This window comes from Hemicordylus capensis, chromosome 4, assembly GCF_027244095.1.
Source record: "Hemicordylus capensis ecotype Gifberg chromosome 4, rHemCap1.1.pri, whole genome shotgun sequence".
NCBI classification, from domain to species: domain Eukaryota; kingdom Metazoa; phylum Chordata; class Lepidosauria; order Squamata; family Cordylidae; genus Hemicordylus; species Hemicordylus capensis.
In genome coordinates, this window is record NC_069660.1 from 182185890 (window position 1) to 182435269 (window position 249380).

The following is a 249380-nucleotide window of genomic DNA, read 5'->3' on the forward strand; positions in this document are numbered from 1 at the left end:
AATTTGGAACCATTCAACAGTTAATGAGTTGTTACTAAGTCAACAGTCTTGAAAGCAATGTGAAATAAATGAAGCTGCTTCTTAACTTCTCTGTGATGCTTGCAGCTCTATCTATCTATCTATCTATCTATCTATCTATCTATCTATCTATCTATCTATCTATTCATATTCTACATAGACAATCTTTAACTCACAGATAACATTTAACTGTGTGCCAGTGGCAGGGCTGTCTCTAGGCAGGTGTGGGGCTGAGAACAAATAAAAGTGGGGTGTGTGTGTGCTTTGGGACAGGGATTCTTTTTCTCATCCATTTTGTCTTGTACACCACTTTTGAAACTTTTTGTTTAAATGGAGGGGCATTTGATCACGTGATACCCACCCCCTTGCAACCTGAAGTGTTAAAGCCCAAGCACTGCTTTAAACTACACAGTCAGAAGAGGGCCTTAGGAGCGCTCCTTTGGGAGGGACCCCAACATGGAAGCAGCTGGAAATAAAGGAGCCCAATTTCAGCCAGCAGCCAGATCTTCTGTACCACCCTCCACCCTTCTGGAAAGCCAGCTCACAAGAGCCCCAGCAGCATTCCCTCTCACAGGAATGGCTTGTCTTAATGTCTCAGGGGGTTGTCAAAGGAGGCACAGCTGCCTCTCCTTTCCGACAACTCCAATTGCTCCTCTCTCTCCCGCCCCATCCCAGCATTAATGAGAACCATGCTGCCTGCAGACTGGCCATTCATCAGGTAGAGCAGTAGGGCTGGTTAATCATTGATCCTCTCTCACTAATCCCCTGCTGAGCACAAGAAGAAGAGATGGCACCCACACCGGAATAACTGAGAATTGCATATTTCCACAGGGCACCACAGACAGAGATGGGCTGGTTTGGCCAGGAGCAACCAGTCATGCTCATACTCTGAGCAAACATGGGCTAAAAATGGGTTGTACAAAATGTGAATCCATGATTTGAGTTAACCATATTTGTTCCATAAACCATGATCTGAGCCACAGGGCATCAATAAACTGCAGATCATTTGCTCAAATGGCAATTTGTCTGGTGTCCTCCCTCCTTCCTTGAGAATTCCCATATTTATTTCTTACATTTGTGTCCCATTCTTCCTCTGAGGAATCCAGAGTGGTGTACATGGTTATGTTTATCCCCACCACAATCTGGTAAGGTAGGCTAGGCTGAAAGAGAAGTGAGTGGTGCCATTCCCAGAGGTGCCCAGCTCTTGGCAAAGCATTGTTACATCAGCTCCAATCTTATCATTGGCCAGTTGCAAAAGTAGGGTAGTGCAGCCGGGTTCGAGTCCCTTTGCAGATCAATGGCTAATATTAGTCTACCTAAGAACAATGAACATTTCTTCTTGCATCCACTCCCTCCACCTTTTACACTCACCAAGAATCTACTCTGGATTGAGGATTAACAATGTTCTCCTTGCCACCCTGAAGATCCATCTGATCCCACCCACCCACTGGTAATGTTACTGTTAATATTACTAGCACGGATGCAGCCCCTGGGCGTATCCTGGTGGCCTATAATAATATGAATAATAAGCAAGCCTACTTAAACCTTCGCCACTTCACACAAGCACCATATATTCCACTAGCTCCTCAAATATCACCTCCAGTAAAACCAGGAGCATCCGCTAGATAAAAAATCTAGCACATTGAGATAAAGAGTCTTCTTTACCTATCATGCTCGTTTCTGTGTGCAAGCATTATTTTCCCTATGGACTATGGAGCATTCAGTCATGTGACTCCTTTCCTGTCGTGCTAATCCATACTGAATTGTGCAAACTTGTACTTGCATTACTTTCTGCTTTTGTGTTGCTCTCTTGACTTTTTAAACTCCTTGACTGATATAATAACCATAAAGGGAGATATAGATTTCAGAAGTAATGGCATCTTCGAGGTAGTATTGTAAGGAAAATACTGATATACCGCTTTTCAGCAACAACAAAAGGTTGCTGAAACCAGGTCTATCCCTGCCATAAACTGAAGCTGTTCTATGTATGACCTGCATACAAGGGGCCAACCCCCCCCCCCCACTCCTTGTACTGCATAGCAACCATTGAGGCTAGTCACACGAGCAGGCAAAACTGGGCTAACCTTGAGGAGGGCTCCCCTCAACCCATCCTCAGCCATCCCAGCTGGCATATGGGAGCGTCCTTTTCATGCACTGTATACACAGGATGGCCCCTCTGTGTTAAGCTTAGAACGAGAAGTTGAACATTAGCCAGGTTGGAATTCTGTCACCTGCTCCGAAATTGAGGGGTTAGTGAAACAATTGAAGTTGTGCAAGGCCCCAGGGAGTGATTATACAACAATTGAGGCAATACGTAGTAATTTGGAATGGTGGGTTCCTGTATTAGCCTCTCTATTCACTTATCTAGACAACACTGCAAAAGTTCCTAAAGATTGGGGTGTTGCCATGATAGTACCTATATACAAAAAAGGTACTATATACCAAAAATTCCTTTTCTCTTGACTCGGCTGGCACTCCTTAACTTGGAGTTCAGGGAGGGCAAAGCTGTATCTAAACCTGCACCAGTTGAAGATTGAGGAGCAATCAGTAAAGAATTTGTTTCTAACGGCTGGAAGCTGTTCTCAGTAGGAAAAGCCGATAACACACTCACTGTTTCTTCTATTTCAGATGCAGGTCCCGAACAAAAAAACGGATCTAACTTCAGCTGCTTCTGTTTATCAAGACGGGTGTCTGAAGGCAACACTCTCGAGCCCTTCTTAGGCATAATTAATAGTTTTTAGCCAAGTTTTAAAGCTAAAAGAGATAAAAGATCCTTGGAGCTCACAGAGCTCACGGAGCAAACTGTTAAACATCCGAACATCATTAGTAAATTGTATGCCAAACATTAAAATGGGAAACCTTTAGACTGGCTCGAATCTAACAACATTCTGGTGGACGAGCAGGCTGGTTTCCGCGAGGGGCGCTCTCCTATTGATCAGGCCCATATTTTACACCATTTAGTCGAGAAATATACCCACAGCCCAAGGTCTGCCTTATATGCGGCCTTTATTGATCTCAGAGCAGTTCCTGACCTTATCTCAAGGGAGAGACTCTGGTTAAAACTAAGGGATTCCACCATAGAAAAGCGCCTACAGCTACTCATATACAAACTCCACGAAGACTCCCGCCTGAGGGTGCATTGCAGTGCCAGAGGTCATCTATCGGCAAAAATACCAACTCAAAGGGGTGTCGTATTCTGGCCCCAATTCTGTTTAATTTTTATATTAACTCCCTGGTTTCCCACCTAATGACCTAGATTTCCACCCGCCCAAATTGGCAAATAAACATCTCTCAGTTCTGCTTTATGCAGACAAATACGCAGTCTTACTAGCACAGACACCAATTGGATTGGAGTGGGTGCTTGCTTCATTAAGTGCTTACTGTGTAGAAGAGGCGTTAGAAGACAACTATTCGAAAACGAAGGTGATGGTCTTTGCAAAGCGACTCAAGTCCCACTTTTGGCATATGAACGGCCATACAACTGAGCAAGTGAGAAAGTTGAAATATCTTGGAGTCGTTTTTCATTCTGCTGGAGACCGAACAGCTCACCTCAATTATGTCATCCCAAACTCCCAACAATCAGCTAATGCTATCAGGTCCTTCTTTTTTACCAGGAGAGCTCTCTTTAATCCAACTGCCATAAAACTCTTTGCAGCTAAAGTTTATCCGCAGCTTCTATATGGTGCCCAGCTAGGCCCATTTGAGAATTTCACCCCACTGGAAGTAGTACGAACTAAATTCTTAAGAACAATCCTCCAGGTTCCTTGTAGTGTTTCCAACATCATTCTTAGATGAGAGGTAGGAGTTTTCAGACTAGAAACGAGATTCTGGCTGAGCATTTTTAGGTTTTGACTGAAACTTATCTTCTTCCAAGCGGGCTTGGCTCCACTAACACTTGTTGATAGCTACGCCTTGAAATGGAAGGCGGCGCTCAAATTCAAGTTACAATCTTACGGTCTCCCCCAGGATGAGCACATCAGAATGGGGTATGATCAAGCCACGTGGGTTATTAAACAGCGTGTCTTGGATACAGAACTCCAAGTTGAACTAGCAAAACAGCCAAGATGGCTCTATTTAGGCAATCAGTCTTTAAATGCAAAGCCTGCAGAATATCTAAACAGCCTAATAATAGCAAAATTCAGGAGAGCTATGACTCTCGCTCGCCTAAATGCACTCCCCACTGCCGTTCTAGAGAGGAAGTTTAAAAAATTACCATATTCAGCCTGTCTTTGTCCTTGCAGCTCAGGGGATATAGAAACTACTGCCCACGTCATCCTTTATTGCACATTTTACAAGGATATTCGTATAAATTTTATTGCCCCTCTATTAACAGAGTTTCCTGGTCATACTGACGAGTTTTATTTAGATTATCTGCTGTCCAATCTTAATGATTTGGTTTCTGGTAACGTGGCCAAGTTTTGTTACATAGTTTGTAAAACTTGTAAAGAACTCACCATCTAATTGGTTGCTCCTGTTACTGTTATTGTTTATATATTATGCTGGTCAATGACTGAAATAAGTAATCTAGCTATCTATCTAAAACTGGGCTAAGGGAGCCCAGCCCGGTTTTGTACACATGTGTGAACTGCCGGGATTGGGCTCATCCTGACGGTATCACGGTGGCAAGACCACCTACGGAGCCACCCTTTAAAACAGGGCTGCTCAACGTTGGCCCTCCATCAGATGTTGGCCTGTAATTCCCATAACGCCTGGCTATTGACCACTGTGGCTGGAGATTATGGGATTTGTAGTTCAGAAACAGCTGGGGGGCCTAAGTTGAGCTGGCCTGCTTTAAAACAAGGTTAAGGGAGTGAGTGCTCCCTTAACCTTGTTTTTCTGCATGTGTGTCAGCTGTGGCTGCAAGCAGCCGCAGCTAGCAGACTTGGGGAGGGGGATCCCCATAATGCACCACGCACTCACGTGGTGCATTATGGGAGCTCCGGGGGGGGGGGGGCAGCACGTCCTGGCACCCCGACCCTTGGAGTTGCCGGTAGCAGCCGGTGCTCATCTGGGCAGGTGATCTGCCTGCCCAGGGACAGCAGAACTATCGTCTGCAGGGAGGTAAGCACTTTTGGGCTTCCTCCTCGAAAACCGGGTAGCCTTTTCTCACTGGTCGTGAGAAAGGGCTCATTGTCTGTTGCTCTCCACAGAAGTGAAAGAATGGTGTTGCATTCAAAAGAGGATTCCAACCAGTCCCTCCTACCTGGGTTCACTTGGGCCAACTCTCCCTCACCTCTTCCTATGGGCAGAGCAATTTGTGACATGGTAAACAATCAGGGCTGTTTTGTCCCATGATGTAGGTGTTGGGAATTCTCTCTGGTAGGAGAAACCTTTTTTCATTATAGCAGAGTGCACAGAGGCACAACACAGCAGAATTTAGTTAGGCATGCCTGTATGCTGAGAGTAAAGTAACCTGGAGACAGTTCATAGTTTCAAATCAATATAAATGGTATTTATTAGAGAACTCCATTCTAGATAGGAAAGTGAGGAGTTAGGATCTCTAATCTATCTATCTAGCTGGAATCAGATGGATTCTGTATCTCTGCACACATGGTGCAGGGAAGAGGAGCTTTCATGTTTCAAGGTAGAAGGAAGGGAAGAGAAGGGAGAGAGGAAGGAAGTGGCTGGAAGGAAGGAAGGAAGTCCCTGAGATTAACAATCTACACATCAAAGGGATAGTGTCAGAGTAGTAGAGAAGGGATGACCAATGTCTTGACCCTCTAGCCCTCTGACTCACTAGTCTGCCCTCCTATGTCACTGAGACAAGAGACAGCGTATAGTCCTTCACTTCCAACAGTGGGAAGCATTGTCCAGGCTGAGACACAGATGACTCATTTGCTAACACCATTCATCCCAAAACAACGTGAGAAGACGTAAGTATTTAACTGTAACATGTTATTAAACATGCTTTGAAGCATTTTGTGTTGAAAATTTGCTTCCCTGAGATTGCAACCAGAATCTTTTTGTCTCAATGCCTTTGTCTGTTTAACAAGCTGGCTTAGGAGTGAGGCTGCCTGGTCATGCATTTGACAAAGTCAGGGTGGGGTGTGGTTGGAACAAGACTTTTGCTAGGCAGATAAAAGGAGGAGGGAAGGCTCTGTGCAAGTGCCAGCAAGAGTCATAGATTCAGGAGCGGTTTCAGTTGCAAGGTGCTCCAGACTGACATCTCTGTAGCCAGGCATGCTATGCGAACAGCACAACAGAACAAACCAGGATTGCAATGGCACAAACCATGGTCACATTCAGACATAGCATGAAACCATAATTGCAGGTGGCCAGGGTTTGTGTAACTGCATGACTGAATGTGTAAAACTGCAGTTTGGACCCTGACTCAAACTGAGGTTTCAGTCACCAAACTCTAATTTGAATCCTCAGTTTGAAGTGAGGTTCGCTGCTCGGGCCTCTGGTTTGTGGCTGCCTCCATTATGTCTGAATGCAGAACTGGAGGCAGCCTTCCCTGGAACCGGAGATGAGGAAATGAAGCTCCTCCTTCTCTCCATCCTGATTGGCTGCTGCAGCTGTCCATCAATCAAAGGAGAAAGCCCAGCAGCCAGCCAGCTCTCCCTCCTCTCTGCAGTCTCGCAGACTGCAGAAGGAGGCCAGTGCTTATGTCTGAATTCAGACAGGTAAGCACACTGGAGGCAGGGGGCAGAACTGGGGGTCCCAGTTCTGTGTTATGTCTGAATGTGGCCCATGAGTATGGTCTGAGTTGTAATAGGAAACCACAGTTAACACAAACTGTGGCTCATAATCCAGCTTCAAACTGTGGTTTGTGAGACCCTCCCAATTATTGTTTGTGGACTAGTGCTGGCTCAGGTGACCAGATTAACCACAGTTAAGCTAAACAAATGGTGGTTTAGCATTACATTTGAACTCAGCCAGAATAATATATTATGGGACCTTTGTAACCCATAATAATATATTATATCCTCTTTGTAACCCATGCAATTGATTAATCTAGAACTTTGGCCCGAGACAGTGATGAATTTTCCTGTTGATGAGGCTATCTCAAGAAACTCAGAATTCAAGCAGTAATCAGCTCATGCTATACCATGAGTGGACACCTACTTAAATCAACGTCAGTTTTTAATTGGTGTTTCATGATTACAGGGCACACGTTTATTCTTTCAGGCTATTTTGGTTCTTGTGAGTTGATGAAATAAAGAATGAAAAATAACATTAATGTGCCTCTTCTAACAGTGAATGGGTAGCTTTTGTATATTAAATTGCAAGTAACTGAAACTTCCTTTAGTACCTCAGCAAGGCATATAGATGTAGGCTTGGTAATACACTAATGAATTTAAACTTGCTTAGTTAAAAGGCAAAAGGTTGATCTCCTAAGAATGCTTTTACTCAGGGGTTCACAACAGATCGCAACATCTGTCAATCACAGATGTAATTTGTTTACCTGGGACAGAGGAGCTTGCTGCACCAACCATCCATATATGCAACAGAGGACCAGTTCAGATGAACTGCAGCAGCCCCTAAGCACCATGCCAGCCATGTCCTTTAATTGTGTGTGGGAGGTGTTGTCCAAATTGCCCCTCTACAAAACCCTGTAGCACGTCTAGAGGGGTAATTAGGACGATCACCCCATACATGATTAAAGGTCCTTGAGTGATGTTGGTGCACCATTATTGTGTGTAGGAGCTGAAGCAAGTCGCTGTTTCACCAAATGAAAGTGCCTTGTAGGGGGAAAGAAATTAATCCTTTAATGGCTTATTTTAACCAGACGCCTCTTCTCCATAGACCCATGCTCATGTCTGGCTCTACGTGTGTTCTTACTTATGCACTATTTTCATGCCAAGTCAGTGTTATACCTTGAAGAGGGATCAGGGGCATAACTACTATTAGGCAAGGGGAGGCGGCTGCCTGGGGCCCCCCACGCCTCGAGGGGCCCCCCAGAGGCAAGTCACATGTGAAGTGTGTGTGTGTATCAGTGAGGGGCCCATTTAAAAATTTTGTCTCTGGGCCCACTCCAGCCTTGTTACGCCCCTGAGAGGGATCCATGTAGCATTAGGTATATCACCTGTTTGGCTGACAACTCAGTGTTGCTTGTGGTTTAATTATCTGCTCTTTTCGTTTTAACAATGATTTTGAAAGCAAAACTGTTGATTAGCTTTGATTAAAACTAGCATGAGCTACACAGTTTTGCTTCCCTAAATGTATGCTTTTTTGAAGCAGATAATGTTTATGTTGTTGTTCCATAGACATCAGGGATGGCACCACACCAAAACAGATGGAAAGAAGAAAGAAGGAACAGTGCAACAATGGTTTATTGCTCAGAAAGGTCCTGATGCATTCTGAAGTAGAACCTCTTCCTTAGGGGAAATTGTACAGAAAATTTCCACGGAAGCAGTTTGATTTTGAAACGTGTTGTTACTTTTCTAAGCAATAAACCATTGTTGCACCATTTCTCCTTCCTTCTTTATGTTGTTCCAGTCAGCAGCAGTTTTAAAAAATGAAATACAACTCTGTGATGTAATTGATATTCTAGATATTTTTTGGTTGCAAGCATATTGCTATTGCTATGGGACTGTTCTGATCTAATCGCTCTGAAGGCTGAAAACCTAGACATTCCCATGTTCTTCTGCACCAGACAAACACTTTCTGATGATCTAACTAAAAGCCATGTCTACTGATTCTGCCAGGGAAAGACTTTATGACCCCCCCCCCCAAATGTAAGCAGGCCGACTTCAATCCATAGCTGTACTAGAAGAAACATCAGTGATCCAATACAAGACTATCGCTTGGGTCTAAGTATTCTTTCAAATCCTGTGGACTGATTCCCTTCCTTCCTTTTCTCTCCCTCCCACCATTACAGTTATGCCTGCACATCTACTGTATCAGGTTGAGCCTCTCCTTCAGCTCCACCAACAAAACTGGTGTGAGCATGAGGAACAAATTGCTTGCAGTCTAGCAACTGAAATGCCACCATTTATTTTTAGATTTACAGGTGAGAACAAAACTCAGTTATGCCACCTAAGGCCTTCAAGTAAAATGATTTCAAATGTGAAATCAAGACAGCATTTAATGCCATCCAGCAACCTCTGCAGAGAAAGCCAGTGTGATTCCAATTCCTTTCTCTTTAGCTGTCTTTGTATTTAATACATTTGATCTTTACCCAAAAGTTACTCATTGGTCTGATCTCCTTTCCCCACTTATTTATTTTTGGCTGTGTTCACACATCCATGTTAATTCCAGTTAAATGGGGTTGACCAACATTGGTGTGATTGTGTGAAACCATGTGCGGTGGGAATTCCAGTTAAGTTCCATGGAATTGACCAGGATATTTGATCTAGGTTCAGATCTGGGCTAATCATTAACCTCGATGTCCTGTCAAAATCCACTGATCATGAGAACCCTCACCTTTCACCGATCCTGTTTGCCTGCATGCACCGCACCCTCACCTGCGCTGTTCCACCTCTGTGGTGGAGCTAAGTGTTTTCAAAGCAATCAAGAGATTATTAAATGGGCCAATTGCAGTTAGAGCTGCTTTGGCTGCCCACTAGGGATGTGCACAGTACCAAAAGGGGGCAGTTGGAAGGCGGGGGAATCGGACTTTAAGGGTGGGAGAGGGTGCACTTAGTCCTCCCTCTGCTTTACCCCCACCTTGCTCCATTATGCAAGGCTCCTTTGGGGCGGCAGCATGCCTCCCTGCTGCCTCGACCCTCTTTGGCCAGGGGTGGCCAGAAATACCTGGCGTGTGTGTGCACCCTTAAAGTCTGACACCTCCTGCCTCTGAGCTTTTGAACCTCCCAGGGTTCGAACCTGTTCGGAAGCCCATAAAAGGGCCTCCGAACAGGTTCATGCACATCCCTACTGCCCACTCTGGCATCAAGGCCAATGAGAGCATGACTAGTGATGCAATAAAAGCTTTCCAGGGTGAGAGCGAGGTCTGACAAGATTCTATCTGAATCCCTGGAGGCTGCTTGGTTTGCTCCTCTGGAGCCTTGAGCTGGGTTTGTGTGGGGGCTGCACCGTAGCAATCCAGCAACAATATTTATTGTCTGGCAGGCACACCCACCAATCCTGAGCTAACCTCCTGAGCCAGAGAAGCGATCATGTGAATGTGGCCTTTGTAACATAAATATTCATAATAATATATTATATATTATATAATATATAATATTAAATATTATATAACTTATTTGTTTTCCTCCCCACCCCCTCTAAATTTAGATCAACAGACTTGGGACAGTCTATATTTCTGCTTGCAAGATGCTTCTACTGCAGATCTACAGGCATGTCATGGTCTTTTCTGTGTGATAACCTACAAAGCTTCAGTACTATGAAACACCTAGTCAAGGCATTGTGGATTGGAGAATTGCAGTCTCATGTTCCACAGTTGCCTTTTGATGGGTTGTCATGTAATTCTCAATGTACAGAAAGTTTTCTGTGTGGCTCAGGTGTACCTCTAAACCCTGCAGTGGTAAATCCTGAAGTGGTGGGCTTCTGTTGATCCTCCCACTAAGACCTATCATGTCACGTAGGACTATCAGCATCAGTTGTGAAGCCCTCATAACTAGTTTCCCATTTTTTAAGGTGTGAGTCATCTTCCTTGAAGGATACTTTCTATCTCTTGCATAAAATGCCTTCCATTTAACTGTTATAACTGTGCTTCAGATGGACCTGTCCAAAGTAGTCATGATAGTACTGGGCATTTTGATAATTAGGGGCTGCTTTTAACAGCTTGTAACTGCCCCATAGGTAGCAGTATCTCCAGGCAGCTTTACACACAGGGCTTCTACCCCGAATCTCCTTCGGGAGAGAGTGTGTGCTTTCACTCACTAGCCAAACTTACCCCAAAGTCCATTTGAGATCCTTGGAAGCACTCCACACACAAATTGGGCTTTGTCTTCTGAATTCTAGCTTATCTCAAGTTATTTCAGGGTTTTTAAAATGCTGGTTTTAAGCTACTTTTTCTGAAAACGCTGGAGCAAATAGGGAGAGGCATTGAGGTAGAATCATTAGCATGATAAGAGGGATGCTCTTTTACAAATGCAGATGTCACTCTTTAATAATCTCTCCCCGGCCCCATTGGCTAGAAGGAAAACAAGGACTAGGGAGACCTGAGTTCAAATCCCCACTCAGCCATAAAATTCACTAAGGTCATGCACACAACATCCCTGGGGAGGTGGGCGGACTGCAGGGAAGGCAGAAGCTTGCCTGCTGTCCTCGACTGACAAGTAACTGCCATCCTCCTCTCTACCGCACCGCGTGCCCACACGAGTGGCGGTACAGTGGAGGGAGATGCTGGGAGCAGGAGTACTTCCCCTCTCCCATATCCCAGGGTACTTCAGGGCACAAGCATGGCTGCTACTTCCCCCTGGCTCACTGCTGGAAATGGTGGTGGGTCAGGGTGGGGGAGCTGATTAATCCAGTGGCAGTTGCCCAGATGGTTGCCAGCCAAGGTTAAGCGAACCATACGTTTGCTTAACCTTGGTTTAAACACTGGGTTAAAAACTCAGACTTGGCGCGGAGGCAGTGCCAGGATTGGGCTTGATCTCAGCATTTCACACACACAGCCAAGCCCAGGCTAGGCTGCCCTTGCCTGGGTTAGGCTGTGTGTATGAATACCCTGCTGGCTGACTTTTGGCCAGTCACTTATCTCTCAAGCTAACCTATCTCTCAGGGTTCTTGTAAGGATAAACATAATCATGTCCACCACTCTGGGCTCCTTGGAGGAAGAGCTAGTTATAAACAAACAAACAAGGTGGGTGGATAGTCTTGTTGAAAGCCACAGAAATTGGTGTGTAAAGATGAAGTAAGATATCACAGTATATAGGAGTGGGGTTTATGGTGTCATAGCATGCCATCTAAGTTTACTTTGATCAATGTGTGTCAAATAATTAGTTGACATATTGCGCAAGAGTATGCCAGCCTAGTAATGTTGCATTGGTACAATTTGCATAAATTTGTCTATGTTGCACAAATGCAGAAATCAGGATAAGCCCATTATTTCCAGTGGGCTCAGCCTTGCATGCACAACCTTTGCACAACTTAAACAAATGCAATGTTACTAGACTGACATACTTTTGTGCAGTATGTCAGCTTCTGTACATCAGCTTCAGAGAAAAGGTAAAGACTGTCTCTTTGAAAACCACAGGGATTGTTGTAAAAGGGTGAAGCAGAGAGCCATGAGATCAGAAGTCACTCTCTAGATAGGCAGTGATCTGGTTTGACACTCTGCAGGGTCTGCCTAAGGAATACCTACTCTGAGCTATGAATCAAGAATTCCCCCTTTCAGATCTACCTCTGCCATGTGTTTGGCAAGCCACTTTCTTTCAATCTCAGCCACACATCTAAGACTAATAATACTGACCTACTTTAGAGGGCTGTGGTAATGATTATGGCAAGATGATAAGGCTTTTCTCACGACCAGCCTAACCCTGCCTGGGCTGCCCCAAGCAGGGTTGGGCTGCTCGTGAGAAGCGGCGGGATCCTCTCGGGACCCTCCGCTCCCCTCCCACCTAACCCCCTTTTAGCTGAGGTTTTCCACCCTTAACCCGGCTACTGGGAATCGTGTGATTTCTCAGGCTGTGTGCAGAGACGGGCACACAGAGGAATCACAGAGATGGAGGCATGGAGTGCCCATCGGAGGGGGAAATCCCCACTGCAACGCACATGCCGTGCATTGCATTGAGGGATGCCTGGAGGCCGGAACAAGAGGTCCTGGCCCCGGATCCCTCTGCCCTGCTCCATGCTTCATGGAACTCCACGGAGCAGGGCTGTCCGTGTATGTGTGTAGGAGGTGCACCGAAGCTGACCTGCTTGGTGTTCGGGGGGGGGGGAGTTAAAATCAGCCTTCACCCTCACACCCTCCCCACCTGTCCAGGGTGATTGTGAGAATTGCCCTGATGTTTATTGCTATAAACATCATGATGTTTGCCATAAACAGATGATGCATCTTTGAACATTCTGGTGTGCCATATAAATGCTTATTTATTGTTACATCTTAACTATCATCAGTTACATTCCAATGTCTATTTTGAGGAAGGCATGTGAAAATGGCGGGCATGAGGATGTAACTTAAAATAATGAAATGATTGGATTCTGTACACAAAAGGAAGTTAGGTTTGTGAAGAGGACTTCATACTAGTAAGTTGCGCTTCTGCTTGCTTCTTCTTCAGTATGCCTCTCACCAGCTGGAAAAGGGCTACAGTGGGGATGAACAAGCACGCTGTGGATGCCAGTGTGACACAGATAGCATATACCCAGGTGGGATAATCTTTCTTCTCTTTTTTGGGAAAATCTTCCTGTAGCAGAAACAAGAAGATCATTTAAAACACACACACACACACAAACACACACACACATCCTAATCTTAGTGCTACAAAGTGGGTGCAAAGTATGTTGAAGTATTTAGTTTGCTACAAAGAAACTACTGGCTCTTATGTAAGTGAAAATAGCTCTTATTCTCTAGGTTCTTATATAGACTGGCACAATCTGCTGGAGCCTGACAAGAGGGTTTGAAGAGCTCCTGGAAGATGTCAAAGTGTGCATGTATGTTCTGGCTCAGGCTCACATATGCATATGATGTCCTGTTGGACGCGGACGCACACGCACACACAGCAGTCTTCCACAACTAGTGACCCAAAAAGATTAACGCAGACTACCAGCCAGGTAGGGCTCTGTAAGCTACCTGTTCTTGCTGTATGCCCTGGATTGCATTAACAGGGGTTCTGTCAAGGCCCTGGCAGGCCACAAGACATGGCTGGTGAGCAGCATTCAGCTTGGTGGACCACAAATTGCATAGGCCTGAGGTGCAGACTACCCAGTTTTGATGGCTTCTCAAACCTAGTGAATATTTTTTCTCATTTGAGAGGATGCCTCTGAATACCAGTTGCAAGGGAGTAACAGCAGGAGAGAGGACATGTCCTCACCTCTTGCCTGTGAGCTCCCCAGAGGCATCTGGTGGGCCACTGTGTCAAACAGGATGCTGGACTAGATGGGCCTTGGGCCTGATCCAGCAGGGCTGTTCTTATGTTCTAAAGGCTTAGGATCCATTTTTAAGTGCTTCATCTTTTATTATTTAGGTGTTCATAATTCCAAGAAAGTGATGAGAGCTATATAACTTATTTCTGTGATTAAAAAAATAAACCAAAGGCTACAAATCAGTAATTTGTATAGAGTTAACATACGTAGTTAGGGTTCCATGCATTATAGCTTGGTGGACCCTGTACCATTATGAAGGCCACAAAGATCGTGAGCATTATCAGCGGGCTGATAAATCTCCATGTCATCTGCCAGTAGATATTTGGTTGGTTTCCTGTCATCATTTCCACATCAGCACTGAACCTTGGTTAATGGAAAATTGGTTACAGTTATTGGCAGATCTATGGGCAATAGAGCTTTTACACATGCATTGTGTTGTATAAAATATGAAGGAAATTAAACTGTGTTCCTTTAGCTTTCTTTGAGCTAGTTCATACAGACATATTCATCTCTTGATGACTACAACATCAGGTAGTGACTTGCATTAATTACTCAAGCATGACAGATAGAAGTGAGATATCAGTTGCACTTTCAAATACAACCCACCAAGTGATGGGCTTTTAAGTGATGTGATGCATGTGAATGTGTAAATTACCCTTCTGATCTAAATTAACTTTCTGAGCTGCTGCATATTATAAATCACAAAAGCGATTAGTTATAGATATTCCTGACAAATAACTGCAATGGACAAGCTTTCAGTAGTTTTATCTTATGTGTATTAGCTGATTTAACATACACTTGTTTTAAATATGATACTCTGTATTCTGTATCAAGCTGGTCACTGACCTCAGTAAAGTGATTTGATTTGAACCTTCTGTTCCTCCCATTATCAGGCCAGTCCTATTGCACTTAGGCCAATAATGGAAATATTTGTTGCTTGGAAAGTTGTTTCCATAAACAGGACAAATAAAGTGTGAAATAAAAGTGTTAGCCCTTCCTGATGACATTTTGCTACTTCATCTCACTCTTTGACTTGGCTCTTTTGATCTTGAGATGAATAATACCTATTCCTGACCTTGGTTAACATCTTGGATGAACTTTGCCTCCAGATTTGAGCCCCGGTTTCACTGAGGTGGTTAACCTGTGACAGAGTTCAGATTGCAGGTGAGGGCTCACATGACTGAATGATGGACAAAGAAAAACTACAGGGCGAAGGCTAGGCTGGAACGCTTTCCCTGAGTATCTGTGTGGAGGGTTTATTTATTTAAATGGAGGAGCATAGTATCTTGAGACACCATACCTGCATTCTGAAGTGGCCCTGTTCAGACACAGGTTTCCCACTTCATTGACCACGACCACGACTATTGCTACTACTACTGCTACTACTTATATACCACTTTTCAACCAAAGTGCTCAAAGTGGTTTACATAGGCAAATAAATAATACATAAATAAGGTGGTCCCCTATCCCTGAAGGGCTCACAATCTAAAAAGAAACTTAAGGCAGATACCAGCATCAGCCACTGGAGGGATTCTGTGCTGGGGGTTGACAGGGCCGGTTGCTCTCCCCCTGCTAAACAGTAGAGAATCACAACTTTAAAAGGTGCCTCTTTGCTCAGTTAGCAGGGAACAACTAGGCCTCAGGTGCACAGAAACTCTAGACCTGCATTCAGATTATTACTGGTTATGTCAAATCAAAACGTGGCCTTCAACTATTATCATTTTTCATTATCTTTGCTGCTTCTCTCTCTGCCCATTCTCTCACTTGGTGTTCCTTTTCTTCTCAGATTTTCCTCCTGTCCATCTCGATTCCACCATGTCCTCCTCCAGAGTCACTTCCTAGGCAGCACTGGCCCAGTGCCATTCAGATCCCTGCTGCCTCTTTTCCCAGACCCCACCTGCTTGCTCTGCTCCCCTGTGACATTAGATCAGCTCAGTCAGCAACTGCCAGAGGCATCAGCATTATCAATACCATCACAAACTCTCTGGGTGCAATACAGTATGAGAATAGAGTTCTTGAAACCACAGAGCTGGCTCGCTATTTCAAGTAAGTATGTGAACTTTATATGCTTAGCTTTCTTTTCCATCTGAAACATGCACACAGTGGTTTACAACCACTAAAACTATGAAACAAGCCAACAGTTTTCTTCAGCTTCCCAGCTTCTCTCTTCTCTGCTCATTTTTTCCTCTCATGCTACCTGCACCTCCCCCCCCCCACCGGGTTCCTCCTTCTGGCCTCCTCTCTTTCATTGCTCTAATCCACACCGTGCCCCACTTCCCGTTTTTCCTATGCTCCACCATGCTTGCCAAATATTTTCTATTCCTTTCCTGTGCCCTTCTCTAGAATCTGAGCAGTTCATCCAATGGCAGATTAAGAATCCAACTTTTCCCATCCAGAAGAGGCCAGGGAGGCTGTGGCTGGGAGGGTGGAGAGCAGGGCAAGTAGGCATAGCTCTTCTCCTTCCCCTCCCCCTCCCCCTTCTCCTTCTCCTCCTTCTCCTTCTCTCTCTCTCCCACCCGCCTGCCCACCCGACAAACACCCTGCTGTGGCTGCCTCTTCTTCTCCCTCTTCTCAAGCTGGCTTTAAACTGAGCGGTGTGGGCTGATCATTTGCCAGGCTGACCGGATGAAGGAGCTCCTCCTGGTCCTATCCTCTGTGAGGTTGGCTGGGTAGACCTATCAGCTGCAGGGTTTCACCACCCCTGCAAAAACTCTTCGGCCAAAAATATAGAGAAGGATTTCTTGAGGATTTATAAGCTTTATAAACTGAAATGTACATTTCCATTCCATCAGTCTAAAAAGCAGATCTAAGACGCTTCTGCACTCTGACCACTGTTAGTAGTGTACCTACTTTTCTCTTTTCAAACTTTAAATGTTCTAAACTTGAGTTATGGTGATAAATCTTATTCAACCAATAAACATGTTTGTTATACCAGGTTAGCAGCCTGGTTAACAAGGTGTCCACAACATTTGTTTTCAGTGGTAAAAGTTTCGCATTTATAGGGTGCAAAACCACAGGCTGATTCAGAAAACTACTGACAGCTAGTATTGTGAAGGGGCTGTGAACTGAGCTAAGAACACCTAAGTCCCTAGCTCAGATCTCATCTCTGCAATGGATTCTAAGTGGTCTTGGGCAAGTCGTTCTCTCTCAACCTCAGCCCACCTACCTACCCACTTGCCTACATCTGCTATGCTATGTGGGTAATAATATTGACCTACCTTATATAGTTGTAAGGATTGCTGAAATAATCTGTGTGGTGAGCGTTTAAGTGCTATCATTTACACATTAAATACATAACATTATGAGTATTGGCCAACATGATCCACAGCCCTCTGGTGACAGAAGTAGGCTGTGGGTGCACAAGATGTCTTCAGTGTCCCTGCGTTTAAGGCTTCTCTGAATAAGCAGACCTAGGCACTTTCCAGATTAGCCACTCAACAGAGGCAAAATGCTGTGGTTGAGGCAAATCGCATTCAAAACGTAAATAGCAAAGCGTCCAGCATGGGAGAACTCTTGCGAAAACTAACAACCCGAAAAAACAGCAATTTTTTTACAGTAGATAGACAACGTTATAGCACCATATCACAGCAATCCAGTTCGAAACAAGGCATTGGAAATATGAATGGCACCCTGCTGTCAGTGTAGGGACTGCAGTGTCCCAAGACAGGAAGTGCAGAAGCACACTTCAGAGATACGCCGTGACCCTGTTGCAGGGTCTAATCTGAAAGCGCCCGAGTGTGGAAGGGGATCAATTTTCACATCTCTCCTTTCCTTTCAAAAGCCCCTTTTCTTTGAATCTGTTCCTAGAACAGATTTATACTAATAGAAAGGGCTTTTGGAAGCAGGGGAGAAATGTGAAAATTCTTTCCCCTCCCACTTCACACCAGGTCCACTGCGCAAAGAAATTTTCACCACAGGGATGCTGAAGGCTTCTTGTGCACCCATAGTTGTCCACAGCCCTCCTTCCATCACTGGAGAGCTGAAGGTCATGTCAGTCATTATTTACACATAATACACATTAAAGCACTATTACAGTTAATAAATAGGAACAACCAACAAAAATAATAAAAAGGGGCAAGATCCAACATTGGAGCTTATCCAATCATACATATAAAAGATGTACATTACCTTTTAATTCCATAAACATATACAACACCAATCACTTCAAAAAACGTAGTGAGTAACAAAGGCAAGGCTGCTGCGTAGGTATCAAACACCTCGAACCAGTAGTTTCCTGATCTCAAGGCAAAGATCAGAGCCAAAAAAAAGCAGCACAGACATATCACACCTAGAGAAGGCAGAGTTTATTATTCCGTTAATAAATAAAAATATTGCTGTTTAAATTTTTTAATTGTGGTAATCTTTGAATGTGATTAATTTTAATTGTTTAATAGTTGGTTTTATTCTGTTTTCATTGTGTTTATTTCTGTAAACCGCCTAGAGCCTTTGGAGTCAGGCAGCGGTATATACATTTAATTAATTAATTAATTTAATTAAACAATGAAGAAGAACTAAATAAGAAACTGGCAATTAGTGTTTAAATATGTGTATATCTGTTCTCCCAACACTTCTCTTCTGTTTTGCCTAGTATCAAATCTCTCAGAGCCGAAGTAGGCATTTGGGGCAACCCTGTGTTTATTTTATTCATTATTTATTAGAAACATTTAAGAACAGAACAGAGCAGAACCGAACTTTATTACGGTCACAGACCAATATGTTAGAAACATTTAATACACCTCCCACTCCACAGACTCCAGGCGGTGTACAAAAACATGCAAATAAGGCAACATTAAGAATTATATTCCAAATTAAAAACTACAATAGCTAACAGAAAACAAATAAAGTAAACTACAGGGCAAAAGCCTGACGAAAAAGAACAGTAGAGATCTGAAGATCAGTAAGGAAAAGGCTAAATGAATCTGAAGGGGAAGAGAGTTCCAAAGAAGTGGAGCAGCAACCTAAAAGGCCCTTTTGCGGGTCCTAGAACTCCGAACCTCTCGAAAATCAGGGACCGACAAAAGGGCCATCTGAGATTATCTAACAGGATGGGATATAACTGGGTGGGAGAGGGTTCTGTAGGTAAACAGGTGCCAAGCCCCACACAGCTTTGAAGGTAAGAACCAGAGTTTATCAAATTCATACTTGCTCCATTTGCCTATAAAACAGGAATAGGGGAGTCTCTACAAGGTAGATATAGAGCAGGGGTAGGGGAGTACTCATACCAAAAGGAGCAAATGAAGGTAGGAAGTTAACAAAGTCCACCCACCTTGGCTGTACGACCTTGCAGCACTTAGCTGCTTTACAGTTCTCTCCATGCCCGCCATAGGAGCCAAGATGGGGGAAAGTGCTCAAAAGCAGTGTTTGTGTTGCAGGCTAAGGCAAGGCAGGGTAAACATTGCTCCCCTCCACTGTGCGTTCCTTGGGGTATATAAAACAGACTTCCCACATCCCCATTTTGTAGATGAATGTGGCAAGCAGATGTTTTTAAAAAAATGGGCAGTTGCCCAAAAACTAGTTCGGCCCTATATCCCACCACCTTGCGGACTGTGTGCTGGTACAATTCCTGCCACCCTCTTCAGAGTTTTTCTGCCAATTTCATTGAGAAGTTGAGAAGCACCCAGAACAGAAGGCAGGGAGAACCACAGGTCACAGCCAGCACCCACATGCACAAAAGAGTCTTGTGGCATCTTAAAGACAAGCAGAGTCATTGTGGCCACCATGAATCCTTAAAGAAAGAGTGAGGTTCAGATCTTGGGTTCTTTGAAGCAAGTAGATTAGGATATGCTTAGACTGGTGGGGTTGCACATCATGACCAGTCTCAGAAGAGCCAAACCTAGAAAGGAAGTAGAAGCTCACATGCGGATGGAAGTGGGGAGTGTGCACTCCCAGGGCTGAAGAATGTCATGTGGAACTTGGCCTCAGCCAAGATTCGATGCTATTTTGGAACCCACCCAATATGTGGTATTAGAAGCTGCAGCAGGGAGGTGGAGTTTAGAGGAGGAATCGGAAGTGAAGGGATGTGCTCAGAAGATTTAGGAAGAAGAGTATTCAATTGCTGAATTAGTAGTGGAAGCTTACGGCCAATAAAGAGTTTACATCTTAATCTGAAGGTGAGGCATTTCTGTTAGTCTGAAGACAGTAGTATGAGGGGAAGTGCTGCATGAAACACTACAGAGCAACTTAAACATTTCTTTGCAGCGGCGGGAACATCTGGTGAAGAGAGAACAAAACAAGGTAAACAATGGGAATATTGATTCAGACTTTGAGGGGTTAATTCAGACTGGTGCCCTGTCTAATGGATCATGCTCTGAAATGCCTGACTAGTCCCCACCCCACCCCCCCATGCCTAGAAATAGGAGAAAGAAAAAATAGAGTGGCACATTGGCCTGCACTTCCAGCTTCTAATCCAAAGCACCAAACCATCCACCCCTCCATTGGTTTCTTGCTGTGTTTATCTAGCATTATCTAGCATTGGTTATTCTTGCACATCGCCATATTCAATCAGTGGTCAGCCTACAGTGCTGAAGCCCCATTGAACTGCAACGCTGAGTTGTTGTTTTTAATGTTCTTGGTTTCATTATCTTCCCCTCGATTGCATCACAAGAGCTTCTTGCATTACAGTAGAAGAGAGAAGGTTGCTGATGGACAAGACCTTTTAAACGCATGTGTCAGAAAGCTCCCTGGTGTAGGGCATCTGTCTCTGACAACTCTTTTAAACTTGGCCAGATCTGACAATACTTTCCTCTCAATCCAGCTATTGTATGGAGTGAAGCAAGAAGATGCCTGACTTCCCCACCCTGGCAGGGATGCAGACAGAAGGAAAGTCTGAGGAGCAACTCTTTACTTACTCTTGTGAGATTTAAGAAGGAAAGACATTTAAGAAGGTACGTAAGAAAGACATTAAGAAATAATTTGAGTAGAGACACTTTTTGGAGGGAGATATGGGTTACTAGGTTGGAAGGGGAGAGTCCAGTATAATGAGTGGGAACTCCTCAAATGCTTGGAAGGGATCTCTGCACCCCTGCCACTCGGTATGTATGCCCCACCTGCAATGCCCCTGGAATTCCACATGGGGGCATAATATTTGAGTCTATCTAAAGGTAAAGTTGTGCCGTCAAGTTGGTGTCAACTCCTGGCAACCACAGAGCCATGTGGGGTTTTTTGGTAGAATACAGGAGGAGTTTACCATTGCCATCTCCCACATAGTATGAGATGAGATTAAGCCTTTTAGCATCTTCCTATATCACTACTACCCAATATAGATGTTTCCCATAGTCTGGGACACATACCAGCAAGGATTTGAACCAGCAACCACATCTAGGCCAAGCGTACACTCCCGGGTGGGGAGAAGAGATCCAGTAATCAACTATAACTACTATTATGTGTATACTGCTTTTCAACAAATGTTCTCAAAGCAGTTCGCACAGAAAAAGAATAAGGCGAAGATCAACTGCATAATTTTATCCAACATGAGTAGGATTCTACATGCCCAATGTTTGATGTCCACATGTTGATGTCTAGGGACTTGGGAAGTGGTGCAGATGCACTAGGTGGACAGAGAAGGCAGATTTCCATGTTAGTTAAGTTATTTTAATTAGAAAAATTGGGCAATAATTTCCCTCAGATATATAAATGAATACATGTCTGAAATAATATGTGACGTGTTTTGGACATCCCAAAGCACTACGGATAAATGTTTTAAATGTGTAGAGTTTTGCTCTCAAGAAAAAAACAACAACAAAGAAAGGAATGGTTTGTGGGGAAAATCTTACCAGATATAATCTCTTTGCGTACAGAATTACTCACAACTTTAAAATCTAATATAGGAGTCAAAATAGCTTCAATAAGTCCAAACATAGAAGACAGACCCAGAGTCAATAGCATGACAAAAAACAGAATGGCCCAAAGTTGTGATCCAGGCATGTGAGTGACGACTTCTGTGAACATAATAAAGGCCAAGCCATGTCCAGAAACACTCTGCAAAATTCAGAAATAGAAGAGAGACTGTTATAAAGTCAGATGTGTTTCAAAGCTATGCTATTATATTGCAGAGGGACCAGCCCAAGCTCCTCCAGTGAGCTATCCCCTGTACTCCATGGCTCCCAGAGTGCACCATGCACTGATCTCTCCCTCCACCCCAGTCTCCTCATCCTCTGATCTTCCCTGTAGTGCACAGAGTGCCCCGTGCCCCAATCTTCCCTCACCTCCCCTTACCTAGTAAGAGAGCCATTACTGCTTCTCCTCTTTGCCCAAGTACCTTGCCTGTTCAAAAGGCAAAGAATGGGGAATGGAGCAGAAGGAAGCATAGAGAAGTTGGGTGGTGAGATAGAAAGCCTGCCACACTTCTTTCTACCCTGTTTTTCTCAGTGTCCCTGCTCTGAGTAACGGCAGAAAGCAGGACTAGTAGAGGAAGAACAACTGTCAGAACCAGGAGGGCAGGAGAAGGGAGGCTGGTGAACAAATGAGACGGCTGGTGGAGGTGGCCACAGGGTGCCCTCTCCACCCCTGCCATGGATCCATCCCATCTAACGTGGCCACCTCATCATACTTCATTATGGGGCCAGCTCCGTCTTGATTGTTGAACATTGTCACATTAAGTGGCTAATAAATAAATAAATAAATGATGAGGCTATTCCCACGATCACTGGAAAGCGGGCTAAGGGAGCTTAGCCTGCTTTCCAGGGATCATGGGAATCACTGGGCTTGCAGGCCAGCCCAGTGCTCCCAAGGTGGCTAGCCTGCCTAATTCCTCCCCCCCTTAAATGAGGTTAATGGAGCGAGTCCTCCATTAACCTCATTTGGTTGCTTGTGTGTTGCCCTGGCGTGCGGTGACACACGAGTAGACCCCCGACTAGGAAGCTGCCTCCCAGGCTCAGGGGTCTCTCTAGGATGCCCCGTGCGGCCCCTGATCCCCGCAGCCCCCGCCGGCTCCACGGCGGAGCCGGCAGTCGTGTGGGTGGCCAATTTGGGCTGCCTTTTGATCGTCTGCAGGGAGGGCGGGCTAAGCTCTCCGATCGTGAGAAGAGCTTCTATATTTCTTTCTCAGGCTGTGCAGAAGGAACACACAGTCTCTGAAGGGGGAACTTCAGGGAAAGATGTTTAAAATATCAGCAGGAGGAGAGTTAGCACATGTTTGAATGCTCCCTCTCATTTTTTAAATAAATGCACTTCATACACACTAAGCACTAGTGCGAGGAAGCTAGTGCAAACCCCTACTGGCTGACATGCCATCTTTCCATGGCATGATGTGGGGGTTTTGTTTGTTTGTTTGTTTTGTTTTTTTAAAAAAACCCAAGATTGAACATTGAAACATGATGGACAACCAACAGACATCCTTGCCTGCAGTTTGTAGTACAACTCAGGAAGGACATACTATTTCTGCACATTTGAACTGGCTCTCAGAACATGTCTGCACAAGTACATTTCCTTCTGCCAGTCAGTGCTTTACTACAGAACTGGTAGAATAAACTCCCCATGTACCAGCACCACACATAGGGCCATGTGGACTACAAGGGGCAATGCCAGCCCCATTGTTGTTTCTGCCTGCCATGCAGAAAGACTTGCATGCGTTAAGTTCAAGGTGCTTGTAGTTTATGAAGACTGGATAAAACCAAGGAGAATATCTCCTACCACATTCCAGGTCAGGATCCCGCCCCCCGCCCCCCAAACCATGGCAAGTACCCCTCTCCTTTTGTCCTGGTCAAAGAGTAGCATCCTCTACCACAAACACTGTTAGAAGCAGTTTGATATGGCATGGGGAACTGTCAGCAATATCATCACTGGGCATGTCCAAGTGCATGTGTATTCCCAATTTGGCATTCTAACTGCAGGTGTGTACTTCTCATTAAAATCTAATCCCACACAGAGCATCACCAAGTTGAGGCCAGGAAAACACTTGATAGCAACAGAGCCAGTGTAGACCTATCTTCTGTCACATAATCCTTTTGTCATGCCAGTATAATACCTGATCAAGGAATTCTTTAAGGACACACGTTTTCAACCTGAGGTTGGCAAGCTTATCTGGAGATGTTGCTTTTAGGGCCTCTACCGAAATAGTATAGTTGTCTTTTGTGATGCTTAGCTGCTGCAATTTAAATGCATTGACGACAGCGTCTATATTCCTACCAGGGAAGCCAAAAATTATTTGAATTATTTGTATTGCTCGATTTCCTGACAAAGTCAAGCAACAAAGTCAAATTAAGAGTCTCCACTGAATGAAACAAAACAACAATAAAGAGACTCAATATGCAATACCAAGAGTGAATACATCTATTTCATAAGGATTCCAGTGATTCTCTGAGATTTGAGGAGAGAGTTGGCATGTCTGGCATATCTAATCAAAGACAAGCAAAGCCCATTGCTCCTGATAATATTTAGTCCATTTGCTCTTCAAGCTAACTGTATATAAATTCAGATGGCTACCAAGTGAGAACATCAAGATGCGCATGTAACTACTAGGAATGTGTGAACCGGTTCAAATTTGAACCAGTTCGAATTCGAACCGGCCTGGTTCGATGGTTCGAATTCGAACCAGACCGGGCTCTTTTTTAGCCCTCCTGGTCCGAATTCAAACCAAATCCAAACTGGTTCGAACCAGTTCAAACCGGTTTGGATGTGCCATAGGGCTCTATAGGGTTTCTGTGTATTGTATTGTCTGTCCTCCATTTTGTGGCTCATTTTTTTGAACTTTTGCTCCTGGCCTCCATTTTGTGAGGCTATTTTTCAGACATTGCATTGGCTGGGCTATTGATCCTTTGATTGGCCAGAATGAGTCTTGCGCTCTGGTAGGCTGTTGACTGTGCCACTGTTTGAGAGCTGGCACCCTGTTGGCCGGGGGGAGGGGGGAGTGCAAAGGTGGGGGCTCCCAAAGGGGGGAGTTTCTAACCTATTTAAGCCAAGCCTCTTGCCTGGAAAATTCTCTTTGGCTGCAGTTGAGGGATCATCATCTGGACCTTGCTGTGTGCTGGTGTCTGTCTGTGAGTGCCTTGACTGTGTCTGTCCTCCTGCTCTTTCTTTTGTCCATTCTCTCTGCCCTGTGTCTATCTCTGTGTTACTTACTTTACAGCTTCTTTCCCCATATTATTGTTGTTCTGTTGTTCTCCTCATCCATTCATTCTTCCATTCCTTTATTATTTGGCCAGGGCCCTAGGCCCTGGCCCACCCACCCCATCCATCTGCATTGATTTCATTAATTTTATTTTACCCTCCCTTCATCCCTTTTCTCAGTGCTGATTTATTTCTGCTAGCTTTTGTTCTTCGTTAATAGCAATAGCACTTACATTTATATACCACTCTATAGCTTGAAGCTCTCTAAGTGGTTTACAATGATTTAGCATATTGCCCCCCAACATTCTGGGTACTCATTTTACCGACCTCGGAAGGATGGAAGGCTGAGTCAACCTTGAGCCCCTGGTCAGGATCGAACTTGTAACCTTCTGGTTACAGGGCAGCAGTTTTACCACTGCGCCACCAGGGGCACACCAAGTGTGCTTAAAAAAAATTCTTGTTGTTCTTGCCTCCCTCCCTGCTGCCATCCCATCTCCTGGATCCATCCCATCCCCTCCCAGGCCAGGCTAGTCCCTGGCTCGGGGCCTAGGCCCTGCAGCCTGGCCTGGTTTCCCCTGGCCTCCTCTTCCTGTGCCAAACATCTGCTCCTCTGCAACCTCCCTCTCTGTTTTTCTTCTGCTGCCTGGGTTTTCTTCTTCATTGATTACACACACACACACACACACACACACACACACACACACACACACACACACTATTATATATATTTTCTCTTTATTTAGCAGGGGGAGAGTAATTGGCCCTCTCCACCCCCAGCACAGTACTTCCAGTAACTGTTGCTGGTGTGTGTCTTATGTTTCTTTTTAGAATGTGAGCCCTTTGGGGACAGGGAGCCATCTTATTTGTTTGTTATTTCTCTTTGTAAACCGCCCTGAGCCATTTTTGGAAGGGCGGTATAGAAATCGAATTATTATTATTATTATTATTATTATTATTAATATTAATATAATAACCCCAGCTAACTTGACAAAGAGGCACCTTTGAACATGGTGATTCTCTTTATTTAGCAGGCGGAGAGTAACTGGCCCTCTCCACCCCCAGCACAGTACCTCCAGTGACTGTTGCCTGTCTTGTGTTTCTTTTTAGATTGTGAACCCTTTGGGGACAGGGAGCCATCTTATTTATTTATAATTTCTCTTTGTAAACTGCCCTGAGCCATATTTGGAAGGGCGGTATAGAAATCAATTTTTTTAAAAAAAATTAATAATAATAATAATAATAATAATAAGAAGAAGAAGAAGAAGAAGAAGAAGAAGAAGAAGTGGCTCACCCCCAGTGAGGCACTACCCCCAGTGAGGCACTACCTTGGTGTGGTTGTGGGGCTTGTGTGCTCTGAGGAAGGTGAGAGCTATGCCAGAGGTCCAACCATACCGGACAGGTCTCACCAGAGGAGCCAGACAAAGAGTGCCTCTCCCATCAACAATATGGTGAGATGTAACTTTAATAAATCTATACCGGATAGGTTGTCGCCCGGGTCAACAAGGACCGCACCAGGTGCTATAGTCCCTGGACATCTGGTGGCAAGTGGGCTACAGGACTCAGGATCTTCAGTTGAGCAACCAGGGCTGGAGATAGCAAAGCTACTGGAAGAAACGTCGCTTAACCGAAAAAAAATATACAAAAAATGCCAACAAGGAAATAATGATCTGCTATTACAAGTCTAGTCCAACTAGAAGAGGTTATTTAAAAAGAATGTACCAAATTTGGAAAGAGAAGCATCCAGATACAGAAATAACAGAACAAAGGCTAGCAGACCAGAGAAGATACATAATAAGAAATAAAGTATTCACAGGAGTTGAACTGGAAGAACTGCAAAGAGCAACACAGGCTCAAGATATGGAAGAAGAATTACCACCAACTGAAGCAGTTGCTCAGGCGTAGATGGAGGAGGTGCTGGAAATAGAGGATACCACCGTTGCTGAACTGTTTCAAAATCAAAACCAGGAAACCTCCCCTTTGCCTTCACCTCAAAAACCCAAATGCCGTTTAACAGAAAAGCAACAGGAACTAAAGCAAAAAATAACTGAGCACATGAACCAAACAACCACCAGGGTTCGACTTCCCGCTCTAAAAACAGTTGCCAAAAAACAACTTGCTCAGGCATTAAAAGATGTCAATGCTGCACTTGCAGAAATAACAACCAATAATTTGCAAGAAACAAACCAACTAATGTACAGTGCAGCAACAATAACAACACAAGAGCTCGGATATAAGATCAGTGGACCTGTAAAAAAAGAAAGCAGTACATCACCTAAATGGAAGATTCGATTAGAAAATAAAATCTCCAGGCTTAGATCAGATGCTAGTAAACTGAAAGATATGAAAGACAAGAAGCTGAAGAATGAAAACACCAAACAGTATCTGATCCAAAAATACCACCTAGATTCAAGGAAAATTAGAGAAGTCCTGGAAATAATAAAGCAGCAAATAACAGCAGTGTCAAAGAAGATTAGCAGATATGAAGCCAGAATTACACAACACAGGCAGAATCTCCAATTCCAGTCGAATCAGAGACGTTTCTACCAAAGCATAGAAGGAGAAACTGCAAGAAACGTAGAAACACCAAATAAAGAAGAAACAGTGCAATTCTGGGGGAAATTATGGGACAATCCAATAGATTATAATAAAAAAGCAGGCTGGATGAAAGAGGTCAAAAATGTCACCAACAAATGCAAGATCTAATAATAACACCAGAATTAATAAGTGAAAGAGCAAAGAAAATTAAAAATTGGACTGTGCCTGGCAACGATGAACTGCATGGCTTCTGGCTTAAACACCTAACAAGCCTTCATAAACAACTATCAAAACAGTTCAATCACATTATGAAAGGCGGTGATATTGAACAATGGCTAACAACTGGGAAAACTCATCTCATTATGAAAGACCCAGCAAAAGGTGCAGTTCCAAGTAATTATAGACCAATAAACTGCCTGCCAACCATGTTCAAATTATTAACTGGAATAATAGCAGATGAAGTGATGCAACACTTATTAACTAACAAACAGCTTCCAGTTGAACAGAAAGGAAATTGCCCGAACACCAGAGGCACAAAAGACCAGCTGCTGATTGACAAAATGATTTTAGAAAACTGCAGGAGAAGAAAAACAAATCTAAGTGTTGCATGGATTGACTACAAGAAAGCCTTCGATTCATTGCCTCACACATGGATACTAAAATGTTTAGAAACAACTGGTGTCAGCAAAAACATTCAGATATTTATTTATAAAGCAATGAGCATGTGGAGTACACCGTTAACAATCAATGGCGAGGCACTTGGACAGGTTAGCATTAGAAGAGGCATTTTCCAAGGGGACTCACTATCCCCTCTATTGTTTGTAATCGCCATGACCCCACTTTCACAAATACTAAACAAAACAAACCTCAGATACCAAACATCTAAAACATCCAGTAAAACCAACCATTTGCTGTACATGGATGATCTGAAGTTGCATGGAAAGATCCCGTCAGAAATCGAATCACTGCTAAACACTGTCCGTATATTCAGTAGTGATATAGCAATGGAGTTTGGACTAGAGAAGTGTGCTGCATTAATAATGAACAGAGGGAAAATAACAAAAACAGAAGGAATAGAACTTCCCAATGGAAGCAACATCAAGAACCTGGAAGAGAAAGAACCTTACAAATACTTGGGCATTCTCCAGGCTGATAACATCACTGAAGTTAAAAGAAAAATGGGAAGTGAATACATCAGGAGAGTCAGAAAAATCCTGAAGTCCAAACTCAATGGCGGGAACACCATCCAAGCCATAAACACCTGGGCTATACCTGTTATCAGATATACTGCATGAATAAAAGACTGGACCCAGGCTGAGCTAGAGACGCTAAATCTTAAGACCAGGAAAATCATGACCATCAATAATGCTCTGCACCCCCGCAGTGATGTCGATAGGCTCTACCTCCCTCGCAGCTCAGGTGGAAGAGGAATGCTGCAAGTCCATCAAACAGTAGAGGAGGAGAAAAGAGGCCTTGAAGAATATATAAGGGACAGTGAAGAAGATGCACTTCAAATGGTCAAGAACGTGAAACTATTCAACACCAATGAAACAAAACAGGCCTACAAGAAAGAACAAGTCAAGAACCGAGCAGAAAAATGGAGAAATAAGCCTCTGCATGGTCAATATTTACACAATATAAGTGGAAAATCAGACATCACGAAGACCTGGCAATGGCTTAAGAATGGCAACTTGAAGAAAGAAACAGAGGGTTTCATACTGGCTGCACAAGAACAGGGACTAAGAACAAATGCAATAAGAGCAAAAGTCGAAAAATCCACAACAAACAGCAAGTGCCGCCTTTGTAAAGAAGCAGATGAAACAGTGGACCACCTGATCAGCTGTTGTAAGAAAATCGCACAGACTGACTACAAACAAAGGCATGACAAGGTAGCAGGGATGATACACTGGAACATCTGCAAAAAATACAAGCTACCTGTAGCCAAGAATTGGTGGGACCATAAAATTGAAAAAGTTGTAGAAAATGAAGATGTAAAAATATTATGGGACTTCCGACTGCAAACAGACAAACATCTGCCACACAATACACCAGGTATCACTGTAATTGAGAAGAAAGAAAAACAAGTCAAAATCATCGACATAGCAATACCAGGGGATAGCAGAATAGAAGAAAAAGAAATAGAAAAAATCACCAAATACAAAGATCTACAAATTGAAATTGAAAGGCTGTGGCAGAAGAAGACCAAAATAATCCCAGTGGTAATTGGCGCCCTGGGTGCAGTTCCAAAAGACCTTGAAGAGCACCTCAACACCATAGGGGCCACAGAAATCACCATCAGCCAATTACAAAAAGCAGCTTTACAGCCTATATTCTGCGACGATATCTATAACCATTGACAATAAAATTCTGGCATCCCAGGTCCTTGGGAAGGACCCGATGTCTGGATAAAACAAACCAGTCAATAACACCTGTCTGACTGTGTAAACAAGAAATAATATTGTTTTGATTGATTCCTGATTATTGCTTGTTGTTGCTGCTGTTATATATTTATTGCTGTGATTATTGATTTTTGTGTGCCCCTTCTGGGCCTGCTCCTGCTGCCCCCTTCCTCCTGCCATCCCCCCTCCCATCTAGATTCCATCCCACTGCTCCCCCTCTCTCCCTCCTGCCTGGGCTTGGGGTTTTTTTAAAGGATTTTGGTTGCTGTAAAAATATTAATAATTTTTGTGTGCTTTTGATAGATTCCTAAGATTATTGAAGAGTTTTACATTGTTTGTTCTGTTGTTGTGGTTCTCCTCCTGCCATCCTCCCTCCCATCCAGATTCCCCTGCCCCACTCACCCACCTACCCTCTGCTGCTGCCTGCCTGAGCTTGGTTTTCTTAAGGATTTTTGATTGCTGCAATTTAAAACATTACTAATTTCTGTGTGCTCTGTTCTTTTGATTGATTCTTAAGATTATTGAAGACTTTTACTTTGTTTGTTCTGTTGCTGTGGTCTTCCTTGATTTTTACACCTTGCTTTCTTTTGCTGCTCATTAATTTTCCTGGGTTTCTGTTGTTGTTGTTGCTTGTGCCCCTTGGGGCCTGATCCCCCCCCATGCCACTCCTGCTTCCCCCTTCCTCCCAACACACACCCCTTCCCGCTACATCAATACCCCTCACTCACCCCCCTGCCCTCTTGATCCTGCTGCCCCCTTCCTCCCCGCTACAGTACTACCCACCACTAACCCCCCCCCTGCCCTCTTGGGCCTGCTGCTGCTGTCCCCCCGAATCCCCCCTCCCTGCTACATCACCCCCACTCAGGGGCATAGCAAGGTTGGAGTGGGCCCAGAGACAAGATTTTAAAATGGGCCCCCCGCTGATATACACACACAAACACACTTCACAATATATAGTGCACTCACACTCACATCCCCATTATGAATATGGTGAATACTTAGTTCACATTGAATTGAGTTTCTTTTACTCTCTGCTCCTGCCGATCTCCAAGAGACGCAACATAATTCATAGGGGGGTGCAACACGGGTGGGTGGGGAGTCATGTGATGTGCCTCTGGGGGGCCCCTCGAGGCAGTGGGGCCCCAAGACGACTGCCTCCCCTTGCCTAATGGTAGTTACGCCCCTGCCCCCACTCCCCCCTTCGTGCTGCTCTCTCTCTCTCTCTCTCTCTCTCTCTCTCTCTCTCTCTCTCTCTCTTCCTGTCTCCTTTCCTTCTTTCATTCATTCCTTCCCTTCCCACAGCTGCAGCTACAGCACCACCGACCTCACCCTGCCATCGTTTTTTGTTTTTTTAAGTATTTCATTTTATTTGTCTCTGCTTGGGGGTGGGTGAGTTGAGTCACAAATAGTGGCTCCTCATTTCTGCCCCTCTCTCAACTGTCCTTGACCACCCCGGCTGCCTGCGCTGCTGGCACGCACGCAGTGTGATGTATGTGGTGCGTGTGCGCCAGCGGTGGAGACTAGCGCACGCACCGCAAAGGGTGCATGCGCGCCGCCAGCTCTTGATCGGTAAATGCTTACAGGGACAACGACGGGGGCAGGGGCGGCAGGGAGGAACTCTGCCGCCCCAAGAAATTTCTTAAAAGCACCAGCGCCGGAGGGGGAAGACGGCGGGGTGAGGGGGTAAGTACTACCACCCCCCCTTAAAGTGACACTCCCCCGTCCTTCTGAACCGCCGGATGGCTGGAATTACGGACCAGTCCGGAGGTCTCTCCAATGGCCCCGAACCGAACCATGCACACTACTAGTGAGTGTATGCGTGCGCATGTGTGTGCAGTTTTTGTCGTCCCCTTCCCTAGTTGGTGGTTTTAAATAGGGACACCTGTATTTTTTTAATGCATTTGGTTGTGGGGAGGGATATTTTGAGATGTACTGTTGTGTTGAAGAAATTGCTGCTTTTTTTGCAGGTTGTCTCTTGTTTCCGCAGGTCCCTCCCTCCCAGGGTTCTTGTTATTATATGATATGCTATTGTATGTATGCTTGCTTGCTGTGGGTGGACTGGATGGGTTTTGTTAAAGGGTCTTTAAAAATAGGCTGGGTACCATAGGAATTAAATTGTTGCTCCCCCGCCCCAAACCTAATCCACACTGTTCACTAAAGAAGGGTTTCATTTGATTTTCAGGTCCCCCCAGCTTTGACTGTGTCCCTCTCCGGTAGGTACTGTGCCCTCCCCCCCTTCCATTTTCCCCATAATAAAAAAAACCTCCCCCTGCAACTAATCCACCTAGTAACTGCCTGTGCCACCCACCCAGGGGTCCACCCTTTTTTTCAAATTTAAACACCCCTCCCCAATTGGCTTCTAACACCCCAACCTAAATCAAAAGGTTCCCCTCCCCCTCACCTCAATTGGCCTTTCCCCCCCACTGCCAAAAGTCTTCCCTTCCCCCCAATTGGCTTTCCCCCCTAAAAGTTCCCTCCCGCCTCCCAATTAATTGGCCTTTTTTGCCCCTTCCCCCCTTCCAAATTATTTTTTTGCCCCTTCCCAGCCTTTCTCCTCCAGTCTCCCACCTTTTAACATGTCTGAGCAACATGAGCGCTGTGTTCAGGGCAGGCCTCACAGAAGGTTGGCAGGCAGAGGTGGGAGAGGCCAGGGGTGGGCTGTGCCTGCGGCTGTGGGGCAGAGAGGGAGAGGATACAGGGACGAGCCTGAGGATACCCTGGTCCGCCCCATTGCAGAATTCTTTGCCCCAGCTGAGGGGTTTGTCCGCAGGCTAAATTTTCCCCAGCCTGCAGAGGCAGAGGCACTAGGGCTGTGGCGGGTCCCTCGGTGCCAGGTGCTGCTGGGGCACTGCCAGTGGTGGTGGAGGAGACTGCTGGTGCGGGAGAGCAGGCAGAGGGCAGGGAGGATGTTACGGCTGGCAGCGATGCAGCCAGGTTCTCCCTCCCTCTTGGGGCCCTTCCCCCTATAGTTTTGCCGCTCAGTGGGCCCCCCCTCATGAAGCCTGGGCAGTCATGCTGGCATCCAGCGGTGGTGGGTCCCACCACTCTGGCTCCGACAGTGAGAAAGGGTCTGCTGAGGTAGTGGAGAGGCCTGCCTTTCCTCTGCCAGTGGAGCCGGGCCCTTCCACTTCCACACAGGTTGGAAGGGGGTTGGGTGGCAGCAGTGGGCAGGCAGCGGCAGCCTCCCCCCAGGACTACAGCCAACCAGCGAGAGGCCTAAGAACGTGCCCAGGGCATGGGAGGCCAAGGGCAGTGGTGTCTGGGAGCATTCTGAGATCCCTGAAAATGCCCCGAACCATGCCCACTGTGTCCACTGCAGGGTTCACGTCAGTTGTGCCAAGGATCCAAAGCACCTGGGCATGACGTCCATGTGGAAACACATGGACCATCACCACCCAGCTCTCCTTGACCGTGCTGGCAGCGCTAGTGCGCCTGGTGCACCTGCCACTAGGATGGACAAGGGCAGTGTGCCTGCGCCAGCCAAAAAGCAGGCTACACTGCCAGTCCAGCGGTGGACACAGGCAGCAAGCGGACTGTTCATGTGGATCATCATCACCTCATTCGCCTCATAGGGGAGATGATTTCCACCGATGACCAGCCATTTCAGGTGGTCAAGAACTCCGGCATCTGCTGGATACTCCAGTACCTTGCGCCCGACTACATCATCCCCTCAAGGACCACGTTCAGCCGGAACGTGGTACCCTCCCTGTAACGTTGGTGCAGGGAGCTCATGTCAGCTGGACTGCGTGCGGATCTGGCTGGCACCAGCGTGCATTTCACGTCTGACCTCCGGACCAGTGTCAGTGGGATGCACGCTGCTTTCCTGGCCCTCACTGCCCACTGGTGGGCCCTGGAGAGTGAGGAGACCTCCTTGGGCAATGCTTCTGGGTCCAGCGTGGCTCCTGCTGCACTATGGCACAGGTGGGCCGTTCTGCATGTGGAGACGATGGACGCGAGGCACACCAGGGAGGAGGTGGTGGCCGTACTCGACCGCCAGATAGAGGAGTGGATTGGCGGATGTCCACACCTCTCTAGGGGATTCATTGTCACTGACAATGGATCCAACGTTACCGCCGCTGTCGAGACAGTCATGGGCTGTGTAAACATACGGTGTATGGCACACACGCTCCATCTGACTGTCAGGGACACCCTCAGCCTTAAGGAGCTGAAGGCGTCACAGGCACAGGCCCGCCCTCCTCCCCAAGGTGCTTTTGCTGCCACAGCCATGCTTGTCGAGAAGGCTCGCAAGCTGGCTGCCCATTTCCACCACAGCGAGAAGTCCAGGCGACTGCTTCACGAGAAGCAGGATGACCTTGGGCTTCCTCGCCATCTCATTCCTACGGATGTAGAGACATGGTGGAACTCCACCTTCCTCCTGTTCCAGCGCCCGTTGGAGCAGTAGAGAACCCTTGGCGCCCTGGCGAGGGACGAGACCTTGGCCGTCTGCGACCTCTCTAATGCTGAGTGGAAGCAGATGTCTGAGGCAGTGTCGGCACTCGAGCCCTTCCAGCTTGCCACAAAGGACTTGTGTGGCGACACCACTCCCTTGAGCCTGGCGCTGCCCACAGCTCTGGGTCTAGAGAAGCTGATGGGTGAACTCCAGGTTTCTCTGACCACGCCAGAGGGTCGTGCTCTGGCAGGAAGGCTGGTCTGGGGTGGCCAAGCGGTTTGTTGGTGAGTTGGGAAGCAGGGAGGAGTATGTCCCCTGCTAACTGGGCAAAAAGGCACCTTTTACCATGGTGATTCTCTTTATTTAGCAGGGGGAGAGTAACTGGCCCTATCCACCCCCAGCACAGTACTTCCAGTGACTGTTGCTGGTGTGTGTCTTATGTTTCTTTTTAGAATGTGAGCCCTTTGGGGACAGGGAGCAATCTTATTTGTTTTATTTCTCTTTGTAAACTGCCCTGAGCCATTTTTGGAAGGGCGGTAGAGAAACTGAATTAATAATAATAATAATAATAATAATAATAATAATAATAATAATGTCCTAGCTTGTCTCTGCAACCCAGCCATCAAGGGCAATGTCGTTAGTGCCGGCGACTTGCCCAGGTGGAGGGACCTCCTGGTCCAGAAGGTGAAGGAGGAGGAGGTTGCTAGGACCAGGAGAGACCAGGAGGGTGGTAGTGGTGCAGGTGTACCCCCCCTCGCCCAACCCACACCCAGCAGCAGCAGTGTAGTGGGCGGCCAGCCGGTGTCAGCTTCTCCTTCCCCTTCCTCTTCCCAATCCAGCAGCATGGACAGGCAGCACCAACGCAGCAGCCACTTGCTCCCAGCGTGAAATCCGCCCAGTGGTTTCAGCGGGTGTGCCTTGGCGCCTTGCCTGGTGTGCGGGAGGCTCGACCTGCCAGCCCCTCCAGTGCTGAGCAATGCGTTCCCCAGTACTTGGAGGAGCCTGTGGAGGAAGACAGCTCGATGGACTGCGTACAGTTCTGGGCAACCGGCTGCCAAATCTGGCCGGACCTGGCGGTGGTTGCTGTGCGCCTCCTCTCCTGCCCCCAACCAGTGTCCAGAGCGAGCGGGTGTTCTCACGTGCCGCAGACGTGGTGAAACCCTCTCGCTGCTGCTTAGATGCTGGTCTGGTGGAGCAGTTGGTCTTTCTCAAGATCAACCTCCCCCTTCTGGGATACCCTGAGCTGGAGGTTGAGGTGGGTGAGTGATTACCGTGGTTGCCCCATGGTTGGCCACCTGCCTGGCTCATCCTCTGCGCTCATCCCTACCTCTAGCTGAGCTGACGTGACAGATGCTGAGCCATGCCAGCCAGTCTCAGCATGCAGTGCCCACACTACAACTAGTGCAGCGACTGGCCAAACGTCTATACAACGCCCACACCCATGTAAAAAGAAACCTGATGCTGACCACAAGCCCTTATCTCCACCTGTCAGCATTTGGGTACCTGGCGTGGGCACGGCACACACACCTAAAGTAGCACAGCCCTAGTAATATTAGACTATCAGCGGCAGTGGTGGGTACATGTTCTTTAAATATGTAAATAAAGATGTAAATAAAGAAGTAAATAATTTTTTAAAAAATGTTATGTTAATCAACCCCCCCAAAAATATTGAAAATCATACTGGTAAACAAAGGAAGTAATAGATGACTCCCAAAAGGATTGATTTTCAAAAATATGTTACCAAAGAAACCATGTGTGGGGTTGGTTTTCTTTTAAAATGTGTTTAATAGCAATAGCACTTACATTTATATACCGCTCTATAGCTGGAAGCTCTCTAAGCGGTTTACAATGATTTAGCATTTGCCCCCCAACATTCTGGGTACTCATTTACTGACCTTGGAAGGATGGAAGGCTGAGTCAACCTTGAGCCCCTGGTCAGGATAGAACTTGTAACCTTCTGGTTACAGGGCGGCAGTTTTACCACTGCGCCACCAGGGGCTTGTTAATCATTGCTGAATGAATTCTTATGTTGTTGATTATGGTTACTGTTGATGTGTTGACTGATGGCAAAAATCATAATATTATAAATCAACCTGTCAACACAACATATTGATGATTGATTTGATTGTCTGGGTTCTTTGGTGGGAGGGGAGGGAATATGTGTCTGTGTGTCTGTGCTTGTGCTTGTGCTTGTTGGGAGAAAAAGGTGTGTGTTTGTGTGTGTGGCTGTTTCTGTTGTGTCTGTCTGTGTGGATGGATGTTAGCACTGTCTCTGTGTGTGGATGCTTGCTAGTGTGCGCTACTGTCTGTCTGTCTGTCTGTCTGTCTGTGTTTACATGTGTTTTTTCCTCTCTCCCCCAACCCTTCCTTCCCCCCTCATCCCTCCCTCCATCCTCTTCATCACCTTTCCATCCTCCCTTCCACAACCTCCTGCCCCTGGTCTGGCAAGCTGATGAGAACTGGTCTTCCACCGAAGCACACACATCACGTGTGTGCATATATGTGGCATACGACCAACTCTGAGCCGGGCCCTCCTCCCCTTAAATCCCCTCTGGAACACCCCTCTCCCTTCCACCTTTCCTCCTCTCCCCTCCCTTCCCCTCCCCCTTCCTTCCCCCCTCCAAGCTATAGCAGCACATACACACACACACACACACCAACCACCTGGCCAAGCAAACACAAACACACATCCACTCACACTGGTGTCACCACCTGCCTTGGGCCTCTGTGTCCTAGAGCAAAGATGTGGTGGACCAGAACCATTTCTTTCCCCAAGCAAGGCAAAAGGCATGCATTGCACACATGAAGAGATGAAGACACTGTGGACAAGAGAACTACTAGTAGAGAACTACTGAACCAGCAGGTGAGTGTTGCCTGCCATTGCCAATGCTCAGTGCTCTGCTCTGACTATCATCACACTCAGCTCAGTTGTACTGCACTATGTAGACATACTAGTGGTTCTTAATGTTAACTTTATCTGTGTTAGAATTGCCTCCTGCCTGTAATTATGCCCTCCCCTTGCAGTTGCGTCGTCACACAGCTTGGCTGCTACTGCCATGCGCCGCCATCTAGTTAGGTCTGGTTGGCTTGTGTGGGCAGCAGCAGCTGCTGGCTGTGTGCTATGCTCATGCTGTGGTGTGTGATGTAGCACTAGTAGTAGCAGTAGTTGCTAGTAGTCTGTGCTTGGTTTGGTTTGGATTGGTCCCCTGGCCTGCCTGGACCCCTTTTTGGCCTTTTAATTTCAGACCGGATGTGGCGTGTGTGTGCAACTAGTGTGCATCCATGATGAAGGAGGGGAACAGCAGAGCAGAGGTCAACTTCTGTCTGTGTGGTGGCCTCAGTGGTTTCTTTGGGCATCATCATCCATCCTGCAGCAGCAGCAGAGCAGGTCTGCTGCGTCTTCTTTGTGTGTGTGCTGTGCTGCTGGCAGGTAGCAGCAGTGGCCTTTTTTAGATCAGTGTCATTGTCAACACTAGTTGGTGGTCTGTGTCATCTAGTTGCTTGGGTAGGTAAGGTGGACTGGCCTGGGTGATGTTATGTGTTAGGGCGCCCAGATAGGGGCAAAAAAGCTGGAGTGGCAATTGATGGGAGCCCCTAGTAATGATGGTGAAATTTTTTTGGGGGGGGGATTTCCCATTGGATATAATGAGGATTTTGGGCAGCCCCCCAAACCCGCCTCTGTGGGGTGGCAGCATCCCCAAAGTGGGTCTAGGGCCATGGCAAAAATGGCCTCAGTCCCTCCCAGGCATCCCCAGATTGATAGGAGTGATGGGGTTTTTTTTTAGAATTTTCTAAGGCATTAAAGAAATATCTCTCATAGGGATTGCTGGCTTAACCTTTCACCCACTGACACACATTCCATTCTTTCCAATTAGATATTATTTAATGCCTTAGAAAATCCTAATTTAAAAAACCATCACTCCTATTAATCCGAAGATGCCTGGGAGGGACTGAGGCCATTTTTGCCATGGCCCCAGACCCACTTTGGGGGTGCTGCCACCCCACAGAGGTGGATTCGGGGCTGCCCCAAATCCTCATTATATCCACTGGGATTCCCCCCCCCCAATTAACCATGAATACTAGAAGCAACCAATTGCCTTGGGAATTTTGGGGTGGGGGACACCCATGGGTGCCTAACACTCACCCCAGCTTTTTGCCCCTAAGTGCTAGGGAGTTATGGGCAAAAATGGAAAATATTTTAAAAATTCATATAAAATCATAGGAAGGTCCAATCACTTTGAGGTTTGGGTGGTAGTTGGCAACCAAGGGTGCCTACCACCCTACCTACTTTTTGAGGTTTGAACTGGTTCAAATTCGAACTGAACTGGGCGAACCGGTTCTATGCACATCCCTAGTAACTACTTGGTAAATCTGTTAACATAGGAACAGCCCTGTTGGGTCAGGTCCAAGGCCTATCTAGTTCAGCATCCTATTTCACCCAGTGGCTCACCGGATGCCAGTGGGAAGCCCACAGGCAAGAGTGAGAGCATGCCCTCTCTACTACGGTTACTATAAGAATATAAGAAACACTAGCTGACCGGGTGCAGAGCATCTGTTCCCCTAGTTCTCCCTGACTCTCCCCCCCACTTCAACCCCTTCTCCCTGACTCTTCCCCCGGGCATTTCTGACGCCCGCCCGGCCTGCTCTGATGCCCGCCTGGCCCACTTCTCCACCCCCCATCTGCAGTTTCTGGCTGGCTTTCAAGCCAGCCTCTCCCCTCCTGCTGCCACCTCCTCTTCCTGTGGCCCAGCCACCTCCTCACCCCGGCGGCCGGACCGAGCCCGCCACCACCGCCTACTCCTGCCGGCTGCCTCAGGCTGGCACGGCTTCGCCCGCTGGCCAGCCGCCTCCTCAAGCCAGCGGAAACTGCATTTGGCTTTCCAGTCGCCCACAGCCACCAAACTCCCTGCTGCTCTGGAACTCTCGCGAGAGGTTGCCACACATCCAGATTTGGAGAAATAATTATATAGATGTTGTGTGGAGTTGGTTGTGTGTGACCATTTTAAAGCACAATTTGCCACATACCTGCATCTGATGTGTGGTAAAATTCTCCTTACCACTTGTCTGGATGGCACAGATGACCAGACTACCTCAAAGTCACCCAGGAGTAGTGTGGTCATCTGTGTGAACTTTGCATTGCCTGTATGGTTTTTGTATTGTCCTGCTAAGTAGAGAAGAGAATTTTACTAATATTGTAAATAGGAGGCCTAATACCTCCAGTTTCCCACAAATGTTAAAGAAAGTGCACACATGTGATCAAGTTCTTCTCACCACTTGCCAGGTGACTATTTTACCATACATCTAAACCTGATTTGTGGCCAAAAAAGACACCCCTTCCCCCCGACTTTGCAGGATAATACAGGCTACCCAGAGGTTGTTTGGTCATCTATATGGGGCTAGGCTCAAGACAATTAATGTGATTATTTGTACATTGTATTAACTCAATGCTTCATCGGTGCATTTGCACTTTGGGCAAAACTAGACAGGATGTTATAAATGCATCACCACCATCTAGTTAGCTGCTTGCTTTTATGCTAATATAGCAGCTGTGTGGCCCTCCAATTCAGATCACAACCATTACACAAATAGAAAGGGTGTTCAACCCTTTACTTCTGTACTATTGCCCCACTGCAACTTTGCCACTGAAGTAGATTTTTCACCGTGGAAGTGGAGATATTGTAATGGGCACCTTAGAGGTTAAATAGCAGCTTTGGGGGGAAATTTGGCAGGAAAATGGTGCATAAGTAGAGAGATAAACACTCCCTACCTCAATGCTGTGATCTGGATAGGACCCAGATCAAGCCCCTAATGATAGCAGCTGACATCCGGACTAAGAGGTTTTCCAGATGGAGAGGTTTATTCCATGAGGGGCTGTCATAAATGCAAACTGATGGCACTATGAGCTATGCACATGGACTGCTTTCCCCCCATCCCCCTTGTTACTGAATGCCCCCTGCCAGACTTAATAACTCATATCTTCAATACTTTCTCCTCCCACAAATCAGGGGCCTAACTATAATAGGGCTAGGAGAGACAGTTGTCTAGGGGCCCACTGCCTTGGGGGCCCCCCAGAGGCAAGTCACATGACTGACTCCCCCAGCTGCACACCCACCCAGGCTTCCTTCAGTTGTATTCATCCTCCAAAATTGATGTGAGTGTTAAGACCTGGAGCTACCAGAACGCATGTCTTTCTCTAGTACCATTAAATGACCTGTATCATCCACAATTTATAAAACCTTTAAAAAATAATTTGGGATTATGTTCTATTGTGGCACATAGGAGATAGATCGATAGATCGATGGATGGATAGATAGATAGACAGATGTAGATAGAGATAAAATTTTAACTATGCTTTTTGTTACCACTATTCAACCTCATTTCATATTTCATTACTTCATGAGCTGAGCATGAAGCATTTTAAAATCTTGTCTCTGGGCCCACTCCAACCTTGCTACGCCCCTGCACAAAAGTGCCTTTCCTCTCCTTCCAAAAATTTAAGTAAGGAGTTGCTCCTCAAGCTTTCACCCTGTTTGCACCCCATGGGCTTATTAGAAACTCTGAATCCTATTTCAGTTCCACCAACTATTTATTTTCCCCATTAAAAAAAAACAAAACATAAATGTTTGCCTTAAAGACTTCAAAATTTCATTAATATGAAGACTGCTACCTGAAGTCATGAGTTAATGAATGAATGAATGTACAAATGGAATATGTCAATCACACTCAAAATTATTGATGTTAATGGCTTTGTACCACCAGTAAGAGAAATGTGTTTTATATGCTACAATCCATTTATTCAGCCATTTGAGTCCCTCAAAGCGCCTTAAGTGATTCATAAATGAACATAAGGTATTATATAATAAAACACAGAAAACACTGAGAACAGAGGACTGAGTTCAATACCTTAAATTGGTTCCTAGTAGAGTTGCCAGCTAGGGACTTTATAGAAGACATGCAACTATTTTGCAACTAGAAAGAGGAGAGGTGGTAGCAAGCATGACTTGTCCCCTTAGCTAAGTGGGGTCTGCCCCAGTTGCATATGAATGGGAGACTTGATGTGTGAGCACTATAAGATATTCCCCTTAGGGAATGGAGCTGCTCTGGGAAGAGCAGAAGGTTCCAAGTTCCCTCCCTGGCATTTCCAAGATAGGGCCAAGAGAGACTCCTGCCTGCAACCTTGGAGAAGCCGCTGCCAGTCTGTGTAGACAATACTGAGCTAGATGGACCTATGGTCCTACTCAGTATATGGCAGTTTCCTATGTTCCTATTTTGGGGACCAAATGACTTTTTTTTCCCCTTAGGAGGAATAGAGACTGTTTTGGGGACCAAACAATTTTTTTGCATTCGTTGTGGTGTCTGAAATTGTTGGGACATGTGGGCTGGCTCTCTTCTCCTGCGGACCTCGTCTGTGGATCACGGTCCATCAGCGGTGGCAGCAGCAGCAGGGAAGCCTCCAACACACCCTTCCCAGAGAGCAGCCTGATGCTGTCTCCTAGTCCTTGTCCCAGCAGGCAGTAGCAAGAGCTGTTTGATCCAGCTTACCCCAGCTCCTCCGTAGCTGTCAAACTAACAGCAACAAAAAAGCTCGCTCGCATTCTCTCCTCCTCTCTGATGTGATTTGTGAGTGGTTGGAGGAAAAACGCAGACTAAGCCAGTGGGAATGCACAGGAAAAAGATCTCCCAGGGACTGTTGAGAGGAGCTGAGCCTATGTGAACTGTCCATTTAAATCCCCAAATTAAACATCTTGTAAATCTGCTGCGAAGCTGATTCGCTCCTCAGGTACCCCAGGGCATGAAGGCATGTGTGAATAATTCCCTGGTGATCCACGGGGGAGGAGGACAGAGGACTGTGTGTGTGGTTAACCTAACCAGAAGATGAATTTACAGTTAAGAAACAGGGGCCTTGAAAACTCTGCACCTAGACAGCAGATTGAGCTGTTCACTTGGTCGTCAGCTTCACAGTGGTGAGCTATATTTAGTATCAAATTATCCAATATTTATATGTAATAACTGTAACGATCAGCCTCTGATCAGCCCCTGCCCTGCCCTCCATAGTGAATCGGAAGTGAACCCTTTCCTGACTGACAGGCTGATGACCTCCAGGGATCAGTCATCAGCACCAGGTGGGTGGAACCTAGGGGGCCATGAGGCAGGAAGGGAAGGGTTTCTTTGTTGAGAAGCAGCTAGGCTAGAGGTGGGAGAGGACGGGTGGAAGGCATAATGAGGAACAATGGAGTTTTGCTGCCTTGTGGTCAAAAGCTAGCCTGGAGAATTCTCTCATGGAAGGACATCTGCAGATCCTTGAGAGACAGGATCGAAGGAATCTTGACTCCCATCAGGTTTGGGGTGAGCTCAAGTGGGAGGAAGCCAGGACTTAGGAACATAGGAAACTGCCATATACTGAGTCAGACCATTGGTCTATCTAGCTCAGTATTGTCTTCACAGACTGGCAGAGGCTTCTCCAAAGTTGCAGGCAGGAATCTCTCTCAGCCCTATCTTGGAGAAGCCAGGGAGGGAACTTGAAACCTTCTGCTCTTCCCAGAGCGGCTTCATCCCCTGAGGGGAATATCTTGCAGTGCTCACACATCAAGTCTCCCATTCAAATGCAACTAGGACAGACCCTGCTTAGCTATGGGGACAAGTGATGCTTGCTACCACAAGACCAGCTCTCCTCTCCTTCTGGAACTAAACTTCTAAACTTCTGGAAGTTTAGCCTAGAGAACAGTTTGTTAGTCAGTTTGTGTTGGACTTTTATTTTCCTTTTGTGTGCTCTGTATATCCCTGCAACTGGTCTATTGTTGTTTTACCTAGAATGTAACTAAGCTAAGAAAGCCATAGCCTGCACCCATCCCTCCAGCTAGGGTATTGATAGAGTCTCTGTAAACTTTACAGGTGCTTCCGTATTTTCATGCATCCATATTCTTTGCAACTGGATGACCACAATTTTTAAAGTGGGCCACTCCAATATCAGCTGGAGTGCTTTTTGGAAGGAACTCAGTAATCTACTGAGAAAGCCTGTAGACTAACTAAAAGCTGAGAAAGCCTAAGACGAAAACTGTCTGTGGCATTTTGAATAAAGTTTATTTTTCTTTTTTTGTTCTCTGCAAATTTTAACCAGCCTATTGGAGTGGATTTTTAACTCAAGAAAGACAGGGCTCGAAAGGGGTTTACTCTGGTGCAAACATGTCCTAATTTGGTTGTTCAGCTACCAAGGTTTCTCACCACGTGTAGGCTTGCACATGGAAGGTTTTTGTACTTTTACTAATGGAATACTATTTTACTATTGGAATACTATTTTGCTATTTCTCTGTAAATTCACCCAAGCTTGCAGGGTGGGGTGCACTGCGAGATAAACTCTGTTAATAGGGTGTGGTGGCAGCGAATAAGCTACTGGAGAAACAGGGGAGTTTAAAGGAACAGCCTTTGTGGGTGAAAGCATAGAGAGGGGATGATTCAGCATTTTTCTTCCCCTAAGATGGGCTGGCTCTAAGACAAAGGCGGGGTTAAATTCACTACAATACCAATAAACATATGCAAATTGTATGCAAATTTGAGACTGTTGGGAGACTTTTTTTAAAAAATGAAAAACATCCTCTATTTTCACTTTTATGATGATGGATATTGACTTTTGCCACCATCTGGACCTGGCTACCCTAGTCCCTAGCTTTAATACATAAAACGTGAATCGCTCACCTCTTCAAGCAGTTCTCGTAGTTAATTGTTGCCTTAAACCCCACAATACAAAACACTGGGATTGTGGCATATAGAGAAGTTGCACTGTTCACAACTGTTATTATGATACTATCCAATTCACAGTCATTTCTAGGAAATATAAACATGTAAAATTTGTTTAAGCTCTACAAAGGGCAACATGAAGGTATCATATCAATAAATGTATAGAGACTGCCCATGTCATCCAAGGTCAACAAGACTAATTCTGAAAGCAAGTGATGCCAAAGAGCAATGAATCTTTGAGGTCATTCACACAATCAAAAACTATGTTCTACCCAGGTTTGGGAACTGTGTGTACTCCCAATTTTTAATTATGTGGAAGCAAGGTTAGAGGAAAACCTGGGTAGCTTTTTCTCCTACCTTGCTTCCACACAATCACTACTACCCAGGTTTTCCTCTAACCTTGCTTCCACACAATCAAAAATTGGAGTACACACAGTTCCCAAACCCGGGTAGAACAGACTTTTCGATTGTGTGAGTGACCTCTCAGTCTCTTTCTGGAGACTTACAATCAAAATCCATATCTATTTTTACCAGCTTTCTCTGGGCTCCAGCAGGGACTGTATGGATTGGGTCACATCCCAAGGGACGGCTGAGGAACATTCCATGGAGGCAGAAGCATAGCTATAATTGTCCTTGGGCCCCTGGGATGTGGGGGCCCAACTGAGTGACTGCTTGCTCTTCTCTCTTTGCTGTTGATGTTGTATTACTGTGGGAGGTGATTGTAGTAGGTATGAATGATTAAAAAATTAAATTGAACCAGGAGAATGCATGTGCACAAGTGTGTGAGTGAAAGTGTCTGCATTCATGAGGAGTGTGTGATATTGAGGCTATTCACACGTGCGACCAAAACCAGGCTAGGGGAGCCTAGCCCCATTCTGCATGCACATATGAACCACCAGGTTCGGGCCCAATCCTGGTGGCTCCATGGTGGCAAACCCACCTAATTAGCCACCCTTCAAAACAAGGTTAAGGGAGCAAGTGTTCCTTTAACCTCATTTTTTTGCTTGTGTGGCAGCCAAAGCTACTTGCATTCTGGTAGTTCTGGGAGCCAGGATGACACATCTCGGACCCTGACCCTCCCCACTGCCTAGGCATGCAGGGGGATCATCTGGGCATACGGGGAGTGTGCCCAGCAATGGCACTATGATCACCTGCAAATTTAACCCACTTTCTCCACAGACCACCCTCTATCCCTTCTCACAGATCACGAAGAGGATCATTCTTTGCACAGGAGTGAAAGAATGGTCATGCCTTGAATATACAACAGAGAGATGCAGCAAAGAGATGTGGGTGGGAGGAGAAGGAAAGGGAGCGGGGCCCATCTTTTCTTCTTCTCCCAGGGTGCACTCCAATCTTGGTATGCCCTTATCTGGAGACAATTTTTGACCAGTCTGCTAAGAACAGCTTATTTCCAGGTGGTGGGCAACAGCTATATTCTGAAAAGATAAATTAGATTATACCTACTTTAGTGGGTTGTAGCTTGCGTATGCAATGTGTCCCCCAATTCCTAAAGAGAGAGAGAAGAAAATCTGGGTGGCTGCATCAAGCCACACCCGTGGATTTTTGAGGCGATTTAACTGTAAAAGAAATATATATATATATTTGAGGCAATGCCAAATGCATAATTAATCTCATAATTTCTGTGTAGATTTCACTTAAGGGTGTTGAGGACTAACAGATTAGTCCTCTTATATAGTTAGGAGAGTAATACAAACAGGGGCAAGGAATGGATTAACATTTGCTATGCGGGGTGAAAGCTGGCTTGGTTTGAGTTGGGCTCAACATCGAGCTGGCTTAGCTCAACAGGTTTGGGGTTGAAACGGACCGGCCTTGGCCAGTCTGAATTTGAACCCAACTAGGCCTGGTTTAAACTAAGCTGTCTCGGAGCTCTGCTGATAAAGGGGAATCCAGTGAAGCGGGAGCAGGGAGGCTTCCCTAAGGGTAGAGCAGGTGGGAGGGGAGTACATAACTACTTATCAGTTCTGGCAGCAGTGGCAGTGGCTGCTGAGAGAGGGTCCAGCTCCCCACCCCCCACCCCCACCAGCCTCTCCCAGGGTTTCTCTGCTAAATAAGGGGTTAACTCAAATTCTCCCCTACAGCTTAAAAAAAAAACCCACCCTCTGAGGCGAGTCTCACGATCGGTGAGACCCACCTCCAGAGGGTTTGTGGGGAGAGCGGGCTAAGCCCGCTCTCCCTGCAAATGATCATTAGCACTCCCTGGGTGGCCAGATCGGCCGCCCACACAACTGCCGGCTCTGTCTTTTTAGCCTCTCGGTTGAGGGTATCCTCCTGAGTTGCCACTGCGCAGAGCCACACCACAGCAGCAGCACACGATCATATAGCCCTGGTTAGAGGAGCGCTCGCTCAACTAACCTGGGCTAAGGGGAGGGCTTACCCACTGTGGGTATCCCACTGTGAGGCAACCGGGCTCTACTGCAAAACCAGTGTTCCTCACAGGGGCTATTCTTACGACCACAAAAATCGGGCTAGGAAAATCCTAGCCCGATTTTTGTGATCTACAGAACCACTGGGCTCACTATGCGCCACGGCTACTTGCAAGTAGACCCCCGGCTGGGAGGCTTAAAAGCAGCCCCCGGCTTGGGGGTCTCCCCAGTATGCCTTGCGCACTTGCGCAGGGCATACTGGGGCTTCCAGGGGCCACGCAGTCCCCAAGCTCCCCAGCCCCCGCCAGCTCCATCTCGGAGCTGGCCATCGTGTGGGAGGCTGATCCAGCCGCCCAGCGCTCCCTGCCCGCTCGTGAGTGGGAAGAGCGGGCTTAGCCCACTCTTCCCGCTCACCGCTAGGAACCGGGTCTCACTCATCGTGAGATCCGGCCCACAGTCTGCTAAAAGAGGGCTAGCCTCCCCTAGCCCTATTTTAGCTGATCGTGAGAATAGCCTCTCTGTGTGTCACACAGCTGTTTTCTTTCAAGGCTTGCATCTGAGATCTAAAGACTGGTCTGAAAAATGTTAAGGATTGTAGTGACCAGCCAGCCCTCCTCCCTAAAGGGTTAACCGGAAGTGAACTTTGTCCTGACTGACAGGTTGGTGAACTCCAGGGATCAACCAACCAGCACACCAGGTGTGTGGGACATAGAGGGCCATTGTAGAGGAAGAAGGGTTTCTTTGTTAGAAGCAGCTGGCTGGGAGTGCAGAGAGGAGGACGTGTGGCCCTAAAGGCTTCAGGAGAATGTCCCTTCAGCAAATCTCGGTGAAGCCAGGAGGGCAGGAAGCTTGACTCCTCTACCACCGTTTGGTGAGTTCAAGAGGAAAAGGAAGCTGGGGCTTTAGGCTTCGGGAAGTAGTCTAGGGAGAAATTCATTTAGTCAGACTTGGTGTTAGACTTTTGTTTTCTTTTGTGTGTTTTGCATATCCCTGTAACTATTCTAGGATATTTACCTGTAACTAAACTAAAAAACACTAGCCTGTGCCCATCCATCCAGGGTATTGCAAAAGACTCTGTAAGCTTTTAAAGGTGTTTTTGTATTTTCCTACATCCCTATTCCTTGCAACTGGGATGTTTTTTGAAGTATTCTTGTAACCACAAAGTATCTTCACCTGTAACTAAAAGCTGAGGGAGCCTCAGACCAAAGCACTCTGTAGCATTTGAATAAAGTTTTTTTTACCTTTGTATTTTACAGGCCTCTCTGAGTGGATTTTTGACTGAGGAAAGGGGGCTGGAGGGGGTCTCATTCTAGTGCACACACGCCAGCTTTCTCACCATGTGTAGGCTTGCACATGGAAGGATTTTTGTGTATTTTCCCATAGCAAAAGAAGGAGAATGTCCCTTCAGCTCAAGCTCAGAGTGGGTCATACTCAGAGATAAAGAGGGGTGGTGGTGTCAGCCATTTTTGAAACTACCAGAAAATACAGGGAAGTTTAAGGGAAAGCCTTGCTCAGAAAGCATAGATGGGATGATTCAGCATTTTTCTTCCTCTCACATGGGCTTGCTCTGAGACAAAGGCTTTAATCCGCTACAATGATCACTGAAGCTTTCTCCAAAGGTTAGAGTCAGAGAACCTAGAGTGTGTTGGAGATAGACTACCAGTGCATCGATCGTCCTTTTGCACCAACTATCCTAATGACCACTGGGTGTCAGATTTGTATTGGGTGCCACATTTGACTTCGACTTAAACAAAAGAACTAAAAAATTGTCACAAAGTTGTTTTCTTCTGGAAGAAAATCCTCACGGTTTAGAACTACTGTTATGATGATGACAAATATTTATACAGCACTTTTCTTCAGTTTTCAAAGTGGTTTACAGGATACATACCAATTGATCTATTCTATTCCTTGATCATGCACCCTACCACTTGTGCTCTGAACATCAAGAGATGATTCCAAACTCTTAGAGAGTAGGCAGCTTCAAAATAGCTAACAGTAGAAATGGCTTTATTATCCATCACCTCCTTTTTGTTGATGACATTGTCATAAAGCATAAAGCACCTGTGACAGGTACTTCTGCACTTAACTACCCTTCCAGCATGTGAATAATGACCTCAAGGACATTGACAAATATGGACCTAACCAAGGAGGAACTAAGCATGGAGTAGAACCTGCTTCTACCTTGATGGCATGTCCCTTTGTCTGTTAATTCCCTGTCTTTGCCCTACTGCCTCCTCCACCTGTCACCAGTGAGCAGTCAGAGGTGGGTAGTTGTTCTGTGCACTCTAGAAGCTCCAAATATCTGTGGTGATGAACACAGAATGCCCCTCTCTTCTCTCCAGCTGCACTTCGCCTTCTCTCTGGCTGCCAGGTACAAAGATGATACCATGTTCCTGATAAACATGGTGCATGCTGAAATCTTGTATTTAATGAGGCCACTTGCTTCACACATCTAAGTACAGAATGCTGATCAAGAGCACAAAGCTCCAGTGGGTCAGAGTGTGAACCCTTTAAGTGCCTCCTAAGGAGGGGTGGGGCTTGGCATAATCAGGCCTGCTCTCAGATACAAGGCTTTGAATGTGTTCTGTGGCTCATCCAGTCAAGTTGTTTTGCTGCTGCTTAAATCTGTCCAAGATGCAAAAATTCCTATACTGTATATGAACAATGGCTGAGGGAAAGGAAAGGTGGTGCGGTCGAGTCAATATTGACTTCTGGTGACCACAGAGCCAAACTAGCTGTGATATTAAACACATCTTTGTCTTTCGATCTTTTCAAAATATCAGCCACAGTCTCTAGCAGCACCATGATATGACTGGGAGTGGGAGATGGGTTTAACCCTTTTCTGACTGCCTACAGTCCTAGTGAAAATTGCCCCCAATTGATGAAGCAATCTTTATGCCCATAGTAGCTTTCCTCCTGGAACAAATAAAGGTTTTCAGGGAGCGGGGGTATCGGCGAGGAGTAGAACGATGGGGGAAGCATTAACCCACACTCCAGCAGTATCACAGTCCCAATTTGCTTCTCACAAGCAAAATTCTCACAAGCAAAACTGGGCTAAGGGAGCCCAACCCAGTTTTGCTCACTCGTGATAACCAGCGGGCTCGAGGGTGAGCCCGGTGGCTCCATGGCAGCAAGCTCACCTACGTAGCCACCCCCTTAAACGATGTTAATGGAGCAAGTGCTCTGTTTAACTTGTTAAATTGGTCATGTGTCAGCTGGCGGGCACACTGGGGGGGGGGGAGGGATCCCAGAAATGTACCGCACACTAGTGTGGTGCATTACTGGGGCTCCAGGGGGTGGGCACCGCGTGGTGGCTCTTCCCTGCGCCCAACCCTCGGAGCTGCTGGGTGAGCCGTGGCCAGGTGCGGGAGTGCCACAGAGAAGCCACCGCTCATCTGGGTGGGTGGTCCGCCCTCGCAGAGACTGAAGGAGAACCGTCTGTGGGGAGATAAGTGCTTTCGGGCTTCCTCCCTGCAAAAGAGGGTAGCCCTTCCCATTTGATCGTGGGAAGAGCTTCATTGTTTCATAAAATCTATTAGTACTAATGAATCAATGCGTGGCAATCTCAAAGTGGTAATTAATGTTTTTTTGTGATTATCCTGCGGAACTGTGTGAGAGAATACATATATGTTTTAATGATATATTGAGCCCTTTCTCACGAGCAGTGAGAAAGAGCTAGAGGGTTAGTGGGGAGAAAGCCCTAAAGAGATTACTGCCCCACAGATGATCGGGGGTATCCTCTTCAGCGGGTGCATCGCCTGCCCAGACAACTACCGACTACTGCGATAGCTCAGAGGGCTGGAGTGCCAGGATGCATCACCCTGTGTCGCCCCCACCGCTCCAATAATTCAAGCAGCCACAGTTGGAAGACAAACATAGAAACGGAGTTAGGAGAGTGCTTGATCTCCTAACTTTGTTTTGGAGGGTGGCTGCCTAGTTGGGTTTGCCGCCAAGGCAACACCGGGGTTGGTCCCAATCCCAGCGGTGTACATGCGTGGGCAAAACTGGGCTGGTTTTGTCTGCGTGTGTGAATAGCTTCATTGAGTATTCCAATAAAAATAATTGCTTTCTACATAAAGCTTTGCATTTGTTTCAGTATAATTTAAATCACATTAAGTGGCTGACATATCACACAAGGGTACTTCAGCCCAAAAATGTTGCATGCATGCAAGCTGTGCAAGTTGCACAAATTGTTACACAAATGTAAAAAATTGCACAAGTGACGTTATGCAAGATGAAGCCTGTTATTGTTGCATGGGGAAATTTCCCAGAAAACCTACCTCTCTGTCACTGAGCACATCCTCCAAAAGACATGAGGAAATTTGGTTGAAGGGGAAAAACAAAGAAGACCCCACAATGTGTACCTAAAGGACTCTATGGATCTTAGCCAGCATTGAGTGGAAAACAAAAGAAATGACACCAGTTCCAAATCTCTTAATTTCAAAGCCACAATGAAAAGAGCAAGAAGACAATCTTTCAGTATATATCAGTTCAAACACCAAGAAAAATGTCCCTTTGCAGAATGAATGGAAAAATACTTGCTTCAGGAGTGATGAGGTAGGATAGCCCTTGAACGGCTCCTTTGAGAGACAGTCCGTAAATAAAAAATATAGTTAGAACAACATATGGAAATGTGGCTGTAACATAGACTACCTGCGAGTGGCGGAAAGAAAGAAAAACAGTCAGACAAAGGCATGAAAATAATGTGCAGTAGTCTTTCTTGGGGTTCATATTTGCTCAGGCATAATATTCACATTTTGGCTAGGTTTCCCCCATTTGGGAAGGGGGGGGGTGCACTGCTATAGGGATGTGTGAACCGGCCCAACCTTGAGCTGGTTCACTACCAAGCCGGCCCGGTCTGACAGCTCATCCTTGAGTTGGACTGGGCCTGGTTCAGCTTGAGGTCAAGCCAACCCACCCACCCCCAGTCCGGTCCGGGGCTGGTTCAAGGTTTTTTTGGTTTTTTTAAATGGCAGACTTACCACCTCAGAGTTTTGGGGTGTGTGTGCTGCAACAAAGGTGTGTGTGTGTGGCAGTACCCCTCCCCATCAGCCTCCCCCTTCTTGTCCGTTTGGGACCATGGCGGCCTTCTCCGAGCTCATGGTGGCCATTTTGGAGGCAGCCGTGCATGTGCACGGGCCATTTGTGTGGCCAGGTCATAATGCGGAGGACTCCAGAATGGCTGCCACGAGCTCAGAGAGGGGGAAAATGGCCCATTGCAAACCAGGGGGAGGGAGGACTGCCAGACACACACACGGCCACAGCAACACCCCCCAAGGCCTTGGAGGCAATGTCTGCCATTTTTTACAACAAAAAAGTCCCTGAACAGGGCCAAACTGGCTCGAATTTGAGCCGAGCTGGGGCCCTCATTTGGAGTGCCAAAACTGAATATGCCCAGTTTGGTTTGAGCCCAGTTCAGACTTGAACTGAACCAGGCAAACTGGTTTTGTGCTCATCTCCACACTCCAAATGATCCACAAACATTTCTTGGAGCATTCAAGACTGCTCAATTTTAATGGAGCTATGATGAAATCAGCTAGACTAATCTACACTATTTTCATCTAGAATTTGATCATACACATCCATATGAAGCTGTTTTATTCTCAGTCAAGCCATTGCTCTGCTTGCCCAGTGTCTACTCTGGCACTCTTTCCTACCTTGCTCTCTAATTGCCTGAGTAGCCAGCAGACTTTTGATTTTTTTAGTATAGTATTGACAGAGATCCTCTGCAGTTGTATGGAGATTGAGACAGGTGCAAGAGGGAAGGATGACACAATGGGCAAAACTTTAGCATATGTACCACTTTTAAAAATATTTGTTGTTGTTGTTTAAGGTAATTTATCTCCAGAAATGGGCATAGCTGACGGATCAGCTGAAGTTTCTAAAAAGTGCCCCTGGCCGCTGCCAACCTGAGAAACCAGAGAGAGTTTTGGATCTCCCAAAGAGATCCAAAGGAGCACTCCCAAGCTACAGACTTGTTCTTTCTGGGTGAGTGTAACCCCATCCAGAACAGGCAGATCTAATCCATCTCTTAACCCCCCACAGTCAGTACCTCCATCTTATTTGGATTAAACCTCAGTTTGTTATCCCTCATCCAGCCCATTACCACCTCCAGGCAGGCAGTTGGGGAAGTAATGCCATTACCTGATGAAGTTAATGACAGGCTTGTGCATTTTGATTCGGCCACAAAACGTTTTGTGTCCGAAAATGGCATTTCCTGACATTTTGTACACAAATAGAAATGAGAAAATTAAAAATAATTGTTTTTGGTGATCGAATTGAAATGACCCTATTTCATAACCAAATTTTTTGCTCTTCGGAAAAATTTCGGACCTCCATTTCAGCATTGCATGAAATTGTCCTTTTGGTCTCCACTCCAGCAACCAGCTTACATCCGGCACTGAGTGTTTGTCAAAAGGATTAGCAAAAGATAAGATATGCAAAAAGCGGCACAGCTTCCCTGAGGCCAGACATTTCCTTGGGCATGAATGATTTAGTTAAGAATGTGTTGTATTGTAATGCAATTTTGTACTAAGAAATTCTGATTAACCTGAAGAGTAGCCATTGCCAACTCTAACAATACCCTGAACTTCCACTCTGGGCTGCTTGCTCTGAGAATATTGAAGAAGTGGCAAGGGTGTGGGGGAGTTCAAGGAGGGGGTTTGGTTCAATTCATTCAACAAGTTAGTTACTCAGTCGCCATTCTGCCTTTCGGCTTCATTCGAGAGAGAGAGGGAACTAGTTTGCATTGCATGTCTCAACTCAAGTATCCATGATGCTATGCCTGCCTTGTTGCCAGGCTGCCAGCCTGAGCCCAGCCTAGCCTCCTATGGCTGGCTATGCCAGCCTGGGAATGGATTTATCTGCTGCATTGCCTTTTTTGTTCCTGGGAAGAGGGTTTTTTTCACCCCCTTGAGAGATTTGCTGCCTGCCTGTGCCTGCTGCTGTGTCTGTTAATAAGGAAAGATGCAGAACAACATTCTGCCAGTTAAACAGTGAGGTTTGGCCCCCCTCCCACCTACACAAGTAAAAGAGTGATGCTGCTGCTGCTGGCACACAATTTTTGATGCATCTCTTTTACATTTCTGCAACAGATGCCTGTGACACCAGCAGCACAACCTATTGAGTAGATGCAAGCAAATTGCATTTCAGTTGCCAATTCAAAGCCTGTAGGCTGCTGGGCAGAGAATACTAATTTTAAAAAAGAAAAAAAATCTTTGGAACGGGAAAAAAGACAGAATTGTTTTTTAAAAGCATGAGGCTACACTAACCACCTACTAGTATCTGCAGAAGATCAGAGGAGATGAGCTTTTTGCTGTTTATCATCTAGCCTCCTTTGCTGGATGGCATGGAGACTCTCAGCTGCCTCCCCCACTCTTGGTCTGGGGGCCAGGACAACTCAGACCAGCACAGCACTGTTGCCTGATTGGGAACCTTCCTTCCTCCAAGTGCCTGAACTAACATCACCTGCAGGCACTGATTTATTACATCAGCCTTGCCCAGAGTCCTTCATGAGAGGAAGGACCCTGGAGGCTTTATAAGGAAGGGGTCTGCCGTAGGCGGCGCAGCCGGTGGCGCGGCCAGCCTGCAGGCGGCTGCCGAAGTCAGCCACCAAAGGGAGCCGGCCTTCGGTGTCGGGCTGAGGGTTGGGCTATACCATTTTTAGTTGGCTGTTTAAAGAGTTGTTGTAGTATGTGTGCCAGCTTTGTTACTGAGACTTGGTTGAAGTAGTTGTAATGTATTTGGGTTTGTCTGGAGATGGGGAGACGGGGTGCCTTCATGGAATGTGGGGCAGCTATTCCGGTGGTGGTGGGGAATAGAAGAAGTAACGTTGGCAGGTCAGCAGGCCGTTTCAAGGGAAGGGGAACCAGAAATTTAATAGTCATCTCCCCTTCCGGCTGCCCTGTCAGCTCTTTGACCGTGGGGAGCACTGCCAGCAATCCACATAGCTTTACCTTGCTCCTTTGCAATGCCAGGTCAGTCCAAAATAAACCTGAAGTCATCCATGATTTGATCATGGATGAAGGGGCCGACCTGATGTGCATTACTGAGACCCGGTTAGGGGAGGCTGGTGGCCAAGTCTGGTCCCAGCTTCTTCCTCCAGGGTATTCTGTAGAGGAGCAGGGGAGGGGACGTGGGTGGGGAGGTGGAGTGGCTGTGGTCTATAAGGATAACATCTCCCTTACCAGGATCCCTGTTAGGGTATCAGACCATATTGAATGTGTGTACTTAAGTTTGGGGACCAGGGATAGATTGGGACTTCTGTTGGTGTACCGATCGCCCCGCTGCCCAGCGGAATCCCTTACTGAGCTCACGGACTTGGTTGCGGAACTTGTGTTGGAGTCTCACAGACTTCTGGTACTGGGGGACTTCAATGTTCGTTTTGGGACCAACTTGTCCGGGGCAGCTCAGGAGTTCATAGCGGCCATGACAACTATGGGCCTATCCCAAGTGGTCTCTGGACCGACACATATTGCAGGTCACACACTTGATATGGTCTTTTATTCTGATCAGGGTGGTGTTCCTTGGGTGGGGACCCCTGTGATATCCCCATTGTCATGGACGGATCACCATCTGGTTAAGGTTGGACTCACAACCACCTCCACCTCCGCAGGGGCGAGGGGCCTATTAGAATGGTCCGCCCGAAGAGGTTATGGGATCCGGTGGGATTCCAAGAAGCCTCAGAGGGATTCAATGTTGGCTCTGCTGGTGATCCTGTTGATGCCCTGGTTGAGAATTGGAACAACTTGCTCACCAAGGCAGTAGACACGATTGCTCCTAAGCGTCCCCTCCGACCTGCTTCAAAATTGGCCCCTTGGTATATGGAAGATCTACGGGGGTTGAAGTGGCAAGGTAGGCGACTGGAGCGCAAGTGGAGAAAGACTCGACTCAAATCTGACAGATTACAACATGGAGCACATCTAAAGATCTTTGCTCAGGCAATATGTGCGGCAAAGAAGCGGTTCTTTTCTGCCTGTATTGCCTCTGCGAGTTCATGTCCAGCGGAGCTGTTCAGGGTTGTGAGAGGACTAGTATCTGCCCCCCCATCCCTTGAACCAGAATTTGGAATAATCAGTTACCCACTGTGATGTGTTTAAAGAGTTTTTCGAAGATAAAATCTCTTGGATTCGGGCTGACTTAGATGGAGACTCCACAATTAATTTGATGTCTGAACTGGAGGTGTCCGACTATTCCTCTTATGTGATTCGACTGGATCAGTTTCAGTTTGTGACTCCTGAGGATGTGGACAAGCTGCTTGGGGCGATGAGGCCTATCACCTGTTCTCTTGACCCTTGTCCAACATGGCTTGTTCAGTCTAGCAGGGAGACTGTTGTAGTTGGCCTGGTGGAAATTACAAATGCCTCTCTGAGGTAAGGCAGGATGCCTCCTTGTCTTAAGGAGGTAATTTTTAGACCACTTCTAAAGAAGCCTGCATTAGACCCCTCAGAGCTGAGCAATTATAGGCCTGTTTCCAATCTCCCATGGTTGGGCAAGATAATTGAGAGGGTGGTGGCCTCTCAGCTCCGGTCAGTCTTGGATGAAACTGATTATCTAGACCCATTTCAAACTGGTTTTCGGGAGGGCTATGGGGTGGAGACTGCCTTGGTCGGCCTGATGGATGATCTCCAATTGGGAATTGACAGAGGAAGTGTGACTGTTGGTCCTTTTGGATATCTCGGAGGCTTTTGATACTATCGACCATAGTATCCTTCTGGAATGTCTGAGAATGTTGGGGGTGGGAGGTACTGTTTTACAGTGGTTCTGCTCATACCTCTCAGACAGATTTCAAATGGTGTTGATTGGAGATTGTTGCTCTTCAAAATCTGAGCTTAAGTATGGTGTCCCTCAAGGCTCCATACTTTCTCCAGTGCTTTTAAACATCTACATAAAACCGCTGGGAGAGATCATCGGGGGATTTGGAGCTGGGTGTTACCAGTACGCTGATGACACCCAGATCTATTTCTTCATGTCAACCTTTTCAGTAGTTGGCATATCCTCCCTAAAGGCCTGCCTGGAAGCAGTAATGGGCTGGATGAGGGAGAATAAACTGAAGCTGAATCCAGATAAGACGGAGGTACTTATTGTGCGGGGTCAGAACTCTAGAGACGATTTTGATCTGCCTGTTCTAGATGGAGTCACACTTCCCCAAAAGGAACAGGTTCGCAGTCTGGGAGTACTTCTGGATTCACACCTCTCCCTGGTTTCTCAGGTTGAGACGGTGGCCAGGGGTGCTTTCTATCAGCTCCGGCTGATACACCCGTATCAGCCGGGCGCCTGTTTCTCGACTGCGCCCATTTCTCAAGATCAATGACCTCAAAACAGTGGTACATCTGTTGGTAACCTCCAGGCTGGACTTCTGTAATGCGCTCTACGTGGGGCTGCCTTTGTACGTAGTCCGGAAACTTCAGTTGGTTCAGAATGCGGCAGCCAGGTTGGTCTCTGGGTCATCTCGGAGAGACCACGTTAGTCCTCTGTTGATGGAGCTACACTGGCTGCCAGTAGGTTTCCGGACAAATACCAAGTGCTAGTTATAACTTACAAAGCCCTAAACGGCTTAGGCCCTGGGTATCTAAGAGAGCGTCTTCTTCAGTAAAAGACCCACCGTCCATTGAGGTCATCTGATGAGGTCCGTCTCCAGTTGCCACTCGTTTGGTGGCTACACAGAGACAGGCCTTCTCAGCTGCTACCCCAAGATTGTGGAATGCGCTGCCTGCTGAGATACAATCCTTCCCATCTCTGGCTATTTTTAAGAAACTACTGAAAATGCATCTCTTTAACCAAGCTTTCTCAGCTTTTTAAAACTTGTTTTTAAATTGTTTTGGCTATTTAATTGGTGTTTTATGATGTTTTAATTGTTAATTATTATTTTAGGTAGTTTATAATTTTTGTTTTGTTAATTGATTTTAATGGTGTTTTGATGTAAACCTCCCTGAGCCTTTTGGAAGGGCGGTATAAAATTTTTAATAAATTAAATAAATAAATAGTACTAGCTAACAGGGATGCTTCCCACAGAACCCCTGTTTAAACTTCTTCTAAACTAAACAACACACAACTTTGAAAATTTAATTAACCCAAGAATCCAGAATTCCAGAGGGTGTGTGTATGTGTGTGTGTGTGTAAATTGGGGTACACTCACTCAGTCTAGGGCTGGATTATTTTTAAAAAATATTTCTCTGTTTTTTAAATCATCCTGCTGCTGAGAGAATTATATCACTGCTGCTGCCTGCCTGTGCTTGCAGCCACAGTGGCACAGTCCCCAAGCACATGGCCAGCCAGCCAGAAGCCCCCCGACTTTTACTCTTCATTTATTGTTAAGTTTATATACTGCCTTTCATTAAAAACAATTTGAAGGAGGTTTTCCAAGGCTGCGTTTGAGGCTTCTTTCTGCCCCATCCTGAGAAGAGAAGAGCCTGCCTCTTCTGCATTTTCATTAGGGTTACGAATTTTGTGTTTTTTTTTGTTTCGATTTGTACCAAATCCGAATCAACCCCATTTTGTATTTTTTCGGAAATTAAGCCTTCCGAATCACCCCAGTTTTGTTTTGTATCCGAATTAATCCCAATCTGAATCCAAATTAATTCAAATTTTAAAATGGGTTGCATGGTGGGGGTTATAGTGCCCAATAAGTGTAAGCTACCACAAAATTTTCAAAGGAATTGAGCAAACTGCTGGTTTTTGGTGAATTTTTGAAGTTTGCATGTCTTTCAGATTTTCCCCATAGGGGATGAGGGAGATTTCAGTATAGTAAAGTATAGTTTCACGCGGGGGGGGGGGGGGGAGTGGCCTAGAGTGGAGTGTGGTTGGTGGTAGTGCCCAGTTGATACAAGGAAGCTACCACAATTTTTTCAGAGGAATTTGGCAAAGGGCTGATTTTTAAAGAATTAATGAAGTTACACGATTTCAGATTTTCTTTATAGGGTATAATGGAGGTTTCTGCTGTCCCATAACTCCACTTGAGGGGCACTGGGGTGGCCCAGAGCAAGTGGCGGTGTATTGCACATAGGGTGTGAACCACCCACATGGGTTGCCAACCCATGGGTTTGTTGTTCTAGAGGTGTTCTAAAAGTAGATTCTCTAGTAGCATATGAACGTGGATTCATGGTTTGTCATTAAAAATCTCCTTTGCTACCAGAGAATCTAAACACAACGCCTCAGAAACAACAAAGCCCAGTACCCCAGTGGGTTAGCAATCCAGGGGGGTGGTTGGCACCCTCTGTGCACGACACCACCACTTGCTTCTGGCCATCCCAGTGACCTCCAGGTGGAGTTATGGGGCTGCTGAAACATCCTTTATTCCCTATGGGGAAAATCTTAAAGACGTGTAAACCTCAGAAATTCCTAAGAAATCATCCCTTTGCCCTATTTGTAATCTGGGTGCACCAACCTTGGGGCACTGCCACCCAACCCACTGTTTTGCCCCTGAAGCCCCACATAAACAAGTTGAAAGAGTGAGGAGAATGATGAACAACAACGACACTTAATTTTTTGGCACAGTTACTTGAGAATTTTGCAGTGGTTGTGAGCCTGTCCCTGTGGCACGAGCACAGCAGCACAACCCATTTGTGGATTCAAGCAATCTTTCAATAAAAACACTCCCTCCCTATGGAACAGTGACCACAGGTCATCTGAGATAGCAAGATAGACCAATGAGCCAGCGTAGTGTAGTGGTTAGCGTGCTGGACTAGGACCGGGGAGACCCGTGTTCAAATCTCCATTCAGCCATGATACTAGCTGGGTGACTCTGGGCCAGTCACTTCTCTCAGCCTAACCTGCTTCACAGGGTAGATGTGAAGAGAAACCTAAGTATGTAAGTACACTGCTCTGCGCTCCTTGGAGGAAGAGCGGGATATAAAATGTTAAATAACTAAATAAATAAATAAATCTGCCTTGATACTATGGAGCAGTTTCAAATGTTCATTTAACTGAAGTGGAGTGAGCCCAAACAAATCAGCCTACTGTTCAGAATTGTTGAGATTTATCATCACTGCATTTAAGAAAGTGCAAAACCATGGATCATGGTTACAAGAAAGAGAGGAGCAACTAAGATTCCTGGGGATGTCAATAGATTGACAGGGATATTCCCCACCCCCCTCCTTTTGTCTCCTGTAGTCCCATGTGGATGACCTGTCCCTGCAATGGCAAAAGTTGTGAACCACTGGCTTAGACATCATGTTCCACCAAATTACATTGTGGCCTAAATTACATTAGACTGCTTAGCTTGGGCAACAACACTTAGACACCACTATAATTCATAAAAATCAGAAGAAAAACAAAATAGCTCTTCAAAAGACCCCTGAACAAGTCAAGAGATTCTTTCTAAACCTTTGGAAAGAAAAACCTGTGTAATTTCAGAACTTTCCTAACCAGCTTCTCGAAAAGCTTCTCTACACAATTTATACCATGGCTTTTAGCAAGAGCTTTGGAATTGCATTGAGCTCCCAAAGATATCTGAGTATTTCTGTCTCAAAATGCTGTCTTCCAAATCCCTTTGCAAGGTCAGTTTGCATTTCAGTCACACTGAATACAATACATACTTAACTAAACCATTCAAGCTTAAAAGCTCTTTGCATATTTTATCTTCTGCTAATCACTCTGTGCCTCAGCTGGAGTGGAGAGAGTCAGAGAAGTCAATTTCAATTGCAATGCTTTCCCAAAGATCAAAGCATTCTGTCTGAAAGAATTTTGATTTGGAAACAAAAATTTCTGTTTTTTAATTCTTGCTTTTGTTTTGGTTAAAAAACCTCCGAAATTGCCATTTTCGGGCACAAAACGTTTTGTAACCGAATCAAAATGCACAAGCCTAATTTTCATCCTTAAAAAAAAGGAGAGCTTGGGAGAGAAGGAGATTATTTACTTTTAGTTTTTAAGCACATTTCTTCCTTGCTGGCCTGCCAGCCTGCTGCCTGCCCGAGCAGCCTCTACCTGTGGCATTCTTTCTTGCATTATTTTTTTTCCAAATCGTTGAATTTTTTTTTTTAAATCTTTTAAGCTTGCAAAAGTAGCATTGATGCTGAGATGAAGATGACGAATGCCAAATGTTTTTTTTTTTTTTTAAAGGATGCTGCAGCTGTTGCTGATGCTGATGATGTGGTGTTGATGGCAATGAGTTGTAATAATGTTTGCTGTCTGAGATTTTGCCTTTTTTTCCCAACCAAGAAGAAAGGAGGACTCTGTGACTGACTGGAGCAGCAGCACAGACAGACACACATGCATCCACCTACCCCAGCTGTGGCTACTGATGGGCTTGATGCTACTGGTGCCCCCTCACAAATGTCTGTCTCGCAGACTTAGAGAGCAGCACATACATAGCATTCTGTGGCCACAGCAGAAATTTTTACCCTAAATCCACTCGAACCCTTGCACATAGTATGCAGCCACACATGCACAGATATAAGATGCTATTTTTCCCTCCCCCCACATGACTAGCAGACAGTAATATATAATGGAGAATGGGTCACATAGTGAGTTGTAGCATCATCAGCATTTTTATTGAAAGATTGCTTGAATCCATAAATCAGTTGTGCTGCTGTGCTGGTGCCACACAGGCTCTGACCCACTGCAAAATTATCAACTGACTGCGCTGAAAAATTGAGTGCCGTTGTTGTTCATCATTCTTCACTCTTTCAACTTGTTTATGTGGGAGTTTGTTGTTTTGCATCCTTGCCTGCCCCTGCTTCACCCGCGTCACATGTTCTGGAAGTCTCAGTCCCTGTCTGTAGATGACAAATGCTTGGGTGGGGGAGGGAGGGCAGGGCGCACTTGATGCTGCTTCTGGCTAGTCTGCTGCACATATGATGCTTGCTTTGGAAACCTGGCTCTTTGCAAAGCTCTGCTGCTGCTGCTGCTGTTGTCATGGTTGATGTGTGTGCTGTCTGGTAATGTTCTTCTTTTGGGGGGCAGAAAGGGGGCTGCAGGGGCAGAAGAGTGGGTTGGGTGGTAGTGCCCCAATGGGTGCCTGCCACCACCCAAATTCAAAAGGAATTGGGGAAAGGGCTGATTTTTTAGGAAATGTTGAAGTTTGCATGATTTGGGGGCAGATTCAGGCCAGAAAGGGGGCTGTAGGGCCAAGACAGTGGGTTGGGTGGCAGTGCCCCAAGGGGTGGTGCACCCAGATTCCAAAGGAATAGGGCAAAGGGTTGATTTTTTAGGGATTAATGAAGTTTACACGTCTTTAATATTTTCCCCCATAGGGAATAATGGAGGTTTCAGCAGCCCCATAACTCCACCTGGGGGGCACTGGGGTGGCCCAGAGCGAGTGGTTGTGTAGTGCACATAGGGTGCCAACTACCCCAATGGGTTGCTAACCCATGTGGTACTGGGTTCCATTGTTCCTGACGTGTTCTGAGTGTAGATTCTCTAGTAGCAAATGAGATTTTCAATGACAAACCATGAATCCACTCTCATATGCTACCAGAGAATCTACACTCAAAAGACCTCAGAAACAACAGAACTGAATACCCCATGGGTTAGCAACCCATTGGGGTAGTTGGCACCCTATGTGAACAACACCATCACTTGCTCTGGGCCCCTCAAGTGCAGTTATGGGGGTGCTGGAACCTCCATTATTCCCTATGGGGAAAGATCTTAAAGACGTGTAAACTTCAGTAATCCCTAAAAAAATCAGCCCTTTGCCCAATTCATTTGAAATAATTGTGGTAGCTTCCTTGACCCCATGGAGCACTACCACCCACCACACTCCACTCTGTGCCACCCTTTTCCCCTGATGTGAAGCTATACTTCTGCTGAAACCTCCATTAGTCCCTATGGGAAAAATCTGAAAGACACACAAACTTTTAAAATTCACCAAAAATCAGCCCTTTGCCCAATTCCTTTGAAATTTGGATGGTAGCTTCCACTCATTGGGCACTACTACCCCCACCCACTCTTTTGGTCCCAGGACAGTTTTTCTAATCCAAATTAATTCATATTCAGATTTGGATTAATACAGATTTGAATCAAAAATGGAGTATTTTGGAAGGCTTAATTTTGGACAAAATCTGAATTGGGGGTATTTCAGATTCAGTCCGAATCAAAACTAAAAACAAAAACAAAATGCACACCCCTTGTTGATAGGGAGAAATCGATTTGGGTGTTATCGGCATATTGGTAAAACCCAGCACCAAATCTCCTGACGACCTCTCCCAGTAGTTTCATTTAGATGTTTAAAAGCATTGGAGTCTGTATGAAACCTTGTGGAACTCCATACATTAACTCCTGCTTTGCAGAGCAACAGCCTCAAAGTGACATCATCTAGAATCTGCCACAGAGGTAGGAACAGAACCACAGTAGAACACTGCCACCCAATCCTAACTCCCTCAAGCGACCCAGATGGACCCATTTATTTCTCTGTGTAAACCGCCCTGAGCCATTTTTGGAAGGGCGGTATAGAAATCGAATTAATAATTATAATTATAATTATAATTAATACCATGGTCAATGGTATTGAAATCCACTGAGAGATCCAAAAGAATCAACAGAGTCATACTCCCTCTGTCAATACCCAATTGGAGAGCATCCATCAGGCCAGCCAATGCAGTCTCAACCTCATAGCCCACCCCAAAACCAGATTGAAATTGATCTAGATAATTTGTTTCCTCCAAGACTGCCTGTTGCAGAGAGACCACCATCTGCTCAATCACCTTGCCCAACCAAGAAATATTGGAAATGGGCTTATAATTGGCAAAGGCCAAATTCGGACTTAAAGCGGAACTAAAGTTAAAGGGGCAGTGGTTGGAACTAGTACCCTGCTATGTCTCTAACATCAGTTTTCAATCGGAGGCAGACTGTTGGGTGAAAGTGGAGGCCAGAGTACGGATGTCCATATTCAATTACTGGCTAAGACTATTCTTTTTCCCAATGGGACTTGCCCCTTTAACATGGGAGGATGGACACCAATCCACATGAAAGTGAACCCTGCTGGCAAAACTATAATTACTCATGCTCTCCCCTCCCTGGGTCATGAGCAGGCCAGAACACTCATTAAACAGTGAGTCATGGATATTGAGCACCAAACTTATTTAGGCAGGGCTCCAAACTTCCCTATTGCTGAAAGTCTCTAAGGCATATAGTAACACCAACTACATACCTTATGCAGCTAGAGGCCTCTAACCACAGAAAGGCCTTCACCTTGGCCTGCTGCAATGCCCTCCCTTTGGCTGTGTTACATGGAAGATACAAGAGGATCTCCTTGCCAGAACGCTTGTGCCCCTGTGATGCCAGGCAAGTTGAAACCACCAAACATGTCCTCCTGTACTGCCTGTTTTACAGAGACATCTGCAACACCCTTATTCTCCCACAACTCACTAGGTCACGAGGCCATACAGGCCAATTCTACAATTCTCTACTACTCTCTGACTCCAACCCCCACATAACATACAATGTTGCCAAATTGTGCGTCGCTCTGTGTAACATAGCTTGGTCCTACTAGGACATTACTTGGTCCTACTGCTTTTACTGCCTCAAGACAGAGTATATCCTATTACTTTTATTATAGTTTATAGGCATCATTTTAGTCTTATAGCCTTTTTATGGATTTTATAGCTTTTTATAGATTCTGTAGTTTATAATGGAGTTTATAGATATAGATTCCAGTTTTACAGCCTTTATGTCACTACTCTTTAACTCTATGACTCACAGTCTCTAGGCGTAGATCCTACTGCTTTTAATGTTAATAGTTGCTAATTTCACAGCTTTTATGTCTCTTTTGACCTTATGCTGGTCAAAGACTGAAATAAAGGTATTGTATTGTAACTGTCCTGAGACTTGCTGGATAACTCACTGTGCAATTAAGCAAGAGCACTGCAAGTGCCAAGAAGGGGAAGTAGGTGTGTGCTCAAAGTGCATTCACATTTTTAACCTGTAGGGTGGGCCAATAAAGGTTTCATTCAAACTGGTCCTGAAGAAGCATTCAGTCATGTGAGCCATTAGAGCTCTGAAGTGGTAAAACTCAAGTCACAGATATAACACATCAGTGAGAATTAAACCAGGGGAATATGGACATCCTGCCATTTCTCCTCCCCCTTCACCTTTCCAGTTGTTTCAATTCCTCGGATGACACAGACATACACAAGAGTCCAGGAAACAGCCAAGCACAAAACCAGAAATCCCTGTAGTGAGCCACTCTCGGTGATATCTGTAGATATGTTTAAGGTTGTTCTGTACCAAAAATAATTGCTTGCTGTGCTTTTATTACATTCTTCAACAGGTCCTGAAAAATAACAAACACAACAGGAATTACCAAACTGGCAGTATGCCATTGAAAAAAATACCACGGAAACACATTACTGGCTTATCTTAAGGGGAAGTTCTCCATGTGGTAAAGTCATTCCTGCAGTGCACGACTTTGAGTGTTCCCTCATGTTAAAATGACAACAACCCACCTCCCTGCTTATATATGATTAATATATCAAGGGTAGAAACAGACTAGAACTTCAATGTGTTCATTTTCTTCATGTATGCAGGGTTTAAATTCAAGAACCTTAGTTTTCACCTGCATTCTAAAGTGGTATAGTCCAGGCAGCACACCACCATGTGGTTTTGTGTATCTCAGTTCTGATCCCACTCATCTTCTACATGTTCAAAAGAGAAGGCACTGCTTTCTCTCTGCCCTGTCTCATTTCTAGGCAGTGATATGAGAAGCACATCTAAAGGGTGCAACTGGATGTGATGGCACCACAATACAATCTGTCATCCCCTAAAAAGCAGGAGGGCAGCCCTATTCAGACATTATGTTGCTTGAGTGTACAGATGTCTGTGTACACTTGTACATGTTTTTGTGCAAATAGCCCTGTTAGACAGGGTAGGGGGTGTTGGGAATTCTCTCTGGTAGAAGACACCCTTTTTCATTATATCAGAGTGCACAGAGGCACAACACAGCGGAATTTAGTTAGGCATGCGTGTATGCTGAGAGTAAAGTAACTTGGAGCCAGTTCATGGATTTCAGACGTCCCTCGGGGAGTTTCCAGTGTCCAGAGCTAGTGACCCTGTCGAGGCCTTGGTTGATCTCTGGAATGGAGAGATGGCCCGGGCTGTTGACACGGTTGCCCCCAAGCGCCCTCTCCGGCTTGGTGGAGCCCGTTCTGCTCCTTGGTTTTCCTCGGAGCTTAGGGCGATGAAGCAACTCGGACGACGGCTGGAGCGACGCTGGAGGAAGAGTCATCACGAATCCGATCGAACACGGGCTAGAACCCATTTTAGGGACTACGCCGTGGCGGTGGGGGCGGCGAAGAAATGTTTTTTCTCCGCCTCCATTGCGTCTGCTCAGTGCAGGCAAACAGAGCTGTTTCGTGTGGTGAAAACATTGCTCCACACATCCCCCCGGACAATGGGGGAGGAGTCATCTACGGCTCTTTGTGATCGGTTTGCCTGTCGCTTTGCAGATAAAGTCGCTTGCATCCGTGCTGACCTGGACTCCAGAGTTTTGGCAGTTCCGGCAGACGTGCCTCTGGTACCATCTGGTCCTGTTGTTTTGGATTCTTTTCAGTTGGTGCGGCCTGAGGATGTGGACAAGATCCTGGGCAGTGTGCAGGCGACTTGGTGCGCTCTTGACCCTTGCCTTTCATGGCTAATAAAAGCTGCCAGGGAGGGGACAGGCAGATGGCTGGAGGTGATCGTTAATGCTTCGTTAAGGGAGGGCAGGATGCCATCGTGCCTTAAGGAGGCGGTGGTAAGACCTCTATTAAAAAAGCCCTCCCTTGTCCCTCCAACCTGGACAATTATAGACCTGTGTCTAACCTTCCCTTCTTGGGCAAGGTGATGGAGTGTGTGGTGGCGTCCCAGCTGCAGAGGGTCTTGGATGATACGGATTATCTGGACCCTTTTCAATCTGGCTTCCGCCCCGGGTATGGGACTGAGACTGACTTGGTCGCTCTAGTGGATGACCTACGCAGGGAACTAGACAGGGGGAGTGCGTCCCTGTTGGTTCTGCTGGACCTCTTGGCGGCGTTCGATACCATCGACCATGGTATCCTTCTGGGCCGCCTCTCGAGTATGGGAATCGGAGGCACTGCGTTGCAGTGGTTCCGGTCCTTTCTTGAGGGGAGGGTCCAGAAGGTGGCGCTGGGGGACTACTGCTCGGCCCCGTGGCCATTGGCCTGTGGGGTCCCACAGGGTTCAGTCTTGTTCCCCATGCTGTTTAACATCTGCATCAAGTCTCTGGGAGAGGTCATCCGGGGATTTGGACTGAGTTGTCAGCAATATGCGGATGACACTCAGCTCTATCCCTCCTTGTCATCTGATCCTAGGGAGGCGGTGGATGTCCTGAATCGGGGGCTGGAGGCCGTGATGGGGTGGATGTGGGCTAACAAACTGAAATTGAATCCGGATAAGACAGAGGTACTGTTGGTCAGTAAGAGAACCAATTGGGATGAGGAGATTTTACCGGTTCTGGATGGGGTTGCACTCCCCTTGAAGGAGCAAGTACGCAGCTTGGGGGTACTACTGGACCCGACTCTGCTTTTGGAGGCTCAGGTGGAGGCGGTGGCCAGGGGTGCCTTTGCACGGCTTCGGCTGGTGCGCCAGTTGCGTCCCTTTCTCGAGAAGGCAGATCTGACCACGGTTACCCACGCCTTAGTCACATCGCGGCTGGATTACTGTAATGCGCTCTACGTGGGGCTGCCCTTGAAGAATATCCGGAAACTACAGCTAGTGCAAAACGCGGCAGCGAGGGTTCTATCCGGAGCTGCCCGTTGGGAACATATCACCCCCATTTTGAAAGAGCTGCACTGGCTTCCGGTTTGTTTCCGGGTCCAATTCAAGGTGCTGGTTTTGACCTTTAAAGCCCTAAACCGTTTGGGCCCAGGGTATTTGAGGGACCACCTGCTCCCAAGGGTTGCTGCCCGCTTGACTACGACATCTGGGGGGGCCCTGCTCCGGGTGCCGACAATGAGGGAGGCCCGGCTGTCGTGCACTCGGGACAGGGCCTTCTCTGTTGCTGCCCCTAGACTCTGGAATGCTCTTCTGGTGGCCATTCGTTCCTCGGACTCCATCACAGCTTTTAGAAAGCTTTTAAAGACTTGGCTTTTTACCCAGGCTTTTACATAATTGTCTTTTAATGCTGTTCTTGTGTGTTTTTATCTGTTGTCTTGTTTTTATGCCTGTTTTTAGCTTGATGTTTTTACTACTTTTTACTGTATGTTTTTAATTTTTGTAAACCGCCTTGGGGTTTTCTTTTAACAAAATGCGGTATAAAAATGTAAAAATAAATAAATAAATAAATAGTTTCGAATCAATATATATGGCATTTATTAGAGAACTCCATTCTAGATAGGAAAGTGAGGAGTTGGGATTTCTAATCTAGCTAGCTATCTGGATGCAAATGGATTCTGCATCTTCTCTGCACACATGGTAAAGGGAGAGGAGCTTGCTTGCATGTTGCAAGGTAGTAGGAACAGGAAGAGAAGGGGAGAGAGGAAGTGGCTGGAAGTATCCCTAAGATTAGCAATCTGCATTCCAAAGGGATAATGTCAGAGCAGTAGAGAAGGGATAACAATGTCTTGACCCTCTAGCCCTCTGACTCACTAGTCTGTCTTCCACTGTCTTTGAGACAAGAGACAGCACAAAGTCCTTAACTTCCAACAGGGGGAACCCCACTATACATGATTCACAGTGTAAAGGTAAAGTGTGCCATCAAGTCAATTTCGACTCCTGGCACCCACAGAGCCCCATGGTTGATTTGGTAGACTACAGGAGGGGATTACCATTGCCTCCTCCTGCGCAGTACGAGATGATGGCCTTTCAGCATCTTCCTATATTGCGTCTGCCCGATATCGTACCAGCAGGGATTTGAACTGGCAACCTTCTGCTTGTTAGTCAACCATTTTCCCGCTGCGCCACTTAGTGAAAATGGCAGGCTGGCCCCTAACACATCCCTCCCAACTGCACTTTTCATGGTTACAGGTGTTCGTCTGAAGAGGCAAATGCTGTAAGCATGATCACACCATGAACAGAAGGCTAGAGAACTGTTTTATAGCTGCTTCCCTCATAAATAAAGTAATCTTATGTAGATTTAACTAAGAGTTTATTCAGAAACAACTCCATTTTCTCCTTCTCCTTTCCCTCCCTTTTCCTTTCTGACTCCACCACACACACTCTCTACAGAATCCCCACTGGGAAAAACTCTCAACAACAAAACATAACAGATTTCTAGATAGAATAAACAAGCACCCCCATCCTCCTGATCATTAGTTTGGCTCTTTTTGAAAATGCGTATAAACTAGGCCTATCAATACAGGTACAAAACCCTAGAGATGCATATATTATCCCCAAATGAGAGTCTTAGTTTCGACAACAGGGAATGATATAGAGGGAACATTCAACATTTACTCAGATACTAATAACTTGCAAGGCACTTGAAGCATACCTGTTCTGCTGTCATTTAGTGGACAAACACTCCATGGTAATGGTACCCTGAAAGAATTCGCAAGATACCATATCACCAAAGCCAAAAGCATATTGTAATAGAGACTCACTAAGAATGATGTTAACAGTGAACAATAACCTGTGGAAGACACAAGCATACATTGAATTGGGATTAAAAATGGAACCAGTGAATTAGTACTTGTAATTTAACATAAATATTACAAGAGTCTGAATTAAATAATGGAAAGTTCAATTGACCAGAGCACTGTATTAGAATTGTGACAAACCTAACCCTATTCAGACATTATGTTGTACCTGCATCCAGATGTCTATACACATGTACATGTTTTTGTGTGAAAGGCTCTACCTGTGTTCATTTAAAAAGTGAGCCTGGGTACAGGCCCCCTGAAATGCAAGATACAGATAGGAAGTCTACTACTCTACCGGTGTTCAACATAACATGTGAATAATTGATCTATGCAGATCTATACCTACCTACACTATACACAGAATATATGATGTTGAACCTAACATGCGACTTGAGCTCTTGTGAAGAAAATGTTTACATGAAGCAAACTTTGATATAAACACATTGCTTCTTTCAGTTTTGAGTGAAGAGCTTTAAAAGTCCTGAAATCCTTGTTGGCATTTTAAAAAAGATGGCTCTTGTTTGATCAAAGATGTTTCAGCTGCCACAGAGAAGGTAGGAATAACATGCCACACAGTCAACTGAACCCTAAAAGGGACTCTAGTAAACTCTGATAGTGAGACAAAAGTATGATTAGGTGGTGACTGCAACATCCAGGGATGATTTGCCTGCTTCAGTGAACCATCACATGTAAAACACCACAAGCAGAACTTTCATATCATCCAATTTCTGCTCAAACACAATACCTTTCGATGAACTCTGTGTACACATTTAGGCCCGGATCATTTATTTCTTAGTGAATGCAACATTCCAACGGCTTTTCATTTGTGAATAGGGCAATACGTTACAACAACACCGATAGAATTTCCATATCACCATCAAAATACTTTTCACTGGAGTCAGTTCTCACACATCTGCCTGCTGCCAGTCATGCAGTGTATGTTAAGACAAGGGTAGACAAATCACACAATAGATATGTACACACACAAACACATGTGCAAACCAGCCCTTGGTGGCCAGTTACTTACTGCTAATAAATATATGTGTGTATGTGACCCTGCCAGCTAACAACTTTCAGAACAGATGAATGCTTCCTCCCCTCTGTCACTGTACAGTCACATGGAGCTCAATGATTTCCAGGAATGATGAATCCTTAGCACATTTTACAGTTCCTGCTCAAGAGAAACATACAAACTTACCAACTCCTCCCAGGTAAGGTGAGATTACATTCCATACTCCAATGCTGCCTTTTCTCAAGCGTTGTCCAATGGCCAGTTCAATATGAAAAATAGGGATTCCTTGCAGCACAAGTGCTAAGATGTACGGGATCAAGAATGCACCTAAAAACATAACAATCAAGCATAATTAACTCATATATGCTACTATACTTGCTTGGACCCATGTCACTTATACATGCATGCATCTAGTTTATTTGCCCAGGGCAGAGACACCAAACCAGAACTTCTAGGGGAATTACTCTTAAAATTGGGGGGATTACTTGGGTGCTGGGGAATCCCTTCCTTTCTGCAGCCAACTCTGACTAGTTCGAAGCAATTATCTGTCCAGTAGAGTGGGCCCAGATTGACTAGCACCAAGCAAGGATGCATGCCTCAGATCCAGACACTGAAGCATCTAGGAGGCGAAACTACCCAGGAGGGAAGGTGGGAGGCCAGGGTCTCTGAAAAGAAAGGAAAAGGTGTTATTAAAAGGAAAACACAATCATTAGCTATTAAATGTTGATTGTGAGAGCAGGTCTGAAGGATCTTCCAGTGAGGGGAAGAGGCACAGGGGATGGCCAAAGGTCCACTCCATTTTGAGGGAAATGGAAGTGTAATGATGGGCAGAGAGAGAGCGAGAGAGAGAGAGAGAGTGCAGTTTATAGCTCTCCTGTTCTGCTAAGAGAGGTGAAATCTCAAAGGGGGAGGGGTGCATCTCAGGCTAGAGATCTGGCTTCCATTCCACAGCAATGCTTGCACTAGGCTTCCAGGCTTGCCAGATTGGCACCATAATCCAGGTCAGGGGTGTAGCAAGGTTGCAATGGGCCCAGAGACAAGATTTTAAAATGCCCCCCCTCACTGAAGCTCAGCTCATGAAGTAAAGAAATCTTAAATGAGGCTGATATAACACCTATGTGCCATAATAGAACATCATCCTAATTTATTTTTTAAAAGATTTTGTAAATTGTGGATGATGCAAGTCATTTGATGATACTAGAGAAAGACATGCTGTTCTGGTAGCTCCAGGTCTTAACACTCACATCAATTGGATGAATACAACTGAAGGAAGCCTGGGCAGGTGAGTGGCTGGGGAAGTCAGTCATGTGACTTGCCTGGGGGGGGGCAAGGCAGTGGGCCCCCAGACAACTGTTTCCCCTTGCCCTATTATAGTTACACCCCCGATCCCGGTTCTGTTTACATCTGGTTGCCCAGTTCCAAGAGTCAAAGCAGGGCTTCTAATCTGCACAGTGTGTTCCCCCAGCCAAGTATGGGACCTGGGAGCTCTGGGGGAGACTTGGGCAGAGTTTCTGTCAGCAAGCCTGAAAGCACACTGAGTTTTTGCGTCAATCATAGGGGTACAAACAAAACAAAGGCGGTGGGGGAGGGGGGCTTTTCCAAATGGGAAATTGAGAGAATCATAGAAGGGAGTAAACTTAGTCCTGTTCAGGAATTATATTATCTATGAATGCTACACTCAGACTTAGCACCCATGGGAGCATGCCTGTAAGTCCTGTGCTCATGCTGATGTGTGCTGAAACAGCCCTATCGCTACCTTCCACACTTCCAGCGTTTTTTTGAAGAGACAAAATACTCTACTCATGGAGAGATTCTTCTCGTTATCAGGAATGCTGGTCCTCCCACACTCCTAATCACAGGGAGGATCTCTCCCCAAGTACCGCATTTGTCCCATCAGACAAATGCTGTCCTTAATGGTGAAGCAGGGTTCAATTCAGAGCAGATCAGGCAGGGCAGGGCTTTGAGGTGACTTCTGTGGCGATGTACTGGGATACAGCATTAAGATATATTTAAGATTAATTAAATATTCATGGTTGTGATTTATATTCATTATGATTTTTATCTTTTTATGAATTTTAAATGTTTATATTTTGCATTATGTTTTTAATTTTGTACACCACCCCATACAAAAATGTCCTGGGGCAGTTCACAATATACTAAATAAATAAACAAACACTTCATTTAAAATGATGGGTTCAGTCTTTTTCGTGTGGTAGGATGAAAAGCACATCGCACTGAGTAAGGACGAGTTAAAGGTAAAGTAAAGCATGCCATGAAGTCAGTTTCGACTCCTGGCGACCACAGAGTCTTGTGGTTGTCTGTGGTAGAATACAGGAGGGCCATATGAAATCAAGAAAAAATTAACCAATGGGCGGGGGGGGATCTTTAACCCAATACCCAATAATAGAATAATTATATTTCAGGAGGAAGATGAGGACCCTGATTTTAATGCAATCAGCACAAAAGTAATTTTCAGTAATTAGGTCTTACCTCCTCCATAGGTTTGGCACAAGTATGGAAAGCGCCATATATTCCCAAAGCCTACAGTAAATCCAATACAGGATAAAAGATACTGTACTTTACTATTCCACTTTGGCCTTCTATCATCTTCTGAAATATGAGCTGGATATGATTCTTCAGATTCCACAGCCTCCATTTTGCTTCACCACTTCTTTCTTTGAGAACACAACAGTTTGAAACAGAACCAGCAGCTTGAGAATTCAGAACAAGGAGTGGAACTTTCCATCTCTGGCATCACACTAAAGAATGTATCCACATAAAGTAGCCTAGCAATTTATGTACACACACAACATAATGAATGTTCTATATATATGAAAATAGCTCCTTCTCCATACTCCTTTTTTCTTTCCTTCTAAAAATAAGATATCATTTGCTCTGATGACCACTCTGAGCTGCTTTTTAAGGTTTAACACTTCAGATCAAGCATTAATTACTATTGGATATTTAATCCTTATGCAACTTACAAACCAGCCTCTGGTTTCTCACATACCTTATTGCCTTTTCACAATGGGTTCATCGACACATTGAGGCACTTCTCACAAGCAATATGAAGCGCTGAAAGGTCAGCGGGGAGAACTGATTTCCCCAACCCTCCCTGAAGATGACCCCTTACCTTTCCCTGGTTGGGAGGATCGCCCACCCAGATGAGCGGCGGCTCTCCTGCAGGCAACCTGGAGGTGGCCTGCAGCTCCAGGGGTAGGGTGCAGGAAAGCACTGTCGTGCAGCACCACGCCCTGCTCCCAGAGCCCCAATAATGCATTGCACAAGTGCACAGTGCATTACTGGGCCTAACCCCCGCCCAAGTGTGCCAGCTGCGGCTGCAAGGAACTGCAGCTGACACACGATTAGTTAGCCTTGGTTTTGGGCACATTCACACCCAAAACCTGGGTTAAGCAGCGGTTGCTTTAGAGGACTTGCCGCCATGCCACCAGAGCAGTGAGTGAAGCACAAATTAATCCAGATATGGAGCTCACAGCAATCACCAAGGAAACATGAGAGGGAGAGAGAGAGAGAGAGAGAGCTGCCACTGTACATTCTGCTCCACCAAGTCAGCATCCAAGCATGTGCGATGGGGCGTCGCCACATCCCTGGCCATGGAGAGCACCCCCTCACTCTGGATGCTGTTTGGCAGGCACAAGAGGAACCATCCGGCAACTGCCACCAAGTCTGGCCAGTCTTAGCGATACATTACCCATAATTCGATCAGCTCCATCTCCCGACCTGTCACTGGCTCCTGCAGGTACTGCAGAATACACTGTTCAGCACTGCTGCAGGGCTCAGAGGGCAATGCCCCTACCCCTGGCAAGGTGCCAAGGACCCCCACAGTGAACCATTGGGTGGAACATAGAGGTGAAACCGCTGGCAGACTCGGCTCAGCCAGGGACACCATGCTGCCGGACCAGGAAGCAGCAATGAAGCTGCTGTTAGGGATGGAATGTGTACTAGCAGTAGATGCTCCAGCAACCTCCTCCTGGTTGCACCCCAGCATCCCCTCCTCAGCTTTCCTAACTTCTTCAACCCGGAGTTCCGGCTTTCCCCTTCATCCTTGGACAAAACATGTGCTGCCAATTTAACCAAGGGTGTCCTGAGCTACCACGCCAGTCTACAGCTGACCTGCCAAAGCGATTGTTTCCTCAATCAGGGGTGTAGCTAGCCTGATGCAGATGCAGGGAATGGCCATCAGATGCAGGGAATAGCCACGCCCCTGCATCTGACATCAGACGCGGGGGCGTGGTCTGGCTCCCGAATGGAGCCTTAAGGCTCCGTTCGGGAGAAGCAGCTTAACTGGTGAAGGGGCCGCGCGGCCCCTTAGGCAGTTAGACAAAGGCTGGTGCTGCGTTCTCAGCGCAGCCCAGGAGCGGCTCTTCCCTGCAGGGGAAGTTGCGCTAACGCAGCACCAGTCTTATCTCCTGAAGGGGCCGTGCAGCCCCTTCATGAGCTAGTTAGGCTGGTGCTGTGTTCGCAGCGCCAGCCAGGAGCAACTCTTCCCTGCCTTTGCAGGGAAGAGCCGCTCCTGGCTGGCGCGGCGAACACAGTGCCAGCCTTTGTTTAGCTCCCGAAGGGGCCGAGCGGCCCCCGCTCGGGAGCTAAACTACTGCCCCCGCGTCTGACGTCGGGAGGCGTGTCAGGGCCGCAAATGGCGGCTCCTGATTGGGCACGGCCCGGGTTCTTTGAACCCGTTCGCCCAATTATAGCTCCGCCTCTGTCCTCAATGGTCAGCATGGACCATTGTCTTTTTGATCAGAAGAGTGTCAGGCAAAGCCTGGCTCAGCATTACTGTCTCAGCACACGAGCTGTCTGTGGCAACAAAGAACAGTTTGAGTGCCAAGACAACCTTGGAAATGAGCACCTATTCCAGAATGGATAGTTTGCACATGCACACTTCCAAGCCATGCCCCCTGGTGAGGGAGTGGATGGTCGGCTCCTGAAGATGCCGGAGCAAGAGAAAGGTGGAGTTCCACTGGGTCAGAACATCCTGAGGGATCAGGTGTTCAGGTAGGGCCAGCTCAAGCTGCCTCTCCTTGGGCAGATCCCTACCCTTTTAGCTCCAGTGGAAGAAAGCTGCTATCTCATGGCACCTGTCCACAAGAGTAGCCATGGCAGCAGCAGGATGCGGCCCAGAGCATTCAGCAGGGATGTCTTGCCTGGCCACAGCAGAAGGGCCAAGTGCATCCCGCACAACCAGGTTCAGAGTGTGCACTAGGGAGGTGCACAGAACTGGTTCTCTCTTAGCCCTATCTTGGAGAAACCAGGGAGGGAACTTTGAGGAGCTGGTAGCAAGCATGACTTGTCCCTATAGCTAAGCAGGGTCTGCCCTGGTTGCATCTGAATGGGAGACTTGATCTGTGAGCACTGAAAGATATTCCCCTCAGGGGATGAAGCCACTCTGGGAAGAGCAGAAGGTTTAAAGTTCCCTCCCTGGCTTCTCCAAGATAGGGCTGAGAGAGATTCCTGCCTGCAACCTTGGAGAAGCAGCTGCTAGTCTGTGAAGACAATACTGAGCTAGATAGACCAATGGTCTGACTCAGTATATGGCAGTTTCCTGTGTTCCTATGTTCCTATGAAACCTTCTGCTCTTCCCAGAACAGCTCCATACCCTGAGGGGAATATCTTACAGAGCTCACACTTCTAGTCTCCCATTCATATGAAACCAGGGCAGACCCTGCTTAGCTAAGGGAACAAGTCATGCTTGCTACCACAAGACTCTCCTTAAAGGAAAGAGATATTGATCACACATCTTCTGCTGTGTGATCAATATCCAATACTTGCACATGCAACACAGCCCACCTGTGTTTTGCTGCATGGAAAGGGCTGGCCACACCATCACCAGCAGATGTCCCCTTGCTCTTCTGCTTTCACCAGTGCACTGTGAGGGACAGGAAAGCAGCATGCCTCCACTACAGCTGGTCCACAGATCTGTAGTGAAGTGGACACTGGTGTTAGGTGCTACTGCATGCAGCAGCCCCAACACAGCTTCCCTGTGCACCTGGTACTGGGAGGGCACCATTCACCTGCTGTAAAATTGCTTGAGGAGATGTTATAGTTGGGGCAAGCAATCGGAACAGCTAGCGAAGCCAGCATTCTCCACTACCTGGAATGGCTGGTCATCCAAAGTGGTCATCCCAGCAATGGCTCAGGTGATGAGATGAGGCTCTGGGTGACCACACCGATTGCCCACCAACTTCACCCATGCTCAGGCAATGTCCCCTGCTTGGGAACAGGAGCAAGTGCCTTGTCGCTACTTGAGGACACACCAGGCCTATTGTTGCCAGCAGGACCAGGGACCCTTGGGTGATGCCATCACAGGTGCTGCAGCATCCCCATCATCGTAAGACACTTAGAGTCCTTACCCCTGCTGACCTGTGCCCTGCAGTGGATGCAGGCAGCATGTTGTGGGTCACCAGGGCGGAGCTCAAAGTGGTACTACATCAGGCTGTTATTGGGCCCGGACCATTTTTGTGGTGGTGGTGGTGGTGGTGGTGGTACTGGGGCTGCTGATTCGCTTTGGGGGCCAACACCACTACTGCCTTCAGTCCGTGGCTGAGAAGGTTCAGAAAGCAGAAGTACTTCCTGCTCCTCCTGAGTCTCAGACAGGGAGGCCGCAGGATTGGGGAGGAGGATGGAGAGAGCTGGGCTAGCAACTGTCAGCACCTCCTCCTCCACTGCCACAGGATCCCCCCACCAATACCACCTCAGGCAGCACAAGCGGCTACCCTGTGGGACAAGGCTCCGGATAGGTGAGCCTGTGTGGCAGCACAGCAATGGGGACAACTGGGGGAGCAGGCTCCTCTCACCATCAAACCTCCCTCTGCCTGGCATTCTGCTCATGGCTCTGCACCCCACCAGACATCTTGGTTTTTAAAAGAACTGAAGGCCTAACTCTGATGGGGCAGGAGAAGAAGCTCCTTTAAGGCATATATTTAAAAAGTGGTGTGGGGTCGGAGTGGTCTATTTATGCTGTGTGCTGTGCTCAGATAAAGAAGCAGGCTTTATTTGGTAGAAGTGTTTTGGAGAGGAGTGCACAACAATGGGGCAAGTGTAATGGAAGGCAAACGACAGGGGATTAATGGACCTCTCTAACCCAAGCCCACCTCTCCTGTCCTACTATTACCTAATCCCTCCCCCCCTCCCTAAAAAAAAAAAGGCCATATTTAAACAACTCTAAGTTCTATAACCTGACCAAGGCATGGCATGGGGCGGGGGCTACTGTTCACCTTCCAGCATCTTCAACTGGAGGCTTTCAGCATTTTCAGCTAGAATCTGCCAGGTGTTGCTTTCAGAGGCACTCTTGGACTGAATAGACACCAGGACTCAACCACCCAAAAAATCAAAACAAAACCCACTAAAAGGGAAACACAGAGAGAGAGAGAGACTGGCAGGCTGGGCACCAGACAGAAGTCAACACACCAGCCTACAAAAACAAAAAATGAAATGCAATGGCACACAGCAGCAGCAAAGGGGAATCTCTCTCTCTAACGGTTCAGTCGTGTCAGACTCTCGGTCACTCTATGGATCAATGCACTCCATGCCGTCCTGTCTCAGACAGCTTGCTTTAAGTCCTCCACGGTCATTCCAGTGTCATTTTTTATAATATCCAGCCACCGAGTACAAGGCCGTCCCCATCTCATTCTCCCGCTGATCTTTCCCAGCATAATTGTCTTTTTGAGTGAGTCAGCTAACATGACACGACCAAAATATGTCAGTCTATGTTTGGTAATCTTAGCTGCTAGCAATATTATTGGTTTAACTCGATCCAAAGAAGCAGCCCTCAGTTTAAACAACAACAACTACCACCCACAGGGGCTGCTGGTATACTCAATAAAATATAGAAATGAAACAAGTGGTTGGGTTTTGAAGGAAAGAAAAAACAGATAAGCCACAGGCCACCACCAGTGCTGAGCTGCTGCAGCCTCTTTCTAGTCCTTCTCCCCTACTGGCACAAAATGGCTCTCTGTGTCTCTGCCTCCAAGCAGTCCCCTAAATACATTTTGGAAAGCTGTCCTTTGGCTCCCCACTCCCTCCTGCATCCCCACCCCCAGCCAATGGGGGCACAGTAGCCCATGGCGACACTTGATCTGTATGTTAACAAGCCAGCCAAGAAGCAAGGAGATCTCAAGCCAATCCTAAGCCAGTGCCAGAAAAACAATCAGCAAGGGAATAACACAGAGACAAAATGTACTCAAATAACTTTGAGCAAATCAGGGTCAATTTGATTTGAATTCAAACACCCTTTATTCTAAGGGGGTTCAATTGAACTTTGAATAACCCAAAATGGCCCAATTCGAGCTCAAATCAATTCAGCTTTTATCTAGCATGTGTTACATTGAACAAAACAACGTAAATACATTTTCTATCTGTATCATGCATTTGAAGGGCCTGTATCCAGGTCCTCTTAAAATGAACACAAGGTACAGTCATTCACACAAATACATGTATGAGTGTACAGACATCAGTACACTCATACAGCATAATGTCTGAATCGGGCTAATGTTTAGCACTGATGAGGCAGAACCCAAGATGTGGCGACCCAAGAAAATTGAAAGAGAAATAACACGGGGGGGACCCCCATTTTAAAGGTTTTTCTCCTGAACAAACATTGCGGTATTTTCTTTTTCAGAATGAATGAAACACTTTTCGAAGTAGTCAGCTGTGCTTGCTTCAGATTTCAAGATAGGTGTTCAAACTTTGAAGATATGTGCATCTTAGGAGAACATGTCAAATGTTATGGTTTACCCATTTTACTGGTAAACAAGGAAGTTTTTATGGATAAACAAGAAATAACAAGGAACAAAACAAGGAAAACACACAACAAGGCTGTTCACATAACTAGCCCTACCAGGGTAGGGCTGCTCGTGTGAAGCACTGGGATTGGGGCCGATCCTGGTGCTGCCCCACCAGGTAACCTGAGGTGTGTCCCCCCCCCCCCGGCTTTTACCTAGGCAAAAGGTCTCAGAGAAGTAGCTGGGAGGGGGGGTGTTCGCTCCTCTCCCCAGTGGCTCCTCAGAGTGAGGGAGATAATGAAGAAAATAGGGAGGGGTGGAGCGGGTTGCCCCTCAGGAGTTGGGGGCCTGGGTTTTTTGAACCCATCTGCTCAATTATAGCTACACCCCTGCTGGGTCCCCGGTCATGTGTGTGCTCAGACATCCGCCCTCCCCAGACAGGTCATGTGCACAACTTCAAAGTGTCCCCAAATGGGTCATATATACTTACATTTGATTATGATTTTATGAATAGAATTTCTGACAGGTTCCTAGCACTACCTGATCGAAGGAACTAACCCACCCTCTACCCTCATCCCAGTTCCCAAGACTCAAATCACAAAACAACTGCCTTCAAATCCCAACGGTAATTTCCCCCAACATTCCATCCTCCAAGTATTTTCTTTGCCTGTTACTTCAGCATTCTGTGCTCCAAATAATCCTCACCACCCAGACGAGCCTCAGTCAAAAGTTCACTGCAAGTGTTTTAAAATAATACTGTTACAATTACAGTGCTGCAAAACAACTAATATTGTAGTTTTATAACTTTTAAACAAATAATAACTTTATTTTTTGGCTGCCCAATAACAAATTATTTTCTGGGCAGCTCACAACGTAAAACAACACAACAATTAAACAAAACATACAATTAAAACACATAAAACAAAATAATAAAATACAGTAAACATACAAAACATTTCTAAACTTTTAAACCCCTTTTTTAAAAGACCTGGGTGAACAGACAGATCGTCACCTGGCATCTACTAGAAAAGAGTGATGATGTACATGTGAGTCTCACTGGCTATTCCATAAACATGGTGCCACCACTGAAAAGACCCTCTCCCTATTAACCACCCACTTCACCTCAACATAGGAAGCTGCTATATACTGAGTCAGACCATTGGTCTATCTAGCTCAGTATTGTCTTCACAGACTGGCAGCGGCTTCTCCAAGGTTGCAGGCAGGAATCTCTCTCAGCCCTATCTTGGAGAAGCCAGGGAGGGAACTTGAAACCTTCTGCTCTTCCCAGAGCGGCTTCATCCCCTGAGGGGAATGTCTTGCAGTGCTCACACTTCTAGTCTCCCTTTCATATGCAGCCAGGGTAGACCTTGCTTAGCTAAGGGGACAAGTCATGCTTGCTACCACAAGACCAGCTCTCCTCTCCTAACCACCTCATTTGTAAGGGATACTTGGCGAAGGGCCTCTGAAGAGGATCTCATGGTTCAGATAGGGACAAGGTGCTGCTCTCTCAGGGCAATATACATAGATCCAAGAGTCAAAGGTTATAATGTTAGTGATGATCGCATATGTCTGGATTGCTAAAGCCTCCAACAGTTAAGGATATGCTCTTAAAATCCCAGTTTCAATATCATGGATCACTGCCCAAGCTTGCCCCTTTGCATGTGGATACTATTTCACATTGCTGAAGGCTCTGTCCCACCATTTATATAGGTTCAGTGTGGAATAGCTTGTGCCACATAATTTAAAATCCAAGATCCTAGAGCTGTATATCAGGCAGTATAAAATATGATAAATAAAATTTCTTCTTCTTCTTCTTCTTCTTCTTCTTCTTATTATTATTATTATTATTATTATTATTACTACTTTACTGGGAACAGCCTATATCCTGCGACGATATCTATAATAATAACAGCAACAATATAGATAATAAAATTCAGCCATCCCAGGTCCTTGGGAAGGACTCGATGTCTGGATAAAACAAACCAGTCAATAACACCTGTCTGACTGTGTACATAATAATAATAATAATAATAATAATTATTATTATTATTATTTAAAGGGGGGCATTTATTCTACACTTGAAAAACTTAATTGTTTTATAATATATTATCAACAGTTCAAAATGAACGTGGCCAGGGTATGAAATGGCCAGCTGTGCACTACTTAGTAACTCACCATGTACTGTACATTATATGAAGCCAGCATAAATCAGCCTAGCAATCCAGTTTCCAATTGTGTCATATAAGCAAAAGGCAAGAATCAGTACATAACTGAAGTAGGTGAACCCAGCTTCAAGGCAATCAGCAAGCCCATGCAAGGCAGATCATTCAAGGAAGTGACCTAGACCACAGAATCTGTTAAAAGGGTAGCTATGTTTGGATTGCTTAGTGAATCTGCAGTTAGGTCTCACTCTTTACTGGAGTGCATTGAATCTGCTAAGCTCTTGCATCTTTACTTAGTGTGTTTGTTGCTCCATGAAAATGCTTTGTTGTGAACTCTGTGTATGCCTGGAGTTATTCTGTGTAAATACTACACAAGATCTTACAAGTGGTGACGAAAGTGGGACACAGGCACTTGTGTAGAACAGAACAGTAAGTACCCGGAAGATCTGTGAAATGGCCGGTGATATTGGACAAATGGAGGCTTTTGTTAGTGCTGTGGAAGACTGACTGACTTACACAGAAAGGCTGGAGCAATATATTGAAGTGAATGCAGTTCCCCCAGAAAAACATGTGACAGCACTGCAGAGTATTGGGGGGGGGGGGATACAGTCTTATGCACAATTTGATTGCTTCAGAGAAGCCTACAACCTTTTGAAGAAATAGTGCATACTGCTGAACTCAAAGAGCAGAGTACTGAACAGAGTGTTATGAGTGGAGCGGTAAAACAGCATTCCATCATGTTATTTCACCCGAGAACTGCCCCCCAACCACTTTGGCTTCTCAAAGCTTTCTGTTTGCTCTATTCATGCTAGAAAGAGCATTTTAATGTTCAGAATTGCCTGGAGGATTTCTCCTCCCCACCCCCTTACCCTAGACGTAATGTGGGCTAAGCTAAAATGGGCAGCCCCGATTTGGGGGAAACCAGAATCGCGTGTGACGTGCTCCCCGCCCCCAATAACTCTCATGGACTTCGGCGTGAATCAGGCCGATGTGTCGCACATTGTCCATTCCGTAGGAGTTGCGAGCTAAAAGCCTAGTGTAAAAAACCTCCTGCTCAACAAGTGTGTCAACATGGCTAAGCTGTGTGGAGTAAAAGTTGAAAAGCAGACATAAATCCCCAAGATCACAGTTGCCCCCCCGCCACACACAATCTTTATCATGGGATTGTCAGCATCCAAATAGGGAAGCACAGATTCTCAGTTTCTTTGGGAAAGGTCTCTTTAGATTAGGCCTGCACAACTTTAGCACACACCCCCAGATGTTTTTGAACTGCAACTCCCATAATCCCCAGCCAGAGGCGAAACTAGGGAAAATATTGCCTAGGGCAAGCAGTGAAATTGAGCCCCTGTCCAAATAGGAATGATGGGACTTGTAGTAAACAATTTCTGGAAATCCCTGTTAAAAGGAACACTGTACCATCTAGGCATGGTTGTTGGTCAAAACCTGAAAACATGAGCCATCTCTGCAAAAGACTTACAACAACAGTCAGGAGTTATGCAAGGATTCCAAGTGTCATTTTCTCTGTCTCATCTCATTCTTTTTTTTTTTTTTTTTAAACATGGCTTTGTCCTAGAGGATCACCTGCCCAAATAGCCACTAGCAAAATAGGGGAAGAAGAAGGTGGCGGCGGGAGTCTATAAACCAGTGAATGATTCCTGCCAGCCTTTGTCTTGTGATGATTGTTGGCTCATGATGGGGTATATGTGCATTCACCACACTAGAGCTTACTTTGACACCAGGAGGGAGGATACATTAGTTTGCCACACTAGACAGAGGCATTTGCAACAGGAGCAGACAGCCAAGTTCTGCCAGGGCCAAAACCAGCCCCTGCCAGACTAAGAAATCATTGTAATTTGCCCCTTCCTGTCACAAGCAGTGTGCTGTTCTTTTATTATTGACTGTAACTCTCAGATATCCCAGTCATGGATGGAAAATTCAGGGTCAATTTACAAGAGTCACATTTTCTACATGGGAGTTTCTTCTGTGCAGGTGTTGTGCAGAAACCCATGTGTAGTGACCGCCAGGGGCATAGCAAGGTTGGAATGGGCCCAGAGATGAGATTTTAAAATGGGCCCCCAGCCCCTCAAAGTCCAGGGCCTCCACACACCCCAGGCCCCCAAGGATTTAAGTCTGATATTTCAAAATAAGTATGCTGCCTGGAAATACATTTCACTGAATACACACACGGACACTTCACAATATATAGTGATATACATTGAGTACTATATATTTGTGGTACTTTTAATGCCTAGAACACACTAGCAACACTAATTATTAAAATGGCCCCCTTGCTGCAGATTAGCAAAGGAGACTTTCAACCATGCAGGGTGAGCCTATGTTTGTTTTCTCAGAATTCTGAACAAATTCAGTAAAGTTTGATTCCAGGAGGTTTTTCACATGGGGCTTTTAAAGCGCTTTAACACACATCTCCTCTGGAATGGAGGTGCTGCATTCACATGTTGGCCAGATTTACCCTGAAGTCTCTGCAAGTTATTGGAGAGCAGTTCACACACAAGAAAAATAAAATAAAATAAAAGCACAACACATGCTTCACAGTTCTCACTCACACCTTCTGGGTTGCAAAACAACTTCAACATAAGTGCATTTATAAATGAATGAAAGAATGAATGAATAAATAAATAAATATTTGTTCCAGAAGTTTTTGTAATTTTCTGACATGAAACAAGCCACTTATAGGCCTTAGATAGTTTTTGTTTTTAAAGCCAGCACATTTTTCAGTCTGTTTTAAATTAAATATTCAGAGACTTCTCAGTCTCGCCCCAACACCCATATCAAAGCCCTAGGGCAAGCAGATCCCTATATATGGGGGTAACCACAAAAAGGAATTCACAGCCTACCTGAAAAAGCTGTGCTGCTGCAGGGAGCTCTGCCAGCCTCCTTCCTGGCTTGTTGGGGCCTGCCGAGTTCAGGCTTCAGGGAGGCCTACACGGAGGCCTCTCTGTAAGCCCCGCCCACCCACCGATCAGCTGAGAGGCGGGGAGAGAAGAGCTGCTCTGCAGTTTGCAGGCTGCTCCGATCCTAGGCCTCGCCAATCCTAGGCCAGAGCTGGAGGCAAGTGGCTGAGGGGCCCTGGGGCTGGGCAGGCGGGCACGTGCCCTAGGTGCCACTGAGGTGGGGGCGCCACGCCAGTTCCTGCCACCACCACCCCGTTCCGCCTATGCTCTAGACTGACATCTCTGTAGCCGGGCATGCTATACGAACAGCACAACAGAACAAACCAGGATTGCAATGGCATAAACCATGGTCACATTCAGACATAGCATGAAACCATAATTGCAGGTGGCCAGGGTTTGTGTAACTGCATGACTGAATGTGTAAAACTGCAGTTTGGACCCTGACTCAAACTGAAGTTTCAGTCACCAAACTCTAATTTGAATCCTCAGTTTGAAGTGAGGTTCGCTGCTCGGGCCTCTGGTTTGTGGCTGCCTCCATTATGTCTGAATGCAGAACTGGAGGCAGCCTTCCCTGGAACCGGAGTTGAGGGAATGAAGCTCCTCCTTCTCCCCATCCTGATTGGCTGCTGCAGCTGTCCATCAATCAAAGGAGGAAGCCCAGCAGCCAGCCAGCTCTCCCTCCTCTCTGCAGTCTCGCAGACTGCAGAAGGAGACCAGTGCTTATGTCTGAATTCAGACAGGTAAGCACATTGGAGGCAGGGGGCAGAACTGGGGGTCCCAGTTCTGTATTATGTCTGAATGTGGCCCATGAGTATGGTCTGAGATGTAATAGGAAACCACAGTTAACACAAACTGTGGTTCATAATCCAGCTTCAAACTGTGGTTTGTGAGACCCTCCCAAATTATTGTTTGTGGACTAGTGCTGGCTCAGGTGATCAGATTAACCACAGTTAAGCTAAACAAATGGTGGTTTAGCATTACATTTGAACTCAGCCAGAATAATATATTATGGGACCTCTGCAGTTCCCCTTTGTAACCCATGCAATTGATTAACCTAGAACATTGGCCCATGACAGTGATGAATTTTCCTGTTGACGAGGCTATCTCAAGAAACTCAGAATTCAAGCAGTAATCAGCTCATGCTATACCATGAGTGGACACCTACTTAAATCAATGTTAGTTTTTAATTGGTGTTTCATGATTACAGGGCACACGTTTATTCAGAAGCTTGCCTGCTGTCCTCAACTGACAAGCAACTGCCATCCTCCTCTCTACCGCACCGCGTGCCCACACAAGTGGCGGTACGGTGGAGGGAGATGCTGGGAGCAGGAGTACTTCCCCTCTCCCATATCCCAGGGTACTTCAGGGTGCAAGCATGGCTGCTACTTCCCCCTGGCTCGCTGCTGGAAATGGTGGTGGGTCAGGGTGGGGGAGCTGATTAATCCAGTGGCAGTTGCCCAGATGGTTGCCAGCCAAGGTTAAGTGAACCATACGTTTGCTTAACCTTGGCTTAAACACTGGGTTAAAAACTCAGACTTGGCGCGGAGGCAGTGCCGGGATTGGGCTTGATCTCAGCATTTCAATCACACACAGCCAAGCCCAGGCTAGGCTGCCCTTGCCTGGGTTAGGCTGTGTGTATGAATACCCTACTGGCTGACTTTTGGCCAGTCACTTATCTCTCAAGCTAACCTATCTCTCAGGGTTCTTGTAAGGATAAACATAATCATGTCCACCACTCTGGGCTCCTTGGAGGAAGAGCTAGTTATAAACAAACAAACAAGGTGGGTGGATAGTCTTGTTGAAAGCCACAGAAATTGGTGTGTAAAGATGAAGTAAGATATCACAGTATATAGGAGTGGGGTTTATGGTGTCATAGCATGCCATCTAAGTTTACTTTGATCAATGTGTGTCAAATAATTAGTTGACATATTGCGCAAGAGTATGCCAGCCTAGTAATGTTGCATTGGTACAATTTGCATAAATTTGTCTATGTTGCACAAATGCAGAAATCAGGATAAGCCCATTATTTCCAGTGGGCTCAGCCTTGCATGCACAACTTTTGCACAACTTAAACAAATGCAATGTTACTAGACTGACATACTTTTGTGCAGTATGTCAGCTTCTGTACATCAGCTTCAGAGAAAAGGTAAAGACTGTCTCTTTGAAAACCACAGGGATTGTTGTATAAGGGTGAAGCAGAGAGCCATGAGATCAGAAGTCACTCTCTAGATAGGCAGTGATCTGGTTTGACACTCTGCAGGGTCTGCCTAAGGAATACCTACTCGGAGCTATGAATCAAGAATTCCCCCTTTCAGATCTACCTCTGCCATGTGTTTGGCAAGCCACTTTCTTTCAATCTCAGCCACACATCTAAGACTAATAATACTGACCTACTTTAGAGGGCTGTGGTAATGATTATGGCAAGATGATAAGGCTTTTCTCACGACCAGCCTAACCCTGCCTGGGCTGCCCCAAGCAGGGTTGGGCTGCTCGTGAGAAGCGGCGGGATCCTCTCGGACCCTCCGCTCCCCTCCCACCTAACCCCCTTTTAGCTGAGGTTTTCCACCCTTAACCCGGCTACTGGGAATCGTGTGATTTCTCAGGCTGTGTGCAGAGACGGGCACACAGAGGAATCACAGAGATGGAGGCATGGAGTGCCCATCGGAGGGGGAAATCCCCACTGCAACGCACATGCCGTGCATTGCATTGAGGGATGCCTGGAGGCCGGAACAAGAGGTCCTGGCCCCGGATCCCTCTGCCCTGCTCCATGCTTCATGGAACTCCACGGAGCAGGGCTGTCCGTGTATGTGTGTAGGAGGTGCACCGAAGCTGACCTGCTTGGTGTTCGGGGGGGGGGGAGTTAAAATCAGCCTTCACCCTCACACCCTCCCCACCTGTCCAGGGTGATTGTGAGAATTGCCCTGATGTTTATTGCTATAAACATCATGATGTTTGCCATAAACAGATGATGCATCTTTGAACATTCTGGTGTGCCATATAAATGCTTATTTATTGTTACATCTTAACTATCATCAGTTACATTCCAATGTCTATTTTGAGGAAGGCATGTGAAAATGGCGGGCATGAGGATGTAACTTAAAATAATGAAATGATTGGATTCTGTACACAAAAGGAAGTTAGGTTTGTGAAGAGGACTTCATACTAGTAAGTTGCGCTTCTGCTTGCTTCTTCTTCAGTATGCTTCTCACCAGTTGGAAAAGGGCTACAGTGGGGATGAACAAGCACGCTGTGGATGCCAGTGTGACACAGATAGCATACACCCAGGTGGGATAATCTTTCTTCTCTTTTTGGGGAAAATCTTCCTGTAGCAGAAACAAGAAGATCATTTAAAACACACACACACAAACACACACACACATCCTAATCTTAGTGCTACAAAGTGGGTGCAAAGTATGTTGAAGTATTTAGTTTGCTACAAAGAAACTACTGGCTCTTATGTAAGTGAAAATAGCTCTTATTCTCTAGGTTCTTATATAGCCTGGCACAATCTGCTGGAGCCTGACAAGAGGGTTTGAAGAGCTCCTGGAAGATGTCAAAGTGTGCATGTATGTTCTGGCTCAGGTTCACATATGCATATGATGTCCTGTTGGACACACACACACACACACACACACACACACACACACACACACACACAGCAGTCTTCCACAACTAGTGACCCAAAAAGATTAACGCAGACTACCAGCCAGGTAGGGCTCTGTAAGCTACCTGTTCTTGCTGTATGCCCTGGATTGCATTAACAGGGGTTCTGTCAAGGCCCTGGCAGGCCACAAGACATGGCTGGTGAGCAGCATTCAGCTTGGTGGACCACAAATTTCATAGGCCTGAGGTGCAGACTACCCAGTTTTGATGGCTTCTCAAACCTAGTGAATATTTTTTCTCATTTGAGAGGATGCCTCTGAATACCAGTTGCAAGGGAGTAACAGCAGGAGAGAGGACATGTCCTCACCTCTTGCCTGTGAGCTCCCCAGAGGCATCGGTGGGCCACTGTGTCAAACAGGATGCTGGACTAGATGGGCCTTGGGCCTGATCCAGCAGGGCTGTTCTTATGTTCTAAAGGCTTAGGATCCATTTTTAAGTGCTTCATCTTTTATTATTTAGGTGTTCATAATTCCAAGACAGTGATGAGAGCTATATAACTTATTTCTGTGATTAAAAAAATAAACCAAAGGCTACAAATCAGTAATTTGTATAGAGTTAACATACGTAGTTAGGGTTCCATGCATTATAGCTTGGTGGACCCTGTACCATTATGAAGGCCACAAAGATCGTGAGCATTAACAGCGGGCTGATAAATCTCCATGTCATCTGCCAGTAGATATTTGGTTGGTTTCCTGTCATCATTTCCACATCAGCACTGAACCTTGGTTAATGGAAAATTGGTTACAGTTATTGGCAGATCTATGGGCAACAGAGCTTTTACACATGCATTGCGTTTTATAAAATATGAAGGAAATTAAACTGTGTTCTTGTAGCTTTCTTTGAGCTAGTTCATACAGACATATTCATCTCTTGATGACTACAACATCAGGTAGTGACTTGCATTAATTACTCAAGCATGACAGATAGAAGTGAGATATCAGTTGCACTTTCAAATACAACCCACCAAGTGATGGGCTTTTAAGTGATGTGATGCATGTGAATGTGTAAATTACCCTTCTGATCTAAATTAACTTTCTGAGCTGATGCATATTATAAGTCACAAAAGCGATTAGTTATGGATATTCCTGATAAATAACTACAATGGACAAGATTTCAGTAGTTTTATCTTATGTGTACTAGCTCATTTAACATACTCTTGTTTTAAATATGATACTCTATATTCTGTATCAAGCTGGTGACTGACCTCAGTAAAGTGATTTGATTTGAAACTTCTGTTCCTCCCATTATCAGGCCAGTCCTATTGCACTTAGGCCAATAATGGAAATATTTGTTGCTTGGAAAGTTGTTTCCATAAACAGGACAAATAAAGTGTGAAATAAAAGTGTTAGTCCTTCTTGATGACATTTTGCTACTTCATCTCACTCTTTGACTTGGCTCTTTTGATCTTGAGATGAATAATACCTATTCTTGACCTTGGTTAACATCTTGGATGAACTTTGCCTCCAGATTTGAGCCCCGGTTTCACTGAGGTGGTTAACCTGTGACTGAGTTCAGATTGCAGGTGAGGGCTCACATGACTGAATGATGGACAAAGAAAAACTACAGGGCGAAGGCTAGGCTGGAACGCTTTCCCTGAGTATCTGTGTGGAGGGCTTATTTATTTAAATGGAGGAGCATAGTATCTTGAGACACCATACCTGCATTCTGAAGTGGCCCTGTTCAGACACAGGTTTCCCACTTCATTGACCACGACCACGACTATTGCTACTACTACTGCTACTACTTATATACCACTTTTCAACCAAAGTGCTCAAAGTGGTTTACATAGGCAAATAAATAATACATAAATAAGGTGGTCCCCTATCCCTGAAGGGCTCACAATCTAAAAAGAAACTTAAGGCAGATACCAGCATCAGCCACTGGAGGGATTCTGTGCTGGGGGTTGACAGGGCCGGTTGCTCTCCCCCTGCTAAACAGTAGAGAATCACAACTTTAAAAGGTGCCTCTTTGCTCAGTTAGCAGGGAACAACTAGGCCTCAGGTGCACAGAAACTCTAGACCTGCATTCAGATTATTACTGGTTATGTCAAATCAAAACGTGGCCTTCAACTATTATCATTTTTCATTATCTTTGCTGCTTCTCTCTCTGCCCATTCTCTCACTTGGTGTTCCTTTTCTTCTCAGATTTTCCTCCTGTCCATCTCGATTCCACCATGTCCTCCTCCAGAGTCACTTCCTAGGCAGCATTGGCCCAGTGCCATTTAGATCCCTGCTGCCTCTTTTCCCAGACCCCACCTGCTTCCTGTGCTCCCCTGTGACATTAGATCAGCTCAGTCAGCAACTGCCAGAGGCATCAGCATTATCAATACCATCACAAACTCTCTGGGTGCAATACAGTATGAGAATAGAGTTCTTGAAACCACAGAGCTGGCTCGCTATTTCAAGTAAGTATGTGAACTTTATATGCTTAGCTTTCTTTTCCATCTGAAACATGCACACAGTGGTTTACAACCACTAAAACTATGAAACAAGCCAACAGTTTTCTTCAGCTTCCCAGCTTCTCTCTTCTCTGCTCATTTTTTCCTCTCATGCTACCTGCACCTCCCCCCCCCCCACCGGGTTCCTCCTTCTGGCCTCCTCTCTTTCATTGCTCTAATCCACACCGTGCCCCACTTCCCGTTTTTCCTATGCTCCACCATGCTTGCCAAATATTTTCTATTCCTTTCCTGTGCCTTTCTCTAGAATCTGAGCAGTTCATCCAATGGCAGATTAAGAATCCAACTTTTCCCATCCAGAAGAGGCCAGGGAGGCTGTGGCTGGGAGGGTGGAGAGCAGGGCAAGTAGGCATAGCTCTTCTCCTTCCCCTCCCCCTCCCCCTTCTCCTTCTCCTCCTTCTCCTTCTCTCTCTCTCCCACCCGCCTGCCCACCCGACAAACACCCTGCTGTGGCTGCCTCTTCTTCTCCCTCTTCTCAAGCTGGCTTTAAACTGAGCGGTGTGGGCTGATCATTTGCCAGGCTGACCGGATGAAGGAGCTCCTCCTGGTCCTATCCTCTGTGAGGTTGGCTGGGTAGACCTATCAGCTGCAGGGTTTCACCACCCCTGCAAAAACTCTTCGGCCAAAAATATAGAGAAGGATTTCTTGAGGATTTATAAGCTTTATAAACTGAAATGTACATTTCCATTCCATCAGTCTAAAAAGCAGATCTAAGACGCTTCTGCACTCTGATCACTGTTAGTAGTGTACCTACTTTTCTCTTTTCAAACTTTAAATGTTCTAAACTTGAGTTATGGTGATAAATCTTATTCAACCAATAAACATGTTTGTTATACCAGGTTAGCAGCCTGGTTAACAAGGTGTCCACAACATTTGTTTTCAGTGGTAAAAGTTTCGCATTTATAGGGTGCAAAACCACAGGCTGATTCAGAAAACTACTGACAGCTAGTATCGTGAAGGGGCTGTGAACTGAGCTAAGAACACCTAAGTCCCTAGCTCAGATCTCATCTCTGCAATGGATTCTAAGTGGTCTTGGGCAAATCGTTCTCTCTCAACCTCAGCCCACCTACCTACCCACTTGCCTACATCTGCTATGCTATGTGGGTAATAATATTGACCTACCTTATATAGTTGTTGTAAGGATTGCTGAAATAATCTGTGTGGTGAGCGTTTAAGTGCTATCATTTACACATTAAATACATAACATTATGAGTATTGGCCAACATGATCCACAGCCCTCTGGTGACAGAAGTAGGCTGTGGGTGCACAAGATGTCTTCAGTGTCCCTGCGTTTAAGGCTTCTCTGAATAAGCAGACCTAGGCACTTTCCAGATTAGCCACTCAACAGAGGCAAAATGCTGTGGTTGAGGCAAATCGCATTCAAAACGTAAATAGCAAAGCGTCCAGCATGGGAGAACTCTTGCGAAAACTAACAACCCGAAAAAACAGCAATTTTTTTACAGTAGATAGACAACGTTATAGCACCATATCACAGCAATCCAGTTCGAAACAAGGCATTGGAAATATGAATGGCACCCTGCTGTCAGTGTAGGGACTGCAGTGTCCCAAGACAGGAAGTGCAGAAGCACACTTCAGAGATACGCCGTGACCCTGTTGCAGGGTCTAATCTGAAAGCGCCCGAGTGTGGAAGGGGATCAGTTTTCACATCTCTCCTTTCCTTTCAAAAGCCCCTTTTCTTTGAATCTGTTCCTAGAACAGATTTATACTAATAGAAAGGGCTTTTGGAAGCAGGGGAGAAATGTGAAAATTCTTTCCCCTCCCACTTCACACCAGGTCCACTGCGCAAAGAAATTTTCACCACAGGGATGCTGAAGGCTTCTTGTGCACCCATAGTTGTCCACAGCCCTCCTTCCATCACTGGAGAGCTGAAGGTCATGTCAGTCATTATTTACACATAATACAGATTAAAACACTATTACAGTTAATAAATAGTAACAACCAACAAAAATAATAAAAAGATGCAAGACCCAACATTGGAGCTTATCCAATCATACATATAAAAGATGTACATTACCTTTTAATTCCATAAACATATACAACACCAATCACTTCAAAAAACGTAGTGAGTAACATAGGCAAGGCTGCTGCATAGGTATCAAACACCTCGAGCCAGTAGTTTCCTGATCTCAAGGCAAAGATCAGAGCCAACAAAAAGCAGCACAGACATATCACACCTAGAGAAGGCAGATATTATTATATCGTTAATAAATAAAAATATTGCTGTTTAAATTTTTTAATTGTGGTAATCTTTGAATGTGATTAATTTTAATTGTTTAATAGTTGGTTTTATTCTGTTTTCATTGTGTTTATTTTTGTAAACCGCCTAGAGCCTTTGGAGTCAGGCAGCGGTATATACATTTAATTAATTAATTAATTAAATTAAACAATGAAGAAGAACTAAATAAGAAACTGGCAATTAGTGTTTAAATATGTGTATATCTGTTCTCCCAACACTTCTCTTCTGTTTTGCCTAGTATCAAATCTCTCAGAGCCGAAGTAGGCATTTGGGGCAACCCTGTGTTTATTTTATTCATTATTTATTAGAAACATTTAAGAACAGAACAGAGCAGAACCGAACTTTATTACGGTCACAGACCAATATGTTAGAAACATTTAATACACCTCCCACTCCACAGACTCCAGGCGGTGTACAAAAACATGAAAATAAGGCAACATTAAGAATTATATTCCAAATTAAAAACTACAATAGCTAACAGAAAACAAATAAAGTAAACTACAGGGCAAAAGCCTGACGAAAAAGAACAGTAGAGGAAAAGGCTAAATGAATCTGAAGGGGAAGAGAGTTCCAAAGAAGTGGAGCAGCAACCGAAAAGGCCCTTTTGCGGGTCCTAGAACTCCGAACCTCTCGAAAATCAGGGACTGACAAAAGGGCCATCTGAGATTATCTAACAGGATGGGATATAACTGGGTGGGAGAGGGTTCTGTAGGTAAACAGGTGCCAAGCCCCACACAGCTTTGAAGGTAAGAACCAGAGTTTATCAAATTCATACTTGCTCCATTTGCCTATAAAACAGGAATAGGGGAGTGTCTACAAGATAGATATAGAGCAGGGGTAGGGGAGTACTCATACCAAAAGGAACAAATGAAGGTAGGAAGTTAACAAAGTCCACCCACCTTGGCTGTACTACCTTGCAGCACTTAGCTGCTTTACAGTTCTCTCCATGCCCGCCATAGGAGCCAAGATGGGGGAAAGTGCTCAAAAGCAGTGTTTGTGTTGCAGGCTAAGGCAAGGCGGGGTAAACATTGCTCCCCTCCACTGTGCGTTCCTTGGGGTATATAAAACAGACTTCCCACATCCCCATTTTGTAGATGAATGTGGCAAGCAGATGTTTTTTAAAAATGGGCAGTTGCCCAAAAACTAGTTCGGCCCTATATCCCACCACCTTGCGGACTGTGTGCTGGTACAGTTCCTGCCACCCTCTTCAGAGTTTTTCTGCCAATTTCATTGAGAAGTTGAGAAGCACCCAGAACAGAAGGCAGGGAGAACCACAGGTCACAGCCAGCACCCACATGCACAAAAGAGTCTTGTGGCATCTTAAAGACAAGCAGAGTCATTGTGGCCACCATGAATCCTTAAAGAAAGAGTGAGGTTCAGATCTTGGGTTCTTTGAAGCAAGTAGATTAGGATATGCTTAGACTGGTGGGGTTGCACATCATGACCAGTCTCAGAAGAGCCAAACCTAGAAAGGAAGTAGAAGCTCACATGCGGATGGAAGTGGGGAGTGTGCACTCCCAGGGCTGAAGAATGTCATGTGGAACTTGGCCTCAGCCAAGATTCGATGCTATTTTGGAACCCACCCAATATGTGGTATTAGAAGCTGCAGCAGGGAGGTGGAGTTTAGAGGAGGAATCGGAAGTGAAGGGATGTGCTCAGAAGATTTAGGAAGAAGAGTATTCAATTGCTGAATTAGTAGTGGAAGCTTACGGCCAATAAAGAGTTTACATCTTAATCTGAAGGTGAGGCATTTCTGTTAGTCTGAAGACAGTAGTATGAGGGGAAGTGCTGCATGAAACACTACAGAGCAACTTAAACATTTCTTTGCAGCGGCGGGAACATTTGGTGAAGAGAGAACAAAACAAGGTAAACAATGGGAATATTGCTTCAGACTTTGAGGGGTTAATTCAGACTGGTGCCCTGTCTAATGGATCATGCTCTGAAATGCCTGACTAGTCCCCACCCCACCCCCCATGCCTAGAAATAGGAGAAAGAAAAAATAGAGTGGCACATTGGCCTGCACTTCCAGCTTCTAATCCAAAGCACCAAACCATCCACCCCTCCATTGGTTTCTTGCTGTGTTTATCTAGCATTATCTAGCATTGGTTATTGTTGCACATCGCCATATTCAATCAGTGGTCAGCCTACAGTGCTGAAGCCCCATTGAACTGCAACGCTGAGTTGTTGTTTTTAATGTTCTTGGTTTCATTATCTTCCCCTCGATTGCATCACAAGAGCTTCTTGCATTACAGTAGAAGAGAGAAGGTTGCTGATGGACAAGACCTTTTAAACGCATGTGTCAGAAAGCTCCCTGGTGTAGGGCATCTGTCTCTGACAACTCTTTTAAACTTGGCCAGATCTGACAATACTTTCCCCTCAATCCAGCTATTGTATGGAGTGAAGCAAGAAGATGCCTGACTTCCCCACCCTGGCAGGGATGCAGACAGAAGGAAAGTCTGAGGAGCAACTCTTTACTTACTCTTGTGAGATTTAAGAAGGAAAGACATTTAAGAAGGTACGTAAGAAAGACATTAAGAAATAATTTGAGTAAGACACTCTTTGGAGGGAGATATGGGTTACTAGGTTGGAAGGGGAGAGTGCAGTATAATGAGTGGGAACTCCTCAAATGCTTGGAAGGGATCTGCTAGGGATGTGCGAAATGTTTCGGATACAAAATGTTTTGTACCCAAAACAGCCTGTTTCGGGTGTTTTGTAGACAAAACAAAACACCCATTTTCCAGATCCAAAAGTTTTGTATACAAAACAAAACGGCCCTGTTTTGGCTACAAAACATTTTGTTGTTTTGGACCTCCATTTTGTGGTGATCTCTGAGTCAGTCTCCATTTTGTGTTTGACATCTCTTCGAATTTCCCACCCTTCCAGCCTTCTGATCAGTGACCTAAATCATGGGCTGACCTGCTGACAATTCCCTCCTTGTTCCCCATTGGCTCTTTTGCTTCTTCCCACTCTTTACTGACCCCACATTGGCCAGAGGAAGGGTTGCTAACCTATGGGGTGCTGGGTTCTGCTGTTTCTGTGGTGTTCTGATTGTAGATTCTCTGGTAGCATATGAGAGTGGATTCTTGTTTTTCACTAAAAATCTCATATGCTACCAGAGAATCTACAATGAACACCACAGAAACAACAAAACCCAGTACCCCACAGGCTTGTGGGTGCGGGGGTGGTTGGCACCCTATGTGCACTACACACACCCTTGCTCTGGGCAACCCCAGTGCCCCCCAAGTGGAATTATGGGGCTGCTGAAACCTCCATTATTCCCCATGGGAGAAATCTTAAAGACACATAAACTTCAACAAATGACAAAAGATCAGCCCTTTGCCCAATTCCTTTGAAATAATTCTGGAAGTTTCCTTGCCCCCATTGGGCACTACCACCCACCACACTCTGCTCTGGGTCATTCCTCTCCCCTTGATTTGAAGTGATACATTTGCTGGAATCCTCATTATTCCCTATGGGAAAATTCCTAAAGATGTGTAAACTTTGAAAAAAATTCACAAAAAAAAAAAATCAGCCCTTTGCCTAATTCCTTTGAAATTTGGGTGGTAGCTTCCACCCATTGGACACTACCACCACCACCCACTCTTTTTGCCCTGGGACCCTTTTTAAAAATCCAAATCGATTCGGATTCAGAAAATTTGGCTACAAAACAAAACATGGCTGATTCAGATTCAGAAAATTTGGGTACAAAACAAAATGGGGATGTTTCGATTCGGATACAAATCGAAACAAGAAAATTCCAAAATGCACACCCCTAGGATCTGCACCCCTGCCACTCGGTATGTATGCCCCACCTGCAATGCCCCTGGAATTCCACATGGGGACATAATATTTGAGTCTATCTAAAGGTAAAGTTGTGCCGTCAAGTTGGTGTCAACTCCTGGCAACCACAGAGCCATGTGGGGTTTTTTGGTAGACTACAGGAGGAGTTTACCATTGCCATCTCCCACATAGTATGAGATGAGATTAAGCCTTTTAGCATCTTCCTATATCACTACTACCCAATATAGATGTTTCCCATAGTCTGGGACACATACCAGCAAGGATTTGAACCAGCAACCACATCTAGGCCAAGCGTACACTCCCGGGTGGGGGGTGGGGAGAAGAGATCCAGTAATCAACTATAACTACTATTATCTGTATACTGCTTTTCAATAAAGCTTCTCAAAAGCTGTTCTCAAAGTTCTCAAAGCTGTTCGCACAGAAAAAGAATAAGGCGAAGATCAACTGCATAATTTTATCCAACATGAGTAGGATTCTACATGCCCAATGTTTGATGTCCACATGTTGATGTCTAGGGACTTGGGAAGTGGTGCAGATGCACTAGGTGGACAGAGAAGGCAGATTTCCATGTTAGTTAAGTCATTTTAATTAGAAAAATTGGGCAATAATTTCCCTCAGATATATAAATGAATACATGTCTGAAATAATATGTGACGTGTTTTGGACATCCCAAAGCACTACGGATAAATGTTTTAAATGTGTAGAGTTTTGCTCTCAAGAAAAAAACAACAACAAAGAAAGGAATGGTTTGTAGGGAAAATCTTACCAGATATAATCTCTTTGCGTACAGAATTACTCACAACTTTAAAATCTAATATAGGAGTCAAAATAGCTTCAATAAGTCCAAACATAGAAGACAGACCCAGAGTGAATAGCATGACAAAAAACAGAATGGCCCAAACTTGTGATCCAGGCATGTGAGTGACGACTTCTGTGAACACAATAAAGGCCAAGCCATGTCCAGAAACACTCTGCAAAATTCAGAAATAGAAGAGAGACTGTTATAAAGTCAGATGTGTTTCAAAGCTACGCTATTATATTGCAGAGGGACCAGCCCAAGCTCCTCCAGTGAGCTATCCCCTGTACTCCATGGCTCCCAGAGTGCACCATGCACTGATCTCTCCCTCCACCCCAGTCTCCTCATCCTCTGATCTTCCCTGTAGTGCACAGAGTGCCCCGTGCCCCAATCTTCCCTCACCTCCCCTTACCTAGTAAGAGAGCCATTACTGCTTCTCCTCTTTGCCCAAGTACCTTGCCTGTTCAAAAGGCAAAGAATGGGGAATGGAGCAGAAGGAAGCATAGAGAAGTTGAGTGGTGAGATAGAAAGCCTGCCACACTTCTTTCTACCCTGTTTTTCTCAGTGACCCTGCCCTGAGTAACGGCAGAGAGCAGGACTAGTAGAGGAGGAACAACTGTCAGAACCAGGAGGGCAGGAGAAGGAAGGCTGGTGAACAAATGAGACGGCTGGTGGAGGTGGCCACAGGGTGCCCTCTCCACCCCTGCCATGGATCCATCCCATCTAACGTGGCCACCTCATCATACTTCATTATGGGGCCAGCTCCGTCTTGATTGTTGAACATTGTCACATTAAGTGGATAAAAAATATAGCTTAGCTGTGCATCTGGAGGGAAACATAGGCATTACTAATGAGAAGTTCCCATTTAAATGGTAAAGGCTGGCAGAGAGCTAGCCAAGAGAGGCCGGGGTCAGATAAAAAGTGATTGGCATATCTGACAAGGTGGTAGAATGTGAATATGTGCTTTAATAGCCTAAGATGCAATGGTTCAGAAACACGAGGGTACTGAAAGGTCCTTCCCCTGGAACATAGTGCTTTTCATGGGCTAGTGTATTAGGCATGCTAGTCAATGGCAGCATGAAACCAGCCCCAAATACTGGAAGAGGGCACAGCTAGTCTTGCTGCTGGGAAATCAACTGATACCTGGCATTCATCGCTCTTTAAAATGTTAAATAAACGATGAGGCTATTCCCACGATCACTGGAAAGCGGGCTAAGGGAGCTTAGCCCGCTTTCCAGGGATCATGGGAATCACTGGGCTCGCAGGCCAGCCCAGTGCTCCCAAGGCGGCTAGCCTGCCTAATTTCTCCTCCCCTTAAATAAGGTTAACGGAGCGAGTGCTCCATTAACCTCATTTGGTTGCTTGTGTGTTGCCCTGGCGTGCGGTGACACACGAGTAGACCCCCGACTGGGAAGCTGCCTCCCAGGCTCAGGGGTCTCTCTAGGATGCCCCGTGCGGCCCCTGATCCCCGCAGCCCCCACCGGCTCCATGACGGAGCCGGCAGTTGTGTGGGTGGCCAGTTTGGGCTGCCTTTTGATCGTCTGTGGGGAGGGCGGGCTAAGCTCTCCGATCGTGAGAAGAGCTTCTATATTTCTTTCTCAGGCTGTGCAGAAGGAACACACAGTCTCTGAATCAGGGGGAACTTCAGGGAAAGATGTTTAAAATATCAGGAGGAGGAGAGTTAGCACATGTTTGAATGCTCCCTCTCATTTTTTAAATAAATGCACTTCATACACACTAAGCACTAGTGCGAGGAAGCTAGTGCAAACCCCTACTGGCTGACATGCCATCTTTCCATGGCATGATGTGGGGGTTTTGTTTGTTTGTTTGTTTTGTTTTGTTTTGTTTTGTTTTTTAAAAAACCCCAAGATTGAACATTGAAACATGATGGACAACCAACAAACATCCTTGCCTGCAGTTTGTAGTACAACTCAGGAAGGACATACTATTTCTGCACATTTGAATTGGCTCTCAGAACATGTCTGCACAAGTACATTTCCTTCTGCCAGTCAGTGCTTTACTACAGAACTGGTAGAATAAACTCCCCATGTACCAGCACCACACATAGGGCCATGTGGACTACAAGGGGCAATGCCAGCCCCATTGTTGTTTCTGCCTGCCATGCAGAAAGACTTGCATGCGTTAAGTTCAAGGTGCTTGTAGTTTATGAAGACTGGATAAACCCAAGGAGAATATCTCCTACCACGTTCCAGGTCAGGATCCCGCCCCCCGCCCCCCAAACCATGGCAAGTACCCCTCTCCTTTTGTCCTGGTCAAAGAGTAGCATCCTCTACCACAAACACTGTTAGAAGCAGTTTGATATGGCATGGGGAACTGTCAGCAATATCATCACTGGGCATGTCCAAGTGCATGTGTATTCCCAATTTGGCATTCTAACTGCAGGTGTGTACTTCTCATTAAAATCTAATCCCACACAGAGCATCACCAAGTTGAGGCCAGGAAAACACTTGATAGCAACAGAGCCAGTGTAGACCTATCTTCTGTCACATAATCCTTTTGTCATGCCAGTATAATACCTGATCAAGGAATTCTTTAAGGACACACGTTTTCAACCTGAGGTTGGCAAGCTTATCTGGATATGTTGCTTTTAGGGCCTCTACCGAAATAGTATAGTTGTCTTTTGTGATGCTTAGCTGCTGCAAGTTAAATGCACTGATGACAGCTTCTATATTCCTACCAGGGAAGCCAAAAATTATTTGAATTATTTGTATTGCTCGATTTCCTGACAAAGTCAAGCAACAAAGTCAAATTAAGAGTCTCCACAGAATGAAACAAAACAACAATAAAGAGACTCAATATGCAATACCAAGAGTGAATACATCTATTTCATAAGGATTCCAGTGATTCTCTGAGATTTGAGGAGAGAGTTGGCATGTCTGGCATATCTAATCAAAGACAAGCAAAGCCCATTGCTCCTGATAATATTTAGTCCATTTGCTCTTCAAGCTAACTGTATATAAATTCAGATGGCTACCAAGTGAGAACATCAAGATGCGCATGTAACTACTAGGAATGTGTGAACCGGTTCAAATTTGAACCGGTTCAAATTCGAACCGGCCTGGTTCGATGGTTCGAATTCGAACCAGACCGGGCTCTTTTTTAGCCCTCCTGGTCCGAATTCAAACCAAATCCAAACTGGTTCGAACCAGTTCAAACTGGTTTGGATGTGCCATAGGGCTCTATAGGGTTTCTGTGTATTGTATTGTCTGTCCTCCATTTTGTGGCTCACTTTTTTGAACTTTTGCTCCTGGCCTCCATTTTGTGAGGCTGTTTTTCAGACATTGCATTGGCTGGGCTATTGATCCTTTGATTGGCCAGAATGAGTCTTGTGCTCTGGTAGGCTGTTGACTGTGCCACTGTTTGAGAGCTGGCACCCTGTTGGCCGGGGGGAGGGGGGGAGCGCAAAGGTGGGGGCTCCCAAAGGGGGGAGTTTCTAACCTATTTAAGGCAAGCCTCTTGCCTGGAAAATTTTCTTTGGCTGCAGTTGTGGGATCATCATCTGGACCTTGCTGTGCGCTGGTGTCTGTCTGTGAGTCCCTTGACTGTGTCTGTCCTCCTGCTCTTTCTTTTGTCCATTCTCTCTGCCCTGTGTCTATCTCTGTGTTACTTACTTTACAGCTTCTTTCCCCATATTATTGTTGTTCTGTTGTTCTCCTCATCCATTCATTCTTCCATTCCTTTATTATTTGGCCAGGGCCCTAGGCCCTGGCCCACCCACCCCATCCATCTGCATTGATTTTATTAATTTTATTTTACCCTCCCTCCATCCCTTTTCTCAGTGCTGATTTATTTCTGCTAGCTTTTGTTCTTCGTTAAGTGTGCTTAAAAAAATTCTTGTTGTTCTTGCCTCCCTCCCTGCTGCCATCCCATCTCCTGGATCCATCCCATCCCCTCCCAGGCCAGGCTAGTCCCTGGCTTGGGGCCTAGGCCCTGCAGCCTGGCCTGGTTTCCCCTGGCCTCCTCTTCCTGTGCCAAACATCTGCCCCTCTGCAACCTCCCTCTCTGTTTTTCTTCTGCTGCCTGGTTCCCCCCCCCATTGATTATATATTATATATATGATATATTATATGATTATATATTATATATATTATAACCCCAGCTAACTTGACAAAGAGGCATCTATTAACATGGTGATTCTCTTTATTTAGCAGGGGGAGAGTAACTGGCCCTCTCCACCCCCAGCACAGTACCTCCAGTGACTGTTGCTGGTGTGTGTCTTATGTTTCTTTTTAGAATGTGAGCCCTTTGGGGAAAGGGTTCCATCTTATTTATTTATTATTTCTCTCTGTAAATTGCCCTGAGCCATATTTGGAAGGGTGGTATAGAAATCGTATAAATAATAATAAATAATAATATTATTTTGATTGATTCCTGATTATTGCTTGTTGTTGCTGCTGTTATATATTTATTGCTGTGATTATTAATTTTTGTGTGCCCCTTCTGGGCCTGCTCCTGCTGCCCCCTTCCTCATGCCATTCCCCCTCCCATCCAGATTCCACCCCACTGCTCCCCCTTCCTCCCTCCTGCCTGGGCTTGATTTTTTAAAAGGATTTTTGGTTGCTGTAAAAATATTAATAATTTTTGTGTGCTTTTGATTGATTCCTAAGATTATTGAAGAGTTTTTCATTGTTTGTTCTGTTGTTGTGGTTCTCCATTGATTTTTGCACCTTCCTTTCTTTTGCTGCTCATAATTTTCCTGGGTTTCTGTTGTTGTTGTTGCTTGTGCCCCTTGGGACCTGATCCCCCCCCCCCACACTACTCCTGCTTCCCCCTTCCTCCTGCCATCCCCCCTCTCATCCAGATTCTCCTGCCCCGCTCACCCACCTACCCTCTGCTGCTGCCTGCCTGAGCTTGGTTTTCTTAAGGATTTTTGGTTGCTGCAATTTAAAACATTACTAATTTCTGTGTGCTGTGTTCTTTTGATTGATTCCTAAGATTATTGAAGAGTTTTACTTTGTTTGTTCTGTTGTTGTGGTCTTCCTTGATTTTTACACCTTGCTTTCTTTTGCTGCTCATTAATTTTCCTGGGTTTCTGTTGTTGTTGTTGCTTGTGCCCCTTGGGGCCTGTTCCCGCCCATGCCACTCCTGCTTCCCCCTTCCTCGCAACACACACCCCTCCCCGCTACATCAATACCCCTCACTCACCCACCCCCTGCCCTCTTGGGCCTGCTGCCCCTTTCCTCCCAACACACACCCTCCCCACTACAGTAATACCCACCACTCACCCCCCTCTGCCCTCTTGGGCCTGCTGCTGCTGTCCCCCTGAATCCCCCCTCCCTGCTACATCGCCCCCACTCCACCCTTCGTGCTGCTATCTCTCTCTCTCCCCCCCTCTCTCTCTTCCTGTCTCCTTTCCTTCTTTCATTTATTCCTTCCCTTCCCACAGCTGCAGCTACAGCACCACCGACCTCACCCTGCCATCGTTTTTTGTTTTTTTTAAGTATTTCATTTTATTTGTCTCTGCTTGGGGGTGGGTGAGTTGAGTCACAAATAGTGGCTCCTCATTTCTGCCCCTCTCTCAACCGTCCTTGACCACCCCGGCTGCCTGTGTCGCCCTGTCTGTGTACCAGCCGAGGGGTGGCTGGTTTGCGCGTCTGACCAGCAGCAGTGTACGGTAGGAGAAGGACCGGAAGAAGAGGGGTGAGTGTATGCGTGCGCATGTGTGTGCAGCTTTTGTTGTCCCCTTCCCTAGTTGGTGGTTTTAAATAGGGACACCTGTATTTTTTAATGCATTTGGTTGTGGGGAGGGATATTTTGAGATGTACTGTTGTGTTGAAGAAATTGCTGCTTTTTTTGCAGGTTGTCTCTTGTTTCCGCAGGTCCCTCCCTCCCAGGGTTCTTGTTATTATATGATATGCTATTGTATGTATGCTTGCTTGCTGTGGGTGGACTGGATGGGTTTTGTTAAAGGGTTCTTTTAAAATAGGCTAGGTACCATAGGAATTAAATTGTTGCTCCCCCGCCCCAAACCTAATCCACACTGTTCACTAAAGAAGGGTTTCACTTGATTTTCAGGTCCCCCCAGCTTTGACTGTGTCCCTCTCCGGTAGGTACTGTGCCCCCCCCTTCCATTTTCCCCATAATAAAAAAAACCTCCCCCTGCAACTAATCCACCTAGTAACTGCCTGTGCCACCCACCCAGGGGTCCACCCTTTTTTTCAAATTTAAACACCCCTCCCCAATTGGCTTCTAACACCCCAACCTAAATCAAAAGGTTCCCCTCCCCCTCACCTCAATTGGCCTTTCCCCCCCACTGCCAAAAGTCTTCCCTTCTCCCCAATTGGCTTTCCCCCCTAAAAGTTCCCTCCCGCCTCCCAATTAATTGGCCTTTTTTGCCCCTTCCCCCCTTCCAAATTATTTTTTTGCCCCTTCCCAGCCTTTCTCCTCCAGTCTCCCACCTTTTAACATGTCTGAGCAACATGAGCGCTGTGTTCAGGGCAGGCCTCACAGAAGGTTGGCAGGCAGAGGTGGGAGAGGCCAGGGGTGGGCTGTGCCTGCGGCTGTGGGGCAGAGAGGGAGAGGATACAGGGACGATGAGGATACCCTGGTCCGCCCCATTGCAGAATTCTTTGCCCCAGCTGAGGGGTTTGTCCGCAGGCTAAATTTTCCCCAGCCTGCAGAGGCAGAGGCACTAGGGCTGTGGCGGGTCCCTCGGTGCCAGGTGCTGCTGGGGCACTGCCAGTGGTGGTGGAGGAGACTGCTGGTGCGGGAGAGCAGGCAGAGGGCAGGGAGGATGTTACGGCTGGCAGCGATGCAGCCAGGTTCTCCCTCCCTCTTGGGGCCCTTCCCCCTATAGTTTTGCCGCTCAGTGGGCCCCCCCTCATGAAGCCTGGGCAGTCATGCTGGCATCCAGCGGTGGTGGGTCCCACCACTCTGGCTCCGACAGTGAGAAAGGGTCTGCTGAGGTAGTGGAGAGGCCTGCCTTTCCTCTGCCAGTGGAGCCGGGCCCTTCCACTTCCACGCAGGTTGGAAGGGGGTTGGGTGGCAGCAGTGGGCAGGCAGCGGCAGCCTCCCCCCAGGAATACAGCCACCCAGCAGCAAGAGGCCTAAGAACGCGCCCAGGGCATGGGAGGCCAAGGGCAGTGGTGTCTGGGAGCATTCTGAGATCCCTGAAAATGCCCCGAACCATGCCCACTGTGTCCACTGCATGGAGCAGGTCAGTCGTGACAAGGATCCAAAGCACCTGGGCATGACGGCCATGTGAAAACACATGGAACATCACCACCCAGCTCTCCTTGACTGCACTGGCAGTGCTAGTGCGCCTGGTGCACCTGCCACTAGGATGGACAAGGGCAGTGTGCCTGCGCCAGCCAAAAAGCAGGCTACACTGCCAGTCCAGCGGTGGACACAGGTGTTGGGCAGCAAGTGGACTGTTCATGTGGCTCATCATCACCTCACTCGCCTCACAGGGGAGATGATTTCCACCGATGACCAGCCATTTCAGGTGGTCGAGAACTCCGGCATCCAATGGATACTCCAGTACCTTGCGCCCAGAGGCGTATCTAGGGAAAATAGCGCCTAGGGCAAACATTGAAATTGTGCCCCCTGTCCAAGCATCTGACACCCATCTTTCAGATAACTTTACCATAATATCAGCTGAAAAATAGAAGTCAGGCTCGTTAATCTTTTAATATTTCAAAAACTATTTTAGCAGTGGACTTAGCCAGACCAAAAAATGCTGGAAACTACAAATTTCAGTATGCTGGGGCTCATGAAATACCCAAATACTATGTGGAGGTGTACTTGGAAAACTAAACAGAAGTGCCTGTCTAATTCTCTACTATGTATTGTAGCATCACCATTACATAAGTTTTAAAAATAAATGGAGAATTTGACTTTTCCCAGATACTCTGTAAATAATTAAAGGATATGCAGAGTAAACTGTGTCACTGCTTGAAATATATTCTAATATTTCAGAAAGACAGTTAAAATGAGAGAAAGAGAGCAAGAAACTCCCAGTGGGCCTTAATATTAAGGATTTCACACTGATTCAAAGACAAATTCACCATTAATAGCCATATTAGCAAGACATCACTTTTAACTCACTTTTCACAAGAAGCAAAGTAAGAGCAAATGAATACAATCCTAGCTCATAAGCATCAGCTCAGTATTCACAAGCCCTGATTCCCTGTACATAGTGCCAATCTGAATATGTGTACAGTGACTTATATTATATATTATTATTTTTTACCTGTAGCCCCTTCGGGGGGCTTCCTAAAGGCTGGGGGGTTTGCAAAGGTTCCTCCTCCCCACACTGGCCTCTAGGGCCTCCCAGGGACCATTTGAGCATGTGCAGTGGCCATTTTTTAAAAACTTTTTTTTTTAATGGCCACTGAAAACAAAATGGCCACTGTGCATGCTCAAATGGCCTCTGCAAGACCTGGCATGACCTAGGGGCCTCACAGAGGCTATTTGAGCATGCACAGTGGCCATTTTGTTTTTGGCAGGCAATTTTTTTTAAAAAATTAATTTTACAAAATGGCACCCCCTTCAAGTGGCGCCCAGGGCACGTGCCCTGCCTGCCCTACCCCTAGATACGCTCCTGCTTGCGCCCAATTACATCATCCCCTCAAGGACCATGTTCAACCGGAACGTGGTCCCCTCCCTGTAACATCGGTGCAGGGAGCTCGTGTCAGCTGGACTGCATACGGCTCTGGCTGGCACCAGCATGCATTTCACGACTGACCTCTGGACCTGTGTCAGTGGGATGCACGCTGCTTTCCTGGCCCTCACTGCCCTCTGGCGGGCCCTGGAGAGTGAGGAGACCTCCTTGGGCAATGCTCCTGGGTCTGGCGCAGCTCCCGCTGCACTATGGCACAGGTGGGCCGTTATGCATGTGGAGACGATGAACACGAGGCACACCAGGAAGAAGGTGGCGGCCGTACTTGACCGCCAGATAGAGAAGTGGATTGGCAGGTCTCCACACCTCTCTAGGGGATTCATTGTCACTGACAATAGATCCAACGTTAACGCCGCTGTCGATACAGTCATGGGCTGTGTAAACATACGGTGTATGGCACAGATGCTCCACCTGACCGTCAGGGACACCCTCGGCCTTAAGGAGCTGAAGGCGTCACGGGCCCAGGCCCGCCACCCTCCCCAAGGTGCTGTTGCTGCCACAGCCATGCTTGTCGAGAAGGCTCGCAAGCTGGCTGCCAATTTCCACCACAGCGAGAAGTCCAGGTGACTGCTTCACAAGAAGCAGGATGACCTTGGGCTTCCTCGCCATCTCATTCCTACGGATATAGAGATACGGTGGAACTCCACCTTCCTCCTGTTCCAGCGCCTGTTGGAGCAGGAGAGAGCCCTTGGCGCCCTAGCGAGGGACGAGTCCTTGGCTGTCTGCGACCTCTCTAATGCTGAGTGGAAGCAGCTGTCCGAGGCAGTGTTGGCACTCAAGCCCTTCCAGCTTGCCACAAAGGACTTGCACGGTGACACCACTACCTTGAACCAGGCGCTGCCCACAGCTCTGGGTCTGGAGAAGCTGATGGGCGAACTCCTGGCTTTTCTGACCACGCCAGAGGGTGTTGCTCTGGCTGGAAGGCTGAAGTCTGGGGTGGCCAAGCGGCTCGTTGGTGAGTTGGGAAGCAGGGAGGAGCATGTCCTCGCTTGTCTCTGCAACCCAGCCATCAAGGGCAATGTCGTTAGTGCCAGTGACTTGCCCAGGTGGAGGGACCTCCTGGTCCAGAAGGTGAAGGAGGAGGAGGTTGCTAGGACCAGGAGAGACCAGGAGGGTGGTAGTGGTGCAGGTGCACCCCCTCACCCGACCCGCACCCAGCAGCAGCAGTGTAGTGGGTGGCCAGCCGGCGTCAGCTTCTCCTTCCCCTTCCTCTTCCCAATCCAGCAGCGTGGACAGGCAGCACCAATGCAGCAGCCACTTGCTCCCACTGTGAAATCCACCCAGTGTTTTCAGCGGATGTGCCTTGGTGCCTTGCCTGGTGTGCGGGAGGCACGACCTGCCAGGCCCTCCAGTGCTGAGCAATGCGTTGCCCAGTACTTGGAGGAGCCTGTGGAGAAAGACAGCTCGATGGACTGCGTACAGTTCTGGGTGACCCGCTGCCAAATCTGGCCGGACCTGGCGATGGTTGCTGTGCGCCTCCTCTCCTGCCCCCAACCAGTGTCCAGAATGAGCGAGTGTTCTCACGTGCTGCAGAAGTGGTGACACCCTCTCACTGCCGCTTAGATGCTGGTCTGGTGGAGCAGTTGGTCTTTCTCAAGATCAAACTCCCCCTTCTGGACTACCCTGAGCTGGAGGTTGAGGTGGGTGAGTGATTACCGTGGTTGCCCCATGGTTGGTCACCTGCCTGGCTCATCCTCTGCGCTCATCCCTACCCTTCCCCCTTCCACCTCTAGCTGAGCTGACGTGACAGATGATGAGCCGTGCCAGCCAGTCGCAGCATGCAGTGCCCACACTACAACTAGTGTGGCGACTGGCCAAACATTTACGTATACAATGCTCACGCCCACGTAAAAAGAAACCTGATGCTGACCACAAGCCCTTATCTCCACCTGTCAGCATTTGGGTACCTGGCGTGGGCACGGCACACACACCTAAAGTAGCACAGCCCTAGTAATACTAGACTATCAGCGGCAGTGGTGGGTACATGTTCTGTAAATATGTAAATAAAGATGTAAATAAAGATGTAAATAATTTTTAAAAAAATGTTATGTTAATCAACCCCCCCAAAAATATTGAAAATCATACTGGTAAACAAAGGAAGTAATAGATGACTCCAAAAAGGATTGATTTTCAAAAATATGTTACCAAAGAAACCATGTGTGGGGTTAGTTTTCATTAAAAATGTGTTTAATGTCTTCTTAATGGTTGCTGAATGAATTCTTATGTTGTTGATTATGGTTACTGTTGATGTGTTGACTGATGGCAAAAAAAACCCCAAATCATAATATTAGAAATCAACCTTTCAACACAACATATTGATGATTGATTTGATTGTCTGGGTTCTTTGGGGGGAGGGGATGGAATGTGTGTCTGTGTGTCTGTGCTTGTGCTTGTTGGGAGAAAAAGGTGTGTGTTTGTGTGTGTGTGTGTGTGGCTGTTTCTGTTGTGTCTGTCTGTGTGGATGGATGTTAGCACTGTCTCTGTGTGTGGATGCTCGCTAGTGTGCGCTACTGTCTGTCTGTCTGTCTGTGTTTACATGTTTTTTCCCCTCCCCCCTCCAACCCTTCCTTCCCCCCTCATCCCTCCCTTCATCCCTCCCTCCATCCTCTTCATCACCTTTCCATCCTCCCTTCCACAACCTCCTGCCCCTGGTCTGGCAAGCTGATGAGAACTGGTCTTCCACCGAAGCACACATATCACGTGTGTGCATATATGTGGCATACGACCAACTCTGAGCCGGGCCCTCCTCCCCCTTAAATCCCCTCTGGTACACCCCTCTCCCCCTTTTCCCTTCCCTCTCCTCTCCCCTCCCTTCCCCTCCCCTCCCCCATTCCCCTTCCTTCCCCCCTCCTAGCTAGCAGCGCGCGCACACACACACACACACACACACACACACACACACACACACAGAAAAAACACCTGGCCAAGCAAACACAAACACGCATGCACTCACACTGGTGTCACCACCTGCCTTGGGCCTCTGTGTCCTAGAGCAAAGATGTGGTGGACCAGAACCATTTCTTTCCCCAAGCAAGGCAAAAGGCATGCACTGCACACATGAAGAGATGAAGACACTGTGGACAAGAGAACTACTAGTAGAGAACTACTGAACCAGCAGGTGAGTGTTGCCTGCCATTGCCAATGCTCAGTGCTCTGCTCTAACTATCATCACACTCAGCTCAGTTGTACTGCACTATGTAGACATACTGGTGGTTCTTAATGTTAACTTTATCTGTGTTAGAATTGCCTCCTGCCTGTAATTATGCCCTCCCCTTGCAGTTGCGTCGTCACACAGGTTGGCTGTTACTGCCATGCGCTGCCATCTAGTTAGGTCTGGTTGGCTTGTGTGGGCAGCAGCTGCTGCTGGCTGTGTGCTATGCTCATGCTGTGGTGTGCGATGTAGCACTAGTAGTAGCAGTAGTTGCTAGTAGTCTGTGCTTGGTTTGGTTTGGATTGGTCCTCTGGCCTGCCTGGACCCCTTTTTGGCCTTTTAATTTCAGACCGGATGTGGCGTGTGTGTGCAACTAGTGTGCATCCATGATGAAGGAGGGGAACAGCAGAGCAGAGCGGGTCAGCTTCTGTCTGTGTGGTGGCCTCAGTGGTTTCTTTGGGCATCATCATCCATCCTGCAGCAGCAGCAGAGCAGGTCTGCTGCTTCTTCTTTGTGTGTGTGCTGTGCTGCTGGCAGGCAGCAGCAGTGGCCTTTTTTAGACCTGTGTCATTGTCAACACTAGTTGTTGGTCTGTGTCATCTAGTTGCTCGGGTAGGTAAGGTGGACTGGCCTGCGTGATGTTATGTGTTAGGGCGCCCAGATAGGGGCAAAAAAGCTGGAGTGGCAATTGATGGGTGCCCCTAGTATTGATGGTGAATTTTTTGGGGGGGGGGATTTCCCATTGGATATAATGAGGATTTTGGGCAGCCCCCCAAACCCGCCTCTGTGGGGTGGCAGCATCCCCAAAGTGGGTCTAGGGCCATGGCAAAAATGGCCTCAGTCCCTCCCAGGCATCCCCAGATTGATAGGAGTGATGGGTTTTTTTTTAGGATTTTCTAAGGCATTAAAGAAATATCTCTCATAGGGATTGCTGGCTTAACCTTTCACCCACTGACACACATTCCATTCATTCCAATTAGATATTATTTTAATGCCTTAGAAAATCCTAATTAAAAAAACCATCACTCCTATTAATCCGAAGATGCCTGGGAGGGACTGAGGCCATTTTTGCCATGGCCCCAGACCCACTTTGGGGGTGCTGCCACCCCACAGAGGTGGATTCGGGGCTGCCCCAAATCCTCATTATATCCAATGGGATTTCTCCCCCAAAAAATTCACCATGAATACTAGAAGCAACCAATTGCCTTGGGAATTTTGGGGTGGGGGACACCCATGGGTGCCTAACACTCACCCCAGCTTTTTGCTCCTAAGTGCTAGGGAGTTATGGGCAAAAATGGAAAATATTTTTAAAATTCATATAAAATCATAGGAAGGTCCAATCACTTTGAGGTTTGGGTGGTAGTTGGCACCCAAGGGTGCCTACCACCCTACCTACTTTTTGAGGTTTGAACAGGTTCAAATTCGAACTGAAGCAGGCGAACTACTTGGTAAATCTGTTAACATAGGAAAAGCCCTGTTGGATCAGGTCCAAGGCCTATCTAGTTCAGCATCCTATTTCACCCAGTGGCTCACCGGATGCCAGTGGGAAGCCCACAGGCAAGCGTGAGAGCATGCCCTCTCTACTACGGTTACTATAAGAATATAAGAAACACTAGCTGACCGGGTGCAGAGCATCTGTGCCCCTAGTTCTCCCTGACTCTCCCCCCCCTTTCAACCTCTTCTCCCTGACTCTTCCCCCGGGCATTTCTGATGCCTGCCCGGCCTGCTCTGACGCCCGCCTGGCCCACTTCTCCTCCCCCCCCCTGCGGTTTCTGGCTGGCTTTCAAGCCAGCCTCTCCCCTCCTGCTGCCACCTCCTCTTCCTGTGGCCCAGCCACCTCCTCACCCCGGCGGCCGGACCGAGCCCGCCACCAACGCCTACTCCTGCCGGCTGCCTCCTCAGGCTGGCACGGCTTCTCCCGCTGGCCAGCCGCCTCCTCAGGCCGGCGGAAACTGCATTCGGCTTTCCAGTCGCCCACAGTCACCAAACTCCCTGCTGCTCTGGAACTCTCGCGAGAGGTTGCCACACATCCAGATTTGGAGAAATAATTATATAGATGTTGTGTAGAGTTGGTTGTGTGTGACCATTTTAAAGCACATTTTGCCACATACCTGCATCTGATGTGTGGTAAAATTCTCCTTACCACTTGTCTGGATGGCACAGATGACCAGACTACCTCAAAGTCACCCAGGAGTAGTGTGGTCATCTGTGTGAACTTTGCATTGCCTGTATGGTTTTTGTATTGTCCTGCTAAGTAGAGAAGAGAATTTTACTAATATTGTAAATAGGAGGCCTAATACCTCCAGTTTCCCACAAATGTTAAAGAAAGTGCACACATGTGATCAAGTTCTTCTCACCACTTGCCAGGTGACTATTTTACCATACATCTAAACCTGATTTGTGGCCAAAAAAGACACCCCTTCCCCCTGACTTTGCAGGATAATACAGGCTACCCAGAGGTTGTTTGGTCATCTATATGGGGCTAGGCTCAAGACAATTAATGTGATTATTTGTACATTGTATTAACTCAATGCTTCATCAGTGCATTTGCACTTTGGGCAAAACTAGACAGGATGTTATAAATGCATCACCACCATCTAGTTAGCTGCTTGCTTTTATGCTAATATAGCAGCTGTGTGGCCCTCCAATTCAGATCACAACCATTACACAAATAGAAAGGGTGTTCAACCCTTTACTTCTGTACTATTGCCCCACTGCAACTTTGCCACTGAAGTAGATTTTTCACCGTGGAAGTGGAGATATTGTAATGGGCACCTTAGAGGTTAAATAGCAGCTTTGGGGGAAAATTTGGCAGGAAAATGGTGCATAAGTAGAGAGATAAACACTCCCTACCTCAATGCTGTGATCTGGATAGGACCCAGATCAAGCCCCTAATGATAGCAGCTGACATCCGGACTAAGAGGTTTTCCAGATGGAGAGGTTTATTCCATGAGGGGCTGTCATAAATGCAAACTGATGGCACTATGAGCTATGCACATGGACTGCTTTCCCCCCATTCCCCTTGTTACTGAATGCCCCCTGCCAGACTTAATAACTCATATCTTCAATACTTTCTCCTCCCACAAATCAGGGGCCTAACTATAATAGGGCTAGGAGAGACAGTTGTCTAGGGGCCCACTGCCTTGGGGGCCCCCCAGAGGCAAGTCACATGACTGACTCCCCCAGCTGAACACCCACCCAGGCTTCCTTCAGTTGTATTCATCCTCCAAAATTGATGTGAGTGTTAAGACCTAGAACTACCAGAACGCATGTCTTTCTCTAGTACCATTAAATGACCTGTATCATCCACAATTTACAAAACCCTTAAAAAATAATTTGGGATTATGTTCTATTGTGGCACATAGGAGATAGACAGCAATAGCAATAGCACTTACATTTATATACCGCTCTATAGCCGGAGCTCTCTAAGCAGTTTACAATGATTTAGCATATTGCCCCCAACATTCTGGGTACTCATTTTACCGACCTCGGAAGGATGGAAGGCTGAGTCAACCTTGAGCCCCTGGTCAGGATCGAACTTGTAACCTTCTGGTTACAGGGCGCCAGTTTTACCACTGCGCCACCAGGGGCTCAGATAGATAGATAGATAGATAGATAGATAGATAGATATAAAATTTTAACTATGTTTTTTGTTACCACTATTCAGCCTCATTTAAGATTTCATTACTTCATGAGCTGAGCTTCGGGGGGGGGGGGGGTGGCATTTTAAAATCTTGTCTCTGGGCCCACTCCAACCTTGCTACGCCCCTGCACAAAAGTGCCTTTCCTCTCCTTCCAAAAATTTAAGTAAGGAGTTGCTCCTCAAGCTTTCACCCTGTCTGCACCCCTGTGGGCTTATTAGAAACTCAGAATCCTATTTCAGTTCCACCAACTATTTATTTTCCCCATTTAAAAAGAAAAGCATAAATGTTTGCCTTAAAGACTTCAAAATTTCATTAATATGAAGACTGCTACCTGAAGTCATGAATGAAGGAATGAATGTACAAATGGAATATGTCAATCACACCCTAAATTATTGATGTTAATGGCTTTGTACCACCAGTAAGAGAAATGTGTTTTATATGCTACAATCTGTTTATTCAGCCATTTGAGTCCCTCAGAGCACCTTAAGTGATTCATAAACGAACATAAGGTATTATATAATAAAACACTGAGAACAGAGGACTGAGTTCAATACCTTAAATTGGTTCCTAGTAGAGTTGCCAGCTAGGGACTTTATAGAAGACATGCAACTATTTTGCAACTAGAAAGAGGAGAGGTGGTAGCAAGCATGACTTGTCCCCTTAGCTAAGTGGGGTCTGCCCCAGTTGCATATGAATGGGAGACTTGATGTGTGAGCACTATAAGATATTCCCCTTAGGGAATGGAGCTGCTCTGGGAAGAGCAGAAGGTTCCAAGTTCCCTCCCTGGCATTTCCAAGATAGGGCCAAGAGAGACTCCTGCCTGCAACCTTGGAGAAGCCGCTGCCAGTCTGTGTAGACAATACTGAGCTAGATGGACCTATGGTCCTACTCAGTATATGGCAGCTTCCTATGTTCCTATTTTGGGGACCAAATGACCTCCCCCCCCCTTAGGAGGAATAGAGACTGTTTTTGGGACCAAACAATTTTTTTGCATTCGTTGTGGTGTCTGAAATTGTTGGGACGTGTGGGCTGGCTCTCTTCTCCTGCGGACCTCGTCTGTGGACCATGGTCCATCAGCGGCGGCAGCAGTAGCAGGGAAGCCCCCAACACACCCTTCCCAGAGAGCAGCCTGATGCTGCCTCCTAGTCCTTGTCCCAGCAGGCAGTAGCAAGAGCTGTTTGATCCAGCTTACCCCAGCTCCTCCGTAGCTGTCAAACTAACAGCAACAAAAAAGCTCTCTCTCTCTCCTCCTCTCTGATGTGATTTGTGAGTGGTTGGAGGAAAAACGCAGACTAAGCCAGTGGGAATGCACAGGAAAAAGATCTCCCAGGGACTGTGGAGAGGAGCTGAGCCTATGTGAACTGTCCATTTAAATCCCCAAATTAAACATATTCTTTGCAACTGGGTGACCACAATTTTTAAAGTGGGCCACTCCAATATCAGCTGGAGTGCTTTTTGGAAGGAACTCAGTAATCTACTGAGAAAGCCTGTAGACTAACTAAAAGCTGAGAAAGCCTAAGACGAAAACTGTCTGTGGTATTTTGAATAGAGTTTATTTTTCTTTTTTTGTTCTTTGCAAATTTTAACCAGCCTGTTGGAGTGGATTTTTAACTCAAGAAAGTCAGGGCTAGAAAGGGGTTTACTCTGGTGCAAACATGTCCTAATTTGGTTGTTCAGCTACCAAGGTTTCTCACCACGTGTAGGTTTGCACATGGAAGGTTTTTGTGCTTTTACTAATGGAATACTATTTTACTATTGGAATACTATTTTGCTATTTCTCTGTAAATTCACCCAAGCTTGCAGGGTGCACTGCGAGATAAACTCTGTTAATAGGATGTGGTGGCAGCGAATAAGCTACTGGAGTTTAAAGGAACAGCCTTTGTGGGTGAAAGCATAGAGAGGGGATGATTCAGCATTTGTCTTCCCCTAAGGTGGGCTGGCTCTAAGACAAAGGCGGGGTTAAATTCACTACAATACCAATAAACATATGCAAATTGTATGCAAATTTGAGACTGTTGGGAGACTTTTTTTAAAAAATGAAAAACATCCTCTATTTTCACTTTTATGATGATGGATATTGACTTTTGCCACCATCTGGACCTGGCTACCCTAGTCCCTAGCTTTAATACATAAAACTTGAATCACTCACCTCTCCAAGCAGTTCTCGTAGTTAATTGTTGCCTTAAACCCCACAATACAAAACACTGGGATTGTGGTATATAGAGAAGTTGCACTGTTCACAAGTGCTATTATGATACTATCCAATTCACAGTCATTTCTAGGAAATATAAACATGTAAAATTTGTTTAAGCTCTACAAAGGGCAACATGAAGGTATCATATCAATAAATGTATAGAGACTGCCCATGTCATCCAAGGTCAACAAGACTAATTCTGAAGGCAAGTGATGCCATAGAGCAATGAATCTTTGAGGTCATTCACACAATCAAAAACTATGTTCTACCCAGGTTTGGGAACTGTGTGTACTCCCAATGTTTAATTATGTGGAAGCAAGGTTAGAGGAAAACCTGGGTAGCTTTTTCTCCTACCTTACTTCCACACAATCACTGCTACCCAGGTTTTCCTCTAACCTTGCTTCCACACAATCAAAAATTGGGAGTACACACAGTTCCCAAACCTGGGTAGAACAGAGTTTTCGATTGTGTGAGTGACCTCTCAGTCTCTTTCTGGAGACTTACAATCAGAATCCATATCTATTTTTACCAGCTTTCTCTGGGCTCCAGGAGGGACTGTATGGATTGGGTCACATCCCAAGGGACGGCTGAGGAACATTTCATGGAGGCAGAAGCATAGCTATAATTGTCCTTGGGCCCCTGGGATGTGGGGGCACAACTGAGTGACTGCTTGCTCTTCTCTCTTTGCTGTTGATGTTTTATTACTGTGGGAGGTGATTGTAGTAGGTATGAATGATTAAAAAATTAAATTGAACCAGGAGAATGCATGTGCACAAGTGTGTGAGTGAAAGTGTCTGCATTCATGAGGAGTGTGTGATATTGAGGCTATTCACACGTGCGACCAAAACCAGGCTAAGGGAGTCTAGCCCCGTTCTGCATGCACATATGAACCACCAGGTTCGGGCCCAATCCTGTTGGCTCCATGGTGGCAAACCCACCTAATTAGCCACCCTTCAAAACGCGGTTAAGGGAGCAAGTGTTCCTTTAACCTCGTTTTTTTGCTTGTGTGGCAGCCGCAGCTACTTGCATTCTGGTAGTTCTGGGAGCCAGGATGACACATCTCGGACCCTGACCCTCCCCACTGCCTAGGCATGCAGGGGGATCATCTGGGCATACGGGGAGTGTGCCCAGCAATGGCACCATGATCACCTGCAAATTTAACCCACTTTCTCCACAGACCACCCTCTATCCCTTCTCACAGATCATGAGAAGAGGATCATTCTTTGCACAGGAGTGAAAGAATGGTCATGCCTTGAATATACAACAGAGAGATGCAGCAAAGAGATGTGGGTGGGAGGAGAAGGAAAGGGAGCGGGGCCCATCTTTTCTTCTTCTCCCAGAGTGCACTCCAATCTTGGTATGCCCTTATCTGGAGACAATTTTTGACCAGTCTGCTAAGAACAGCTTATTTCCAGGTGGTGGGCAACAGCTATATTCTGAAAAGATAAATTAGATTATACGTACTTTAGTGGGTTGTAGCTTGCGTATGCAATGTGTCCCCCAATTCCTAAAGAGAGAGAGAAGAAAATCTGGGTGGCTGCATCAAGCCACACCCGTGGATTTTTGAGGTGATTTAACTGTAAAAGAAATATATATATATATATATATATTTGAGGCAATGCCAAATGCATTATTAATCTCATAATTTCTGTGTAAATTTCACTTAAGGGTGATGAGGACTAACAGATTAGTCCTCTTACATAGTTAGGAGAGTAATACAAACAGGGGCAAGGAATGGTTTAACATTTGCTATGCGGGGTGAAAGCCGGCTTGGTTTGAGTTGGGCTCAACATCGAGCTGGCTTAGCTCAACAGGTTTGGGGTTGAAACGGACCAGCCTTGGCCAGTCTGAATTTGAACCTAACTAGGCCTGGTTTAAACTAAGCTGTCTCGGAGCTCTGCTGATAAAGGGGAATCCAGTGAGGATTCCCCTTTACCAGTAAAGCGGGAGCAGGGAGGCTTCCCTAAGGGTAGAGCAGTTGGGAGGGGAGTACATAACTACTTATCAGTTCTGGCAGCAGTGACAGTAGCTGCTGGGAGTGGGTGCAGCTCCCCACCCCCCACGCCCACCAGCCTCTCCCAGGGTTTCTCTGCTAAATAAGGGGTTAACTCAAATTCTCCCCTACAGCTTAAAAAAAACCACCCTCTGAGGCGAGTCTCACGATCGGTGAGACCCACCTCAAGAGGGTTTGTGGGGAGAGCAGCCTCCCGGCTCGGGGGTCTCCCCAGGATACTGGGTCTTCCAGGGGCCGCGCAGTCCCCAAGCTCCCCAGCCCCCGCCGGCTCCATCTCGGAGCTGGCCATCATGTGGGCGGCTGATCCGACCGCCCAGCGCTCCCTGCCCGCTCATGAGTGGGGAGAGCGGGCTTAGCTCGCTCTTCCCGCTCACCGCTAGGAACCGGGTCTCACTAAATGTGAGACCCGGCCCACAGTCTGCTAAAAGAGGGCTAGCCTCCCCTAGCCCTATTTTAGCTGATCGTGAGAATAGCCTCTCTGTGTGTCACACAGCTGTTTTCTTTCAAGGCTTGCATCTGAGATCTAAAGACTGGTCTGAAAAATGTTAAGGATTGTAGTGACCAGCCAGCCCTCCTCCCTAAAGGGTTAACCGGAAGTGAACTCTGTCCTGATTGACAGGTTGGTGAACTCCAGGGATTAACCAACCAGCTCACCAGGTGTGTGGGACATAGAGGGCCATTGTAGAGGAAGAAGGGTTTCTTTGTTAGAAGCAGCTGGCTGGGAGTGCAGAGAGGAGGACGTGTGGCCATAAAGGCTTCAGGAGAATGTCCCTTCAGCAGATCTCGGTGAAGCCAGGAGGGCAGGAAGCTTGACTCCTCTACCACCGTTTGGTGAGTTCAAGAGGAAAAGGAAGCTGGGGCTTTAGGCTTCGGGAAGTAGTCTAGGGAGAAATTCATTTAGTCAGACTTGGTGTTAGACTTTTGTTTTCTTTTGTGTGTTTTGCATATCCCTGTAACTATTCTAGGATGTTTACCTGTAACTAAACTAAAAAACACTAGCCTGTGCCCATCCATCCAGGGTGTTGCAAAAGACTCTGTAAGCTTTTAAAGGTGTTTTTGTATTTTCCTACATCCCTATTCCTTGCAACTGGGATGTTTTTTGAAGTATTCTTGTAACCACAAAGTATCTTCACCTGTAACTAAAAGCTGAGGGAGCCTCAGACCAAAGCACTCTGTAGCATTTGAATAAAGTTTTTTTTTACCTTTGTATTTTACAAGCCTCTCTGAGTGGATTTTTGACTGAGGAAAGAGGGGGCTGGAAGGGGGTCTCATTCTAGTGCACACACGCCAGCTTTCTCACCATGTGGAGGCTTGCAAATAGAAGGATTTTTGTGTATTTTTCCCATAGCAAAAGAAGGAGAATGTCCCTTCAGCCCAAGCTCAGAGTGGGTCAAACTCAGAGATAAAGAGGGGTGGTGGTGGCAGCCATTTTTGAAACTACCAGAAAATACAGGGAAGTTTAAGGGAAAGCCTTGCTTAGAAAGCATAGATGGGATGATTCAGCATTTTTCTTCCTCTCACGTGGGCTTGCTCTGAGACAAAGGCTTTAATCCGCTACAATGATCACTGAAGCTTTCTCCAAAGGTTAGAGTCAGAGAACCTAGAGTGTGTTGGAGATAGACTACCAGTGCATCGATCGTCCTTTTGCACCAACTATCCTAATGACCACTGGGTGCCAGATTTGTACTGGGTGCCAGATTTGACTTTGACTTAAACAAAATAACTAAAAAATTGTCACAATATTGTTTTCTTCTGGAAGAAAATCCTCACGGTTTAGAACTACTGTTATGATGATGACAAATATTTATACAGCACTTTTCTTCAGTTTTCAAAGTGGTTTACAGGATACATACCAATTGATCTATTCTATTCCTTGATCATGCACCCTACCACGTGTGCTCTGAACATCAATAGATGGTTCCAAACTCTAAATCAAGGAATGGACAATAAAACAATCTGGGATGCAGGTAAAGCGGTCATGAGAGGTTTCTTTATACAGCAAAATGCATACTTTAAGAAGCAAAGAGGATTGAAAAAAAGAGACATTACTGATGCAGATTTCTAAAAAGAAAAGAGAATTATCATGGGCTAAAGATAAAAAGATGATTACTCAAACTATCAAAATGCTCCAACAACAACTTTCTATGTTAGTAGCAAATGAAGTTGAACGGAACTTAAAATATGTCAAGCAAAGGTCATTTGAGTTCGCAAATAAACCAGGCAAGCTGTTGGCTTGGAAAGTTAGATCTGAGAAAAAAAATAATTACATATCCAAAATACTTACCAAAAAACGGGCTTTCTTATGATGGTAAGGAAATAAGAGAATTTTTAAAATACTATTCAGAACTATATAAAGGAAATATAGTAGGAGATGTAAAAATTGACCAATTTCTTAAGACCAAAAATATTCCAAAACTTTCTAAGGAACACATAAAAATTATGAATGCTCCGATAACAGTAATGGAACTAACTGAAGCAATAAATCAAAGCTAGGCCAATAAGGCACCAGGACCTGATGGGCTATCAGCTTTGTACTACAAATCATTTAAAGATCTAATTTCACAGCCTTTGCAATGGACTATGAATGACATTTTGCAAAGAGGGATTATGCGGACATTGGAAGTATGCGGACATTGCAGTAATCCCAAAACCGGATCAAGACTTAGCGCAAGTTAAAAATGATAGGCCAATCTCACTTTTAAATAATGATTATAAACTTATTGCCACCATTTTGGCAAGAAGAATGAAGGCCATATTAAGACTCTTTATTCATGAGGATCAAGCTGGCTTTTTGCCAAAGAGACAATTAAGATATAATGTGAGAACAGTTTTGAATGTATTGGAGTATTATGAAAAACATAATGACAAACAGATGGCTATGATTTTTTTTGGACGCAGAGAAAGCTTTTGATAACATTTCCTGGCAATTTATGTGGAGGTTATTAGATGCAATGGGCGTTGGCAACAATTTTATTAGGGCTATCAAGACAATTTATTCAGAGCAATATGCTAAGATTATTGTAAATGGGGAATTATCAGATAATTGTAAAATACAAAAAGGGACTAGACAAGGATGTCCACTTTCCCCATTACTTTCCATATTAGTTTTAGAAGTGCTCTGTAGAAATATTAGAGAAGATGATCAAATATAATGCCCAAAAATTGGGAAACAAGAGTATAAATTAAGAGCTTTTGTGGATGATGTTGTGTTCTTTTTAGAAAATCCATTGGACAAGATTGGAAGACTTTTGGAAAAAATACAACAATTTGGCCAATTGGCTGGGTTTTATATAAATAAGACTAAAACGAAGGTGTTGACTGAAAATATGGATCAGAAATCTAAGGACAGATTCTTTGAAATAAGTGAGTTGAAAGTGGAGAAGAAAATTAAATATCTGGGTGTTTGGCTGACAAACAACAATTCTTTGTTGTTCTCAAATAATTATATTAAAATATGGAATACAGTAAAAACTGATTTACAAAGATGGTCCAATATGAACTTATCTTTAATGGGAAGAATTTCAGTGGTGAAAATGAATGTCTTGCCTAAAATGTTATTTCTTTTTCAGACTATTCCTATAATCAATACTTTAACTTGTTTTAAGCAATGGCAGAAGGACATAACTAAATTTGTTTGGCAAGGGAAAAGACCAAGAATTAATTTTAAAAATTTAACAGATGCAAAGGAAAGAGGTGGTCTTACCCTACCAGACTTACGGTTGTATTTTGATGCTGTTTGTTTGACGTGGTTAAAAGAAGGGATAACATTAAGAAATTCTGGGTTACTTGATCTGGAGGGATTTGACAGAAGGTTTGGATGGCATTCATATTTGTGGTATGACAAAAGTAAAGTACATAAAGATTTTCTTAACCACTATATAAGGAGTTTAATGAGAGTCTGGGTAAAATATAAAAAATGGTTGGAACCTAAAACTCCCTTATGGGTATCTCCGATTGAAGCTTTAGCACGTAAAGAGGTAAATATGCAATCGCAATGGGGTACTTATAGGGATCTGTTATATTTTCAAGAAAAGGGCTGTAAGTTAAAGAGTTTAACTGAAGTACAAAATTTGGTTAGTGATTGGTTTCAGTACCATCAGCTAAATGAAGTTTATAAGAAGGATCTTAAAGTTGGATTCGAGGATCAGACGTCGAGATTTGAGAAGGAGCTGTGTGAAAATGATGAAAAATTAGTTTCTAAAATGTATAAGCTGTTGCTTTTGGAGGAGACAAGAGACGAAGTGGTTAAAACGACTATGGTAAAATGGGCTCAAGATGTGGGGTGCAATATAGAAATGGCAGCCTGGGAAAAATTATGGAAAACTGATTTAAAGTTCACTGCATGTTATGTTCTAAAAGAAAATTATTATAAAATGATGTATAGGTGGTATTTGACACCAAAAAAAACTGGCATTAATGTATAAAAATGTTTCAAACAAATGTTGGAAATGTGGACACTCTGAAGGAACCTTTTTTCATATGTGGTGGACTTGTAGGAAGGCTAAGGCCTTTTGGGACATGATATATAATGAGTTAAAGAAAATATTTAAAATGACATTTCCTAAGAAGCCAGAATCCTTCCTGCTGGGAATAACTCAAGGAGTGTTTTCTACAACTAATTTAACATTTTTAATGTACGCTACCACGGCGGCCAGAATAATATATGCACAGAAATGGAAGAGTAATGAACTGCCTTCAAAAGAAGATTGGTTGATAAAAATTTTGGAATATGTGGAGATGGCAAAACTTACAGTACTGATAAGAGACCAAAATTTAGAATGCTTTAAAGAAGATTGGAAACCATTCTTATTATATTTAAAGAACTATTTTCCTAATATTGATTTTACAACAGGGTTTGAAATCTAGTAATATTAGCAGGTTGGGTAGATCAAAATCGTGTTTGTAAGGTTTAGATCTATGTTTTGAATTATTATTATAGCAAGGGTTAATTTTATAGTTGGTGATTCACGAGGAGGTGCGAGCGGGAAGTCCATATTTGTTGTGAATAACATGTTGTGAATGTTAAGATATTGTTAAAACTTAATAAAAATTTAATTAAGAGATGGTTCCAAACTCTTAGAGAGTAGGCAGCTTCAAAATAGCTAACAGTAGAAATGGCTTTATTATCCATCACCTCCTTTTTGTTGATGACATTGTCATAAAGCATAAAGCACCTGTGACAGGTACTTCTGCACTTAACTACCCTTCCAGCATGTGAATAATGACCTCAAGGACATTGACAAATATGGACCTAACCAAGGAGGAACTAAGCATGGAGTAGAACCTGCTTCTACCTTGATGGCATGTCCCTTTGTCTGTTAATTCCCTGTCTTTGCCCTACTGCCTCCTCCACCTGTCACCAGTGAGCAGTCAGAGGTGGGTAGTTGTTCTGTGCACTCTAGAAGCTCCAAATATCTGTGGTGATGAACACAGAATGCCCCTCTCTTCTCTCCAGCTGCACTTCGCCTTCTCTCTGGCTGCCAGGTACAAAGATGATACCATGTTCCTGATAAACATGGTGCATGCTGAAATCTTGTATTTAATGAGGCCACTTGCTTCACACATCTAAGTACAGAATGCTGATCAAGAGCACAAAGCTCCAGTGGGTCAGAGTGTGAACCCTTTAAGTGCCTCCTAAGGAGGGATGGGGCTTGGCATAATCAGGCCTGCTCTCAGATACAAGGCTTTGAATGTGTTCTGTGGCTCATCCAGTCAAGTTGTTTTGCTGCTGCTTAAATCTGTCCAAGATGCAAAAATTCCTATACTGTATATGAACAATGGCTGAGGGAAAGGAAAGGTGGTGCTGTCGAGTCAATATTGACTTCTGGTGACCACAGAGCCAAACTAGCTGTGATATTAAACACATCTTTGTCTTTCGATCTTTTCAAAATATCAGCCACAGTCTCTAGCAGCACCATGATATGACTGGGAGTAGTGATGTGCACGGTCCGGAGAAGTCCGGACCGGCACCGAAGGGGGGCCTTGTTTCTAGGGCGGGGAGGGCTTACTTAGCCCTCCCGCCTCCTTGCCCCCGCCAGCGCCCGTATTGAACAGTATAGGGGCGCTGGAAACCAGCCGCCCCCCCCGCCGCCGCCGCCGCGGCGAAATAACCCCCAAAGCCAGCCAGCCAGCCAGCCCTCCCTCCCTCCCAGATAGCTGCCCTCCCACCCACCCGCTCACTCACCCGCTCGCACACTGGATAAAAAACGAGAGGAGCTCCGGCACAGAGCTCCTCTCGTTCGGAAGGCCTCCTGCAGAATGGCGGCTTGCGCGCGCGCGCATGCGCGCGCCGCAGAGCACGCCGTTCTCCGGAGGCCCGGTCTACCCGGCGGGAAAGGGCCGGGTAGACCGGGCCTCCGATCGCTGAGTAGACCGGGCCTCCGATCGCCAGAGCCCCGGTCTACCCAGCAATCGGAGGCCCGGTCTACCCGGCGGGAAAGGGCCGGGTAGACCGGGCCTCCGATCGCTGGGTAGACCGGGCCTCCGGCGATCGGAGGCCCGGTCTACTCAGCGATCGGAGGCTCGGTCTACCCGGCCCTTTCCCGGCGGGTAGACTGGGCCTCCGGAGAATGGCGTGCTTTGCGGTGCGCGGATGCGCGCGCGCGCAAGCCGCCATTCTTCAGGAGGCCTTCCGAACGAGAGGAGCTCTGTGCCGGAGCTCCTCTCGTTTTTTATCCAGTGTGCGAGCGGGTGGGCGGGTGGGTGGGTGGGAGGGCAGCTAGCTGGGAGGGAGGGAGGGCTGGCTGGCTGGCTGACTTTGGGGGTTATTTCGCCGGGGAGGCGGCTGGTTTCCAGCGCCCCTATACTGTTCAATACGGGCGCTGGCAGGGGCAAGGAGGCGGGAGGGCTAAGCAAGCCCTCCCGCCCTTAAAGGCATACCCCCCATCCGGACCCGAACCAGGCAGGGCCGGACCGGTCCGGCAGTTCGGCCATTCTTTGGAATGGCCGCCGGACCGGTTCGGGCACACTGCTAACTGGGAGTGGGAGATGGGTTTAACCCTTTTCTGACTGCCTACAGTCCTAGTGAAAATTGCCCCCAATTGATGAAGCAATCTTTATGCCAATAGTAGCTTTCCTCCTGGAACAAATAAAAGTTTTCAGGGAGCGGGGGTATCGGCGAGGAGTAGAACGAGGGGGGAAGCAGTAACCCACACTCCAGCAGTACCACACAGTCCCAATTTGCTTCTCACAAGCAAAACTGGGCTAAGGGAGCCCAGCCCAGTTTTGCTCACTTGTGATAACCAGCGGGCTCGAGGGTGAGCCCGGTGGCTCCATGGCAGCAAGCTCACCTACGTAGCCACCCCCTTAAACGATGTTAATGGAGCAAGTGCTCTGTTTAACTTGTTAAATTGGTCATGTGTCAGCTGGCGGGCACACTGGGGGGGGGGAGGGATCCCAGAAATGTACCGCACACTAGTGTGGTGCATTACTGGGGCTCCAGGGGGTGGGCACCGCGTGGTGGCTCTTCCCTGCGCCCAACCCTCGGAGCTGCTGGGTGAGCCATGGCCAGGTGCGGGAGTGCCATAGAGAAGCCACCGCTCATCTGGGTGGGTGGTCCGCCCTCGCAGAGACTGAAGGAGAACCGTCTGTGGGGAGATAAGTGCTCTCGGGCTTCCTCCCTGCAAAAGAGGGTAGCCCTTCCCACTTGATCGTGGGAAGAGCTTCATTGTTTCATAAAATCTATTAGTACTAATGAATCAATGCGTGGCAATCTCAAAGTGGTAATTAATGTTTTTTGGTGATTATCCTGAGGAACTGTGTGAGAGAATACATATATGTTTTAATGATATATTGAGCCCTTTCTCACGAGCAGTGAGAAAGAGCTAGAGGGTTAGTGGGGAGAAAGCCCTAAAGAGATTACTGCCCCACAGATGATTGGGGGTATCCTCTTCAGCGGGTGGATCGCCTGCCCAGACAACTACTGACTACTGCGATAGCTCAGAGGGCTGGAGTGCCAGGATGCATCACTCTGTGTCACCCCCACCGCTCCAATAATTCAAGCAGCCACAGTTGGCAGACAATCATAGAAACGGAGTTATAAGAGTGCTTGATCTCCTAACTTTGTTTTGGAGGGTGGCTGCCTAGTTGGGTTTGCCGCCAAGGCAACACCGGGGTTGGTCCCAATTTCAGCGGTGTACATGCATGGGCAAAACTGGGCTGGTTTTGTCTGCATGTGTGAATAGCTTCATTGAGTATTCCAAAAAAAATAATTGCTTTCTACATAAAGCTTTGCATTTATTTCAGTATAATTTAAATCACATTAAGTGGCTGACATATCACACAAGGATACTTCAGCCCAAAAATGTTGCATGCATGCAAGCTGCACAAATTGTTACACAAATGTAAAAAATTGCACAAGTGACGTTATGCAAGATGAAGCCTGTTATTGTTGCATGGGGAAATTTTCCAGTTCAAAATTTCCCAGAAAACCTACCTCTCTGTCACTGAGCACATCCTCCAAAAGACATGAGGAAATTTGGTTGAAGGGGAAAAACAAAGAAGACCCCACAATGTGTACCTAAAGGACTCTATGGATCTTAGCCAGCATTGAGTGGAAAACAAAAGAAATGACACCAGTTCCAAATCTCTTAATTTCAAAGCCACAATGAAAAGAGCAAGAAGACAATCTTTCAGTTTATATCAGTTCAAACACCAAGAAAAATGTTCCTTTGCAGAATGAATGGAAAAATACTTGCTTCAGGAGTGATGAGGTAGGATAGCCCTTGAACGGCTCCTTTGAGAGACAGTCCGTAAATAAGAAATATAGTTAGAACCAAATATGGAAATGTGGCTGTAATATATACTACCTGCGAGTGGTGGAAAGAAAGAAAAACAGTCAGACACAGGCATGAAAATAATGTGTAGTAGTCTTTCTTGGGGTTCATATTTGCTCAGGCATAATATTCACATTTTGGCTAGGTTTCCCCCATTTGGGAAGTGGGGGTACACTACTATAGGGATGTGTGAACCGGCCCAACCTTGAGCTGGTTCACCATCAAGCCGGCCCGGTCTGACAGCTCGTCCTTGAGTTGGACTGGGCCTGGTTCAGCTTGAGGTCAAGACAAACCCCCACCCCCAGTCCGGTCCGGGGCTGGTTCAGGGTTGTTTTTTTTAATGGCAGACTTACCACCTCAGGGTTTTGGGGTGTGTGGCAGTTCCCCTCCCCATCAGCCTCCCCCTTCTTGTCCGTTTGGGACCATTGCGGCCTTCTCCGAGCTCATGGTGGCCATTTTGGAGGCAGCCGTGCATGTGCACAGGCCATTTGTGTGGCCAGGTCATAATGCGGAGGCCTCCAAAATGGCTGCCACGAGCTCAGAGAGGGGGGAAATGGCCCATGGCAAACCAGGGGAAGGGCAGACTGCCAGACACACACACACACACACACACGGCCACAGCAGCACCCCCCAAGGCTTTGGAGGCAATGTCTGCCATTTTTTACAACAAAAAAGTCCCTGGCATGCCTGAACAGGGCCAAACTGGCTCGAATTTGAGCCGAGCTGGGGCCCTTATTTGGAGTGCCAAAACTGAATATGCCCAGTTTGGTTTGAGCCCAGTTCAGACTTGAACTGAACCAGGCAAACTGGTTTTGTGCTCATCTCCACACTCCAAATGATCCACAAACATTTCTTGGAGCATTCAAGACTGCTCAATTTTAATGGAGCTATGATGAAATCAGCTAGACTAATCTACACTATTTTCATCTAGAATTTGATCATACACATGCATATGAAGCTGTTTTATTCTCAGTCAAGCCATTGCTCTGCTTGCCCAGAGTCTACTCTGGCACTCTTTCCTACCCTGCTCTCTAATTGCCTGAGTAGCCAGCAGACTTTTGATTTTTTTAGTATAGTATTGACAGAGATCCTCTGCAGTTGTATGGAGATTGAGACAGGTGCAAGAGGGAAGGATGACACAATGGGCAAAACTTTAGCATATGTACCACTTTTTAAAATATTTGTTGTTGTTGTTTAAGGTAATTTATCTCCAGAAATGGGCATAGCTGACGGATCAGCTGAAGTTCCTAAAAAGTGCCCCTGGCCGCTGCCAACCTGAGAAACCAGAGAGAGTTTTGGATCTCCCAAAGAGATCCAAAGGAGCACTCCCAAGCTACAGACTTGTTCTTTCTGGGTGAGTGTAACCCCATCCAGAACAGGCAGATCTAATCCATCTCTTAACCCCCCACAGTCAGTACCTCCATCTTATCTGGATTAAACCTCAGTTTGTTATCCCTCATCCAGCCCATTACCACCTCCAGGCAGGCAGTTGGGGAAGTAATGCCATTACCTGATGAAGTTAATGACAGGCTTGTGCATTTTGATTCGGCCACAAAACGTTTTGTGTCCGAAAATGGCATTTCCTGACATTTTGTACACAAATAGAAATGAGAAAATTAAAAATAATTTTTTGGGTGATCGAATTGAAATGACCCTATTTCATAATCGAATTTTTTGCTCTTTGGAAAAATTTCGGACCTCCATTTCAGCATTGCATGAAATTGTCCTTTTGGTCTCCACTCCAGCAAGCAGCTTACGTCAGGCACTGAGTTTTTGTCAAAAAGATTAGCAAAAGATAAGATATGCAAAAAGCGGCACAGCTTCCCTGAGGCCAGACATTTCCTTGGGCATGAATGATTTAGTTAAGAATGTGTTGTATTGTAATGCAATTTTGTACTAAGAAATTCTGATTAAACTGAAGAGTAGCCATTGCCAACTCTAACAATACACTGAGCTTCCACTCTGGGCTGCTTGCTCTGAGAATGTCGAAGAAGTGGCAAGGGCGTGGGGGAGTTCAAGGAGGAGATTTGGTTCAATTCATTCAACAAGTTAGTTATTCAGTCACCATTCTGCCTTTCGGCTTCATTCGAGAGAGAGAAAGAACTAGTTTGCATTGCATGTCTCAACTCAAGTATCCATGACGCCATGCCTGCCTTGTTGCCAGGCTGCCAGCCTGAGCCCAGCCTAGCCTCCTATGGCTGGCTATGCCAGCCTGGGAATGGATTTATCTGCTGCATTGCCTTTTTTGTTCCTGGGAAGAGGGTTTTTTTCACCCCCTTGAGAGATTTGCTGCCTGCCTGTGCCTGCTGCTGTGTCTGTTAATAAGGAAAGATGCAGAACAACATTCTGCCAATTGAACAGTGAGGTTTGGCCCCCCTCCCACCTACACAAGTAAAAGAGTGATGCTGCTGCTGCTGATGGCACACAATATTTGCTGCATCTCTTTTACATTTCTGCAACAGATGCCTGTGACACCAGCAGCACAACCTATTGAGTAGATGCAAGCAAATTGCATTCCAGTTGCCCACTCAAAGCCTATAGGCTGCTGGGCAGAGAATACTAATTTTAAAAAAGAAGAAAAAATATTTGGAATGGGAAAAAAGACAGAATTGTTTTTTAAAAGCATGAGGCTACACTAACCACCTACTAGTATCTGCAGAAGATCAGAGGAGGTGAGCTTTTGGCTGTTTGGCTGTTTATCATCTAGCCTCCTTTGCTGGACGGCATGGAGACTCTCAGCTGCCTCCTCCACTCTTGGTCTGCTGGCCGGGACAACTCAGACCAGCACAGCACTGCTGCCTGATTGGGAACCTTCCTTCCTCCAAGTGCCTGAACTAACATCACCTGCAGGCACTGATTTATTACATCAGCCTTGCCCAGGGTCCTTCATGAGAGGAAGGACCCTGGAGGCTTTATAAGGAAGGGGGCTGCCGTAGGCGGCACAGCCAGCGGTGCGGCCAGCCTGCAGGTGGCTGCCGAAGCCAGCCGCCAAAGGGAGCCGGCCTTCGGTGTCGGGCTGAGGGTTGGGCTATACCATTTTTAGTTGGCTGTTTAAAGAGTTGTTGTAGTATGTGTGCCAGCTTTGTTGCTGAGACTTGGTTGAAGTAGTTGTGATGTGTTTGGGTTTGTCTGGAGATGGGGAGACAGGGGGTGCCTTCGTGGAATGTGGGGCAGCTATTCCGGTGGTGGTGGGGAATAGAAGAAGTAACGTTGGCAGGTCAGTAGGCCATTTCAAGCGAAGGGGAGCCAGAAGTTTAATAGTCGTCTCCCCTTCCGGCTGCCCTGTCAGCTCTTTGACCGTGGGGAGCACTGCCAGCAACCCACATAGCCTTACCTTGCTCCTTTGCAATGCCAGGTCAGTCCAAAATAAACCTGAAGTCATCCATGATTTGATCATGGATGAAGCCGACCTGATGTGCATTACTGAGATCTGGTTAGGGGAGGCTGGTGGCCAAGTCTGGTCCCAGCTTCTTCCTCCAGGGTATTCTGTAGAGGAGCAGGGGAGGGGGCGTGGGCGGGGAGGTGGAGTGGCTGTGGTCTATAAGGATAACATCTCCCTTACCAGGATCCCTGTTAGGGTATCAGACCATATTGAATGTATGTACTTAAGTTTGGGGACCAGGGATAGATTGGGACTTCTGTTGGTGTACCGATCGCCCCGCTGCCCAGCGGAATCCCTTACTGAGCTCACGGACTTGGTTGCGGAACTTGTGTTGGAGTCTCACAGACTTCTGGTACTGGGGGACTTCAATGTTCGTTTTGGGACCAACTTGTCCGGGGCAGCTCAGGAGTTCATAGCGGCCATGACAACTATGGGCCTATCCCAAGCGGTCTCTGGACCGACACATATTGCAGGTCACACACTTGATATGGTCTTTTATTCTGATCAAGGTGGTGTTCCTTGGGTGGGGACCCCTGTGATATCCCCATTGTCATGGATGGATCACCATCTGGTTAAGGTTGGACTCACAAACACCTCCACCTCCGCAGGGGCGAGGGGCCTATTAGAATGGTCCGCCCAAAGAGGTTATGGGATCCGGTGGGATTCCAAGAAGCCTCAGAGGGATTCAATGTTGGCTCTGTTGGTGATCCTGTTGATGCCCTGGTTGAGAATTGGAACAACTTGCTCACCAAGGCAGTAGACACGATTGCTCCTAAGCGTCCCCTCTGACCCACTTCAAAATTGGCCCCTTGGTATACATAAGATCTACAGGGGTTGAAGTGGCAAGGTAGGCGACTGGAGCGCAAGTGGAGAAAGACTCGACTCAAATCTGACAGATTACAACATGGAGCACATCTAAAGATCTTTGCTCAGGCAATACGTGCGGCAAAGAAGCGGTTCTTTTCTGCCTGTATTGCCTCTGCGAGTTCACGTACAGCGGAGTTGTTCAGGGTTGTGAGAGGACTAGTATCTGCCCTCCCTCCCTTGAACCAGAATTTGGAATAATCAGTTACCCACTGTGATGTGTTTAAAGAGTTTTTCGCAGATAAAATCTCTTGGATTTGGGCCGACTTAGATGGAGACTCCACAATTAATTTGATGTCTGAACTGGAGGTGTCCAACTATTCCTCTTATGTGATTCGACGGGATCAGTTTCAGTTTGTGACTCCTGAGGATGTGGACAAGCTGCTTGGGGCGATGAGGCCTACCACCTATTCTCTTGACCCTTGTCCAACATGGCTTGTTCAATCTAACAGGGAGACCGTTGTAGTTGGCCTGGTGGAAATTATAAATGCCTCTCTGAGGTAAGGCAGGATGCCTCCTTGTCTTAAGGAGGCAATTATTAGACCACTTCTAAAGAAGCCTGCATTACAGCCCTCAGAGCTGAGCAATTATAGGCCTGTTTCCAATCTCCCATGGTTGGGCAAGGTAATTGAGAGGGTGGTGGCCTCTCAGCTCCAGGCGGTCTTGGATGAAACTGATTATCTAGACCCATTTCAAACTGGTTTTCGGGAGGGCTATGGGGTGGAGACTGCCTTGGTTGGCCTGATGGATGATCTCCAATTGGGAATTGACAGAGGAAGTGTTACTCTGTTGGTCCTTTTGGATATCTCGGTGGCTTTTGATACTATCGACCATAGTATCCTTCTGGAACGTCTGAGAATGTTGGGGATGGGAGGCACTGTTTTACAGTGGTTCTGCTCATACTTCTCAGACAGATTTCAGATGGTGTCGATTGAAGATTGTTGCTCTTCAAAATCTGAACTTAAGTATGGTGTCCCTCAAGGCTCCATACTTTCTCCAGTGCTTTTTAACATCTACATGAAACCGCTGTGAGAGATCATCAGTGGATTTGGAGCTGGGTGTTACCAGTACGCTGATGACACCCAGATCTATTTCTCCATGTCAACCTTTTCAGGAGTTGGCATATCCTCCCTAAATGCCTGCCTGGAAGCAGTAATGGGCTGGACGAGGGAGAATAAACTGAAGCTGAATCCAGATAAGACGGAGGTACTTATTGTGCGGGGTCAGAACTCTAGAGACGATTTTGATCTGCCTGTTCTAGACGGGGTCACACTTCCCTAAAAGCAACAGGTTTGCAGTCTGGGAGTACTTCTGGATTCACACCTCTCCCTGGTTTCTCAGGTTGAGACGGTGGCCAGGGGTGCTTTCTATCAGCTCCAGCTGATACGCCAACTGCGCCCGTTTCTCTAGATCAGTGACCTCAAAACAGTGGTACATCTGTTGGTAACCTCCAGCCTGGACTTCTGTAATGTGCTCTACGTGGGGCTGCCTTTGTACATAGTCCAAAAACTTCAGTTGGTTCAGAATGCGGCAGCCAGGTTGGTCTTTCGGTCATCTCGGAGAGACCACGTTACTCCTCTGTTGATGGAGCTACACTGGCTGCCAATAGGTTTCCGGACAAAATACCAAGTGCTAGTTATAACTTACAAAGCCCTAAATGGCTTAGGCCCTGGGCATCTAAGAGAGCGTCTTCTTCATTATGAGCCCCACCGCCCACTGAGGTCATCTGAGAAGGTCTGTCTCCAGTTGCCGCCAACTCGTTTGGTGGCTATACAGAGACAGGCCTTCTCAGCTGCTGCCCCAAGATTGTGGAATGCGCTCCCTGCTGAGATACAATCCTTCCCATCTCTGGCAATTTTTAAGAAACTACTGAAAATGCATCTCTTTAACCAAGATTTCTCAGCTTTTTAAAACTTGTTTTTAAATTGTTTTGGCTATTTAATTGGTGTTTTATGATGTTTTAATTGGTACAAATCGAAAATAATCATAAAATATCATAAAATAATTATTATTTTATGCAGTTTATAATTTTTGTTTTGTTAATTGATTTTAATGGTGTTTTGATGTAAACCGCCCTGAGCCTTTTGGAAGAGCAGTATAAAAATTTTAATAAATTAAATAATTAAATTGTACTAGCTAACGGTGATGCTTCCCACAGAACCCCTGTTTAATCTTCTTCTAAACTAAACAACTAAACTAAATTAACCCAAGAATCCAGAATTCCAGAGGGTGTGTGTGTGTGTGTGTGTGTGTGTGTGTGTGTGTGTGTGTAAATGGGGGTACACTCACTCAGTCTAGGGCTGGATTATTTTTAAAAAATATTTCTCTGTGTTTTTAAATCATCCTGCTGCTGAGAGAATTATATCACTGCTGCTGCCTGCCCATGCTTGCAGCCAGAGCGGCACAGTCCCCCAGCACATGGCCAGCCAGCCAGAAGCCCCCCCCCCTTTTACTGTTCATTTATTGTTAAGTTTACATACTGCCTTTCATTAAAAACAATTTCAAGGCGGTTTTCCAAGGCTGTGTTTGAAGCTTCTTTCTGCCCCATCCTGAGAAGAGAAGAGCCTGCCTCTTCTGCATTTTCATTAGGGTTACAAATTTTGTATTTTTTTTGTTTCGATTTGTACCAAATCCGAATCAACCCCATTTTGTATTTTTCGGAAATTAAGCCTTCCGAATAACCCCAGTTTTGTTTTGTATCCAACTTAATCTGAATCTGAATCCAAATTAATGGGTCACATGGTGGGGGTTATAGTGCCCCAAAAGTGGAAGCTACAACAAAAATTTCAAAGGAATTGAGCAAACTGCTGATTTTGGGTGAATTTTTGAAGTTTGCACGTCTTTCAGATTTTCCCCATAGGGTATGATGGAGATTTCAAGAAAAGTATAGTTTCACACGGGGGGGGGGAGGAGTGGCCCAGAGTGGAGTGTGGTTGGCGGTAGTGCCCAGTTGATTCAAGGAAGCTACCACAATTTTTTCAGAGGAATTTGGCAAAGGGCTGATTTTTTAAAGAATTAATAAAGTTACGCGTCTTTCAGATTTTCCTCGTAGGGTATAATGGAGGTTTCTGCTGTCCCATAACTCCACTTGAGGGGCACTGGGGTGGCCCAGAGCAAGTGGCGGTGTATTGCACATAGGGTGCCAACCACCCACATGCGTTGCCAACCCATGAAGTACAGGGTTTTGTTGTTCTAGAGGTGTTCTAAAAGTAGATTCTCTAGTAGCATATGAGCGTGGATTCATGGTTTATCATAAAAAATCTCCTTTGCTACCAGAGAATCTAAACACAACGCCTCAGAAACAACAAAGCCCAGTACCCCAATGGGTTAGCAATCCAGGGGGGTGGTTGGCACCCGCTGTGCACTACACCACCACTTGCTTCTGGCCATCCCAGTGCCCCCCAGGTGGAGTTATGGGGCTGCTGAAACATCCTTTATTCCCTATGGGGAAAATCTTAAAGATGTGTAAACCTCAGAAATTCCTAAGAAATCATCCCTTTGCCCTATTTGTAATCTGGGTGCACCACCCTTGGGGCACTGCCACCCAACCCACTGTTTTGCCCCTGAAGCCCCACATAAACAAGTTGAAAGAGTGAGGAGAATGATGAACAACAACGACACTTAATTTTTTGGCACAGTTACTTGAGAATTTTGCAGTGGTTGTGAGCCTGTCCCTGTGGCACGAGCACAGCAGCACAACCCATTTGTGGATTCAAGCAATCTTTCAACTCCCTCCCTATGGAACAGTGACCACAGGTCATTTGAGATAGCAAGATAGACCAATGAGCCAGCGTAGTGTAGTGGTTAGAGTGCTGGACTAGGACCGGGGAGACCCGAGTTCAAATCTCCATTCAGCCATGATACTAGCTGGGTGACTCTGGGCCAGTCACTTCTCTCAGCCTAACCTACTTCACAGGGTAGTTGTGAGGAGAAACCTAAGTATGTAGTACACTGCTCTGCGCTCCTTGGAGGAAGAGTGAAATATAAAATGTAAAATAAATAAATAAATAAATAAATAAATAAATCTGCCTTGATACTATGGAGCAGTTTCAAATGTTCATTTAACTGAAGTGGAGTGAGCCCAAACAAATCAGCCTACTGTTCAGAATTGTTGAGATTTATCATCACTGCATTTAAGAAAGTGCAAAACCATGGATCATGGTTACAAGAAAGAGAGGAGCAACTAAGATTCCTGGGGATGTCAATAGATTGACAGGGATATTCCCCACCCCCCTCCTTTTGTCTCCTGTAGTCCCATGTGGATGACCTGTCCCTGCAATGGCAAAAGTTGTGAACCACTGGCTTAGACATCATGTTCCACCAAATTACATTGTGGCCTAAATTACATTAGACTGCTCAACTTGGGTAACAAAACTTAGACACCACCATAACTCATAAAAATCAGAAGAAAAACAAAATAGCTCTTCAAAAGACCCCTGAACAAGTCAAGAGATTCTTTCTAAACCTTTGGAAAGAAAAACCTGTGTAATTTCAGAACTTTCCTAACCAGCTTCTCGAAAAGCTTCTCTACACAATTTATAACATGGCATTTAGCAAGAGCTTTGGAATTGCATTGAGCTCCCAAAGATATCTGAGTATTTCTGTCTCAAAATGCTGTCTTCCAAATCCCTTTGCAAGGTCAGTTTGCATTTCAGTCACACTGAATACAACACATACTTAACTAAACCATTCAAGCTTAAAAGCTCTTTGCATATTTTATCTTCTGCTAATCACTCTGTGCCTCAGCTGGAGTGGAGAGAGTCAGAGAAGTCAATTTCAATTGCAATGCTTTCCCAAAGATCAAAGCATTCTGTCTGAAAGAATTTTGATTTGGAAACAAAAATTTCTGTTTTTTAATTCTTGCTTTTGTTTTGGTTACAAAACCTCCGAAATTGCCATTTTCGGGCACAAAACGTTTTGTAACCGAATCGAAATGCACAAGCCTAATTTTCATCCTTTAAAAAGAGGGGGGCGGCTTGGGAGAGAAGGAGATTATTTACTTTTAGTTTTTAAGCACATTTCTTCCTTGCTGGCCTGCCAGCCTGCTGCCTGCCCGAGCAGCCTCTACCTGTGGCATTCTTTCTTGCATTATTTTTTTTCCAAATCGTTGAAATTTAAAAAAAAAAGAAAATCTTTTAAGCTTGCAAAAGTAGCATTGATGTTGAGATGAAGATGACGAATGCCAAATGCTTTTTTTTTTTTAAAGGATGCTGCAGCTGTTGCTGATGCTGATGATGTGGTGTTGATGGCAATGAGTTGTAATAATGTTTGCTGTCTGAGATTTTGCCTTTTTCCCCCTAACCAAGAAGAAAGGAGGACTCTGTGACTGACTAGAGCAGCAGCACAGACACACATGCCTCCACCTACCCCAGCTGTGGCCACTGATGAGCTTGGTGCTACTGGTGCCCCCTCACAAATGTCTGTCTCGCAGACTTAGAGAGCAGCACATACATAGCATTCTGTGGCCACAGCAGAAATTTTTACCCTAAATCCACTCGAACCCTTGCACAGAGTACGCAGCCACACACGCACAGATATAAGATGCTATTTTTCTTTCCCTCCCACCCACCCACCACATGACTAGCAGACAGTAATATATAATGGAGAATGGGTCACATAGTGAGTTGTAGCATCATCAGCATTTTTATTGAAAGACTGCTTGAATCCATAGATCGGTTGTGCTGCTGTGCTGGTGCCACACAGGCTCTGACCCACTGCAAAATTATCAACTGACTGCGCCGAAAAATTGAGTGCCGTTGTTGTTCATCATTCTTCACTCTTTCAACTTGTTTATGTAGGAGTTTGTTGTTTTGCATCCTTGCCTGCCCCTGCTTCACCCGCGTCACATGTTCTGGAAGTCTCAGTCCCTGTCTGTAGATGACAAATGCTTGGGTGGGGGAGGGAGGGCAGGGCGCACTTGATGCTGCTTTTGGCTAGTCTGCTGCGCATATGATGCTTGCTTTGGAAACCTGGCTCTTTGCAAAGCGCTGCTGCTGCTGCTGCTGCTGTTGATGTCATTGATGTGTGTGCTGTCTGGTAATGTTCTTCTTTGAGGGAGCAGAAAGGGGGCTGCAGGGGCAGAAGAGTGGGTTGGGTGGTAGTGCCCCAATGGGTGCCTGCCACCACCCAAATTCAAAAGGAATTGGGGAAGGGGCTGATATTTTAGGAATTGTTGAAGTTTGCATGTCTTTGGGGCAGATTCAGGGCAGAAAGGGGTCTGCAGGGGCAAAATGGTGGATTGGGTGGCAGTTTCCCAAGGGGTGCCTGCCACAACCCAGACTCCAAAGGAATTGGGCTAAAGGCTGATTTTTTTAGGGATTAATCAAGTTTACACATCTTTAATATTTTTTCCCATGGGGAATAATGGAGGTTTCAGCAGCCCCATAACTCCACCTGGGGGGCACTGGGGTGGCCCGGAGTGAGTGGTTGTGTAGTGCACATAGGGTGCCAACTACCCCAATGGGTTGCTAACCCATGGGGTACTGGGTTCCGTTGTTCCTGAGGTGTTCTGAGTGTAGATTCTCTAGTAGCAAATGAGATTTTCAATGACAAATCATGAATCCACTCTCATATGCTACCAGAGAATCTATACTCAAAAGACCTCAGAAACAACAGAACTGAATACCCCATGGGATAGCAACCCATTGGGGTGGTTGGCACCCTATGTGAACAACACCATCACTTGCTCTGGGCCCCTCAAGTGCAGTTATGGGGGTGCTGGAACCTCCATTATTCCCTATGGGGAAAGATCTTAAAGATGTGTAAACTTCATTAATCCCCCCCCAAAAATCAGCCCTTTGCCCAATTCATTTGAAATAATTGTGGTAACTTCCTTGACCCCATGGGGCACTACCACCCACCACACTCCACTCTGTGCCACCCTTTTCCCCTGATGTGAAGCTATACTTCTGCTGAAACCTCCATTAGTCCCTATGGGAAAAATCTGAAAGACACACAAACTTTAAAAAATTAACCAAAAATCAGCCCTTTGCCCAATTCCTTTGAAATTTGGATGGTAGCTTCCATTCATTGGGCACTACTACCCCCACCCACTCTTTTGGCCCCAGGACAGTTTTTCTAATCCAAATTAATTCATATTCGGTTTTGGATTAATACAGATTCGAATAAAAAATGGAGTATTTTGGAAGGCTTAATTTTGGACAAAATCTGAATTGGGGGTATTTCAGATTAAGTCCGAATCAAAACTAAAAAAAAAACACAACAAAATGCATACCCCTTGTTGATAGGGAGAAATCGATTTGGGTGTCATCGGTATATTGGTAACACCTTGCACCAAATCTCCTGATGACCTCTCCCAGTAGTTTCATGTAGATGTTTAAAAGCATTGGAGTCTGTATGAAGCCTTGTGGAACTCGATACATTAACTCCTGCTTTGCAGAGCACAGCCTCCAAGTGACATCATCTGGAATCTGAACGGAACCACAGTAAAACACTGCCACCCAATCCCAACTCCCTCAAGTGACCCAGATGGACCCATTTATTTCTCTGTGTAAACCGCCCTGAGCCATTTTTGGAAGGGCGGTATAGAAATTGAATTAATAATAATAATAATTAATACCATGGTCAATGGTATTGAAATCCACCGAGAGATCCAAAAGAATCAACAGAGTCACACTCCCTCCGTCAATACTCAATTGGAGAGCATCCATCAGGCCAGGCAATGCAGTTTCAACCTCATAGCCCACCCCAAAACCAGATTGAAATGGATCTAGATAATTTGTTTCCTCCAAGACTGCCTGTTGCAGAGACACCACCACCTGCTCAATCACCTTGCCAAACCAAGGAAGATTGGAAATGGGCTTATAATTGGCAAAGGCTAAATTCGGACTTAAAGTGGAACCAAAGTTAAAAGGGCAGTGGTGGGAACTAGTACCCTGCTATGTCTCTAACATCAGTCTTCAATTGGAGGCAGACTGGGTAAAAGTGGAGGCCAGAGTACGGATGTCCATATTAAATTACTGGCTAAGACTATTATTTTTCCCAATGGGACTAGCCCCTTTAACATCGGAAAATGGACACCAATCCACATGAAAGTGAACCCTGCTGGCGAAACTAATAATTACTCATGCTCTCCCCTCCCTGGGTCATGAGCAGGCCAGAACATTCCTTAAACAGTGAGTCATGGATATTGAGCACCAAACGTTTTTAGGCAGGGCTCCAAACTTCCCTATTGCTGAAAGTCTCTAAAGTATATAGTAACACCAACTGCATACCTTACGCAGCTAGAGGCCTCTAACCACAGAAAGGCCTTCACCTTGGCCTGCTGCAGTGCCCTCCGTTTGGCTGTGTTACATGGAAGATAAAACAGGTTGCTCACCTGTAACAGATGATCTGGAGGTGATCCGTTGTATTCATAAAGAATGGGTTCTGCGCCTGCGCAGGGACCTCGCGGACCGATTGACTAGCTCCTCGTGACGCCTCCAACCGCCCTGCACGTGATCGTGCCTTCGTCAAAACAGGCAGTTGGGGCGTGTCTTCCTCAGTTTCTGTGGACCGCTAGTACAATTGTTCACACCGACGATCCCTTTCAATTCTTCATCTTTCTACCTTGATGACGTGGGGAGGCTGGGTGAGTATTATGAATACAACGGATCACCTCCAGATCATCTGTTACAGGTGAGCAACCTGTTTATCTGGATAGTGATCCGTTGCATTCATAAAGAATGGGTGACTAGCCAGCTCCCCGCCTAAGGCGGTGGGTGGGTCATCAAGGTAGCACTCTTTTCAAGACACTCCGACCAAACTCTGCGTCCTTTATCTGTCGAATGTCCAGTACGTAATGCTTGACAAACGGGTGTCCTGACAACCACGTGGCTGCCTTACAAATCTCCTGCATTGGCACCCCTGCCAAATTTGCAGCCGACACCGCATAAGCTCTTGTTGAGTGTGCCCTAATAGAACCAGGTGGCGTTATCCCTTGAGAACTATATGCCAGCCTTATTGCTCTTACAATCCATAGCGAAAGTCGTTGGCGGGTGACCGATGAGCCCTTCGCTTTCCCACGAAACAGCACAAACAACTTATTAGTCTTCCGAATTGGTCCCGTAGCTTTCATATAATGTAACAGGGCCCTTCTGACATCTAGTGCATGCATTCTCTTTTCTAACTGCGTTTGTGGGTCTCTGAAGAATGCTGGTAACACAATATCCTCATTTATATGAAAATCTGTGACTACCTTGGGTCTGAATTTCGGATCCAGGCGTAGTACCACCTTTTGTGGATAAAATTGGGTAAATGGGCAATCAGCCCGCATCGCAGCCAGCTCACTTACTCTACGTGCAGACGTCACAGCCACCAGAAACACCGTCTTCAACGTCAGTGTTTTCAGCGCAGCAGCCCCCAAGGGCTCAAACGGCGCTTCAGTCAATGCATTTAGAACTAATGTCAAGTCCCACTGTTGGACAGGACGTCGAACCGGAGGGTACAGGTTATTCACTCCTTTCAGAAATTTCTTACTATCTGGATGCAAAAACACCGTGGTACTCCCCCAACCTTTATGTTCTGCTGATATTGCCGCTAGGTGTACACGGATAGACGAGTTCGCCAAGCCCGTCATTTTCAAGGTGGTCATATACAGTAGTACTTGTTTGACCGATGCACTCCTAGGGAAGAATCCCTTTTTTTCCGCATAGATCCGGAATCTCATCCATTTACTCTTGTAATTTCGTCTGGTGGAAAGTTTCCTACAATTAAGTAGGATTTTATTCATCAACCTATGTGCCACGCCGTCAGTCGCAGCGTGTGGAGTTGTGGGTGCAATATCATCCCCTCCTCCCGACTTAGCAAGTCCGGGTAATCCGGAAACCGATGATACTGTCCTTGCGAAAGTTTCAGTAGTAGTGCAAACCATGGCTGTCTGGGCCACCAAGGTGCTATCAGAATCCCCCTTGTCCCGTCTCGGAGGATCTGTGCTAAAACCCTCGAAATAAGTGGTTGTGGGAGAAATAGATAATACGGACCCTTTGTCCAGAGAAGCTAGAACGCGTCGCCCAGCGAGTTCTCTCCATGCCCTGCACGAGAGCAATAGCTCCGACATTTTTTGTTCACAGCAGTGGCAAACAAATCTATTTTCGGCAGGCCCCATTTCTTGAATAACGGCTGAATGTAACACTCCCTCAGCTCCTACTCGTGTTGCTGGTTCAGCTGAGGAGACCTGCTCAGTTTGCCCGCCTGGACATGGAATATGGAATGTGCAATACACCACGTCCATAGACGCTGGCTGAGATGACACAGGGACCGGGACACCGTTCCCCCCTGCTTGTTCAGATAAGCTATGGCGGTTGTATTGTCTAGGTTCACTTGCACAGTTTTTCCCTGCAACTGTGATCTGAAAGCCTTCAATGCCAAAAACACCGCCAGAAGTTCCAGATAATTTACATGCTTCTCCCGTTGTCCCAGAGTCCACCGGCCCTGAACCTGACAATGGCAACAGTGTGCCCCCCAACCCCACAGGGAAGCATCCGTTGTCACCCAACAGGATGGCGTCCGGGGCTGGAACAGCACCCCTGACATTAGATTGCTGCGTTGGACCGGGATGAGCAACATCTTTCTTTGGTCGTCCACATTCGGTCGAAAATTGCGCAGGTACCACAACTGAAGCACGTGCATGTTCAGGCAGGTAAAAGCTACAGTAGAGTTGCAGAATGCCATCAGCCCTAGAAGCCTCTGGATGGTTTCTGCTGGCTGCTGCGTCGACTTCTCGAATAGATGAACCAGATCTTTGATCTGTAGGTATCTTGACTCCGGCAGATAAGCTCTCTTGTCCACAAAATTCAGTATGGAGCCTCTGAAGTCTACTTGTTTCTGCGGTTCCAATTTGGATTTTTTCCAATTTACATTGATCCCCAACGTGTGAAGCAGGTGCAAGACGAAGCGAGTCTGAGAAAGTAACTCTTCTTTGTCCCTGTTCACCATAAGCCAGTCGTCTAGGTAAGGATACAGCCTCACCCCTCTTGTTCTTAAGAATGCCACCACCGCAGCCATCACCTTTGTAAACACACACGCGGGACAGTAGAGAGTCCGAACGGCAAAACTGTGTACTGGTACGCTATATCGCCTACTGTGAATCAAAGGAATCTCCGGTGCCTCTCGCGGATCCCCACGTGAAAATAGGCGTCTTTGAGATCCAGGGTGATCGCCCACTCTTCCTCCATCAAGAGAGGCAGAATACCCTGTAAAGTGATCATTCTGAATTTTCTCATATCGACATAGCAGTTCAGATCCCTCAAATCCATTATCGCTCTTATTCCCCCATCCTTTTTGGGGATTTGAAAATATCTGGAGTAGAACCCCCTCAGTCTGTCCATCCACGGCACTTGCACTATCGCCTGTTTTTCCAGCAACACTCTCACTTCGTCCCGAAGCACTTGCGATGACTTGGTGTACTTTACACCCCGGAAAGGTGGCAAAGTTTTGAACTCTATCGCGTAGCCATAAGATATAATCTTTAGTACCCACTGATCTGATGTTATGTTGTGCCACGCGTTGGCATGGCGTGCCAATTTGATGGATACATTGGCTAACACGAGACCGGTGTTGGGAGTCCCGGGTACTGTTCTTGGTGTTGCTACATGCAGTTGCGGTGGATGGACCCGCACTTCAAAGAGACTGCTTTGTCTGGTCCTTCGCAGTCCTCTGACCCTTGGGCTTTTGATAATAGGGTCTATTCTTCTGATAAGGCCTGTTTTGCCTCCTGAAATCCCTTCTATCCTGTCTCCCTGAGTACCGATTTTGCTGCCTCCCGTAGGAACGACTTCGAGACTGTTGACTAGCAGAGGACGTGGATGCCATGAATGTTTTAGCTGTGAACTTCATCTTCTTCCACGATTCCATCGTGTCATCTGCCGAGTCTGCAAACAGCCCTTTTCTGTCAAAGGGTAAATATTCTATCTTATCCTTCATTTCAGGCTGCAAGTTCGTTGACTGAAGCCAAGCATGGCGCCGCACTGTAATAGCAGTAGCCATTGCCCTCGACTCCGTCTCTGCCAGATGCTTGTATGTGCTCAACAACTGCCCGGTGACCACAGTAGACTTCTCATAGGTCTGTGCTAATGCCCTCTGCAGGTCCCCAGCGGACATAGAGGACGAGTCCTGGAAAAAAGTGTCCCATAGATGGTGGGCATAGCGCGTCATACACGCAGCATAATTTGCAATCTTCACTGCTAAGCTTGAAGTGGAGTACACCCTACGCCCTAGGACATCAAGTTTTCTCCCCTCCTTATCAGCAGGAGTAGTGTGGTGCTGAGCGCCCCTTGATGACGCACACTCTACTACTAAGGAGTTAGGGTCTGGATGCTTCACCAGGTATGTGTTATCGTCCTCTTGGACTCTATATAAACTCTCCAGTTTTCTCGAAGTGGCCGTAGAAGTCCTCAAAACTCCCCATGCTGATTGTGCGGCCTTTGAAATCGCTGGAATCATAGGCAAGGATACAGGGTGAGTAATTTTAGCCTTTGCCATCATATTATATACAGGATCTTTTAGATCCAATACCGGCAACTTAACTTCTAGGCCCAAAGCCTCTGCCATCTCGCATAGCTGCGCATGGTAAGCCTTGAGCTCCTCCGAGGGAGAGATCGAAGTTCCCAGAGCCACCTCCTCCGGTGGGTCTGGCTCCCTGGGCTCATGCAAACAACTCCCATCAGTGTCAGATAAGTACGAAGTGTCTGTGTCACTGTTTCTGCTGCTTACAGTCTCATGGGCTGAAACACAACTAGCATTACGAACAACGCCAGAACGTGCTACTGACATCGCCTCCTGAGGATGTATAGTCTCTCGACGATTTGTCAATGCTGGTTCCTTCGGGGGTAACCTGGAAACCAATGGACGTTGCTGTGCAAGGGACTGTTGAGCCTTCCAAACATTATACTCAGCATAATCTGGTGGGAAAATCACTTCAGGGTTGTGCCGGAAACCACAGGTATGAGTAATGCAGTTTACATCCAATGATGTTGCTGTAGATGCATCAGTTGAACGTGCCAGAACCGGCACCGGTCGAGGTAAAATCTGCTGCTCCACCACAGGAGTCATCAGTTGCCTAATTGGGCTTGTGGCCGCTGAAATGAGGGTGAACAGGCGCTCTTAACGGAGAAGCGGACGGAGTTTTAGGAACCTCAGTTGCCGTCAGCTGATCCACAGCAAAACCATGAAAAGTGGAGGCCGACGGCGTGCCCTCACTAGAGTCCAATAAAGCCAGCAATGAAGTCCTCACCCTTGGTAGCTCAGGCTGCTCTTCCATCACCGTTTCACCAAAGTCCAAATAGTCCTCCAGTCGATAAACGCCTCTTGGAGTTGCCGGGGAATGAATCGGGGTCGGCGCCAGTGCCAAGTCAGCCGCAACTCGATGTCGAACTGCAGTCTGGAATGCACTCGGTGTCGAAGTACACTATCCAGTTGCTGCAATCATCGCCTCTTGTGCTGCTGAGGTCGGTAAGTCCGGTACAGCTGGTATCGAGTCGAACATCATGGTCGATATCGACGGTCCCATCGACGTCAACTGGGTCATCCTTGACACCATCAATGTCTGTTCCCTCAATTCCGAGCTCTGCGGTACCGAAGCATATGTCTTCCTCGACGCCGATCTCGATGTCGAAGGAGAACCCTCTGATGATGAAGAACTCTGCAGCACCCAGGGCGACGGAGTAACCTTCAGAGTAGTATCCCACTCCTCCAAATCGCCTTGCAAATCTGTAGGCGAAGGAGTCTTACTATGGACCCGTGTTTTCTTGGATCTCTTTCTCGGAGGCGAGGATGTGCAATCCTCGTCAGTGGAGGAATAACGTGCTTTCTTATGTTTGCGACGCTTCTTCTTCTCCACACTACCAGGTGTCTTAAACTCCTGATCCACTGTGGCTTTAGACTGCGAAGAGGCAGAGTCCACAACAGGAGGAACCGTATCCGATGCCACAGTAGCGCTCGACACCGACCTCGACGTCGAAGGTCCCGACACAGGCCTCGGTGTCGGGGGTCGAAGAGCGTCTTCATAAAGGGCCGCCCTCAATTGCAGTGCTCGATTTTTCAAAGTTTGTTTCGAAAAAGAGCAACAGATTTTGCAATTTCCCGGGTTGTGCTGCTCACCAAGACAAAGTAGACAGGCATCATGCGTATCAGTAGTCGGCAACTTCGCTTTACAGTTAGTACAGCGTTGGAAAATTGTTTTAACTGCCGCTTTAGACGCCGTAGCGCCCAAGCACTACACGGCCAAGAATAACATCCTAATCAATTAACTTGCGGGAAAATCCAAACACGTAGTCGAAAAACAATCCAAAATCCAAAACCAAGCAATCATCCAATTCCGTTCCAGTCGTACCGTGAAAATCAATCAAGTATCCGAGGAGCAATCGTTCCGAGGTTTAGACGCAATGGCGGTCTAAAAGAAACTGAGGAAGACACGCCCCAACTGCCTGTTTTGACAAAGGCATGATCACGTGGAGGGCGGTTGGAGGCGTCACGAGGAGCTAGTCAATCGGTCCGCGAGGTCCCTGCTCAGGCGCAGAACCCATTCTTTATGAATGCAACGGATCAGTATCCAGATCAAGAGGATCTCATTGCCAGAACACTTGTGCCCCTGTGATGCCAGGCAAGTTGAAACCACCAAACATGTCCTCCTGTACTGCCTGTTTTACAGCGACATCTGCAACACCCTTATTCTCCCACAACTCACTAGGTTATGAGGCCATACAGGCCAATTCTACGATTCTCTACTACTCTTTGACTCCAACCCCCACATAACATACAATGTTGCCAAATTGTGCGTCGCTGTGTGTAACATAGCTCATACCTGTTGTCCAATTACTTGGTCCTACTGCTTTTACTGCCTCAGCACAGAGTATATCCTATTACTTTTATTATAGTTTATAGGCATCATTTTAGTCTTATAGCCTTTTTATGGATTTTATAGCTTTTTATAGATTCTGTAGTTTATAATGGAGTTTATAGATATACAGTAGATTCTAGTTTTACAGCCTTTATGTCACTACTCTTTAACTCTATGACTCACAATCTCTAGGCATCGATCCTACTGCTTTTAATGTTAATAGTTGCTAATTTCACAGCTCTTATGTCTCTTTTGACCTTATGCTGGTCAAAGACTGAAATAAAGGTATTGTATTGTAACTGGCCTGAGGCTTGCTGGATAACTCACTGTGCAATTAAGCAAGAGCACTGCAAGTGCCAAGAAGGGGAAGTAGGTGTGTGCTCAAAGTGCATTCACATTTTTAACCTGTAGGGTGGGCCAATAAAGGTTTCATTTAAACTGGTCCTGAAGGAGCATTCAGTCATGTGAGCCATTAGAGCTCTGAAGTGGTAAAACTCAAGTCACAGATATAACACATCAGTGAGAATTAAACCAGTGGAATATGTACATCCTGCAATTTCTTCTCCCCCTTCACCTTTCCAGTTGTTTCAATTCCTCGGATGACACAGAGATACACAATAGTCCAGGAAATGGCCAAGCACAAAACCAGAAACCCCTGTAGTGAGCCACTCTCGGCGATATCTGGAGATATGTTTAAGGTTCCTCTATACCAAAAATAATTGCTTGCTGTGCTTTTATCACATTCTTCAACAGGTCCTGAAAAATAACAAACACAACAGGAATTACCAAACTGGCAGTATGCCATTGAAAAAAATACCATGGAAACACATTACTGGCTTATCTCAAGGGAAAGTTCTCCATGTGGTAAAGTCATTCCTGCACTGTACAACTTTGAGTGTTCCCTCATGTTAAAATGACAACAACCCACCTCCCTGCTTATATATGATTAATATATCAGGAGTAGAAACAGACTAGAACTTCAATGTGTTCATTTTCTTCATGTATGCAGGGTTTAAATTCAAGAACCTTAGTTTTCACCTGCATTCTAAAGTGGTATAGTCCAGGCAGCACTCCACCATGTGGTTTTGTGTATCTCAGTTCTGATCCCACTCATCTTCTGCATGTTCAAAAGAGAAGGCACTGCTTTCTCTCTGCCCTGTCTCATTTCTAGGCAGTGATATGAGAAGCACATCTAAAGGGTGCAACTAGATGTGATGGCACCACAATACAATCTGTCATCCCCTAAAAAGCAGGAGGGCAGCCCTATTCAGACATTATGTTGCTTGAGTGTACAGATGTCTGTGTACACTTGTACATGTTTTTGTGCAAGTAGCCCTGTTAGACAGGGTAGGGGGTGTTGGGAATTCTCTCTGGTAGGAGACACGCTTTTTCATTATAGCAGAGTGCACAGAGGCACAACACAGCGGAATTTAGCTAGGCATGCGTGTATGCTGAGAGTGAAGTAACTTGGAGCCAGTTCATAGTTTCAAATCAATATATATGGCATTTATTAGAGAACTCCATTCTAGATAGGAAAGTGAGGAGTTGGGATTTCTAATCTAGCTAGCTAGCTGGATGCAGATGGATTCTGCATCTTCTCTGCACACATGGTACAGGGAGAGGAGCCTGCTTGCATGTTGCAAGGTAGTAGGAACAGGAAGAGAAGGGGAGAGAGGAAGTGGCTGGAAGTATCCCTAAGATTAGCAATCTACATTCCAAAGGGATAGTGTCAGAGCAGTAGAGAAGGGATAACCAATGTCTTGACCCTCTAGCCCTCTGACTCACTAGTCTGTCCTCCACTGTCTTTGAGACAAGAGACAGCACAAAGTCCTTAACTTCCAACAGGGGAACCCCACTATACATGATTCACAGTGTAAAGGTAAAGGTAAATTTTGATTACTGGTGCCCACAGATCCCCGTGGTTGATTTTGGTAGACTACAGGAGGGGTTTACCATTGCCTCCTCCTGCGCAGTACGAGATGATGGCCTTTCAGCATCTTCCTATATTGCTGCTGCCCGATATAGTACCAGCAGGGATTTGAACTGGCAACCTTCTGCTTCTTAGTCAACCATTTTCCCGCTGCGCCACTTAGTGAAAATGGCAGGCTGGCCCCTAACACATCCCTCCCATCTGCACTTTTCATGGTTACAGGTGTTCGTCTGAAGGGGCAAATGCTGTAAGCATGATCACACTCATCTCCATGAACAGCAGGCTAGAGCACTGTTTTATAGCTGCTTCCCTCATAAACAAAGTAATCTTATGTAGATTTAACTAAGAGTTTATTCAGAAACAACTCCATTTTCTTCTTCTCCTTTCCCTCCCTTTTCTTTTCTGACTCCACCACACACACACTCTACAGAATCCCCACTGGGAGAAACTCTCAACAACAAAACATAACAGATTTCTAGACAGAATAAACAAGCACCCCCATCCTCCTGATCATTAGTTTGGCTCTTTTTGAAAATGCGTATAAACTAGGCCTATCAATACAGGTACAAAACCCTAGAGATGCATATATTATCCCCAAATGAGAGTCTTAGTTTCGACAACAGGGAATGATACAGAGGGAACATTCAACATTTACTCAGATACTAATAACTTGCAAGGCACTTGAAGCATACCTGTTCTGCTGTCATTTAGTGGACAAACACTCCATGGTAATGGTACCCTGAAAGAATTCGCAAGATACCATATCACCAAAGCCAAAAGCATATTGTAATAGAGACTCACTAAGAATGATGTTACCAGTGAACAATAACCTGTGGAAGACACAAGCATACATTGAATTGGGATTAAAAATGGAACCAGTGAATTAGTACTTGTAATTTAACATAAATATTACAAGAGACTGAACTAAATAATGGAAAGTTCAATTGACCAGAGCACTGTATTAGAATTGTGACAAACCTAACCCTATTCAGACATTATGTTGTACCTGCATCCAGATGTCTATACACATGTACATGTTTTTGTGTGAAAGGCTCTACCTGTGTTCATTTAAAAAGTGAGCCTGGGTACAGGCCCCCTGAAATGCAAGATACAGATAGGAAGTCTACTACTCTACCGGTGTTCAACATAACATGTGAATAATTGATCTATGCAGATCTATACCTACCTACACTATACACAGAATATATGATGTTGAACCTAACATGCGACTTGAGCTCTTGTGAAGAAAATGTTTACATGAAGCAAACTTTGATATAAACACATTGCTTCTTTCAGTTTTGAGTGAAGAGCTTTAAAAGTCCTGAAATCCTTGTTGGCATTTTAAAAAAGATGGCTCTTGTTTGATCAAAGATGTTTCTGCTGCCACAGAGAAGGTAGGAATAACATGCCACACAGTCAACTGAACCCTAAAAGGGACTCTAGTAAGCTCTGATAGTGAGACAAAAGCATGATTAGGTGGTGACTGCAACATCCAGGGATGATTTGCCTGCTTCAGTGAACCATCACATGTAAAACACCACAAGCAGAACTTTCATATCATCCAATTTCTGCTCAAACACAATACCTTTCGATGAACTCTGTGTACACATTTAGGCCCAGATCATTTATTTCTTAGTGAATGCAACATTCCAACGGCTTTTCATTTGTGAATAGGGCAATACGTTACAACAACACCGATAGAATTTCCATATCACCATCAAAATACTTTTCACTGGAGTCAGTTCTCACACATCTGCCTGCTGCCAGTCATGCAGTGTATGTTAAGACAAGTGTAGACAAATCACACAATAGATATGTACACACACAAACACATGTGCAAACCAGCCCTTGGTGGCCAGTTACTTACTGCTAATAAATATATGTGTGTATGTGACCCTGCCAGCTAACAACTTTCAGAACAGATGAATGCTTCCTCCCCTCTGTCTCTGTACAGTCACATGGAGCTCAATGATTTCCAGGAATGATGAATCCTTAGCACATTTTACAGTTCCTGCTCAAGAGAAACATACAAACTTACCAACTCCTCCCAGGTAAGGTGAGATTACATTCCATACTCCAATGCTGCCTTTTCTCAAGCGTTGTCCAATGGCCAGTTCAATAAGAAACACAGGGATTCCTTGCAGCACAAGTGCTAAGATGTACGGGATCAAGAATGCACCTAAAAACATAACAATCAAGCAGAATTAACTCATATATGTTACTATACTTCCTTGGACCCATGTCACTTATACATGCATGCATCTAGTTTATATGCCCAGGGCAGAGACACCAAACCAGAACTTCTGGGGGAATTACTCTTAAAATTGGGGGGATTACTCGGGTGCTGGGGAATCCCTTCCTTTCTGCAGCCAACTCTGACTATTTTGAAGCAATTATCTGTCCAGTAGAGTGGGCCCAGATCGACTAGCACCAAGCAAGGATGCATGCCTCAGATCCAGACACTGAAGCATCTAGGAGGCTAAACTACCCAGGAGGGAAGGTGGGAGGCCAGGGTCTCTGAAAAGAAAGGAAAAGGTGTTATTAAAAGGAAAACACAATCATTAGCTATTAAATGTTGATTGTGAGAGCAGGTCTGAAGGATCATCCAGTGAGGGGAAGAGGCATAGGGGATGGCCAAAGGTCCACTCCATTTTGAGGGAAATGGAAGTGTAATGATGGGCAGAGAGAGAGAGAGAGAGAGAGCAGTTTATAGCTCTCCTGTTCTGCTAAGAGAGGTAAAATCTCAAAGGGGGAAGGGTGCATCTCAGGCTAGAGATCTGGCTTCCATTCCACAGCAATGCTTGCACTGGGCTTCCAGGCTTACCAGATTGGCACCATAATCCAGGTCAGGGGCGTAGCAAGGTTGCAATGGGCCCAGAGACAAGATTTTAAAATGCCCCCCCTCACTGAAGCTCAGCTCATGAAGTAAAGAAATCTTAAATGAGGCTGATATAACACCTATGTGCCATAATAGAACATCATCCTAATTTATTTTTTAAACGATTTTGTAAATTGTGGATGATGCAAGTCATTTGATGATACTAGAGAAAGACATGCTGTTCTGGTAGCTCCAGGTCTTAACACTCACATCAATTTCGGAGGATGAATACAACTGAAGGAAGCCTGGGCAGGTGAGTGGCTGGGGAAGTCAGTCATGTGACTTGCCTGGGGGGGGCAAGGCAGTGGGCCCCCAGTCAACTGTTTCCCCTTGCCCTATTATAGTTACACCCCTGATCCAGGTTCTGTTTACATCTGGTTGCCCAGTTCCAAGAGTCAAAGCAGGGCTTCTAATCTGCACAGTGTGTTCCCCCAGCCAAGTATGGGACCTGGGAGTTCTGGGGGAGACTTGGGCAGAGTTTCTGTCAGCAAGGCCACTCCTGAAAGCACACTGAGTTTTTGCGTCAATCATAGGGGTACAAACAAAACAAAGGCGGGGTGGGGGGCTTTTCCAAATGGGAAATTGAGAGAATCATAGAAGGGAGTAAACTTAGTCCTGTTCAGGAATTATATTATCTATGAATGCTACACTCGGACTTAGCACCCATGGGAGCATGCCTGTAAGTCCTGTGCTCATGCTGATGTGTGCTGAAACAGCCCTATCACTACCTTCCACATTTACAGCGTTTTTTTAAAGAGACAAAATACTCTACTCATGGAGAGATTCTTCTCGTTATCAGGAATGCTGGTCCTCCCACACTCCTAATCACAGGGAGGATCTCTCCCCAAGTACCGCATTTGTCCCATCAGACAAATGCTGTCCTTAATGGTGAAGCAGGGTTCAATTCAGAGCAGATCAGGCAGGGCAGGGCTTTGAGGTGACTTCTGTGGGCGATGTACTGGGATACAGCATTAAGATATATTTAAGATTAATTAAATATTCATGGTTGTGATTTATATTCATTATGATTTTTATCTTTTTATGAATTTTAAATGTTTATATTTTGCATTATGTTTTTAATTTTGTACACCACCCCATACAAAAATGTCCTGGGGCAGTTCACAATATACTAAATAAATAAACAAACACTTCATTTAAAATGATGGGTTCAGTCTTTTTCGTGTGGTAGGATGAAAAGCACATCGCACTGAGTAAGGACGAGTTAAAGGTAAAGTAAAGCATGCCATCAAATCAATTTCAACTCCTGGCGACCACAGAGTCTTGTGGTTGTCTGTGGTAGAATACAGGAGGGGCATATGAAATCAAGAAAAAATTAACCAATGGGCGGGGGATCTTTAACCCAATACCCAATAATAGAATAATTATATTTCAGGAGGAAGATGAGGACCCTGATTTTAATGCAATCAGCACAAAAATAATTTTCAGTAATTAGGTCTTACCTCCTCCATAGGTTTGGCACAAGTATGGAAAGCGCCATATATTCCCAAAGCCTACAGCAAATCCAATACAGGATAAAAGATACTGTACTTTACTATTCCACTTTGGCCTTCTATCATCTTCTGAAATATGAGCTGGATATGGTTCTTCAGATTCCACAGCCTCCATTTTGCTTCACCACTTCTTTCTTTGAGAACACAACAGTTTGAAAACTTGAACCTCATCGCACCAATCAAGTTACAGAACCAGCAGCTTGAGGATTCAGAACAAGGAGTGGAATTTTCCATCTCTGGCATCACACTAAAGAATGTATCCACATAAAGTAGCCTAGCAATTTATGTACACGCACAACATAATGAATGTTCTATATATGAAAATAGCTCCTTCTCCATACTCCTTTTTTCTTTCCTTCTAAAAATAAGATATCATTTGCTCTGATGACCACTCTGAGCTGCTTTTTAAGGTTTAACACTTCAGATCAAGCATTAATTACTAATGGATATTTAATCCTTATGCAACTTACAAACCAGCCTCTGGTTTCTCACATACCTTATTGCCTTTTCACAATGGGTTCATCGACACATTGAGGCACTTCTCACAAGCAATATGAAGCGCTGAAAGGTCAGCGGGGAGAACTGATTTCCCCAACCCTCCCTGAAGATGACCCCTTACCTTTCCCTGGTTGGGAGGATCGCCCACCCAGATGAGCAGCGGCTCTCCTGCAGGCAACCTGGAGGTGGCCTGCAGCTCCAGGGGTAGGGTGCAGGAAAGCACTGTCGTGCAGCACCACGCCCTGCTCCCAGAGCCCCAATAATGCATTGCACAAGTGCACAGTGCATTACTGGGCCTAACCCCCGCCCAAGTGTGCCAGCTGCGGCTGCAAGGAACTGCAGCTGACACACGATTAGTTAGCCTTGGTTTTGGGCACACTCACACCCAAAACCTGGGTTAAGCAGCGGTTGCTTTAGAGGACTTGCCGCCATGCCACCAGAGCAGTGAGTGAAGCACAAATTAATCCAGATATGGAGCTCACAGCAATCACCAAGGAAACATGAGAGAGAGAGAGAGAGAGAGAGAGAGAGAGAGAGAGCTGCCACTGTCCATTCTGCTCCACCAAGTCAGCATCCAAGCATGTGCGATGGGGCGTCGCCACATCCCTGGCCATGGAGAGCACCCCCTCACTCTGGATGCTGTTTGGCAGGCACAAGAGGAACCATCCGGCAACTGCCACCAAGTCTGGCCAGTCTTAGCGATACATTACCCATAATTCGATCAACTCCATCTCCCGACCTGTCACTGGCTCCTGCAGGTACTGCAGAATACACTGTTCAGCACTGCTGCAGGGCTCAGAGGGCAATGCCAAGGACCCCTTGGCAAGGTGCCAAGGACCCCCACAGTGAACCATTGGGTGGAACATAGAGGTGAAACCGCTGGCAGACTTGGCTCATCCAGGGACACCATGCTGCCGGACCAGGAAGCAGCAATGAAGCTGCTGTTAGGGATGGAATGTGTACTAGCAGTAGATGCTCCAGCAACCTCCTCCTGGTTGCACCCCAGCATCCCCTCCTCAGCTTTCCTAACTTCTTCAACCCGGAGTTCCGGCTTTCCCCTTCATCCTTGGACAAAACATGTGCTGCCAGTTTAACCAAGGGTGTCCTGAGCTACCACGCCAGTCTACAGCTGACCTGCCAAAGCGATTGTTTCCTCAATCAGGGGTGTAGCTAGCCCGCTGGCGGCCAGTGTGCGGCTGCGGAGGGCGGCCAATAGCCCCACCCCCCGCATCTGACGTCAGACGCAGGGGATAGCCATGCCCCTGTGTCTGATGTCAGATGCGGGGGGCTTGGTCTGGCTCCCGAACGGAGCCTTGAGGCTCCGTTCGGGAGAAGCAGCTTAACTGCTGAAGGGGCCGTGAGGCCCCTTCTGCAGTAGCCCAGGAGCGGCTCTTCCCTGCAGGGAAGAGCCGCTCCTGGGATGCGTTGCGAACGCAGCACCAGTCTTAGCTCCTGAAGGGGGCCTGCGGCCCCCGCTCAGGAGCTAAACTACCACCCCCGTGTCTGACGTCAGACGCGGGGGACGTGTCAGGGCCGCAAATGGCGGCCCCTGATTAGGCATCGCCCGGGTTCTTTTCACCTGTTTGCCCAATTATAGTTCCGCCTCTGTCCTCAGGTCAGCATGGACCATTGTCTTTTTGATCAGAAGAGTGTCAGGCAAAGCTTGGCTCAGCATTGCTGTCTCAGCACACAAGCTATCTGTGGCAACAAAGAACTGTTTGAGTGCCAAGACAACCTTGGAAATGAGCACCTATTCCAGGATGGATAGTTTGCACACGCACACTTCCAAGCCATGCCCCCTGGTGAGGGAGTGGATGGTCGGCTCCTACAGATGCCAGAGCAAGAGAAAGGTGGAGTTCCACTGGGTCAGAACATCCTGAGGGATCAGGTGTTTAGGTAGGGCCAGCTCAAGCTGCCTCTCCTTGGGCAGATCCCTACCCTTTTTGCTCAAGTGGAAGAAAGCTGCTATCTCATGGCACCTGTCCACAAGAGTAGCCATGGCAGCAGCAGGATGCTGCCGAGTGCCTTCAGCAGGGATGTCTTGCCTGGCCACAGCAGAAGGGCCAAGTGCATCCCGTACAACCAGGTTCAGAGTGTGCACTAGGGAGGTGCACGGAACTGGTTCTCTCTTAGCCCTATCTTGGAGAAACCAGGGAGGGAACTTTGAGGAGCTGGTAGCAAGCATGACTTGTCCCCATAGCTAAGCAGGGTCTGCCCTGGTTGCATCTGAATGGGAGACTTGATCTGTGAGCACTGAAAGATATTCCCCTCAGGGGATGATGCCGCTCTGGGAAGAGCAGAAGGTTTCAAGTTCCCTCCCTGGCTTCTCCAAGATAGGACTGAGAGAGATTCCTGCCTGCAACCTTGGAGAAGCCGCTGCCAGTCTGTGAAGACAATAATGAGCTAGATAGACCAATGGTCTGACTCAGTATATGGCAGTTTCCTATGTTCCTATGAAACCTTCTGCTCTTCCCAGAACAGCTCCATACCCTGAGGGGAATATCTTACAGAGCTCACACTTCTAGTCTCCCATTCATATGAAACCAGGGCAGACCCTGCTTAGCTAAGGGAACAAGTCATGCTTGCTACCACAGGACTCTCCTTAAAGGAAAGAGATATTGATCACACATCTTCTGCTGTGTGATCAATATCCAATACTTGCACATGCAACACAGCCCACCTGTGCTTTGCTGCATGGAAGGGGCTGGCCACACCATCACCAGCAGATGTTCCCTTGCTCTCCTGCTTTCACCAGTGCACCGTGAGGGACAGGAAAGCAGCATGCCTCCACTACAGCTGGTCCACAGATCTGTAGTGAAGTGGACACTGGTGTTAGGTGCTACTGCATGCAGCAGCCCCAACACAGCTTCCCTGTGCACCTGGTACTGGGAGGGCACCATTCACCTGCTGTAAAATTGCTTGAGGAGATGTTATAGTTGGGGCAAGCAATCGGAACAGCTAGCGAAGCCAGCATTCTCCACTACCTGGAATGGCTGGTCGTCCAAAGTGGTCATCCCAGCAATGGCTCAGGTGATGAGATGAGGCTCTGGGTGACCACACCGATTGCCCACCGACTGCACCCATGCTCAGGCAATGTCCCCTGCTTGGGAACAGGAGCAAATGCCTTGTCGCTACTTGAGGACACACCAGGCCTATTGTTGCCAGCAGGACCAGGGACCCTTGGGTGATGCCATCACAGGTGCTGCAGCATCCCCATCATCGTAAGACACTTAGAGTCCTTACCCCTGCTGACCTGTGCCCTGCAGTGGATGCAGGCAGCATGTTGTGGGTCACCAGGGCGGAGCTCAAAGTGGTACTACATCAGGCTGTTATTGGGCCCGGACCATTTTTGTGGTGGTGGTGGTGGTGGTGGTACTGGGGCTGCTGATTCGCTTTGGGGGCCAACACCACTACTGCCTTCAGTCCGTGGCTGAGAAGGTTCAGAAAGCAGAAGTACTTCCTGCTCCTCCTGAGTCTCAGACAGGGAGGCCGCAGGATTGGGGAGGAGGATGGAGAGAGCTGGGCTAGCAACTGTCAGCACCTCCTCCTCCACTGCCACAGGATCCCCCCACCAATACCACCTCAGGCAGCACAAGCGGCTACCCTGTGGGACAAGGCTCCGGATAGGTGAGCCTGTGTGGCAGCACAGCAATGGGGACAACTGGGGGAGCAGGCTCCTCTCACCATCAAACCTCCCTCTGCCTGGCATTCTGCTCATGGCTCTGCACCCCACCAGACATCTTGGTTTTTAAAAGAACTGAAGGCCTAACTCTGATGGGGCAGGAGAAGAAGCTCCTTTAAGGCATATATTTAAAAAGTGGTGTGGGGTCGGAGTGGTCTATTTATGCTGTGTGCTGTGCTCAGATAAAGAAGCAGGCTTTATTTGGTAGAAGTGTTTTGGAGAGGAGTGCACAACAATGGGGCAAGTGTAATGGAAGGCAAACGACAGGGGATTAATGGACCTCTTTAACCCAAGCCCACCTCTCCTGTCCTACTAGTACCTAATCCCTCCCCCCTCCCTAAAAAAAAAAAAGGCCATATTTAAACAACTCTAAGTTCTATAACCTGACCAAGGCATGGCATGGGGCGGGGGCTACTGTTCACCTTCCAGCATCTTCAACTGGAGGCTTTCAGCATTTTCAGCTAGAATCTGCCAGGTGTTGCTTTCAGAGGCACTCTTGGACTGAATAGACACCAGGACTCAACTACCCAAAAAATCAAAACAAAACCCACTAAAAGGGAAACACAGAGAGAGAGAGAGACTGGCAGGCTGGGCACCAGACAGAAGTCAACACACCAGCCTACAAAAACAAAAAATGAAATGCAATGGCACACAGCAGCAGCAAAGGGGAATCTCTCTCTCTAACGGTTCAGTCGTGTCAGACTCTCGGTCACTCTATGGATCAATGCACTCCATGCCGTCCTGTCTCAGACAGCTTGCTTTAAGTCCTCCACGGTCATTCCAGTGTCATTTTTTATAATATCCAGCCACCGAGTACAAGGCCGTCCCCATCTCATTCTCCCGCTGATCTTTCCCAACATAATTGTCTTTTTGAGTGAGTCAGCTAACATGACACGACCAAAATATTCAGTCTATGTTTGGTAATCTTAGCTGCTAGCAATATTATTGGTTTAACTCGATCCAAAGAAGCAGCCCTCAGTTTAAACAACAACAACAACTACTACCACCCACAGGGGCTGCTGGTATACTCAATAAAATATAGAAATGAAACAAGTGGTTGGGTTTTGAAGGAAAGAAAAAACAGATAAGCCACAGGCCACCACCAGTGCTGAGCTGCTGCAGCCTCTTTCTAGTCCTTCTCCCCTACTGGCACAAAATGGCTCTCTGTGTCTCTGCCTCCAAGCAGTCCCCTAAATACATTTTGGAAAGCTGTCCTTTGGCTCCCCACTCCCTCCTGCATCCCCACCCCCAGCCGATGGGGGCACAGTAGCCCATGGCGACACTTGATCTGTATGTTAACAAGCCAGCCAAGAAGCTAGGAGATCTCAAGCCAATCCTAAGCCAGTGCCAGAAAAACAATCAGCAAGGGAATAACACAGAGACAAAATGTACTCAAATAACTTTGAGCAAATCAGGGTCAATTTGATTTGAATTCAAACACCCTTTATTCTAAGGGGGTTCAATTGAACTTTGAATAACCCAAAATGGCCCAATTCGAGCTCAAATCAATTCAGCTTTTATCTAGCATGTGTTACATTGAACAAAACAACATAAATACATTTTCTATCTGTATCATGCATTTGAAGGGCCTGTATCCAGGTCCTCTTAAAATGAACACAAGGTACAGTCATTCACACATACAGCATAATGTCTGAATCGGGCTAATGTTTAGCACTGATGAGGCAGAACCCAAGATGCGGCGACCCAAGAAAATTGAAAGAGAAATAACACAAGGGGAAACACCCCCCCCCCCATTTTAAAGGTTTTTCTCCTGAACAAACATTGCGGTATTTTCTTTTTCAGAATGAATGAGACACTTTTCAAAGTAGTCAGCTGTGCTTGCTTCAGATTTCAAGATAGGTGTTCAAACCTTGAAGATATGTGCATCTTAGGAGAACATGTCAAATGTTATGGTTTACCCATTTTACTGGTAAACAAGGAAGTTTTTATGGATAAACAAGAAATAACAAGGAACAAAACAAGGAAAACACACAACAAGGCTGTTCACATAACTAGCCCTACCAGGGTAGGGCTGCTCGTGTGAAGCACTGGGATTGGGGCCGATCCTGGTGCTGCCCCACCAGGTAACCTGAGGTGTGTCCCCCCCCCCCGGCTTTTACCTAGGCAAAAGGTCTCAGAGAAGTAGCTGGGAGGGGGGGTGTTCGCTCCTCTCCCCAGTGGCTCCTCAGAGTGAGGGAGATAATGAAGAAAATAGGGAGGGGTGGAGCGGGGTGCCCCTCAGGAGTTGGGGGCCTGGGTTTTTTGAACCCATCTGCTCAATTATAGCTACACCCCTGCTGGGTCCCCGGTCATGTGTGTGCTCAGACATCCGCCCTCCCCAGACAGGTCATGTGCACAACTTCAAAGTGTCCCCAAATGGGTCATATATACTTACATTTGATTATGATTTTATGAATAGAATTTCTGACAGGTTCCTAGCACTACCTGATCGAAGGAACTAACCCACCCTCTACCCTCATCCCAGTTCCCAAGACTCAAATCACAAAACAACTGCCTTCAAATCCCAACGGTAATTTCCCCCAACATTCCATCCTCCAAGTATTTTCTTTGCCTGTTACTTCAGCATTCTGTGCTCCAAATAATCCTCACCACCCAGACAAGCCTCAGTCAAAAGTTCACTGCAAGTGTTTTAAAATAATACTGTTACAATTACAGTGCTGCAAAACAACTAATATTGTAGTTTTATAACTTTTAAACAAATAAATAACTTTATTTTTTGGCTGCCCAATAACAAATTATTTTCTGGGCAGCTCACAACGTAAAACAACACAACAATTAAACAAAACATACAATTAAAACACATAAAACAAAATAATAAAATACAGTAAACATACAAAACATTTCTAAACTTTTAAACCCTTTTTTTAAAAGACCTGGGTGAACAGACAGATCTTCACCTGGCATCTACTAGAAAAGAGTGATGATGTACATGTGAGTCTCACTGGCTATTCCATAAACATGGTGCCACCACTGAAAAGACCCTCTCCCTATTAACCACCCACTTCACCTCAACATAGGAAGCTGCTATATACTGAGTCAGACCATTGGTCTATCTAGCTCAGTATTGTCTTCACAGACTGGCAGCGGCTTCTCCAAGGTTGCAGGCAGGAATCTCTCTCAGCCCTATCTTGGAGAAGCCAGGGAGGGAACTTGAAACCTTCTGCTCTTCCCAGAGCGGCTTCATCCCCTGAGGGGAATGTCTTGCAGTGCTCACACTTCTAGTCTCCCTTTCATATGCAGCCAGGGTGGACCTTGCTTAGCTAAGGGGACAAGTCATGCTTGCTACCACAAGACCAGCTCTCCTCTCCTAACCACCTCATTTGTAAGGGGTACTTGGAGAAGGGCCTCTGAAGAGGGTCTCATGGTTCGGATAGGGACAAGGTGCTGCTCTCTCAGGGCAATATACATAGATCCAAGAGTCAAAGGTTATAATGTTAGTGATGATCGCATATGTCTGGATTGCTAAAGCCTCCAACAGTTAAGGACATGCTCTTAAAATCCCAGTTTCAATATCATGGATCACTGCCCAAGCTTGCCCTTTTGCATGTGGATACTATTTCACATTGCTGAAGGCTCTGTCCCACCATTTATATAGGTTCAGTATGGAATAGCTTGTGCCACATAATTTAAAATCCAAGATCCTAGAGCTGTATATCAGGCAGTATAAAATATGATAAATAAAATTTTATTATTATTATTATTATTATTATTATTATTATTATTATTATTATTTAAAGGGGGGCATTTATTCTACACTTGAAAAACTTAATTGTTTTATAATATATTATCAACAGTTCAAAATGAACGTGGCCAGGGTATGAAATGTCCAGCTGGGCACTACTTGGTAACTCACCATGTATATTATATGAAACCAGCATAAATCAGCCTAGCAATCCAGTTTCCAATTGTGTCATATAAGCAAAAGGCAAGAATCAGTACATAACTGAAGTAGGTGAACCCAGCTTCAAGGCAATCAGCAAGCCCATGCAAGGCAGATCATTCAGGGAAGTGACCTCGACCACAGAATCTGTTAAAAGGGTAGCTATGTTTGGATTGCTTAGTGAATCTGCAGTTAGGTCTCACTCTTTACTGGAGTGCATTGAATCTGCTAAGCTCTTGCATCTGCTATCTTTACTTAGTGTGTTTGTTGCTCCATGAAAATGCTTTGTTGTGAACTCTGTGTATGCCTGGAGTCATTCTGTGTAAATACTACACAAGATCTTACAAGTGGTGACGAAGGTGGGACACAGGCACTTGTGTAGAACAGAACAGTAAGTACCCGGAAGATCTGTGAAATGGCCGGTTATATTGGACAAATGGAGACTTTGTTACTGCTGTGGAAGACTGACTGACTTACACAGAAAGGCTGGAGCAATATATTGAAGTGAATGCAGTTCCCCCAGAAAAACATGTGACAGCACTGCAGAGTATTGGGGGGGGGGATACAGTCTTATGCACAATTTGATTGCTTCAGAGAAGCCTACAACCTTTTGAAGAAATAGTGCATACTGCTGAACTCAAAGAGCAGAGTACTGAACAGAGTGTTATGAGTGGAGCGGTAAAACAGCATTCCATCATGTTATTTCACCCGAGAACTGCCCCCCAACCACTTTGGCTTCTCAAAGCTTTCTGTTTGCTCTATTCATGCTAGAAAGGGCATTTTAATGTTCAGAATTGCCTGGAGGATTTCTCCTCCCCACCCCCTTACCCTAGACGTAATGTGGGCTAAGCTAAAATGGGCAGCCCCGATTTGGGGGAAACCAGAATCGCGTGTGACGTGCTCCCCGCCCCCAATAACTCTCATGGACTTCGGCGTGAATCAGGCTGATGTGTCGCACATTGTCCATTCCGTAGGACAGGGATTCTCAAACTTGGGTCCTCAGGTGTTATTGGACTTCAACTCCCATAATCCCCAGCCTCAGTGGCCTTTGGTTGGGGATTATGGGAGTTGAAGTCCAATAACACCTGAGGACCCAAGTTTGAGAATCACTGCCGTAGGAGATGCAAGCTAAAAGCCCAGTGTAAAAAACCTCCTGCTCAACAAGTGTGTCAACATGGCTAAGCTGTGTGGAGTAAAAGTTGAAAAGCAGACATGAAACCCCAAGATCACTGTTGCCCCACCCCCCCACACACAATCTTTATCATGGGATTGTCAGCATCCAAATAGGGAAGTACAGATTCTCAGTTTCTTTGGGAAATGTCTCTTTAGATCAGGCCTGTGCAACTTTGCCCCCCCCCCGATGTTTTTGGACTACAACTCCCATAATCCCCAGCCACAGTGGCCAATAGCCAAGGGTTATGGGAGTTGTGGGTCAACATCTCCAGGAGGGCTGAAGTTGAGCAGGCCTGGTTTAGATGGTCTGTCTTCTGTATACTCTTCGGTTTTCTGTCTTCAGTTTTCAGATTTGATCTGATTTTTAACTAATTTTAAAATGTGCTTTTAAGCTGGTTGTAATGTATTTTGTATTTTCTTTTCACCTTTTCTTTGTCTGTTATGATTTAATGTGTTGTGTGCTAGGGATGTGCGGTTCGGTTCGGATCCGGACCGGTTCGTCCGAACCGGTCCGGATCCGGCGGCTCGATCCCGGACCGAATCGGGCCCTTCCAGGGACCGAGCCGGACCGAATTCGAGCCGGTTTGGTACCGAACCGGCTCGGGTTTCCCGAACCGGTTCGGGAATGAAATTGAGTCTCTGGAGTGTCTCTTTAAAGTTCCAAGTGTGTCCTCCATTTTGTGTCTCCTTCCCGAAACTTTTGCTCCTCCTTGCATCCATTTTGTGATGCTATTTCCAGGCATTGTATTGGCTGCGCTATTGATCCTTGATTGGCCAGAATGAGTCCTTTGGTCTGGTAGGCTGCTTGGCTGTTGCACTGTTGAGAGCTGGCACCCTGTTGGCCGTGGGGGGAGTGCAAAGGTGGGGGCTCCCAAAGGAGGGAATTTCAAACCTATATAAACCCAAGCCTCTTCTCTGGAAACTTCTCTTGGCTGCAGTTGTGGGATCATCTCTGAGACCTGCTTGCCCTTTGCTGGCTGCTCTGGTGTCTCTGTGAGTCCTGACTGTGTCCTGTGTCTCTCTGTGTGTGCTCTGTCTAATCCTTTGTCCACCTGCCCTTTGTGACTCTCTGTGTGTCTCCTCTCTCTGTCTGTCTCTTGTCTGTATACTGTGTGTTACTTCACTTTACTTTCTTCTTAATTTCCCCCAATTTTCCCTGTTCCTTGTCTGTCTGCTTTTCTCCCCCCCTCCCCCCCTTTCCCTTCTCATCCTTTGGGCCTACCCTCCCCCTCCCCCACTCCCACCCACTGCATCCTCATTGCTTTAAATCTTCTTCCATTAATTATTGCTCTTTGTCCTGCCTTGTTTTTGTCCAACTTTTTGATTTTCACATTGCATTCCATTGGTTTCATTTATATATTGCTTGCTGGTTTTGCTTAAATTGTACCATTTTGTTTGTTTCTGCTGACTGCTGCTGCCCTGCGAGTTGGTTCCCTGAATCCCTCCCCCCCACCCCCAGAGGATTCTGTTGTTGTTTCTTGTTGTCCCATATAATCAGTTTTGGTTCCCTGCTCCAAACTTGCCCCTCCAAGTCCAACCACACCCCACCCCAACCCCACCCCATCCAGCCTTCTCCCAAGTTTGCTGCTGCCAAACAGAGTCCAGTTTTCTTTGCTTGGTTCCACTTATTCATTTGCTATTATTAATTTGCAGCAATTGTGGTTTCATTGTCTCTGTTCACTTAGTGGCCCCCCTCAGAGTCTGTGTTTGGTTCCCCCTCCCCACACCCCCACCCCCAAGTTTTTTCTGCTGGTTATAGTCTTTCTTTTCATTTTTTTTTTAAACTTCTGGCTTGTGTTCTCTTGATATATATTGCTTTATATATTTTGCTACCCTCCTCATCCTCCTCCCCCCCCTGCCTGCCCCCTCCACCCTCCCTCCTCCCAGACCCTAGCCCAGGCCCAGCTCCTCCCCCAACCACCCCATCCAGCCTAATCGCTGCTGCTGCCCGAGTTGTTCCAGTTTCTCCTTTGCTGTTTGTTGTTGCCCCCTCCCCTTCCCCCCCAACACCCCTCTGCCACACACTAGCCCCCAACCACACACACCCTCTCTGCTCCCCCACCCCACCTCTTTTTCTCCTTGCCCCTGACTCTCTCCACTCACCCCAGGCCCCCTGCCACACACTAGCCCCAACCACACACACCCTCTCTGCTCCCCCCCCACCCCACCTCTTTTCCTCCTTGCCCCTGACTCTCTCCACTTACCCCAGGCCCCCTGCCACACACTAGCCCCAACCACACACACCCTCTCTGCTCCCCCCACCCCACCTCTTTTCCTCCTTGCCCCTGACTCTCTCCACTTACCCCAGGCCCCCTGCCACACACTAGCCCCAACCACACACACCCTCTCTGCTCCCCCCACCCCACCTCTTTTCCTCCTTGCCCCCGACTCTCTCCACTTACCCCAGGCCCCCTGCCACACACTAGCCCCCAACCACACACACCCTCTCTGCTCCCCCCACCCCACCTCTTTTCCTCCTTGCCCCCGACTCTCTCCACTTACCCCAGGCCCCCTGCCACACACTAGCCCCCAACCACACACACCCTCTCTGCTCCCCCCACCCCACCTCTTTTCCTCCTTGCCCCTGACTCTCTCCACTTACCCCAGGCCCCCTGCCACACACTAGCCCCAACCACACACACCCTCTCTGCTCCCCCCACCCCACCTCTTTTCCTCCTTGCCCCCGACTCTCTCCACTTACCCCAGGCCCCCTGCCACACACTAGCCCCAACCACACACACCCTCTCTGCTCCCCCCACCTCTTTGGACCGCTGCTACTGCTGTGTCCTCCCCCCACACCTGAATCCCCCCTCCCTGCTGCGCTGCGCTTCTCCTCTCTCCTCTTTCTCTCTATCATCTCTCTTTCTCCTCTCTCTCTCTTTCTTTTCTCTCTCTCTCCTCTCTTTCTCTTTGTCCCTGCCCCCCCTCTCTTTTCTCTCTCTCTTAGTCTTTTCTCTCTCTGCTCCCCTTCACTTTCCACCTCCTCTCCCACAGCTGCAGCCGCACACAGTAGCCTACCCACCTGGCGGCTGCCATCGGTTTTTTTTTTCTTTTTATAGTTTTTTGGTTGATTTTGTCTCTGCTTGGGGGTGAGTTGAGCGACACAAATAGTGTTGTCTCCTCACTTCTGCCCCTCCATCGTTGTTGAACTACCCCGGTTGCCTGTGTGCCTCGTGCGGCCGCCCTGCTGTGTCTCAGCCCAGGGTGGCTGGCTGGCGGCGGCGAATCCATGACCAGCAGTGAGCGGCAGGAGAAGGACCGGAAGAAGAGGGGTTAGTGCGTGTGCGATTGTGCACCTTTTGTTGCCCCTTTCTCTCCCTAGCTGGCGGTTTTAAATAGGGACACACCTATTCTGAAATGCATTTGGGTGTGGGGAGGAGGGAGGGAACCTTGGAGAGGAGATGTACTGTTGTAAAACTTGTGTCTTCATGCCCATGCCCAGTAAAGAAATTGCTGCTGTGTGTTGCGTTGCATTGCATGCGTCTTGCAGGTGGTTTTTGAACAGGTGCCTTCCAGAGTGCTTCCTTGCCTCTGGGGCAGTCTGAGTGGGGTCCAGGGTTCTGATGCGATGCTGCCACTACATGCTGGGCCCATGCCATGCCAGAGTGCTTCCTTGCCTCTGGGGCAGTCTGAGTGGGGTCCTGGCTGGGCTCTGATGCTGCCACTACATGCTGGGCCCATGCCATGCCAGAGTGCTTCCTTGCCTCTGGGGCAGTCTGAGTGGGGTCCTGGCTGGGCTCTGATGCTGCCACTACATGCTGGGCCAATACACACGTATGATGATGATCATGATGTTCAATCCATGAGGCTGCCATCAAGTGTTTGCTGCTGCTTGCTTGCCATGGCATTGGGCAGGCAGAGTCACAGAGTGGGTGGGTTCAACCTCTGTGTTGGTGTGACTGGGTTCTGGTTTTGGTTGTGTGCAATTTAGAGTCACTAAATAGGCTGCATTGAGTTTGATGCTCCCCCCACAGGAGCATTACTTGAGAACCACCCCCCAGAACCCACACTTTGTGTTCCAGTTCACTAAATAAGGGTTTCCTCCTTTGATCTGCAGGTTCCCAAGCGTTGACTGCATCCCTCCCCCACCCCCGGTAGGTGCTGTGCCCTCCCCCCATCCACTCTCCCCCCCCCAAAAAAGCTAAAAACTTGCCACCCACACCACAACTACTCCACCCAACTGCCCGTGCCACCCTCCCACACCGGGGTTCCACCCTTTAACCCCCTATTTTTCTAAAAAAAAAACCCTCCCAGACCCATCTCCCCAATTGGCTTGGTGGTTGACTCCCAAATTCAAAAAGGACACCCTCCCCCTCACTTCGATTGGCTTTCCCCCCCCCCCATATCAAAAAGTCTTCCTTTCCCCCCAATTGGCTTCCTTTTTTGAAAACAAACTTCCCCCCCGCCGCCTCCAAATCAGCTGCCTTTTTTTTGGCCCCTAAGCCCCTCCAAATTATTTTTTTGACCCTGTCTGGCCTTCCTCCTAAAGTCTCCCTCCTTCTGACCTAGCAGCATGTCTGAGCGCCGTGTGGCGGGCAGGGCTCGCTCAAGGCTGGCAGGCAGAGGTGGGAGAGGCCAGGTGCGGGGTGCGCCTGCGGCACGGGGAGGGAGAGGACGCGGGGAGCCTGAGGACACCCCAGTTCTCCCCATTGGAGAATTCTTTGTTCCGGCCCCATCTTTGGTGCGCAGGATTCAGTTCCCCACGCCTGCTGCTGCCAATCGCGGCAGAGGCAGAGGCACTGTTAGGGCTGTGGCGGGTCCCTCCTCGCCCGCGGCACCAGGTGCTGCTGAGCTACCGCCAGTTGTTGAGGTGGAGGAGACTGTGGAGTTGGAAGAGCAGGTAGAGGGCGGTGAGGACCGTGCGGCTGGCAGCGATGCAGCCAGGTTCTCCCTCCCTCTGGGGCCCCTTCCCCCTATCCTTTCGCCGCTCAGTGGGGCCCCCCCTCGTGAAGCCCGACACTCTGGTGGGGAGCGGTCTGGCGAGGTGGTGGAGGAGAGGCCTGCCTCTCCGATGCCAGTTGAGCCGGGCCCTTCCTCCGCTGTGGAGGGCGGAAGGGGCGGGTTGGGTGGCAGCAGTGGGCAGGCAGCGGCGGCCGCCCCCCCCTAGGACTGCAGCCACCCTGCGAGAAACGGCCTAGGACGGCGCCCAGGGCGCAGGAGGCCAAGGGCAGTGGTGCATGGGTGCATTTTGAGGTCCCTCAAGATGCCCCATTCCACGCCCGCTGTGTCCACTGCAGGATGCTTGTCAGCCGTGGAAGGGACCCTGCGCACCTGGGTACGACGCCTATGTGGAGACACCTAGAGCGTCACCACCCAGGTCTCAGGGGACAGGCTGGCAGCGCTAGTGTGCCTTGTGCATCTGCCACTAGGGCGGGCAGCGGCAGTGTGCCAGCCAGCAGGCAGGCTACACTGCCCGTCCAGCGGTGGACGCAGTCCTCGGGCAGCCAGCGTATTGTTCGCGTGGACCATCATCACCTCACCCGCCTCATAGGGGAGATGATTTCCACCGATGACCAGCCGTTTCAGGTGGTCGAGAACAACGGCTTCCGCCGTATTCTCCAATACCTGGCTCCCGAATACGTCATCCCCTCAAGGACGACGTTCAGCCGGAACGTGGTCCCCTCCCTGTACCGCCGGTGCAGGGAGCTCGTGTCGGCCGAGCTGCGTGCAGCTCCGGCCGGGACAAGCGTGCATTTCATGACTGACCTCTGGACCAGTGTCAGTGGGATGCACGCTTCTTTCCTGGCCCTCACTGCCCACTGGTGGGGACCGGAGAGTGAGGGGACCTCCGTGGGCGATGCTTCCGGGTCCGGCGCGGCTCCCGCTGCACTACGGCACAGGTGGGCCGTCCTGCACGTGGAGACGATGGACACGAGGCACACCGCGGAGGAGGTGGCGGCCGTACTCGACCGCCAGATAGAGGAGTGGATTGGCGGGTGTCCACACCTCTCCCGCGGCTTCATTGTCACCGACAATGGAGCCAACGTTACCGCCGCTGTCGAGACAGTCATGGACTGTGTGAACATACGGTGTATGGCACACACGCTCCATCTGACCGTCAGGGACGCCCTTGGCCTTAAGGAGCTGAAGGCGTCCTAGGAGAAGGGGGCCCGCCCCATCGCAGCTGCTGTTGCTGCCACGGCCACGCTTGTGGATAAGTCCCGCAAGCTGGCCGCCCACTTCCACCGCAGCGAGAAGTCCAGGAGACTGCTTCGCCAGAAGCAGGATGACCTTGGCCTTCCTCGCCATCTCATCCCTACGGATGTGGAGACGCGGTGGAACTCCACCTTCCTCCTGTTCCAGCGCCTGTTGGAGCAGGAGAGAGCCCTTGTCGCCCTGGCGAGGGACGAGTCCTTGGATGTCTGCGACTTCTCGAACGCAGAGTGGAAGCAGATGTCCGAGGCGGTGTCGGCACTCGAGCCCTTCCAGCTTGCCACGAAGGGCTTGTGTGGCGACACCACTCCCTTGAGCCAGGCGCTGCCCACAGCTGTTGGTCTCGAGAAGCTGATGGGTGGACTCCATATCTCTCTGACCACGCCAGAGGGTCGTGCTCTGGCTGGGAGGCTGAGGTCTGGGGTTGACAAGCGGCTCGTTGATGTGCTGGGAGACAGGGAGGAGTATGTCCTCGCTTGTCTCTGTCACCCAGCCCTCAAGGGCAATGCCGTGAGTGCCGACGACTTGCCCAGGTGGAAGGGCATCCTGGTCGAGAAGGTTAGGGAGGAGGAGGCCGCTAGGGCCCGCAGAGACCAGGGTGTTGGTAGTGGTGCGGGGGCAGCCCTCGCGGCCCAACCCGCACCCAGCAGCAGCATGGGTGGCCAGCCGGCGTCAGCTTCCCCTTCCCCTCCCTCTTCCCAGTCCAGCAGCGCGGCATCCCAGGCGGCGCCATCGCAGCAGCCATTTGCTACCGACTCGAGATCCGCCCAGTGGTTTCAGCGGTTCTGCTATGGCACCATGCCTGGTATGCGGGAGGCTCGACCTGCCAGGCCCCCCTCCAGTGCTGAGCAATGCGTTGCGCAGTACTTGGAGGAGCCTGTGGAGGAAGACGGCGTGGACTGCGCACAGTTCTGGGCGAGCCGCCGCCAAGTCTGGCCGGACCTGGCGGTGGTGGCTGTGCGCCTCCTCTCCTGCCCCCCAACCAGTGTCCAGAGCGAGCGGGTGTTTTCATGTGCCGGGGACGTGGTGACACCCTCTCGCTCCCGCTTGGACCCTGGTCTGGTGGAGCAGCTGGTCTTCCTTAAGGTGAACCTCCCCCTGTTGGGCTACCCCAAGCTGCAGTTTGAGACGGGCGAGTGATTACCGTGGGTTGCCCCATGGTTGGTCACCTGCCTGGCTCGACCTCTGCTTATCCCTACCCTCCCCCCTTCCACCTCTAGCTGAGCTGACGTGACAGATGCTGAGCCGTGCCAGCCAGTCGCAGCGTGTAGTGTGCCCACACAGAGATGCAGTTGTAGTAGTAGTTGTAGTGCTGCGACTGGCCAGATGTTTACAATGCCCACGCCCACCTAAAAAGAAACCCAATGCTGACCAGCACAGGCCCTTTATCTATCCACCTGTCAGCATTTGGGGACCTGGCGTGGGCACGGCACACCCCCCCAAAGTAGCACAGCCCACGGAGTACTAGACTTAGCGGCAGCGGCGGGTATACGTTCAAAAATGCAGTGTAGATATGTAAATACTAGTAAATAAACATGTAAATAATTTTTTCTTTAAAAACCCCATGTCAAAATCAAGCCTCAAAATTATGCAAAAGAAAGAAAAAAAGGTGACAAAGGGAGAACAAAATGATGAATGCCAAATGAATTGATTTTATTGAAAATGTCACCAGAAATCATGTGTGGGGGGCTTGGTTTACATGGAGAAAATGATTGGGTGATTTTTTGAAATGAAACGAATGAATTATTATCATCTTATGTTCATCTTGATTGTGGTCAGTGTTGATGTTGGCTGATGGCAAAAAACCCAAAACCATCAGAATAGCAATGAACTGGCTGCCAACACAACATATTGATTGATAACTGTGCAGGGGGGGAATTGGGTCTGTGTGTGTGTGTGTGGTGCAGGCTCAGTCTGTCTCTTCCTGTTGTGTGTCTGTCTGTCTGTCTGTCTGTGTGAATGGATGCCTAGCACTGTCTCTGTGTGTGGATGCTTTCTGTGTGTAGTGTGGTGTGTGTCTGTCTACATGTTTTTTTTCCTCCCCCCCATGCCTCCCTCCATCCTTCCCCTCTCATCCTCTCCCCTTCCTCTTCACCACCTTCCATCCTCCCTCCCTTCCAGCCCACCACCGCCTCACCTGCCCCCAACCCCGGTCTGGCAGATGATGAGAGTCTGGTCTCTCCCACCGAAGCACACACGTGAGCACGTGTGTGCACAAATATGTGGCTGACCAACTCTGAGCCGGACCCTCCCCCCTTCAATCCCCTCTACATCCCTCTCCCCCTCCCCTTTCCTCCCCCCTGCCTCCCTGCCTCCCTCCCTGCCTCCCTCCCCCCTCCTAGCTAGCAGCGCACACATACACACACAAAACACCTGTGGTGGCAAACACCACCAGCACACATGCACTCACACTGGTGCCACCACCACCTCTGCCTTGGGCCTCTGTGTCCTTGAGCAGATATGTGGTGGTGGACCAGAGAAGCATTTCTTTCCAGCAAGGCAAAAGGCATGCACTCACTGCACACACACACACACACACGAAGAGGTGAAGACGAGAAGAGGCAACTTCTAGAACCAGCAGCAGCAGGTGAGTGTCGTGTAATTGTGTTGCTTCCCAAGGCCACTGCCCATGCTCAGTGCTCAGTCTGCTGAAACTAAAGAACTAGCTACAATCACCCTTCCTCACATGCAGCTCAGCTCAGCTCAGCTCAGCTGCACAGCACACTGACTAACTAGACACTACAGCTGGTGGTAGAAAAAACAGAAGTCTAGATTCTAGAAGATGTCCTGGTGGATTTTAAACTTTCAAATCTGTGCTAGGATTGCCTTGCCTCCTCCTCCTCCTCCTGCCTGTAATTGTGCCCTCTCCCCTTGCAGTTGCGCCGTCGTGATGGGTTGGTGATGTGCGTGCGCCGTCTACTTGTTAGCTCTCTCCTCCTCATGTTGGCTGGGCTTGCCAGGCACTGGCTGGCAGCAGCTGTTGGCTGTGTGCTAGGCTCAGGCTGTGGCACGCGTGACTGGACTGGGAATGTTATTGTAGCGGCAACACTGGTTGTGGTGGTAGCAGTAGTAGCTGTTGTTGTTGCTGGGCTGGTGGCTGCTGGCCTGTGCTGACTCTGCGCACTTGGTCTGGTCTGGTAATTTGGATGCAGATGTAGGGTGTGTGTGCATCATCCATGGGGAGCATCAGAGCAGAGCAGAGCAGGTTGGCTGGCTTCTGTCTGTCGGGCCTAGTCAGTGGCAGGCACTGAGTGAGGCGGTGGTTTCTTTGGGCATCACGTCACCCATCATGCAGAGCGGCAGGTCTGCTGCTCTGCTGCTCCGCCTCCTGCTTCTTCTCTGTGTGTGCTGCTCTTGTGCTTAGTGTGCTGCTCCGCTGCTGCTGCTGTGCTGGCAGGCAGCACAGCAGTGGCCTTTTTGTTAGATCAGAGAGTGGGTGTTGTCTCTCTGAGTGTCCTCCTCTTACTTGCTTGGATAGGAGTGGTGGTAGTAGGTAGGCATTAAGATGGACTGACTAGGTGTTGTTACGTGTTAGGGCGCCCAGAGAGAGGGGCCAAAAAGATGGGGTGGCAATTGTTGGGTTGCTCCTAGTATTATTGGTGAATTTCTGAAGAAAATTTTTTTTTTCCATTGGCTAGAATGGGGGTTCGGGGCTGCCCCAGACCCGCCTCTGTGGGGTGGCAGCACCGCCAAAGTGGGTCCGGGGCCATGGCAAAAATGCCCTCAGTCCCTCCCAGCAATCCACGTAGAGATAGGAGTGATGGTTCTGTTGTTTTTCTGAGGTGTTCTGAGTGAGTGTGGATTCTGTGATAGCAAATGAGAGTGGATTCATGGTGTCTCATTGGAAATCTCATTAGCTATCATAGAATCTACACTCAGAACACCTCAGAAAAACAACAGAACCATCACTCCTATCTCTACGGGGATTGCAGGGAGGGACTGAGGGCATTTTTGCCATGGCCCCGGACCCACTTTGGGGGTGCTGCCACCCCACAGAGGCGGGTCTGGGGCAGCCCCAAACCCCCATTCTAGGCAATGGAAAAAAAATTTTCTTCAAAAATTCACCAATAATACTAGGAGCAACCAATTGCCTTGGGATTTTTGGGGTGGAGGACACCCATGGGTGGCTACCACCCACCCCAGCTTTTTTGCCCCTAAGGGCTCCACATTGTGAGTTATGGGCAAGAATTAATTTTTTTAAAAAATTTTGTAAAAAATCAGAGGAAGGTCCAATCGACTTGAAATTTGGGTGGCAGGTAGAACACAATGTCCCCTTCAAAACCAGCCACTTTTTGTGATCCGAACCGGTTCGGTTCGGATCCGAACTGGTTCGGTTCGGATCCGAACTGGTTCGAAACCGGACCGGACCGGGGGGGTGGTCCGGCAAAACCAGAACCGAACCTCCCCGGTCCGGTCCGGACCCGGTCCGGACCCGAACCGAACCGGGAGAACCAGTTTTATGCACATCCCTATTGTGTGCTTTTATTATATGTTTTATTCTTCTGTTGTGAGCTGCCCAGAGAACAATTTGTTATGGGGCGGCTAACAAATCAAGTTTATTATTCATTATTATTATTATTATAAGGCTCTTCGATGGGTTTCTCGAATAAAGTACATTTTGAATTCCTATGAATTAGGGGGAGAGACGGTATTGTAATATCAAGCGGACCCAGGGGAAGTGAAATTTTGTCAGTGTCAAGTCGACAAGTTGGAAGGTTGGTAAGGTGAAAGGAGGAGGGGGGAGGGAGGGGGCAGAGAAGGGGCAGCGGGGGAGGGGGGGACCAAACAGACTCTGCCCTTGTCTTCAGACCTGGAAACAGCTATGAAGGGCTTCTATTAGGGATGGCTGGTGAAATCTTTCCCCTGACCCAGAGGAGGAGAAATGTCTTGAAAGGGTAACATTTTCAGTTGAATGGTCTGACTCATGTCTCTGAGCTAATAGGGGAACAGGCTTCACCTCTTCTGTTCTGCTTCGTTTTACCTCAGAACTGGTAAATCTCTGTGCTCCTGTATAGCCTTTACCACTCTCCAGCCTTGTTCCTCGTAAGGAGGAAGGGCTGCTGAGTTCCTTGTAAGGGCCAGAAGGCCCCGTACATCTAACAGTTGCCTGACAGTCACACATTCAACCAGTGCACCTTTGGCTAGCATATGAGGGCACAAGCAGCACCTGTTGATATTCTGCTTGTACTTCAGCTGCTTGACAGCCAGAAATGTAGCAAGTAATGCTTCAACTATAAAAATCAGTTTTCCCACCATGCCTGGTATATTTCCTATTTTTGTTAAAGTTCCGGCTTGTGTTAAAACTACGCACTGATGCCTGCCTGTTTATTACGTCTGCCAGTGCTAAAAAGCATTTCCCTTTCCCTTTTCTGAACACAACAAAGGAATTGAATATGGCATATATAACCCGTGCTAACTTGGCAAAGAGGCACCTTTTTAACGTGATGATTCTCTTTATTTAGCAGGGGGAGAGTAACTGGCCCTATCCACCCCCAGCACAGCATCCCTCCAGTAGCTGTTGCTGGTGTCTATCTTGTGTTTCTTTTTAGATTGTGAGCCCTTTTGGTGGACAGGGTTCCATCTTATTTATTTATTATTTCTGTGTGTAAACCACCCTGAGCCATTTTTGGAAGGGCGGTATAGAAATCGGATAAATAAATAAATAAATAAATAAATAAATAAAATAATATGTCACCTGGCAAGACCTGGCAATGGCTCAAGAATGGCAACTTGAAGAAAGAAACAGAGGGTTTAATACTGGCTGCACAAGAACAGGCACTAAGAACAAATGCAATAAGATCAAAAGTAGAAAAATCAACAACAAACAGCAAGTGCTGCCTTTGTAAAGAAGCAGATGAAACCGTGGACCACCTAATCAGCTGTTGTAAAAAGATCGCACAGACTGACTACAAACAAAGGTATGACAAGGTAGCAGGGATGATACACTGGAACATCTGCAAAAAATACAAGCTACCTGTAGCCAAACATTGGTGGGACCATAACACTGAAAAAGTTGAAGAAAATGAAGATGTAAAAATATTATGGGACTTCCAACTACAAACAGACAAACATCTGCCACACAATACACCAGATATAACTGTAGTCGAGAAGAAAGAAAAACAAGTGAAAATAATCGACATAGCAATACTAGGGGATAGCAGAATAGAAGAAAAAGAAATAGAAAAAATCACCAAATACAAAGATCTACAAATTGAAATTGAAAGGCTGTGGCAGAAAAATACCAAAATTATCCCAGTGGTAATTGGCGCCCTGGGTGCAGTTCCAAAAGAGCACCTCAACACCATAGGGGCCACAGAAATCACCATCAGCCAATTACAAAAAGCAGCTTTACTGGGAACAGCCTATATTCTGCGACGATATCTATAACAGCAGCAACAACACTGATAATAAAATTCAGCCATCCCAGGTCCTTGGGAAGGACCCGATGTCTGGATAAAACAAACCAGTCAATAACACCTGTCTGACTGTGTAAACAAGAAATAATAATAATATGTCACCCTCTGCTTTTAAAAACAAGGAAATTTAATTAAAGAAATAAATGCCATGAAGGTATGAGCTCTGATGTCTAGTCTGAGATATTGTACTGGCCTAAAAAAAATCATAACTATGGAAACACAATTTGGCTAGGTCCTCCATGTTCCAGTGTACCACTTGCACAGGCTGGTGGTAACAGCAAAAGTTGGGGATTCATGTTACAGCAATGTTTAAGAAGAATTTGGTATCATGCCATGAGCGTATATACTATACTAGGGTATAGTAGGGATTTATTTGTACACCAGTTATAAACATTCATCAGTACCTGATGCCACTGCAGCTCTGTTTAGAAATTCACAAACAAATAAAACAAGAGTGTAATACCACAAACATGCTTAGGTTCATGATTTAACACAAATGTGAATAGAAAGTGAGAAAACACCTTGCAGTTATACAACAACCTAACTGAATGACAGCAGCTATAGGTGAAGCTATAGGTGAAGTGGTTTCCTGTTGTGCTATTGGTGCTGCTGTGTTGTGCTGTATTGTCCCTTTCTGGAACAAAATTTCACTCCAGATTTATGTTAAAGGTATTGAAACAAATGTTCATGCCCTAAAAATTGAAATAGGATACAGACAATGGCAAGAAGCATTTGCCGGAGAGAGAGAAAGGGAGAAGCAATGTGATTATTACATGCTTCTCTGAGGGAGGGCAGGATACCTCCTTGTCTTAAGGAGGCAATCATTAGATCTCTTTTAAAGAAGCCTGCGTTAGATCCCTCAGAGTTGAGCAATTATAGGCCTGTTTCCAACCTCCCATGGCTGGGCAAGATAATTGAGAGGGTGGTGGCCTCTCAGCTCCAGGCGGTCTTGGAGGAAACTGATTATCTAGACCCAATTCAAACTGGTTTTCGGGCGGGCTATGGGGTGGAGACTGCTTTGGTCAGCCTGATGGATGATCTCCAATTGGGAATTGACAGAGGAAGTGTGACTCTGTCGGTCCTTTTCTATCTCTCGGTGGCTTTCAATACTATCGACCATAGTATCCTTCTGGAACGTCTGAGAATGTTGGGGGGTGAGAGGCACTGTTTTACAATGGTTCTGTTCCTTCCTCTCGGAGAGATTCTGGATGATGTCAATTTGTTGCTCTTCAAAATCTGATGATGTCAATTTGTTGCTCTTCAAAATCTGAGCTTAAGTATGGTGTCCCTCAAGGCTCTGTACTTTCTCCAGTGCTTTTTAACATCTACATGAAACCGCTGGGAGAGATCATCAGGGGATTTGGAGCTGGGTGTTACTGATGACACCCAGATCTACTTCTCCATGTCAACTTCTTCAGGAGCTGGCATATCCTCCCTAAATGGAAGCAGTAATGGGCTGGATGAGGGAGAATAAACTGAAGCTGAATCCAGATAAGACGGAGGTACTTATTGTGCGGGGTCAGAACTCTAGAGACGATTTTGATCTGCCTGTTCTAGATGGGGTCACACTTCCCCAAAAGGAACAGATTCACAGTCTGGGAGTACTTCTGGATTCACACCTCTCCTTGGTTTCTCAGGTTGAGGCGGTGGCCAAGGGTGCTTTCTATCAGCTTCAGCTGATACGCCAGCTGCACCCGTTTCTCTAGATCAATGACCTCAAAACAGTGGTACATCTGTTGGTGACCTCCAGACTTGACTTTTGTAATGAGCTGTACGTGGGACTGCCTTTGTACATAGTCCGGAAACTTCAGTTGGTTCAGAATGCGGCAGCCAGGTTGGTCTCTGGGTCATCTCGGAGAGACCATGTTACTCCTTTACTGATGGAGTTACACTGGCTGCCAATAGGTTCCCGGACAAAATACAAAGTGCTAGTTATAACTTACAAAGCCCTAAATGGCTTAGGCCCTGGGCATCTAAGAGAGCGTCTTCTTCATTATGAGCCCCACCGCCTACTGAGGTCATCTGAGAAGGTCCGTCTCCAGTTACTGCCAACTCGTTTGGTGGCTATACAGAGAGGGGCTTTCTCAGTCGCTGCCCCAAGATTGTGGAATGCGCTCCCTGCTGAGATACAATCCTTCCCATCTCTGGCAATTTTCAAAAAACACCTGAAAAATCATCTTTTCACCCAAGCTTTTTCAGCTTCCTAAATTTTGGGAGTTTAAATATCTGGTTTATTTTAAAATTAAAAACCCGATTTCGGTATTTTAATCACTATAATTGTTTAATTGTTGTTTTAAAATGTTTTTAAATTGTTAATTGTTATGTTGTTTTTTAATTTGTTTTAGCTCTTTACTGTTTTAGTGGCTTGTTTTAATTGTAAACCGCCCTGAGCCATTTTGGAAGGGCAGTATACAAATCAAATTAATAACAATAACAATAATAATAATAATAATAATAATAATAATAATAATAATTATTATTATTATTATTATTATTGTTATTATTATTTGAGATTGGCCTTCCTTCATGCTACATTTTGGAGCCATATTATAAAAGGAAGTCCTTGAAACCAATTTTCACAGGTTATCAAGGTTCCCTCTGCTTGTACAAGAACATTTCTTTGGGGAACAACATTTCCTTCCAGACATGTGTGCACAGATGTACACAGGCCTATGGGTACATTCCTTAAACTTTCCACTTCCCTGGAGAGTTTCCCACTTCTGGTGGTTATTCTTAAATTTTTATAATAATAATTACACAATATGATTGCTAATTGTAATTCCTAAAGCAGATTTTGTTTTGCAGTTAACACACACTGATAGAGTAAATGATCTGTGGTAATATAACATTGCTATTCACCATAAATGAAACCCTAATGAAAATGAGTCAAATGAAACTCTATCATACTGCTTTCAATAGGGTTGCTGTGATTTACTTTTACTGAATTGTGTCCAATAAATTAGGTAGATACAATTCACAGTGTGTACAGAATGTTCTTTTGGGTAAGACTTGGCAAAGAGGTACCTTTTACCGTGGTGATTCTCTTTATTTAGCAGGGGGAGACTAATTGGCCCTATCCACCCCCAGCACAGTACTTCCAGTGACTGTTGCTGGTGTCTATCTTATGTTTCTTTTTAGATTGTGAGTCCTTTGGGGGCAGGGAGCCATCTTATTTGTTATTTCTCTTTGTAAACCGCCCTGAGCCATTTTTGGAGGGGTGGTATAGAAATTGAATTATTATTATTATTATTAATAATAATAATAATAATAAGATAGAGCAGAACTTTGAACTAAACACTCAACAGGAGTAGAAATTAGGGATGAGCATGGACTGGTAGCAGTGGTTCAGTCAGAATTTGGACCAAATCGCTGCTCTGCAGACTGGTTCAGTTGAACCGACCGACTTGGCCAGTCAGACCGATGAATCAGCTTGAAGTGGTTTTGCAATCAAACTGCTCAAAGTGGCACAGTTCATGGTGGACCAGTTCAATTGCAAACTGTTTCTGCATGTCCCTAGTAGAAATAGTTTGCATTTCTGCAGTCCATGCCAGTAGAGCATTCAGACCCTCTGCTGTGCCTCAATACTTCTTCAGACCAATCACATTTAGAGAAAAAGTAATTCCATCCCTCTAGGAGAACTTGCACAGTACTGTTACGTCGACACTGAGTCATGAATCAGGAAGTCCCCCATGGAATTCTCACCTCTGGTCTGAACTAGGTGGCCCCAAGCCACTTTCTTTCTGTCTCATCCATCTGTCTGCAATACAGGGAGCATAATACTGACTTTTCTTTACAGGGTAAGGATTCCAATAAGCAATATATAAATGCTTTTTTATTGCTGCATCTGAAGTCTCATCAGTTATCTTACAACTCGGATGCTGTGTTTGGAAATGGGCAGGGCATGGTGATGAAAATAAAGGCAATGCAGTGACTTGATTCTTCACACAAAGCAAGATCAGTTTGAAGGATGTAACACTTGCTTCCCCTTCCTCTTCAGCACGGTTCTCACAAGATGGTAAATGGCTACAATGGGGATGACTATGCATGGTAGGGATGAAAACAGGAAAGTTAAGCCTGTGACCCATCTCGGATAAACTTTCTTCTCTTTTGCAGGAAAACCTTCCTGTAGGAGAAACAAGATTCTCAAATGAATGCTGCACAAAATCTCACTACTATGAGGTATGAACAAATAAGCTAAATGGAAAAATGAAGGTTCATTGCATTTACTGCAAACTAACTGTAGCTGCAAATTTGTTCTTCTGTTAAGCAAAATGGCTTTTTTCTTTCTAGGTTTTTGCACAGGGCACTTTTTAGTGAACTATAGGAGCCTGATAAATAGAGTTTGAAGGGCTCCTGGAATATGTCATAGCATACACAAATGCCCTGTTTTACATGATGCCCCATTGTGACAGGATGTACAGTGTACTATTGGGGTAAGAGGCACCTGTACACACACATGCACACATACCCCTTCACTGTCTCATCACATGTAGACTAGCACAACGTATGACCTGCAAAGATTAATGCAGCCCACCAGCCAAATAGGGCTCAATAACCAGCTGCATCCATTTCTTGAGATAAACACCCTCAAAAGAGTAGTACATATGCTTGTAACCTCCAGACTTTACTATTAGAATGTGCTCTATGTTGGGCTCCCTTTGTATGTAGTCCAGAAACTGCAATAGAAATGTAACAGCCAGGTTGGGCTCTGGGCCAACTCAAAGAGACCATGTTACTCCTATATTAAAAGAACTACACAGGCCATCAATATGTTTCCGGGCCAAATACAAGGTGCTGGTTATAACCTATAAAACCTTAATCAGCTTAGCCCCAGGGTATTTAAGAGTACATCTCCTTTCCCATGAACTATAGTTCATGAGCCTCATAGCCCATTGAGATCATCCGGAGAGGTCTGTCTGCAGTTGCCACCACCATCTGGTGGCTACTCAGGGATGGGCTTTTTCTGTTGCTGGCCCAAGACTTTGGAATGTACTCCCTGCTGAAATAAGAGCTTTCCCATCTCTAAAAGCTTTTAAAAAGTCTATAAAGACATTTATTCACACAAGCTTTTAATTAAAAATGTGGTTTAAATTAATGTTTTAACTCTTGTTTTAATTTGTTTTATGTTCTTGTGAACTGCCCAGAGACAGGTTTGGGGCGAGGTACAAATATAATAAATAAATTAATTAAATTAAATTAAATTAAATAAGCCACCTGTTCTTGCTGTGTGCCCTGGATTGCCCTAATAGGGATTCTGTCAACTCCCCCAGCAGGCCACAAGACATGCCCGATGAGCAGTATTCAGCTTGATTGGTTACAAGTTTTGCATGCTAGTGTAGAGAATTGCCAGTCTTCTAAGTGAGTCAGTCTTAGCTGGATGATCTCTGGAACTTAATGACGTATTTTTCTTATCATTGACTAGCACAGGAATTTTGTTTTGAATCACTACATCTTCTATAGAATCATAGTAGCAAGACCAGAGTGATAATGAAATGGGTTTTTTTTATGCATTGCGGGGAAATCAAAGACTAGGAATGAACAGAGGTAACATACATAGTTAGGGTTCCATGCACCATAGGTTTCTGCAATCCCTGTCTGAAGAGCTATATAGGCCACAAAGATTGTGAACATTAACAAAGGAGTGATGATTTGCCATGTCGCCTCCCAGTAGAAATTTACTCGTCGTCCTGTCATCAATTTCACATCATTACTGAACCTGTGATCCAAATTGGTTACAGTTATTGCCAGGTCATTCTCCAGTGAAGCATTTGTTTGTTTGTTTGTTTGATCTATGTACTGCCCTTCCAAAGATAGCTTTAAACTTGCATTGTGTCATATTAAATATTAAGCCAGTTAAACTGTGTTCCTGCACCTTATCAAGTTAAAATTGATAAGGTGCAAAACTCTAGGCTGGTTCAGAAAAATATTGAGAGCTAATGTAATGAAATGTCTTAGGCATGCCATTATTCTCAGGCTCAGGCTCCTATCTGTTATATGCGAGTAATAACATTGGCCTACTTTACATGGTTGAGTTAAGGATCACTGAAATAATGTATGTAAAGAGCTTGGAACATAAAGCACTATATAAAATTATTATTAATATTATTAGTATTATTATTAGTATAAGTATTAGTATTATTAGTAGTATAAGTATTAGTATTATGCAAAACATAACTTCATATGTATGAAAGAGCTAGATTACCTTTTAATTCCATAAACATATGCAACACCAACCACTTCAAAGAATGCAATGACTAACAAAGGCAAGGTTGCCACATAGCTGTCAAATATCTCAAGCCAGTAGCTCCCTGAACCTGTGGCAAATATCCAAGCCAGTAAAAAGCAGCTCAAGCATATCATACCTAGAGAAGGAAAAGTATAATTATGTTAATTGAAGAAGAAATGAAACTGGTGATTAGTGTTTAAATATGTATTTAGTCCCAACATGTCTGCTCTGTTCTTGCCTAGAATCAAATCTACCAGTCCCACTACCTTTTAGTTTTGCAGATTGTGCTAGTACCTCCCCCAAGTCCTGCCATCCACTTCAATTCCTTAGAATTTTGCCACTGATTTCAATGGGATATAGTGGGTTGCACCCAGTAAGCCTGATGCACACCACAACCAGTGCACAGACACACGCGCGCGCGCACACACACACACACACACACACACACAGAATCCTGTAACCCATTAAAGGCAAGCAGGGTTTTAAAAAAATTATTACATTCTTGTTATTGCTCTGTGGAATATTTGTGACTGCATTACCCATGTTTTATGTCTTTCCACTTTATTGCACTAAAGTAGAAATATATAAAACATAGGTAATACAATTACAAATATTCCACAGAGCAATAACAAAGACGCAGCTCCTGCTCTGTCCTACTAACACTGAGGAATATGTCAGTCACTGTCTTGAAACATACTGTTTGAGTACATCACAAAATGTCCATCTTTTGCAAATCTGTAAATTTGTAATATAGTCTGTTCCCTTCTATACTAAGCTAATACTGCAGTGGTCCATATTTTACAATACCAGTCAATAACTGAAGGGGCTCCTGCTCTTTTTCAATTTTCTGCTATGTTCACCTTTGCAGCAGTGAGAAGGTTTAATATCAATTTCAAATCAGTCTCTTCTATCACATATTTAAAATAACAAAGGAGAACTATCTTGGGATCAACTAGTATTTCATTTCCAGTCAACTCCTTTATCAGTTTCAAAATGTTTTTCCCCAAAATTGTCTTATAACTGGCTACTTCCTCTATATATGTAAAAAAAAAACACCAACTCCACTCATATTTAATTACATCTTTAAGCTAAGTAATGGACATGATAGATTATGGGTCAGCTTAGACCAGTGTACCACATGCCACAAGAATGTGTCCATGCCATGAGCATGTGTGTCCCTTCCCCCTCCTGGCATTCTGGGGTGACTTCCTTTAATTACATGGGGTGCCAGTCAGTGTTCCCTCTAATTTTTTTCATCTGTGTGCAGAATGGGTTTTGCTTTGGGTGGCAGTATCAAGTCAGTGTGCATGAACGTGTATTCAGAGTAGAGCCTTCCTGATTCGACTGGAGCGAGATCTAAAATTAACTGAGCAAACATCAAAAAACTTGTGTACGTGTACACATGCACATGCCTTAGAGGGAACCCTGGTGGCAGTTCATTGAAACCATTCTTCTACATTGCAACACATGTAGAAGGGCAGTTCAGAAGAACTGTCCTCTCCACATGATTAACAAATGGCATTCTGGCACACTAGAAGGGAGAAAGGATGTGCACTTTCATGGCATGAAGACATCCTTATTGGGTGTGGTTGGGCTACAGACAAAGTATTGTCTGAACCAGTCCATAGGTGGTGTCAGATACCAATGATACTGCACTTTAAAAAAAAATTAATTCCACTGACAACATCTGAAAGCTATATTATTCCATATCTGTCGAATAAGCATCTCATATACTGTGACCTACCGGTAGATCTCTTGACCATTTCTAAGTACCTGGTGAGTCAGATACCATTAACAATAAAGAATAGATCTTCCCGATCAACTTATCAGAATACCTTGTCTCCAAAATAAATTCAAATGGCATTTCCCCCTTAATCTCTATATTTACTTTTGGAACTTTCAATAACATGATCTGAAAATACGGAAATACGGTCTTAATCTCCCAATTAACTCAATCTCTTATTCATAATAATATACTTGATCATCTTTCATCACATTTCTTATTATATCTAACCCATACTTTTCTACAGTAAGTTGTTTCCCAGCCCTTACACCTTCTCAGTACAATATACAAATAAACAGGAAGAGAAAGAAAGTCTCAACATTGATTCAAGTTTATATAAGTCAAGGGCAAACTGGCATAACTTTCCTTTCCTTTTCCATAGTCTTTCTTTAAACAAAATCAAATTACAAAACCCCTGTTTAAGTGTATGCTCTTCTGCCTGCATAACTTTCTCAGGGTAGAACCAGTCATTCATTGTTGCCAGTGTTACTACTTGGCTGTACAATTTAATGTCAGGAACCCCTAATCTTTCTAAATTACTTTTCGTATACAACACTAAGGCTCTTTATGTGTCTCCCCTACCCCACCTTGTTATGACAGTTGTATTTTTAATTTTGGCTTAGAGCATTAGTGATACAGCTTCTTAAAAGGCCAGCATATGTTGGTGGTTGGTACAAGCATTATGAAAAGAAACAGACTGTGTTTGAAATGTGTGTTCTGTGTTGGGAGGGACAGATTCCTTTTTACTGTGTGCTTCTGGAGTGTTCTCTGTGAGTGCAGCTTATTCTGGTCATAGGGAACAATGGGGAAATTTGAAACACTGCATTTTTGCCCATGGGAAGCTCTTAGGGACACCAAAGTGTGTTGGGTGGTAGAGCATGATGGGTGCTACCTGCCACTCAACCTACAAAAGAAATGGGCAAGCAGGCAATTTTGAACAAAGTTTTAACTTTCCCCCAAAAAAGTTGGGGTTGAAAATTTGTTTAAAATCACCCGCTTGACCGTTTCTTTTGTAGGTTGGGTGGTAGGTAGCACCCATTATGCCCTACCACCCAACCCACTTTGGTGTCCCTAGGAGCTACACATGGGGAACAATGGGGTGTTTCAAGTTCCCCATTGTTTTCTATGGTCAAAACACTTGAAACATTTCAAGTTTGTTCCATCGAAACAGATGGCCCAGCCCACTTTTTGACAGAATGTTTTGGTCATTTTGTGTTTCAGTTTGAACTGGAAACTGAATGTAAAATCCATTTCGTGCACATCCTTAATGGAGTGCATGCCATGAATGAATTCTGTAAACCCTTAAAAGTACTGGAAGGTGAGGGCAGGTATGGGTTTGGAGCATGAGCAACTAGCCCACAGTACTTGGAAATTATTATGTTAGATTTTACCTATCCAGGAAAGTGGCATTGTGCCCCACCAATTAAATGTTTGTTCTTCTTCCTTATATTCTTTTATTATTAATCTTCACCCAGCTACAAGCATCTCTCTTAAGCTAGTTCCCCAGATATCTCACTGGGGCTGATTTCCAAAGGACAAATTTTATCTTAGAAATAATTATAAGAATCATCATCATCATCATCCATCATCCTTCATATCAGTATGTCACCATTTAAACCAATCAACTAAGAGTTTTGGTAATATGTTTTATATCCAGGAATGAGACTATAGTATAAGTATCCTACAAGGATCTAACTCCTTGGCAAGATTGTATAGGATGCAAAAGCATGAGAACTATATCATCAGCATATAAGCATATTTTTGATGTTAAAGAATCATATTCCACACCCCAATGTGTTCATAATTGCAATGGTCAGTGGCTCTATAACAATAGCCACTTTTCCATACACAAGGGAAAGTAGACATCCTTGCCTCATTCATGTGTCAGTGGGAAATGATTTGAGAGTTGTCCATTTACCAAAACTTGAGCACAGGGATTAGAAGACATTAACAATACCAGTTCCTTAAATTGACCTCCTAAATTAAACAGTTCTAAAACAGAAACAGTTTCTGTTTAACTATTCAACCCTGTCATGCACTTTTTCTGCATCCATAAAAAGTAAAATAGCTTCTTCTTTGTTAGATTTACTTAAATAACTCTATTATTATTTTATATAATATTACAAATAATTCTATTATTATACAGGTGAAACTCGGAAAATTAGAATATTGTGCAAAAGTCCATTAATTTCAGTAATGCAAATTAAAAGGTGAAACTGATATATGAGACAGACGCATTACATGCAAAGCGAGATAAGTCAAGCCTTAATTTGTTATAATTGTGGTGATCATGGCATACAGCTCATGAAAACCCCAAATCCACAATCCCAGAAAATTAGAATATTACATGGAACCAAGAAGACAAGGATTGTAGAATAGAACAATATCGGACCTCTGAAAAGTATACAGTGTACTGTGCTTGATTGGCCAGCAAACTCGCCTGACCTGACCCTATAGAGAATCTATGGGGCATTGCCAAGAGAAGGATGAGAGACATGAGACCAAACAATGCAGAAGAGCTGAAGGCCGCTAATGAAGCATCCTGGTCTTCCATAATACCTCATCAGTGCCACAGGCTGATAGCATCCATGCCATGCCGCATTGAGGCAGTAATTGCTGCAAAAGGGGCCCAAACCAAGTACTGAATACATATGCATGCTTATACTTTTCAGAGGTCCGATATTGTTCTACTCTACAATCCTTGTCTTCTTGGTTCCATGTAATATTCTAATTTTCTGGGATTGTGGATTTGGGGTTTTCATGAGCTGTACACCATGATCATCACAATTATAACAAATTAAGGCTTGACTTATCTTGCTTTGCATGTAATGTGTCTGTCTCATATATCAGTTTCACCTTTTAATTTGCATTACTGAAATTAATGGACTTTTGCACGATATTCTAATTTTCCGAGTTTCACCTGTATTATATTATATTTGTCAGTGGCTCAATATTAATAGATATTCTGATTTTTAAATTAATCCAGCCTGGTCTTTATCTAAATAAATAAAATTTGGTATTATTGACTCTGAGAGTTTTTATGGTGGTCCAAATTTTGATATCCTGATTGAGGAGCAAAATTGGCTTATTTGACCTGAGTGATGACTGATCTCTCCCAATTTTAAAATTACAACAATTTTAGCCTCCTCCTATTATGTAGGTCACAGTCTACATATTTAATTCTCTAAGGCATGCCCATGGTTAATCCCATGCGTGGGAGCTCTCGCAAGAGTTTGCAAGCAGAAGCACTGTGGTGATTGGGCATTGGGGATTCCATATGCAGATAGGGAGGAGAAGCCTGTGATGGTTAAGGTCAGTTGGAATGCAACTGTTACTGGCTGGAAGATTGTAGAGGAGAGTACTCTTTCTATATATATATTTATTGGGCAGGGTTCTGCGAAGAGAGGAGTTGTGAGGGACGAAAGAGCCCCTTCAGGAGGAGGCTGCCATTGCGTGATTGCTCCCAACCACCAGACACAGTAGAGTGTTCTGCCTTCTTTTATGTTCATACATTTGAACATACTGGATGCATGTATTTATACCGGGAGAACAACAAGAGCAGCTACTGGGAACGTGAGCTATTTCAGAGCTACATATTGATGCCAACTTTTGGTTATGAGGGTTTTTTTTGCTTCTGTAAGACTCTGGGCTCCCAATGGGAGTTTACTATCTACCATCTGTTTATGTGTATTGTATTCAACTATTAATACATGCTGTTTGTAGATGTCTACCTGGCTGGTTTTTTGTATAGTATATTTCAGTCACACGTTTTCTGCATATATCAGTCATACGTTTGCATATATACTGGTTTTGGTATATCTTACATTACATTTAGTACAATATTTGATTAAATCCTATTTCTATTTAATTGCTTATTAGATTGGTTTCTATTTTGTCCACAGTTTGCTTTTGTTTTTCTCCTTGTGGTACTGTGGACCCCTCCCCCCCTTTTCCCCAGGTTTTGGTTGTGTGAGGAGGAGCAGGAGTGCAGTACAGGTGAGGGTGGAGAGATCTCTGAGGTGAGGGGGGCTGTGGCAGGGGGTGATGGGAGCAAGCAAGTACTAGCATGCAGATGCTCTGCGCGTGTTAAGCTAGTTTTACATATTTTACCTCATTTATCATATTTACCAGTAGGTATTTGTATGTTTTGAAATGAGATAAAGACATGACAGAATGATACACAAGCCTCCATTTCCAGCCCTGGACTCAATTCATTATTTGTGGGGCAAAAGAGCAATGGGGGCACATGTGTTTATCCACCCTCTTCCAAATCTTTATAGTTTCTTGCTTTACTTGTCTAACATGGGTTCTACCTGCATGTAGTCACATTTAATTAGTAGTCAGCCTGCAGTGCTAAAGACCCCCTTTTTACCTCTATGGTTTTGTGATGTTTCTAATGTGCACTGTGACCTGCAACTATGCTGCATCACAAGAGCTTTAAAGCTCTTAATCCCCAAGCAAAAGCCATTGCAGCTGAGGATGCTGGGAGCTGTGGTCAACAATATCTGGGAATCCCTGTTAGAGGGAACACTGCATGGGATAACACCTTTACATAAATGTGTGTCAGAAAGTTCTCTGGCATAAGGCATTTATTTCCCCCACTCCCCCCCCCCCACCACAGTGAGATATGTGGAAGGCTGGTGCATCTTGAGAGAACATCTCTTTCAGCAATCTGTAAATACAATAGTTGAACATGGTTTGGACACCTGCATTGTAGAATACTTGCATCATCCAGAAATAATTTGACGTCTGGTATAGTGTAGTGGCTAAGAGTGTGAGCTGTAAACTACTGTAGGAGTTTTCCAGTTCAGATTCTGTCTCATCCATTAACTCACTAGCTGACAGGGACTTTGCTACTGATGTTCAAATGTGTCCAATCAATACAGGTTCCCATCTCTATTTAATTTCTATATTAACTCTTTAGTCTCCCACCTGAATGATCCAGCCCTTCACCCTCCTAAATTGGCGAGTAGACATGTCCCGATACTGCTCTACACAGATGACATAGTGCTACTTTCACAAACTAAAATAGGGCTAAGGCGTGCCCTAGCATCTCTGACTTCTTATTGTGCTAAGGAGGCCTTAGCGATAAACTATTCCAAAACAAAGGTCTTGGTGTTTGCAAAGCGCCCAAAGAACTTTAGATGGTCTATAAATGGGCAAATAATTAAACAGGTGAGGGTGTTCAAATATCTTTGGGTGGCCTTCCACTTTAGTGGGGGTTGTAAAGCCCACCTTAATATTGTCGCTCATAGCGCACAGAAGTCGGCAAATGCCATTAAGTCTTTTCATTTCTCAAGGTATGCTCTTTTTGTTCCAGCAGCCATTAAACTCTTTATCGCTAAGGTATACCCTCAGATTCTCTATGGTGCACAGCTTGGCCCTTATGGCAACTTTACTCCTTTGGAAGTAATCCAGACAAAGTTTCTAAGAGATATTCTCCAAGTTCCCTGTGCTGTTACTAATGCTGCTTTCCTAAGAGAGGCTGGGGTTACCACGTTAAAGCTGAAAATTTGGCTGTGTATAATCAAATTTTGGTTGAACCTGGTATTTTTTCCTACTGGGCTTGCCCCACTAGTATTAGCTGATAGCTTTACATCCAAATGGAAAACAGCATTAAAAACAAAGTTGCATCATCTTGGTGCATCCCAGGAAGAACTTATAAGGGGGGATTCGATCAGGCTATTCAATTTATCAAACAACGAGCTCTAGATATAGAGCTGCAAGAGGAATCTGCACACTTGACAAGAGGGCTGTATATAGGCCCTCAAGGTTTTAATCTTAAACCCGCTGATTATTTAGATAACATTCTAGTATCTAAATTTTGGAGAGCATTGACCCTGGCCCACCTCAATGTACTTCCTACCACAGTCTTGGAGGGAAAATACAAGCGGGTACCTTATGCAGCTCGCCTTTGTCCCTGTGGTGCAGGTGAAATAGAGACCACTGCTCATGTAATCCTTTATTGTGAATTTTATAGGGATAGTCGTTCTAAGTTTATTTTACCTTTGCTAAAGAATTGTCTGGGCCACACCGATCTTTTTTACTTGGAGTATCTGCTGACCAATTTTAAACCTGGGATGACTGTTAATGTGGCCAAATTTTGTTTTACTGTATGTAAGCTTCATAAAGCCTGCATTACCTAATCGAATATTTTGTAAAATGTAAAGATTAACTGGTCTATGACCGTAATAAACTTTAAAAAACTATATAGGTTGCCATGCCCCCAGGGGCCCTGCCACCTACTCGCTTCCCCACTCCTGCCATTTGTCACTACAGCTTGCCGCCATTTCTTGACTCCTGCCCTGCTACCCTCACCCCCACTGTTTGCCTCCTGTTCTGCTGCTCCTCACTGCTGCAGCTTCTTGCCCCTGCCGCTCGGTAGCCAGTTTGCACAGCAGTGCAGGGGCGTTCCATGGCTTCTTCCCTCACTTGAATGAGGAAGTCATAGAACCCTCAGTACTGCATGAACCAGGTATGAAATGGAAAGCATGCATGTGCTCTGATGCCTAACTAGGCATATGCATGTCCTCCATTTTGTAGGCAGTCACACAGTGGCAAGGGATTTTATAGCTTCTCTCCTCATTTGCGCTAGGAGCAGAGGTGCACCTAGGTCATTTTGGAGCCTAGACCTAAAGGCCTTTGGAGGCCCCACTCTTCTGCAAATTAAGCATCATCATGCTCCACCAGGTGACCACACCACCCAGGACAGACTAAAGGATATTGGGGGGCCCCCAGGTGCTGTGGAGGCCCTGGACTTCAGCCCCGAAGTCCAGGGATAAGAGTGCCTCTGGCTAGGAGAGAAGCCAAGGAACACCCATCACCATCACCACTGCCGTGTGAACAAGCTACTAAGTGGCAAGGTAAGGAGCAACAGCAGGAGTGTCAGGGCAGGAGGCAAGTGGCAGGAGCAGCAATGGAGGCTCAGGGTTTTAAAAAAAAGTTTTTTAAAAGTAAAACAAAATTGCAGCATGAAATTAAGGGGGGGCATTAATGTTCATTTATTGAACACAGGCCCCCACTGACCTTGTTATGCCCATTAGATTGCATGTCTTTTTATAACAGCTCTTATCTGCAGTGTGGAGATAATGTTGAACTACTTTACAGAGCTGTAAGGATTACTGTGAAGATGTATGTGAAGCATCTTGGAGCACACTAAAGCAATACAGAAATGTTAATTAGTATTAACAAGAGAGCCAGTGTGATATAGTGGTTAGAGTGCTGGACTAGGACCGGGGAGACCCAAGTTCAAATCCCCATTCAGCCATGAGACTTGCTGGGTGACTCTGGGCCAGTCACTTCTCTCTCAGCCTAACCTACTTCACAGGGTTGTTGTGAAAGAGAAACTTAAGTATGTAGTACACCGCTCTGGGCTCCTTGGAGGAAAAGCAGGATATAAATGTAATAATAATAATGATGATGATGATGATGATGATGATGATTTAGGATTACATTCTTACCAGATACAGCCTCCTTGGGTATGGATTTAGCCACAATGGGAAAATCTAAGAGAGGAGTCAAGATACTTTCAACGAGTCCAAACATAGAAGATAGACCCAGGCTGTAGAGCATGACAAAAAACAAAATCGCCCAAATTACTGATCCAGGCAGATGAACGATGGCTTCCGTGAACACTATAAAGGCCAAACCAGTTCCAGAAATAGTCTGCAGAGAAATTCATTAATAGAACCATGATAAAATGGCCATGATAAAATCAGACAGATTGGTTTTTTAAGGCTATCTTGTCATAATGCAAAGGGAAAATATGGATTTTTCAATAATGGCACATTAAAGTAAACAAAAAACATAACATAGCAGTCACCCAGAGGATAGCACATCATGACTAATGAATAATGACAACCAAGAGGGAGAGTCAGAAAAATGAATTGGATGCCTTCTGAAGCGAGTTGAATCTGCACATGTGTGTGCCTCAAATGCATTTCAGATTCAAGAATTGTAGAGCCGAAAGATCCTTTCCCAGGAATATGTTACTTTTCATTGTCTTTACTCATTCTAGCCATGACAACATTATGACTACCACTGCCACATCATGGAAGGGGGCAGAGCTAGTCTTCCAACAAGCGCATGAACTTATACTTAGCATACACCATCCTTTCAAATATATTACATGCTCTCCACACATACAACCCGCTCTGAATAGTGAGAACTTCCAGGGGCATTACCAGCAGTGTTTGGTTTCCTTTGTGTTGTGAAGTATACCTGGTTTAGCACTCTGTACATGCTCAGAGGGAAAGAGGCAAAGTCACATCATACACAAACAGAGTTGGTTCTTTGAGATGATGACCATGTAGGATCTGGACGCGCAAACAGAGATAGAGAGAGACACACTCAGAAAGTTGAATGGACTTTATTATAAAGAATTGCTCATCAGGATAAAATAAAAACATGTTTCCGATTCAAGGTGTAGTGTAATGTGCCTAACTAACATATGTGTGTGCATTAAATCTTCCTAAAGCCTAATACAATTCAGATACAGACAGAAAAAGGTGGGGGGGGAGGGAGGAAGGCTAAGGGCTGGTATGGTTTGGGGGATCAGAAATTAGTAGGGGGAGAGGTGAAGGGGGGGCAGAAGAAGGGAAAGGGATGAGGGGACCCAAGGCTTGCAATGGAGCAGCATATTACCAGACTTGAGACTTGAGAGCGGTGGATCTCTTCAGCTGAGACAAGAGGCTTCTTGGCTGGAGACAGGAACGTTTTGCAGCTGCTCAGATCACGGCTGAAAGCACCATGGCTGGGGAGTCTTGGCTTCTCACTGCGCAGTAGAAGTCACAGACAGGTAGCGTGTATGCCCGTAGGCACAAAACTGCTTACTCTCTGTCTAGTCGCCTCATTCTTATAGTGTATTTTCCTTTGATCTGTTCAGAGATCTATTCAAATCTCATCTTTTCCTGGGTTCCCCAGAAGGGGTGACAAAGCTGTACTTTCTGGACAATGTCTTTTAATTATTCAGGATATTGGCCAGTTCAGAGAAATCTGGCTCTCAACTTCTGCAAACTGTGCACTTGGAAGGGAGCAGGAGGGGGAGCAAGTGTTAGTAGAAAGACTAAATCTACAGGTGTTCTCCTAGGGTGGAATTTCTATAGACAGCAACTGAACGATCCCCTGTAGGCATAGCAGGGCCATCATTGACAATGATTAGCATAGATTTCTTGTACAGACATGATCTGATAGTGAGTTACATTTTAGCATATAGATTAGCACAGGCCCGGCCCTTTGTGTTTTCTTAAGTATCCAGTTCACAATGCAATGCTGGAATGCGCCTCTCCCTTTGCAGAGCAGGCAGTTCACCCAGAGTTCAGGTGTGATTTCATTTCTTGATATAAAATGAAATCAGACCCAGGCCTGTATTTCACATACTTCTGAGTTGGTACCTCTGGTTCTGATATATGGACCGTCCACAACATTTGAGGAAGAGATCACTGGAGAGTTATGACATTTTTTGTAATATTTGTTTATTTGATTGATTGATTAAGTGCCGTCAAGTCGGCATCGACTCTTAGCAACCACATAGATAGATTCTCTCCAGAAAATCTGTCTTCACCTTGGCCTTTAAGGTCTCTCAGTGGTGCATTCACTGCTGCCGTGATCGAGTCCATCCACTTTGCTGCTGGTCATCTTCTTCTTCTCTTTCCTTCCACTTTTCCCAGCATTATGGACTTCTTAAGGGAGCTGGATCTTCGCATAATGTGTCCAAAGTATGATAGTTTGAGCCTGGTCATTTGTGCCTCGAGTGAAAATTCCAGATTGATTTGTTCTATGATCCATTTGTTTGTTATTCTGGCTGTCCATAATATTCTCAAAAGTCTTCTCCAGCACCAAAGTTCAAAAGTGTCAATGCTTTTTCTATCTTGCTTGGGATTCTAATCTTTGTAGGTATAGACATGGCACGGCATCTAAATATCCTTTCCAATGCCTTCTTTGCAACCCTACCAAGTGCTAGTCTGCAGTGTATTTCTTGACTGCTGGATCCCTTACGGACGGTTAATGCTAAAAGGCAGAAGCTATCCACCACTTCAATGTCTTCATTGTCAATTCTGAGGCTGGTTGCTGTACCCGTCGTCATTAGTTTAGTTTTTACATTTAGTTGTAGTCCCATTTTTTCACTGTGCCCTTTGATTTTCATTACTAGAGCTTGCAGATCATCCGCATTCTCAGCTATCAGAATGGTGTAATCAGCATAGCGCAGGTTATTGATGTTTCTCCCTCCAACTTTAAAACCACACTCATCTTCTTCCAATCCAGCTTCTCTCAGTATATGTTCAGCATATAAATTGAATAAAGAAGGAGAAAGTGTACAGCCTTGTGTTACTCCTTTGCCAACTTGGAACCAGTCTGTTTCACCATGTTTTGTCTGGACTGTGGCTTCCTGTCCTGTTTATAGATTTCTCAAGAGAACAATGAGATGTTCTGGGATGCCCATTTTCCTAAGGATATTCCACAACTTTACATGGTCGACGCAATCAAAGGCTTTTCTGTAGTCAATAAAGCACATATTGACTAGCTTTCTGGTATTCTTTGGCTTTCTCAATTATCCAGCGTGCATCAGCAATGATATTCCTCAGCCTATTCTGAAACTTGCCTGAACATCTGGCATTTCCCTGTCCACATTGGGCTCTAATCTGCATTGGATGATTCTGAGCATTATTGTAGAAATAGAGCAAAGGCAAAAAGCAAACACCTCATAGACTCCTACAAGGTAGAAGAGCTCTTGCCTTCTATCTGATCCCCAAAGAGAAGGACTTTGCACCCCAAAGTGCCTTCAGCTTTCAGCTCACTCTCGCGGTGTGTTTCTCTTTCTGCCTGCCTGTTCTAATCCACTTGTTTTGCAGGGATGTGCAAATTGATTCTGGTAAAAATCGATTTGTACCTGAATCTAGCTGATTCGGGTGATTTGGAGACAAAACAAATCACCCCTGTGGTCCATTGGCTAGATTCAGGGACAAATCGAATCACGCCTGATGCAATTCAGATCGATTGGTGATTTGGATCCCTCCTATTAATCCCCCCAGATTCTCAGCTTTCACTTTTTTAAAAAGCTAAGCTCTAGCCCTTGTAGAAGTGTAATTATGGAGCAAAATGTGTGGTCACTATTTTTCAAGTGTTTGGATTCTTTGGTGTATAATAACTTCCCCTCAATGAATCCCTATGAGGATTCATTACACACCTTTATTTTTTCTTTTCATTTTGACTGTATTTTCGACAGTGCCAACTGTCAGCTGCCATGTGCCAACTACAGCCCACTCCCATCTGCAAGGCAGTGGGGTACTATTCAGTTTATGTTCTAGGATTTTTTTCAAGTGTTTAGGTTCTTTGGTGTCTAATAACCTTTCCTCATAATAAATCCCTATGAGGATTCATTACACACCAAAGAGTCTAAACACCTCAAAAATTCCTAAAATATAAACTGAGTACCCAGGGGCTTGTGGGTTGGGGGGTAGTTAATTTTAATTTTTAGGAATACTGAAAGGATGCCACTAATTCTCCAACCCCACCTGCAAAGCAGTGGGGTCAAAATGAACAGAAGAAATGAAGGTGTGCAATGAAGACACCAAAGAATCTAAACACTTCAAAAATACCTACAAAATAAACTGAGTACCCCAGTGTGTGTGTGTGTGGGTGGGTGTGTAGTTGACACATGGCAGTTGACAGTTGGCACTATCCAATGATAGTCAAAATGAACAGGAGAAATGAAGGCGTATAATGAATCCTCATAGGGATTCATTATGAGGAAAAGTTATTAGATACCAAAGAATCTAAACATTTCAGTATTCCTAAAAATTAAAATGAGTACCCCACTGCCTTGCAGGTGGGGGGTGGAGGTGTAGTTGGCACATGCCAGTTTACAGTTGGTACTATCCAGTGACAGTCAAAATGAACAGAAGAAATGAAGGTGTGCAATGAATCCTCATAGGGATTCATTATGAGGAAAAGTTATTATACACCAAAAAATCAATGACTGCACATTTTGCTCCATAACTCCACTTCTACAATGGCTAGAGCTTAGATTTTTTTTTTTTTAATGAAAGCTGGGGGTCCGTGTTAGGGTTAGGATATGGCAACTTCGAATCCCCATTGTTTCCTATGGTGGAAATGTCCAAAATCAGTAAAAACTAAAAAAAAAAAATAGCAGTCAACTAAGTGCCCAACTGCCTTGAAATCTGGGTGGTAGGTGGCACCCCTGGGAACCTACTCATCACCCAAATTTGGTGCCCCTAGGACCTTGTTAAGTGGACCAAATCAGTCTGAATCCAAATCAAATTGAAGCAAAAACAAATCGAATCAGGGTGATTGGGGGGGGGTAGATTTGGACACAAAACAAATCAGGGGTGATTTGTTTTGAGCACAAATCGAATCCAAAAAATCGATTTGTGCACATCCCTATCGTTTTGTTTCTTCACATTTACAAACACATTGCACAACTTGCATCAGCCCCCCCCCCCTTAGTTGGGGATGGTCATTGGTGGCTACACCTCAAGAGCAATATCTAGGCATTCCTTGGCTCCCATTAAGGAAACATCAGCCAGGCATACAGTTTCCCATTACCATTAGAAAAAGAAAAAGACAATGGTCTTGACCAGGTCATTCTTTCATATGCAGGTACATAATTGCTCACATGGAAATAAAACATCCTGCAGATTCTAACTTCATTTTTGCTGCTCACAAAAGGGAGGTTAGAATTATCACAACCTCAGTCACCTCTCCCAGTACTCCATGTAGCAAGAATACAAGATTATAGTGCTGACATGGTTAGTAAGGATTTCATAATTCCACTTTGCAACATCAAACCTTCATTATTGATGACAGGTTCCCAGCAGTAAAAGCCAGTAAAGAAATAATCAAGGGAAGGGAAGATTGAATAAAATGCAATGAGGATGTCTATTATAGTCGGTTGAATGTGAACATGAGTTTTGATAGATTCAAATGAAATGGTTCAGCAACACTTCAGCAAAGGACTTTTTTTCAGGTGTCTAAGACTTTTTATTGGCTAGCACATTACTAATGTTAGCCAACGACAGCAATATGAACATGCCCACAGAATAGAACATAACATAACAACAACAAATATTTATATGCCGCTTTTTAACAAAAGTGTCTAAAGCGATTTACATAAATGAATAATAAGTTAATAAGTAAGTAAGTAAGATGGACCCCTGTCCCCAAAGGGCTCACAATCTAAAAAGAAACATAAGATAGACACCAGCAAAAGTCACTGGAGGAGTAATGTGCTGGGGGTGGATAGGGCCAGTTGCTCTCCCTCTGCTAAATAAAGAGAATCACCACGTTAAAAAGGTGCCTCTTTGCCAAGTTAGCAGGGGTTACTTGCCCCTGGTCACATGGCAAACAGAAGAGGGCATACCTAGTCTTGCTGCCAGGGAATCACTTAAACTGGGACTCTAGTTCTTTAAAATACTATATAATGCAACAAGTTTAGGGCCATGAGCTAGCAGTTGAATAACTCCAACTTCAGTTGAATATTCAAGTTATTCAGTTATTCAACTTCAGTTATTCAATTTCAGTTATTCAACTTCAGTAAAACAAATTTAAGTGCCACCTAATGGCGCAGCGGGTAAGTAACTTTCTTAGGGAGCAAGAGTTTGCTGGTCCAAATACTTGCTAGTATGTTTCCCAGACTATGGGAAACACCTATATCGGGCAGCAGTGGTATAAGAAGATGCTGAAAGGCATCATGGTAATGGTAAACCCCTCCTGTATTCTACCAAAGATAATCATAGGGCTCTGTGCGCACCAGGAGTCAATTCTGACTTGATGGTGCAACTTTACCTTTACCTGTACCTGTAAAACAAACTTCAACCTGATATTCCTTAAGTGGTTGCCTAGTGGCTTTCTTCCTGGATATAGGAAGCCATGGAGAATCTTGTAAGAGTAATTAATCTCTAACTCACAGAAGGAGCTAATGGGGAAGTATAAGATGACCTCATCTCCCTTTCCCCCTCCCTTGACAGGTATGAGTGGTCAGTGAAAAAAGAACGGGCAACTTCCAGGCAGAAATAAAAGATTTTTGGAACCTGGAATTAAGCAGCCAGGCAAGAAGCCAGAACATCTTAGGATGCAGGTCTGCTGGGAAATCATGTAGCCTGTTACTATGCTTATAGGAATGCTTTGCTTTTCCAACTCCACCTAATGTTCATCCTCAATCAATTCAGTTCCTTTATTACGATCACAGACCAGCACAAATGTTCAACTTGTATATTTGTGTAAATAAACCAAATGTTACAAAGGCACCATCAGCCTCTTATTCCTCCTCCAAAGGAAACCAGAATCTAAGAAGCACTCTGCCCCTGGAACTTCTCATGACTCAGAGAAGTATTATTTATTTGATTTGATTTGATTTGATTTGATTTGATTTGATTTGTATACCGCCCTTCCAAAATGGCTCAGTAGGGTTGAGGGCACATAAGAATACATTATATTTCTCTGTCAGAAAGAATACACAGCCTCCAAAAGGGACAATAACTCCAGGGAAAGATTAGGAGTATATGGTCCAGATGCTTGAATGCCTACTCTTATTTAAAGGCAGCCCCCCCCCCGCAAAAAAACCCAACCCTATCCTCTGCGCGCGCGCGCACACACACACACACACACACACACAAGCACAAGAAGGCTAATCAAAAACACTTCTCACTGAAGTGCCACTTTTCCATGCCAAGGGAATTTTTTACATGGGGGAATATTAAAACATGCAAGTCCCCCATCCTGCAATGTCTAGCACAATCTAGGAAGAACTGTACCACATGCTGTTTATGCCAAACTTGTAGTGCATAATGTAAAAGGACAAACTTGATTGTTCTACATTAATACACTAAGGCTGCAATCCTTTGCAAACTTGTCCTGTACTTCCATCACACATAGGCCCATAGAGACAACCAGGAGCATTGCTGGACCCAATATTTTGTCCATCTGCCATGTAGGTAGGCAAGGGATGACCATGCAAGTCGTACGTGGATTGTGAAGATTGGATAAGCCCAATGAGAACATCTCATGTTAAGATCCAGAACAGAATCAAAAACAAAACAAAATCATGTGTTGTGCCCACCCAAAGCAACTTTTATGCTTGTGAAAGATTAACCCTACCACACGACCTCTGAGAGTTATTTACACATGGCTTCATGCTGTGGGGTAAATGTTGAGCGAAGCCACTTCAAATCATACTCGTCCTTCGTGCCAATGGTGGGGGGTGGGGGAGAGTACTGAAGAGCTACACCTGCATAGGGATGTTTAAACAGGTTTTGGGGTTTGCAGTTCACGGTTTTGGTTCGGGGGTTTAATGGTTCGAGGGTTGAACCAAACACACCCACCCATCCCCCCGGTTTGGTCCAGACCCGGACCAAACCTCCCCCCAAGTTCAGGGGTTTGCAGACTGAAAATTGGGTTTTGTTTTGCTTTTAAAATTACCTTCTACTCCCCTTGGGGGAGTTCCTGGAAGCAGCGGGAGGGTCCACGTAGGTCCCCCTCCCTATGTTGGTGTTATAAATCACCCCCTCACCCTATTCGGGCGCTCTTCGGATGGTTTTCGGCCTTCACCTGGCAGGTGAACAAAGAGTGCCCAAATGGGGCGACGGGGTGATTTAGAAGGCCGATGTGGGGGGGACCTCCGCAGACCCCACTGCCACCTCCAGGAACTCCCCCAATGGGAACAGAAGGTTTAAAAAAATACATAATTTTTGGTCTGTGAACCCCCCAAACCAAACCGGGGGAGGGGCGGGGTTTGAGGGGGTGCCAGACCAAACTGGCCTGGTTGGGTTCAAGACCAGTTTGACCTCGAACCAAACCGGGCCAGCTGGTTTTGTGCACACCACTACACCTGCATTTGTAAAGAGAGTATCCTTCTTATCGTGCTAATGATTCTATATCAGTGCTTCTCCCTATTTACTCTGGTGTTTTCAGAAAAAGTAGCTTAAAACCAGCATTTTTTAAAGCCAGAAATACCTCAAAATAAGCTAGAATTTGCAAGACAAAGCCCAACATGTGTGTGGAGTGGGTCCAAGGATCTTGAAGAGACTTCAGGATGTGTTTGGCTGGTATGTGAAGGCACATACTCTCTCCCGAAGGAGATTCGGGGTAGAAGCCCTGTGTGTAAAGCCTCCTGGCCACATGGCAAACAGCATTTGAAACTTGGAAGATTATTAATAAAAGTTTGTGATATTTGATGGGGGAGTCTGATAAAGAATACCACCACTGTGCATGCCCAAGTCCGTGAGCATACCCAAATTAGTTCTTTGCATCCCAATCACAGATGTGTATTTCTCATTAAAACTGAACCACACACAGAACCCAACAAGTGTTGGACTAGGATTGGGAAGACCCGAGTTTGAATTCCCATTCAACCATGAAACTCACTGGGTGACTCTAGGCCAGTCATGTATCTCTCAGCCTAACCTACCTCACAGGGTTGTTGTGAGGATAAAAGTAACCATGTACTGAGCTCCTTGGAAGAAGAGCAGGATATAAGTGTAAAAATAAATAAATAAAGGTGGGGAAAGCACTTGATAGGAACAGAGTCAGTTCATACAATTCTTTGATAACAGGATATTTTTTAAATGTGAGTATCCTACCTGATCTAGATATTTCTCAATATCACAGTTTTTCAGCTTGAGGCCAGTCATTTTGTCTGGAGACTTTTCATTTAGGGTCTTAACCCAAATGGTATAGTTGGTTCTTGTGATACTTTGCTCTTTCAGATTAAATGCAGTGACAATATCTTTAATATTACTGCCAGGAAAGTAAAGAATAATTGGAATTATTTGCACTGCTAGGGAAGCCTCTTAAATAACAAAAGACAAGCAACAATCATTTGAGACTATATATGAGACAAAGATATGTGACTCCTGAAAGCATTCTGTCCAGTTTCCTCTTCAGACTAATTTTGGGTGAATTCAGATGATCATTTGCCAAATGGTAACACACCATGATGTGCATATATGCTTGGGAAACTGGTTGTGTGGGAAAGTGATTGCAGACTACCATTTTACAAAACACACACCTTCAGCTAGTGTGTGGTTAAAATTTCTTAAGACATGGAAGGACAGTACAGAGCCCTGTGAGCATTACCAGTCTCCGCTCCCTACATTATATAGAATTTAGGAGGAGGAAAAGGAAAGAGGACTATTTTTCCTTTTCCCACTTTCAAGAAATTCTACCTTACAGTACTATATAACAATAAAATTATCAGGTCCAAGACAGACAGGCAGCCCACTTAAGAACTTAGGAACTGCCTTTATAGCAAGGCAGACCATTGATCCATCTAACTCAGTATTGTCTACACTAGCAGGCAGTGGCTCTCCAAGGTTTCAGGAGGGAATATTTCCCCAGCCCTACCTGGAAATGCCAGGGATTGAACCTGGGACTTTCTGCATATGGTCTACCAATGTGCTATGCCCCCACCCCTGATGCTCTAGAAAGCAATATAGCACAAAGGATGAGAAAATGGAGCACAGCTGGTGAAGACCTGATGGGAGCAGTTTGTTTTATAGCTGCTTCCTTCATACACACAAGGAAAGCTTATGTAGATTAACTAAAGGTTGATTCAGCAACAACTCCATTTTCTCTTCCTTTCCCTCCCCTTTCCTTTCGGACTCCTCCCCCACAGTCTCTCTCCCCACTAGGATCCCCACTAGGACAAATGTACAAACAAACAAACTGCAAAAGATTACTGAATGGAATACAACACAACTCTCCCCTTTATAGCAACCTAAAATTGAATTGATTTAAGATTTAGTAACAAGGTTGTTAAGGCTTTTAGGTCTTCTACCATGTACACTTCTCCTAAGTCTTGAGTTCTCTGGCACAGGAGCTATTTGTTCTTCTGGTACCAAGGATTGTCCATCACTTTCATCAGCCTCAATGTGAGGTCAAAACTGGAGGCAAGATCAAATTCTTCTTCAGTTCCACTCTTGAGATCCAACTCCATTCCCTCTTGCCTCATTTCTTTCCATCATCCAATATGACAGAATCTCCTCAGATTTTGATTATTTGTTTTGGTCCAGTATATCGGGAACATCCCTTCCTCACTTTATAAAGCAGCCATACTCAAACAAAGCCCCCATCTGAAATATTCACGGTTTTGCATGCACCCCATTTCTGATCTACATACAATTTATATTTTTGTTGATTCTCCCTTACCCGATCACAAGTCTCTGCATCCTCAGGGTGAGATGACATGGAAAGCCCTATCAGTTGTTGCCACTGATCAGTTCTGCTGGTGTACTGATCACCCCGCTGCCCAGTGGAGTCCCTCATTGAGCTGATGGACCTGGTTGCTGAGTTGGCATTGGAGTCACCCAGGTTGTTGTTGGTGGGAGACTTCAATGTTCACTTTGGGACCAAGTTGTTGGGAGTGGCTCAAGAGTTCATCGCGGCCATGATGACTGTGGGCCAATCCCGATTGGTCTCTGGTATGATGCTGCTCACACACTCAATTTATTTATTTATTTTATTAGATTTATATACCGCCCTTCCAAAATGGCTCAGGCCGGTTCACAACATGATAAAAACAATTAAAACAAATTAACAACTAAAATCAAACTATTAAAACACAGTAAAACCAATAAAACCAATAAAATGTAGTCTTTTGCTCTGATCAGGGTGGTGTTCCGTGGGTGGGGACTCCTGTCATCTCCCCATTGTCATGGACAGATCACCATCTGGTTAAGGTAGAAGTTACAGCCTCAGCCCACCTCTAAAGGGGTGAAGGACCTATTAGGTTGGTCCACCCGAGGAGGTTATTGGATCCAATAGGATTCCAAGAAGCCTTGGAAGAGCTTAGGGTTGGCTCTGCTACTGCTCTAGTGCATAATCAATTCACTAGAGCAGTAGATACAATAGCTCCTAAGTGTCCTCTCTGACCTGCTTTAAAGACAGCCCTGTAGTATTCGGATGAGTTATGGGAGCTGAAGAGGCAAGGTAGATGACTAGAGCACAAGTGGAGGAATACTCGGCAAGAGTCTGATCGGGTACAACACAGAGCACATTTGAAATCTATGCTCTGGCAGTGCTGGCAGCAAAGAAGCAGGGTTTTTTTTGTCCGCATTGCTTCCACAAACTCATGTCCAGCTGAGTTTTGGGGGTTGTGAGGGGGCTAGTATGTACCCCCTCCCCCTTGAATTTAAACTTGGAACCATTGGTTATTCACTGTGACATTTTTAACAACTTTTTTTGCAGATAAAATTTCTTGCATTCAGGCCGAGCTGGATTCCATGGTTATTGCAAGATCTACTGTGGAGGTATCCAGCAACTCCTCTTATGGGATTAGATTGGATCATTTTCAGTTTGTGACTCCTGAGGAAGTGGACAAACTGCTTCGGACTGTGTGCCCTACAACCTGTTCTCTTGAGCCTTGCCCAACTTGGCTTATCTCATCTGATAATTATATTATTAGAGAGGGTCTGGTAAATATTATAAATGCTTCTCTGAGGGAGGGCAGGATTCCTCCTTGTCTTAAGGAGGCTATTATTAGACCACTTTTGAAGAAACCTGCGCTGGATCCCTCAGAGTTAGCTAATTACAGACCTGTTTCTATCCTTCCATGATTGGGCAAGGTGATTGAGCGGGTGGTGGCTTCTCAGCTCCAGGCAGTTCTAGATGATACAAATTATCTAGACCCATTTAAAACTGGCTTTCATGTGGGCTATGGAGTTGAGACTGCCTTGGTCAGCCTGATGAACGATCTCCAATTGGCTATCAACAGAGGGAGCGTGACTCTGCTGATCCTCTTGGATCTCTCTGAGGCTTTCGATACCATCGACCACGCTATCCTTCTGGGCCGCCTGAGAGGGGTGGGATTGGGTGGCACTGTTTTACAATTGTTCCACTCCTACCTCTCTGGTAGGTTCCAGATGGTGTCACTTGGAGACTGTTGCTCTGAAAAACGAAAATTGAAGTATGGAGTTCCACAAGGCTCTTTAACATCTACATGAAATTGCTGGGAGAGATCATCAGGAGGTTTGGTGCTGGGTGTTATCAATATGCTGATGACACCCAGATTTACTTCTCCATGTCGACCTCATCAGGAAATGGCATATCTTCCATAAATGCCTGCTTGGAGGCGGTAATGGGCTAGATGAAGGATAACAAACTGAAGTTGAATCCAAATAAGATGGAAGTACTGACTGTGGGGGGGCAGGACCCAAGAGATGGTTTAGATCTGCCTGTTCTGGATGGGGTTACACTCCCCCTTAAATATCAGGTATGTAGCTTGGGAGTGCTCCTCGGCCCAAAGCTCTTCCTGGTTTCTCAGGTTGAGGCAGTGGCCAGGAGTGCTTTTTATCAGCTTTGGCTGATACATCAGCTACGTCCATTTCTAGAGGCGAATGACCTTAAAACAGTGGTACATATGCTGGTAACCTCCAGACTTGACAACTGTAATGTGTTCAATGTGGGGCTGCCTTTGTATGTAGTTCAGAAACTACAATTGGTACAGAATGTGGCAGCCAGATAGGTCTGTGGGACAACACAAAGGGACCATATAAACTGGTTTTGAAAGACCTGCACTGGCTCCCGATATGTTTCCGGGTGAAATAGAAAGTTCTGGTTATTACTTATAAAGCCCTTAACGGCTTGGGACCAGGTTATTTAAGAGAGCGCCTCCTTTGTCATGAACCCTCCCGCCTTTTACAGTCTTCTGGAGAGGTCCAGTTATGGTTGCTACCAGCTCGTTTGGTGGCTACTCAGGACTGAGCTTTCTCTGTGGCTGCCCCAGGGCTTTGGAATATGCTCCCTGCTGAAATAAGAGCATCTCCTTCTCTGTTGGTTTTCAGGAAGACCCTCAAGACTTTCCTGTTCTCTCAAGCTTTTAATTAGAATTTTAATAATTTTAATAATTTGTTTTATATTGTTTTTATGTATTTTAACCTGTGATTTTAATGTTGGTATCTGTACACCGCCTAGAGATTTACATATCAGGCAGTATAAAATATGATTAAATGAATAAATAAACACACAAACAAATAAATAATTGGGTAAGTTTGGTGGTAGCTTTGCATCCTCTCAGAAGTTCAAAAGGTGATTTTCCTGTTGTAGAATGAGGAGTAGTATGAAAAGCAGATAGTTTCACAAATTGCCTCTTTCCGAGGTTGTTGTTGCGTAGTAGCCAGTTGTAAACTTTCTTTCACTAATCTGTTCATTCTTTCCACTAAGCCATTCTCTTGAGGATGGTACAAGGAAATAGTCTTGTGTTTTATCCCATGATTATGCAAGTATTGCTCACTTTCAAGTGGGGTAAGCTGTGTCCCTTTGTCAGTCACTAGTTCTTGAGGAAGACTTTTCCTTGCAAAAACTGCAGCCATGAACTGGATCACCTTGTTTGTAGAAATGTTATCAAATGAAACTTCTGGCCACCTGGAATAGTAATCCACCATCACTATAACAAATATTTGTTTTGCTGGTTGGTTATCAAAATGCCCCATTTGATCCAGAGCAGGTTTTTCCCAGGGACCATAGGGATACTGTACTGGAATCAAGGGGGTGGTAAAAGTTGTCTGTGATGTTTCAGATACAGCACAAGCCATACAGTGCTGGATTACATTTTCAATGTGTTTGTCCATACCTGGTCACCAAAAACGTTCTCTGATTTGCCTTTTAGTCAACCTCATGCCCGGATGACCTTTGTGGGCAATTTTGATAACTTTTGCTTGAAAGGAGGTTGGCCCCACCAAATGATTGGTCCTCAGCACCAGCTCATTAAGAAGAGACAGCTCACTTGCTATGTGTATGTATGGTTGAAGATGTTCAGATACCTTGTTTTTGCATAGCCATCCATTAGTTATGTAAGGTTTAAGTTCAATACTCATTGAACTTAAACCTTTGGCACTGAGGGTTGCTTTCCATTCAGAAGATGTGATCACTGAGTGGATGAAGCTATTTATGCAATTACTACTTCTTCATCTTTGTCTTCTGGGAACTCCTCTTGGCCTGGAAGTGGAAGTCAAGATAAGCAATCTGCAATTGTATTCCAAAGATCTAGAATATATTCCACCTGGAAATCAAAATCATAAGTCTGGTGATCCATTTGGCTATTCTTGGGGTTGCTCGACTTGATCTCCATGTAGTAAATAAAGCAGATGGGGTTAATGGTCTGACCATAAAGTTAATTTTCTATCCCACAAGTAAATCCCAAAGTGCCTCACTTCCTAGAAACATGCTAGAGCTTTGTTTTCAAGGACAGAATACATCTTCTCTGAAGCAGTGAGCACTCTAGAAGCAAAGGCAACTGTGACTTCCCTGTCCCCTTTTTTTCTGGATCAAGACAGCACCCAAACCATATTCAGAAGCAGCAGTGGTTCCAATAGTGTGCCTGTTGGTGTCAAAAGAAGTGAGAGCAGAGCTTTTGGCAATGGCTAATTTAATAGTCTGAAAACTAGCCTTGCAGGATGCATCCCAGATAAATGCTACATTCTTTTGTACAAGAAAATGCAGTGGAGCAACTTTTGAGGCAAATAATCTAACAAATTTAGAGTAATACTCACAGAAAAGTCCTAAACATGATTGAAGTGCATCCTTGTTGTGTGGCTGTGGTGCTTCCTGAATAGCTTTCACCACGTCTGTTTTGGGATGTATGCAACTCTGAGATATTGTGTGTCCCAAGCAGTGTTCCCTCTAACAGGGATTCCCAGATGTTTTTTCACAACTCCCATAATTCCCAAGCAAAGGCCACTGCAGCTGGGAATTCTGGAAGTTGTAGTCAACAATATCTAGGAATCCCTGTTAGAGGGAACACTGCAAACCCAACATTTCTCTGCAAAGACAGCAAGTCCATGTTGTCAAAAGTTTCTTAAGACTTCTGTCAGTTTAGCATCATGCTCCTCAATAGTTTTCCCATACACTAAAATGTCATCCTGAAAGTAAGTGATGCCATCCATAGTCTCCAAAATTGCATGCATCATTAATTCACTGAACTACTGAACCTGCAGAGGCTAATCCAAAGGGTAGTCTTTTGAATTGAAAAAGATCCTCTGGGGCAATAAAGGCTGTGTATTTGTGAGAATCTTGAGCAGAGGAATTTGATGATAGGCTGAAGACAAGTCCAAAGTTGTGAACATTGAGGCCTCTTTCAGAGTAAGCAGCAATTCATTGATATTGGTAATGGATGACAATGCACTAGCATGTTAGAGTTCACATCTCTTAAATATATGCATTTTTCAAGTGTACCATTTGATTTCTGCACAAGAACAATGGGAGAGACACATTCTGATGAATCTACAAGTTCTATGATGTCAGAATGTTGTAGTCTTAAGAGCTCCTCTCTAAGTGGTTCGAGCAATGCTATTGGTACATTTCTCACTGTGTTGTACAGATATTGTATTTGCCTTCATCTGAATTCTATGTTTGAAACGTGTGGCAGTGCCAGGAGTATCAGCAAAACTATCCTAGAAATCAGCAATCACATCAGGATATGGATGCTCCATCATCTGGGTTCCACACTATTTTGGTCTAACACTATCTGTAGATCTTTCTGATGTTTCGAGCCCAATATTGAGATTTCTTTTTGTGACACATATACTTTCCCTTCTGCAGTACGTGCTTTGTATTCCAGGACAGCAGTGAAGTATCCATTTATGGCAATAGGGTAATCTCCGTATCCCCATGGGTAGATGTCTGAAGGCTGCAGGTGCAGATCTGATGTAGTGAGGAGTTTCTAGATGGAAATAATAGTGTACAGAGAATCATCCAGCATCTGCACTTCATGCCCATTAAGTTTTACTTGCCAAGAAGTAAAAGTGGAGAAGCAGGCTCTGATTCTGTCACACTTAAAACATTGTCAGGAAGCGGTTCAGCTGCCTCATACTTATCATATGGTGAATCAGTAATGCAATGGACAGCAGACTTGCAAATCTTAGCAAAGTGCCCTCCCCCCTTTTGTATCTGTTGCAAGTGACCTTCCATGCAGGACAGTGGGCAAAATTGGCTTTGTGGCTAGAGTCTCCACATCTGTAGTCATAGTAGCTCCTCCTTTCTTGTGCTGCCTCCTTTCTTGTGCAGTGCCATATGAGAAGATTGAGTTTGGAAGGCTTTAAAATAAAAAGCCTGGATTTCAGGAGATGGGTTTGGGGGTACCAAAGAGAGTGATTTGGCACAGTGAAGATCATTTTCCACCCTCCTAGCCAGCTCTGTAACTTTATCCAAGGTAAGTTTCCATTCCATTAGCAGTTTTTCACACAGTTTGAAACAGCAAAGCTATTCCCACAATCTGTAGAAAGCGGGAGCATAGTCCCCTTTCTACCGATCGTGGGAACCACCAGGCTCGCAGGCAAGCCTGGTGGTTCCCAGGCGGCTGGCCTGCCTAATTCACCCTCCCCTTAAATGACGTTAATGGAGCAAGCGCTCGGTTAACCTCATTTTATTGCTCATGTGCCACTGCGGCACGCGACGACACATGAGTAGACCCCCTGACTGTGAGGCTGCAAGCAGCTTCCCGGGCTCGGGGATCCTCCCAGAATGCCCTGTGTACTCATCCTGGGACTTCTGGGGGCCAGGTGGCCCTTGATCCCCGCAGCCCCCACTGGCTCCGTGATGGAGCCAGTAGTCATGTGGGCAGCCAATCCAGCCACCCAGGACTCCGGGCATGATCAGCTGCAGGGAGAGCAGACTAAGCCCACTCTCCCCGCAGACCTCATCGCGGCACTTCACAGTAATCATGTGAAGCGCCTCAGTTTGTTTTCATAACAATCTGATCCCTGAGCATTTAATCAGTAAAGTTGGCAAACAAACAGGTTACTCTTAAGGCATGCAATGCTGTGACATACTGATCGATAGATTCACCAGGCAGTTGGGATTTGGAATAGAACTTAACGTTCAGCAATCACATTCAAAGTATGGTTGAAATGATCATCTGACTTGAAGAGCAGCTTCATAAGAATTGGCATCCACTTCCAAATTGGCAGGAAAGGGTAAATGATTATATATTTTCTGGCCTTCAGGGCCAGGCAGTGAAGCAATATAGCCTTCTGCTTTGCTGGAGTAAAATCAGGGCTCTGTATGGTGAGGAGGTAATTGCAGAAATAGAATGTCTGTTGTTTCCAGGGAAGAGCAGGTTCTCCTGGGGTGGACAAGAAAAAAAGGTGGTGGTGGGATCTGAGCTAGGCTGCAGTGGGCATCCAGTGAACAACAGCATCCAGTAATGAGAAGGGAAAAGCACCTTCAGGGATTGTGTAGGCCAGGAAGCTGGAGAAACAATCAGCAGCAGTGACAGTAGAAAGCAGTGCAGGAATGTCGGCCCAGTAATGCAATACAATTAGGTGGCAGGAACAGTCACAAGCTTTGCAGGACTTAGCTGGTTCAAGATCTTGCCGCCATACCTTTTTCTAGGCCAGGGTGTGGGAAGAAAGTAGTAGCTCTAGGAAGGAAAGAGCTGGTGAAATATCTACTGGGGAGGCAAGAAAGTAGAAAATCTAGAATGGGGGTGGCAAGCAGAGAGAAACGGCTCCACCTCATGCATGGAAGGTTTGGGCTAGTGATGTGCATGGAACCGCAGCGCTGGCAGGTTTCTCCCTTTAAGGGCGGGGGTGTGTGTTTTGCACTCCCCCCCCCCACTGCTTTCCCCCCACCGGTGCTCCATTTTTTGGAAACGATTTTGGGGCGGCTGCTCCCGTTGTTAGCCGGAAATACCGGAAGTAAGAAGCGCACATACACTTGCCACCACGCGTATGCACCTGCCGCACACATCGCACGTTGCGCACGCTTGTTACTTCTGGAATTTCCAGCTAACAATGGGGACAGAGGCGGCAGGGAGGAATGCTGCCGCCCCAAAATCGTTTCCAAAAAACGGAGCATCAGTGGGGGGAAAGTGGCGGGAGGGGTAAGTGAAACCTCCCGCCCTTAAAGAACCACCCCCCACCAGTGCCGGACCACCGGACAGGGCCACATTTGAACCGGTTCAGAGGCCTCTGTCATGGCCTCCGGACCAGTTCGTGCACATCCCTAGTTTGGGTTGGTCCTGCTCAAGTCTCAGTCAACAGCACCTCTTTTTTATCTATCTGAATTAAGCTGCATCTTGTTCTTGCCTATCCTGTTCTTCATGGCTAACAAGAAAAAGTTCCAGGGTTCCTCAAATTAGCTTACATAATAAAAAGAGCATAACATCCTATACAATTAAAAAAATACAGCAAATTAAGAGGTTAACACCATACATGTGTTCCTAAGTTTAATACATGAAACGTTCAATGGCTCACCAGTCCAAGCACTTCTCATGGTCAATGTTTGCCTGAAACCCCAGAAGTGAAAAAATTGGGATTGAGGCATACAAAGATGTTAAACTGTCCACAGCTGCAATTACAATGGCATCAATTTCACAGTCATTTCTGTGGAAAAGAAACAGACATTGATTTAAGTTCTAAAAAAGTCAGCACTGAATTCTCATGCCAAAAAATGCACAGAGCCTGTTATTCAAGGGGCACAGTTCAGAGGGCTAATTCTAAGGCCCAGTTCAGACTTACAAGTTAACTGGAGTTAAGCATGCTTCAATTCTTAGCTCCAATCGCACCACGGACATTCACCATACTGTGGCCAGCCAAACTCCAGATGAAGGAGAGTGGAGCCCTTCCCTGTTGCCTGGCCGCCAAGGCACGAAAATGCAGTTACAGCTGAGTCAACATTTGGGTGTAAGGTTTTGGTAGCAAAACTTCAGTTGTTGACGGCAAAACTTAGAGATAAACAAAGGTTCCAACTGGAGTTTGGTGATGCAAACTGGAGTTAGTTTTTGGCCCGTAATTGCGGTTCTGTGCATCCAGACGTGCTGCATTTACAACCTTGGTCAGCTATAACTGTGGTTATTCTGTACATCTGAACTCAGTGCAGATGTTAGCTAATGGAGGTTGCCATACAACAACTTTCTGTAACCATCTGAAGGCTTCAAGTTAGGGACTGTTGAATATTGCCTCGTTCACCTCACAAACCTTTGGCTCTTTGCAAGCATTCCCTTTGAGTACCTGCGGAAGCTCAAGGACTTTTGCAAGTACTCAAAAATCACTTGCAAATTCCAATCTCATTCTCCTTTCTGAAGCTAAACTAAGGAGGAGTAATTTTGCTTGTGATCAGGGAGTGGAACCTGAACCAAAAACCCCAAACCTAACATCACTTGAGCCCCATTCAGCCATTATAAAATTGCCCCACTGTAGCTGTGTATGGGGGAGGGGCGAAGGGCGGTGGACATCCTGCCCCATGCCATGTCAATAAGCAGTGCACCTGCCGCTCCCACTTACAGCAGGGCTTGCCTGAAGAGGGAAGAGCTTTAAGCAAGATGGTGGGTGCTTCCATGATTGTGAAACTAGACCAGTGATTCTCAAACTTGGGTCCTCAGGTGTTATTGGACCTCAACTCCCATAATCCTCAAGCAAAGGCCACTGAGGCTGGGGATTATGGGAGTTGAAGTCCAATAACACCTGAGGACCCAAGTTTGAGAATCCCTGAACTAGACTGATCCAGTCTCACAATCACAGAAGCACCCGCCACCATGCTTTAGGCTTTTCCCTCTTCAGACAAGCCCTGCTGTAAGCATGAGCAGTGGGGCATGCTGCTGTTTGACACGGGGGTGGGGGCGGACTTTCTCCCACTTTGCCCGGCTGTACGTGGCCACAGCGGGGTAATTTTATAACGCCTGAATGACATTATCAAATGAGGCTTTGATTGCCTTGAACCACTAAACATAAAAAGTGGTAACTAGTTCAGTAATCAGACATAAAGGAGGTTTTTTTCAGGGGTGGTGAGAGCCCCTCTCTGCTCTCCAGCTGTGTATGGAGAAACGATACTGCACAGGGAGTCATCTGAAGAAGAGGAAAAACATCAGGAGAGACAGGTAGGCAGGGCCTAGGAGTGGGAGTCCTCCTGGTGCTCAGGTAGAGGCCTGCCCATCCACAGGCTCTTATCCAGCAACGTGTGGAGGATTCGTGACCTGAAGATGGGAACTTCTTATTTTCCTTACCACTGCAGTTCCTCATTGCTGCCATTTTACCATTCATCCTAAATAGGCTCTTTTCTTCTCTTGCTACATCAGTGGATGTTTTTGAAGAAAAGATAGTGCCCTATGTAGCTGGTATGTTGGAAATAATATTAACAAAGGCAAGCAGGCTGTGAGATTGAGAAGGAAAGGACAGGAAAGAAAAGGAAGCTTAGTTTGAAAGTGGAAAGTTGGCAGGATGTTTAACAGTTCTAACCTGATTAATAAAATAATCATTTTTGTTATTTTGCCTGAGGCTTTCCTGGGTGACTGGTGCTAAGCTTTTCTCTTCCAGCCATAACTGAAGAGACTTTCCTTCCAGAATAGAATGATTGCATATTACTTGCTTGATTGATTTATTAGAATTGTAACTTCACGATTGAGAAGCTATTTATTTTGCATATCATATCATATCAATCATATCAATCATATCTATCATATCCAAAAATGTTAGTAAAGCTTATGGAAGAATCACAATTCCCTAACCTGTGCCCCCTTCAACAGAACTATCATTCTACTGTTGCAGTATAAGAGTAGGCAGAGTTGGCCCCAGATGTGAGAAAGCATTGACCAAGGTGCCCGCCAAGGGCCCCCTCTATTTCATGCCCCCTCTTGAGAGTATGCTTATTGAACTTACCAGTAGGTGGTGGCGGCTACCGCTGCCATTGTGCCATTCCTAGAGCTGGCTGAGGAGTATCATGCAGAAGGTATCTGCATTATGTAAATATACACTGTGTAAACTATCCTGCGGGGGAGAAAATCCAAAACCCGCAACAACTACAACCTAGGAATGGGAATTAAATTATACCTACTTTGGCGAAATGTAGCTAGAGTATGCTATGTGACCTCCAACTCCTAAAGAAAGAGAGTAGAAAATCTGGGCAGATGCATCAAGCCACGCACGTGGATTATTCAATTTGTCCACCTGCATAAAATATATATAATAAAATAAAAGGCAATGCTGAACACATTATTAGTCTTACAATTCCTTAATTTCATTAACAGGGGACCTTCGTGGCATGTCAAGTACTGCAGGTTTTTCACACCCGGCTTTTAGTTCACATCTCCTCTGGAATGGAGGTGTGCATTCACTTATCAGCCATATTTACCCCAAAGTCCCTGCAAACTATCAGGGATCACTTCACACATAATTTGGGCTTTTCATCGCACCTTAGAATGTAGCCTGATTTGTTTATATCTTGGGTTAAAAAATCCACTTTTTGTGTCGGGTTTTTTGGGCAACTTCAAACTCACAGTAATGCCATGCAGAGACCCCCAGTAAAGCCTGCTGTCTGGGAAACTCCTGGTGTTTGTTTAATTCAACAAATTAAGGGCAGAATGATTCATTTATACTAGCAAACAAGTTTCTCAGTCTCTGCTGGAGGTTTTCCAAATAGTTATTTACTCCTCCTTTGCTACTTATAGTTATTATACTTATTATATTATATATATTATAGTTATTTACTCCTCCTTTGCTACTTATTAGGCTTGCGGAGAGTTCAGATTATGAGGGTATTTTCAGCGACTTCAATACCATGCTGTTCATACAGCCAGCTGCATTATTTGGCTTTTTTCCTTGATGATTGGCCCTTAAAGCATCCTATATGCATCCTTTAAAAGTTGAACTTTGGGAGGAGTGTTGAAAATGGTTGTGTGTGATACTCCGGCATTTTTGTGGAGCCATATGGAGAGACCCACACAATAAAGCGTGAGATAGAGCTATGATTTCCTATCTGGGAATGACGGGGGGGGGGCACTTCAGCTGCTCCTGACACCCCTCTTAATTCTGCTCCTGGGCGCACTTACTTCTTGCCTCCTGAAGTCTACTTCCAGTCCAGAGCTCCCTCTAAAATCAATATAATCTTAAAAATTATTTCCCCCAGTGTCCTAGCACTCTTGCAGCAGTGATCAAGAACAATATTAAAGTCTAGAGACCACAATATCCATAGCATCTTTTGCTCTGTAGTGGGGGCATGTGGGGAAAATCTGGGGAGATTATATGACCTTTTTCAATGTGGTAGTGATCTGTATGGATCCCCTCCTTTTTCATATGTTGAACTTATGGGGTTTTGTTAGTGATGTGAATGGCCACAAGGCCCTTTACAAGTCACTTTAAAAAACGGGGGCTATTTCAGGCGCATCTTCTAAAGCACATAAAGAGGTGTTTTTAAAAAAGAAAATACCAGGGCAATCTCTGAGAGGCCCAGTGGATCCTGGCCGGTATTAGGTGGTAAATAAAGAGAATAAATATAACGAAAGAAAATAAATGAATTATAGTTTTCTTAAATTCAGAACCACATCTAAAAGACCGAGGGACCCAAATCAGACTGTCAGTATATCAGCTGGAACATCAACAACAGCATCTGCTGAATAAATGGAAAAATACTTGCATTAGGAGTGATGAGGTAGCTTAGCCCTTTAATGGCTCCTGGGAGAGTCAGTCCATATACAAGGAATATTGTTAGAACGATGTAAGGAAATAAGACTGCAAAATACACCACCTGAGTGAAGGAGAGGAGAAAGAAAAAGAATCAGAGACAGGCATGAAAATAACATGAAACAGATGAGTACAAGAGAAGTTATGGTGTTTATATCACCCCAAGCTTCACAGGCTGTCATCTGCCCATTTGGGGATAGGAATTGCCCTGTGCAGCTCAAGGGAGAGTGAGCACAGAGGGAAGGACAGGCAGTCTGGATGGGGCAGGAAGAGTGAATGAACAATGCACTTGTGGCTTATTTTCCGGTCCTCTATCCGTTCATTTGCAGCAGCCACCCCTGCTTCACGCATGCACATGAAAGGCATGTCTTCATAAAAGGCATTTAGAGGGTGAACTGACTTCCAATGGGAAATGATTTGTTTGTTTGTTTGTTTGTTTGTTTGAGGTGACATGAGGCAATGTGATGGTCTATGTCGATTTGATCTGTAATGGCTTCTTCATACATAAAAATCGTCCCTTGTTGATATTGCCATCATCAATAGATAAACATGCATGTGTGAATGCTACTCTAGACTGTAGCAGAGCACAGCTATGATATCTTACCAACAGATTTATTGTGGCCCATCTGTTTATCTCTGTCCGGCCCGTCCTTAGGCCAGGGCGACTGGAACGATCGCCCCGGACTCTGTGCTTGGAGAGGCGCTGCGTAGGGCAGGTGGATCACAGGCACACACTGGCCATGGCTGAGGTGTGGGTGCCTGTGACAGGGGAGTGTGCACTGAGGTGTGGGTGGCGGTGGTGACAAGGCAGGAGAGAGCAGCTGGCCGCGATGGACCCCCTCCCTCCCTCCCTCTGCGGAGGCTGGTCAAAGAATGGCTTTCCATTCTGGCTTCCCCGCGGCGGGGAGTAAGGGTGTGCATTCTGGGTTTTTTTCTTTTTCAATTCAGACTGAATCTGAAACACCCCCATTTTGTTCTTTGTTTGAAATCAACCAATCCGAAACACTCCCATTTTGTTTTTAGCTGAAATGCTGAAATATAAATCTGAAACGTTTCAGATTTTAAAAACTGGCCCCGGGACAAAATGAGTGGGTGGGGGGTGGTAGTGCCCAATGGATGGAAACTACCACCCAAATTTCAGAGGAATTGGGCAAAGGGCTGATTTTTGGTGAATTTTTGAAGGGAATAATGGAGGTTTCAGCAAAGGTATAGCTTCACATCAGGGGGAAAGGGGTGGCCCAGAGCAGAGTTTGGAGGGTGGTAGTGCCCAGTGGGGGCAAGGAAGCTGCCAGAATTATTTCAAAGGAATTGGGCAGAGGGCTGATTTTTAAAGATGTAATTAAGTGTATGTGTTTTACATAAAATGAATATTATTTGTTTATTTCAAATATTGGGGGGGGTGCACATGATGATTCACCCTCAGCCCTGCACCCTACTAGGGACAGTCCTGGTCTCTGTAGCCTACAGTACTACCATTGCCTTAATCTAGTGAGGGAGATCTGTGTGCAGAGCAGATGGACGTTGCAATACTAATCCAGTCTCCAGCTGAACATGATGGAAGTAGCCAATGTGAAGATGCATCCATTTGGATGTGAGTCCCCATCTAGAACTAGTCCTATGCAAAAGAAAAGTGTAACCACAGTTAGACTGAGACCATGATGTCAAGGCTCTTCTACCATGAAGCAGGCTGAAGCAGTTCACTTCAGGTAGCAGACTCTGTGATGCAGAGAAATTGCTTATCCTTTATAAGTAATTGAACAAGAAGCCAACTTTAACTGAGAAACAAGAGTTTGATATTTATTACTTACATAGGCTGATATATATTACTTACATAGGCTAAGAAAACAATAAACAGGCTTACAGTCTTTTCTGGGTGCTTTCTGCATTACACGCTGTAGCAGTTTCGCAACATGTCTAAGTATGCTTATGTACTGCCTACGATCTGACATCACTTGCAGTGAGGTGCCATCCATGTTTCTGATGCCCTGCTTCAGGTTTTATTGCTGTGCTGCAGCACTACAACGTTGCATTTGTGTTGCAAGAAAGTAGCAGTATTTTCCTGTTGTTGGAGGGTTGCAATGATGTTGCCCTGGTGTAAGTGGCATGGTGTTGATGAATCATGAATCAGGGCATGGAGCAATCTGTCCATATCACCCTTTCCCGCTTCAATTTTATTTCTCTCTTTTTATTTTATCTTTTATTTCTTTCCACCCCTTCTTTTTTTCTCTTTTTTTCTTTTTACACTGTGCAAAGGGGGAGCAGCAGGCAGACAGACAGGCAGAGCCTTAGGAGCCAAGAGGCTCTGCCCGGGCTTCCTTTGCTCACCACCTTTCGGGGACAAAGCAAGGGGGACAGCTGCCTTGACTCCCTCACTGCAGCCCTCTTGTTCAAAATCTAACTGATCCCCAACTATCCTCTTGTTTATCTAGGGGCCCTCCACCATTTTTGTTTGTTTGTTTGTTTGGCTGGATCGCTTGTGCAAGGGTGCAATGAAATTCTTGTTTTGGAGCAGCACTTTCCCTGCCGGGTTATTTGTTTGTTTGTTTGTTTGTTTGTTTTGGCTGGATTGCTTGTGCAAGGGTGCAAGACAGCAGTTAAATTCTCATTTTGGAGCGGCGCTTTCCCCGCCATTGATTTTTTGTTTGTTTGTTCGCTGTAGTGCTTGCACAAGGGTGCAATGCTGCAATTAAATTTTTGTTTTTGAATGGTGCTTTTCCCTTCTGATGGCTTTGTGCAAGGGAGACGAGAATTTTTTAAAGACTTCATGTCACCCCTCCGCCCCCTCCACGAACCCATTGGCCCAAAATGGGATGGGGGAGGGCAGATAACATGGTTCAAGGAGAATAGGGATACCCCCCACCTAGAAACCACATTGTGGTGGATAGCAATATGAACAGCCACCAGCCTACCACGAAGCATTGAACAACCCTTTACTAGCAATTTGAAACCGTTGCACCATTCCATCGCACCTTGCAATGCTCATAATCCTGAAAACACCCTGCAGAGAGAGGGAGAACCTCTCTGTTTGAATTTAGGATAGCAAGTAAGAAGCTAGGAGGAGTTGAGTCTCCACCTCCAAACCCAAACACAGACACAAACGTATACAAATACAGACAAGCATGCCCCTAGACAAGAGCAGAGACAACACTTATGCCACAAATTCCAACACTGGACCAGGCATCAGGGAGAACTATCCCCCTCACCCCTGCCCCCCCCACACAAAACCAGTGCCCTTTCCCATGGATTGCTGGCAGAAGAAGGATAGAGAAATGGCACCATCCTGCATTTCCTCATCCCTTCCCTTCTTTTTCTACTAGAAATGGGGAGAGATCTGAAAGAAGGAAGGAACTGGAAGAAGTTGATTTTAACAGAAAAAAGATAAAATGGAGGGAGGGAAGGAAGGAGAAAAGGGGCACTATTTGGTGCTCCACTCCAGCATGGTGTAGTGGCTAGAGTGCTGGACTAGGACCGGGGAGACTTGAGTTCAAATCCCCATTCAGCCATGATACTAGCTGGGTGACTCTGGGCCAGTCACTTCTCTCTCAGCCTAACCTACTTCACAGGGTTGTTGTGAGGAGAAACTCAAGTATGTAATACACCTCTCTGGGCTCCTTGGAGGAAGAGCGGGATATAAATGTAAAAATACATACATACATACATAACCAGTACCTAATATATGTTTTCCTAAACTATCACAGCCCCCTTTGCCAAATATTAAATGCAAAGACAGAAGTCTGGTTTTCACTGAGATGGTAAATCTTTGCCTGGGCTGCCCACTTCAGACACCTAATGGAATGTTCCTCCATACAAAAAATTCCCTGGATATAGAAAGCTATACATAAAACTATACTTCAGGAATAGGATTCTAACCTAGCTTTCTCCCTGACATGCTAGACTTCTATGTGCAATTTTTTTCCCCACGGAGAAGCATTCATTGGTGGGCTTGTGGCTGCCGTCTGAAGTGGCACAGTCCAAGTCGCAGTTGGTAAGAACTAGGCCAGTGAAATACAGATGGCCTGTAATAATTCACTCCTCTCACCTTTCCAGTTGTTTCAATCCCTCGGATCACAGAGATGTACACAATTATCCAGGAAGCAGCCAAGCTCAAAATGAGCCACCATTGTAATGAGCCACTCTCTGTTATATCTGGGGTTATGTTTAAAGTTTTTCTGTACCAAAAATAACTGGCAGGAGTGCTTTGATGACATTCTTCAATAGGTCCTGAAACAACAAGCACAGCAGACATTACCAAACTAGCTTGTGACAAATGTTTAAGTCTCTTCCACTATGCTATTGAAATAAGATTAAAGAAGTCTATTATTGGCTTGATTCCAAGGGAAATTTCCTGATGTAGTGGAGTCCTTCCTCAAATGGACCATTTCAGCATGTAGCACTCTTTTGAATGATCCCTCCCATGTTTTAGAAAAACAAAACTGTATGTTTGTTTGTTTGTTTGTTTGAGAGAGACAGACAGACAGAGAGAGAGAGAGCATACACAAACATACACAGAATCAGCATTAACAATGGCACCAAAGAACTAATATATCAGAGCTAAGAACAAACTAGAACCTCTCTCTATAACACATTATGGATATCTGCCGGGAGTACATTCCAGAGGCCAGGTGCAGCTACAGAAAAGGCCTGGCTCCAAGTCGCCACCAGACTTGGTGGACAGACTTTTCCTGGGCGCTTTCCAGACTAGATCCTACAAGGGGGTCAGGACATATCTTGGAACAGGGGCAAAACTACAATAGGGCAAGGGGAGACAGTTGTCTGGGGCCCCACTGCCTTGGGTGGCCCCCAGAGACGTCACATGACTGACTCCCCCAGCCGTGCACCCGCCCAGGCTTCCTTCAGTTGTATTCATCCTCCGAAATTGATGTGAGTGTTAAGACCTGGAGCTACTAGAACAGCATGTCTTTCTCTAGTACCATTAAATGACTTGCATTGTCCACAATTTACAAAACTTTAAAAATAATAATTTAGGATGATGTTCTATTGTGGCACATAGGAGATAGATAGATAGATAGATAGATAGATAGATAGATAGATAGATAGATAGATAGATAGATAGAACTATGCTTTTCGTTACCACTATTCAGCCTCATTTAAGATTTCTTTACTTCATGAGCTCAGATTCAGTGAGGGAGGGGCATTTTAAAATCTTGTCTCTGGGCCCACTCCAACCTTGCTATGCCCGTCTCAGAAGTTTGCTTCCACACTTCCTATGTTATGACACCACAGTCCCTACGTAGACAGCAGGGTGCGGTTCACATTTCCAATGCCTTGTTGTGAATGTAATCACTGTGATATAGAGCAAGGTCATTGTATATCCGGTATGGAAAAGTTGCTGTTTTGGGGGGTTGTTAGTTGCTGCAAGACTGCTCCCTCTGCTGTTTACGTTTTCAATGTGACTTGCCTGAACGGAGGCATTTTGCTGCTGTTCCAGCAGCTAGTCTGGAAAGCTCCCAGATGACCTCAACATGCAATGGGGATCATACAGAAGAAGGTGCTCTCCAAGGCTACATGTAGTGAAATTCTTTGTTTCAGTCAGAAAGAGAATCTATATATATATTTCTCTTAAATGTACCCGTTGCTAATCCCATGTGTGGCAGCTCTTGCAAGAGTTTGTAAGCAGCTGCCGGATAGCAATGGGGATGGGCAGGTGGGGCTGAAGAAATGATTGGCCAGGAGAATGGCCAAGCGGCAGCCATCAGGTGGGGGAGGCGAGAAGAAAGCGGTGGCCATCAGGCAGGGAGGGCAAGAGGAAAACTGAGAAGAGAACTAGAGGCTCAGATGGTCTGCGCCCAGTTCAGATAGTTTCCCATTAATCTTTTTCCTCATCTGCATTCTAAAGTCGTATAATCCAGGCAATACTCTATTTAAGAGAGGTCCAAGGCATTTGAGTAATTGAAGCAAGGTGCAACATACCACCTTGCCTGCCCCCCACTGAGGCCAAACTGCACCTATAGCATTGTTAAGGGGGAGTGGTTGAGGAGAGAAGGCTGCTTGCTGGCAGCATGTTGGTGCCCTGCACCCCCTTGGAAAGCTGACTGCATGATGGGAAACAGACCTTCAAAGGGACTCACAGCAGCAACCACTCTGATTCAACCACTTGAATCAAAGTTCCTGATCACCTGCAGCTGGTTTTGAGTGGAATGGGTGCATCCAGTAACCAGAGGAGGCTGCTAGCTGGCAGCTCTTCTGGTCACTATACACCCCTTTCAGTCAAAGCCTGCAAGAGTCAGATCAGAAGCTTCTGATCCAACCCTGAAAGCTTTGAAAGGAGTGTGGGGTGAGAATGGGAGATTGCCAGCAGTCTCTTGTACTAGCCCCACTTTCCAAAGGCTTGCAGGAGTGCCTGCCAGGTGAGAATGGGAGGTTGCTGACAGCCCCTTGTCCTAGCCCAATTTGCAAGCCCTTAGAGTGCAAAGCCTCCCTTCCCACTGCCATCACTCCTGCTGCTTTTCCTCACTGTGTCTACCCCGCTATCTTCAAAAAGCTGAGGGCAGAGAAGCTAGAGTGGCAAGATGAGTCTGTAATCACTTCTACCTGCTCCAACTTCCCTATCCTCTGCCATATGAACAGGCATAAGATAGGATGCAATAGGGAGGGAGGGGGAGGAGGACAACAGTTCATGACACTACTAGGAACTGTTTCGGGTGGTAGTGGCAGGCCTAGGCAGGGTGAGGCAACAGGCTGGCAAAGGGGACCAATCCACTGCCTGCACCAATCCACCTGACATGATGGCCTCCCTGGGCCTCATTAGCAGGCCACCCCTGACTCTACCCAGTGGTTTGTTGAGCATCTAACTTAGTTATTCTGACTCAATTTTCATTCTACATATCCTAAGGAGAAGGCCGTCCACATTCTGCTCTGTGATTTGAGCAGCATGTCTAAAGGCAGAACAAGATGTGGCAGTGGCAGGACCCAGCCAGATCTAGGAATTCAGGCAGAAAGATGCACATTCCACCCTTGCCTCAGATGCACAACTTTGTTTTGTACGTATGGTGGAAGGATACAGTGACTGACGTTTAGACGAACAACACACTGGCGGGAGAGTGTGTTTTGTCGTGCAAGAAGGAGGCATGATATTTTAGGGTTGAGGATCCTCAGGGACATATTTTCAAGAAGCACAGGGAACTGCTGGAGGAAGCGGGGATTGCTGAAAATGGCTCTTCCCACCTTGCAAGACAGAAAATGCTCTTCTGCTGGTGTGCTGCTAGTCTGGATGTTGGCCTTTAAAATGGTCATGCAATGGATTGCCAGTTCCAAATAATCAGTAGCATTAGGACACTTGGAACACACCTGTTTTGCTGTTGTTTAGTGGACAATTTTTCCATGGTAAGGGTTTTTGGAAAGAGTTCACAAAATAATATATCACCCAGGCCATAATCATGTTATAATAGAGGGATATTAAGACTGACACCATCAGCGTAGCATAACCTGTGGGATACATAAGCATACACAGAATCAGCATCAGCAACTGCACCAATGAACTAACACTTATAGATTAACTTACATATTGTAAGAATTTAATTCTCATAATGAAAAGATTAACACTGTGACAATTTTGAGAATAACACAGTTACATTAATCAGACTTTGGTATAAGCAAATTGCTTATTTCAGTTTTGACTGAAGGGCCCTGAAAATAGACACAAAAGTCCTGAAATCTTTGCTGGATTTTTAAAAAAGTTGTCTTATCAAGATTAGAGATGTTATTAGTATTTTTTAAAGGGAGGCTTGAAACTGAGTGTGGGGAAGAAGCCCACTTGAAAATTCTTTGCAATCCATACCAAGTGGAGTCTAGGACTACGCTCTACATGGTTTTCACTAGCTCACTGGCCATTCTCTGCCTATTGAAAGGCAAAAGAAAAAAATATTTTTTAAATCTTATGATTGTGATGGCAGGGGGAATGGCAGAAGCAAGGCCTTTTAACTGGGCCATTTATCTAGTTTATCAGGGTCTCTCTCTCTCTCTCTCTCTCTCATACACACACACACACCCCTACATACCCAAAGCAGCAGAAAGAATACCTGACTACTGAGACAGGCTCCTTCCTGCCTCTGTTCCCCTCCAGCCTCTAAAATAAAGGTTAAGTTTTAGTGGTGGAATCATTTCTTTTTTTCAAAACATTTTTTCAAGTCTTTTGGTGGTGGAATCATTTTTTCCCCCAAGAAATATTTTCTAGTCTTGCAAAAGTATTTGAGCTTTTTCAATTGCTCAAGGGGATTGCTCACCAAACAAACAAACAAAACTGGTCATTTTCAAGGTGACTGCTCACCAAACAACTAAAATCTGGTCATTTTCAAGGTGGACACCTCTAATCAAGATGGGTCTCACCCAAAAGCTTACCCCTGAATCAATGAACCATCCAGATAAAACACCATAGACAGAATCTGCATATCACCAAGTTTCAGCTCAAAAACAAGACTTTTTGATGAAATCAGTGCACACATTCAGGTGATGTCTTGCATGTGTGAATGAGCCATCCCTGACACAGCACCACAAACCGAACTTTAATATCATCTCTCATTACTTCAGACTTGCTATTTTTCAAGTGAGTCCATTCACAAACTCATCTGCTGCCAGTTGTCATATGTGGAAAAATCAAGTGAATATTTATGTGTAAACCATCTCTTGGTGACCAGTAATAAGTGCCAAATAATCCAGTTATATGAAATAAAGTAATGTACTTGCATGATTGAACCCACCAATGAAGCACATTTAGAATTTTTTCAATGCTTGACGGAACTCCCCTCATTTCACCATAGAGCACTATTCTTTTGTATCGTAAGAATTCCAAAATAATAAATTATAACTGGGCATTCTTTAGCTTTAAACCCTACAAACTGGGCAAGAAGCACCTTTTTAAAGTGGTAGCTCTTTTATAACTAGCAGGGGGAGGCAACTGTCCCGGTTCAGTCCAGCATAGCATCTCTCCAGTGGCTGTTGCTGGTGTCTCCTTTGTGGGTGTTTTGGTTGTGAGCCATTTTGGAACAGAGGACCAGTTCCTCATATATGTTGCTATCTAAATCACTTGGAGATTATTATTATTATTATTATTTTGCTGAAAAGCAGTATATAAATATTGTAATCATAATGGCTAACACTGTATTACAAAATACAGATGGTACAGGCCTGCCCATGCTACTGCAGAACTCCAAATCACCTGGTGGTGATGCTGCACAAGAGGGCAGTGCTGGTACTGCTAATGATTGCACAGTCACACATTGCACACTGCTGTCTTTATTCCCAATAGAAGCAGCATGCAATGTGTGAGAATCAGTAGTGTCAATACTGCCCTCTTGTGCAGCAGCATCGCCAGGTGATTTAGAGCCCCACAGCAGTGTGGGCCAGTCTGTACTGCCCGTATTTTGCAGCACAGAATGCCACCCAATAAAAATAAAATTAATAACAAAGGAGTCCATGAATTTCCTGGAATGACCAATGCTTAGCACATTTCACAGTTACTGCTAAAGAGAAATATATACCTACCAACTCCTCCCAGGTAAGGTGAGATTGTACTCCATACTCCAATGCTGCCTTTTCTCAAGCGCTGCCCTATGGCCAGTTCAAGATGAAATAATGGGATGCCCTCAAGCACAAGTACAATGAGGTATGGGATTAAGAAAGCCCCTAGAAACATAACAGCCAAATATAGTTAACACATATCATCATCTGTTTCAAACATTTTATTATTTAGGGTGTTAGAAGCAGCAGTTTCTAACATTAAAACAGCATAAGCACCAATATTATGAATACTGTAAAGCAGGAGGAGGTGTAGGAGGAGGACCAGGCTAATCTAATTCATAAGGTTACAAGGCTGGGCAATGTTTTATATTGTTGTTTCACTAATTATTGATTATTATTTACTTTAAACTCTTTGTAAGCCATTTTGAGACAAAAAGACAAAAAGCAGCCTAAAAAGTAATACATCAACCAACCAACAAGGAGTCTTGGGGTCCCACTCTCTTTTAGCCCTCATTCTCTAGGACTGCACCCACTGACTCACTGGGCAGATATTTCCCTCTTTTCCAGTAGTGGACAATCTCTTCTCCTCATCTGCTGCCCATATTCTGAGCCTGGGATACTCCATCAACCAACCTTTTGGCAACACAGATGAATTTGTGGCGCCAGAGGCTCTGTAGTCAAACAGACACTACAGAAGCGTAAAGCTTCAAGTTTCAAGGTTCTTGTGCAGAGTGTATCACCTCTTACTTAAAATTTCTAGTTTCAAGGTTCCTGAGCAAAGCTTCAAGTTTCAAGGTTCCTGCGCAGAGTGTATTACCTCTTATTTATGAGGATTGATTTTCAGCAAACTGGCACCACCAGCATCATATTAGCTATTTTACACGATTAGCATTCCAGCCACTGTTGTTAAGAATTACATTTCTAAGTCTGTGGAGTTTGTATCAGCCCACATTGTTGTATTTTTCTGCTGTTGTTATATGGATGCCTGTGGGAGTTTGTGATTATATGTAGAGTATTGCTTCACCCTGCATTGTGTCTCTGCATTTTTTGCCTTGTCTGTTCCTCAGTGGTTTTGTTTACATTCCATATTCTCCCACCCAACATTCCTCACAATTTATCCAGGAACGACAGACAGATCTTGCAGTCACATGTTCTTGTACTCGACCTCACCACATGGAATTTTCTATCCTGATCTGATCTGGTGAATATCCAACATCTCCTCCTGGAGTCCAGCCCTCTGGTTTTATACTTTATACCCTCAAATGGTTCAAGTGTTCCATTTTGATGAAGTCCAAGGTGCCATTCCTCCATAACTAATTCTCCCGTAACTCTAATTCTGTTAGTTAGTTCTTTTATTGTAGGCCAAACAGATTCAGGACTTAGTAGCACCTTCTCTCTTTTCATGTTCACTTCACCATTATTTCAGCATTCCTACATCCATTGCACTTTGGCTCCTTCTTCTTATGCCCCATCATCATCATCATTAAGGGCCTCCCTCGTTTACACTTGCCAGTCAAGACTAGTCCCCACTGGGATCTGCTGCACAACTTACTTATTTTGTTTTTATTTATTTAAAATATTTCTATACCACCCAAAACGTGTGTCTCTGACTTATGTCAAAACCTCTTGAATCATTAGCTTTTTCTGATCCCTGCCTTCTTTCTTTTAAAGTCCCCTTCCTCCTCATTGTTACATCATCCTGTTGTCTTGGACAGCTTGAAGCACTGCAGTCTGATCCCCCACTTCCTCACATTTCACCAGGACAAGGTTGTCCTTCAATCTAACATTTTATTTCTACCCAGAGTTGTTTCTACCTTTCATATTACATAAGACATCTGTCTTCCCGTCTATTTCCCTTTGCCATTTTCCCGTGGCAAATGAACACTTCATTCTCTGGACATCAACGAACCCTGTCGTTTTACATCCACAGGACAATCTCCTTTTGACAGATGCTGTATCTCTTCATCCACTCGGTCTTGCGGAGAGCTCAGAGTATCTTCACGATGCTGTTTTGATGGGTTGCATCCACTATTGATCACTTGTACTGGCTTGCTCATTGCCCAGTCTAGGACCAGTCCACTAGGACTGTAGTGATATCCATGGCATTTGATTGTGGCATCCCAATCACATGGACCTCTGTCAAACTGTCACCTGAACTCAACCTTCCATTTTCATCAGGCACTCTGAATGTGCATTCTCATTCTGGAGAAGCCTTTGGCAGAGCTCATTTATTGTTTGCATGATTATGCTACACCCTCCTTCCAGGTACTGTAGCTAGCTGATATCCTATAGGTGTGAATACACAGAGACCATGAAAAATGAGTTGCTTGCCTGTAACTGAAGTTCTTCATGTGTGTTGGAAGTTAAAGGACTTTGCGCTGTCTCTTGTCTCAGACAGTGGAGGACAGACTACTGAGACAGAGGGCTAGAGGGTCAAGAAATTGGTCATCTCATCCCTTCTCCACTGCTCTGACACTATCCCTTTGGATATGTAGATTGCTAATCTCAGGGATTAACTTCCTTCCTCTCTCTCTTCCCTACCTGCCCTTCTACCTTGCAACATGGCAAGTTTCTCTCCCTGCACCATGTGTGCAGAGAAGATGCAGAATCCATCTGCATCCAGCTAGATAGATAGATTAGAGATCGTAACTCCTCACTTTCCTATCTAGAATGGAGTTCCTTAATAAATGCCTTATATTTTGATTTGAAACTATGAATTGGCTCCAAGTTACTTTACTCTCAGCATACACGCATGCCTAACTAAATTCCGCTGTGTTGTGCCTCTGTGCACTCTACTATAATGAGAAAGGGATTCTCTCACCACAGAGAATTTCCAACAAAAACAAGTTGCTTGCCTGTAACTGAAGTTCTTCACGTGGTCATCTATGCAGTCACACAAACCCTCCCTCCTTCTCACTGCATTCCTTCCCCTACTGTCTTCTTGGTGTTCTGCTGAAGTGGTCTGTTTGAACTAAGGAGATGTGGGCTGCACCTACTTGGGCAAGTGTTATTACTTCATCGGAGCATGGATCATGCCAAAACTATTGAGGCCAGAAAGTTCCAAACAAGTCTGTACACAGGTGCAGATCCTGTAGGTGAAACTGCACAATGACAACTCAAAGCATATCAGTTACAGGGAAACAACCAGTTCTTCCTCCCTCACTTTTCCTGTTGTGTAGGTCCAAGGCACCCTACCCAGTGCAGCAGAAGCAGGAATGTCTCTGGCAGAAGCAGCAGCTCTTCCATGAAAATTGTGGCAAGAGAAACCAAAACAAGAGGCGGACTGTATTGTTCTTGAGCTTCAGCCCCTTGAGTCTGGTTCCCACAAATCCTCTGTTGGCACTAGGAGACGGCTGGGCAGAAGAGCAACTTGAATATCAGAGGTGTGGCAGTACTTCCATCTCACTAATAACAATGGATGAGAATACTAGATGAGTGCCTCCTGTGCCACAGAAAGATTGGTAGAAGGGAGATGATCAGGCACCTAAGCAATTCTGGCATGATGCATATGAAAGCAGCATATGTTGGTGCTGTTTAGAAGTCAGGCAGGCAAAGTGGGGCATAGCAGCTTCCCCTCACCACCCCCACCCCCAAAATCTACTCTAAGTGGCAAGGCAAAGGCCAAAAGCAGAAGCAAGGGTTCTGTCCAATTCTCAGCCAGCCTACCATCTGTAGCATTAGGGCACAATTGTGGAGACGATGGAGGCTTGACCTACAATGCTGTGGAGAGGGCAGCATATCCTATTTTAGACACTTTTCAATCTGAATTCTTGGGGAGGTAGTAGAATCCCCAAAATGTCATGTCAATAGGACAGAAAACACAGAAGTTACAAGAAGCAGAAGAGGAGCGGGTCTACCATTGAAAACAATGAAAAGATTATAGTATGTATTTCTTGTTTAATTGCCTCTAAAGCAGGAATTGGTTTTCAGAATACTGTCTGAACTGAAGTGGGTCTGCTCTAATGCCTTAAAGGAGTTATAGATTCCTGGAAAGATTAATGTCATTTAGATGGAAAACACCAGCGTTACACAGGCAGCTTTAGATTGGCTGGTCTCCCTTTGAAATCAATTGCAAACTAAAATGAATCAGTTATGATTGCTTCTTGGTCTTTTGGCTAAGGTAAAGTGTGTGTGTATAGAATCGGTTATGAAAACAAATCTGATTCAGAACTAGTTCTTAATCAGTAATAAACCAAATGTATTTCTAACAAATAAGTAATAAAGCAAATCAGATTTTTAATAATGAAAATGAATGAAGTAATAAATGTGTTTCCCCCCCTCCCCCTTGCATATCCCTCATCTTTACAGGAAGTTACAATCTGGAATGAAACCCTCAGAAGAGTTACTCTTGGACAGTTCCATTTATTTCCATCTTTTGCACTTTGCCACAATAACTAATGCATATTTTAAAATCATTTCCTGGAATCAATGTTAAGAGTCAAAGCCTCTTTTTATTATTCCTGTTGCCTAGAAGCATCCCTGTTTGTGTATCATATTTCTTGCTAAAAAAAAATTCCATGTCCATTTAGTTAGAGTGAGTAAATAACCTGATTCACTCAGGCATTAAATCAGGCAGTAAAGTCAATCAATCAGTAACGATAGAGAATGATAACAAAATAAGAAGTCCAGGAACTTCTAACAGAAGTTTACAAGAGCATCAGAGCTCCTCCTGGCAATTTCCTCCTGGTGGCCACCATGTTGTTTTCTCACAATGTAATCCATGCATTGTGGGACATAAAGCATAGTGGCCACCCAGAGAAGTCACTGGGAGGAACTCTGGTGATCCTTTTGCAATTTAAGGAGAGTTTTAAAATAAGTGTGTGTGGCGGGGGGGGGGGGTTGCTACCATTTTGGCCTGTTACAAGGTGATCTTCCCACTGCCCTCTTCATCACGAAAATGAATGGGACCAGAATAGGCCATATGCCACTGGCCCATTTGAAACCCAGAGGCATTCATTCCAAGAGAAATCTGAATTGGACTGAATAGGCCCAGTTTGGATCCACTATCATTTGTCACACAGGAACATAGGAAGCTGCCATATACTGAGTCAGACCATTGGTCCATCTAGCTCAGTATTGTCTTCACAGACTGGCAGCAGCTTCTCCTAGGTTGCAGGCAGGAATCTCTCTCAGCCCTATCTTGGAGAAGCCAGGGAGGGAACTTGAAACCTTCTGCTCTTCCCAGAGTGGCTCCATCCCCTGAGGGGAATATCTTACAGTGCTCACACATCAAGTCTCCCTTTCACATGCAACCAGGGCAGACTCTGCTTAGCTAAGGGGACAAGTCATGCTTGCCACCAGAAGAACAGATTGGATCTTGAAAGAAGAAATAGCAGGTGAGCTGGCTGACCTCTTGTAGGTTCTAGGTCCAGAAGTATAAAAGTCATTATTTCCATTTTACATATATATGTATTTTTAGCAAATGCTAGTTGTATTGTTTCTGGGTCCATTAATATAGGCAAAAGGACTGATATAGGCAACAGCCTTACTCTGCTCCAACGGCCACATGGGAGAGTATGTCCATAAATTTCATGCTGTTAATTAGTGTCCCATATAAGGGAACACTTTTAAATTATAAATTCTATTGCTAGAGCTCGCCCTTTCCAATTAAAGTACAAGCAAAAGGTGAGGGCATGTCCACTCTCCTGTTGTTGCTCCCTTGCAACTGGTATCTTGCCTCTGAGCCTATAGTAGGGTTGCCTATATGGGGCTTGCCTCTGACCCTATAGTAGGGACGTGCACGAACCGGTTTGGCAGTCCTTTTATGGACTGCCGAACTGGTTCAGAGGTCTGGCATTCAGACTGGTTCGAAGGCAGGGGTTACCTTTAAGGAGCAGGGAGGGTGTCCATGCACTAGCCACTTCTGGTATGATGCTGACCAGGCTGCAAGGAGGTAAGCATAAGCCCCATGCCAGCGTTTTTGGAGACAGTTCGGGGGGGGGGAGCGAGGAGGGGATAAGCACCCTCCCTGCTACTTAAAGATAACCTCCACACACCTCCCAGGAGTGCACAAGCCCATTTGTGCACAACCCTAGCCTATAGCCACCAGTCTAGTAGCCATTGATAGACCTGCCCTCCATGAATTTAAGCCCCTTTTTAAGCCATCCAAGCTAGGGGCCATCACCACATCCTGTGGCAAAGAATTCCGTAGATTAATTATGCTCTGTGTGAAAAAGTACTTCCTTTTGTTGGCCCTAAATTATTTTTTACTGATCCAGTTTTATATGTACAAAAGGTTTTATAAATGACTTTTTTTCCACATCTGAAACCCTGTTTTGTATGGATGTTTTATAGTCTGTAATCAAATGTACAAAACACACATCTCGTGGGAGCCATGATGACACAAATACTAATAGTATGTACACTGCCCTGTGCACCTTATGTTATATTGGAATTGTGTAGTTATTTGTGTGGCCAGAGAACACAAGAATGCACACGACTGACAAATGGTCTGAGGTGTACCAAAATATGTAAATGTGAAGGAGACACTGAGGTTTGCGACAACTTCAGTGATATTCATCAAGATGAAATAGAATTTAATATTAATGATGGCGATGCCTGCAACTGTACTACATATGTTCTTTTTGTGATATGTAAAACTAATACATGAATCTGAATCTGAATAACTAAATGTGTGTGGGGGGGGGAATTGTTGCCATTTTGTTTCTTCCCTGTAACTTTTATCTGCCAGGGTTTGGAGCCTATCACCATCCAGAACCTGATTCTCCATACTCTAACTAAAAGAATGGTAACTCATGTATACTTGTATCATCACAGAGCCCACAGATGTACATTTGTTTACAGACTATTACATTACATTGTTTATTTAGAAACATAATATTTATATATCACCTTTGCTCATAACATTTATCATGTTTGTTATTTTACATTTACAAGTATAGTTTATTCAGGCAATAAATTATAACTGTACTAACTGACTTTACTTTTATTTTATTGTATTTGTTACAAATTGACTACAAGCTGCTGAACTCCAAAGATTCCAACATCTCTTATTTTTTGCCCATTTGTGAGAAGCAGGCAAAAAGTTAAAATTGAAAACAGAATAAATTGGTTGATATACAGCACAGCACCACCATTGATCCCAAAGTGGGACACATGTGCAGGGGCGTAGCAAGGTTGGAATGGGCCCAGAAACAAGATTTTAAAATGTCCCCCACTCACTGAAGATATATAAAATGCCCCCCACTCACTGAAGATATATATACATACACACACACACACACACACACACACACATACACATACATGCACATATCTCCTATGTGCCACAATAGAACATCATCCTAAATTATTTTTTAAAAAGTTTTGTAAATTGTGGATGATGCAAGTCATTTAATGGTACTAGAGAAAGACATGCTGTTCTGGTAGCTCCAGGTCTTAACACTCACATCAATTTCGGAGGATGAATACAACCGAAGGAAGCCCGGGTGGGTGCGTGGCTGGGGGAGTCAGTCTTGTGACTTGCCTCGGGGAAGGCCCTGAGGCAGTGGGCCCCCAGACAACTGTCTCCCCTTGCCCTATTATAGTTACATCCCTGCACATGTGCTCATCTCCTGCATCCCCAAACCACATTCTCATTTCTGCCAAGCTTGCATTACTAACAATTGTGTCATCCTCCAATTGAGCCTCCTATTGTTCTATGTATTATCATGAAATCAACATGCAAGAATGAAATAATTATGTTCTTTTAAGAACATGAAGACCCAAGTTTTCATTTAGTCTGAACAAACAAATCACAGAAGTAAAAACCATTTAAAGCCCTGATTAACTCTTACCTCCTCCATAGGTTTGGCACAAGTATGGAAAGCGCCACACATTCCCCAAGCCTACAACAAATCCAACACAGCTTAAACTGTACTGGTATTTACTTTCCCACTTTAGCCTTCTGTCATCTTCTAGGATGTCTGCAAATGATTCTTTGGATACCACAACCTCCATTTTCCTTCAGCACCTCATTCTTTAAGATTACAACAGCTTGAACAGTTGAACCTAATCACATCAATCACCTTACAGAAGAACTGGCTTGAGAATTCTGAGCAAGGGATGGAACTTCCCATCTCTGACATCACACCAAAGAATGTTCCACATAAAGCAACCTAGCGATTTATACACGCACACAATATTATGAAGATTCTGTAGATGAAAGTGGCTATCTCTCTGAGACCTTTTCTAATGATCGCTCTAAGCTGCTTCTTCTTCCATTTCAAGGACCAAGTATTATGTAGTATAAATGTTATTTGGATTATGAATAACCCTCTGATTTCTCAGGTACTTTACCACTTTTTCGTGAAACAACTGAAATATTTTACAGAACTAAGTGATAAAAATCTCTTCAACATCTAAGGTAGCCATGTCAGACTTGATTTTAAAAGTAAAATAAAAGAGTATTTAAGACTAACCAAAATGATTTTCTTGAAATAGCATGAACTTTATAAGACAACTATCTATGATTCTATGAAAGCTCGTGACCTTTCAATAAAATCTTTTCAGTGTTCCTTAAAGGTGCAAATGGTTTCAAACTTCAATGATTTCAAAAGGAAAATGGCTTCATATTTTGAAGAAAGAATGCTCAATACCAGTTGAGCATGCCTCTCAATACTAGTTGCAGGGGAGCAACAACAGGAGAGAGGACATGCACATACCTTTTGCCTGTGAGCTCCCCAGAGGCATCTGGTGGGCCACTGTGTGAAACAGGATGCTCGACTAGATGGGCCATGTGCCTGATCCAGCAGGGCTGTTCTTATGTTCTTATGCTCTAATGCTCATCAAGAAATGCAGGGAGCAATTCTGAGTCTTTTGAAGTTAAAAGAGAATTTAGAACTATTCATCTTGTAATGAGTTGCTAAAAAAGTTCTGAAATAAATGTGAAATAAATGAAGCTATTTCCTAATCTTCCTGCAGGGCTTGTTGTTGGAGATTTTAATGTGCAATTTTTGTTATTAGTAGTGTATTAGCAATAGTTATTGATAAGGAAAGCTTTGAATTGACCAAACTTTTGTATGAGCTTAAATAGAGATGAACAGAAATGTAGGCCTCTGTACTCAAAAGTGACCTTGCAGGAGTTTTTGAGTCAGAAGCTGACTGAGTGGGAAATTTCATAAGTAAAGCAAACAAGTAGTGAAGTAACGTAAGCTAATAGCTAAAAGAGGGGATTTCAACATGGATACAGAAAAAGATTTTTTTAAAAACACAGACGTCCTGGAGGTTGACATAATAGACATAGGTGAAACGGCGGGGGGGGGGGGGGGCAGCCAGGGCACATGCCCTAGGTGCCACGGGGGGGCGCCAGTGCCATGCTGCCCCCACCCCCTCCCCAATTTGCATATATATATAACCTGTAGCCCCTTGGGGGGGGGCTTCCTAAGGACCGCAGGGGTCTGCAAGGGTTCCCCCTCCCCCCCTGCCGGCCTCTTAAATCACTGCCGCAGCCCATCGCAGGCTGATTTTCAGGCCTGTTTGGGCCTACAACGATCAGTGCAACAGCCATTTTGGAGGTCACTGCACATGCTCAAAAGGCCTCTGCAGGGCCTGGCAAGGCATAGGACCTCACAGGGACCATTTGAGCTTGTGCGGTGGCCATTTTTTCAAATAAAAAAGGCTGCTGAAAACAAAAATGGCTGCCGCACATGCTCAAATGGCCTCTGCAAGACCCAAGTCTGATTTTTCCTTGATCTAGGGAGTCAAAAGAATGGAAGGTTGTTGACAAGGGACCCAAGCATTTTTAAAAAAGATATAAATGTTATAAAAGTAAGTGGACAAAACATCCCCTAAAAAGACAATGTTAGTTTAATACCTTGTAAGCTGGCAAAACTGAAGGGTGGGGGGAGAGGCAAGGAATAAAATGGAAATATTCACTCGCATGCTGTTTAATTCTCTATACAGAGCTCTATCTTTATCTGAATATTTGTCAAGCAATCTGATTATAAGGTTTGTGGGATTTCACACTTGGAAAGCGCCTGCCTTTAACTTGTGTGGTGCTTTAAAAAAAACACAACACCTGAATATCACACTGTTTTGCTGTTCTGTGACCAGCTGCAACTTCCACCTTCTTCCTGATCAGGTTGCTGGATCCAAGGCTATTGTAAGCTGCTGGATAATTTCAGATTGTTTGGGGCCCCTATGATTTCCCATTGCAGCCATCTCCCTTTAAGGCAAAAGCTGTTTGGACAGAAAAAACCCATCCCTGAATTTCTTGGAGGCAGCAACCTGTAGTGAGGTGTGCTGAGGTGGCAGAGCATTTGCTAAAGAGAGCTTTCACTACTTAGCTTTATGGAGGCATGCCCAGCACATGGATGTGCTGCATTTCCTTGGGAAGGTGACTGGCAAATATGTGCCACATGTGTGGTTGTATGTATGTGTGTGTATGCATGTGTGTGTTGCTTACAACCTGTTTCTCCTGAAAGTAGCTGAACTTGTATTTTTTGAGCTGATATTATGGTAAAGTTATCTGAAAGATGGGTGTCAGATGTTTGGACAGGGGCGCAATTTCAGTGCTTGCCCTAGGCGCTATTTTCCCTAGATATGCCTCTGATAATAGAACATAACAACTCTGGAAAATCCTTGGAGGCTGGTCGTGTAAAATGCTCATGATTAGGTGAGAGGTCCAATGAGAAGAAAGTAAAGAGTTATGACCATAGAAGGGGTATAAAAATGATTTATTAATTTATTAGATTGTACAGGGACCTCAGTTTTCAGTGGGAGACTGAGCACCTTTAGCCAGCTGAATTACCTTGTTTCTGTTGCATCCTTTCCTTGTTTTATAGTAAGTCCTAATAAACTATTTGGAGGGGATCTGGTCATTTTCTTGGGAGTCATCAGAGTAAATACCTGGGAAGACCTTATCTTCTATATCAAAGTATCTGTTCTGACTTGTGGCCAGGCCTAGAGAGTTACATTTAAATAATTTGGTTAAGTTCAGGAGTATTGCTATAATTGAATTTCAAACACAACTTGCCAAAGGAATTCCTGCGTATCTGCCAAACAGGACTGCAGACGGAAGAACATCTAACCTGGCCAGCGTCATGGCTCGTCTATATTCAGGAATCGTAACTACCCGAAGATAGAAGGCCAAATTAAATCCACTCAATTGATCACCCAAGAACACACTTTTGGGTATCTGGGAGATTTCATACTGCAGCTCAATATCCATTAGGTGTTGAATAGTTTGGGTACAAGTTCTGTCGTAACTGAGCTCCTATATAACCTCTAATGAGTATCCACAGCGGGCCAGCTTATCAATGGCCTCAGTATGCCATCTGAATTTAAAGGAGTAACTCCAGGGCCAGAGCTGTGAAGCCTCTAAGGACTGCCAAGGACTCTTCAAGATGCCAAATGCTTTGCTTTAAGGTGTTCACTATAAACTGTTCTGCCCACATTTACCGCACTATGCCTGCCCCTGGGAGGGCCAGCCTAGCTTGGCACCTCAGCTGCCCACCAACCCTCCAAAAACTCAGCCAATCCTCCCTGGAAGTCCCTCAAAAATATATCACACCCGACTGGTGACAAATGCACCCCGTCCCTGCAAAACAAATCAGGATGGGGGAAAATTATGCCAGGGTGTGCTATGAAAGTACCCCCAATTGAAGAAACAAAACCACCCAGTGTCTGATTGATCTTCCTACGAGCCTTGCCGGGCCTCAGTGCCCCACACCAGACCCTACGCTGCAACAAATCAGACACCTGGGATTCAGAGTCTAATAGTATTGATATATTCCCAGCATTGTGTAGTGGTTAGAGTGCTGGACTAGGACCGGAGAGACCCGAGTTCAAATCATCATTCAGCCATGATACTTGCTGGGTGACTCTGGGCCAGTTACTTCTCGCTCAGCCTAACCTACATCACAGGGTTGTTGTGAGGAGAAATTTAACTATGTACACCACTCTGGGTTCCTTGGAGAAAGAGCAGGATATAAATGGAATAATAATAATTTAAAAAATAATCCCCCAGTGAGGCACTACCTTGGTGTGGTTGTGGGGCTTGCGTGCTCTGAGGAAGGTGAGAGCTATGCCAGAGGTCCAACCATACTGGACAGGTCTCACCAGAGGAGCCAGACAAAGAGTGCCTCTCCCATCAACAATATGGTGAGATGTAACTTTAATAAATCTATACTGGATCGGTCGTCGCCCAGGTCAACAAGGACCACGCCAGGTGCTATAGTCCCTGGACATCTGGTGGCAAGTGGGCAACAGGACTCAGGATCTTCAGTTGAGCAACCAGGGCTGGAGACTGCAAATTTACTGAAAGAAACGTCGCTTAACCGAAAAAATATAAGAAAAATGCCAACAAGGAAATAATGATCTGCTATTACAAGTCTAGTCCAACTAGAAGAGGTTATTTAAAAAGAATGTACCAAATTTGGAAAGAGAAGCATCCAGATACAGAAATAACAGAACAAAGGCTAGCAGACCAGAGAAGATACATAATAAGAAATAAAGTATTCACAGGAGTTGAGCTGGAAGAACTGCAAAGAGCAACACAGGCTCAAGTTATGGAAGAAGAATTACCACCAATTAAAGAAGTTGCTCAGGAGCAGGTGGAGGAGGTGTTGGAAATCGAGGATGCCACTGTTGCTGAACGGTTTCAAAATCAAAACCAGGCAACCACCCCTTTGCCTTCACCTCAAAAACCCAAATGCCGTTTAACAGAAAAGCAACAAGAACTAAAGTAAAAAGTAACTGAGCACATGAACCAAACAACCACCAGGGTTCGACCTCCAGCTCTGAAAACAGTTGCCAAAAAACAACTTGCTCAGGCATTAAAAGATGTCAGTGCTGTACTTGCAGAGATAACAACCAAGAATTTGCAAGAAACAAACCAACTAATGTACAGTGCAGCAACAATAACAACACAAGAGCTCGGATATAAGATCAGTGGACCTGTAAAAAAAGAAAGCAGTACATCACCTAAATGGAAGATTCGATTAGAAAATAAAATCTCCAGGCTTAGATCAGATGCTAGTAAATTGAAAGATATGAAAGACAAGAAGCTGAAGAAAGAAAACGCCAAACAGTATCTGATCCAAAAATACCACCTAGATTCAAGGAAAATTAGAGAAGTGCTAGAAATAATTAAGCAGCAAATAACAGCAGTGTCAAAGAAGATTAGCAGGTATGAAGCCAGAATTACACAACACAGGCAGAATCTCCAATTCCAGTCGAATCAGAGACGTTTTTACCAAAGCATAGAAGGAGAAACTGCAAGAAACCTAGAAACACCAAATAAAGAAGAAACAGTGCAATTCTGGGGGAAATTATGGGACAATCCAATAGATTATAATAAAAAAGCAGGCTGGATGAAAGAGGTCAAAAAATGTCACCAACAAATGCAAGATCTAATAATAACACCAGAATTAATAAGTGAAAGAGCAAAGAAAATTAATGGACGATCTGAAGTTGTATGGAAAGTCCCAGTCAGAAATTGAATCACTGCTAAGTACTGTCCGTATATTCAGTAGCGATATAGCAATGGAGTTTGCACTAGACAAGTGTGCTGCATTAATAATGAACAGAGGGAAAATAAGAAAAACAGAAGGAATAGAACTGCCCAATGGAAGCAAGATCAAGAACCTGGAAGAGAAAGAACATTACATATACTTGGGCATTCTCCAGGCTGATAACATCGCACACACTGAAGTTAAAAGAAAAATTAGAAGTGAATACATCAGGAGAATTAGAAAAATCCTCAAGTCCAAACTCAATGGCCGGAACACCATACAAGCCATAAACACCTGGGCTATACCCGTTATCAGATACAGTGCAGGAATAATAGACTGAACCAAGGCAGAGCTAGAGACGCTGGATCGTAAGACCAGGAAAATCATGACCATCAATCATGCTCTGCACCCCCGCAGTGATGTCGATAGGCTATACCTCCCTCGCAGCTCAGGTGGAAGAGGAATGCTGCAAGTCCATCAAACAGTAGAGGAGGAGAAAAGAGACCTTGAAGAATCTATCAAGGACAGTGAAGAAGATGCACTTCAAATGGTCAATAACGTGAAACTATTCAACACCAATGAACGAAAGCAGGCCTACAAGAAAGAACAAGTCAAGAACCGAGCAGAAAAATGGAGAAATAAGCCCCTGCATGGTCAATATTTGCACAATATAACTGGAAAATCAGACATCACCAAGACCTGGCAATGGCTTAAGAATGGCAACTTGAAGAAAGAAACAGAGGGTTTAATACTGGCTGTGCAAGAACAGGCACTAAGAACAAATGCAATAAGAGCAAAAGTCGAAAAATCCACCACAAACAGCAAGTGCCACCTTTGTAAAGAAGCAGATGAAACAGTGGACTACCTAATCAGCTGTTGTAAAAAGATCACATAGACTGACTACAAACAAAGGCATGACAAGGTAGCAGGGATGATACTGTACACTGGAACATCTGCAAAAAATACAAGCTACCTGTAGCCAAAAATTGGTGGGATCATAAAATTGAAAAAGTGGTAGAAAATGAAGATGTAAAAATATTATGGGACTTCCGACCACAAACAGACAAACATTTGCACAACAGATATAACTGGTGTATTGGGAGGTACAGCCTATCGACATCACTGCGGGGGTGCAGAGCATGATTGACGGTCATGATTTTCCTAGTCTTACGATCCAGCATCTCTAGCTCTGCCTGGGTCCAGTCTATTATTCCTGCACTGTATCTGATAACAGGTATAGCCCAGGTGTTTATGGCTTGTATGGTGTTCCGGCCATTGAGTTTGGACTTGAGGATTTTTCTAGTTCTCCTGATGTATTCACTTCCAATTTTTCTTTTAACTTCAGTGTGTGCGATGTTATCAGCCTGGAGGATGCCCAAGTATTTGTAATGTTCTTTCTCTTCCAGTTTCTTGATCGTGCTTCCATTGGGCAGTTCTATTCCTTCTGTTTTTCTTATTTTCCCTCTGTTCATTATTAATGCAGCACACTTGTCTAGTGCAAACTCCATTGCTATATCGCTACTGAATATACGGACAGTGTTTAGCAGTGATTCGATTTTTGACTGGGACTCGAATCAGAGACGTTTCTACCAAAGCATAGAAGGAGAAACTGCAAGAAACATAGAAACACCAAATAAAGAAGAAACAGTGCAAATCTGGGGGAAATTATGGGACAATCCAATAGATTATAATAAAAAAGCAGGCTGGATGAAAGAGGTCAAAAAATGTCACCAACAAATGCAAGATCTAATAATAACACCAGAATTAATAAGTGAAAGAGCAAAGAAAATTAAAAATTAGACTGTTCCAGGTGATGATGAACTGCATGGCTTTTGGCTTAAACACCCAACAAGCCTTCATAAACAACTATCAAAACAGTTCAATCACATTTTGCAAGGAGGTGATATTGAACAATATCTAAGAACTGGGAAAACTCATCTCATCATTAAAGACCCAGCAAAAGGTGCAGTTCCAAGTAATTATAGACCGATAACCTGTCTGCCAACCATGTTCAAATTATTAACTGGAATAATTGAAGATGAAGTGATGCAACACTTATTAACTAACAAACAGCTTCCAGTTGAACAGAAAGGAAATTGCCCGAACACCAGAAGCACAAAAGACCAGCTGCTGCTTGACAAAATGATTTTAGAAAATTGCAAGAGAAGAAAAACAAATCTAAGCATTGCATGGCTTGACTACAAGAAAGCCTTCGATTCATTGCCTCACTCATGGATACTAAAATGTTTAGAAACAACTGGTGTCAGCAAAAACATTCAGATATTTATGAAAAAAGAAATGAGCATGTGGAGTACACAGTTATCAATCAATGGCGAGACATTGGACAGGTTAGCTTTAGAAGAGGCATTTTCCAAGGGGACTCACTATCCCCTCTGTTGTTTGTAATCGCCATGACCCCACTTTCACAAATACTCAACAAAACAGGCCTCGGATACCAAACATCTAAAACATCAAGTAAAATCAACCATCTGCTGTACATGGACGATCTGAAGTTACACAGTTATTATTATTTCTTGTTTACACAGTCAGACAGGTGCCACTGACTGGTTTGTTGTATCCAGACATCGAGTCCTTCCCAAGGACCTGGGATGCCAGAATTTTATTGTCAATTGTTATAGATATTGTCGCAGAATATAGACTGTTCCCAGTAAAGCTGCTTTTTGTAATTGGCTGGTGGTGATTTCTGTGGCCCCTATGGTGTTGAGGTGCTCTTCAAGGTCTTTTGGAACTGCACCCAGGGCTCCAATTACCACTGGGATTATTTTGGTCTTCTTCTGCCACAGCCTTTCAATTTCAATTTGTAGATCTTTGTATTTGGTGATTTTTTTCTATTTCTTTTTCTTCTATTCTGCTATCCCCTGGTATTGCTATGTCGATTATTTTGACACAGAAATCACCATCAGCCAAATACAAAAAGCAGCTTTACTGGGAACAGCCTATATTCTGCGACGATATCTATAACAATTGACAATAAAATTCTGGCATCCCAGGTCCTTGGGAAGGACTCGATGTCTGGATAAAACAAACCAGTAAATAACACCTGTCTGACTGTGTAAACAAGAAATAATAATAATAATAATAATAATATATACTATAAGGAAAGACACAATAAAGTTGCTGTGGTGATCCACTGGAACCTTTGCAAGAATTACAAATCATCAGCAAGCAAGAATTGGTGGAATCATCCAATTGAGAAGGTCACAGAAAATGAGGAGGCAAAAATCCTTTGGGATTTTAGAATACAAACTGATAGGCATTTAGAGCACAATACACCAGATCTGACAGTCATCAAGAAGAATCAAGTTCTGATAAATGATATTGCAATCCCAGGGGATAGACGAGTCAGCAAAAAACAACTGGAGAAAATAACTAAATACAAGGACCTTCAGATTGAAATTGAGCGGCTCTGGAAAAAACATAACAATAGTGGTGCCAATGGTTGTTGGTGCCGTACCAAAAGAACTTGAACACCATCTTGACACCTTGAGCATTGATAAAATTACAACACATCAGCTACAGAAGGCCACACTACATGGGACAGCACGAATACTACGACACTATCTTTAATTTTTCTTCAGTTATCCTAGACCCTTGGAAAGGGCCCAATAATTAAAGTACCCAATGTAGTCAATAACATCTGGTAGACTGTGTGTAAATAGATGATGATGATGATGATGATGATGATGATGATGATGATGATAAATATAATATTTGACAGCCTGCTAAGACACGTCCTTCCCTGACCTGTCTACCAAATCATTCTCCCCAAGATGCAGCAGGAGGATGTCAGGGGGTGAAGAAGTGGCAAGGAACTCCCGGATGACAGGCAAGAGCTGAGAAAAAACTATGCCCCTCCTACCAATCCCTGAGATTGATGCTCGGCTGCCCAGTCCCAGCTGTGTTCCCCATCTGGATTACTGGATCTGTTTGTGGGCCCAAAACACAATAGAGTGTCCCACTATCAGCACCTTGGCAGTCCGCCGGGGTATAGCAGGACCTTCCAAGAGAAGAAAAGCAGATAAACTTCAAAAATCAACATCACACACGTAACACTTGTAGGCATTGGAATGTCACTGCCCAATCCTCTGTATCATGGGCTCAGTAAACTCCAGTCTGGCAGTGGTGGAAGCCGCACCTATACAAAATGAGTGCAAAGAAAAAACCCTTACAGGCCACCCCCCTTTCTTCAGGGCACGCTTAAACTGGGTCAAGGGCGAGCCATCCTCGTTCCAAAACAGACATCCTGGTGCAGACCCAGCCGGGAGACATTATGTTCCAGAGCTGCCACAGGGCAAATTGCAGTGCCCACTGCCTGGTGCAGGGTGACCAGCTGCCCTCTGCCCCCTAATCAGTTTTTGAGAAACGCAACTTCAGAGTTACATGCTGCGCAAAGATGTTCAAATCACATCTCTGTACCACCCACTCCCTGGGACCTGACCTACCCCTGATAAATAGTTTGGAAGCCCGGAAAGCCCCCCAAAAGACCACTGCAATGGCAGTGTGGAAAAGGAAGACCTCAAACACTGACCCGCAAACAGAAGAGAGAAGACCTATCAGGGCCACAATAATATCATGCATGAAAGGTCTCCGGGTGTCAGGCAAAGGTGGGCAAGCCCGCGACAAGCCTTCAAGCATACTCGAAGATCATACTCGAAGATCAAGGGTGGTAACAGCCAGGCCCTGTGCCTTTGAAAAGAAAGCTAGAGCTGCTAAATAACCGGCCATGGTGCTGGAAGACAAACCAAAGGCTCTAAGATGGACCAAGAACTGCATAATGTGCTCGGGTGGGGCAGGCCAACCATCATCCAGACCTACCTGGGAACTGAAGTGTAGGAAAAACCTGACCTTCCTATCATATGCCACCCTTGTGCTAGGAGCTAAGGACAACCAGATAGCTTTGCAGGCCTCTACCCGCCAAGGCTCCAGAGCCCCAGTGGAATGGGATCCAGTTCCTGATTCGCCCCTGGAGCTAGCTGACGGAAATGCTCCTCCTGCAAATGAGAGAGTGCTATCGCTATGCCATTTTACAACCCTGGAACGTGGAAAGCCATGAACATAATATTATGGTGAAGACACTGCAACACAAAAGGCCTAACCAGGGCAATCACATGTGATGACCAGGATGTTTGGAAGTTAATGAAATGTACCACAGCCATCTTGTGGCACCAGAAACGCACAGCTGAGTTAGCAACTTCTTTTGCCCATATGTGTACTGACACGAGGATTGGAGGGAAAACCTCCAAAAAGGTAAGGTCTGTGGTAATTCCCTGAGTTTCCCAGTTGGTGGGCCAGGGGGCTGCACACCACCGCCCCCTGAAATAGACCCCAAAGCTATGGCCTCCAGCCACATCGGAATACACCCGCAACTCCACCTCTACGAGCTGTTTAGTCCTCCAAAAGGAGATACTAGGGATGTGCATAAAACCGGTTCTCCTGGTTCGGTTCGGATCCGAACCAGGTCCGAACCAGACCGGGGTGGTTCGGTTTTGGTTTTGCCGAACCACCCCCCCGGTCCGGTTCAGATCCGAACTGGTACAGATCTGAACTGAACCGGTTCAGATCTCAAAAAATAGCTGGTTTGAAAGGGGACCTTGTGTTCTACCTGCCACCCAAATTGGCGGTAGGGGTAGCCCAACAGGGGGAGGTTCACCTTAAGGAAGACCAGCTGCTCCACCAGACCAGGGTCCAAGCGGGAGCGAGAGGGTGTCACCACGTCCCCGGCATGTGAAAACACCCGCTCGCTCTGGACACTGGTTGGGGGGCAGGAGAGGAGGCGCACAGCCACCACCGCCAGGTCCGGCCAGACTTGGCGGCGGCTCGCCCAGAACTGTGCGCAGTCCACGCCGTCTTCCTCCACAGGCTCCTCCAAGTACTGCACAATGCATTGCTCAGCACTGGAGGGGGGCCTGGCAGGTCGAGCCTCCCACATACCAGGCATGGCACCATAGCAGAACCGCTGAAACCACTGGGCGGATCTCGAGTCACTAGCAACTGGCTGCTGCGATGGCGCCGCCTGGGATGCCGCGCTGCTGGACTGGGAAGAGAAAGGGGAAGGGGAAGCTGACGCCGGCTGGCCACCCATGCTGCTGCTGGGTGCGGGTTGGGTGGCTGCCCCCGCACCACTACCAACATCCTGGTCTCTGCGGGCCCTAGCGGCCTCCTCCTCCCTAACCTTCTCTATCAGGATGCCCCTCCACCTGGGCAATTCGTCGGCACTCACGGCATTGCCCTTGAGGGCTGGGTGACAGAGACAAGTGAGGACATACTCCTCCCTCTCTCCCAGCACCCCAATGAGCCGCCTGTCAACCCCAGACTTCAGCCTCCCAGCCAGAGCATGACCCTCTGGCGTGGTCAGAGAAATCTGGAGTTCACCCATCAGCTTCTCGAGACCCATAGCTGTGGGCAGCGCCTGGCTCAAGGGAGTGGTGTCGGCACACAAGCCCTTTGTGGCAAATTGGAAGGGCTGGAGTGCCGACACCTCCTCGGACATCTGCTTCCACTCTGTGTTCGAGAGGTCGCAGACATCCAAGAACTCGTCCCTCGCGAGGGCGACAAGGGCTCTCTCCTGCTCCAACAGGCACTGGAACAGGAGGAAGGTGGAGTTCCACCGCGTCTCAACATCCGAAGGGATGAGATGGTGAGGAAGCCCAAGGTCATCCTGCTTGTGGCGAAGCAGTCTCCTGGACTTCTCGCTGCGGTGGAAGTGGGCGGCCAGCTTGCGGGACTTATCCACAAGCGTGGCCGTGGCAGCAACAGCAACTGGGACGGGGCGGCCCCCCCTCTCCTGGGACGCCTTCAGCTCCTTAAGGCCAAGGGCGTCCCTGACGGTCAGAAGGAGTGTGTGTGCCATACACCGTATGTTCACACAGTACATGACTGTCTCGACAGCGGCAGTAACGTTGGCTCCATTGTCGGTGACAATGAAGCCGCGGGAGAGGTGTGGACATGCACAAATCCACTCCTCTATCTGGCGGTCGAGTACGGCCGCCACCTCCTCCGTGGTGTGCCTCGTGTCCATCGTCTCCACGTGCAAGACGGCCCACCTGTGCCGTAGTGCAGCGGGAGCCACGCAGGACCCAGAAGCATCGCCCGAGGAGGTCCCCTCACTCTCCGGTCCCCACCAGTGGGCAGTGAGGGCCAGGAAAGCAGCGTGCATCCCACTGACACTGGTCCAGAGGTCAGTCGTGAAATGCACGCTGGTGCCCAGCAAAGCTGCACGCAGCCCGGCCGACACGAGCTCCCTGCACTTGCGGTACAGGGAGGGGACCACGTTCCAGCTGAACGTGGTCCTTGAGGGGATGACATATTCAGGCACCAGGTACTGGAGTATCCGGTGGAAGCCGGAGTTCTCAACCACCTGAAACGGCTGGTCATCAGTGGAAATCATCTCCCCTATGAGGCGGGTGAGGTGATGATGGTCCACGCAAACAGTCCGCTGGCTGCCCGATGACTGCATCCACCGCTGGACGGGCAGTGTACCCTGCCTGCTGGCTGGCACACTGCCGCTGCCCGCCCTAGTGGCAGATGCACAAGGCATGCTAGCGCTGCCAGCCTGTCCCCTGAGACCTGGGTGGTGATGCTCTATGTGTCTCCACATAGGCGTCGTACCCAGGTGCGCAGGGTTCTTTCCACGGCTGACCTGCATCCTGCAGTGGACACAGCGGGCGTGGAATGGGGTATCTTGAGGGACCTCAAAATGCGCCCACACACCACTGCCCTTGGCCTCCTGCGCCCTGGGCGCCGTCCTAGGCCGTTTTTCCATGAGTGGCTGCAGTCCTGGGGTGGGGGGGCGGCCGCTGCTGCCTGCCCACTGCTGCCACCCAACCCGCCCCTTCCGCCCTCCACACCAGAGGAAGGGCCCGGCTCCACTGGCATCGGAGAGGCAGGCCTCTCCTCCACCAGCTCACCAGACCGCTCCCCACCAGAGTGTCGGGCTTCACGAGGGGGGGCCCCACTGAGCGACGAAAGGATAGGGGGAAGGGGCCCCAGAGGGAGGGAGAACCTGGCTACATCCTCACCGCCCTCTACCTGCTCTTCCACCTCCACAGTCTCCTCCACCACAATGACTGGCGGTACCTCAGCAGCACCTGGTGCCACTGAGGAGGGACCCACCACAGCCCTAGTCCGAGTGAGCATGCCCATGCCGCGATTGCTGGCAGCAGGCGGGGGGAAACGAATCCTGCGCACCAAACTCGGAGCTGTGGCAAAGAATTCTCCAATGGGGAGGACCAGGGTGTCCTCAGGCTCCCCGCGTCCTCTCCGTCTCTGAGTTTCCGCAGATGCACCCTGCTCCTGGCCTATCCCACGTCCTCTGCCTGGCAACCTAGAGCGAGCCCTGCCCGCCACACAGTGCTCAGACATTCTTATCTAGGAGGAGGGAGGGAGACTTTAAGAGTAAGGCCAGGAAGGGGCAAAAAAAATTATTTGGAGGGGGTTGAAAGGGGCAAAAAACCACAATTGATTTCGAGCTGGGGGGGGCTGTTTTGAAAAAGTAAGCCAATTGGGGGGGGGGAGGATGGAAAACTTTTTGATGGGGGGGAAAGCCAATTGAATTGAGGGGGAGAGGGTGACCTTTTAAAATCTGGGAGTCAAGCCAATTGGGGAGATGGGTCTGGGAGGTTTTTTTAAAAATTGGGGATTAAAGGGTGGACCACGGGCAGTTGGGTGGAGTAGTTGTGGTGTGGGTGGCAAATTTTATTTTTATTTTTGGGGAGAGTGGATGGGGGAAGGGCACAGCACCTACCAGCGGGAGAGGGACGCAGTCAAAGCTTGGGCACCTGCAGATCAAAGGAGGAAACCCTTATTTAGTGAACTGAAACACACAGTGTGGTATGGTTCTGGGGGGTGGTTTTCAAGTAATGCTCCTGTGGGGAGAGCATCAACCTCAATGCAGCCTATTTAGTGATTTTAAATTGCACACAACCAAAACCAGAACCCAGTCGCACCTGCACAGAAGTTGAACCCACCCACACTGTGACTCTGCCTGCCATGGCAAGCAAGCAGCAGCAAACACTTGATGGCAGCATGGATGGAACATCATCATCATATATGTGTATTGGCACAGCATGTAGTAGCAGCAAGCATCAGATCAGAACCCATGACCCCACTCTGCCCCACCCAGAGGCCAGGAAACACTCTGGAAGGCACCTGTTCAAAAACCAACTGCAAGACGCATGCAATGCAACGCAGCACACAGCAGCAATTTCTTCATTGAGCAAGAAGACACAAGTTACAACAATACATCTCCTCTCCAAGGGTCCCTCCCTCCTCCCCACACCCAAATGCATTTCAAAATAGGGGTGTCCCTATTTAAAACCGCCAACTAGGGAGGGAAAGGGGGCAACAAAAGGTGCACAATTGCACACGCACTAACCCCTCTTCTTCCGGTCCTTCTCCTGCCGCTCACTGCTGGTCACGGATGCGCCGCCGCCAGCCAGCCACCCTGGGCTGGGACACAGGCAGGGCGGCCGCATAAGGCACAGGCAACCGGGGTAGGTCAACGATGGAGGGGGGCAGAAGTGAGGAGACAACACTATTTGTGTCGCTCAACTCACCCCCAAGCAGAGACAAATCAACCAAAAACTTTCAAAAGAAAAAAAACCCGATGGCAGCCGCCAGGTGGGTAGGCTACTGTGTGTGGCTGCAGCTGTGGGAGGAGGTGGAAAGTGAAGGGGAGCAGAGAGAGAAAAGTCAAAGAGAGAGAGAAAAGGGGGGGCAGGGACAAAGAGAAAGAGAGAGAAGAGAGAGAGAGCGGAGAAAGAGAGAGAGAGAAAAGAGGGGGCAGGGACAAAGAGAAAGAGAGGAGAGAGAGAGAGAGGAGAGAGGAGGAGCGCAGCGCAGCAGGGAGGGGGGATTCAGGTGTGGGGGAGGACAGCAGTAGCAGTGGTCCCAAGAGGTGGGGGGAGCAGAGGGTGTGTGGGTTGGGGGGCTAGTGTGTGGCAGGGGGCCTGGGGTAAGTAGAGAGAGTCGGGGCAAGAAGAAGGAGAGGTGGGGGGAGCCGAGGGTGTGTGGGTTGGGGGGCTAGTGTGTGGCAGGGGGCCTGGGGTAAGTAGAGGGAGTCAGGGGCAAGAAGAAGGAGAGGTGGGGGGAGCAGAGGGTGTGTGGGTCGGGGGGCTAGTGTGTGGCAGGGGGCCTGGGGTAAGTAGAGGGAGCCAGGGGCAAGAAGAAGGAGAGGGGGGGACCAGAGGGTGTGTGGGTTGGGGGGCTAGTGTGTGGCAGGGGGCCTGGGGTAAGTAGAGGGAGTCAGGGGCAAGAAGAAGGAGAGCTGGGGGGAGCAGAGGGTGTGTGGGTTGGGGGGCTAGTTTGTGGCAGGGGGTGTTGGGGGGGAAGGGGAGGGGGCAACAAACAGCAAAGGAGAAACTAGAACAACTCGGGCGGGTAGCAGCAGCAATTAGGCTGGATGGGGTGGGGGGAGGAGCTGGGCTAGGGTCTTGGAGGAGGGAGGGTGGGGGGGCAGGCAGGGGGGAAGAGGAGTAGGGGAGCAAAATATACAAAGCAATATATTATCAAGAACACAAGCAAGTTTAAAAAAACACGAGAAGAAAGACTGACTCTTTAAACCAAAACCACTGCAGAAAGAAACTCGTGGGTGGGGGTGTGGGGAGGGGGAACCAAACACTGACTCTGAGGGGGGCCACTAAGTAAACAGAGACAATGAAACCACAATTGCTGCAAATAATAGTAAATAAATAAGTGGGACTGCAAGCAAAAAAAAACGGACTCTGTTGGGCAATAGCAATTGGGGGAAGGCTAGATGGGGTGGGGGTGGGGTGGGGTGTGTTTGGTTTGGACTTGGAGGGGCAAGTTAGGAGCAGGAGGGCCACCACACAGAACAAGGAGCAACTTAAAAAGCTGAACAAACAGAACCAATATTATCAAATCAAGGCAATGGAGGAGCACACAACCAACAAGAGAACCAAAATTGATTATATGGGACAACAAAAAACAACAACAGAATCCTCTGGAGGGGGGGGGACCAACTCGCAGGGCAGCAGCAGAAACAAACAAAATGCTACTACAATTTAAGCAAAACCAGCAAGCAATATATAAATGAAAAACCAATGGAATGTGAAAATCAAAAAGTTGAACAAACACAAGGCAGGACACAAAGAGCAATAATAAATAGAAGAACTTTTAAAGCAATGAGAATGCAGTGGGTGGGAGTGGGGAGGGTAGGCCCAAGGGATGAGAAGGGAAAGGGGGAGGGGGGGAGAAAAGCAGACAGACAAAGAAACAGGGAAATTTGGGGGAAATTAAGAAGAAAGTAAAGTAACAGTACAGACAAGAGACAGACAGAGACACACAGAGAGTCACAAGGGGCAGGTGGACAAAGGATTAGAGCACACAGAGAGACACAGGACACAGTCAGGGACGGGACTCACAGAGACACAAGCAACCAGCAAAGGGCAAGTAGCAGGTCTCAGAGATGATCCCACAACTGCAGCCAAGAGAAGTTTCCAGACAAGAGGCTTGGATTTATATAGGTTTTGAAATTCCCTCCTTTGGGAGCCCCCACCTTTGCACTCCCCCCACGGCCAACAGGGTGCCAGCTCTCAACAGTACAACAGCCAAGCAGCCTACCAGACCAAAGGACTCATTCTGGCCAATCAAAGGATCAATAGCGCAGCCAATGCAATGCCTGAAAATAGCCTCACAAAATGGATGCCAGGAGCAAAAGTTTCAGGAAGGAGCCACAAAATGGAGGACACACTCTAAACTTAAAATAAAGACTGTAGACAGTCAATAGAAGCCTCTGCGACATCCGAACCGGTTCGGATCCGAACCGGCCGGGATTCGGTCCGGGATCAAGCCGCCGAATCCGAACCGGTTCGGAAAGAGCCGGTTCGGATGCGAACTGAACCGCACATCCCTAGGAGATACCATTAAAGGAATCAAGGAAGGACACCCAAACCAGCAAGTCCGCCTTCATGTCTGCAGAGACCCAAACCCTGTGGTGAGGCTCCTGGAGGCCTGATAATGCATCACACAGACGCCAAAGGAAAGGCATACCCAGTGATATCACCTTGCAAGCGAAGTTCAGGTGGCCCAAAAGGACCTGCAGCTGGCGAAGGGTGAGTTTCCTAGCTCTCAAACTCTGGTCAAGCAGCCCTCCCAAGGTCACCAGTTTCTCACCCAGCAGCCGAGAGCAGCCAGCCAAGGTGTCCAACTCAATCCCCAGGAACACCAGCCTGCAGGTTGGGCCTTCTGTTTTATAACTGGCCAATGGAACTCCCAACTCTGCACAAATGGTAGAAAACGTGTGCAGTAAGTGTGCACACTGACCGGACCCACAGGGGCTGATTAAAAAAAAGTAATCTAGCTAATGCATGGTAGACCAGGCACCAGTCTGCTTCCACAGGTGCCACTCAAGGAAGGAACTAAATGCCTCAAAGGCAGCGCATGAAATTGAACACCCCATGGGAAGGGCCCTATCACAATTTTTAAAAGTCCTGAAAGGAGAATCCCAGAAGGCAAAAGTCCTCAGGGTGGACAGGCAGGAGCCTAAAAGCCAACTCGATGTCACATTTAGCCATAAGGGCACTGAGACTGCAGGCGCACACGACCCACACTGCATCATCAAATGATGTATAACAGACAGAGCAAAGCTCAGCCAGGATGCTGTCATTGACAGAAGAGCCTCTGAGGAAGGAAAGACAATGAATGAGCCTGAATTACTCAGGATGCTTCTTCGGCACCACGCCCAAAGGTGAAATGCACAGGTTTGGGAGAGGCAGGGCCCGGAAGGGACGCAATACCCTGCCAAGAGATACCTCCTTCTGGATTTTCCTGAGGACATCCTGCTCCATGCCCCTGACAGATCTCAAGTTTCCCGAATTAAGCTGACACAGAATATGAAAACCGAAACTGAAACCCTCTAAAAGATACCTAGCTCCCTCTTGCAGTGGGTAGTCTTGCAACTATTCCTGCACCACAATCAATTTGATGGGACTAGGTCCCTTTTCCTGTAGCTGCTGGTGCAGATCCCCCAGGGCCTTTCTTACCCGCCCTGGGGTTCCTGTTTCTACTCCTGAAACCTCGCATCCTGGAGAAAGTGGAACTGAATGTCTGGCCCAACAGAAGCTTCAGTCACGGCGATACCTACAGGCAGGGCGCGTGCACCGCCCACCATTATTGAATTCCCAACACACGAACTGGGGTTGAACCAGCTGTTGGGAGACCCCAGGAGAGGAAGAGGCCACTGGTGCCAGGGCTCTGGATATGAGATTCTCACACTGTCAGCTCTCTCGCCTTCAATGGGCCGAGAGGGTGCCATGATCTGAAGCCAGAGTTCTTGATGCTGCCTATTCAAGGTGATTGCAGGTTCTACGGCAGCCTGCATCCCAAAAGATTGGTCATAACGGTGCCAGGCATTGCCCATGAAATCCCTATAGCCTCGATGAATGATGTTGAAATATTTGATCAGGGAAGGCCCACAAGCCGGCTGTACCTGCATGATCACACCTATGAAAACCGTATAAGCGGAAAGCCAGTTATCCCAGTTCCTATCAATGGGCTTCTTCTTGTTCTTCTCCTGATACCTAGCCTGCTCTCCCTCTTTGGGCACAGCCTCTGGCTCCCTTGACAGGAATTGAAATATGTACACATACACACACACCCCACCATATACGTTCCTTGGTGGCAGGGAGCAGATAGTCACTGAGGGGCAAAGAAACTCCCCTAGGTGGGTAATTTTCGGTGCCCTGTGCTGGCAACATGGTCCCTGGATTGGAGCCAAGTAAACTCACCCAACCCCCTCGCGAAGGAAGGGCACCACTTTGCCACACTTGCACCGACCTAGCCCACAGGTTGCTTGGGAAACCTGACTGCCCCCCTTGCCAGCCAAACCCAGGCAAAAACTGCGAGGATGATGGATAAAATCCATACGGCCCCATCAGTCAAGGCTAAAAATTGGGATTTGCCGCACCTGTACCCGGGTGAGCATGCTGGCATCAGGAGCTGGGGCTGGAGTAGGATTCACCTGCTAGTCAGTCAGATCCATGGGTGCTGGGTGGGGAGCCAGCATTGCTGCGGGCACAGCACTGGGTTCCTCAAGCTTTGCTCAGCGGTCAGAGAGAGACTGTATTAGTTTAGCGCTCTTACTTGCCCTAGACTCCCGCCAAGGGTCCCCCGCTTCCCTTATCCGTTTGGGGTTTCTGCTTTGCTTTTTCAAGCGCCTCCAATTATCAGAAGAGGACAGAGGTGGTTGTGGCCTGTGGGGTCTGATGGGCTTACCCCCAGACTTGCCAGATGCTTTCTTAGGAGGCATTATGCAAAGACCATACCATTTTGTGTGGTATACAAATGGCTGCTGACAATAATAACAATACTAGGAAACAGATGCCCACCAAGGAGGCCCAGAAACAGGATTAAATGAATACTCGTGACTCAAGCACCACCACCCCCAGTATGTAAAAGGCCCCCCTCGCTGCCATGCAAGAGGAAACAAAGAGGCAACTCCCCAGAGCCCAGCCCTTTCAAAGCCCAACTGGATATCCCCTAACAAAACTGTAAAGCTGGCTATGATCACAGAAAGAAAAAATGGGGGGAGGGAATGACGATCCCCAGGAAGGAAAGGCCTAATGAGGCAATGGGCAACACCCCCTGCCTGGGCACGCTCCATGGGCCACGCTCATAGGCTGCTCCTTGCTGCTCCCCTGGCCCCCAAAATGCTCCGTTAGCTCGACAAACGGGTCTCTGGCAAGCTCTGGTGCTTCGCCGCCACATTCCGTCCAGTGCCAAAATGTCACCACTCCGCCCAGCCAAGGGAGACCCAGCAAGCCAGACTGTCACCCTGGAAACTCGCTAAACACAAGGAAGAAAACACCCAGCCCTTCTCATCCACGGCAGCAACCCCAAGCAATCAGCCCCGGTTGCTGCTCCAAACGGACTGAGGGGGAAGGCTGGGCTGCACGGCTCTGCCTAGCCTAAACTCCGCCCTTAAAGCCCTTCAGCCAATGGCTGCAAGGGACACCTCTTGCCTTTTGAATTGTGGTCGGGGCAAGGGAGCCGCACTCCGAAGGTGTCGAGAGCAAGCAGCTGCATTCTAATAAGAACTAGTCAGCCTACTTTCCTTTCACTGCCTCTACAACTGGACTAAATTTGGATCAAATCGAGGTCCACAAGTTAGATCTCTTGCACCTCAAATGTTCACATGACTACCACCTTGAATCAGGGTGGATTACATCATCACAAACTACATCATTGACATGTCCCTCACTGCAACTGTACATAATCTGGTTCAAATTGGTTAGACAGTCCACAAATTAGCCTGCTTGTGCCTCAGATGTTCACGTGGCTGCCATCTTGAATTGGAGTGTATGACATCACCAAAGACCAGACCATTAGGGCATCCCTACGTGTCCCTACAACTTTAGCAAATTTGGTTCAAATCGTTTAGGCGGTTCACAGGTTAGCCCACTTGCACCTTGAAAGTTTATGCATCCGGCAAACTTTGGGGTGGATGAGATCACCCATTCACCAAAGCCACCCATTGGGGTGGATGTGATCATCACAAACTACACCATTGAGGTGTTTCTACAACTGCACCCGATTTGGGTTATATTGGCCCAGACGTTGTGAAGTTGATAGGAGGGCAGGACACACAGACAGACACATGGA

At 45.8% G+C, this 249380-nt stretch overlaps 3 protein-coding genes across 13 annotated transcripts; all 3 read right to left on the bottom strand.

Moving 5' to 3' along the window:
- Window positions 1-12945: 12945 nt before the first annotated feature.
- Window positions 12946-83849, bottom strand: LOC128324356 (sodium-dependent neutral amino acid transporter B(0)AT3-like). Of its 7 annotated transcripts, none has more exons than XM_053248837.1 (13): window positions 83727-83849; window positions 72456-72640; window positions 70152-70292; window positions 68806-68943; window positions 64472-64653; window positions 50988-51098; window positions 45526-45638; window positions 44020-44148; window positions 23921-24077; window positions 21729-21933; window positions 18085-18244; window positions 14163-14319; window positions 12946-13277 (listed from the first exon to the last, which is right to left on the bottom strand). In XM_053248837.1, the coding sequence occupies exons 2-13, from the start codon at window positions 72619-72621 to the stop codon at window positions 13092-13094; spliced, it is 1845 nt and encodes a 614-aa protein (XP_053104812.1). In that variant the 5' UTR covers window positions 72622-72640; window positions 83727-83849; the 3' UTR covers window positions 12946-13091. The 7 variants fall into 7 exon arrangements, 6 of the variants coding, with proteins under 6 accessions (XP_053104812.1, XP_053104811.1, XP_053104814.1 ...); XM_053248836.1 differs by lacking the exon at window positions 83727-83849 and adding an exon at window positions 79197-79511; XM_053248839.1 differs by lacking the exon at window positions 83727-83849 and adding an exon at window positions 79197-79284 and having other exon boundaries at window positions 72456-72724.
- Window positions 83850-86774: 2925 nt separating this feature from the next.
- LOC128324709 (sodium-dependent neutral amino acid transporter B(0)AT3-like) lies at window positions 86775-157276 on the bottom strand. 3 transcript variants are annotated; one of them, XM_053249564.1, is made up of 13 exons: window positions 157150-157276; window positions 150524-150708; window positions 148224-148364; window positions 146878-147015; window positions 144830-145011; window positions 125096-125206; window positions 115850-115962; window positions 114341-114469; window positions 99293-99449; window positions 96726-96930; window positions 91937-92096; window positions 88011-88167; window positions 86775-87106 (listed from the first exon to the last, which is right to left on the bottom strand). In XM_053249564.1, exons 2-13 carry the CDS (start codon window positions 150687-150689, stop codon window positions 86921-86923), a joined length of 1845 nt encoding a protein of 614 aa, XP_053105539.1. In that variant the 5' UTR covers window positions 150690-150708; window positions 157150-157276; the 3' UTR covers window positions 86775-86920. The 3 variants fall into 3 exon arrangements, with proteins under 3 accessions (XP_053105539.1, XP_053105538.1, XP_053105540.1); XM_053249563.1 differs by having other exon boundaries at window positions 150524-150773; window positions 157150-157270; XM_053249565.1 differs by lacking the exon at window positions 125096-125206 and having other exon boundaries at window positions 150524-150773; window positions 157150-157270.
- An 18936-nt stretch (window positions 157277-176212) lies between these two features.
- Window positions 176213-228325, bottom strand: LOC128324710 (inactive sodium-dependent neutral amino acid transporter B(0)AT3-like). 3 transcript variants are annotated; one of them, XM_053249566.1, is made up of 12 exons: window positions 228084-228325; window positions 220312-220452; window positions 218119-218256; window positions 214850-215031; window positions 210764-210874; window positions 209186-209298; window positions 206611-206739; window positions 197002-197158; window positions 187867-188071; window positions 178600-178759; window positions 177951-178113; window positions 176213-176520 (listed from the first exon to the last, which is right to left on the bottom strand). In XM_053249566.1, the coding sequence occupies exons 1-12, from the start codon at window positions 228244-228246 to the stop codon at window positions 176353-176355; spliced, it is 1830 nt and encodes a 609-aa protein (XP_053105541.1). In that variant the 5' UTR covers window positions 228247-228325; the 3' UTR covers window positions 176213-176352. The 3 variants fall into 3 exon arrangements, with proteins under 3 accessions (XP_053105541.1, XP_053105542.1, XP_053105543.1); XM_053249567.1 differs by lacking the exon at window positions 218119-218256; XM_053249568.1 differs by lacking the exon at window positions 177951-178113.
- Window positions 228326-249380: the final 21055 nt, after the last annotated feature.

Excerpts from the sequence above, each read along its gene's own strand:
- LOC128324709 (XM_053249564.1), bottom strand. The coding sequence starts at position 150,689 with ATGGAGGCTGTGGAATCTGAAGAACCATATCCAGCTCATATTTCAGAA. Across the intron at positions 145,012-146,877 it reads ACTAAATGACAGCAGAACAG|GACCTGTTGAAGAATGTGAT; the intron begins GTATGCTTCAAG and ends GTTATTTTTCAG. Across the intron at positions 115,963-125,095 it reads CCTACCTCATCACTCCTGAA|TTAAATCACCTCAAAAATCC; the intron begins GCAAGTATTTTT and ends TTTCTTTTACAG.
- LOC128324356 (XM_053248837.1), bottom strand. The coding sequence starts at position 72,621 with ATGGAGGCTGTGGAATCTGAAGAATCATATCCAGCTCATATTTCAGAA. Across the intron at positions 70,293-72,455 it reads GTGCCAAACCTATGGAGGAG|GTGCATTCTTGATCCCGTAC; the intron begins GTAAGACCTAAT and ends TTATGTTTTTAG. Across the intron at positions 51,099-64,471 it reads GAATTGAAACAACTGGAAAG|GTAGTCTATGTTACAGCCAC; the intron begins GTGAAGGGGGAG and ends CGCCACTCGCAG.
- LOC128324710 (XM_053249566.1), bottom strand. The coding sequence starts at position 228,246 with ATGGAGGTTGTGGTATCCAAAGAATCATTTGCAGACATCCTAGAAGAT. Across the intron at positions 220,453-228,083 it reads GTGCCAAACCTATGGAGGAG|GGGCTTTCTTAATCCCATAC; the intron begins GTAAGAGTTAAT and ends TTATGTTTCTAG. Across the intron at positions 215,032-218,118 it reads ACTAAACAACAGCAAAACAG|GACCTATTGAAGAATGTCAT; the intron begins GTGTGTTCCAAG and ends TTGTTGTTTCAG.